General features: G+C 37.8%; 2 protein-coding genes and 1 long non-coding RNA gene across 10 annotated transcripts; 1 reads left to right on the top strand and 2 right to left on the bottom strand.

The window, feature by feature from the left end:
* The first annotated feature begins 1,416 nt into the window (after positions 1 to 1,416).
* KCNT2 (potassium sodium-activated channel subfamily T member 2) lies at positions 1,417 to 116,752 on the top strand. 6 transcript variants are annotated; one of them, XM_032118027.1, is made up of 31 exons: positions 1,418 to 1,647; positions 29,670 to 29,749; positions 35,129 to 35,228; positions 38,017 to 38,073; positions 38,770 to 38,818; positions 40,107 to 40,166; positions 43,464 to 43,538; positions 44,035 to 44,118; positions 44,691 to 44,785; positions 64,772 to 64,952; positions 67,052 to 67,216; positions 68,740 to 68,876; positions 70,696 to 70,759; positions 75,640 to 75,748; positions 81,063 to 81,171; positions 83,401 to 83,457; positions 84,502 to 84,651; positions 85,778 to 86,007; positions 86,680 to 86,896; positions 88,122 to 88,227; positions 88,457 to 88,629; positions 90,261 to 90,332; positions 92,957 to 93,091; positions 97,545 to 97,656; positions 100,338 to 100,439; positions 103,141 to 103,224; positions 104,559 to 104,687; positions 106,974 to 106,994; positions 110,925 to 111,225; positions 113,092 to 113,176; positions 113,526 to 116,752. In XM_032118027.1, exons 1-31 carry the CDS (start codon positions 1,553 to 1,555, stop codon positions 113,635 to 113,637), a joined length of 3,546 nt encoding a protein of 1,181 aa, XP_031973918.1. In that variant the 5' UTR covers positions 1,418 to 1,552; the 3' UTR covers positions 113,638 to 116,752. The 6 variants fall into 6 exon arrangements, with proteins under 6 accessions (XP_031973923.1, XP_031973918.1, XP_031973922.1 ...); XM_032118032.1 differs by lacking the exon at positions 103,141 to 103,224 and having other exon boundaries at positions 1,417 to 1,647; XM_032118031.1 differs by lacking the exon at positions 43,464 to 43,538.
* On the bottom strand, positions 25,202 to 113,587 carry LOC116448056. 3 transcript variants are annotated; one of them, XR_004241794.1, is made up of 9 exons: positions 113,476 to 113,587; positions 112,552 to 112,617; positions 108,973 to 109,083; positions 107,202 to 107,316; positions 103,830 to 103,916; positions 98,831 to 98,880; positions 58,290 to 58,379; positions 56,875 to 57,036; positions 25,202 to 25,705 (listed from the first exon to the last, which is right to left on the bottom strand). It is a non-coding gene; the product is annotated as an uncharacterized LOC116448056 (long non-coding RNA). The 3 variants fall into 3 exon arrangements; XR_004241792.1 differs by lacking the exon at positions 25,202 to 25,705 and having other exon boundaries at positions 55,735 to 57,036; XR_004241793.1 differs by lacking the exons at positions 25,202 to 25,705; positions 103,830 to 103,916 and having other exon boundaries at positions 55,736 to 57,036.
* A 3,380-nt stretch (positions 116,753 to 120,132) lies between the features above and the next one.
* LOC116448388 (beta-1,3-galactosyltransferase 2-like) lies at positions 120,133 to 131,614 on the bottom strand. Its single transcript, XM_032118688.1, has 4 exons — positions 131,519 to 131,614; positions 122,974 to 123,137; positions 122,576 to 122,656; positions 120,133 to 121,715 (listed from the first exon to the last, which is right to left on the bottom strand). The coding sequence occupies exon 4, from the start codon at positions 121,703 to 121,705 to the stop codon at positions 120,629 to 120,631; it is 1,077 nt and encodes a 358-aa protein (XP_031974579.1). The 5' UTR covers positions 121,706 to 121,715; positions 122,576 to 122,656; positions 122,974 to 123,137; positions 131,519 to 131,614; the 3' UTR covers positions 120,133 to 120,628.
* Between the last annotated feature and the right edge of the window lie 112,179 nt (positions 131,615 to 243,793).

Here is a 243,793-nt window from a genome sequence, read left to right as displayed (position 1 = left end):
GGGACTCCACACTGCAGCTCTTTCAAGAAACAGCAACCACAGAAGCTGTGCTTAAGAGCTCTGTGCTAAAGAAGCAAGGGAAGATGCAATGACTGTAACAACAGCAGAGATAATCTGAGTCCTGAATTGAACTACCTGTTGGTTACCTGAGGAACTCTTTGCATCACAGCATGGAGCTCAGAGCTGGATTCTCAGCAGGGCATGTGATACACTCCAGGCTGCCATGCTTGAACTGATCCTGTATGTGCCACACCAGCTTTTAACTTAGCTTACCTTCCACACAGAAACCCAGCTAAATGGAAAATGCAAGGCTTACTCTTCAATACACCCATTGAATCCATGCAAGCCCCTTATTAAATATATGGTATTTAAACCACATTTAGGAAATAAGTTCTTGTTCATCACTTAGCTCCTGATCTAACAAAATCTAAACCTGTATTGAGGTTATGTTGACCAGTGTTAAGATTATGCACAATTTTGTTCTACGGAACGATTGCTACAACTGAAGAGTTTAGGTGAAGACTTAATTGAGGAAAGCAAATCAGGACAGGCTGCAAAAAATGCAGTAATGTCAGTTTTTACTAAAACTGTTTATTACAAATGTTTAGTAGAACATTAGATGATTAGTATGACAGTCTAGATTAAAGTGACCCTTTAAGGGCAAATCTAAAAACATTAATCACTCTTAGTGACAGTGTGTTCAATCAAATCACTATATTGGTATTTTGTGCTTCATCAGTCAAGCATAGAACTAAAATACTTTTAGAGTGTCTCACACTTTCAGGCGTTACCTACAAATCTCAACCATGGGAATAGTTCAACAGCTCAGTGGTTTTCTTTACAGGGCCTGCACCACCTGCTACGTCCAACAGCAATTAAGCTGCTCCCAATTAAGCAAACGCAGAAACTGACCGAATGGTTAGCACTCTCACACCGGGCAATGCAGAGGAGCTGGGACTGACCAGGTGTGTCTGGTTAACGCGGAGCAGGAGAAGAGGCTGTGGCAGCCCCAGCTGCGCTCAGATGACCCCACCGTCACTAAAGGGGGCTGTGTGGAAGCTACCTATGGTAAAACACTCATTTCTCACGTTTCGAGGCCTACGGAAAAGCACCCCCGAGGCAGCCCCGGGCGGACAGGAGGAGGCAGGGGGGCTGCTCGGGGGCGAGGCGGGTGCCGAGCCCGGAGCGGTGCCGCCGGCCGGGCCGTGGCACGGCCCTTTGTTGTCGGCCGCGGCGGCGCGCTCGCCGCTCGCTGTGAGGGTGGGCGTGGGCGGGGGGCGGTCGCGCCGCCGCCGAGGCCGCCGCCCGCCGGCACCTGCCTCCCCCCGGGGCGGGACTTGGCTCCCGGGGCCGAGAGGCTCTCCCGAGCCGCCGGGGACCGCGGGGACAGCCCCGCCGCGCCTTTGTGCGGGGCCAGCGCCGCTGCTGCCGCGCCGGGCTCTGCTCGCCACGCGCCCGGGCGGGTCCGGCCGCTCCTCGGGCAGCGCGGCGGGGTTTCCCCTCCCTCCCTCCCTCCCTCGCTGCCCGCCCCCTGTCTCCCGCTCCTGCCAGGATGGTGGACCTGGACAGCGAGGTGCCTCCGCTGCCGCCGCGGTACCGCTTTCGGGACTTGCTGCTGGGCGACCAGGGCTGGCAGAGCGACGACAGGTGAGCGCGGGGCGCGGTGTCCGCGGCGGGGTCGCGGGGCCGGGCAGCCTTCCGGGACGGCTCCTCCGCCCGCGGGAGCGCAGCCCCGGGGGAAACTTTGCCGGGCACGGGGTGCGACGGCCGCCGAGGGCTGCGGTGCCGCGCCCCGCCCGTAGCCGGGGCCGGCCGGGCCGGTGCCCCCGAGCCGAGCGCGGGGCATCCCGCAGCCTCCGGAGCGCTGCCGCGAACGGCGGAGCCTTTCCCTGCCCCACGGCACCGCAGGAGCAGGACAGGTGAGAGATTGTCTCCGTATGACAACGTTCGCCGAGGAAACGTCCCAAACAAAACCTGCTTTTCCTGTTTGTCCAAAGGCTAATTGCGGGATGCTCTCGCTGTCCTGTATCCAGGCTTCTTTACATGCAGTTTCTTTTAATGCTGGGATCCTAGGCATGGACACAACTACCACTATTTTATTCCTTTATGAATTCTTTCAAATTTGTCAGCATCTTTAAGTACACCCGATAGAAAAAGATGCGTTTGTTTCAAGTCAAATGTTGTCCTTCAAAATAATAAACAAAGAGCCATTTACATTAAAAGAAAAAAGCAAACCAGGAATGTGTGTTCAGTTTTAAAATGTTGAATGAACAGCGTTCATGAACAGCACCAGCATCATTCCACTCTGCTGGACCATACAACCTTGTGTCTCAATAGACTATTACATGATCCCATCTTGCAAAATTATGTGTCATATCCACTTTGTACCAACACTTTCTTGTAGTCAAAGGACAGAAAAGCAAACTCGGCAGTATACTGGATAGCTTTTAATTCAATATATTTGCATTGTCAGAGTATATCTTTAACTTGGCAGTCAGAAACTTTGATTTTAATGCTGTTCTACATTGTTCAGATTTTTGCCACTTTCCTAAAGAATGATGGATTCTTATTGATTGATAATCACAAGATCATGCAAATATGTAACTAATTATTGCCTTTGTTTAGGAGAATATGCTGTACATTGAAGCAGTTAAACAAATGTTTTTTATTCAGAGAGGTATGAAATGGTTATTGACATCTTAATATAGTCACCAAAAATGAATGCTGTTGGTTGGAAATGACAGCATTGTAACTACATAATGGAGAGTTAAATAGTATGTTTAGCAAAGCATGCTTTTACTGTTTAAAAAAATTAGAAGTGTATTGTAATGTAGTCATTACTTCTGATTACAGTATTCATTGAGATTTTAGAAAATTTAGCATCTTACACCTGCATCTTATTTCCTACTGGAACAGGAAAAAACTCCACAACCTTTCTTATTGTAACAACTTTATTTATTTATTTGGGGTTTTGATGGCTAAAATGTAAAAATATTCTTTGTGTATCTTTTTGGATCACTCTGGGGCTTAACACTTTTTCCAACTCTAGTTTAAACTTCTGTCAAGCACTTCCCTGATGCCAGTTGTTTGACTTGCACTTTATGAAGTTACCTTCTGCGGAAGAAGCATGATCTGGTCTCAAATAGCAAATAGTGTAACTGCACAACCCAGAGCATCCTTTTAGCTATTGTCTATTTCAGGTCTGCGTGCACTTAAAAAAATGAAAATAAATAATCCTTAATACAATTTTGATAGCAGAATTATAGCATAAAAGTCTTCCAGTGCATGGTTGCCGTTTGAAAACTGCAGCAAAGAACTGATGGAAAATTAAGAGTAAATTTTAATTATTTCAGTAATATTCCAACAACCATTACAAGAAAGCTCTCTGGCACAATCTGAAATTTAAAAATGTAAATGGCTTTCTAGATCTTTATGCATTGTCCTGTGCTGAGGCTGTGGCAGGAAGGTGTGCAGGGGTTTCCCCACAATGCCAGCAAGATTGTGTTTTACATGAGGCTGTGATAGCAGCATTCTCTCCTCCAGCTCTGTAAGTTACCATAGCAGTAGTTTTGGATACCAGCTTTCCAGTAACTGAACAAGAGCCATTCTTATAAAGATCTTGAGTATTATCTTTTGTTTGTCTGTCCAGATTCTTACTTTCCTGAAGTGGAGGCTATCATGTGTAATACTGAAATATTCATTCCTTCCTATGTTGTTGGAATATTGCTGCTATCCATTATAGAAAAAGCATGCATATTCTGCATAGAAATAGCATCAAGTGGAATACTTAGAATATTAGCCATACTTCCAGGAAATACTGAATGAGAAAGACTGCAGACCTATGGGGACCCTGAGATCAGCTTCTTATTAGTTTGCAATGATTGATATTACACAAGTATATATTATTTTGGTCTGCTTTATTTTCTTTGCACTCTTATGTAAATGATTCTTAGCTGGTTTTGAAGCATATCCTTTGTATTCCATTCTAAGCAGTGTGCAATATAGATATTGCCAGAGGTGTTGTTTGTAACTTCTTCAGATGAGTGGATGTTAACTATGAAAGGAGTATCTGAATAGTGAAACACAGCTGAAGTAGCCTTATAGCACTTGGTCAAGATAGTTCATTTTAGTTATTGGCCTTTGGCTGAGATGCTGCAAATAAGTTTTCTGCCTGTTTCCAGTTCACTGCAACTTCTTAATTCCACTTGCTCTCAACTCTGGCAGTGATGTATGCTAAGGGTTTTCCATCTGTGTGATCTTCTGTGTGAACTTCAGGTCTGTTACCAGCCAAACCCTGTGTCTTGTCTTAGTTCCATTCTCTTTTTGATCTTCCCGGTCTGTTCATCCTTGGGGGATCTCTTTTCTGCTTCCATTATGCCTTTTCTGGAAAAATGCTGGCTTTTTGCTGATAGGGTCCACCTCCTTGTTTTCTGAAGCTTGTTGGTTCTTTAGAGTGGAGAGGAGATGGAATTATTCTTCCCATCTGCCACAACCCACCCAGGATTCTGTGTCTCCAAATCACAGTTTTAGTAGCACAGTTCACCATTATATGTCATGTGGTAGTATTTAATAATAAATACGATGGAAATTATGTGACCTCTTCTCTTTTTGTTGAAAGATACATTTCTGACACAATCATAGTTCAATTTTGAAACCTTAATTATTATATTCCTTTAGGATGAGTGTTTGATCCCCCCTTTCTTTTAAGTGTTCCTGTTAATTTATAAAATGCACATGTGCTAAAATGCTTAGTTGATTGTAACAGGACTCTCATTCAGGAGCTTTGTTCTTAGATCTCTACCTGTTTGGAGACTGATTTCTAATATTTTTTTTCTTTTTTTTCTTGGGGACTTCTCCTATAGTGGAGCTTTACTCAGACTTCTCTTTTTTTTTTTGCTATCTAGTTCATGATCCGCTCCTTACCTGCATTTCTTCAATGCAGTAACATCCACCTTACTGCTTTTGCATTTCTGTCCCCTCCCCCAAGAAATTCTGCTTTCATAGCTTAGATTCATAGCCAGCCTTGCAGTTGGCTTCAGTAACAGATGGGTTCTGGGCTGTCATCTTCCACAAACCGCCAAATTGGATTGTATATTATTTTTCATAAAAGAAGTTGCTGTGTGCAGAAGAACATAGTGAATCTTTGACAAATGATTTTGTTCAGTAAGAAAGCTACTCTGAATAATTTATTGGCATTCTTGAATTTGCTGAGTGGTTTTTTTTTCAAAAAAAGGATGTTAAAACCAGTTTTGGTTTTTGAAAAGCTAGATTTTCAAAGGACCCAGTTCCCTTTGAAAGCCGTGGAGATGAAGCTTGATGCTTACACTACACTCATTTTATATGGAAAACACTTCTACAAGGCAGCATGTAAAAGATCAGCCCAGTTAGAGCGTGTCTATGTGGCAAGCAGGTGAATTCTGTGGCAAGCAGGGCAGTGGATCAGGTTTCCTCTGGCCATGTAAATATCCCTGGGGCTGGGCTGAGGGTAGGAGAAGATTGGATCATTGACTTTCTCACTAGTTTTGTAAATATGGCTAATACCTCTTTGCAAATCTTACATTTTATTTCATTACTGAAAGTCTCTGAAAATGAAACAGACTTTTTTGATTTGCTGGATATTCTGAGATGTTTATTGACCATCATAAAGCAGTTTACCTTTTAGTTTGGCTCCTGAGAAGTGAGCAGAAATCAAGGGGGAACTCAGTGATTAGCACAAGTTATTCACCTGTTAATTCAGCCAGGTTTCACTAAATTGTGATTGGAACAGTAAACTATGAAATGAAATGTTTCATAATCCTACTGATCTTCGGTCCTTATTCTTACCAGCTGTGTTGAAGAGCAACACAAATAAAAATAGAAAATAGGAAATACCCTACCTGGTGAAGAGGTGATATGTTCAAAGTTGGTAAATAATTTTCTTCAGAGGAGGGGAGAAAAGAGGTTGTTTATTTTAGGTTCCCATGTAAGTTTGGGAAAGCTACAATGAGGAGGTTTTTGTGTACATAAATAGTTACCACTTGCTTCAAAACAGCCAAACCACAGCATGCTAGAGGTGTAAAGAAAGTGTTCTAAGTTTAAAATTAAAAAGCATTTGCATTCTGTCCATATCACTGCCTTTTTATTAAGGTCTTTAGTATCTTGCAGAGCACAGTTTACCTCACATTTCTTAAACCATTTATGTCCAGACATTTAATCCTTTCTTTAGAAGCTTATGAAGATATAAAACCTGCATTTGTTTTAGTGAATTCTAGCAAGCCAGGAATGTTTCCACCACTGAAGCATGACTGCTTGTTCTGATGAACTGTTCAAATTCTCCTCTGCCTGCTCTGACAAAAATGTCTTGAACTGTGCAGTGCCTAGGAATGGTTTGGCAGTTGGAGTGTCCAAGGAGACAATATGAACAGATAACTTGTGGGTAGTCCAACCCCCACCTTCAAAGCATTAGATTTCATAACTTTTCTATGTGCTGCTGCAAGATATTTTTGCAATTTTCAGTTGTGGAACAAAAATTTACATTTTCCAATTCTGTAAATTTTTTTCTATTCTGTAGATATATATATATATATATATAACAAGAACATTAACTGGTGCTGGAAATTCATTTAAAATCCTGCTCCTGTATTGAGATTAAAATTTGAGTCATTTTGATACAGTATAGACTTTAATTTTAAAACTATAGAGCTAAATTTTACCTTTGTGAAAGAACTGTTCTTACCCTGAGTACTTATAGGATTAAATTAAAATCAGCCTTCCATTCTGGTGTGCTTTTTGCATAAATGCACATTACCACCTCTCTGGAGGGGAAGGAGATTCACATAATACAGAACACCTCCACACGTCACTTGGACAATTGCATCCTGCTGGCTGTCATGTTGACTGGTGACTTTCAAGGAACAGCTCCCCACTGTAAATCTCAGAAGGCACTTTAACAGTCATTTGTCACAGTGTGAATTAGTGAGTAAAGCCCTCCCTTTGCCTTTCCTTTTGGAAATCACCTGAGATTGTTAAACTAAAAGTGGATGAAAAGCCCACATGTTTCTGATTCAAGTGATTTAAAATAACTGAGTCTAGATTCAACTTGGATAAAAATTCTATTATAATTTCCTCAAAAGAAAATTCTATTACAGTTTCTTCAAAATAATCCTCCTCTTTCCTTCAAGAAACACTTTAGTCAATTTGGCCTCCTCATTTTAGAAAACATGTTAACTTACAGGAATTCTTTCATTTAACAGAGGCTACAAATAAAAGGACTTGAGCAGATATTGTCAAGTTTATTTTGATTTGCCCTTGTAACTACATTTTTAAAACCCATAAAGAGATTTAGAAGCCTAAACTCTATTGTAAAAGCTTGATTTTGATTGAAATTGCTCAAGATCTTAACAGTCTAATTCTCTAAGAGGAAGTGTTTCCATTTCTGCAGTGAGACTTTGCATAGTAGTAGTTGGAAAGTTTAGGTTGCCCTAAACCCTGAAAAAACTTGCTTCATGTACAGGCCAAGCCCTTTCTCACTGCTTAAAAAAAGAGATTGAAGAGAAATATTGACGTTTGTAAAACTGGTGCATTTGCCACACCAAGAGACCAGAGTTTACACTCATGTGGCAGGTTTAGGAGTACAGTCCCAGATAAATAAACTGTTTATATATCTCCATACTCACCATCATTCTAAATTTATCTTAAGATGGTCCCTGTTTGAGATAAAACACCTGTGTGTAAGGGAGAGGAAGTACTGCTTTGTAGAAGGGAGTGCCATCGTCCTCATTCTAATTTGTGTTTTACCATATTTCTTGCAACAACGACAGAGGCCAAAATATGTTGTTTTTATGTTTCTGTATTCCACTTGAACCAGCACACAGTGTGGAATTGGGGAAGGACGTGGAAAGAAAAAGGTAACATTTCAGTGCTGTTATGACTGATCTGTCCAAAGAAGACTTTGGTAGCATATCCCAGCAGAAGTTTTAACCTGCACAAACCCCTTAAGTGTCTCATCTTGAAAACTCTTACAGACCAAGCAGTTTTCCTCCCCTGGGACAACATGATGCACAGTTTGTAAATGTACTTGGTACTTCAATCATTACTTAATTATAGACTTATTGCTAAAGCTCTTATTTTTCCTTCTACAACTTGACACATACTACTTTACATCTGGCAGACTCTATAATACTCCATGGGGAGCAAAAGCAGTTCTTTCCCTCCTAATTTTATGAGCATTATTCTATCACATCCAATGATTAAGACTATTTATTTTATAATAGTAAGTCCTGTGCTGCACTATGCCTTTCTTTCAGAATGACTCTTCTATAACAAATGGTGACATTGATTCATGTTGTCTCCCCTTTATCCTGTAACAAAGAAGTAGATCACTTGGAGCACCAGAACTGTCTGCACTTTCTTTTATAGAAAGAGTAAAGTTGTAAAATAAATCTGCTAACCATTTCTGCACTATACATTCAGTTTCTAGACTTCGCAATTAAAGGTGATCTTTATCTTACCTGAATTCTGACACAGTATGCCCAGGTGCTTGTACTAATCCACTAAACACTTAAAATGTGGATTCTTCACTTTTTTTTACAAGTAAACCAACAAGTTAAGTCCTTCCTGAAGGCCTCCACTCCATGGTCCCATAATCTGTGTCATTGGAGAGAATGCCATTCAGGAGCTGTAAATGTTCTGCAGCATAGAAAATTTGGTGCAGAATGCCTTAAAACAGCTGTTAAAGATTTCAGCCTCCCCCGTGCAATCATCTGCTAATTATGTTAGCAGTCAACTTCCTGGTGGGAAGTAGCAATAAAACAGAAACAGTCATTAGGAGACAAAACCCAGTGTTTATTCTCACGGATAAAAACAGTGATATTATTATTTACTCAGAAGTATCTCAAGGGGCAAATCCTGCCTCCACTTACGGAGATATCTGTTGGGAAGTGCTGTACTTTTGTGGTGGAAAGCAGGTTGCCAAGTCTGTCATCTCTGTGCCTGCCTTGCCAAGTACCAAGCTATGGAAGGTGTGGAAGGAAGGCATTAGGTTAAGATCAGTGCAAGTTACCTACTGAGTTAGCAAAAAGGAGAAGACTCTGCCTACCCCTGTGCCTGGGTGTGACAAGTCTCCTGCCAGGTTTAGCTATTAATAACTGCATCTCCAACAGCCAGCACGAGGGTCATGTGCCAGGCAGGGACAATGACACAGTTTGAGCAACAGGCCTCACTATGGGTTAGGTCTGGCCCTCCCTCCTAGGTTCTGTAGCCTGAGTCAAACCCCTTTGGCGTTTTGTAAAGAAAAGAGTTTTGCCCTTTAGCTTTCTATGATGTTAAAGTTAATGGCATTTACTGTATTTGTAGCTTAAAGGTACACAGCTCCTTCATAGTATAGTGATTGTTAAAATATTTAATAGGGAGTAAACATTATAAAACAGCCTCTCTCATTTATTGTTCCAAATAACCAAAAACGTTCTAGAGATTTTACGCTTTTATCGCTTTGTTTTCTCTTGCCCTTGTGGCTAAAGAAAACTGCAGTACACACGAAACCAGGGTTACCAAACCTAATCTGACCCAAATGCCAATGGGAAAAAACCCAACAAGCTGCACTGCAAGTTGAAAACTGTGGTTATGTTTGTTGCTTCTGAATAACACCTGTTAATACACAACATTCCCTGACCCTGGAATGGGATTTACTTTCTCATCTTCACACCAAACTCAAAGGAGCTGAGGGCACTGGTCACTTATCACTGTTGCCCTGTGGTTCTCACCATGGAGCAGAGACAGCTCTAACAGAGGACTAAAGGCTAAGCTCTATATTTAGCTGAATGTACCCTTTTGAGAAGTGAGCAAGCTATGTTTTCACTGTGTACAGCAATCTAAAATTTGATCTTTGTTCAAAGGGATTTAGTCAGTTTAACAAATATCTTTTGAAAAGCCGTTTTTGTAGCTAATGTCCAGTCTTTAATTACTGTTTTGCTCTCTCAGTAGTAATTCAAAGAACATAATACAAACACAAAAAGTGGAGCAAACTACTCTGAAATGTGCAGATGTTGATTAGTCAACCTGATTTTATAAAGACTATCAAAATCCAGGTAGATTTTTCACCCACCTAAAAGTATCATAAAAGTGGAGCTTAATCTCACAAGAGCAGTGGCAGATATCATGTGTCTCATTGACACTGAGGACTTCATTTACAAACTGCATTCAAACTGTGACCCACATGATCATTTATTTTTTTACTGGCACTGACCGCAGATTGCATGAAAATTACAATTTAGCTAAAATGATACAAACAACATTCAAAATGCACTGAATTAATTTAAAAGTCTTGATTAGTTTTTTCTTCATTTTTTTTCTATTTTTTGGCAGTTCACAGACCACAGTTTGAGTTCAGAGAATAACAACAAAGTGAGTTAAATTCATGCTAACATTATGAATCCATTTAAGACAATTAATTGTGGCAGTCACTGTTTGTGACCAGCTCAGCTGGTGATTCAGAATGTTGTGATTTCAGTGTGGTGTTGGCAGAGCATTTTGTGTAGGAAGAACAAGGCTGGCTTCTGGGAATGTTTCAGATTATGGAGGTAGTACCTCTGAAGTACCTCTCCTTGTGTAGGAGAGAGGAAAATTTCAGGAGCCTCTAAAAGGCAGTCTGCTGGGATATAGCATGGGCTGGTCTGCGACTGTTATGGAAGACCTCAGGTTTTGCTCCTAATTTCAGATAAGAGTGAGCTGTTAGAAGGTCACCATTACCAAGATTGGATGGTGAATGTCTTCTTCTAAGGCAGTGGGGTTGTGTAGCAACCTGCTGCTACTTGACTTCAGGCTAAGCTGAACTGAGCATTTAGAAATTCCTTTCCTTTCTAAGATGGCAGAGCCACTTTACAGTGACAAAAATGGCCAGATGGAGAGAGCTGGGAATACTGGGAATACTGCTGTGCTTCCTTGTATCACCTTAGACATTGGAGAATTGGCTTTCAGACCTCCTGGCATCCATACAGCCAGTTCAGTCCATGAACACACACCTCTCCTCGTTGTATCCATATATTCCACCTAAATCTGATCAGTGTTAAGATCTATATAAGACTTGAAAACAAGATGACAGAACAACACCTGTCCTGACTCACCTCACCAATACAGTTAACTAAAGAGAACTTAAATAACCTGTCAAAAAAACTGGTAAGATCTGAAATTTCTGCATTCATTTTGGAAGTTATGTTTAAAGGGGAAAAAATAGTGTTTACATTGACCAGGCCAGTATTCTGAAGACACTTGCTAAATGATTTTCTAAACACACACAAGGCACATTTTCAAAGCTTGACGTTATTCTGAAAAATTAAACACTGGGCAAACTATTCTGCCAGCGATAAAACTGATGGACAGCATTTTACTTCAGAGAGTACTAAGTGTTATTTAATATGAATAAAGATGACAGAATTAAACTTTTAAAATATTGTGAAACTTGATATTTTAAATTTTTCTTAAACTAATGAAGAGATAATTAAAACCATGCCTTATGATTAATCAGGAAGTGTAATAGCTCGCTCTGAGTAAGGAGACTGAGATTTATATGAAGTCAGTAATTATATGTACCCTGTTAGCTGTGGAGAGAACAGTATCAGACAGGTGACATTTTAGAGATAATAATGACTTTTAAAGCACTTGTTCAATTATGCGTTCAGCCTTCTTGAATCATTGCCACTCCTTAATGAGACATTTATAATTTATATGAAAATTTAGTAATTTTTTTCTGTGTAAAACAATAATCATATCTTTGCATCAGGCTGCATTTGAAAGGAAGGAATCAACTCCAATCCACTGTTAGATATATTGCACTGTATGTGTATGTTAAGCTGCAAGTATTACTTCAGAAACCCTACATATTTTATCCTCCATCTGGATGTCAACACTGGAGCCAAAGCAGCTTTAAATACTAGAGAATGAAGACAGATATGTATCAAGGTGCAATTCTTTTGGAAGGAGTCATCAGCAGGAAATGTCATCAGCACTCTTCTCCTGTTGATTTGGGGGGAGAGGAAATGGAGTCTCCACAACCTTTCCTCTGTGGGAAGCGTCAGGAGAGACACCTCCTGTCAAGTATGGGGCTTTTGGTTCATGTCTTTTCCTGAGGCTTTGCCTGAATGCTCCTTCTCTTTGTATTTATCTGCTAAATCCTTGCCTTTTGTGTAGCTGGTAAATGTGTGCTTGTGGGAGACTGGAAGTATACACAGCTCCCATAATTTCAGGAAAATGGCTGTAATCTGATATTCAGCCCTGTGTTACTTCTCAGAGTTGTTGGCATTCTAATGGCATATTTTGGGGCGTTGTCTAAGTGTTTCCAGATTGCATATGTGGACTGTCTCAATATGTAACTTTAAAAAGACACTCCTTTTTATAAAGTTACCCTGCTCCTGGGCATGTGTAAAAAGCATATGCAGTATAATTTTTTTTTTTCTTTTTCACTTTTTAACACTTTGGCTATAAATGGAATCTCAGAAAAGTTCTTTCTAGGCTTGTTAAGGTATCTGTGGGAAGTTCCTGGCAAATTTTGTTTGACTTTTTATGACTTTTTTCCTTCCAGATCAGGCATGGTTCCCATAATTTCTTGCCTTGTAATAAATATTGTTAATCTAAGTAAACCTGTGGACAGGTGGGGAATTGAGCAGAGTACAGAAAAAAAAGACTAAAGTTTTAAACTAACTTTATGTATTGCCTTTGTCATAGTCTTGCATCCTACCTAATCCTTTCCTACTAGAAGGAAAAATGTAGCTTGGAGAAGAAATAAACACACAAATTTAATTTAAGTGATCTGATGTAATGTTATTCACACACTCATGTGTGTTTTGTGACAATGGTCAGTACATAATTTTGGAATACAGTCCAAAAAATAATGGTGTAATATTTTTAGTAACTAAAACCTCTAAAAATAGTAAATGTAATATCATTACCTGTAAGAGTGCTATTACTAACTAGTGATATTTCTCCTTTGGGAATACTGCTGGTTATGACTAGAATCAAGAAAGAGCTATAAAAATTAAGCTTCATTGTGTATTGTTTTGGGTATTTTTTCTTAAAGATAAATAAAAAACCCAAATAGCAGCTCTGTTCCTTATTTGCCATGCTCTCCTCTTCTCCTAATCACACCTTCAGGTTCACTTCAACAGGTTCCTAGTTGAAACGATACTGTGGGAGACAAACACCGGTGTTGCATCTGTGAGATTGCCATGCCACCTAAAGTGCATTTGTACAAATTCTCCATCACTAGTGTACATTATTGTTTTGGCCAGACACGTATTCCCTAGGTGTCATTTAAATACTGTAAACCCACTAAATCTACATGAAGAAAGTTAGCCAGAAAGTGTCCTGACAGCTATGGAGGATTGGGACACATACAAACTTCCTTTTAAGTAATTTGCAGAGAGACTTTCATTTTTTCGTATTGAACACCACCTTCTGAGGAGTCCTGCTCATTTCAACAGGAATATTTATGGATCTCAGTTTTAGTAGAAGAGGTTTTTTTCCATTGAAGTACCAGGCAATACAGTGTCATGGCTTCTGAGCAACTTTATTTATTGCACCTCGATCCAGTGTAAGTTTTTAAGGCACGAGATGTAACTGCAGAGGTTTTCCAGTATATGGAAAGCTCAAAGCTAGCTCCAATTGCCCCTATCACTAGAATAAATATAGGCATAATAGGTAAAATAGAAACACAATAGAAATAGAAGTCCTGTAAGTTCATATGCTGATTTTTCACTATCAAATGTGAAGTAATAGTTTATTACTCTAAGTCTCAGTTTGGTAAATGAGTCATGATAAATGCATGATTACATTTTCAGCCCCTACAGAGTTGGGATGTATGTATAACTAGTAATTATTGGGTCCCATTCTGTGCTACATTATATTGAGGTTCATGGGGCATTCTGTCAGTGTACCCCTCTTATTTTATATATTTTAAATGGCAGTGCATACTGTCAGTTCCTAAATAGAGATTTCAGGTGACAGCTTAGCCGCCAGTGTTTGACAATCTAAAAATATTCTAGGAGATTAGAGAGGTTCACAGATAAGATGTGTATCAGTCAAAATATTGAAAAGAATATGGTAATTTGTTGTTATTCAATATTTTAAGGATGGAGATGCTTTGGGTGCTTCTGTAAATACAGCTTCTTTACAAATATGCTGCTATACAACAAGCAGATGCAAAAATGGTAACTGCATATTGTAGCACTTGGTTTTCTTGTAAATCTTAGCACCAGGGCCTATTTCAGCTATTATTTCAAGAGAATGTAAACTGGCTAATTTGGAGGATCAGGAGTATGTGAAACTAATTATATTAAGAACCAAAGCATATCCAATATTTCTTTTAATTTAATTTAATTTAATTTGGAAAGTACCCCAGGCTGAAGTTTACAGTGCCAAATAATTAACCAAAACAATATTTTTTTGTGTGTAAAGCTTTACTTTAAAATGCAATTTATCATCAGCTAGCATTAAAGTAGGTGGCATTTAGGTAGCCAAGAGGAAGTTTTGCTCTCATTAACCTTACAAGGAAGTCTCTCATAAATTACTACATAGCTCTCTAACCATAGACAGAAGATCTAAATCTTACTCTGAAGTCTGGCTGAGATTTTGATAAGATGTTACAAAGATAAGCATAAAAAATCAAATTACATGCCAAGTTGATCTTCAGAATAAAAAAAAAATGTAGTCATATGTTTAAAGTTAATTCAGTAGCTTCATTGAAAATTTGGTGATTTTTAAAGCCATAATAGAGTATAGAAAATTTCCCGTCTGTATTCGATCATCTCATGCATTATATGGCAGTGTAAGTGGGATTGCTGGATAAATGCTGAAATACTGGCATAAACAGACCCCATAGATACAGTAGGAATGCTATTTTACAGTATATTTGAATATATCTGAGATATACTTTTCCATTTCCAGAGGAGAAATAGTTCAATACAGTCAACTGGAACAAAATTATTCTATTGACAAATTATACTGATTTCCTTTTCAACTGTGCAGAATTGAAAAAAAAAAAAAAAAAAAATTCTGTGAAAAAACCCCCCAAAACTGCAGGTAGACTAATTTATTTAATCTCTGAGTCTAGGCTGAATGGGCTACAGCTTTCTCATCAAATTCCCCCAAGTCAACCATTATTACATGGCTTCATTAGTGCTAAGAATCTGGAGCATTTTGAAGACAAGGCATTTTACACTCCCGTCATTTTAACTGAGACTGTTTCATTCACATTTTAGTGTTTATGAAAGCATGATTTTATAACTTTTATCTATTTGTAGTTTTTGTGGAAACCTTTTAGAGTTGAAGAATAGAGTGCTGAAATAAGCAAGTGACCACAGACAATGCGAGAAGCCCAGGCTACAGCAGGAATTTGAATCAAAGACATGCAAGAGAAGGGCATGTTTTCTCTTAGTACCTATGATAATATGAGTGGATCAGATGTATAAAAGGTAGAAAGCAACAATACCATTGTCCTCCTGGTCTTCCAATGAAGTTGGTAAACTACAAGGTTTAAGTTTTGCATTGCCTTTCAGGTAATTTCTCAGATGTCCAATTGTAACAATGAAATTTCAGACCCTTTGTTCAGTCACAGAGGTACCAGGAGGGGAAGATGTATACATGCACTTAGAGCTATTAGAAAGGGGGAAAAATTTATTAAAGGCCTTGGAACTCTTTGATTTTCCAAGTTGCACAATCCTGGAAATTGTTCATACTTCTTTTCCCTTTCCTTGTTAAAAATATATACCCTCCATTTGCATTACAAGAGAAAATCCTAGGAAAGGGTGAATGCAGTAGAGTATCAGGAAACCTGAGCTTGAAAAGTTACTGAAGTAGACTAATTTCCTTGTAACAAAGGGATGAAGATTGAAAAGTGAGCACAAATCAAAGTTCTTAACTTTGCTCCTGCTTTATGAGACATGAATTCTTAGCCTGTGGTGAGACAAACAGCAAAAATCTCATTCAATGGAGCAGTATATACGTCTACTTATGGAGAAATGTGTATGGGTCTTCTTTTTAGCTTCTCTATGACCAGATGTACAGAGGTCAGAGTCTGGTTAATAAATATTGATGAACACATTTTTACCTAAGCAATTAATATAGCCACAACATAGAAAGAGAGTAAAGTATAAGGATTTATAATTCCTTTGTGTACAACTAAGTAGATGTATATAATTTGAAAAATATTTATTGAATGCTGTTGATTTAGTGTTCTTAGTGTCTGGTTTCAAGGGAAATAAAGATTGATTTTACCTTGCTTAGTCTATTTCTGCTTTATAGGTGCAACTGGCTCTGCTTTGCTGTGTCAGTAAGTTACCTGTTTTATTTTATTAGAAGTCTATCTGTTCTATCTGTACATTCCTCTATGAAAAAGGGTTTTGTACTATATTTTTATTCAAGTTGTTACCTTCTTATTCAGTAGGTTCTTTTCCTCTGACTTTTAAGCTGATTTATTATATTAAAAATGTGAAAAAATGGCATGTTTCTACAGTTTCTACAGTATTTTTACTGTCCTTTCTTTAAAAAAAGTGTTCTCTGAGGATAGGCCCTCACTTTATATTATATCATAACATGTTTATTTTACTTTTTTGGATTGTTCACTTCTTTTCCTTTGTATGAGCATGTGATTTTTTACCTTCAGTATCAATCTCCAGAGAACCTTTTGAAATGCCTTATAAAAATTTTAGTACATGGTGTTCACTTTAGACTTCCCCCTTATCTATCTCTTCCAATTATCTCATAATGGAGCAGAGTGCTACAGCTCATAGTCTATTTATATCTGTCATTTGCTTCATTCTTAGTTTGTTCCCAGGCTAAATCCAACTTGTAGATCTTGGCATGGGTGGCATTTACTCTTTTTTCATGTCTTGTTGACATGCTAACTAGTACTAGTATTTTTGTCATTCTTGATACACATTATGAGACTATTTCAGTTCGCCTTTTGCTGTGTTTTATTTACCTGCTATTTTTAACTTTACTCTTATCTGTAATTGTGTGGTTAAAAAATATGTCAACTCAGTGTCTGGCATTGGAGCCTAGTCACTGTAGAGAAACAGAGCAGCATAGGATTCCCCTCTCAAAAAGAGTGGGGCAGAAGTCAAGCAGTGTGCAGCAAGTAGATGAGGCACAGGACCAGGATGCATAGATCAAATATGAATGGAACAATGGAAAATTCAGGGTACTGAACTACCCTTAATCTTGGAAGATATATGATACTCGAGAGACACTGTTAGACGGTTTTGATTTTTAAAAACGTTTGAAGACAGCAAACATGAAAATGGAAGAATGAATGTAGAAAAAATGGCCAAGATTACAGCAATAAATGCAACACAGCCTTCCTCTCGACAGAACAGTGGCTTGATAGCCTTCATGTGTAGACACATTTTTGTGCAGCAGGGTGGGACAGGGGATTTGGCTATTGACTCCCGGTAACTGCAACTTCCCCAGAATCAGTTTAGCACAAAAATATGACCTGTGAAGGCCTCCTTTTGGGAATACTGTGTTTGTGCATCTTCTTACTTGTACATCTGACTTGCACTTCTGACTATGCTTGTAAAAGGATCAATTTTGATTTTATAAACACTACAATTTGAAATAGGGGATTATAGTATGCTTTATTTTAGTAAGCTAGCAGTGTATAATGCTGTTTCAGTAGATGGTGTAAATTTATACAGCTGAAATTTAAGATTCTAAGTTTTCTAACTGCCATTGTTAAAAGGGTGAAAGCTCTTACAGTATATACTCTTTTTTTTTGGCCAGCCAGATTTGTTTTTGCTCAATTAGGTTTCTTTTAAAATTGAAGAGTGTCTGCACAAAGGCAGACTTAGTCTGTTACTTGGCAGATTGAACTGGTCTGTTTGGTCATTTATTTAGCAGACAGTGGTAAGTGATAAGAGAAAATAATGTAAGAGCAGAGCAAGTAACACACTGTTGCTTATTTTAATATAGCCTCGTTCTGGTATAGTCCCTTTTTCAACATTTCCCTCCATCAACACACATCTCATTTCCACACATTTCCATTTTATCTCAATTATGTTCTTGCCATCAATATAGTTATTATTGAGACAAATTATCAGCATTTTCCCAGTAGTACCCAAGTGGTTCTGATGCGGTGTTCTGAAGTGCTAAAATGTGCTCTGGAACTTTGGTATTAGTTAACATTTTGTTTATTAGTTAACATTATTTATTTATTAAGGAAAGGTTGCAGAGAAACACCTGTAGCATCTTAGACAGGTGTAACTTGTGTTTGTGAAAAGGGCTTTTGAAGGAGCAATTTGCAGCCTTTGGAAATGGCTTCTCTCAAGTGTGAGGGCAAGATACCCATGTGAGGAAGATCTTGTGAAATCCCCAGGGAAGTGGACCAATGCAGATGAAGGTATCCAGTACTTGAGAGAATTAGCAGTGCTGGAAGTTGTGTACAGTGATCTAAAGAATGACACTGTCTCTAAAGATCCAGAGGATGTCCATTGTGCACTTGCCATGTGGAGGATGGTGGTTCAAGGTGCCCCTGCATCATATTCCAGCAGCTTGGTAGCACTGTGTTATCCGCAAATGGATACACCAACTGTAGAGGTGGCGTCCTCCTGGCTCCGAAGTGTAGAAGAAACTCATCCCTACAAGCCAGTACCCAACTTTTAGGGGCAGCCCAAGGACCTGGGTGTACCTGATTATTAGCATGGTCAAGTATCAAGATGATATGTTCTGCATAAACTACCTCTGTGATCACAGTTACGAATGCAGTTCCATGAACATCGCCCACAACAATTGTAGAGCAGAGCTTTTGGTTGGTGTCTCCCCACCCACCCATTCTTCCCATTATTTTGTTTACTTGGACATAGATGTTTACTTGGACATCTAAGAATTGGTCCATTAAATTGTGGCAGCAAATCCCTGCTTTTATACCAACAGAAAGAGATTGCAATCGCCCTAAGTCAAACACTGCAAGTGCACTAAGGGCCTGCCTTTTCCACTCTGTCTCAGAGTGCTTCTGCTTGTGCCTCTGCATTAGGTGTAATAATCACAGCGATGAAGATAATTCTGATCAACAAACTGATCTGACTGAAAATCTCCAAAGGAAAGAATATAAGCAGTCTCCAATTAGTGCAAAGTCCCACTCAGACTAATCCAGGAATCACCCATTTGTAAGGGTGTGAGAAGAGACACTCTCCCTCACTTGTACAGATGGCAGCTTCTTCCACTGGTCATAAAACAACATCCTAACTTGACAATGTGTTTACTGCTGTCTGCCAACAGTCAGCACAACCTGATTTGGGTGATTTTGAGTTTCTGTCTGGTTTGTACACAAATCTGTACTGGTGGTTTATCTGGTAATAAGCAAATCAAGTGTTGGTTGGTCAGTACTGATAGATTTAATGATGGCTGGCAAGCAGTTGCATTGTTGAGAGCAGTGAACTACGTGTTCATAAATAAACAACTGTCTACTTCCAAACGTAAATCAAACAGCTACTGCATCTGTAAACTAAAAACTGCCAAGATGACTGTCCTGAAAGCCTGGTAGATATCAAACAGATGATTAAGTGAAGGCTTGCAGCTGATTATTCCTTAATGATTTTTCTGCTTCTGCAGAGATCCTAAATCTACGCTTGTAAAAGACTCCATGCTGAACACACACACATACATATTTTCCAAGTTGTGTATACCCTTGCCTGCAAGTTTATCCATCATACTGATATACCTCATGTCCTGAACCCCTCTGCATTGCCAGACTCTGAGAGCAGCTTTCTAATAGCGAGCTCAAACCAAAGCCCAAGGCTTGGCCCTGTCCTGCTTTCAGGACTGCTCTTTTGTGCCCCTCTTTTCCAGCAGCCTGAGCCCGATGACTTTGTGTACTTGCTACTACAGACACTGAAATCCCGAGCAGCTGCTTTTATTTGGCCCATCTTGAGGCTTTACTACTGCTTCCTCCAACCTGTGCTTAAGCTTTTTTGTGGTGGTTGCTCTCAATGACTCCTTTGTAACAATTGTTTCTCATGTTTTTAGGTTTCTGTTTATTTATGTTCTAGTTGTGGGGGTTTTCTTAAAGACACAATTGTAGAAATAATAAGTGCTATCATTTTGGCCTTTGTAGATTACTACGGCAATAGTGATTTGGACTGTCAGACTTTTATTTACACTCTGTTGCACTACAAGGCACCTGTCAAGCGCAGTTTTCAGGCAATTTCTGTGGAAGTACAATAATCTTAACTTGTCAGTCCTATATAAATAAACATGTTTACATTGCTACGTAGAAATGTACAAGGGTTTACCTTCCACATAGCACAAAACTCAGCCAGCCTTGTTTGTGCTGTATGAGCTGCTCTGAGCGAGTCTGCTGCAGAGGGCCCTGGAGAGCAGCTTTGGCACTTACTCCACACTCATCATTTCCCTCTCCGGAGGGGATGAGGAGGTGACAAAGCAAACTGTGGTGACAGCTGGGGGGTGGCAAGAGGAAGTTGTGAGGATTAGGGATGGGAGGAAAGGAGTAAGTGGCAAAGGTGGTAACAGGGAGTGAAAATGAGCACTTTTCTTCCTTCACATCTCCTGAGCTGAAGGAGACAGCCAAGGGGTCAAATAATCAGGGAATCAAAGATGTGTGTATCACAGGTGTGGAGATGCACACACAGACTACAGATGAGAGCACTGGAGACTGAAACTGCATTCAGGTTAAGTAAAGTCTAAATATTTGAAGGTTACTGTTTCTCAGGAATTTCACTGCTTATTTTCCTGTGACTTGGCAGTAAGTCCACTGGTTTCTGAAAACGTAGCTCATACCTGGATTGCCTTTGCAGAATGGGCACGGGTGAGTTGTAGACCAAACTTTCATGGGAGAAGAATTTTATCTGCAAGGCTTTTCTATAGCAGAGTGAACTGTTTGTGAGGGAATTGTGTGAGTCAAGTTTTGAGGCATCATGTTATTACCACATCACAGGAAATACAGAAGGCACATTCTGTTTTAATTGGGTCAAAACCCCCAGATAGTACCAAAATTCAAGTGAAAACAAAACTATATTTAGGTTGATGAATGCATTTTCCTGCAAAACTGAGTCTATATTCTACTTAAAGAACAGTAAAGGAAATATAAAATATAATTACCTCATTGAACAAAAAAATTTTCAGAGGGAAAAAGAGGACATGTTTTTGACATGACATGTTGGCATTTCTATCTTAGAACACAGCATTTCTGAAACTTCTCTCCTTATGAAATGTTAATCAGTAAGGCCTCCTACAAGATCACGTCAATTCACACTGAATGCTGTAGTTTAAGACCATTTTTCATAAAGTTCCATTTCCTTTTGAGCAGGTGCAGCTAATACTCCCCTATAATTTACTGTGTCATTGGTAAAATGTAGATTAATTTACTAAATCCCGATGTTTGAGTTCGGAACAAAACCCAAACCAAAACCCAAAAACCTTTGAAATTTGTTTTTCTGACTTGATATAATTATACTGTGCATTTGTTTCAGGAAACACTGAATAAATTGTTGGCTATAATTGAAGACTGCCAAGTATAACTACCATTATACAGTAAAAAAGAACAAAAGAAGAAAAGCCAGCAAACAGAAGTAATAATAGAACAAGATGGTGACAATTAAAAGCTGTAGAATTGTATTAGAGTCAATATCTAGGTATGCTCTGCTGAATCTCACATTGACCTTCCAGTTTTACATAAAATTGTACAGTTGAAATAGACAGAAAATTACCTTCATTTTGGGAGAAAAATACTAATTAAATGCTTAAAGCAATAGGAAAATAGTTTGAATATTTTTATTATTTGATTATTTTACTCAGCTCTAAATGAATAGAATATTCCATTAATCTCAGTGTGCATGGTATAAAATCTACTAGGAAGAGGGTTCTGGTTTCAGGTAACATATTAACGAGTCATATTTAAAATTATATTTTACACTTGGTCATGTGATACTTAAAAAATGACAGATTGGGATTCACCCACAAAGTTTTTTGTTCCTTTTTTTGATTTTTCTATCCATCTGCTTTTTTAATTCTCCCTTCTGTTGCGTTTTCAGAAAACCAAATCTCTTAATTTCAAAGTAAAAATAAAACTGGGATTAGCCATGTAATCTGTGAGGATACCATGTACAGACAGCTCTCAGCTTTGTTCTATTTGCTGTATTTGAAAAGATTAAATCCTGAAAAATGGGAACTAAAAGATAACTTACAGAAGAGGAGTAACAGAACAGTCAGAGACATTTGTCTTACAGATGAGAAGCAGAGTTTAAGTGAACAGTGATTTGAATTTCTGTGGTAATCAGACTCGAGTCACTTGCAAGGGACTAAAGAGCAGAGTTTGCTCAGCATTTGCTTAAGGTCAAGACGTGGGCTTATCCTTTCTCTCACTAAATGTGAGACCTAAGTTCACACAGTGTCTTTTGCTGGTTTAAGCTCTGGACCACTACACTTACACCAAAAAACCCCAAACCAACCAAACCAAAAAAGAAGCAAAGATGGCACATTTCATTCACAGGTATTTGTTTATATGTGGACCTGTATCTAAAGTAAGCAATGAGTCTCTAAGATTTTTATTCATGCAATTCTTTAGACATAACAAAATCCACCAGAACAGTTTAAGGCTGTTATTTATCTGAACACCTGTTTCTATCTTTATCTGGATAATCTCCATGACAATGTCCCTCGTTGTGTTTACTGCTTGCTTTGTAAGAGAAAAGTGTTAAATGGGGAGCAAACTGAATCAAAACTTATTAAAATAAAATCTACAGAGAAATAACATCACACGTTAAGTGTTGGGGTAGGAGTGACTCAACTCCATCACTGCCGTCCACCTATTTTGAACATACAGTGGATATTTTCACAAATGGTCACCATTAAGTTTCTGTTGGGCTTGAGGAAGAAGTATCTTTTAAGGGCCATAGCACCAACACTGAGATGGCCATGTGGCATTTAGGCAGTGCTGCAGAGTTTATTTATGAAAGCCTTGGTATTTGTTGGCTACCCTACTGTGCAATACTGGAAGTAGACAGAAAGTCAATGAAATAATTCAAGAGGAGAGGAAAGGTAAACATCTCAAAAGACAGATTTCTCAAAGTCATGAAATGATAACTTTAAGAGTAGTAGTCCAGAGTCTGAGTTACAATTCCAGATGGGGAGAGTGTAAAGAAGAAAGATGTGTTGAAAGCAAAGGTCCGTGTGGGGAATTAGAGCTAAGAAAAAACCCCACAGGGGGAACAGTGTGCCATTTCCTCAGTGTTTTCAAGTCAAATAGTGAAACTGTGTAGTCCATGGAGGAAGAAAGAAAGGGTGAAATCTGCAAGGAACTAGAGGAAAGGAACTGTTGAAGAAGGGACAGGAAATTGTCTTAAAATTTGGATGGAAGAACAGGAAGAAGGAGGAGGTGGAATGAGAGGACTGTGGACAGTAAATTGTGGACTGAGCATGGATGAAGTAGGAGGGAAAAGGTTTCAGAGGACCAATGAAAGATATTGGGGGCAAGAAGGCAAATAGGGCTACCAAGCTCCTAAAACTACCCCTGACCCTGCAAACTGTCTTCAGGGTAGACACAGGTGTGTCTACTTGGGGAAATAACTAAGGGGGGCGTTTTTGAGAGAACAAGAGTCTTAATGAAGTAACAATTAATTGGCAACGTTACAGCATACAGAAGCTGGGTAAGCAAAATCAAATAGCTTCAAATGTAAGGTTTGCAGTGATCAGCATTAAACTCCTGTAGTAGAAAATACTGCTAAATTTTAAATCAACAACTTGAGGTGTGTTGTCACTCCAAGAACAGTGATTTCTAATTAATTTGTAGAATGTGTATGAGATGCTCATGCAAACTGCCCGTGACCCTGGGTGTGCGTCACCTATCACGGAGAGGACAGGGAGAGTGGTGGAGTTGCAGGGGAAGGCTCTTTGTTTTAGACGATCAACAAGTGATAGGGACCAGCAGTTGTGGTACAGAGGAATAGAGCACAAAAAAATAGCTTGCAATGGGTTACTTTGTATTTTGATCCCAATGCTCTAATATAGAGTTAAACCCAGGCTGACAGAAAGGAGTTATCACAGAGTGCTTGATTTCAACAAGTTTGTTTCAAGTCTCTTTTTGACAAGTAGTTGCCACTATTATCAAAAGAAAAAAAAAAAAGCAACAAATTAACCTTCCTGCTCTTCAGGTCTGGTTAATTGGCACAACTCCATAAAACTGAACAGTGCCTGGAATCAAACTCATGGAGCATATCCCATTACTCAGAGTTCTTTGACATCCAGACTTACCCAGTGAAAAAGCCTTGCATAATGGATTTTCATTGCAGCAGCTCTGTTCTGTATATATCCTACATATGAAGTATTTTTGCCCAGAAGTTAAAAAGAGCTATTTTTACATGCAATAAAAACGTTTTAAAATATCCATTTCCTCACCTTGTATGGGAATAAAAAAAGAAAATGTTTTAAAAAAAGTTCTACTAAATTTATCAAGCATCTTCCTTCAGTGGTTTTCTTTCAAACTTTAGCTTCAAAGTGCATGATTTCTTAATGCATCAGTCACGTTTGTTTTATTAACTTTCTCACCTTATAACAGATTTGCAACAGAAAAGTATATTTGCAGTAAAAAGTCAAGTGTGTGAGAGAAACTACTTAGGGATTTCTTTTTCCCATAGTAAAGCATGATAGTATTTTCTCCTTAAGGAAATTTCTAACGACTATTAATACAGATTGCGAATTCATTCTTTTTATTACCGCACCATTACTAGAATGGTGACTTCTTGACAGATTTTCATGAGTGCAGGAATGAGATAATTTCCTTTTTGAGTGTTCAAGGCTGTGAATAGGGGATTTTAAAAAAAAAGTATTATTGATTGATTGAAAAGCAAGCATACTACCTGCCGCTGAGTTAATCTCTTGCTATTAGTCTTCCCCTAAAAATCTTTCCCTCTAAGGAATGAAAAAATTAACATATTTTCCACAGAAATGTTTGAAAAGTAATGTCATTTCCTCTCTCTATTGCTGTAATATTAAATTGCTGCCGTAGACCTGTATCACTTTCACAAAGACAGTTTTACGTAACTGAGGCCAGCAGATTGCAAAAAGGAACATGAAGCTGGCTACAATCAGATTTTAAAATTATTTATATCCATAAAAATACAGACACACATACTATTTTAACTGTAAGGAAGATAATTTTAATTAAGGGCTGAATTTTTCAGCATTTTGACGTTTGAACAGTTAAGTAAAGGAAAGTTTGCATTGACATAGAAGGTATATTTTTTTTGCCTTGACACAGAACATATTTTTTTGCGGTTGCAGGTACAATTTTTTACTTTGTGCCACCTGAAAAATTTGTTTTGGCCAGTTTTCTGATGCTGTCTTAGTTTTGTTTCAATCAAAGCAGCACATGGGAAGGAGACACTAAAAAGAATTTGAGCACAAGATACAGTTCTAATCTCTAAGGTTATTTATGCATGCTTAATCCTTTATTTTATGACTTGTTATTAACTCAGCTCATGCTATTTCTGTCTTCATTAATGCAGAGAATTATTTACAGTGTCACTGATAACACATGGAATCTATGAATCTATTAGTTATGTTAGCATCCAATTACATAATCAAGTGAATATAGGTATGTCTGGAAAAAACATCACTAAATAGTTTAACTCAGATTCACTGATATAAAAGGGAGCTTCTAAGTAAAAATACCTGTGGAACCTGTGTTCTGTCATGTTGTTTCCCAGTGTGAGACATCATGAAGAATCTACAAGACAATATTACATGAACACAGTTATGCAGAGATCTTGAAAATATTTATTGGTTTGTTCTTACTAAACAGATAAAAATCCCCATTGGAGAATGACCTTATACCTGTCAGTTTTAATTATTCTGCACTTGTCAGAATCATCTTTAAGAAAGTGCAGGACCATATTGCAAAAGTTAGATTTCATTAGCACAGTGCATGGCAAAAACCTTCAGTAAGTCTGCTTATTGTGCTTCTGAAACAAATTAGTTTTGAGTCTTTCAGAACTTTCAAAACTTCAAATAGAAGTGTTACCCATGAGAGTCATCATTAAAACACACTAATCCTTTTAATAAAAGCTATAAGAAAAAAAATGCCTATTTTCTTTTTTATTGCCGTAAAATAAGATCAGATCATAGCAGTTCAATTTAGCACTTCAGGTGCTTCATTTTTAAGCACCCTACATAATAAGCTTTCAGGTCTGAAGTCTAACAGGATTTCACACATATTGAATTGGCAAATCCCAGTAAAAAATCCCGTATATTTTTTCTATATTACAAGGCTTTCTTTGCAGGAAACATATGCGATGTCCCTTTCTAAAAAGATTGATTTAAATAAATGTAAGTATTTTTCTTCAGATTAGCTCTGTTTGTACACTTAATACCTTTTCTTGATTTCAACATCAATAAATAGCATAAACATTTACAGCTCTTGGCATGCATTTAGTGAGTAATGCAGCTCATACTTTCATTTGTGATTATTCCTGCCAAATCTATTTTTTAATATGAAATCAAGACAATTTGTAGATTTGAGGGTGCAAGATAAAACTGTTACTATAGTAAAGTGTGGCTATGGGTTTAGAATGACTTTGTAAATAGTAATGGAAAAATGCAGGAAAAATGAGTTAGGTAGCCAGAGCACAGACAGATTGGTCCCAGTGTTTTACAGCCATCAGCAGTGCTCTGCATTAGTGTCCTTGACATGAATTAGGATTTTCCTGCTATACTCTGTATTACATTAAAATGCACTACTCAAATTGCATCTTAACTGAATTATAAGAATGCAGTGTGTACTTGGATTTGGGATACTTCAAGATGCTTCTTACAATTTGAAAGACTTGAAATTATTTCAGTGACATCACTGTTCTTTGGGTTTAAATTAGTGAAGACCACTGCCAATATGAATTTTAAAACAATTAAGAACACCACATTGTGTTTTCAGGACAATCATACAACTAGTAGTTTTTGCCACAGGGACATCAGGTATTTGTGCATTTTCAACACAGCTGAAGTGAGAGTCAGTAAAGTGTAAGACCTGTTCTTTTAACTTCCAAAAGCAGCTTTTCATGGAATATTCAATGCCAACTACTTGCACAGAAAAATTCTGAATGATTAACTGACTGCAAAACCAAAATCCTTAAATTGTTCAAATGTTTCTGTCCCTGTAACCATCATCATTTTACTCCTTCAGCTTGACTTCCTTCTGGTTAGTGTGGACTGTCTTTTACAGGAAGATAAACATGAAACACAAATTGTTCACTACAAATACAGAATAAACCCAAATCTATTCTGCATGTACATGTACTATCACCCTGATCTGCATGGTGGGCCATTTTGTCAAAAACATTTGCTTGGAATAAATTTCCAAATATCCTGCAACATAGTACTCAAGTTTTATATAAATGTGTCACAAGGAATTTCACTCCCTCACTTGAAACATACTTAATAACTTGTACTAATTAAGTCTAGAAAAATTTGTTCAAGCCCTTCACCACTACTGCTACGAAATCTTCTCAATATTTCAATGGAGGATCAGAATTTATTTTTTGTAGGTTCCCAAAATCCTCCTTTCCTAGGCTACACTCCATAGTGGGAAAAAATACAGAAAAGAGCAAATACTTGAGGTAAAATATTAACCCTTAAAAGATGTAAGAAACATTCAAGTAGAATGCATGTTCTCCTTAGAAATGAAAAGCAGTCTTGGGAAAGAGCAGTACCTGGAGATTTCTGTCGTTGCCAGGGGCTCCTTCAGCCAATCATGCTTAACTTCACTTAGTAAATAGCAACCTTCAAGAAACAAAGTGAAATGTTCTCCTGTAGCCAGAGTATCAGGAGAGTACATTGATTATAGATGTGTGATAATGTATTTCCCGCAAATGCAGAAGGCCACTACAGCTTTTACTAAAGTTTAAAAAAGTCAGGGGAAGGAGAAGGAGCCACAGAAGTGGCATTAGCATCATTCGTAATCCATTTTGCCATGGAAACTGCTGCACTGTGGAATCCCAGTCTGCTGTGAGCACAGGTTTCTAAGAAAAGCCAAGCAGACAGCTGTTGGAAGGCTATCAGAGCAATTCATAATGCTGGTGATAGGAGGGGGATTAGCTCCCACATCCTCTTTCCTCTTTATCATTAAATCATGGCCTACTGGTAACATGTTGCTTTTTTGTGATAAGTGATTAGCGAAATTTTCGTACCATAACATCCCTTACTTAAATAGCTTGTGCCACTTTGTTTCCCCCCCTGAAATATATCTTTGAAGATTAAGTGTATACACTTAGCATGTGGCAGCTGCCAAATCAGGGGAGATGTTTCCCACTAGAACTGTCACTGCATTAATGACAGTAAGTACCTTGGAAAATACAGATTCTCAAAAATAAGGTTATGTTTGTGCTTCCTATGAATAGGAAGCAGTATAATTACCCATCCTACAAGGAACACTACAATAAAACACACCAAAAGCAATGACTAGTTAAAATTAACTGATTCACTGAGTGAATCACAGAGCCTTCTTTTTATGACCCTGTCCTACAAAGTGATGTGCCTAAATTTCTGGTAATAAGCAAGCATGAAAAAGTCACATTACCTGAGATGCCACCCATTCTAAGCCCGTAAGTAAATAAGCCTCCAATTCCGTAAGTGTACAGAAATATATGGTATAGACAATTATTTGAGAGACACTACTGATAACAATATATTGTACAAAAAATTGTTTCAGCAAAAAGCTTTACATGCAAGAAGGGAAAAACTAAAGTCAGGATTCTGCTAGAAAAATATGACTACATATAAAACCAAGTAGTTGAAGTACAGTTGTTTCATGAAAGAAAAGACTTATGAGAAGAAATGCTGAAATAAAATTCAAGCATGTTTATGAACATCTTTTTTCAGCTGTGCAAAACGGGATGATATACCGGGAAAGGGAGATGTAGGGAAGTAACTCACTTGTGCAATGTTACTTTATTCTTTGGCAATAATAGAACAGTTCTCAAACTGAGGCAGATTTGAGGGGAATGGAGGTAAGATGCTCCTGTTGCTTTAATATAATCAGGAGGAGAGTTATTTTCTGTACAATATTGTGTGATTACAACATGGTTTTGCTTTCAGCTCTCAGTATTTCACGGTGACAAAAAACAAGGTTCAGAGAGGGCGGTTTTGTTTGGTACATGAGCATTTGGTTATAGGTGAATGCAAACAAGTGGACTGAGACCCAAACACGTAACAGAGGTGTGAACAAGATAAAAAAAAAAAAAAATCATTAAAATGTCACTTTTACAGGAGGAAAGTTAAACTGGGATGGAAGGCTTAACTTGGACATCAAAGAAATCTTCCCTACTAACATCAAATATGAGAATGGTCATCCAGTGAAAATCCCAAAAGCATAGCTCCTTCTTATTTTGCAGTGTAGATTGTCCAAATATGTCCAAATGATTCTGCATGTAAGGGGGATAAACGAAAGGTTTTCTGCTTGGTGGTGGTGGGGGTTTTTTGTTTATTTGGTTTTATTTATTTCAGCTTTATTTATTTCAGCTTTATTTATTTCAGTTTTATTTATTTCAGCTTTAGTCATTCAAACCTAAGCTTCGGCTGAACACTCACTGTATGTCCCTCCATTTTTATATCAAGAATAGATGATTAGAGAAACAAATTATTTTGAAATACTGATTTATCTTTCATAGCCAATCCTAATACTTTCTTTTTTATTATTTCAGGGTGCAGGTTGAATTCTATATGAACGAAAACACATTTAAAGAGAGACTAAAGCTCTTCTTCATCAAAAACCAAAGATCAAGTAAGCAGCTGTATTAATTTCTGTTAAGCATATTTGTGATACTTTAAGTAAAATCAAATTCAGTTGAAGGCAACAGTGAGGTTATTATTAATTTTCTTCTGAGTTAAAATACTTAAACTTGAAAATAATGTCCTTTTAGTGCAGGGTCAAACAATTAGTGCCGTCACCAATTGTTAAATAAAATCATGATTTTTTTTCTGTGTCGTGATCAAGTTGACTAATTTGCATGGACCTGGCAGCAATGCTCATTGACAAGTCATCACCTTGTGACTAGGAAAGCAAAGACACTTAAGATGGTAAAGGAAAAAAGCTGCAAAATTTCCCAGATTTTTGAAGTGTTCTACTCTATTAAGTATTCCTAAAACTTCAAACTTTATCTGCACTCAAAAAAAAAAATTGGAAAGGAGACTGTTGGGGATGTGATACCTCAGAAATGTAGTCCTTGTCATTAGCCTACAGTCTACTTTAAATATATCTTCATTGACACATGTGCCTAAAGTCATAGGCCATCATGGAAGGGAATAAGGTGGAGGAACTAAGACATTAATATTTTTATATACATCCATGCAGCTGGTCCAGGGGGGTGGAAACATGGAATATTATCCAATCTTGGTTAGAACAGTGGAGTTCCTAGGTCAGAAGAGCAGTGACTAACCTCAATTTTCTTCTGTGTAGCAGGACTGAAGTTACCTCTATTTGCCTTGCATATGTAAAGAACTAAAATTACCATAGCTTTATCCATAAAGCTTTTAGACTACAAAGAATACATTTTATCCTTTGTAATACAGTTGAAATTGTTTCATGATTTTGTGTTTGGAAAAAGACCGAAAAGAGAAAAGAAAGAAGTTTTTTGATCTGAAAATATCCAGACAAACAAAACTGGGGAGACTAGATCAAGCTTTTAAAAATAAAACATACCAAAAAATCTTCTATCTGTAAGAGCTAGTAATAAACAAATAAATACTAGTTTTACATCAGAGAACTTGGTGTTTTTATTGGCTAAGCTTCTTTTACTTTGCAAGTAAGAAAGGAAGAAAAGCAAGAAAAATATTCCCCTGAAAGGAAAGTAAAAAGAAAAAAAAGGCACCGGGCTGTGAATGAGTGACATTTTCAATATGGGCTTTGGAATTAATTGCTGTTTTCTTAGGTAGAGAATCAGGTTTAACAAAGTTTCTGGAGGTTCATCCATGGGGAATGCATTACTTACTACACTTACCTAGACACACATAGGAATCTTAATTCAGGTGCCTAAATAGCATAGGAATGATGTGGATAGCCACCAGAGCACTGAATTAAACACAAAAAATCCCCAAGCCAAAGCAGTCAGTATTAGTAAGTTCAAACACTCCTTCTGCTTTTGCAGATCTTGGTTCTTGTCCAAATACTCAGAACCAGAATCTTCCAAAAGAAAGTCTCCAAAAAGCTGCTGCTGACACAACAACCTGCCACTCAGTCAGGTGTACTCATTCAGTCCTGCATTGAAACTGGAGGAATCTCTTGCCCAGAGGTATCAGGGAGTTGATAAACAAAGACAGTAGATTTTAGTCAGCGTTCAGTGAGAGCACTGAAAACCTTCCTTCACATATTAAAGATGGACTTGCTGTCATTGAGAAAATAATTGTCAGTAGGACCAGCAAATTTTTGGAAAGTGTAACTAAATCAAGCCTGTTCACCAAACAGTTTTTTGATAATATCACATGGTTTTGCCAACCAGAGCAGTCAGCTCTAGAATTTATAAGAATTTTCTACAGAATGCTATCCTGATCTAAATCACATATGGGCCAGTAACTTGAAATATCAACTGTTTTATTAATTATTATCCTTGTTTAAACTGATAAACTGATGAAACAAGCCTTCATCTATATCTCATGTCAATCTAGTTTTCATTCAGTCTTCTGCAAGCAAATGTCTAATCAAATTCAAACAATGTAGAAAAAAATATCTTACAAAGGTGTCACTCAGCACCCCCCCAAAATAAAAGAGAGAAAGAGAAAATGACATATTCACACAAGTGTGACTTGCTTGTACTTGCCAGGACCACACACAGCATTATCACGGCCAACAATAAGTCTCAGAGGGAAAAAAATAAGTGAAGTTTCAAGTCACTGAAAAGGGAATGAAGGATAACTATCACTAGGATATGAATTATTAAGAGTATATTTTGGTCCAGCTCCTAAAGCCAGCTGCCACTGGAATGATTTTGCTAAAAACCAACAATGTATTAGTGACTTACAAGAAAGGAATAATGGGAGGTGATTCTAAAATCCTCACCTGGTATCTGTCACTCTGTTTAGACCGACCAACTCTCTAAATCTGACAATTAATCTACAAAAATACTTCAGAGGAAAGCACCAAGGATTTATAATAAAAGTGAACGTCCCAGTCAGAGGCAGTAAAATATAATGTATCACTCTATACTTAAAAATGCCTGCAAAAATAGCAGATACTTTTTTCAACTGAGAAAGAAATGTTAAGATTTGACATAGTTATATTTAGTTCACAAAAAAAACAGATTTTGAAATGATATTATCAATTCTTCTTTTAAATAAGACAAGAGTATGTAACAATTTCGTTGCATAGACACAGTGAAATTGCATTCCCATTAAACGATACGTAACTGCATAACAGTGGATGAGTGATGGAGCTGAATACAAGTTTCAGGCACCACTCATATTCAAAATATGGAGACACTCTGTGCAAATGACCCTGCTACTTGAGCAATCTGGCTCTGAATGGAGAAAAAGAAATTAAATCAAGCAGACCATGTTGATTTATTGACAGCATGTGAAATACAGAACAAAAATAGCCAGGAAGCAAACAACTATGAAATGCTTGTTTGTAACAGAATAATAATTGAAAACCTGATTTAAATGCCTTCTGTAGTGTTTGTCCCCCTCCTTCCCACATTTGAAATCCTGCATCTCCATGATAGTGGAACGCATGCATTGCTTCCAACTCACAGGTGAATCCCCAGGTAGGGGGCTGCAGAATCTTTCTACCAGAGAAAAAAAAAGCATTTGTTAGGCCTGCGTTAATTATCCAAACTTTAGCAAGGGTGACTGCATATGTTACTGATGGCTGAGGCACACAGAGCAGGGAGAGGTGACCCAGGACAGACTTGAAGCCTGTTGTTACGTATTTATATTTTAATAATCCCAATCACCAGTGATACAGAATCTGTCCTTTGCCTTGCTCTATAAACAACCCCAGCCACGAAATGTGCTCTCTGTAGATGCTGACTGGAACCCGTAGATGAAAGCATGGCTGCTTTGAAAATCCTGCCTCACATTCTGAGGGAAACAGCCATTCCTATGGAGATACCCAGAGCCTGAGTTCCAATCAGCACTAAGATTTGAGAGTTAAGGGTTTAGGCCAGCAGGCTGGAGCATCAGTCCCCTGTATTGATGTAGCCTTTAATCAGAAAAGAACCATTTTCTTTTAGCATTTAAACCAACATATCATTTCAAAGGAATGATAGAAACCAGGCCATTATCAATGCAGAAAACAAGTGTTTCACACCAAGTATAACATTTACAGAACTCAAAACCAGGAGAAAAACAACAGACTTCTGTATTTGCCTGAGAAAGACAACACAAAACTGGTTGCCTTTTTTTGTTGGTTTAGGTTTGTTGTGGTTTTTTTTAAACATTATCTGCCTTTCTAGTTGTAATAGCCTGGTTGTTAGGGCAACCATTCATATTCCAACAGACTTCAACAAGAGGGTTAGGACAAACAAACAATGCATGTTTTCTTCAGCAACATTTCAAAAAAGCTGCAAATGAGGATCATAGCACTGACCAAGTCAAATAATAGGATAACACCCCATAACACCCCTCCCTTCCTCCCTTCCTTCCTTCCTTCCTTCCTTCCTCCCTTCCTCCCTTCCTTCCGAATTCCTTCCGAATTCCTTCCGAATTCCTTCCTTCCCCCACTTCACTCATGCTGGGGAATCAGAGGAGCAGGAATCACTAGGTTTATGTTCTCAAACCCAATTGCCAGTAACAGCTGTGGGAGTTCTCCCAAACCACAGGATTTTAACCCTTAGTTCACAGAAATAAGATGCTGTAGAAGTCCATCCAGTTCTTATGTGATAACTGAAACTTCACAACTCAAAGTAATAAGCAGTTTTATGTAATAAACCTTAAGATTTCTTTCAGAAATTGCATGGTAAAATATTTAAGAATCCATTTTCTATTTTTCTCTTTGTATTAGGTGGAGTTTTAATGGGAAAGGAAGTAGTAGATATAAAAACTTATTTATCAGTTTTATCTGTAAGGTGCTGTTTTGAACTTTGGACTGAGTAAAGTTAAAAAAAAAGTAATATTACCATAAGATGAGTATGATTCTCTCCCTAGAAGGGAATGTATGCACACAGCTTTGGGTATGCATTATGAAGCTGTAGCTCTTAAAAGATAGAAATAATTACATTGAGTTCAGCAGACCTGCTGAAGTATTTGCAACATGACAATAAACCACAATGTCCTTGCTGTGGCTGGGGCAAGGGAACTCACATCTGGGTAAGACTCAGTCAGAATATTCTACTTTGGACAGAAGGGCTCAGCCATGCAGAACTGGACTCTCAGTTTGCAAGACTAAAAATAATTAATGCTAAAGTGACCTCCAGTCACTGAACATTAGTCAACTAACAGTTTTAACTTAATTAGTAAATGAAAGCTTACATCTAAGAGTCAGATGCAAATATCCACACTAGCAAAAAAGTCTGCTGAATCTTATAGCAGTACTGAGAGTTTAAACCTTAATCCTCTAATGACTGCAAAATCACATATTGAAGTTCCACTGTAGTAGCTAATGGCTCCAGTTGGCAATGAAATAAATTGCCCATGTGATAGAAGTAAGTGTCCATGTGGATCCCTTTGAAGGAATCCTTTAATGCCTTTGTGCATTAAACCTATGTTTGTGGGAAATAGTGTAATATTTTGTGATACTACTTCTGGTATATCCATTCAGCTAGAACATTTCAATTTTCCCATGGTCTGTAGAACAAGTTGTTGATTCAGTTCAGTTGTGCATTCAGCATGACTTTTAGATGTTGTGATTCTTGAATGCATAGTTATTCGACTTCAACATTAAATAACTCCAGTTTAATATTTTATAAGTTGGGATAGAGTTAATATATTCTGTATGTGAAGCTACTGCATGAAGACTTTTTTAGATATTAATATTTAAGTACTGGCCGGTGCATATGCCCGCCTATGGTTGACAGTATGTCTTCTTGATGTTGCTGTATCTTGTATTTTAAAAAGCATTGCATAGTTTTTTACTACAGGACTATTCAAATTCCTTTTAGTTTTACCTTAAAGGTGGGTGAAACTAAAACCCCTGAACTTATTTCAGTATTTTCTTTTCTTTTTAAACTAGGTCTGAGAATACGATTATTCAATTTCTCTCTCAAGCTACTAAGCTGTTTCCTATACATAGTTCGTGTGCTCCTGGATGACCCTACACAAGGACTTGGATGGTAATGTTTGGGGTTTTTTTCTCATTTCTGCTCTCAAAGCATTATATAAGTTGCAAGAAATAAATTAATGAATACCTGTTTGGCATTCTTTCAACAAGGATTTGTTTTTATGTCTCACAGATATTTTGAAAGAATTATAAAGCTGGTCTTACATTGTGAATGGAAATAAGAACTAAAATAACAATATTATTTTTTCCCTTTGCTTCTAAAATAATCCTGGCTCTCTCCTTAGATACTGTGCATTAGATGTAATTGTGCAAACTTAGATTTATTATTACATAACATTTCTATGTAAAGTTGCAAATGTCTGATTCCCAGTTTATGGAACAATTCTTTTAGGATTTTGCTTAAATAACTTTACTTAAAACTCCAGATCCCAGAAATGGACAGATAAATACATGAAACTAAGCTTTCATGCAGATGATATTGATGATCATTTTCTAGCCTTCTGCTTTCTCTAAACACTTCAGAAGAGTGAGACCAAAAGTACATTCTATACTCACAATGATTTATGGATATAATGCATGATTTTGCACACCAAGAACTGTCAGTATGGTATTCTATGTGACTTATTTTTTAATGTGTTCTACAATTAATCACCAAATGTAGAAGAAATTATCATTTATTTAATCCTGTTGTATTTGTGTCCTGGATATATTGAATCTCCTCGGTTTTTAATGCTAATAAGCATCACTTTTTACTAACTTACTTCCTTTCACTTGATTTGATTCTTTTGTCCTTAATGCTGAAAAATACAAAACACATAAGAAAACGCTAAGCTTGAGATGATAAAACCAGCAGTTTTCACACAATGTTAGGCAAGGGACAGAGTTTGATTTCTAATTTTAATATTTGAATATCAGCTAAATATAATAAGAGTAATACCAAAAAAAGCTAGTGCACAGGAGAAATACTCTGCTTTACAAGAATGAAATCCAAAGCAAAGAAAGGTAAAGAATATTTGCTTTATTCAGCAGTGAATGAGAGAAGGATATGTGAATAGGAAGTACAGAAGATGCATTTGAGATTTCTTTTGGTCAAAATTTATCGTGAGAACTTGTAAGATCTGAAAAAGGGCTGTGATAAAATTTATTGTGAGAAATTGTGAGATCTGAAAAAGGGCTGTGAAAAAATTTTTCTGAAAAACAAGATCAGTAAAAAACTACTTTTGACTCCACATATACCTTAGAATGTCTCTTCAATAAGAAGAAACAACCAGTAAAGTTTTCATAAAAAGTTGTGGAGAAGAGAAAATCCATCCTTAGAAATTTAGGCATTTTAGCAACTCAGAGACTTACCATTTTCCATCTAACCATGGTTTGTGGCATGCTGCAGTTCTTTTGTTATGAGATCTCTGTTGAGCCCAAATGAGTGTACTATACTGCATGGTTATGTCTGGATGTGCAGGACAGGTTAAAATATCAGACCTTGTGCCAAATATACTTTTGTATTTATATGCAAAGATGCATATTCATATGCCTCACACCTTTCCTGACACGCCCTTCAATCCAAGTGTATCACAATTCACCAGACAGTGTATTTATATTTTCTATATATATTATTCCCTTACATGGTGTTGTGGTACATCTGAGAGAGTAGTTGGTGTGTTCTGTCTCTGAATAACATTTGTCTGCCTGAGAAGAGTCAGGTAAGTCCTTCTGCCTGCTCACTAAGGGCCCAGTCTTAGAAGCTGTGCCAGACAAACAACCGGCACCCCATTAATGCTATGGAGATCCTGAGGGCTGGATACCAAAACTCCTGCTGGAATGCATTCTTAAGGATGTGGTAATATGAAAGAAAAAATAATTTCTAGGTACTGTGTCACAGCCCCATGGAAGAAACTACTCAGCATGCTGAAAGCACGGCCACAGAAAATGTTTTCACCTCGTTGGTTTTAAAGTGACAAATCTGGGAGGAATTCTTGTCATCAGATTCATTTCCTGTTTTTCAGGAATGCCTGCACAAGCTGGTGTCTTTCATTCAGGCACAACGGGTGTACAGGAAAGAGCTTAAGACATAAAGCATCTTTATTAATGGGTACAGTTTAGCACTGTCCCACTCACAGTTGGTAAAAATACAGTTGTTGCCAATCTGTGGGCTGCAGATCCCTTTATTTTCTGCTGACCTTGCTTGCCAAGGATGAGCAAGGGTATTTTTCATCATTTACAGATTACATATTCCCACATCCTTACATGACCATTTGAAAGGAAGATTTGTGCCAGCAATTAAAAGCAAGATGACATCCCATGCATAATAGCCAATATTTTTACTTAGGTATCACAATTTTGTACTTGAAATACTGCTGCATGAATCTCCAGCCCTCCTCACATCCTCCAAAGAGGTTATCAAGTGTAGTTTGGTGCAGTCTTTCCTATTGAGAGCGTGGTCTTTCTATCACAGCCTATCCATGGGATAGGATTTCTAGGATCTCTTGATCTTCAGTATATATTGTGTACTTAGTCCAGCTTTACAAAGTATCATTTCAGTTGTCTTGTTTTTAAATTCGAAAAGAAATCTTTAAAAAATGTAACCTGGAATGCTTCATAGTCCTTTATCTACGGATATGGAACACGTACATAAGAAAGTACAGCAGTACTTTCTAAAAGCTGCTTCACTTTTAAAAATGTCTGTATTGGTTGCCTTGGGTTTCAAACTATTGCATGCATTTCACAGACCACTTAATGATGTAATTAATATCCCTTTCCTCCCATGTGTTTTTATGACTGTGTTCCCATATACATTTGCTAATGGAAATGGACTTTGCATGGATGGTATTGGCAACTATCAGTAAGGAATTAAGCCGGAGTTGTTCCAATCAAAACTACACACCTGGAACAATTGACTGGTGAGTTCCTAATTTAAAACAGCAAACAAAAAGTCCACAGAATGGTGGGAAGGGGAGAAACACAGGAAGACAAAGCCATTTCCATCTGGAATAGTGGCATTTTGACATACAGTAGGGATGTTTCCATAAATCTCTAGCCATTACTTACATTTCTGAATGTTCAAACTGCATTTAATATTTTAATTGTTTCTCTTTATTGCAAAGTGAACTGCTGGACTGAATGCTGGTGTGAGATCTGGGTTCCATCAATGCTGACACCTTGCAGAAATGAAAAAGGATGCCCTTAATTTAAAAAACCAATTCTGAGTAGCAGTAAATGATTAAGAGGAAATTATTGTGCCATTGAGAGTGTCCCATTCCAGTGGTGCTGTATCAAGTGCCTATTAGCACTGATAGGATTTTTCTAAGATATGACAGCCCCTAAGATTTGGATACCATTTATATCATTACACAGATAGCAAAATGTTCACAAAAAAGGATTGTCAGTTTCCCACAGGAACCTAATGATTTGCTCTGGATTAGAAATACAAGACATGTCAATATTCAGTAGATAACTACTGATTTAAAGTTTTTATAACTGAGAATTTTCTTTTTCAATAAGGCTGCTCTAATTTCCATTCACATGTACAACTTTTTTTTTGTCTGAAACACCAGATTATCATTAATTTCATATTTGTTTTCTACTATAATGAACAGGTCTCCCATTATTTGGGTGAATCGAAGCTTACCTTTATGGGGATTACAGGTAATATGTAAATGACCAATTATTGCCATTTATCAACTGCAGATTATATCGATTTACAGAATTGTAGCGGTGTTAAAGGATACTTGGAAATGTTGATAGCAGCAAGGAAATCTCATTGAACACCAAGTACAGCAAAAGAATAAAGATCAGCTGATCTGAACTGATTCTCTCTGTGAAATGTGGTTTTTTACTAAGAAAAAACTCTCTATTGAAGCTTCCAGAATAGTTATACTGCTATATTCTCTCACCATGATTGGTGCCATGCCAATACAATAATTGTACCTCTGTGTAATACACAATTTTCCAAGGGAAGAAACCCTCGATGAAAATACATTTAGAATATGCACAGTTTGAATAATTTTTGACCTAGCAGTCAGATAATTAAATTTAAGTAAAAAATACTGAGATATTTATTTGCTTATGGATACAGCCCTTTTCTGATACATTTATTTGATAAGGTAGGAATTTATATGAAAATAAAGCCTGAGTTTATCTAAGTCAGTAGTAATTACTAGGAGAAATGGATATATTTTGATTGCCTATTTTAATAATTTTGCATATTTTAATTATTTCCCAATTCATAGCATCTTTTTAAATTCTAGATTGTGCACTCTTTAGAATTTTCAGTAGTAGGGAGCATTGACTTAAAATTAGAAATCCTGAGGCTTGACTTCAGGCTCCAGCTTGATAGAATCCATCTTGATGGAATATTCCCACAATACAACATTAAAATACAAATATTTTCTATGCAAAGGACTTAAGTAAGTTTTATAGTTATTTAATGTCTATAATGATTTAAGTATTTTGTTTTACTGTTTTGATATCTGACTGTTAAAATATTTTTAAAGTATTTAGTACATAACTAACTACATTTAGTCTATTTAAGGCTGGGAAATTGAGCTCAGCTGCATTTAAATCTTAAAATTTTTCATCTTTATATTATTTTGCTGCTTTCAACTTTCTGAATTATACACAGTAAGAAAAATGTTTGCTTTTCTGCATATTCATAACATCTTCACAAGAAAGTAAAGAGCAGACTGGCTTTCCTTATTTACAGCTTCCTTCTTCTCTCTCCCTGTCATGTGAAAAGATTTTGGTGCTGTTTAGGAATAAATGAAACTCAGAAAAATAACAATATCTAAGCTTCAAGCAAAATTCTCTTAGCTGAGAGGGTTTCAGAGGATTCACAGAAAAGCTGTTTTATATAATCATTTATTTTCATTATAATGTTAATATCTATTCTCTAGAAGCTAGTATTAATACACACATTTTTTTCCCTTCACTTAAGGTGTCTGTAGCTGTAATAAGTCTCTTTGAAACTCTGTTGCTAAGTTATCTAAGCTACAAGGTAAGTACTCTTTATTACTATTAGGTAGAATTCATTACAAAAAATAACGGAGTTAAATGTTTCAATATAAAGTTTATGTGTCTGTGCCCACACTGGTGTGCGAACAGGGAGTTGAGAAAAACACACTTTTAGAGGATGGCATATTGTCACCCAGGCAGCCCTATTTCCCAAATTTATGAGCAAACTCTCAATATCTAAAGAGTGGAAGTCAGCAATTAAGTGCACATTATTTTCCATTGTGTGCTGGCACACTGTAATTTGAAAATACATTCTTAAAAGTGACCTTGATTTTTTGATACTGATTTTTCAGGTGCACAGTTTTATCTGTCTGTCCATAATGTATTGGACACAATTGTCATAGATGTCAAAGCTGTAGCTACTCAATACATATAATTCAAGTTTTAGCCCTCTAAAACTGTGCACCAAAAAACTAGGCCAAGACAGTACTTAAAAAAAAAAAAAAGGATATGTACATACTTGTGTTATCCATCTGTGTGATGCTATTGGAATATCTTTTCAAAATGTCTTGAAATCATTTGATGTGAATACAATGTATTTTTGTATTTCCATTCTCTTTTAAAAGTTACATTTTTCTAATATAATTATTAATTTTTCTTCATTACATTTTGTTCTGCTCTCTCTCTGCATTTTTAGTATCTTGAGGAGAAGAATACTAAAATCATTTAAAATCATTTATCAAGGAAAATACGAAAAAATTTGCTTTCTAAAGCCGAAAATATCTTGGGGGGATAATCTTTTTTTTTGTATTATATTTTGTATTGCTGACATTCAGTATCTATCAGAGCCACCACTGAATTTAGAGACTTTTATTTCAGTGTGCTTATCAACTGATTAGGGCATAAATGTTTTTCTTAGTGCCCAATAATGTTAAGAGGCTTGCAGTTGTCTGCTGTCTAAAAATTATTCTTCTTAATCCTTGGAGCATATATTATTTAAGGGCTGGGGGCTACAAGTGAAAATCAGTTATAGGCAGAAATAGTCCAAAATTTATATCCTGGTGTCAAAACAGTAAAGAGCAATCACAGTTTGTACTGTTCCTGAGTTTATTGGGCAGCATTTGATCCTCATCCATTCTGCTTGTGATTTGCATCAATTTCAGTGGGTACAAAAGAGGAATTCTTGGCATATCAGCTTCCATGAGAAGTTATTCATTACTGTGTGATGGATGGAAAGCTCCACTACCCTGATTTGCTGCATGCACCTGCCACAGAAGTTGAAACAATATTGTGATTCCACTCCCCATAAGGGAAAGGACTGAAGGGCTAATCTAAGGAACAACAAGAGTACTGAAATGTGGTTTGGGAATCTACTTGGTGCAAACACCTCCTTCCCCTTGGTCCTGTTTTCCTAGTTTTACACCAGTCTCTCAAAGCTAAGAATGGTGTTATTTCACCCACTGTAAGGCTTTTTTGCACACCCAAGGTGACCAACTATGCCTTGGTTCCTGTAAATCTGATAGATTACTTATTTTACAGAAACATTTTCAAAACATTCACAATTTAGGTAACTCATTTTTACAAGCAAGAGAATTAGTGAGGAAGAAAACAAGAAAAAGATGATTGTGTTTGCATTGGAGTGCACATTACTAGGATTTCACAAATAACCTGTAAAATGAATAAAGCAGTCATTTGAGAGAATACTCCAAGAGATTGACCTTTCTGATACCTGCGTGATGACATATGAGAAATGATTCAATATGCAGAATAGTGAGGGCATAGTAGCATATCATGATACTATGATACAGGGAATTTTCATTTCTTATAGCTTTTAAATAAAGGGGAATGCAAAGGATGTAGCACTGTGTTGTGATGTTGATCACTTGGATCCAGGCATGGAAGGTTTACAATCTGCATTCTCACAGCCTAAAGTATTACATGAGGGTTTGTCCTTGGCCAGAATTCTGAAAGATGTCTACGTCAGAAATCTCTGTTGTCAAAACTTGTCCCAGACATCTGGCAATCCTGCATATCCCTGGTGCACAGGCACTCTCACTGCTTTGAGCAGCACCATCCATTCTCACTGCAAAAGGCAGTTTTGCAGAACTCATGATGCATTTCCATGGGGAAGCCAGAATCCTACAGCTGCACACATCCCTAATTACCTGGAGCCCATCCATACAGGCATTTTGCCTGCACAAGTAAATTATGTGACATTTCTTCTCTATAATGCAGAGGAGAAAACTCCTAACATTAAAAATGAAATCACAAAATGGTTCAGTTTGAAAAATCAGATTTGATTTTGATTTTATTCTTCATACAAGACCCCTTCAGTTTACAGCCTCATAATCTCACATGTACGTCTGACTCCCACCAATTGCAGTTACGTGGAAGACAATAATCCTTGCCCCTTAGGCTTCCAGATGTGAAGAGTTAAAAATGGAGAAAGAATTTTATGTGCTATGGAGTTTGTATTTAATTTCCAGTGGCTCTGTCAGGTGGTTGTTCTTAAAGGGAAGATGAATATGTCATTGCAACTGAAAATATAATGCTCTACTGCAAACTCTTGTAGTACTGCCATGATATGTGCCACAATGTTATTGTATTACCTATGATGGAGTCCTGACACATGGCATTAGTAAAGCTGTAAGTCACTGAAGTTCAACTACCTTCCCTCTTTAATATATGGATTTTCATCTCAACTTTTAATCATTCACAGCCACTGCACAGATTTGGAAAAAAAGTAGAATTATCCCCATCCTGTAGCTAGCAGTAAGCAAATTAAAAGATCAATACCACTTCATTGAAACATGTGGGAAGACCTCTCATTTCATGTAAGCAAGATCAAGTTCCAAAAAGCCCTGAAGTGTTCTGAAGTGCTGCGGGCAGAAAGAGAGAACTTGATATTGTAGTCCTAATTCAAATATGAAACACTCGATGTCTTCCTTACTTCCCTCTCCAAAACAGCTGGGAAAGAAAAAATGCAAAGTAAAGATCAAAGATAAATGCAAAGGATGGAAGGAAATTTAAAAGTATATATCTTTATATATATACTTTTATCTTTTAAAGTATATATCTTTTTATATATACTTTATTTAAAAGTATATATCTTTTACTTGGGAAGTAAAATTATGATAAACTGCAGGAAAAAGGATCCAGAGCGATCTATGTTCTATATTCACATTTGTCATATGTGTTTAAATCTGAGATGAATGATCTTCCTGAATTTCAGGTATGGGAGAGACTCCCCATGTTCCTTTGGGATATTACGTGTATTTCTCATCCGAACTATTTGTAAGCCAACTGTGACATTGTGGGGTTTTTTTCCTTTTCTTTGAAGGGAAATATCTGGGAACAAATTCTGAGAATACCCTTTCTCCTGGAAATAATTAACGCTGTCCCTTTCATCATCACGGTAAACATATTTGAATTAATACATTTGCACATCGCACTTCTATAGCTGCACAAATACTCTTATTTTTTTAAAGTAAATTTTATTCTTGTATGGATGATGAGTTCGTGCCTATGGAAACACAAATTTGTCAACCACAAGAAGATAGTTTGCTACTGGAGTAAAGTAATATAGATAACTTTCTACTTCCTCTTCCATGGGCACAAACAAAACCAAAACCCTCCAACTACAGCACAATCAAGAAAATAAACCAGCTGGTTATTAAAATGTAAGAATCACTCATGTCTGCAGTGAAAACTGACTTGTGTTCCTATTTTATCTAATTATCTTGCATGTGGTTAATCACAAAGGAAGACAAAAATGTTATTTAAAGCCAAATCTCACACTAGAAACACATTAATAGTAAGTATTTTTCCCGAGTGTTTTATTGCTGCTTGAATAGAAAAGCTCTAGTCCTCATCAGAAAAGCTTCTAATGAATTTGTTAATTTTTCTTTCAGATTTTCTGGCCAGTCCTAAGAAACCTGTTTATTCCTGTATTTTTAAATTGCTGGCTGGCAAAGCATGCTTTAGAAAATATGATTGTAAGTATGCAAGGGAAATAAATATTCCAGAGTTGTATTTTTTTAGTGTATTGTCTTTAGTGGGATTTTGGCAGTACAGTCCAACCCTAATAGGAAGCGAACCAGATCTGTATTTAGATTATACAAATGGTCAAGCATTACTAAACTGCTTTCTGTATCAAAATTAGAAAAAAGTAAGACATGAAATCTCAATTAGTAGAAATTGTTACTGTGCCAGTAAAGGAAATGGCAGTGGATGGTTCTTGTGCTACTCTGCCATTCATACACAATTGCAGGGAACTCAACTGTTAGGCCTTAATTGGGCCTTGCAGCCTGTAATTTGTAAGCTAGACATGAGCAGACCTCAAGGCAGCTTGCAATAGGATCAGAATTGTGCTGGGATGAACAAAGAACTACTTAAATAATCACAGAATCGCAGCTGGCTCTTCTGCACCCTTCTATATTATCAGCAAACTCTTAAGTGCATTTGAGTGACTGCATTTCTATCCGGGCACTGTATAATTCCTCTAGAGAATCAGATCCTGGCTCATTGGTTCAAACCCCCAAATAACACCTATTTTCCATTAATACAGAACGATCTTCACCGAGCCATCCAACGCACACAGTCTGCAATGTTTAACCAAGTCCTCATTTTAATATCTACGTTATTATGTCTCATCTTCACTTGGTAAGTGGCCAAATCCCCTCTGTTTTTATTATATATACTGACTTTTCTTTCTCTCCTACGTGGTGATAAAACAGGCCTGGTAAAAACCATGCACTGAAATAAGAAGGGTAAAACACTTCAGTGAGAGTGTTAACTAGCACCTGTACTGTCTGGATGCACTGGGTTTGGGAACAGAATGTGCATGCATGGGAAAGGAAATCCTCCTCACTCTAAGGAAGGAAATACAGATGATGCAAAAACATGGGATAAAGTAGTGGGAAATTTATATATGCACCAAGAGTGCAATCTCAGCAGAGAAATCACTCAGATGTGAAGAATAGCAACAGAAGTATATTAACCCACACCAAGGTCACCTCTCTCTGACTGCTGGGACAGAGAAGAATGTGCAATACCTCAGCCTTAAGTCTTTGACCAAGTCAGGTTCCCCCTAAGGATTACAGGGGATAGCTGTTAATAATCCTGATTACAGACAGTGTAGAATTTATTAATCTGGAGTACTGGCAGTACTGCATGGTAGGTTCGAACAACCAAAATGTGTTACTCAGAAGAATGTTTTGCTTCAAGACCTGAAAAACTTAAATTTACATCCACAGGGAACACCATTTGATTGCCACATGTTTATATTGTGCCAGAGGGATATGGTGTTAGCCAGGGCTGGAGGCAGATAAAGGAGAATACATGATCAGTCTGGCTATACAGGAGCTCTGTAGCTGACTTAACACACAGAATTCTCCTATCAGTAGTGCCTGAGAATTGAGAGTCATACTCAGGGGGAATACAGGATGGTGTACAATGTGATACAAGCTGGTGTACAAGAGGGCAGTAAAGAGAGAAGATGATTCTGTGTGGACAGGCTAAATCACCTGTATTTGTTTTGCCAGACAAGATGCCTTTAGGTCAGCACATTGATAAAGTTTGGTGTGTCATTTTGGAGACAGTGATTAGATTTTCTCTTACTTTATTTTTCTAGCTTGCCTTTCTGATGGTCACTGTTATGTGCTGCCTAACCCTTCTGGTAATAAGTGTAACACAGCACATGGCTTTTTAGAAGAGGAGTTTGCTCTAGCCAGTGGCTAAATAAAGGGTCCAATTTTACCCTTTGTCTTAGGGCCACACACCTGCATAATGACAAATGCTGCCTGTTCTAGACAGTTATGAATTTTTGTGATAGTTATCTTGTGATATCTCTTATTGAACATTATGTAATTTTGTATTAATAATAAGGACTTGGACATTTTTAATTTTGCTTTTTAGTTTTTACAATACAAGGTGCTTTTGAGTAAATATTCCTTCATTTGTTTTTACTTACCTATTTCAATATTTTACTGAAATGCTGCACAGATTATGTATCATGCTCACCACCAGGCATTGTGATAACTGACAGTAAAACATGCAGGAAGTGGCGAGCTCACCTGTAATTATGTCTGGGCTCAACAGCTGCAGGTACTACTTCATTATAGTTCATTATTTACTGACCTAGGACTGACCCTGCTAGACTTGAAAATAAGCTAAGTAAGATGAAGACACCCAGAACTGCAGTGACTAAGGAAATGAAGCCCTTTTGGAATGACTGAGAATAGTAGTTCAAACATCTGCAGCTTCTCTGAGACTGTGTTCAAGCAATTGTTGCTCTTGTTTGTGTGAACACACATAATGGTATTTTTACACATTCTTTCTTTATACTACTGATTATGTATTTATAATACCCCCAAAAAATCTCTTTAAACAGTCCAAATCAATTAACTTAGTGTCTTTGCTTATGTTATATCTATGGTGAATTTGAGAGAGCGTTTAATTTTAAGAGACATCATTTAGAGCTTATATGAGTTTCTTCCTGCTGCAGAGGACCAAAGTCCATTGCTGGAATCTGTCCACTTAAGGATGTATTTCACCAGACTGATCTTTCATGTTTTCTGCAAAGGCAAGCAGTACCTAGGTCTGTTACCCCAAACACATTTGGGAGCCAGCACTTGATTTCCCCATACCTTAACAGAGCACGACACACAAAACTTTTCAACCATCAACAGTCTGTTTTCATGAGCACGTTTTGGTTCCATTTAGAAATACTACCCTGGTCCATGTAGTACCGTGGCTTCAGTAAAGCAAAATTACTAAGGCTGGATTAGTAGTTTGAGTAGAGTGCGTTCAGTTGCAGAGCACTTTCCCCTTAGAGGGTGGGGGGTCATGCTCATGGTGTGCTTTTGGCACCAGTGATACCTGCCCTCATCGAGCCTCCCTGCTGACACTCAGGCACTGCGTGGATTAAATTGAAACCCCACAGCCCCCTCAGCTCCTGGTTGCCAGGCTTGTGCCGTCTGCTGCAAGAGCAACATCAGCACTTTTGAAGCCAATATTGCTTTAAAAGACAGGGTGTTCTGTTCAAAGCCACCCTTTTTGTCGGACACATAGACAGAGATGGAATGGAGCTTTTTATGGGAATGACATGATTTTATAAAAAGTCCAAGATGGTATGAAGCCCAGAAAGATTCCTCATTGACTTTGTTCCTGCCTGCATATAATATGTATTTTCAAAATAACTTTACCATAATTAGCAAGAAACCCATAGAAAATGAATTAAATTTCACCTTGTGCATCATCCTTAAAACCATCCCATACATCTCCACATCAGAATCTTATAAGTGGTGGTTACACAGATAGGCACAGTCCGGCTTATGCCTCATAACTCAGGTGGGAGCTTTCCAATGAAATTTAATAAAATTAATTATCTAAGGTTACAACTGATTGGCCAATCTCAGTTTTTAGATACCATTATGCAGGCTGTCCTTTGCACTCAGAATATAGTAGAAAAAGGTGCCTTTTGTGGTTTTATATACTGTTGACAATTTTCAATGTTATTACAGAACAAACAGTAATCACAACAAAATTTATGCTCTACTACACTGTTTGATATTTGGTGATAATTGTTTATGGATCTGGGGGTGGAACTCATTTGCAGGTCCATAAATCTGTAAGACCAATTCCACTGTAGTTTATAGATTACATACAAGGATTTTTTTTTCTCTTTTTTTCTGACTTCAAAGACAGATTAGGTTGTCCAATGATTTTTCTTTCTTTAAACATCTCAGTGGCCTTGTAACCAGAGCAATTTTACATCTATTAAAACATGTGTGCTCCAATATGACAGACTGTTCAGCAGTTACCACTGAGAGAGTTCTAGTGAGAGTTACAGACCTAGTCATAATAATTGTGTCATTAAGCTAATGGATGTTTGTACTTGTTTGTCAAATGGAATACTAATTATTTCTGTAAACTGTATAAGAAGACAAATAACAGTTAATGAGTATTCCAGGCATCTTTCTGTGACACAGTGAATCATCTATTAAAACTTACTTTGAATTTTAAAGCAGTGTTAGTCATGTATCACCAGTGTAGAGTGATTAGCTTGTGAAGGAGGTGGCTACAAATTGTTTGAGATGGACGGTTATTTTTTTCATACTCAAACCTGCCCAAACTTCGCTTATGCTTTCATGGAAAGCTCACTGAGGTCAACCTTTATATTTTTTTACACTTCAGTGCTTTCAGCATCAGAAAATAAGGACGTTTCCACACAGTAACTTACAGAATACTCACAGAATGCCAGTACTGCAGCCTCAATGGCAATTACCCACTCACAGTCCTCATCCAGAGGAAGCAGTAGGAGTAAATTGCTTGAAAAGATGAAGACAAATCCAGACAATGATCTAGTCCAAACAAGAAAAACCAAGACCTTATGATTTGGAAGAATATGTCAAAGAAAAAAACCCACCCAACCAAGAAAGGATTAATCGCAGAAAATTTTAGAGAGAAAAAGGCATCTCAGTGCTCCAGTTCCCTTTATTATCAATAAGTAGATACAAACACCTAAGAAGAGGATCTGAAGGGAACTAAATCACCACATGGAGGTCTCGACTTCTCTACCTTTCTGTGTTGATTTTGACAGGAGCCTACAATGGCAGTTATCCAAGAAAGATGCCTAGCCTTAAGTAGGATGACAAGTGTTGGTGGATTATGCAATGTAAAATAAAATGTGGATTTTTGGCTCTGCAATTCTTTCTGTGATGTTATGTTTTGTTGTACAGCAGTCTCAGTGTTCAGGACCAGTCTCAGTTGGATTTAGAGAGGTTTTCTGCATTCCAGGACAGCACAAGACTGTGCTTCTGTCTTTCAGAATCCAATGATTCTAAAGTGGTAGAGCATATGAAGTTTTAGGAGCTAACAGAGTAAACAAGAGTTGCAGAATTTAAATCCAGAATATTATACAACATTAATTGAAAGTTCTAAGTAACTGGAAATAATACAAAATAAATTATTCAGCTATTACAAGAATCCCACAAAGCACTGAAGTAATAGCAGTGGTACTTTTCTTTCTCTGAAACAAAGCAGATCTGTCAGGAGCCCACTTGTTTCAAACACAGGATCTCTGTTTTCTGTTTTGAAGTATTCCTGTGCAGTGCTCTCCAAATACCAGCAAGTAGATCTAGAAGTAGGCCAGTAGCACATGCAGTACCTTCCATATCCATTGTACCAACTCCCACCTTCCCCTTGTCCTGCTCCTCAATTGCTGGCACCAGGGCAGTGTGGATGGGTGGTTTTTCTGTGTACAATGAAAATTGAGGTCAAGTTCAGACACTGCCTTAACACTTCCTTAAGCGATGGGACAATGAATAGGCTGTGCAGCTCCTGGGAGGTCAACAGCAAAACATTTCCTAAAATATCCACCTGTTATTTGTGAGCAAATAATCTCTAAATTAAATTAGAGTTTATGTGAAATACTGCCTTCTGGGAAAAAGCATGTGCATGAACACAAGGCCAACATTCTCGTGAGCTTTGGTAGGAGAAACATATTGAATACAGAGTTTATCTTTTTTAGGCACAGAAATTTCTAAGGTGGCTTTGCTGCAATCTGCTGTTTAAGTAGCGTGTGAAAACAGTGTTGCCACAAATAGTCGCTAATCTAGATTATTTAAATAAAACAAATTCAGATAAAACTCTTAGCGTTTCTTTTGGAATACAAATTTATGGGATAGCCACACTTCTTTCACCTTTGCTAGCACTGGGATACATTTGCTTACATGCTTATGATTAATACTTAAATGGCCAAGGCTTTTCAAAAGGCAAGCAAGTGTAGTGAAAATTACCATTAAAAAAATGTAATAAAACCCACAATTGTTTCTTTGATTAATGCCTTTTCATATTTTTATGCAACTATTGTATTGTGACAGCACAGAAATATTACCATATACAATTTTCTTTCTTTGTTGATAGCTTGGTATTTGTAATAATACACTTTAAAAATATTTTTGCATATTTAAGTTCGAGAGTTCAGATCTGAAATAGCATATGGGTGATTAGTGCTGTTGAAGAGTGTTGCTTAAAGATTGTAAGATAAGGATGTGTGCCGGTTAGTTGTTTGTGAAAGGCAGATCAGAAATCATGTGTATTATAGGGAGAGCAGAAGTATTGAAGCTCAATCAGAAGTCTTTTTGGCTACCCATCAAAGACAGTTTCTATGGAAACCTAGATAATTATACAGTGATTTTCATGCTATTTTAGTTATTAATTTGGTAGTGACATAATATTTCCTTTGTTAATCTTTTTAGATGTTTCTACATAGTTATTTCTAGAATAATTAGGTCAGCATCTTTCCCATGGCTCATGCAGGGAATTCTCTGTGCCACTGATGTAATGGAATATTTAAAACTAGACACAGACACCAGTGAAATAAATAACAATTTGAATGGTCTATTTACTGTGGTCTGTGGAAAAAAGTCATAAAGGTTAGAAGGTTCAATCTAAATTATCTTCTTAGAATGTTCATTTGTAGCCATCTTGTTTGCTTAAAAATAAAAAATTATTAGACTAAATGATAGCTCAGAAAGCTGCCTTTACAAAGCCTCTCTAAAATGGAGTGCCAACAACGTTACTTATAAGCAAATTCTCCTATTTGGAATATATATAGAAATATTAAATTAAGCAAGTAAATAGTATGATTGAGAGATTTATGTTCTTTTATTTCACCCTGGAAAATGAGTCAGCTTCATGTACTTGTGATCTTTTCAAGTTACAAACTTTGCTAATTTTCTATCAAAGGTTGCAGGTCATTTCTGAATCTGAAAATCAGTAGTTCAAAACTGAATATAGATAAAGGTGGGCAAAGTTAAATTTGTATAAATTTGAAAGACAAAATTAACTTATCCACGTTTTTTGTTCTCTGTTGTAGCACACAATATTTCAATATTGCAGTGCAATGAGGTGTGTACCTCTACATTATAGGTCAGGCAAACCATCCTTTGACAATTAATGTAATTGCAATTTCACAGTCCAGTAGTGTATTCTATAAATCAATATTTTAAATTGACACTAGGAAGAATTTTCAGCTGGTCTTCCAAGGCCTCATCTCTTGGTGGGAGACATTGAAGTAATTGCTTCCCATTCTGAAAGTTCCAGCCCATATCCTCTGAAGCATTTTTATCTTTCTCTTCTAATAATTTTTTAATGCCAGGTGAAGGTACTGAAACTTCAGTAATGAGAATATACGTATTTAAGGAGAGCGCAAATCATATATTCAAAACCAAACTCCTGCCCAAAAAGGAGGTAAAACGTCACTCAGGTTCTTTCCCAATATTTTCCCCAATAACTTCCATGGGATGTAAAGCTTTCTCTCAAATACCAAGTGCTGCTAATATTTACATCAATAATCTTGACAACTTTTCATTAAAGATGCATTGAGAATATTGGTGAGGCACAATATTTTGGAAAACATTATGCACTCTGAATATGCCATTGGGAGAATTTCAGCTTTTATTATCATGACATCTTGCAATACAGTAATAATATTACCAGATACCATGACAAGCAGAGCTTGTTCTGGCAGCAGAGGCCAATTACCATTACAAATGGAGGAAAAAAAGCAAATGAATTTGAGTCATATAACATTTGGACTGTTAGAAATACAATTCTAGGACTGCATCTCCATGGTATCCTTTCTTCAGCAATTGTATTTTGAATTTTGTGAGAGATAATAAAATCAAGCTTACTGCTAGTATTAACTAATTACGGCTTGCCAACACATGTAAAGTGACACATAAAATTCCTCGAAGTTGGTCTAAATGCATTCCTGTCCTTGTTCCTTTGCAGGAACACAGCACAAAATAGAGTGACTGTGAGGAATATGTAATGTCTCAGTAAAAGCAAAACATTTAATTAGCAATGTGCTTTCTTTGTCATAAAATGGGGTTTGGAGAAAATCTAGAAGTGATTGCCCAAAGAGCAAGGATAAATAAGGAATATCAAAGAAAAATCGAATGCCATATTCCATAAAAAGCCTCAAACAATTACCGTATTTCAGTATGTGCAATATGCATTTGAGATGTATGTGCATGTCTTCAAAATTATCAACACTTGAAAAAGGTTCACAGGAAAAATGTGGTCAGAGAAAAGGATTTGCCATAGGGAGTCAGGGAGGTGAACTCTACAGGCATGCAGATTATTAGAATGTAGGTTTTCTAGGAAGCTTTCCATTGGTTTATAAACACATAGGCTTGTAAGTAGATGCCTTGTGTGAAAATGTAAATGTTATATATGCAAAAGTTGTTTGTTACCTTCAGAACATGGGTGACAAGAATAACTGCAGTAAAATTAAATGCTGGAATGAAAGTTGATCTGGAGTGTAACCAGAGTCTGCAGGATGTGAAATATGATACGATCATATTGGCAAAATAAATTTTAGGTCTTGCTTTGGTTTTGGGAAGACTTAAATAAAAGCATGTAAAGTTCCCCTTAAAGGGGCAATTTGATATATAAAGTAAGTGTCAGAACCCCCTGTCTTCCATCTCTTTCCTTACAGGAAGGCATTACATTTCACAAGCTTCATTTTGTCTTTGCAGTAAAAAGAAAAACCTGATACTCACATGCTGTCTTTGAAAATATCCTGTCATTTTAGACATAGCAAATAGAATGCCAAGTGTAACAACGGTGAGTAACTATGTTAAGAATGTTGCTTCACCATTCAGTCGCTGGCATCAAACCATCATCACTCACAATTCCTGGCTCAAAAATGAAATTGTCATTAGCATGCAGACTTAAAAAAATAAATATATCTTTCATTGACTGATTTATTAGGCTGACAAACCCTTTATTTTACTTTACAAAGATCTGGTGTTTGCGGTGGTTTATGCTAACACATATAACTGTATTATCAGATGCCATCAGTTATTCTGGTTCTCCAGTGAGCAGTAACTCATAATGCTGATTTGTGATCAGCATAACTCTTCAGTGCTTTTGTTCACTTTTGTTGTCTGTTTCACATTCCAGCTACATTTTAAGGGTGTGAAGTTTAGCAAAGTTCGTATTTCTCAAATCAGAAAGCGAAGAGTTACAAAAGGTGTTTGATATAACTTTGGCCATACAAACAGAACATGGCACAAGACTCCAGGAGCTATTCACTCACTCTGTGTCTCTATTAGGTGTAACTTTATGGAATGTTGAAAGGATATCTCAGAAGCTTTGGCACAGATCAGGTTGTGGTATGAGAGCATCTAAAAAGAAGGATTTTAATGCACTTACAATGGTTTTTAAAAGAAAAAAATCACATCTAAAATGCATTTTAAAAGAAAATCTATTCTGTATACTTGGTATTCCACTAGAAATTACCATAATGTTTAGACAGATATTTTTCAAAGAAGGGAAGGGTAGAGGCACAGTCAGCTATAGAGTGTCACACTTGGGTGATAAATACACATTTGAGATTTGTAAATAAAGACTCTTTAGGGTACAATCCAGATAAACAGCACTCTAGTGAGTTCCGTACTTCCACTGGCAATTAAAACCTTCTAAAAAAAGTTGTAAGTAGGAAATTAGTTGAGTTCTGATGTCTCTCAATCTCAATAAAATAGCTAACTGTATACTTAGAAAGGAACTCAAATATATGCTTAAAGTTGAATATATGCTCCCATTCTTTGCACAAACATATTTTTGGGAGTTGTGCATTTCTGCCATATATTACTGTGTATTAGAGCAGAAGTGCCTGAGTCACAGCCATCGGAAGAAAAAATTATCAGTGTTCATTAGTAAATACTGAAGAACAAACCATGGGTTGACTTTGTAGACTGAACATGTAACAACAGGCATGAAATGCAGTTGTCAGTTGCTTTGGGCACAGAACACCATATGTAATCACAGTGCAGAGCAAAGCAGCGTGTTCACTGATGCTGAAGGACTGGGAGATCATACAGGAGCCGACGACGTTTAAAGGTGCGCAGTACATTATGGTCTCCCGTAATTGCATGCATTGTTCAGAACAAAACTCTTTGTGGCATTCCATTGCTGTTACTGTTTTTTCATATTTTAGGTTATTATTACCATTGGCTTTCATAGATGACAAGCCTTAGTCAACTGCTGAGAATGAGCACCTAATCTGCTTTTTGGTTTAAATACAGTCCTATATTTTGCAGATTTCTTTACATATTAGAGATGAGCAGAGAAAAACAAGTAAATGCAAATATCTTATGCAAAGAAGTTAAAAATAAAGTTACTGATGAGAGGGCACAGCTACATATGGGCATGTACTTGCATTTACTAAAATTGGATAAATCACTGAATATTTCAAGTTGGAAGGAACCCATCATCAAGTCCAACTCCCTGCTCCTCACAGGATTACCTAAAACTAAATCATATGACTAAAAGCTTTGTCCAGATGGTTCTTGAACTCTGACAGGCTTGGTGCCAGGACCACTTCCTAGGGGAGCCTGTTGCAGTGCCTAAACACCCTCTCAGTAAAGAAATTTACTTCTGGTTTAACTTTCCCTGTGGCAAAAAGAACGATTGTGGGTTATCTTTTAACTGTACTCCTTCACTTGATCTCCTTTTGTTCACTTCGCTAATATTCTAAAAGTATAAAAGAAAAAAAAAAGCACAAAATATTCAGCCAACTTTAAGGCAAATATGAAATGCTTCCTCTTGAATATTCAGAGTGAAAGTCTAATTTTAAGAGTTGTAGTGACTGTGTAGTAAGAATAAAATCTTACTGAATATTCTCCATGGGCTAAGCAACCAAGGGGAAAACATGCCAGACAAAACACAGCAGAGACTATAGAATATGCTGTCAGTCCTGGTACTCACAGTGGTCCTTCTTCCTCCTTGCCTTCATCTCTTTGGTGTTGTGATCATTAATCCCATATTATTGTCCTGGCTGCTTGAGGAAGTTCCCCTTTTCACTCACGTGTCTCCTGTTTGTTGGTCATTATGATGCCACCTGTGCTCTCACTTTAGATGATGAGTATTAATCATGTACACTATTTTTTTTCATAAACATGCTTGTGTTTGTTAAACAGTCAAACCTCACATTTCAAGAGTTCTGTGAGGTTTTGGATTTCAATGATTTTTAGAAGGAGTAATATGCATAGATCCATTTGAATTCCAGCCAAAGAAATTATTAGACTTGAAAGTTTCTCTTCAAGCAAGCACATTGTCAAAACAGGTGTCCCAAAGACAATTTCTGTGACTTTCGGAAACCCTTTAAGTATTATAAAGTTCAGGATTTTTCACTCAACTAAAACGTTTCATTGAAAACACCCGATTTCAATGGAAACCAGTGTTTACAGTAGTGAGGAGGAGGAGGAGAATGATGCTGATGAAATCCCAGAGCTTGCTGATCAAACCAACCAATACACAGACAGTTCAAGGTATCCAAGCCCTCCGGCTCTTAGCTAAAAGAATTGCTGGGTTTCCAAGCAGGAACTCAAACCATAAAGGAGTCTACCCTGTAATGGATGATGGAATATATTGTTTTTATCTCCTCACAGATTACCTCCTGTAATTTTCAACCCATTAGACAACCTCTATTTAACACTTCCCCCCTTTCTGGTGTTTCAGCAAACCTAAGCATTAAGTCTGATGCTTAATTATATCTTTTTCACAGGCCAGTTGTTTCCTTGGTCACTGTCCAAAAGGTTGTCTCCAGCTAAGACAGGAGGTCAACAAGGAGGCGACTGAAGTAAAAACACCTTTCCAGTAGGAACACAAACAAGGAAAATTTATTTATGTGGCACACATTTTCATGTGTGCTCTTGGTTTTTTTATAACAAATTGTTAGGAAATAAAGGAGCCAAAGCATACCCTAGGAGTATTTTAAAAAGCCAGGCTTTATTTTAAGTCACATTGCAGTTTCCATACACCCCTTTGTATCTTGCACTCTGCAGTGAACTTTCTTCTCAGCATGAATCTACAGAGAGTATTCTAAATAGAGACTGGATGTATCAGTGCAATTTTCTTAGGTCTGCCCATACAGAACCCATTTAAGCAGCTGTGTGGACACTCCCCTTGTAAAGCAGCAGCACAGCAAATGCTTCCATTTAGCTCACTGCCTGTTTGAACTTTCTTTGCCTTAAGACTGCCGTGGAATATAGCAGCTACATGAAGGACAAACTAAACACACATGCAGAGGGTTTAGTTTTGTTGCCCAGATCCAGCAAAGCCTGCTGGCAAGCTGCAGAGCTCTCTGTGTAATTATTGGCCACATTTTCTATTTCTAATGTTGACAGGGAGGTTACAGCTCTGACAGTAACTGGTGGCCTTTGTTCTTTCCTGTACAGGTGACCTCACTGACAGAGGTACCAACACTTAAAACACCTATGCATATGAAAGAAGCCTAAATGATGCCAAATTTGTGCACATAACAGCCAAAATATTGAAGGGAAATGCTCATCATGAGAACAAAGACCATTGAGGAGTCAGTGGTTTCACAGGGCAGCTTGAAATGCAAGAAACGTACACCACTGTCCTCAAGTGATCTGACTACAGCCTTTTGCCTTAAACACTCTTTCTATATTTACATTTTTCAGAAGGAAGGACGATAGAAAGCTTCCCATTACCCAAAGTCTATGGAAATTTAAGCTGGAAAGGAAAATATCACGTGAGCTGTCCAAAGGGCTGCACCCCTCATAGCTGCAGTTAAAGGGGATAAGACAAGTGGCATTTGATTTGAGTCACTTGCAAGTTTTAGACCACTCCAGCCTGTATTTGTTACTGGTTTGAGTTTCACAGCAGGATAAGCAGTGCAGGAAAGTCCATTCTTCCTGAATATTACTTACCTGTTAATTTCTAAGAAATTCTTTTTTGTTCATGATGTTAGCAACCATAAAATGTTACAGCTGATGAGTAAGGTAACTTGGCTTGTCTTGAAGCAGTTGTTTCGATAGCAGCAATGAGAGCAGCAAAAAGAAGTTGCACTCAAAGTGCAGACAGATGAGAGGCTGTCAAGGAGATGTAAAAATGGATGTAAGTTTAAGGAAGATCCATGAATATCCTTAAAAATCAAATAAAAACGCAAAATCTGATAAGGAGAGAATTTTTGACTTAAAAATAAAATTAAATCCATTTGTCATTAAAATATGCTATGAACTTGAGTTAGGTTGAAAATTAACAAAAGGTTTCTGTCAGTAGCTAATAGAATATTCTGCTGGGTTAGCTTTTTCTTATGCACATTTAACAAATATTCAGATAATGAATCTTTCGATTGTTAGTTCAATTTGATTGAGGGCGTGTGGGTGGTTTGCATAACAACTGTTACACCCTGAGAGTGTTTCAAAACTATTGCAAGAAACATTAAACATGATGTTCTAAAGCATAACATATCGGGTGTATTAAATTAGAGGTTTGCATTTGAATTTTCCTGCACAACACATATAATTTTTGAATATTATAAATAGATTACTTAATTATTCTTCCAGAGGAAGGATAGGTAGAGAATATCACCTAATTCTGTAGCACTCTGCAGGTGAGGAGTATCTGGTGGTTAAGTTCTGACTGCATGATTCTGTTTCATGAGTAGTTACTGACTCCTTGTGAGAGCAATCCAGAACCTCAGGCTCCAGCAGGCACTTGGGTGCCACAGTGTTGACACACTGAAGCTGGGCTGCCGAAATTGACTTTGTTTACCATCGAAGCTCTGGGGCAGACTGAAAGCACACACAAATGCAGGAGGGTCCTTTGGGCTTAGAGGCTGAAGTGTGGACAGACCTGTCTGTGGAAACAGAGCTGAAGGCTGCCCACAGTGGGACTCCGCTTGTGCAGTCTCAATGACCAGAGCTCTTTAATTGCAGCTCCACTGCTTATTCCACTAAAGGCAGCAGCAGGAGCAGAAAGGTTCTCACTCAGATTCAAAAAATATTTATATACACTTGATCATTTCATAATACCCTATTCTGCTTAACAAGATGTTCCGCAGTTTCTGGAAATCACATGTGTTCCTAGGGGAAGAGTTTATTTTTATAAGTTGAGCTTTTGCAACCATTAGCTGCATATAATGTTCTGATCTTTGGGGAAGGAAAACGCTTATAAAAGACACCAGGGGTAAGTAATAAACATATCATCAAACACCATTATTTGGGATAAAGATAAAATTGGAAAACAAACAAAAATGACCTTTCCATCCGAAGAGAAAGTCCGAATTAATTTCTGACATGGTGGCACTGTTGTGTAGTGAAAGTAAATTCATAACCCTTACCTTGACTTGTGTTCAAAGTCACACAGAACTGAGAAGGTTGATTCAAAGCCTGTTGAATTAATTCAAGTCTTTCCCTTCCCTATTGTGATTCTGAAAAAAAAAAAAAAGGGACAGTGTTGTATGAAAATAAATGCTGGTCTCTGAAAAGAACCTATCTGGAAAAATAGATTTATCTGGATTTATGTTGAACTGCCTGATGAAGTGGCATTAGAGTTGCAAAAATATCAGAGAATGTTACAACTTTTGTCCTTTAATATTAAGAAGCCACAATGTCCAGCAGTATCTATTTTGTCCAGTCAGTGAATACCTTGCAGCTGATCTACTGCATTTGTTAGATCAGTTGTTGCCAACTAAGAACAGCAAGTGTATTTCTCTACTGATTTACTTTAAAGGCAGCATAACAACCTTCATCTTTCCAGTCAGCAGTACTTGCTCATTTTTTTCATTGTCTTGTATACAATTCATAATTTCTATGTCCTGGAATTCAGCTATCCCTTCAGCTTTAAAGCCTTTTATGTGGAATGAAAGGTGAAAATAGCATCTTCTCATTGTAATGCCTAAATTCGATATATTTTATATGATATATTGTACCAGATTCTGTCATTTTAACTTTATGAAAATGGTACATCTACTTGTTTGGGGTTTTTTTTCTATTTTAATGCTGTTTATGGAAAATTGCTTTTAGAAAATAAATTAGAAAAAAACCCACTGGTTTTAGAAAAGACCTGAGAAAAGGCACAAGACTTGGAAAAAATTGAAGCATTTGGTTTTTTTCAAGTTAAAACGTCATCTTCAAGGGTTTTGGATGGGATTGACATTTTATTATTGGTCAGAGCATTTTGTGATTGTTGCTTCACTCTTTTATTTGCTGCAGTTTCTGCTCATCCCTTGTTCTTTTTGTTTGCCTCTTCATTATTTACACAAGAGTCAGGATTTCTGTCAGAAAGCATCAGGTTTTTAGGTCACAGGTAGGGTGATCAGCACCTTCACATTCTGCATGTATTGTCATTCAGAAGTCAGCAGACAATATTTCCTTATGTGTCTGATACAGGGAATGAAAAAAAATCCTACTTTAATGTCACTCCAGTTATATTAGTATTCAACCCAGATTTTGTAAAGTGAAAATTGCCTGTTTAATGTGTGTATGAATACTAATTCTCCACACTGAGAATTGTTTTTCCGATAATGTCTAATTTTAAAATATGGGACAAAACTGCATCTGGCTCTGCACAATGCTCTAGAGAAGACTGAACACCCCACAGAGACAATTTTGAGTATGAAAAACTGTTTTCCTTTGTGCAAAGCAGGGCATTCTCCAGATACAGCATTAGTCTCAGCACCACTTTCATTCCAAGGACTTAAGACTGGCACCAGCTTAATATGAATATCTTTGGCAAGAACTGAGCACCTTTTGCCAGTTTAAAGCAAAGCCTCTATAAATTTATAAGAATTTTATGAGATGTTACATCTCCCAGAGTGAGACTGAAAAATGAACTTTTCTATAGCTTCATTTTATTTTGGTGTAGAGATTGGGGAAGTTTCCTTAAGCAGTTGCAGTTGCTATAGTGGTAAAATATGTCTCAAATGCTTGTCTGCATTTCCTGGAAAGTCAACATGGTCCTTTTCTTTAGTATTTCACTGTATTTGTACTTCACCCATGAATATTTGCTACAGTTGGTGGTCTATCAACAATTTTGTTGACTGATAGTTCATTCCAATTCTTCTCATAAAGAAAAAAGAAAAAATCTGTGATAGTAGCCTCAGAAAATGTTAAAAATAACATGAACAGCAACTTACAGTATAGGACAATCGAATAATGAGAATTTAATTTCTAATTTGTTCTAGCATCACCGTTCTTTGGTAGGATAAGAGGAAATTGTAAAGAGCTTTGAGTGTGAGAAACTGCTGGGGGCGCTTGATTAAGTAGAATTGCTACACTTGTGAGCTAGTGGAGGTGTAACTTCTGTAGTACAGAAGCACTGAGCCTTTGCCACAGAATCACACTGAATCTGATAAAATTAATCCATGTTGATTTCAACACATTCATCAGCTAGTCCCTGCGGCCAGCTGCTTTAAACATGGTAATTACACAAGGTGGAGCTCCAAGTTACAAGTCCAAAGAAAACAGTGCTGGTAGTTGCTGCCTAATCCTCAGCACACAGAGGCAGCTCTGGCTTTTGGCTCAGCCTTCTGGTGCATTATTTTAGACCTTAAGAGGTTGTATGTGTAAACAATAATTTTCTCTAGAAATGAAAATGTAGAAATCAGATTAATCTGTCAATGCTGACAAATGAAAATATAAACTGATATCAAGAGGACTCTAAACAATTGGTTATAAATAAGGATAGTTAATGTAAAATATTTGCAAAATACTATCCAAATGGTTCTTGTTCCATCCATTTCTGTGACATGCTTCTGCAGCATGATTAAAATCTGACAGCCTCAGGGATTATTTTACTCTGCAGTATTTATTTCTGTAGTGCATGTAGAGACAGCTTATTTACAAACAGGAGTTAGTTTTGGCACATAAGATACTCAAGCAAACAAAGATTCCTGGAACTAGAAAGAAAGCTTCCAGTAAAACAGAGACTGAACTCTCAAAAGTTCAAATAATACCCAAACTAAACATTACCAATCTTCAGAGATTACATGTCTTTACATTTTGTTTTTCAAGTGCAGTGGTAACAGAGTGTTTGGAATCATATTTCTGTCCTCTGGAAGTTTGTAATTTTCTGATACTACTTTTGCTTCAGCAGACACTTAGTTTGGCTTTCTGTGGTGTTTTTTAGAAATACTGAATCTCCTCTGCATTGAGGCAATTTATTTTTGTTGTAAGTGTCTCCCTTAGATCCACTATGAAAAGACAGCCTTCCTGAATTCACAGGAATCCTAAAATTGGCATAGAAGGTGCTGAATTGGCCTTATGTTTAACTAGGAACTCTCTGTGTACTGATTATTACAGTGGTTTATTTTCTCCACAAAAAGAAGTAGGTGTGAGCATTGCCTTTACTGTACATTCCTTTCCTGCTTGAAATCATTTTGTTTGTCCAAGTTTGACTAAATAAATTACTTATCTTCAGGGTATGAAAGAGGAAGAGGAAGCAAACAAGAACAAGGGGATAAAAATATCACCAAAAATATCAGACAAAATAGGAAGCCCAAATTACTGCACATTTCATTATGTCAGGAAACATAAGAAAGCAGACAAGAACATGTGTATTTTTACATGCAGAATTTGTGCTAAAAGTAACGATTAACACTTCATTTAAGAAAAAAAAATCTGATACATCTGATTCATCTAAGGAATTGGGATGTATTAAAAGATGTCAATGAGTTGTGGGGAATAGAATAACTCATCCATGTGGACTTGGCTTCTAGGACATCCACTGATGTTCCACTGCAATCTCTCTGCAGTGTAATCAGTAATTCCCAGACAGATGGGAACATGCTATCAATGCTGAGTAACATTTCTCTAAAGGCATTGTTGGTGAGCTGGAGGTGTAATATTCGTGGAGGAGTAGTCACAGAGGTAATATTTCATTTGTTAATCAGACTCCCATAAAGCTGTCTCTTTGAAAGTCAGGGTTTTCTGCAGTTTGGTGCTCTCTGGCTCCAGTAAAGACAAACAGCAGAGCACCAAACCACTCAGACTCGGTAACCTGATTTGGGATTTATCATTCCCTTGTATGCAGGGTGAGGGCTTCAAGTACAGTTTGGTAGGACTGCAAATGCGGTGCAAATAATTTCGAGGAAAGAAATGAATTTGATCAACAAGTTGTTAGAAGAGCTGAATTTCTTCCTCAGCAAAGAAGCAGCTCCCTTTTCTTACTGACTTTAATACTGTTGACTAAATGTGGGAAGCTCTGGCTCATGCCCACTAAGTTCAGTGAGAAACATCTCAAATCCAATTTTGGATCAGGCACATTATTTTGATGGCTTCAAGGAAGAGGAATAGATAGGACTATAAGGGGGTAGAGCTGATAAAATGAAATCTTGAGCCTCACTAAATTCAATGGGAATTTTACTGTTCACTTAAAAAAGGCTGAAAAGGTCCATGGTATATTTACTTTATTTCAATTCAGCTAAAGTATATTTCGGTGGGTTGGCTATGGAATTAATAATAACAACAACAACTATTATTATTATTATTATTATTATTATTATTATTATTATTATTCAAGACCTGAGTTTTCCTATCACCAAGCTATTAAAAAATGTTAAAGTTTTACAAAAAGAGCAAAAAATAATGAAACAATTCAAATTCCTTGAAAATTGGAAAAAAAACAGCCTGAGGGTACCAAATTTTTATATTTTAATACATTCTGTCAGATAGAAGGAGTAAAACTGAGCCTTTTGCATTTACAAACACCAAGCAATTTCACAGGCATGAGCACCAGAAAAAATACATTTCTACCAATGACAGGCTCATGCATTATGGTTCAATAAAACCTCATCTGCAGATATTTAATCTGCTGAGTGCAGTGGTGTAACAGTCCTGTTCTAGAGGAGCCATATCACTGGCTCAGTGTAATTGTTGCTTTCCTGGCCCTTAGGAGCTTAATTCCTGAAGTCAAGGTTATGTGTTTCTGGGCTATATCTATAAAAGGCAACTAGAGAGAAGAAAATGCACACAGGTGATCAGGAATAATAAAAATAAAGAATTAAAAGTCCATCTCCATTCTGCTTTTAAAACTACACGTTACGTGAATATTGATATTAAAATAGCTTCTTTTTCCATGCTTCAATGCTTTTACAATATAGTTCATTATTTCATATTAAAACTAGAAAAGCCTTTAGCTGAGAAACTTCCTTGTCTGAGACCAAAAGAAAGCTTCATTAGCATAATTCCTTACAGTCCTTCTGTTGGTATTTTCAGGGACAAAAATATAATTATCCTTTTAGTAAAAAGAAAAAAAAAACAACAGAAAAACTGTGAACATAGTGAAATAATGGAAGATCCAGATTACAACTCCAGTGAAAAATGTGGGATGAACTGGATAGGAATATAAATATCACTTCTGACTGAAGCATGAAACTTAGGCAAACAACAGGGAAAAAACCCCACCCTTTTTAGAACATTTTGAGATGTGTGAAAACTACAAATGCTAGAACTGTGAAAAGGAAACTGGGAATTTGATCCATATGTTCTGGAAATGCCACTGCCCACAGCTAAATTATATTTGGAGAACAGAACAGAGAACAGAAGAACAACTGCTAACACTGTTATAAACACAGGGTCTCCCTGGTGATGCCAAGATCTTCCCATGGCAGATATTAATGAGGGACTCTGACCATCTGGATACCATATATGAAGAAATAATATTTAGTATGTTCTAGAATAATTACTGAGGAATACGATATGATTTATTAATTATTTACTAATTCTCTGAGGAGAAATCATCCTGCTAGCTCCAAGGGGAAAAAGCGCTATTCAGGGTGGTTTGCACATTGGGGTTTTTTAATATAGGTGAATATAATTTAAAAGCCTGAACTGATCTAAGTAATTCCACTGTATCAGAGAAGATCATATTTTAAGCTTGGGAAGCTCTTTGCTGTGGTATATATTTACAAAGTAAAGTATTTTTGAAATATGCAATGTATGCTATAGGAGGATGACCTGTGGAGAGATTCTGCTACTGCTTCTCAAAACCAAAAGCGCATCGTGCTGATTCCAAGAGAAATAATTACCAGATAACTTGGGCTGCCATTTACTTGTGCACAGGAATGTGTGACTGGAAGGGGTGAACTCCACTTGCTCAGCTATTACAGTCCCAGCCAAGCCCCCTACTTCTGCTCTGTACTTTTAGTGAGCAGAATCTTCTTATCAATTGCCACCTTCCACTTCCTACCTGCAGGCTGACTGACCCTAGATGCTTTTTCCTCTGATAATTCAGTAGCCTGCAGTTCTCACATTCAGTTTATTCCAGACAGTTAGTACCCATTTGTACCAACAGAAACCTTCTAATATGCAACATGTGCTCTCATAACTGGTTCACATCAGTAACTTTTGCCACAGAAAGGGACAGAGACCAACATAAAGAGAGACAGATTTAAAGAAAGCAGTATGCGCAGTTTTCTTGGCCATGGCAGCAAACCCTCCCTGAAAAAGTTGAAACATATCTATAAAAAATGTTGAATGGTGGCAGCTCTATACCATCTGTTTTGTTCTGGTTTAGAAAGGAATTGCATCAATTCATGATGTTCTATATACCACCTCTCCTTCACAACAGCCACTAAGCAAAGCCTAGCAACAGTTGTGCCTATCATATTAGAATAATCAAAAATGTGTTTCTTTTATTACAAATGACATTTGAAAATTGTAACAATATAGCACTTCTGGTTTGATACTAATTTTTACTTTTCTTTAAAAAAAAGTCTTTGCTAAGCAATTTATGAATTCTGAAAATAGTTCTCTGCACATATAATCGTCAAGCTTGAACAGTTTTTATTTTTCATGTCTTTATTCATTCTTTTTTACGTAGTATTTGTGGAATTCAGCATCTGGAACGAGCAGGAAACAGGTTGACTCTCTTTGACTCCCTTTATTTCTGCATAGTGACATTTTCCACTGTGGGCTTTGGGGATGTTACACCCAAGATATGGCCTTCAAAGCTGCTTGTTGTCATTATGATCTGTGTTGCTCTTGTGGTGTTGCCCATACAGGTAAATGTGGATTTTTTTCCTCTTTAGAATTGTTTTTGAAACAAAGGAATAATAACTGAAATAATTTATTGTTGCTATTATTATTGCACAGAAAATGTCAGAAAAAAGAGACATCTATCTCTCCTATTGTGTTTTTTTTTTCTTTTCCCTGTATGTTCTTCTATACTCTAGATTTATATGAAAAAACAGAGTATTGATAACAGTTTTCAAGTGCTGATGAAAGTTTTCTGCTCCAGTCATGTACCACAGAGGCCTTCCTTTATCCTGAGATATGGGTTTGTTATTAATTGAGCAATTACAAAAAAACCCCACAACAGTAGCCAGCACTTTCTTTATGAGTACAGCTTTTCCTCTGCAGGCTCTCCCTGTTTCTAATCTTGGTTCTCTCTACTTCCTCTCTTACTCTTACAGCTCAGTGCTAACTTGAAAAAAATCTCATTAAATCTGCAACTCAAGCAAATTGGGTTCACAGCTGTGTATGGAACACACTCACACAGAGCCAGCAGCACAGTTAGGAATTTTTCATGCCTGCCTAAGTTTAGGACTTCTAACAGTTCCAACAGGGAAAGAGCAATTTATGAAAATCCAAGTATTTCAAGGAGTCAGTCAGCTTTATTAAATTCATACCAAGCATTTTCCAGCTCATTAGGTGAGGCTGGATGACAGAAACCCTGAGGTTACATGGGAAACCCTACCAAGATGTTCACTGTTCCACACTTGGTGATCACCCAGCCCTTGTGCCAGAAAAAGAGGATGTGGGGAGACACTCTGCGTTTTTATCAAAGCCTACAGTAGACCTGCTAGACCATGAGGCTCCAAAGTTTCTCACACAGCCATGGTTTCCAGACTCTGCTGCTTTGGCAGTGAACTAAAGCTCAGAAAGCTCAGTGTGGGCAGACAACACACAAACCCTGGGAGGTTGGAAGCTCAAGCTTTCAGCATTAATTTTCTTGATGTTATTTGAACACTCTAATTAAATATTTAATGTATGTATTCTCAGACATATGCACCTACACAATTATATTCTCACTCAGTGAAAGATTAGTAAAATATATATTCTACTGAAAACTAAAATGGGCTCTGTTTAAGAAATTTGGAATTTCCTAGGACATAGAAATTTCATTCTTAAGGTAGTTCTGATACATACTTCAGCCCAAGAGCTCCACATAAGCAGTAAATAACCTAGAATCTACTGGCATTTCACATAAATTTACCTATTATTAGCTACTTTATTTTATACCTTTGTACTGATAATGGGGCTTCATATAGCTTTCCACAGACATAGTAGAGTGGGAGGCATTGTCTCCCGAGCTTTTGCCCTGCTGTGATATGAAATCAGTTATTATTCACAATCCAGCCTCTCCATCAGTGCAATGTGGATGAGAAAAAGCAGCTGTCACACAGCCATACAGTTAAAGTGAGCTAAGTATTAAACATGTGTTACTTACAAGAAGCTTTGAACTGGTATTTGTATGTTTTATTACAGTTTATTACAGTATTCTCTTTGGTCTGGAGGATTCAGAGTAGTAATGTTTACCGCTAACCTGCATTTATTGTTCAGCTGACAAACTTGCTGTATTAACAGCTGCTGTGTTTTTAAGTTGTGTCTAAAATTACAAGACAGATAAGAGAGTTTACAGGTCACCTTCAGAACATTATAAAATCTCTGGGAAGAGTTACTGCCCAAACTAAGAAAAATGGTGCCTCTCTCCAAGTATATTCACAGTACATGTGTGAAAATTTAACCTTTCACATGAGGGAAGCAGTTACGCCACATGATACTAGAAAAAGAGAGCTCAGAGGCATAAAATACTTAAAGGAATAAGGCACCAGCCTTCATTCTTTTCTAAACTCCTATGATTAAATGTATTCTCATGGTATTTTAATGAGTTTTCACTGCTGTTTGTGTGTGTTAGATTCTGGCACTGTTGTTTGTGATCACCTTATTAGAGAACATTTTACAAAGAAAAAGATATTGTGGGCTAAGAGCAGCTTTTCATAGAGGTGTGAGATGAACGATGCAACACTGCCAAGTCATTATGGAGTTGTAGTGCTCACCTACTTGTCTCTGTTTCACTGACAATTGGCATCTCTTGCAGTTTGAACAGCTGGCATATTTATGGATGGAGAGGCAAAAGTCCGGAGGAAACTACAGTCGATACAGAGCTCAGACAGAAAAACACGTTGTGCTGTGTGTGAGCTCTCTGAAGATTGACTTACTCATGGATTTCTTAAATGAGTTCTATGCCCACCCCAGACTGCAGGTACTGAGAGTGAAAAAAAAAAATTCCGAAAGAAAAGAAGCTCAAAACACTCTTTGTTTTCTTTTTTTAAGAAAGGTTTCTGAAATGGTCTTTAATTTGTAAAACTGATTTTGGGAATAGACTGGTGAATTGGGAATCTATACCTGCCATAAGAAGCCAAGATACAGTCTGGAGACATTTTATGTTGAGGTGCATAGACTAAAGAGGTAGAATTGCTGTCTTGTTGAATTATGCCAGTCTTTCTAGAAACACGTATTTCCATGCAAATTCCTTAGATTCTACCCTAAAATAGAAAATAAATGAAAGCTACTCAAATTATTTTTCCCCATTGTTTTGGGACTGGATCCAAAAATCCTCACAAGTCAAACCATCCAAAGTTTTCACCTTTTGCTTTGCTTTTTACCTGTGTTAGGAATCACAGCATGCTCAGAGGTTGGAAGGGACCACCGAGGGTCATCTGGTCCAACCTCCCTGCTCAGGCAGGGTCATCCTAGAGCACATTGCACAGGACTGCAAAGATTAGATCCTCTTGGAATGGTGGAAATGAAGAAATAAATATATGTACTGTAAAGGACAAAGACCTTGACAAAATACACAGATTTTGTTAGTGTACACACATTCCCTAGCTAATGCAAACTTGTCATATGGCTTATTTGGAACATCTAGGAGCTTATTTCCATGAGATATCAGTTTGGATTTATTATCATTGCCTTTGCTACAGACTCTCTTTTTTACTAAATCTTCTCTATGTCTTTTACTAAGTTACCTGTGGTACCATGCTTCATTAACTACTGCAAAAATCACACAGATACAATTCTCAAACGGCTGAGCACCAATTTGCCAAATCCCAAATCCAAAATATTACCCAAAACAATTAGCTAGTAAGAGGCACAAGCAATTGCACAAAGAAATCCAGTTCTTTATAGATACAAACACAAATTGAAACACAACATTTAGTTAACTAAGCTGAAGAATGAGTCAGGCTCTGTGATACACTGGAGACGAAGAAGAAAAGTCCTGGTACTACACAGGTAACTCAAAAGGGCTTATATACATTCCCTTCAGAGCTGAAAGTGAGTTGGACTCGATCCTGGAGATCTTTTCCAACCATAATGATTCTGTGCACTGGGAAGCTGAAGGATATAGATGGTGCATTGCATCCAATGCCATTTTGCTTTCTGCAAAACCCTCTGTGTCCTAGGGAAGATTTCTGTGACCAGCCTGTCCTAAGCTCTCAGTCTCTCCTCTCATGTTCCATTTATCCCTCCTTTTCATTTGTGCACTTATGTAACCTTTGAAACATCCTTACTTTTCTTAACAAGGACTGTCTGTAGCACAGGAAGCAGTTTGGATTGGCCCATTAATCCAAAGGAAAAAATTTTGAGGAAATAAACTCTGTCTGTCAGCATTTTATCAGAGACATTTTTGACATCCCAAATCACTGTTGGCTCTTTCTCCAGCAACAATAAATAGTAATGTAACAAAACCCATGACTATTTCCCCTTTTTTTCGTATTTTAACAGGACTACTATGTGGTTATTTTGTGTCCTACGGAGATGGATGCTCAGGTCCGAAGGGTGTTACAAATCCCAATGTGGTCCCAAAGAGTTATCTACCTGCAAGGCTCAGCCCTAAAAGATCAAGACCTGTTGAGAGCTAAGTAGGCAAATATTGACCATTCTTTTTTACCTTTTTTTTTTTCACTCATACTGTTTGATAAATAAGTTTAACAAGCAACAAAAGCTGTGCTAGAAGGAAAGCCATGAGTATTTAGAAGGCAAAGCAAAGCTCTTTGATATAATTTTTCTTAATATCTGAAATTTTGAACCCAACTGTACAGTTTTGTTTTCTTAATTTCAGCCTGGTAACATTAAGCAACTATTCTGCTGTACATACATGAACTCTCCAGGGCCCTCCTCTTACCACAAACTTCCACCACTTCTAAGAGATGCTCTCTGCCACTTAATAGTGAGTGACATTTATCAAAACACATCAGTCAAGCACAGTTCCTCACACACACCTCCCCCCAGTGCTCAATCAGTTGAGCTGTAAAGGAATTCACAGTGGAATTCATGTAGAAGGATCATCTCTTTAAACTCTCCAAGGAGAGGGAAAGGTGATTCTTAGCAAATATGTGATTTAACTCATCTGCATTGCTCTGTTTTGTAGATAACTAAAATTAAGCCAATACTGGTCTGACTGTTTGTGTCATTCTTTACCTGAGGGGAGTTATTTCCAAGAATCTCATCTGCGAAGCTTCATGAACAGTGTTATCTTCTCAGACTTCTGCCACTGCCAAAAAACAAATACTTCTATAGCTGTTTAAAAGTTGACAAGACGAGAAAGCTTTTTTCAGGATTAGAAATTTTCTTTTGGAGAGATCCTTTTTTTTTTTTTTTCATGCTGATTTCAAGAAGGAATTCATATGTGGATTTAGCTGACATTTGTTCTACACATTACAAGAATTAAAATTAGGCTGTTCCCTAAATATAATCTTGAATTTCACTTATAATAACCTGGAGGTAGTCAGCTGTGGAACTGTGCTTTTTCCTGCAGAACATGTAATTGAATGTACCTGTCACAGAATAATTTTCAACCTCTCCTGAGGGAAGAAGTGTAGTGGGAATTTAATAGAACATTTGATATGAAATATAACCTAGTACCCAAGATGTTTGGTGTATTTCTTTTTAATGAGAACATAATGTACTGAGGAGATAACAAGGCACGTGGTAAAATTCTTCTAATAAATAAAGCAATGGTTACCAATGACAACAAAACAATCAAGAAGGTCTCATCAAAATTTATCCATATATTATATGTGAACCCAATGTCAAAGTAACATGATAAAGGTCACACCAAAAAGTAAAGGAATACCAAAAGTTGGCTGACTGCATCGGTGGTAAATAGCCAATTTTGCAAAAAAAATCTCATCTAATGGAACTGAATTTTCCTTCCTACAACTTTGGTAAAGACCCAGTCTTCCCAATACTGCTCCCATGCTTAGCTGAAATTACTCATAGAACTCCCGTGATTTCTTCCTGACCAAAGACACCATGAACTAGAAATAGTTCATTTAATGCTTATATACACAGAAATGTCTATTATTTATCCCAAACACATTATTCTTGCACATCTACCTAACTTTCTGCTCTCACTAGGCAAGACAAGTCTATTATTTGCCCCCTCTTGTTCATTCTACTGGTAATAACTTATGCCTATTGCACTCTTACACACCAGGCAGACTGGTGTTATTTATTCACCTTCTATACTCATGGCAGATAAATACTTTGCAAATTAAGTTTGAGGCCATTCTGCTTTTACTACTTTGGCACAGCTTTTACTGGCACCAGGGTAAGAAATGAGAACAGAGAGACTGAACTTTGTCTGTGTTCTGTTTCTCTGTGCAAGACTCTGACTGTGAAACCTGAGTCCAGTGAGTCCCTGGTTGGGCTGTGACAGGTTTGTCTCCTCTTTTGCAGGATGGATGATGCTGAAGCCTGTTTCATCCTGAGCAGCCGCTGTGAGGTGGACAGGACAGCAGCTGTAAGTTGGGGAGGGAGATGTGAGAGGATGTGCAGGTTTTACTGTCCTTATTCCCTCTCAGTTCTTTTTAATGCAACAAGGGCAGAATAGTACAAAAGCACTCTCATAGTACCTTATAGATACATTGATAATGGTCATTAATCACTTCCAAGAATGGTACTCTGTCAATATTCAAAGTACCTGAACTAATATCAGTGTCTGCTGTAGATATCCAGTTCAATCAGTCGTATTTATTAAATCAGAAAAGAGACAGGTATCAACTGACTGGTATATTCAGAACTAATGAAGCAAAGCCTGAATTCAACTTCATAAATAAATTTGTGACTAATACAAGTACCCAATATATGTGAGACTATTTGATCATTTTTCATATTGGCCAATTTTAAAATTGAAAAATGGCAAGATTCTTTGCCCATGTTGGTAGTTATTTGCAGTCAGGTAAGTTCCTGTCCACAAAGGAACACTGCTAATACAAACCTCTGTGCTGTGCATCTGTGATAGAAGAATAAAACCATATGACTTGAACTCTTCCAGCTAATGAAATTATCTACTGATCACAAATATCCAGGAAAAAAGTCCACTGATGATGGATTTATGAACATAACTTAAAATTTTTCACCATGAGCACTACACTAAATTATTGCAGTCTTGCCCCATTCAGTTCAATCTTGAACTCCAAAGGGGGATCAGTGTAAGTCTGAATATCCCTGAAGATGCTTACAAATTGCCTAACAAGATTGAACCAATATTTTTAATTCAGTGATTATGTTTTAAGCAATCTCGACTAAAAATACTGGTTTGGTGTTACATTATAAGAAATAGCAATTATTTTTCTAAATGTTGAAAACAGATTTAGTAAAAAATGGGAAATGAGAGCTTTGTATTATATATGTAGCATCACTTAATATTCTATCACTTATTACTTCATCTGCCATCAAAACTTAGTTAAAAGATCTTAGCTAAAGATCCTGTTCTGGACCCATCCCTTGCAGAAAGTCACTGAGCTCCCTGAGAAATAAATCTATGCTCCTACTAACATTGAAACTTACTGAGCTAAGGACTTTGAATTTGATTCATCAGCAATAGACTCCTGAAAATACAGTAGTGAAAGCCACTGAACTAGCAGCAAGTAATCCCAGAGTAGTCAAGCAAGGCAGACCTACTGCTTGGAAGTCACAGAGGGTCCAGGGTATTTAAGGGTAAGAACAAGCAGTTCTTGCAAGTACCTGGAAAAATACCTGTAACTTCTAGGAAACTGAAAAATACCAAAATAGCCCAAGTGTCTTATCTAAATCAGCCATGAATTCAGAATAAATCAGCTACAACATCTCATTTCACATCATGTACTTGAGAGTTGCATAGCGGTTACAAATGAGAAATCCCATAAAATCAGTGTGTGATGTACACTGCACTGGGAAGATTTATGCAGCATTAAGGACAGCAACACCACCAGTCAGCTGTTCATCTCTGCTCATAACTGCTTCAGAATTTATGCAAAGAAAAGACAATTTTCAGCTCTGCTGGACTGTGCTGTAGGGCAGGCAGTGGGCTCTGCGTGGAGCTCCCAGAGCTTTCATCCATTGTGGCCAGCACTGTGCAGGTTTGGCTCTGGAGCCATGGCCAGCTGTGGCTCTCTCCTTTCTGCCCTCAGGAAACACCAAAATGGTACCTGGCACATTTCAGCTGCCACTACAGACTTTGATCAAATCTCATTTCTCTTTGCACCTGGAGCACACAAACAGGCACATCCTACCAGAGACACGCTCCTGGTACCTTCCCCCGGGACACAATCATACTCTCAGGGGCAGTGTGATCTGAAGCTTTTAAACAAGGTGTCACCTCTCTGCCTTGTTTTCTTTTTTGCTATCAGATTACCTCATCACAGGGAATGCAGTTAGTTATTCTGCAAGTAGAAAATCTTTAAATTTTTAAAAATTAAATTTTGTCTTACTGCCCCCTAGAGCTGTGAAATGAAATGTACTGAATTTCCTACACTGCTCCAGCCTCACATTAGTACTCAAGGCTGGTTTGTCACTGGGCTGAAGGAAGTGCAGCTGTCATCCCATTATCAATCTTTATAAGTACAACTGATTTTGCACCCTGCTGTTGTTGAGAAGCTGACAAACTGCTAAAAGCGTCTTGGATCCTCTCCTACATGTGACAGCTGTCAAAATAAAAGGAGGAGATTCCTGACCAGAACAGCTGTTGTTACTCAAGTGATTTTTTGAAGTCCATGAGGGTTTTTATCCCCCCAGCTACAATCCTCAAGCAGAGGATTTACTCATTTGCCATGGATAACCCTGGCTGTTCATTGCTTGCTATTTTGTTAGTTAATAATTTCTAGTGACAACACTTCTGCTGTTGCTGACAGCTTTGTTCTGAGGCTTTCTGAAATTTCAGAGATGGTCCAATTCAAGCTTGCACCTTTTTTTTCCCCTTTCATTAATCAAATTGTGTGACTCTGCTGTACTGGTAATCTAAATTACACTGCCTGAATGGCATCACTATACGAATGTAAACACAGCAGGATATAACTGATTTATCAAGTTGTGTGTGGCAAGAAAAAAATTCAATTAACAGAACTATTTAAAAATACATATTAAATGCATTTCCTTGAGTCCTGATGATTTAAATACACCCACTTTAAAACTTCCAGCTTTTCATACATGAATTTAAATATCACCTCTATATTAATCACCATTTGTATCCGTGGTAATTTTTTGATCAGTGACTGCAGATCACACACAGAAGAGAATATATTTTTTCACTCACCTTCCAAAGAAACATCTATTTAATAATTGGAACAGAAGCATAATTTTGTTTCAGTTACTTCTGTTTGTTGTGTGTACATCTATACCACATACTGGGAGAAAGGTGAACATTTTTTAAAGTCACTAAAATATAGCATAGAAATTGCAACATTTTTAAACCAGAGAGCCACAATACTCTATGAAGAGACTGAATCTAAGAAATCACTTAAGGTGCTACCTGTGTTTTTCTTTCTCTCCCCTGGAGTGCTTCTTCAGAGTGGAATTTGGGAGAATAACTAAGCAAAAAACTTGGGAACCCAAAAAACCAGCTTTTGTACCCAAACATGTGGATATACCAAGTGGAAAGAGAAAAAAGAAACAATAATACAAGGTTATTAGATTAACAGTACATACCCACTGAGTTGATCTTATGAAGTTATTTAGGGCATTTAAGCACCCATTTTATATACATATATTACATATTTGTGGACTGCTGGTTCAAAGAAGAGCTAGAAAATGGAAAGCAAGGCATTTGCAGTGTTAAAACTGCCCATTTGCCAAATAACCATCAAGAGATTTTAATTTCAAAGTCTTTCCCTTTTCTATACAATAATGTTAAGAAATATTTCAAGTTGAGGTTCATACTTTTAGTTTTACAACTCTCATTTCTGTGGGTCTAGATTTGCTCGAGTTTTTAACAAGATAGTGTAATTTGAATCATTTTATAATGAAATCTTCCTTCTTATATTTTACAATTATTGCACATTCTGATAAAACCAGGCTTTTTAGACAAAATAATAATTAAAAAAATGCAAGAAAATATCTAACATAGAGATAACTATATTTCTAGGCACGTAACATATTTGTGTGACTGCCATCTAGCACCTTACCCAGTCATTTGCTGCTTCTAAGCTGTGTTGGCATGTCATTACCTTAAGACAAAACAGCAAAAAACTCAACAGCACACAAAATCCTGAGGAGGGTAGATTGCCATATGTTATAGAAAAGTAAAGAAAAAGTGGCTGCATCTAAGGGAAACCTACAGCAGGTTATACCCAAGCTCTTCAATCTCCTGACTGGGCACAGCAATCCTACATCTATAAAACTGATAATAAGAAAAAAGTGAAATAATATATTTTGCCATCCTCTTATGACTCCATTCTAGTTTTTCTATTAGAAAAAAGTACTTGCTAACATCTCAATTGATAATAAAATATTATGGTTTGAAAATGTCAATTACGCTCTGTTCCAGGCAGAGATTTTCCCTTGTGTTCATGAGTCTGAAACCTTCTCTTACTGCTGATGCTGCAAACATAATGAATCATTCTTTATATTTTACCTTTAAATACCACCAATTTAATGACTAGCAAGGCATTTCAATCCAGGCATGGCTTCCTAGATACAAATCTGAAATATTTCTTTTTGGTTTTGAAATAAATAAAAACTGATGGATGACACATTGGAATTAGTTTTACTTCACAAAATTCAAAGTATGAACGCATTATCACATAGATGACTTTTATGGATAGCAGTGTTCATCCTGCAGGTAACTCATTCTTGCCACGTGGTAGCAAGAACAAAAACTAACAGCCTGAAAAATCTCTTGGAATCCTTGGTCAGCAGTTGGCTAAATCCTGACATCAGTTGTGCAAATGTTTTAGTTCCACAAAAGTTCAGATCTGCTTTTAATTAAACTGATATTTTTAGAATTATCCACAATTTAAAACTCTCAGTTCTTGATGTCATCATTTAATGCTATTTTAATTATGAGTCTCTTTGGAAGGATGTCTATGCTACATCATTCTTGATTAATTAGACATGACTAATCACTGCCATCTTAAGTTTTCACACAATTATTTCACATCCAAATGCTACCCCTTTCCAAATGACACAATCATTAGCACTTGCAGAAAGATAGCAGAGGGTCAAAATACCTTATTAGTGGAAGATTTCTGGAAATTAATATGTAATAGTAATTACATAACATGCACATAAACATCCACACCAGCTGGTGCTATGTGGTCTTAAAAGGAGTTTTCTTCAATGAAGCCAGTCTGATAATAGATTCTTTTTCTAATCTGACATGGTTATTTGTATTTCATTGTCACCACCTCATACGCTTTCTTCTAGGATCACCAAACCATTTTAAGAGCATGGGCAGTTAAAGACTTTGCTCCAAATTGTCCCTTGTATGTTCAGATACTGAAGCCTGAGAATAAATTCCACATCAAGTTTGCAGGTGAGTGGAAGATTGCAGTCATTCGAAGTTAGTGTTTGACAGCTTGTTTCACGAACACATAAGCAAAGTGAGAAGCCCTGGGGATATTTACTACTTAGAAACTGATGAAGAGTGCAGTTTTGTAAAATAATACACATCCTAGCACTGGCAAAGACTTGCAAGCACTTTTAAGAATTAATAGTCTTATGCTATATAATATAGAGAGTAGAATTATTTGATGTATAACTACTCCTGAATTACAGATCCAGGCAGGTCTCCAGTTTACTGTACCCATGTCTGTAAGCCATTTCTGTCTACTAAAACATAGTTACTAAGGGGTGTATGAGAAGATCTGTTCAGATTTAATCCAACAAACAATTGAAGGAAAAATCTTCTGATTGGACTGGCTTTTCCAAGTGGTATGGAAAACATTCTTTTAATTACTTGCAAATATTTTGGAAAGAGACATATAATTTAATTCTATATCCAGTAAAATGCGTGCCTTAGAAACCATGGCATAAAATGCAAAATGATGTTAAGAAAACTGAAAAAGATCCACTCCTATAAGAGATTACCATCTTTTATTTGACAAACTATTTCTCTGCATTATATATTTCTCTTTCTTTCTGTCTATATCCAAACAGTCACATATGTAAGTACATAGATATACATATGCTTATGTGCAAAAACACACAAATACTTTTGGAGAAATATCTCTGAAGTAGAAGAAAACCTTTCCTTTTCAGCTGCAATTTTGAAAATTCAATTTTCTTGAATGATATTCCAAGGAAGAAAAGATTGCTGATTCATGCAAAAATAAAAACAACTCTATGGAAAAATATTAGTCTCCTCCATCATCCCAGAATGTGATGAAAAAGCAAATTCCAGTGCAGAACGGCTCCAGAGCAACAGTTAAAGCTGTAATTTTTAAAGCTACTGAATTTACCACTGGGTTAGAAAGAAGAAAAAAACCCATCAGTAGCAGTTCTGAAGTTATAAAACTGTAGTCTCAAACTATGAGATGGCACAGCAGGGAATAAGGCTCATGCTGTGATGAGAATGATGGTGCTTTTTCATTTCCCCCTTGAATCCACCCAGCACAAACATAATCCCTGCTCCCTAGCCATGGCCACTTTTCTTTATCAAAAACTGTGTTAATTTGTTGTTTGGAATTGTGCTTTTAAGAGAGTTTCATTATTCCTAATGGCTTGTCTCTGTAGGAGCTTATATATAACTGTGCTTGTAAAACAGAGGCAATTTTTCATGTCTCTTCTAAGTGTTGGAGAATTTGGACCATATTTTTAAAAAAACCCAAAAAACCAACAACCAAAAACCCCAGAAGACCTCTTTTGGTAATATTTCCTTCAGCTGAACTTCAGCATCACCAGTGAATGTTACCTCCTGCAAATGGTTAGGCACTGATGGAGCCATGGGAACAATATTTTTTGGCATACATTTTCCTAAGAGGATTTCCCTTTGGTATTTATGTCATCCAACACTTCATCATTCTGAAACATGTACCCGGGGGGGGCTGCAGACTACAGACCTATCCAGAGTGTTTACGAGTAAAATTTGTCACAACCATCCGGAACATTTTTCTAAGTGCTTTTCCTATTATGATTCAAGGCTTTATTACTGCCTTAATGCAAAAGCTTCTTTTCAATCTGATATTCCTTGAAAAAAATGACTCCTTTCTTCTGGAGGTTTCCCAAAAAAATATTGTGCATTTTTATGAACCTGAAATACTCAGTAATAGGATTTTTTTTTTTTAAACACAGGTTTAGAGACTACAGCTGTCAAAAATAAAGTTTTTGAATTTAGAAGAAATACAACCAAGTAGTCCTCCTAACTAAAGTTTAACTTTTAACTACATTGAAAATGTATAAAGCACTGGAAGCCCAGTTTTTCAGCGGCTTATAGTAGGTTGACCAGTCCTCCTGGATTGCACGAGGCAGTCCTGAAATTCAGACACTGACTGCATTTTCCTATAGGACAGACAAGCCTGGTTTTCTGCCTGGCAGTTTTCCGCATCCTGGAGGTTTTCTGCCTCAGGCAGAAACAGTAGATAGGAAAAGTAATTGTTATAATGTATTCCTATCCAGTAAACAAGACTTATACATCCTTCTGCTCTTTAATGAGAGAATGAGAAGTTATTTTTGTTCTCAAAGCAAGAGAATGGACGCATGTTGGCCAGGCTCAAATGACCTGTCAGAAAGTCAGGTGTCCGGATTCCACCTGATGCCAGACACACATCCTTGCATCCTGCACCTTCTGTTATTTTTTGTAGTGCATTTTTAACTACTTTGTTTAAAATATGAACCTACTTACATTGCTACAGTGGCATGTTTGTGCCAGCAAAGCCCTTTGCAAGTTTAAGTTGTGAATACTTTTAATACACAGCCATTCTTTACATGACAGTTATCAGATGGGCAACTGCCTTATCTCTTAAGCTGAAATGCTTTGATTTCTCCTTACTAATTTCCAATACAAAAATGACTTGACATGGCCAGTTTTTCTTTCAATAATACTGGCAGTTACATTCTTAATCTTCCCACTTTTCCTTCATACACACAAGGCTACAAAAGGCCATGTACCCTTGATGCAAGCTCCTGGCCTTTCATTTCAGCACAAATGGGAAATAAAGTGAAGATTGTCCACAGCAGAGCAATATATTTATGCAATTCAGAGACTACTAAATTCAATATTTTCTGAGCTGAACTTAAAACTTTTATAACTTTAAACTTTTATAACTTTTATGTATATGTAGATGCAGATATAGATATAGATATATATCTCACCTTTACTTTGGATATTTGGAAATTATACATGATTACAATTCCAGGAAATGGGAATACATTTTGACGTTCTCTATTTATTCAAAATGCGCCCATGAATTAGCACAGATTGTTGAAGTCTGACATCAACCCTTCAGTAGTTTATTTCAAAGGAATACAGTCCAGATTCACCAAAATGGATATTGAATGCAGCTGATGATTAATTTGTCCAATTACAGCTAAAAATAGTCTAGAAGTAACAGATGGGCATTTTTCTCTATCTGATCTGGTAGTGGTCATGTTAACTTATCAAATTGACAAAAGTAAGTTTTCTCAGAATAATTGTGCCTGGTCTAGGTCATTCTTACCACATGGCTGCTGCTGCAGGCATAAATCAGTATTTTGAGTCTGTTTTATCGTCAGTAACATTACAGAAACCATAACTCACCCCACTGCATTACTACACCCATTCGAGACAGACTTAGCAACAAAACCTCTGTCAAAATATATTTTCAACAGAAACAGCAACTTAGGGAAATTCTAAATGTGATATTTCTTTAGTATAAACTCAATCAAAATACTTCTTTTTCTGGGAAGCTGATTTGACATATTTAATATTCACTTCAAGATAAACTGCAGTTTCCTGGGCTGCTTTGCTGTCACACTGAATGAGTAATTTGCTGATTCTGGTACCTGCTGTCAGGGGACATGACTGATGTCTCAGACCTGAGGAGTGGGAGAGCTGTCATCCAGCTTCCTCCCTGCTCACTTCAGAAAGGAAGCAGCAGAAAAAGTTCTGTGTAATCCTCCACAACACAAGCCCTGAGCATAGAGAGAAAACACAGTAACGTTATAGGAAAGCTATGAACTGTCAAATAACTGGAAAAATGAGCAAGGCATTTTTGATCTGCTCTGTGTCTAATATAAGAACTTAACTGCAGAAGATCAAAGTCTCCAACAGGTGCAGAAGTAGTCCTGCAAGTCCAGCTCCAAGGCTCCTGATGTAAAACACTTGGCAACAGAGGCACAATTAAGAGGCTGATGTAGGACAGCAATCTCTGTTTGCTGTGTGCTATATTCTTTGGTAACATAATATTTTATATAAACATCTGCCAAAAAAGTTCCCCATATATGTTAGAGAGTAGAGTGCATCTGGAGGATTTAAATTTCAGTTTTCATCTGCATTGTGCCATCCGTGATTGATTAACTTCCATTTCTATTTATTTAGGTCAGCATGTACAACTGGGTTCAAGTACAAATTCTGAAATAACAGATGATGAAGCCATTGCCCCCATTACCCTGTGTATTTTTTTCTCATATTTTTAAAATGTTTCACTAAAATGTGACAACATTCCAAACAAAAAAAAAAAGGGGAGGTTATTTGGCAAAATCCTATACAAATTAAAAAATAGGGAGAATTCTCTTTCAGTGTCAGGAAGTTGGTATTCACTTTCATAAATCTTTGCCATCTGACTAATGGTAATGGACTGCAGATATTCCATTCAGGCAGTAGTCTATGCCTTACCCTCTCAAAATCTCTGGTTTGAAATTCAAGTAGGTTTATTAATGGCATATGGTCATCTAAAAGAACATATTTCTATCTGAAATATTTTCTGCAGGAAATATTTAATTGCTATAGCTGAAATATATTTACAGGAGGAGAAATCTAATTTTGTTCTATATTTGACAGTGTCTTTATATAACTAAATTCATCCCTTCCCTATGACATTTAAATAGGCCCTGATCTTCAGAAAACTGGAGAATTAATTTCTCCATTCAGTAGTAAATGATTCTGTTGCTGAAAAGCTTCTAGATATTTCAAAATAAATGGAACAGAGAAGGCATACAAAATATGCCTTCACTTTTATTTTCAGTAAATGTCATGCTTATAGCTATACTATAAATTCTGTCAGGAAAGCCACTTAGAGAGGCAAGGTGGTTTTAAGGATTTCAGTGACACTGCTGAAACCAGCAGCAGATGTACACAGTTCAGATCTGGGTGGGGAGGTAATTTGCCTGCCTTTACTCAGCAATTTTCATGTGGCCTGTGTTTTGATCAGCAGCTGTACTACTTGTAATATTCCTTCTGATCAGAAGCAAATTCTGCTCCCATTGAAAGAACCAAATACTAAATTCAGAGGGGAAAAAACTGACTTAGTATTAAATGCCTTCATGATTTTACAAAACCTATCTGACTTTATGTTTCTACACTGACAAGAAGTTACAAGTTTTGTGCTTGTCCCTTTTTATAGCCATTTCAATACTGTCACAGGTATATGTGAATCACATTAAAGAATAATTTCTATTTCCTTTTCATGCCATCAGCAAGCACTGGAGACCATTTATCTGTGATCTGGATTTAGAACAGTAGCCATCCATTTTAGACAGCATAGATAGGGAAAATCATATGCAGCTGATTTCCAAGGTTCAAGCACAAGATTAAGATCTTGGACCAAACTTTGATTGATGCATCTTCACCGTTTCCCTAGACAAGGAAGTGGTAATTCTGTTCAGTTGAAAGTATTTTTGTAAAACAATTTATATCCTTTTTTTCCCTGCAGATCACGTCGTGTGTGAAGAGGAATTCAAATATGCTATGCTAGCTCTAAACTGTATATGCCCAGCTACTTCTACATTAATCACTCTGCTGGTTCATACATCTAGGGGACAGTAAGTATATACTTCCATAAAAAAACCCAAAACAACTTGGAAAAGTCATAGCTGATACTCTTTGGAAAGCAGCTTACCCTGAATTCCCACACAACTACAGTTTTAAAAAAGAAAATTCAACTTTCTGCACAATAAAAGCATCAAAATCCCTTACTCAAAGCAGTATAATTTTGAAGAGAACACCCCTTCCCCCCAGTATTTAAAGTTGCTTGCTGTTGTGCCACTTCCACAATATGAAAGTAGATGGAATTGTAGATCTATCACAAAGTCTACTTAAGAGCACTAACAAGTCCTAAGAATACCTAATTTAATATGTTAATTTGAAGATCTGTTTCAATGAACTCAAAAAATGTTTTTTTGATAACATATAGTATTTGCTCTTCTGTGCCTGCACATTTAGAGGCAAACAAACAGACACGATTTTTAACATGACTGCATGGCTGGAAGGGGTGCAGAATTATGGTGCCTCTGCAGAACAGTAGAACTCTGAATTCACTAAAATAATTTTACCACATCTGGTGTATCTCTGTTATGCTGTATTCTTAGAATAATAAGGTATTCTTGATTAAAATGTTGTGGGCACACAGATGCATAAAGGAATAAATCCCAAAATCCATCTGTAGAAATGGAATGTGGAATGGCTGCATATACACTACACAAGTCTTGTAAAAACACTGATTTTTTTTTTTTCAAGTAACCATGAACCCAGTGCATATATATTTATTTATAAGCAGTGTTAGTAACCTTCTGTATGACATTTCTAGTATTCCCCTTTGCCCAGAATGGGGAAAACAGAAATTCTTCCTAGAACTTTTACTACTAAGAACAGCAAATGTCAAGATTTTAACGGCATTGTCTGCACTAGAATATCCTAATAAGAAGGCAACAAAACATTGTTTTGATACCTGCTGAGCACCATGGTGAAATACATTTTTTACCTGCCTACCTTTCATTCTGTGACATGCACAGAATACAGAACCTTTCCCAGTTATTTCATGTTACATGCACATAAAAGAAGAGCAGTGTTCCTAGCAGCTGCTAGAGAATTTTGCATCAGCACAAAAGCAAACACACAAAAGGGAAATGTTTTCTGCTGTACTTAGGAACTTCAGCATTTCATTTTTTAATACAGTCATATTGATCGTTTACAAATTCCCAACTATGATGCAAAGTACCTGTCACAGAATTCAAAGTGCTTAAGATTTCTTTTGTAATCAGAATTAATAGATGTAACCAGGATAATAAAAGTAACTGTTTTCTACTCTGGTCATTGGATACTAGGAGCAAAAAACCCCAAGTTTTTGCACAAATAGTTGTAGCATTACTTTGAATCCAGAAGGATTAAGTAACGTGTTTCTGTAAGAATGTACAATGTATGTTAATGTAAGAATACTCTCCTGTATTTATACAGAAAGACTGAAAAATTGAAAATGTCTAGTTATTATTTATCTACTGTAGTCAGCACTCTTCAGAGCATTTATTCTCAGACAGACTCCAAAATAAGGGCATTTGTCCTTGTACTGCAGACATAAAACTGCTTTGGATTTGACTAATTTATATTTCAGAGGGGTTTTTTTTGGCTTTTCTAGATTTTTTTTGTTGTTGAACAAGAGGTAAATTAACTACTAATTGTCAAAAGAGATTAAATTACTTTCATTTATACGTATGAAAGATGAAGTCATATGAGCAGTTGAGTTTGGCTAAGTAAAAAGATGAAGTGAAAGCAGATTATTTAAACTACAAATAAAAATTTTAACTATACCTGTATTTATAAACCAAAGAAATACTAAATTAGATCTACACAATATAGAAAATTATGAAAAGAATGTAAATAATTTGTTCAATAGATTTCCCATGTTACTAATGAACTGCTTTCCTTTACATTAGTTCCTGTTTAATTATCCTTTCATTATTGTGTTTGCTATTAACATCTGCTTTAAACCTTATGTGGGACTCAAGTTTTAAATACCTGCTAAGGAGGTGTAAATAATCCTTTTGTTTTCTCAGCTGTTCATGGAATTCAAAACTTTGGTGTGTAAGACATCAAAATTCTACCCCAAATCTTACTTATAATCTCATTATTGATCTTAATTATTAATCTTAATATTTATGTTTAACTGTTATCTGATTATCTAAAATAGTAATACAACTCTATTAGGGTTTGTTTGACAATACAAAATATTGGAAGAAAATAACCTTTCTGACTTGAAGTTAATGTGATCTTTACAGTACAGCCCCATGGGAAGCTTTCAGACAACTCACTGGAACCAAGCAGACATTAAACAGGTGACCATTTTATTTTGGGGGAAAAATGTTCTGAAATTACATTGTTCTATACTTAGTACACTGGTTGGACTGGTGCAACAAAAATGGTTTACTTATTTCTGTCTTGAAAGAAAATGTTTTCCTGAGGAGGGTGGAGAAACATGGTAAATTGAAGAAAAATAGAAATTGTGTTAAGATATTGAAAATGTATAAATGAGCATAAAGGAGCATGTCCCAATATCTTGAGATCTTCACTCAAGTGGCAAAACACAGAAAACACTTGTCAGTTTTGTGACCTATCTGCACATATGTGTGCATATACATCAGTTATCTCCAGTGAAAACTCATGCAGGCAGAACCTTCTTTCCACATGAAACTTAATACAGAAGTTCCCAGGAGCTCCAGGGCTACAAGTTTTGGGGTTGCTGAGGTTTGGAACATTTCCACTAAACTGTTTGCATTAAGGGCAGCAGCTGCACAGAGTAAAGGATGATCTGCTTTGTCATTTATTTTCTTGCACTAGAGAAAAGGAGTTATGTACTTGTGAATAGTCTGCAAGACACAGGAACCAAAAATACCCAGAGGGTAAAGATCACTGATAAGCAAATGCAGAAAAATCTCTTCTACAGATAAAATGACCAAAGAAAAATGATTCTTTCCTACATAAGTTGTCATTAATGATATTCAGGGAGGAACCGGAGTCTGCCACTAAGCATGTGAAGAAACTGTCTATGAATAGAAAGAGCATGCTGCTGGTTTTACCTGTCATCCTCAAATTGCCATGGATCTACTTATTATGGTGTGAATTTAAACTAATTGACCCATCTCTCTCCTGATACTAAAGCACATACTCTTATATGTCTATTACTTAGCAGAAAATGCTCTTTAATACATTAAAATAATCTCTGTACTTACAATATTACCAAGATTTAACCTCAAATATTTCTTTCAGATTAGCCCATAGGACATTTTCAATAGACATTTGTAGTTTCTATTGACAAGAAATACCATTCTGATTAATAAGAGTTTTACATTAAGTGTTAAATTATTCTCTTTATGTTTCAGGGAGAGTCAGCAATCACCAGAACAATGGCAGAAAATGTATGGCAGATGCTCTGGTAACGAAGTGTATCACATTAACCTGGAAGAAAGTACTTTTTTTGCTGAGTATGAAGGGAAGAGCTTCACATATGCTTCTTTCCATGCACATAAAAAGTATGTTTATTTTCCTATCGACCATTAAAAGTTCAAAGAAATAATTACTTGTTTTGCCTGCAACGTAGCTTTGCACTAAAGGCACAGTAGTACACGCTACTCTGTTTCTGCATTTAAATATCTGACCTCTAATATGGAGGTTTCTCTGAGTCAGAGCTGGTCAGGTAAAAGCTTATGTTTGTTCTGTACAGCCCACCTCAGTCTAAGAGAATAGGATGTAAAAGATATAAATGATGAGCTGGACAACAAGGAAAAAAAGGCACCTTAGAGGGGTTTTCCTAGAATACCAATCCTTTCCCAAGTCCAAAATAATCTAGAAAAGAATGGGTGGGAGAGTGTGAGGTTTTTATTTATTTAAGACTCAGCTGGAAATCTGGCTTCCTTTGTGGCATGTTAATTTTATGGAAAATGTACGATTTAAAAGTGGCACATAGCACATTCTGCTGATTGTTCAAACATCAAACTCTTCTTTCTGTTAGATGATAACATACCTGCTTTAAAGTGCAGATGATGCATCACGTATCCAGTGCTCTGTGAGATGAACATACAAATTAAACACAAATCATGTGTGTTTGTATATATTTGATAAAATAAGCATTTCTCAAACCCTAAACGCTGGGTTTATTCTCATATTTAATCAAGGAGAGAAAGAGGTTTTTTTGCTGTAATTCCTTATTTTCTATCACTAATCGAATACATTTCTAAGAGTGAATTGTGAAATTTAAAAAATGAATTATGAAAATGGTTTCCATTACTTATAAATAATGGAACAATTTAACATGATTAATAATTTTTCATATCATGTATCCATTTTTCTACCAATATTTTCCCAAAAATGACTATTCATCTGACAGAAAAAATCAACTAGAACAACATTAGGAGAATATTATGGGCATTACAAGAACCACTCAATTGCCTAGGAATTCATGAGCTCAGAAAAACTGCTTGATTTGACTTGGCCTATTTAGCAGAAAACATTTTTCAAACATCTTTGTCATCCAGAAAGCTGCAAATGTTCACAATGTGCAAAGAATAAAAATACACCTGAGGTTCAGTTTTGACAATGGAAATTCTGGTGTTTGCAGGACTGTGCAAAGTGAACCATGCCTTTCCTTTTCTAATTAAGGTTTGGAGTCTGTCTGATTGGTGTTAGAAAGGAAGATAACAAAAACATTTTGCTGAATCCAGGTCCTCGATATATCATGAGTTCTACAGATATATGCTTTTATATAAATATCACCAAAGAAGAGAATTCTGCTTTTAAGAAGCAAGAAAAGCATAGACAAAATCATGAATCAAAATTATCTTATCATGGAGCTTCTAGGTTACCAGTACACAGTATAATTGCCAGCATGGGTAAGTAAAAAAAGAATAAAAAATTACATCACAACATATTCCTATCTAATGAGTAGTACATTTTAAAGCAACTTCCTAAAATTTTAAGAAACTATAATCATGTATAGAAAGAATTATTATAAAAACTTTTAACATTTTCCTTGATATTAAAAAAAAAAAAAAACGCCACAGACAAACCAACAACAAAAAACCCAAACAAATGGAATTGGGATCTCTTTTTCTTTTACTTGACAATGTGGAATTAAACTACTTAAGACTGGTATAAAAAAGTAACAGTGAAGTGTATGCAAAGCAAAACAACTGGGTAGATCACGAGTACGTCTTTGGCATTCATACCTGATTGATTGTAAGAAGTTTTCTTGAGCTTCTTTAATTTAAAAAACACCATTTAGTAAAATCTGCAGGTTGTGGATACATATAAATATGGACTCATTATATAAGGTATGATTTTAAAGAGGTAGTTAACAAGAAGACATAGACTAATTGTCAGGAAAAGTGCTCCTTTCCTCGAGTACAGTTTAAATATTTGTTTTATTTTAACGGAATAAACGCAATTAGCATAGTGTTGCTGTCAGTCCTTTGCCATGCAGTCAGGGAATCCCCACTAATTACAGGAATCTCATTAGAATGTTCTAAGCAGCACACTGAGGAAATGTTTTCCCTTACCCTTAGGGACCGTGGCCATCGATTTACAGGACACGGGGTGCCGCGGGCCCAGCGGGGCCACCCTGGCCCTTCCTGCCGAGGGGGGCAAGGAGGGCAGGAGGCCCAGCATAGCCCCAGTGCTGGAGGTTGCAGACTCCTCCTCCCTTCACACGTGTGACCTGCTCAGTGACCAGTCAGAGGATGAAACCACTCCATCGGATGACGAAGTCTCTGCAGGCTTAGAGTACGTATAGTACATGTAAAATAACGTGAAAAGTTAATACTATATAAAAAGCATCAATAATCTTTTTTGACATGCAGATCAGTCTGAGGACTTGTAGGAAGCAAGTCCCATGAAGCACAGTTATGGAATTATTCCCTTCTAGGAAATGCTAGCAGAATGCTATAAGCCTATGACAGATTAACTCTTCCATTTGCCAGAAATTTTCTTCTTGCAGTTAAAAAAGCTGTAGTGATGTATTGCAATCCATTCATAGCCTACTTTATGCCTTTTTTTTACTTTCTGTAATTACTAAGTCAGCACTCAACAAAGTTGTAAACAGATAAGTACACCTGTCATGAGACTGCAGTGATAATCAGATATCCAACAGGCTTTTTTGAGTGCTGGGGCTGGATGTGTGATTTCAAAATGCAGAAATGACAAAAAAGCCGTATGGGACAAAATGATCACATCTAATTCAAAATGCTTGTTAGTGTGTTACTGAAAGTAATGATGCATTATTCAGATAAACCCAGAAGATTCAATCCTGCTGTGCAGATGAGCAATTATGTTTATTGGGATTGCTGACAGGGGTGTTAAAACTGAAACACACAATTAAACCAGCAGAGTTTCCCATCTCCACCAGTGACAAGCATGAGACACCCCAGGGAAGACTGTCAAACTCCAGAGAAAAAATTAATAGGATAAGTTATCTTAAATGTGCAGACTGAAACACCAGGATTTAAAAGGCCTCTTGTAAAAAAAAAAAACTAAGGTCAATTAGAAATTTTATCTCATTGGGTAGAGGATTTGCCATTTAGAATTTATTTCAGCCATTTTGAAAGTATGTTATTAAAGCAAAAAGGTAATGACTTCACTCATTTTTGGTAAGTGTTTGAAAAAAAATTGGAGAAGGAAGAGCAGAAGTACAATTATTTCTATTTTCTTTCCTTCCTTTTTAAACTTAGAAGTTTCCAGTTCAAAACACTATGACAGCACACTATGATACAACAGACTGTTTTCAAAAACCCATGCAAAATTCCTTCAGTCCTCAAAAGCATGGCAGCTTTCACTAAGTTCTATTGAATTGGCTGCAAAAGACATTCGTTTGACCTCTATTAAACATAGTTCATTTTGTGTACTTGACTCTAAAACCTGGACATATGTATAAACATCCCATAAAATACTTGTGTAGTCACCTGTGTTTTGGTAATGTGCTGTACTGAAAAATGTTTTTTTTCTATTTTAGGTATGCCAAAGGCTATCCTCCTTACTCTCCTTATATTGGAAGTTCTCCCACCTTTTGTCATCTTCTGCATGAAAAAGTCCCCTTCTGTTGTCTAAGACTAGATAAGGTAAAGGGAGTTTCTGTTACTGGATAACCCTGCATTCCCATTTGTCTGTTGCATTTGAGTAGAGCTAAATTCTGATTTCTCCTTAGAGATGAAGTCTGTGCAGCATTTGCTATAATATTATATTTTTTCCTCCTTTTCCTCACCAAGTGTTTATGTCTAACCACGTCTGTATTGGGTCATCTGATGCAATATTCACATGCACTGAACTTGTTTCTTACTTTGATTTTAGGGGTGCCAGCATAACTACTATGAAGATGCCAAAGCCTACGGATTCAAAAATAAATTGATTATAGTTGCAGCAGAAACTGCTGGAAATGGCTTATATAACTTTATTGTCCCACTCAGAGCTTATTACCGACCAAAGAAAGAACTAAACCCCATTGTATTACTGCTCGATAATCCGTAAGGAGACTTTTGTTACCCCCTCTGCTAAGTTTTAAACTCATTTTACCATTACTTCAATAGATGACCACTTTTCACATGGCCAGCTGAAAATCAAAAACATTATGGCACACTTATCTTTGAGAAAAGTTAGTGACAAAAATCATACCCTATGGTCACTGTCTTATACAAAATTGACCTTTTACTGACTGTAAATGGCCGTAATAAACTTAAATGTCCTTATTCTTCATGCCAATGTTTCAGCTAAGTTTTTCTTAAAATTACCCCCAAAATTGTGAATGCTACTGCTAAAATTAAGTAACTTAATAAACACTGTAAAAAGCAAGCTGTGTAACAGTTTCACAACTATGTGACAGCACTAACCTACTTAACACAATGCACTTACTGGCCTGGACCAGTTAGGGATATTTTTAATAACTCTACACTCAAACAGTTCTTTAAACCAAGAGGACACCCACAGACACACTTTGTCTAAAATTATTTAAAGCCATGGGTGAAAATTAAAGCCTGCAGTATTGTTGTTACTTTTATATCTGTCTGCTGATGGCTGGGATTTTTCCATTTCTTCCTTTTAAAATTTCAGAAAAATTTGTCCCTGTCAATACTGGTTCATTTATAATCTGATCATGAACTAGGTTTTTTTTTTTCTTGCAAAACTTTGGTACAGCTCAGCTACTTAAAATCACAGTTTGAAGACAGAAACAGAGGTTAACTGTACACAGAAAAGTAGAACAAGCTAAGAAAGCAAAAATGTCTTGTAGGTTGTGATTCCAGGGCTGACACTTCCTTTTACGTAGATCTGTTCCAGTTTAAGTGATTTTTTTTCTACAAAGGCCTGCTGTGAAGTGTCCCACTTTGCCTCAGGCAGCTCCTTAGTCACCTGTGCTTGCATAACAGAAGGTTTTAATGTAGGTACCATGGTATACAGTGAACTACACAAATTGAGAAGCCTAAATGAGGCTGCATCGCTTCCACTGGCAGTGCGAGAGCAAAGCCATGGGCACATGGGGCCCTCTAGCGCCAGCTTTTTTTGTCAGCACAGTGCCCTACTTCACACATTGCAATGCTGTTGTGACACTTCATGGCTAAACCCACTTTTGATTGATTAATGTGAAGTAAAAGCTCTGCTTGCTAATTAAACCAACACCCTTAGTGTTGTCTCCCTCTATGCAGCGTTTGCAGTGACTCCTCTGAAAGGGAGTAGGCTTGAAAAGCAGTATGTGTCACAAAACCCAAGTGATGATTCGATTTCCACATTTTAATTAAGAATTCTTGATGCTTATTTTAAGTCCTCCTAAGGCATACACTGGAGTATAACTTGGTAGTGTGTCCTTGACATCACTCATTCATTCTGATATTTGGAATTGTCCTGTGCCATAACATTTCTGATTTTAGAGGTGCATTTATTAATATAAGCATGTTAATTCTGATCATTCTTTATGATCACAGCAAACTGTTGATTCACAGCTTTCTGAAAACATATCCCCTGCTTAAACTGATATTGCAATGCCAAAGTTTAAAAAAGTTATTTTTTTAAGAAAACCCCAAAGTACCAGTTGATTGAAATATTTTAGAAGAGATGCTGCTGTTGTGATACTGTGTTTCATTTTGTAATTCCGTCTGCTGCTCAGGCCAGATATGCATTTTCTGGATGCAATCTGTTGGTTTCCAATGGTTTACTACATGGTGGGCTCTATCGACAAGTAGGTGAAATAACTGTTAGAAAACTTAACTTTGTAGTCTCAGTGGTTTGTTGTGTGTATTGTCACTGCATGTTTTAGTGTGCGTGTTGTAGCTGGAGATGAGCTTTTTGCATGCGTAGTCTGTGTCTGTGTGCTGTAATTTGGGATTTCAAATTTCTCATTTATAAAGGATCTCATTAGTGGAAAGCATGACAGGGAGCACAAGTTAATATCTTCAAAACCATAAGATTAACTGTTATTTAGGTGAGTTCATATATTTCAAGAGATGAACAGATTATAGCCCTGATTCTAGTGTCAGTCTGTACTGAGTTATAACTTGTTGGAAGTCAATGACTCAGGTTTTGTAAAGATAGCTACGGAATGCAAACAGTCTTGAATGTGTCCAACAGTCTTCATCTTCCACTACTTAAATTATCACTTACTCCTACATTTCTGTCTTCACCTCTGCTAATATATGTTTATGGATACAGGTTTAGCAACAGAAATTTCATGTAAAAATCAGGCAGAAACAAGAGAAGAGCACGGACTCAGGAGTATTTTAGTAAACTCCTCTGTGTAGAGTGTAAATGTAAAGAAAACCATTTGCTTCACTACATAGTGAATACTGAATTGGGGCTACAAGTCCATAATATTAATCCCTTCTATAGAAATCAAAAAATTTACTTCCTGCTTATAATAGTGATACAGTTACAGATTTACCTTGGTGGTACCATGGTCCTTGTGAGGTTTACAAAGGGTCTACAGAAACGTTTTTCACTTTACATTTTTTCCTCTTAAGCAAGAAAGGATTGCAGGTTATTAACATCTACTACTTTCTTAACTCTTAAGTCCATAATAGTTATAAAAAGAACTCATAGTGGCAGAACAATTAAATGTATACTCAAGAAGGAACACTCAAAGTATTCAAAGTAATTGATAACTGAGATCTTAACCTATTTTATTAATGTGGAAAATCAAACTTTGTTTAAATTTACTGAGTTTATTTCAAAATGGAAATCACCAAATCCCTCCCTAATGGTGTTTCGTTGTTCTTTTAGAATTGAGTGCATTAAAAAAAATGAAGCATGTAGTCTTTGGAATAAGTCATTGTTCAGAATTCAAAAGTTCAGTCATACCAGCATGAACTTCTGCATCTTTTCTGACACTAAAATCACTTTAATTCACGGCGCAATAAGCAACCATAGTTTGTAGAGGGTTTTTTTGACATCTATTTTCATTAATTAGGTACTTTAAAAAATATAGTTCATACATATTCCCTGTGTTTTCCTCAACACATTTTTAAATCACATACAACTAATAGATCTGATCAGCTCTAGATAAGAAATACACTGTAAAACCTGCACATTTCCTTTTCTCATTAAAGGGGTATAAAACACGTTCCGAAAGTACCACCTACTACCTGCAAGTATCTGAAATATTTCTCATTTGGTCACCAGCAATGTCATCATCTTAGATAGAAAACCACCAAAGCAATGATTCTCATTTACCATTCTCTTTTTGTTAGAAGTAGATGGGTCACAGAAGAGCAGCTTTACCAAAACTCAGAGCAGAGAGGGACTTCATCAAAATATGTCAAGTAGTAGGTACCTGTACAAGATTTGAGATCTGTAACTGAAGAGATTTCACAGTTGTGCAGAAATCTAGTCAATCTTGAGAAACCTTTAGCTACAGGTACATGAGAACTAGAATTATAATACTTCCACATTAGCATTTTTCAAATTCTCCACAAGCCAGCAAAAGGTAACTGCTAAAATAAGAATAGCTGTTGAGCTTATGAAACACTGAAATGCAAAAAATCTGGATATTTCAGAATAGGCTGCTATTTTCAGAGATCAACTGAAAGTCTGAAAAAGCAGACATACAAATTACTCAGAAAAAAGTTTGGACTTGTACACTACAGTTGTTGGCATAGATCATATAAAATCAGTTTTTCTTTTGCTGTAGACAACCATCAGTGATATTGCACAGGTTCAAAAATAATGATATATATTCTTCCAAAATAAGTTGTTAAAAAAACCCACCATGTTTGTCAGAAAGTGCTTGGGGTCTGTAGAAAATGCTGTTGTTAAAACAGATGAAACATGCTTCATTTTGGAGACAAAGGTGCAAGGCATGATGAAAACTGTAACTCAGCTGTCTGTGAGTGTTTTCTGTGGTTGGGCTTCACACAAACAGTGTCCAGCTGTGCACAAAGTTCTGCTGCTCTGCAGCTGCTCCCAAAAGCATCCTGAGAACACTCCAACTCATTTATTAACATTTTGAAGCCAAAATAAAACTGTAGGAAAGAGCAACTCAGAGCATTTATTTGGGTTTTTCTATTGTCAGAAGTAACTGCAATGGAGCAATTTGTTGCAGTGGATAAGGCCAAAGTCTTCCCAAGTAACTGCTAAAGGCTTATTAAAAAAAAAATATATATAGATTTATCATTAACAAAAAGAGAGGGACTGTAACAACCTACTGAAGTAGATTCTGTATTCTATTCTACCAATTAATTGAGGTGTTATCCTTGATTGTATTAGAAGTTACGATATGTAGCTGATCTGCAGATGCCAGCCATGGCTAATCTTTCAAGTGTTCCATATTTAAGTTGCTTGTTTCTTTCTCCCTCTTTCTCTTCACAAAAGCCTAGATGACTTATTAAGGTGTGGGGTCACCTTTGCAGCTAATATGGTGGTGGTGGACAAAGAAAGCACCATGAGTGCCGAGGAAGACTACATGGCAGATGCCAAGACCATTGTGAATGTGCAAACCCTCTTCAGGTAAGGCATTTTTGCAGTCTATCTACACATCCTTATTAATTGTGAAATACTTGATACCTTTTGTGCCAAGAAATTATTTTTTTTTATTCTACTTAAGTTTTCCCTTGCATGAATTTGTGTCTTACATAGGCAAACGTTTTCTCACCCTGCTTAGCAATTCACTTAGAATCCTGAGGTATTCTCCTGAAAGCTCAGATGAAATGCTTTGCATCCCAAAACCGGATGATCATTTAAAAAGGTAGCTGTCATGTTTACAGGAAGGAAAATAAAGTTACTCTTGAAGACTTAGGATGAAAGGTAGTTGAGAAAAGAAAATTCACAATAATGCTAAAGCCCATATGCAAAGCAGATCCTTGTAATGCTGAAAGCAGTGCATCACTATGAACTTAGTAGCAAGTGTTCACACCTTGAATATTTAGTTTTGCACAAAAGTTAGGGTTTTATATATATGCAACATTACAAATGACAGGAACATGGTAAGAATCATGAGAGTATAAAATGATCAGTCTAGTAAAGAGGCTGAGGAGGCTGTGTTGAAAAGCAGAACACTGAGATTTGCTATTCCTTCTGAGAGCTCTCCTCATTAAAGCCTTTATGTTAAATATCTTCGTTCAGTAAGTATAAAAAAATGTGTCACTTTGAGCAGAGAAAAACATTTGCTTAGTAAAAACCCCCCAAAAATCTCACATAAAACAAAACACACTACAGAGTCAGCTACAAATTGGCTCCCTGATTTGGGGCTTAAGCCTAGCACTTCCTGGTGTTCCTTCTAGTAAGACCTGGAAGAAAATTGAGTATCATTCAACACTGCTTCTATTGCAATTACTTGTCCTCTGTGTCAAGCCTTCCACAAAAGACCGGAGGGAGGTGCATAGTAAAAGTCCTTTGAATCCTTCAGTGGTTTAGAAAACTGAGCTCATTAAAATACAAGTATTTCAATGGAGCTTTTTTGTAAACACAGATCTGTGAGAATGCAGTTAAATGCTGTTTGCATTTCTGCAGGTGCTCAAAAGAATCAAAATCTACAATGCCCAAGAAACTTTAGTTCTGTCTTTTTCTAACAGTCAGTTTCTGAATTGGTACCCGATACGTGCACAGGTGTGTTTCGTACTCAGGAAATTTGGGTTGAACCTATAACTGAACTTTATCTGTGCATCACTCAGATCCACTCCTAACCATACAGTGCTAAGGCATCTTACTGAGGTTTTTTACATACATCAATTTCTCAGAAATACATTTTAACCCCAAATGGAAAAAGGAGTTCTATCAAAAATAAAACTTGCAACGTTCCAATTGTTTTTTCCCATAGTTGTGCTCTACTTTGTAAAAGATCCTAATAGGAAACTACATATCTTAGGTATCCAATTAGATGTTCTATACACTCCTTCAGTTGTCTTGCATGATATTTGCAACTAGATGGCAGCTTTAACTCACATATAAACTCTGTGTCTGGTTCAGTATTAACACTGCGTATTTACAATCGAAGTGAATTAAAATAAATATCTTGGTTTAAGACTTAACAATACTTCTTCATAAAACTTTATAGACTTTCACAAATAATGCATTGCATAAATTTGTTTTTTTCCCTAGAACATGTACAAAAATGTCACTGCATTTTTTATAGTATATAAAAGTGGTAGAATTAAGTAAGCTTTGGGAAGAGGCATAAGGTAGTGGCATTTACCTATTCTACAGAATAAACTACACTCATTGCACCAAGGTAAATAGTTTTGTAAATGACCTCTAAAAATATAAGGCTTTTTCATCACTTATTAATAGCTACTAATGTCAGAAACTAATGAAGAAAAGACTGAACATGGTAGAGAGCAACAGCATTTAACACAAACTGTAGTGTTAAAGAGCGATTTTAAACCACTGGATTTAATACATGCTGTTCTCGACGATATCATGTCATTGAAGAAGACTCCACTTTAGTCGCACCAGGTGAAATCCTTCAGAGGATACAGGCTGATCTAAACATCCCTGATGTGAGTTACTCAGGCTTGAAAAAGCCATGTGAGAGTGCTGCAGTACTGTTTGGCCTAGGCTGGCAGTTCTCATACACCTGTTCTGACATTATTCCCTGATATACATAAATTAGCAATCCTGCTTTGCCAGGAGAGCGTGCTCCCCACCCTGGAAGCCAGATTCATTGTTTATAAGGACAGGGTTATCAGCACCTTTAGGGCTAGAAGCTGTGCCATCCCAATTAAAACTGTGACACAGCACTAGCTTGTCTAACATAGTTAGGAGTACAGAAGTGTGACTCGAATGGGCACACTGATTAAGAAAGAACAAGCAGCTTAAAAAGAAAAGGAGAAATTAATAGTCTTGGACTATGCCTTAAGATGCTTTTCACTTTCTAAAATGAAAGGGGAAGCCAACCACTGAGTCCCTGTAGACAGGCGTGAGTCCACTGCTGCGATAAGGAGCAATGCAGGGTCCGCAGGCAGGTGCAAAGGAGAGACCTTTCCTGCGAGAATGCGGCCTTTGGAAGCAGTTGGCCGGTTATTGGTTTACAGAGCTTTGAAGCGCAACAAGCGTCATTCGGCCAACCCCCACGCACCACGATGTGGACATGCAATGCTCAACAGCATCTTTTTCTACCCCTAATTCAACTGTGTCTCTTCCCCATGTTTTTTTTCTACTTAGCCAAAGTAACAGGCCTGAGCCATGATTTTACAAAGGCAACAAGGCCTTCATTTTATAAGGTTTTACCTATGTGCAACCAGTCCACCTCAGAAAAGCAGCGGGTTTCCTCAGGCAGTAGGGCTGTACTACTATAAAGTTTTATTAGCTAACCACTTAAAGGCTGTGCTTCAAATCCTGCAGGAAGCCTATTGCCAGCAGTACACCTAACAGGCCAGTATTTTGGCTGGCATCTAGCTGTCAGCACCAATTTAGAGATAAACCAAACGAGGTGCTATGATGGCATTGCATTGCTTGTCTGATTTCCAAATAACCAGTTCAACAGCAAGCCATGTCTTCCATCAGGCTAGTGGGGCTTTCTCTGCCCCATCCAGTCCTTTCTCACTAGAGTGGGGTAGAGGAGAGGGATCTTTGCCCAGAAGGAGCCTGCTCCAGTGCTGAAAGCTGGCAGGCAGTGTGCCTTACACCCAGGGCAAGAAGCAATCTGTCCCTGACTACCTGGAGGGTAATTTCCCCTAGTTCAGCTAGAAGGCACTCGTAAGTAAAATATTTTACCAATACCAGTTTTGAAACTGATTACCTAATATAAATCAGTTTTCATATCTCAGTAATAAACTAAACCATCTTTAGGAGAAACATAGCAGCCTGCATTTTTTCCTGTAGTTGTGTATCTTTAATCATGAGATAAGCTTTTAATTTCCTAATTCTGAATTCTGTAGTGTTAGCTTTCAAATATAATATGGGATTAACACATATTGGTAGACAGTCTGGATATACATTTCCTCACATTTAGGCTCTGCTTGAATTGCCATTTCAGTGACGTTTCTCCCTGCAAAAGTGAGGGAAAAAGACAAGACTTGCAAAAAGGTGCACTGAATTCCATTTGACACTAACTTACTAAACCCTGCTTCCATGAAAACTGAGACAGAAGCCACATCAATGATGTAAATAGTACTACAATTGTCTATTGCCAAGTATAGATAAGTACCCTCAGGATCACCAGAAGAGGCTACAAATGTACATCTCATTTTCTGTCATGAATCTGTAGATGAAATACTCAAATAATAATAATATGAGTCCTATTCCAACTTCTTTAGTATTTAAATAGCATAAACTATGATTTTCTTTCTGTTTCTTGGAGCCCTGAGTGCTGAGGAGGGGCTCTTTAGTCTGCTGCTTGAAAATCTGTGTAATTCAGCCAGTTCACAGCTGAGCTTTCTTCACTGCTTTTTGTTACTGGAAGCCTGAATTGGTGTTAAGTTATAAATATTTTGTATATGTAAATATTTCGAAGTGAGAACATAAGTATACGTAAACATACATTTTCTCAGCAACTCCCACAAGTGTCACTTTTCATCTATATTGCTCAGGCTGTAGTCACAGCATACAAACAGACCTCAAGAAAGAAAAATCAACTGGAAAGGGTGCATAAATCAGTAGTAGTTTACATGCAACCAAGTACTAAGTGCAAGCTTTATACTTTTGCATTTTTTGTTGTTTCCTACAGATTTGTGATATTGTAGCAATCATTGAATAAAACCTCTGATAACGAAATTAAGTGGTTTCTTTCTAGCATTTAAGTATTTTGTGAGCTCAGTGTGTGCTTCTTTGTGAGTTCTACAGGGAATGTGTTGTAGTTTCCTCTGCTGTTGGAGCAGCATTTCACTGGGCCCAGACCCACCACAGGTTTCAGGGACTTCATTAAAAACATGGACACAAGCACAAGCTGTAGCTTTATGTAGAGCCTTACATCTGTGAGCTGTTATAATTAGAAGTGTAACCATTACATTCTTTTAAAATGCAGGTTGTTCTCCAGCCTAAGCATCATCACAGAACTAACTCACCCAGCCAACATGAGATTCATGCAGTTCAGAGCCAAAGACTGCTATTCTCTTGCTCTATCCAAATTGGAAAAGGTAAGGAAAATTGCCTCCCCTCACCCCCAACTTAAATGTTACAATTTTATTAATTTTTCTGATTTTGTAGCAATGATTTCAAAACAAGTGAAAACTTGAACTGGAAACAGTGAAATGATTTATGGTTGTAGAGCTACTGTAAAAGAAAATGTTTTTTCAAAATTCTACCTTCATTTAAGAATAAATTTTGATTTGATTTCATCACTTTACAATATAATATTAATCAAGCAACTCTCTGGTGGAATTTGCTCAAGGAAAATTAAATATTTTTGGATAATTGAATATTTAGAGCTAATGTAATTGTCCAAGAGGCTAACACAGGCAATTAATGTGGAACATCTTTTAACTGACTAAATGCTTAAAACATACAGATTTTATTATAACATTGTTTTTAATTCCACTTCACTTTAATATATCATCACTATAATGATGTCTTCTGTACACACTTCTGTGTATCTGGGAGAAATATTGGCATTACTGTGATGATTTGAGAACAGCAGTTATTCTCTGTCAGAGTGATGATAAGGACAGCTTAAATGTTAGATAAAACTTCGATATTCTATACATTAAGGTGCACATTTGGCATTTTCAAACTGTGAAACTGTTTGGCTGTATGGAGATAAAATTTAATTTGCTTGTTCAAAATACTGTTACTTAAACAGGTGGAACACAGGAAGTAATATTGTGTGTCATTTTAACTCTATGAACTCAAGGCCAATCCTCTTTCTCACAGATCTTCACTGGTGATCTGACCTAGCCACCTCTGCACTCCCCAAATCTTACAGTATTAGTATTACCTTCATGATCTTTCAGGCCATTTTCTGAGTTTGTGAGAGACAAATAATATCACTGTGACAGTCTTCAAGGGCAGAAATCCTTCACTACAGTCTTGGCTTTCTCCCCTATCGATCTATCAATCAGTATGATTGCTGGGTTTTCTCATGTAGCCTCCCAATCTGTGCACCTCAGATATCTTACATATCTTGATGCATTTGAATTAATGCCAAAATCATTACAATTATCAGAGATTTAACATATAATTTCCATTTCCTAGCTGTACCGTAAATTTCCTAGATTTTGGGGATTTCAGAGAGTTCCCTATTTACTGTATAATATTCACCTAGCTAATTTCAATATATACTTAATGGAAAAGAGCCTCTTTATAGAAACTTACCTTCCCAGTCCAGTTTCTTAAAGAGGAATTGAATGCTGCAAAAATTCAGCCTGTGTGGATGAGACAGGATAAGGATGAGAAGTAAATCTTTTACTCGGTTGAATGTCACACGTACATGTTGACCACAAGATGTAAATATTTGGGTGGCCTTTAGGCAGTGAAACCAGGGTTTTTTATCTCAGTTCTTTCTTGCTTTTCATCACCTTAATTTTTCAAGCAAATGTTCTGGAAATACTTAAAAATATTTTAGCTTCTTGGCTATCTTTATTAATTTATTGTGCAAAAGTTGTCAAGATAGGTTGGAAGCTGAACATTTAATGAACTTCCTATCCAAACTATGCTCTGCTGAAACAGAGGTAGATAAATTATCTTAAAGAAAGACCATTTTCTTCACTGCTGTTGCAGTTGCCTGCTGTTGATATTTCCCAGTCACTTCATCTTAACATTTACAGGGAGAACTTCACAGGTGGTGCTGTAGTTCATTTGATGTTTCAGAACTCCCTCATGCAAAATGAAAGGCAATTAAAAACTCCAGTAAAAATTACCTAAAGCAGTCAAACATAGAGTTGCTTGTTATTTCTGCATTAAGCACCTCATTTTCAGAAAGACTGAGAATGTCAGGCAAGTTGCCTTGAGGTAGCAGTGAAACACTCTTGCAAAATTGGCTTTTCAACCTAATGGGCTGCAGAAGACAGATACACAAATCAGATGACCATCTGCTGTTGCAGCTGCAACTTTTCTCATTTTAAAAATAAATAAATCTGACAGTAAACTCAGCCCTGACAGAGGAGAGAGCAGTGGCCTTTATACAACAGAGAAAAGGAAAAACAAAACACCCACACTCTAAACTTAAAATCTATGTTCTCCATTTGTCTTGTGTGAGAAAAAAAATTAGGTGACCACTCCCTCTTTCCTGAAAGAAAGGGTTTGTAATGTTTTGGATAAGGTTTACACTTTAGTTTGCTGTGGTTTTTTTTCAAGTAAATATTGCAGGTGCTAACGATAAAAGTTCTAAAGCTCTAAGTGATCATTTTGAAATAAGTACAAGTTCCTGTATCTTTTAATCAAACCAATCCTGTGATTTTGTATCTTCCACAGGGATAAGCACACAGATGTTAGGTGAGCATAAATCTATCTGGGATGGCCCAGTATGGGATGGCAGTATTGCAGTGATCTACACACAGGCAGGCTGCTTTTTTAACCTTCAGGAGGAAGCCTCCTATTTCCTGTCTCCATTTTCTTTTCTTTAATATCATTCAGTTATTAAGCAGATTTGAATTAACGTTAAGCAATAAAAACCAATAATGACATATGAGTTATAAAAAGAGATTGGTACCTCTTATTATTGGTGTCTTATTTTACATAGAACAAAATACTTGTAGGAAGAAACTATGTTTGGGATTTTACACTTTTGAATTTTTTCAAGATAATATCTATTTCATGTTTTTGTTACAATCCTTCCAAAACCCGCATTAAAAGTTTTTCCTATTTTTTAATTCCTTAACAGAAAGAGCGAGAGAAGGGATCTAACCTGGCATTTATGTTTCGACTGCCCTTTGCTGCTGGCAGAGTTTTCAGCATCAGCATGCTGGACACATTGCTTTATCAGGTACTATGAACAGACTTAACACCAATATTACCACCCATTTTATTGTGCTTAATCGCTAGATGACCCTATTTACCAACATAGGATCCAGTAAAGTGCATCTGTACTGGGAACAACCAGTGGCAAATGATCATGGAGCATGCTCCATGTGATGGTATTAGTTCAGTTGTCAATCCCAGAATCGCTCTGTAATTGCACAAAATCTGATGTTACATATTATTGTTTGTTGTACCTCTCCACAGTCAAATAGCTTCAATAAGGCCTATATAAATTACAGATTATACAGATTAATAAAGCTTGTACTCTGCAATAAAAAAGGGAGTGCCCATTGCCACAGCATCATGTTCCAAACAGAAAGGAACAGAATTACTTTAATGTGTAATTTGTCTCCTACATTTGTTCATAAAGGCCTCAATTACTTGAAAGTGTCCTGTCCTCTTACTTGTGTTGACTAGACCTTGAGAGGCCCAGTCATTACATTGTAAAGTAAGCCATTCCTGCCCTTGCAAGGAAATACATTCAGTGGTTACAAAGAGACAGTGGGGAAGAAAAGGCAGCAATGCAACCTTGTTGCTCAGAATCTCGGAAGCAGTGATGACAGTCAGTGAGAATAAGGGAAAGGCACAGCCTCAGAGAGTTAAAGAAAAAATATCAGAAAATACAGAGTCGGGGCAAATGGAGGCAGTAGTTGCTAGTTTCAGGGTGGAAAATTGGCCAGTATTGCTCACTCTTCAGCAGTGCCCACATTTCTGCACGCTCTGACACACCAGGATGCCCAAGCAGCAGCCCCCAGTGCTACCCTTCACGGAACAAGGCACACAGCATAAGCAAGAACACCACCATGGCCCACATCATCTGCTCACCTGAGCAGCCTCCTGCTTTGCCTGTACCTAGGGAGAGCCTGTGGATGCTTCTGTATTCAGGTGGGAAACATCCTTGTGGGGAAATTAATTTACTTGGTAATTTGGTGCATGAAAGGTGTTCTTTCATCACAATTTTACTTCCAAATAAATTCCCTGAAGGCAAATCCAACATAAACAGAAAAATTCCTGGAGCTAAATTTTTCTCAAGTCATTAATATCTAAACCAGTTGTGTATATGGACATATATATTTTAAGGTTCTAGAAATAAATATATTTGCGTATAAAACATCTTCATAATAATGCCTCAGAATATCGACATCACATACAATAAAATTTAAAAAATAAAAATACCCTAATATATATAGAATCAGATCTGTCAGTCATCAACAGCTCCCGCCAGCACATAAGTAACTTCAATATTTTATATTTGCTCCTAGACATGAACAGTCATGCTATGACTTGACAGAGTAACACCATTCACCGGGAAGTGTTTAGAACAAAAAGCCTCACATGCTCATTCTCACTTAAATTCCACCTGTCCTTCCTTTGAACTCCTACTGCTCATAGGTGAACTGTCATTTTTCTAGAATTATCTTTCTTATTCCAAGTTAGAAATTCTATGACAGCAACTCTTTGTTCTTTTTCATGGTCCTATTTTCTGTCTTTTTCTTCTGCAAGAAATAGAGCAAATGACATGGGGAACATCAGGGTTCAGCTGGTGCTTCCCATTATAGGTCAAAAAAAACCCCTTTGAATTATCTTTAGGACAGTGACTGAAAAATGAAAACTTGGTCTTGCAAATCCTGGTGAATACCCTTGTTAATCTAATGAAAATTCCATGGCAGAAATGATGCAGCCAAGATAACAAATAATTTTAAATTGCAAACAAATTTTCTTTGAGATGCTCCTTGACGTTTAGCCCCCCCCCCCGCCCCCCCCAGCTGGGAGACTACCAGTTCAGAAATGAAAGTAGTTGAATCACTATGCATCAAATGAAACCCATCTAGCATCTGAATTTGAACAAATACAGATTCTACAACTCTAAAGGATTTCTGTAATACCTCTGTGAGGTATTTCTTTGTGAAAACCTTTGTTAGCCATGCATTGGCATGAAGCCAACAGAGCTACATGTGTGCTGCATTCCAAGGACTGCAATGCTGCCCTGCTGCACCTGAGTACAGCTGGCAATGAACAGCTCAGCCATAGCTGGAAGAGCACCCACATGGCCCTCTCATTCCAACCCAGGAGGAGAAATATTTGTGATTTTAGCTGATCTAATGTCTGTTCCTGGCCTTAGTCTGCACTTACAAACTAAACTTAATTTCTACCTTTTAACCAATAGCAATACACTCCGTCAGCAGAGGAACAAGGCATATCAACCCTTAAAAACACTTCAGATTACTCATGTGAATTAAAATAATAGCAGTTTCACCTCAGAGGTACCCACTGAGGACTGCAGACCCATCTAACAGATGCCAGCATTTCTTTTGCACAGAAGAGTTCATTATAATTTCACACCTCGTAGGGCTAACACCTCGCTTCCACTGACACATTCATCTTTGTTTTTATTGTGCCTTATTATGCCTTAGTCTCCTGAATCATGTATGTACATTGCATGCACATGCAGAGCCAATTAAAAAAACCTTATTTTATGTAAGTAAATTCAACAAAAAGAAAGGGATATGTATTTCTACAGTGATTAAGACACTTAAGGAGATGGATCGTAAACACAGATGTGCAATTTCTTTGAAATTCTCACATGGTGCTAATGGTTGCCTACTCATCTATTCATTAAAGCATTTTTCTTTCTTTTCTGTCTCTCCTGTTAAAAAATCTTGCAGTCATTTGTGAAAGATTATATGATTTCTATCACAAGACTTCTGCTGGGACTTGACACCACACCAGGATCTGGGTTTCTTTGTTCTGTAAGTTATTAAAAATAAATAAATAAATTAGTACAGAGTACCAGAGAAGATTCTGTACTGTCTGCAAAATACTTTAACTTTCTTTGTATGGCATTTCCTTTTGTGAAAGTCCAAGAAAGGCCATCTGTTTCCTTTTTCATCAGGGAGAAGATGAGGAAATTAAACAGAAAACATACCCATTTTTAGTTCCATAGCAAAAAATATCTCCCCAAGAAAACACAATGCATTCTATTAAGCAGAAAATTGGAAAGTCAGGAAGACACAGGGATAGTGCATTTTATATGAAATAGTATGAATGGCAGTTCAGCAGCCAATTTAAAAATTAAATATATAAAATATATTTAATTAATATAAATATAAAATTAAATATATAGAAACCAGGAAGCCTGGCCAGGACTGTCTCCCAGTCCCCATTTGTGTGGGCAATAAAGTGCACAAGTAGTTTTTATGTAAAGGTCAGATGTATGAAATCACTAGGTGCTGTCGTTAAAAAGTCATCTTGTTATTATATATGTCAATATTCCTTGATGCAATTTAAATGTGTATATAGATACACATATAAAAAAATTAAACAACTGAAGTCATTTCTATTAAATAAACCTCACCTTTCTGTTTTCTCCCACACCCATCATACCCTGGGTAGTAAACAGATGAATACAAGTTGAGTGATTTACAGGTTGCTTTGTGAAGATCTATAAAGAATGGCAAGAAGTTATCAACGATGGTTTAAGAAAGTTGTTTCAATAAAAATTACATATTTCTTGGTCAATCATTAAGCTTCATTACAGTGAATGTAATAACACTTGAAAGTACAACTGAATCTCTAAAAAGGAACTCATATATCTCGAAATAAAGCTAGTAATGAAATAAGTGAGCTTCATTTAAGACTTTATGCCACTTATGCTTAGTGTATCACTTCCTCCCCAGTCCCCTGTCCCCACATATTCAGCCTGCAGTCTGGTGGACAAAATTCAAATTACTCATGCACTGCAGTCTGTCCACACCAGTTTCTTACTGCTGACAATATTTAGTCTATTCATTTATATTTTAGTCAAATATAAACACAAGGTGAAGGCTGCCTTGTAAGTTTTAAGTAATCTTAAACCAAGACCAGAAGTTCATAATGCTAAACTGCTTCCACTACAATGTCTTCTAAACAGGGAGAAAAGAAAAGAAACAGTCTGACAAATTCAACAGAAGTTACAGATTTTTTGTAGAGCAAAGGTGCAATACTACAAAACTGTTTAGTTTTGGTTTTTTTTATGAGTAGCATAGTGAACAAGTGATAAGCCCTCAAGAATTAAAAGTCCTCCTTCCTATTTTTGTCTGTTCAGATGAAGATCACAGAAGAGGATCTGTGGATTAGGACATATGCCAGACTGTATCAGAAGCTTTGTTCCTCTACAGGAGACATTCCAATTGGAGTCTACAGGACAGAGTCCCAAAAGCTCACAACATCTGAGGTGGGTCAGTTCACTGTGCTTTTCTGTGGGTTTGACTCAGAGTGCAGAGGCCTCTGCTGACATGTGGATAGTCACACTAACCCGGGCTGAGCCCCAGGCTCCAGGGGAGCCCAGAGCCAGTGGACACCTGGGCTTTGATTCCTGGGCTCACCTGCAGGGAATGGATGGATGGGAAACAGCTGGGCACGGGCAGGACAGGCTGGGGAGTGAGCTCTGCTCTGACCTCACCTGTGTTCACTAACCTGTTTGCTCTGTAACAAACTTTATAACCAGGGCCTCTTGTGTCAACAACACCAGCACTGTGGTTCAAAACAGGTAGCGTTTCACTGCTCATGTGACCTTTAAGTTCATTCTCTTGCTGCTCATTTCTAGTTAGTGTTATTCAAAGTATTGTGGGATTTAAGTTTAGCTGCCAAACAGCAGTAATATTTTTTATATGTATTTCTGTGTTTGCCACAGAAATGTGTACATTTCCTCATCTCTCTGTATAAAAAGAATGGCAAAAATACTTTTCCCTGACTATTTAACATACTTTTTTCATTTGGGCAGTTTTGATTTCTGTCATGTATTATCCATTTGTTTACGTGACCATTACTACTGCCACCTCATTAAACCATGGCTTTAAAATGCAACAGCTCTCTCCTTTCTTCTGAAATACTCAGACATAGTTTACACTAATTTCCAAGATAGCCAATTCATACTTTGTTTTCCATATTGCAGAAAAATATTAGAAAAAATCAAGGCATATAATGCTTAACTGCCAAGATTTGCTCTTGAGGAAGTAACAGCAGAAGATAATTTTTTAGAAAAGGGTGACAGAAAGCCGTGCAAGATTCTGCCCAGTTCACTGAGAGTATCTCTTTGTAGATCACTGCTATCTCTGCAGGTGGCTTTTACAGCTTAGCCAGTGGACTCTATCACTGCAGTAATGTCTGTTGAACTATAGCAGCCTTAACATAATCCAGCAAAATCATTCCTTGGAGAAGAATGTAGTCAGCCTCACTGCTAATATGAAAAAAAAAGTCTGTCACAGCTTTCCACAAAGAGAGAACATAGCAGATTTTAAGAATTCATTAAATAAGGATAAGATATAATTCATGGCAATGCTTTATGCTCACATTCAGGGCTGGCTATTTAACTTCAAGTCCAAAAAAAGAGAATAGGAGTTCTGCTATTACTTCCTACCAACTTTTGCAGGTAATCTCACAAAGAATTTGAGTTAAATCAGGTAGATGAGTAAAGAAGGGAGGTTGGAGAAACCTCCTAGTTAAATTTTCAAATTGTGAGGTACTGGACAAATGTGAAAGAATAGCACTCCTTATTTATGAAGTGAAGAAAAAGCAGTTGTTGGTCTTTTTAAACTGAAGGCTCTGAATGCAGACCCCCAGTGGTATTTTCACACAAATACTTGTACAATTTTTTGTTTAGTGAGTGAGAATTTGTGCAACCTTCCCCTCTAGAGAGGGACAGGGAAATCTCCCTCACCTACCTCTTCCCCAGAATACAAAAGAGCAACATCTGTCTCTGCATCTGTGGCCTTTATGGATAGAGACCTACAAATGCAGAGAGGCTGAAAGCCCCAATCGTTCTGCAATGTGTTTATTTTGAAGTTAAAGGAATTTTTTTACTAATTTCATTAATGAAATATTAGCATGGGTTATCATTTTAGCTTTTCAGCACATTAAGCCAGAAAAATGTCATTGGGTAAGATCTTTAAAATGGAAATAAGAGAAAAGTAATTCACTCTTTTTACTCAGGAACTATGAATGTCTAACCATAAATTTGAAGGTTTTTAGAGTTATAAGAGAACCTTCAATATAATTATCAATTTGAGTTTAAACAGACATAAGAAACTAAATTTTTTACTGCACATACCCACCCGGATGCTGTTTCAGGTAATGACATGGGTAACTTGAGTCACGAGGACAAAATATGCCAATATTAATATTTAATATGTACAGTTTATCTTTTCGCACTCCCTTTTTCATTATGCAAATGAGAAGCCCTCAATTCACTGACAGATATTCATAATTTCTTTAAAAATAAGCAAGGTTTCAGAGACCCAGTAACTAAACAAGTGGATCTAGCCTGCCTCTCAATGACTCATATTTATGACCCAAACCATTTCTATTACATTCAAAAAATATCAGAAAGAGATATGAAATCTTTTTTCATTACCTATGTGGCTGCTTTTCTGTGGCTCCTGTTTAATGGTCCGTATTTGTTTCTTTAGATTCACTTCTGTTTAAATTGTCTTTTGTTTTCTTTTTCCCCTTCCTTTGTCAGTCACGAGACATGGCTTCACAAGTAAGTATTTGCTTATTGTCTGCCTGTTTCTGGGTGTCCTGGTTGAAGCAAGCCCCACACAGCTGCTGGCTTGCTCATTCCCCCCAAGGTGGGATGGGGAGAAAACTGAGAGGCTGAGAGGGAGAAATCTTGTGGGTTCAGGTAAAGTTAGTTCAGTAGGTTAAGCAAAAACTGTGTGTGTGAAAGCAAAGCAAAGAATTTGCTCACACTTCTGATGGGCAGGCAGTGTTTGGCCATCTCCAGGAGAGCAGGGCTCCATCAGGCACAGCCTCAGGACAAATGCTGTAAGTTCTCCCATTCCTTCACCTTCCTGCAGCTGTTCCTGCGGAGCACAGCACTATGGATGAGGGATAGCACTTTGATCAGTTGGGATCAGGTGACCTGGCTGTGTCCCCTCCCAAATTCTCGTGCTCCCCCCAGCCCACTTGCTGCTGGGATGGGTGAGAAGCAGAAAAGGCCTTAGCTCTGGGTAAGCACCACTCAGCAGTAACGAAAACATCCCCATTAGCAACACTGTTTCCATCACAAATCCAAAACATAGTCCCATGCAGGCTGCTGTGAAGAAATGTAACTCAATCCCAGCCAGAAACTGTACGTTAGGTTAAACTGTGGGAGTAAAATCTTCGCAGATAATGGAACTATGCAATGCATCATCCTTGAGTAAATGGATCTTAGCACTGTTCTGGACACAAACATTTTGCTAAAAAATCTGAAAGCTGACAGACTGGGACTTTCAAAGAAGCCTGGTGGAATTCTGATTCCTTTTGGGCCTTCTCCTGTTGAATTCTGAAGATAACAAATCCTCTTTACAGTGAAAAGATCATCTGGTGAAAGCCTTAATCTTTAACACCTTAAATGCTAGTGGAGCAAAATCCCCAAGTTTATCATAAATGAATATGTGGCTGTACTTAGCAATGGTTTAGAGAGCTTTTGGAGCAGAAAAGGATTTCTAGAACCCTGGATGCAAGGTAGTGTTCTTGGTAGGCAGAGCAGTAAAGTTTAGTTAATACAGAACTTGCAGTCAGGTAAAAATAAGGCACTGCTTCAGAATGGAACTGATGAAACCACACATTCAAGCTATTTCACATTTTGCACAGAGCTCCCAGGGAGCAGCAAGGCAAGGAAGCAAAAATCTAAAGTTAATTGATGCTTGGTGTTATCACCACAGACATCCTCATCATCTCAAATATGTACACTGGTGTGTCCGTGACCACATTCCTATTCCTGCCGTGTGTTGACCCACCTAATGTTTAGAGTTTAGGGCATGAAATGTCCTATTAGAACATCATGCCTGAGTGGGTCACAGATGTCTGGCAGCACAAGTGAGCAACCACACCCTTTAGGACACACAGTGGGATACGTGAGACAGGAGCCTGCCTTTGAAAAAAAACAAAAAACAAACAAAAAACAAACAAAGCAAGGGTTTCAAGACAAATATTCCTTCCCTGTGTGCTACAGGAGTGATACCGTGTCATTAGTCATGTGTCTCACGAACCAGATTTACCTGTTATGGAGCAAGGAAATGAAATGCAATGAAAACAATCAAACCTCAAGCATTGATAGTTACAAAAGTATTTTTAAATGAAGTTCAAGACTGGTTAAAACAGAAGGGGACACACAGAAGTACTTTGCACTGGAATTTTATCTTCTGTGTGTTTAACAGCTGCCACTGGCAGACACACTTTTGTGCTGCATTTAAAAAAGAGTTTGGGCTTTGCTTTTACTTTCTCTTTAAAGTTGAATTTTTTCCTCTTGCATACAGTGAAAGGCCATTCTGCACAGCTTTCTCAACAGGCATTATAAAAACTTCATAGTTGCTGAAGTAAATATTCAGCTTTATCACCTTCCTTTACGATTTCAGCTCACCTATGCCAGTGTTTCAAAAGTTCGAGCTAAGGATTTACGGACTCACAGAAACAAAGTCTTGTTCTTTTACTTGGCCTCTCCCATTTAATCTCTGGCTCAAAAAGTGACTTACCCTCCTGTAGTGATGATGATTGGGATTGGTCTCTGCCTTTCCACTAATGCTGACAGCAAGTCCAGTTGTTTGTTTTGTCAAGAGCTTAACAAGGAAAACTGCGAATGCAGGCTGGAAGAAAGGAAAAACAAGACCATGCAGTTTGCATCAGATTTGTTCATACCAAATAGCTCCTTCCTATCCATAAGTAGCACCTTATCCTATGGAATGTACTCTGCCTACCTTAGTCCTTGCTGTAAAATGCACACAACCCCAAAATGACAGTCTAACAAACAACAAAATCAAATTGCATTCCTGTTCAAAGGGATCCAGGTTCTCTCTTCTGCCCTAACATCAGTGGAGTCAGTAACAAAACTTCAAAAAATCATGTAGTTAAAAAAAAAAAGAAGAAATCCCTTTTCTATTGCAGACTAAGCTGAAGAGCCTCAATAAACTAGCTCATCTTTACACAAGGCTTATTACAAGATCCTAGTCTAGAATATTAAAAATGTGATTTTACTTGAAGTGCTACAACGTGAACATCTGTGAGGTTCTTTTTAATTATGGGGTTTGATTGTTTTGCTGTTTGATTGGATTTGTTTGTTGCTTTATTCTTTTACACAGATAAAAGGTAGTTTGTACAAAAGTGAAAAATATAAGTATCTTTCACACTGTACCCAGTTTACTCATATCAAATACTATTTTATGGACTCCAGAAACCTCAGATTCTGTGGTGAGCCTCTTACAGATAGGTTGTATTCAGCACTGATGAGGTCAACAGAATCTTGCTTTCAGATTTCTTCTTAGCAGGAAAAGGCCATTCAGTAGCTCCTTGGTTAAATTTGCTTTATTTGCTGATCAGAAGCATATTCTGTTTGAGGGGATTCACACGAACTCAGCCTGTTCATTTGCATCATCTTTGTTTTATACTTCATGTATTTATTTTAAACACTTACCACATTGACATCAGTGACTAGTAACTTGGTAATGTGTATGTACTGACACCAGCAAGGACTTTGCTATTCCAACATCAATAAAAGACATTCAAATAGCACAAGAGTAACTCAAGATTGTAAGGAAGTGGGTTTGAAACTAGAAGCTAAAACTGCTCGTTAAATCTAAGATTGAAACAATTTTGAAGCTATCTTTTGAAATGCTTCCTCTTATGTTCCCTAGGGACTTTTGTATGTTAAAAATGCACCTGTAGCCCATCCACCTTTGTTATTTCAGTACTTGTACGTGCACAAACTATTGGTCTTATTTGGGTGGCATAAAGAAAACACAGCCACAGAGGGACAGATTTTGGCTCTTAATTATGGAGGGGTTTTGTCACTATATGAGTGAAATAGCACCATCACTATTCTTTAAGGTAGGAATCAATTAACTCTTTCACAAGAGGTGCCCTGAATCACACTGAGGGTTACTGCATCCTAATTTCACATGTGCTGGAAGGTCAAGAATGCCTGGGAATCTGAGACACAGTTAACAGGCACGTTTCTACCTGTGGCCTTAAGAGTACTGAAAACAGTGCAGCCAAAGTTGAACCATTACTTAACAAATTCACAACACACATCTAAACAGCAGTTAGACAACTTGAATTTCTGAAAATATGCAGACTGAGAAAAAAGTGGAGAACTCATTCCGAACTGATTCCTAGATGCAGGAAGGGCAATATCAGAAGGCTAAAGTTGCTCTTCTCAGAATCACAATGCAGTTGGGCACAAAATAACACTTCACTGCTTTTGTACTTGACAAAAGTATTTATAGTGTAAATGAGCTTCTAACATGAAAAGTCAAAGTCTAGTAAAGGGTGCCCAGTTCAGGAACAATTGCTAAGTACAAAGAGCTGGATCCCCTCGGCTCCACTGCAGCCAAACCCCATGTCCAGCTGCGCTGTTGGAAAGAGAAGAGAACATCTTCATCTGCTTTCATCTAATAAAGCCCTTCATCTCTCTTGTCACTTTCCTTTCAAGTCTCAAATCTCCATCAGCGTGGAGGAATGGGAGGACACCAAAGACACCAAAGACCAGTTCAGCTGCCGTGGCAATCACCGGAACTCAACATCCAGTGACCAGTCCGACCACCCGCTGCTGCGGAGGAAGAGCATGCAGTGGGCACGACGCCTGAGCAGGAGGGCCCCCAGGCACTCTGCTAAAACTGCTGAGAAGATCAACCAGCAGAGGATGAACCTCTACAGGAGGTCAGAAAGGCAGGAGCTTGCTGAACTCGTGAAGAACAGAATGAAGCACCTGGGCCTTTCTCCAGCAGGATACGGTACCACTATTACAGTGCTTCAATAGCAACTTTAGCATTGTGCAAGATGAACTTATTTGTAAGACATGATGGAGCCATAAACAAAATATTAAGTTTATGATAATGTTTTTTGTTTTGTTGGTTTAGGACTGGATTGTTTGTTTTTTTTCATTTACCAAGAGTAACTTGGAGTATTTTTAACGCATTCTATTATCATCCATTCCTATGCTGAGATGGAAGGTACAGAAGGCAGCATGTCAGTCACATTTATATTTAGCAGATGATATGTGTATGCTGAATATATAAGCATTGCCCAGTCACTGAAAAGCTGCACCATATTTCCACAAACCTCTTGAAATAAAGATGAAGACAGGGCTGTTGTGAAGTTCACTCATATGTCAAGGCAGGGAGTTTATACGTGAAGGATATTGTCTTTTCCCCACAGTTTTCAAAAATAATGCCAACTTGTCACATTAAAGTCATTTTTAGAAAGCATGTTTCACTAGGTCTTTAGACACCATTTTTATCCATCAAATCATTCTCCAGCAAGGCTGATGTTGGGTTGCTTTTTAGTTTGTAGGGTTGTTTTGGGGTTGTTTAAGCTATGGACAAGAGCTCTTTAACACTTCTGAACACATGTACCACAGCTGGCTGGATTGCCTTTCTCTGGCCTTGGTTCTGTAGCATGTTGGGTGGAAACCCCAGGACTGTGGGTTCTAAGTTCCTAGAAACACCAGGAATTTCTAGGTATGTAAATACAGGCTTTTTATTCCACACCCCATCTGGATAATTTCTGTGCCTTCTGTCTTTGATGTTTCTATACAACTCTCTACAGAATGATTCAAGGCTAAATATTTTCCAGGGGTTTCACAGGCCACAGTAACATCTAATCAAACACAAAACTGTTTTGTAAATTTAATTCGTGGTTATACTAGTAACAACAAAACTATTTCATTCCTGCTTTTCTTTTCAAATCCTAGTTAAAAGCCAATAGTAAATATTCATTTCATTACTCAAATTTAGGACTATTAGATACCATCTATAGAGCAGCAAAATCTTGATAGTTAAATGCTTTACCTGATTACATTTATCTGAGTTATACATTTTCCTAAAAAGCTAAAGAGGATGTAACACAGAAGCACTGCCTCTCCTTTTGCTTCTCCTCTTCAGTCTGATCAGATTAAAACCAGTCTCACTGCAGCAGCCCAAGGAGTATGCCAAGAGAAAATGACACAAAGATACTGCAATGGCAGCTACAAAAGTGTAGTTTAAACCTTGAAAAAAAATTATCAGCCTTCATCCCAACACATTATTAGGAGAACAGTTAAAAATGCAAGAAAGACATACCAATTTCCATTTATACAGCCTCCACATTTCAAGCCCTTGGCACAGGTGATAAAAGGAAAGTGCTTCCTAGATAAATAGAAAAAGGGAAAAAAAGGTTTGTGTTGACCAAATCTGGAGATGGATGAGAATGCCATACACCTGCATTTAACCTTGGTCATCATTTCAACTTGATGCCAGCCAAGCACAGGAGTGTCATTTTTAGACAAACCACAAACTTACTAAGCTGCAGGACAGATTGGTAAATCAGCCTGAAACTGGGTTACATTGAAATTACTATGACTGAAAAAAACCAGAAGATTTTTAAAACATTAGAAAACAGGATGTTTCAGAGCTGATAACTCAAAAGATAATAATATCAGGTAGTTTCAATTCAAGTACAGTTGGAAACAGATTGGTAAACTTACTTGAAATCACTCTGGCACCAGACACTTTTTTACAGCTCTGTGAACTTTCATCAAATTGATTTGTCAGAAATAATGCCTTTTACAATTCATTTTAAAATGTAATTTATTTGGTACTTTGTTTTTCCTTGTTCTCTAGATGAAATGAATGATCATCAGAACACCCTTTCTTACATCCTGATCAACCCTTCTCCAGACACAAGATTAGAACTGAATGATATAGTGTAAGTTAAAGCACACAGATTAAAAAAACAAAGTCACAAGACATGCAAAAAAATTTAATATGGAGACTTCTATTTAAAGAGACATCTAATTATACTATTTATGTCCATATTTAAAATATACATACAAGTATATAATACATATATTTGTAATGTTTTAAACCTATCATCTTCCTATTACTCTGTATTTTAAATTGAAAAAAATCTAACCAGTGCTACCACAGGAATGAAACTAAGCACCTTCAATGTAAGTCTCTAAGTCTTCCCCAGATCTCTTCAACATTACAGCTCTATGCGCTTACCCTGGCTTGCACCACCTTGTTTTAGTAACAGCTGTGATTTCTTTTTGTAGATACTTGATCCGACCCGATCCACTGACTTACGTTCCAAATGCTGCACCCAGCCGAAAGGACAGCTTCTGCAATACAGTGGGACAGGACACCAGGGAGGAGACACAACTTTGATATGTAACTCACCACACAATTCAGAGACAATTTTATACACGTTGTTTCCACTAACCATTTTGCAAACTGAGTGGTACATTTTATCAGATTTTGGAAACAAAATGACAGTGGGTAAGTGACCAAATGCAGAAATGTGGTGCCTAGAAACTCAGAGTTCAGGGATTTTCAGGCTTGTGGCCTGTTCAGTATGGTAGTTGAACTTTGTCAGCCTAACAGAATGATGACACCTGTTGTTATTTAACCCATATGAACAAATGTCAGATTCCACCATGTTTTGCTTAGATGCTCCTAAGCGTATTTATGCAGCTGGCAGCATGTCAGTGACTGAGCTTCTGACCTACATCAGGTTATCTGATGCCCATAGAGAGACAATGCCTAATTTGTAGTAGCAAATATGTTAATACCTAAAGCTGCCAACAAGGCTTTGCGTGTCAAAAACTCAGTCTTTGAAATAATTTTCAATCTCAGCCTGTTGTGCATTTGTATTAGTACAGATTAGTTTCAGTCCCATTGTAGCCTCCAGGACCTGAGTTTTTGTTCCTTGGGTTTACACAGATCAGGTTGAATGACACAACCTGGTCACACTGCAGAGGTTGAGATTGAGACCCATCAATGGAAGACGAGCTCAGCTGCAGGAAAGCCCCTCTCATCTCACACAGGCAATCCCCCCACACTGGCAGAAAACTGGGAAGTTCCTGTGTGAAACTGCATACAGTGGTAGCTCAGGTGAAACACAGCCCTTTGAACCTTGGTGAGTTTTTCTATAGAAGCCTGATTAGACTATAAACCCAAAAGTGAGAGCATCCCTCCAGGGAATGATTCCTACAACAAGCCCTCAACATTTTCATGAATATGCCAGAACTGCAGTTGTCCAAAGCATTTCATGCCCAGTCATCCAGATTACCCAAAAGTGATACATTTTTACATGAAATTATGTATCTCATTGAAAATTAAAGTAGTTTATAACCCATTCCACAAAATGAATGTAATTCCATATAGTGTGTAAAAGCATTATGGAACTAAAAACTACTTTGGCAGGAACTACACAAGAAAGCATCTGCTTGTGTAGGAAGCAACCACAAATGGTCGAGCTCTCTAGAGAATTAACCATGTCTTTCCATGATCTTCCAAGATCACTATCACAAAGGGGGAAGAACATACTTAAGGTTTTAAACCCCCTACTGTTATAATTATCCACAAAGAACTGGTACAAGAAATTTGGCAGGTAGCCTAATATGGAAAAATTGATTATTCTCTGAACTCCCCTGTACAAGCAGGACTACTTGTACAAAAAAAAAAAAAAAAAATCAGTCAAAACTGTTTATATCCTCTTTTATTTTAATTGCTAGAAGTACATTCTGTTTCTGAAATCAAAACCACAACCAAGTTGCCCAGTGAGCAGCTCCTGAATGTGTGCATGTTTATCAGCATTGTAAAGATATTGAAAGCACTGTTCGTATCAGGAATGGCAACAAATCTGCTCTTACTTCTTAATGATTCCTCTTAATGATTCCAAGGTTTAACAATTCAGTGTTTCTGCTTAGAGTCCATTATTGTTCAGTGCTTTTCCACACACTAGGCATTCATCAGATTATTCACAGGTAAAGTATTTCAAATGGGCACTGTGGGAAACAAGGAAACAATTGAAGCAGCTGCACAGACTGAAGTCTTCATTTTTTCAAGAAGCAGTATATGGTACAGGATCTTGTCCAAAACCTGCCATAGAAGTTACCCAAAAGAGTTTGCATGTGCAGTGTGAATAACTTTTCTATTTTTAATACCTTCAGGGAGAAGACTCTATTCCAGTTGAATATTTTTTTAAAAAATACAAGCTTCTTAAAAATGTTCACTCCAAAATATTAGGATGATCTGTTTATTCATACTGAAGGCTTTTCTAATGGAGTAGGAGAGAGGATTCCAGAACCATGGCTATCCTTCAGCAGGCAAGCTGGATACTCTGCTTTTAGTGGGAGTCAAGGTTCACAGGAATTACCTGTGTGTGTGAGTGTGTGTATAGTACACACCACTGATTTAAGGACTCTCTGCCAGAAGGATCCATAGCAAGGGCTTGAGTCCTCATATTTAACAGCCCATAAAGCAGCAGAAACACGCAGTCAGGTGTGTCCATTTCCCCACTTAACTCAGCAGAATTGCTGCTCAGCTAGATTGGAATAGTGGCATCTAATGTGACCTGGTATTTCTCCAGGCTTAATGAATTTCTAATTGCTCATTAGCCCCAGAAGATTTGCTAAAGCAAACACAAAGACAGCTGGAGACACTTGGAGTCCCTAAAATGAATGCAAGGCAATCTTTGTGAACAAAACACTTAGTGCTCTTCAAAATCTGCTGGAAGACAAGCAAGGTCATAAAAACTGACAGCTTCTGATGAAGCAGAAGTTCTAATAACCCATGAATAATATACCACAAAGTTCAGCTATTCAGAATAATACTGTCTTTCATGTTGAAAGCAGAACAGGTTTGCTTCCTCTGGAATATCTTCACAGACAGACTGCATTCTAGTGAGGTTTCAGTTTTTCAAGACCACCCTGAGCACCACTACATTAACCCTGAACGAGACAATATGCACAGTCTCTCAGTGGCCATGGATGTGATTCTTTAATGCTCGTCCTACAGGCAATCTTATATTCACACACTTTTTTCTCATCATCATTATCAGAAATGTAATACAAGCCTAAGTGGACTGGAGACCAGACTGAGGAACAGGAATCTCAAGGCTCAGTGCTGGAGAAGGGATGATGAAGTTCGAGAACAAGCAGGGTCAAATGACTGTTGAACAGAGGAGTTTGAGCTGGCAACAGTTCACTCAGTAGAGAGAGAAATGTTGAGCTGTGAAAAAAAGATTATTTCTATCTGTGCTTAGCTGTATCTGTTTCTCCTTCTGGCTCACTTATATCAACAATGCAAAGATGCCCATCTTCCCCAACACTGCCTTAGCCCGTCCAAGCAGTTTGGTACCCGGAGTCACAGACCCAGAGAGGGAAGTGCTAGCTGATAATAATTGCTTCATTCTCAAGGGAATGTCCAGCAAAGCCAGGCCTATCTATGAAAATGTGTTACCTAGTCTGCAATAAAAAAGTCACAAGAACTCTTTCAATGGCATGCAGTGTGTTTCCTTAACTGTGTCACTCCAATTCCACAACACACGTGAATTCACATACAAAGGAAAAAACAAAGTTTTTGAGTTTTTAAAACCTGCAGTGGAATGAATTAGTGAAGTTGTAGTATTTAGTCTCAGAAATTAAAAGAGCAGTTATTTCCCAGCATTGATATTTTTTCTGCTCACAAACAACTTTGTCCTACAACTACACTTTAATAACTTCCAAGTATACAAATACATATTACTGAGTATTACACATCTTTATTTACCAATGCACCAAAAAATAAGCTAAAGAACAAATAAATTTTAGACTTCAGCAGTGGAAGAGAATTGAAATGACATCAAATGCACCAGAAGTAACACACGATTCTATAGCTTCTAGAGGGCTGACAGCAACCACTCTGTAATTTTGGAACATATGGGATTTTGCAGCATTGAATTCCACTTGATATCCAATGGAAACAAGTCACTAAAATCTGGAAATGAATCAATTACAAGCAGTTCTATGCAGGTACATCAAGGTTATAAAAATACTTTTTCAAGGCAGTGCTATAAATGTAGAATTTATAAAACAAAGCAATATGCATTAAATATGGTTACAATTCTTGATATTCTATTAGAAGCAACCCTACCCTCCTTGAAACAGATGTACAATGAATAAATGTCTAAAGAACAGCACTTCAAATGTTCAGCTACTGTTCCTTGTGCTTAGTACAGAATATGCACTGCAAGGATACAGGAAAAGAGTTACTAATTCATATTAAGTTATGAGAGATGACCCAGACTTTGCTTCTTTTCATCTTCTGAAGTTGAAAATATTAATGATAATGTTGTTATATACTTAATTATTGCCTCCACTGCCAATGCAAGCATGTCAGTAATGGTAATTCAACACAAGTATAAACTCCTGAGAGGCTTAAAAAGGCAAATATTTCTACTTCACGAAGTTAAAAACAAGCATTTGACATTTCTGTGAACTAAATGTTCTGCAAAATCTAGACTTTAAACTGTTACAATTTGCAACTGGCCCATGCCGACCAGGATAGAGACTGGGAAGCAAAGAATGGAGATGAAAGAGTAAATACTACTTCATGTGCCTGAGGTATCTCAGACAAGTTGGGGTACCCGAATGGGTTCTGCACAGGGCTCTGACACCTTTAAAGCACACAGGTACCACACTAGTGATTTGACCAATCACTACCACCCACACTACCAACTACTGACCATAGGAAAACATCTCTAGATCATTTCCTATTTCTTTTATCCTTTCACCAGTATGGGCTGGCTGATGAACTGGTTCATTTTGCTGGCAATTCTACGGCTTTTAATAGTTTTAGCTTTGGTATTTATTCCTGCTAGGAGTTATAAACTCTCACTGCCTTCATAACTGTACAGTGGTGTGGCAGACTCCACAGACTCCAAATAAAAGCAGGGAATTTGTATCTTTATTGCCTTTCATTTGTGCTGCTTGTGCACTCAGCTTCAGGCTATGGTGAAGCCTCTACTACCTTATCTTATACAATCATGGAATCATTAGGGTTGGAAAATGCCTCCAAGATCATTTAGTCCAACCTTTCACCAAGCACCTCCGTCCCAACTAAACCACACCACTGAGTGCCACGTCCAGTCATTTCTTGGACACCTCCAACAATGGTGACTCCACCACTTCCCTGGACAGCCTGTTTAAGTGCTTGACAACTTCCATAAAGAAATTCTTCCTGATGGCTGACCTGAACCTCCCCTGGTGCAGCTTGAGGCCATTTCCTCTCATCCTGCCACTTGTTGCCTGGGAGAGGAAACCAACCACCTTTCAGGGAATTGTAGAGAATGATACGGTCTCCCCTGAGCCTCCTGTTCTCCAGGCTCCTCATCAGACTTGTGCTCCAGGTCCTTCATCAGCTCAGTGGTCCTTCTCTGGACTCACTGCAGCATCTCAAAGTCTCCCATGGACTGGGGGGCTCAGAACTGGACACAGGATTTGAGGTAAGGCCTCACCGGTACTGGGCACAAAGGAACAGTCCCTGCCCTGGTTCTGCTGCCACACTACCCCTGATAAAAGCCAGCACCCCCAGGTGCTTTTCTGCTGGGTCCCCATCTTCAGTAATTACTGAATAACCTGGAGTAATTACTGAATAACCTGGAGAACTTTACTGCCATTCCGGTAATAGGGGAATGCATGAGGATTGGGTTTGACTTTCGTGGGTTTCATGCTCACCTTCATGGGTTGTTATTGCACAGTCATGACATGGTGTTCCCCACCCAGGGAAAGGGAATGGACTTCGGAGTTCAGCTCACTACATTGTTTCAAGTAAGGCAAAGGTGTCAGCTATACAAGATGTCATGGCTACTATCAAGTAATCCAGCACAGGATATCATGTCTGCTTTCTTCTTCAGTCACACTGGAATGCCACATGAGTACATTTAATGGTTGTTAAGATCCAGTTTTAAGGTTCTTGGAAATGCCTCTGCCCGAATTAGGGTGCAAATGAGACCATATGCCAGTGACAATAGTAAGGGTTTTATTTGATGGTAAATATGAGAGAGAGAAAGAAAGACAGAAAGAAAAGACAGAAAAGACAGAAAGAAGGAGAAAGAAAGAAAAGAGAGAAAGAGAGAAAGAAAGAAAAAGAAAGAAAAGAAAGAAAAAGAAAAGAGAAAGAGAAAGAGAGAAAGAGAAAGAGAGAAAAAGAGAGAGAGAGAAAGAGAAAGGGAAAGAGAGAAGGGAGGAAGGGAAGGAAGGGAAAGAAGGAAGGAAGGAAGTAGAAAATAGGTGGGAGGGACAGAAAGAGTGACGGGACAGAATAAGGAAAATATCACCACTCCGTGGATCCCAGCGATGTTTGTTGATCCTCTCCAGCTGGTCTCTTGGTGGTGAAGGTCCCTCCAGAAGGCACAGAGTCTGATGGGTGTACATGCTCAGGCTGGGTGGTATGTCCAGCCACGTCCCCCTGGGGTGGGGGGCAGTCTCTCACAGCAGACTCTGGTCTATTGCATCACGTGCAGCCCTGTGGGGCCAAGCCTCTCACTTGGAAGTCCTGTGGGTGTGCCCTGTGGGGTTGGGGGTTCCACAGCTGGGCCAGTTTGTGTAACGGAGGATGGGTGTTCATTGCCTCTCACCAGAGGTTGCACCATGCACCCAAAACCTCCTCCTCCCCCCTCGGCTGGGCTGCGGTCTGTGTAAACCTGGCTTCTGTGAGCTCTGCTCTCCCCACACCCCAAACTCACCTAGGGATAGCTGCAGCTGGTGGCTTCGGCCCTTTGTAGATGCATACCTTTCCCTCAGCCTGAGATGACTGAACAATGTGTTTCCCTTTATCTAATCAGCAGTTGGACTTTCAGTTCAAAGTCCCACTCTTCAGGGAAGCTTCTGCGGTTGTAGCTTCTTTATAACGAGCAAAACTTCATATCAATGTTTGAGGCATGAACTATTTTCAGTCTCTGACAGTGGTGCATAGGCAAATTACATCTGAGCAGTATAAAATTAGCACACTAACTTATTAGTTTGTAATGTAAGGTAAATGTGTCAGCTATACAAGATGAAAAAATAAATTTCATTGCATCTTCTTTGCTTTTTCTTCAGTAGGGTTGATATGGCCTCTTGCTATATTTTAAAACAGTATAAAAATTAATTGATCCTTCATCCAAAACTAAATAATGTACCAAGCAGTATTTACTCAACAGAGAAAGGCTTCTTTATGAAGGAAAAATCCTTTGAATTCAACCTAATACAAAACCTAGGCACCTGATTCAGGATGTCCCTGGACCTTGAAAGTGATCACTACACAGATGTTCTGTTCTTACTAAGAAAACATCTGCAGCTTTGTCCATTGTCAAAGAAAGTTCCTAGGATGCTCCAGGATGGAGCTTTCTTTTCTAACACGTGTTTTCCTTCTCTTGCAGTGTTTCCCAGTAGATTATGTGCTCATGTGGTGAAATGTGATGAGATGTAATTATTTTATTGTACACACAAGGTGAAAATGGGACCTTGTGTATGTTAAACAATGAATGAGGTGGAGGTACTATTTTTACTCCCTTTGCATTAAGACAAAACCCTACATAAACATCTTCCAAATGTATGAATTTAACTGTTAAAGAAGCGTTGACGATTTTTGCAGCCAGGTCTCCAGAAAAGACGTAGCCAGTTCCTGAACAAAAAGGGTGGTATCTGTTACCTGGGAATTCTTCTTCTGAAATGTACCATTTACTGGCTTTATTCCGAATAGGCCTGTGCCCTGACATTAAACAGCCTGTGAAATAGTTCTGTGTGGAAGGTGGGAGAGGCCTGAGGAGCTTCTCAATCAGGTGCACTGTATTGACAAAAACGTCACTGTCTGTCTTCATAGCAAACCTCGTGCCACTGCAGTAAGAGGCCACCCACCTCATGCCCATCAGAGTTTTAAGAGTTAAGTTGTTGTAGGTGTCCAGGAAGTCCTGCTGGATAATATCATGATATTGCTCGCTTTCTCTCAGCAGTAAATCCTCATTTGCATCCTGGGTCTTGATGCCAAGCAGGAACAGCCGAACAATGTCAACGCCTGGAACCGCAGTTTCATTCCCCCAGGTCTTTCGGATGGCGTTTCTGTGCTGAAGTTCAGCTGCAGTTGTTGATATCAGCAATACCAAGAAAGGTGCTTTATCTTTGCACTTCTCTTCTTCATTAATAATGAATGTAAATGACTGTGTCGAAGTGGATGTGTTTTTGTTCTCAGATTTCTCATTTTCCGGTGGTAGTTCTCCATTTTCTTTCCCTGAGATTTGTTTGAAATTTGGAAATACTTTTTTAAGTAAACTCGCTTCGCTTTCCATGTGACGATCATCACTTTTAGCAAGGCGAGCAGAATTATAAGAATAGGAAATCAAATATATTGCTGTAAAAAAGATGGCAAAAACCAGGAAAAGATTTCTCTTGGTGCGTTGCATAGGACAGAAGAATCCACTACAGTAGCTCATGTTGGCAGCCCTGAAAGGATGCACAAAAAGCACAGATATTTTGTCAGAAGAGCAGCTAATTTGTCATTGTTTTCCTCTGTGACACAGCAATATAAAAGCCACCTTCAGGATTCTGGTCCTTCAGGATTCCTTTCATTTTGTTATTGTTAAAAATATCTTATTATTTGATTTTAGAATGAATTGAAAAAAATGTTCATCAAAGACCAAAAGAAAAAAAACCCTAAAATTTCATTATTTATATTTATTTTATACTATACTATATTTATAACTATATTTACATATAGTTTTCAGGCTTTTCTTCCTAAGAGAAATACAGTATGCTAAAAATAGTAAGAAATAAATGAAACTAAATAAATACACTATTAAATGTAATAATTTCATCAGATAGAACAGAAATTATTCAAATCTGTATTTACATATTGAAATATATGTCAAATATAAAGACAGCTTAACTTCCTGTAGGCTTTACAAAAAGTTATCACATAACTGAATCATCCAAAGTTAATGAAATATTATGATTGATTATGGATTCACAGTGTTGGAGGCTTTCATGATAAATCAAAAATTTGATACATGGCTGAAAGTGATTGTCTAGGCTCTATAAAACATTCATGCAGATAGACTTTGAGATCAACTGCCCCCTGCCAGCAACAAACTCTGCAAAGAATGCTTGAAACAAGTGGCTTGGTCTAGATCCATACATTTTAAATGGCTTCAGCTGAACGATCCCATCCTCCCAGACTGCAAGGACACGTAAAGTATTTGCACTGGAACTCTGCAAATACTGTCACTTTGGGTAGTTCTTTGGGATTCCCATAATAGCCAGTTTCAAATTCTGGCTTCTTTCAATGAAACGATATAGAAATTTACCTAAGTCTTGGAGATGCTCCACAGTTTGCAGGGAGAAGGAGATAATCACATGTATCCCTCACACCATGAACCGGTAAATTCCTGGAGGGAAGTGCAAGTTAAATGTGTTAAAGTGCTTTTCTGGTCTCTGAAGGGTTCTCTACATGTATTTGAAAGGGAGCTGCAGAAGTACAGTAAATCAGATTTTTTCAGATTTTTTCATGCCAAAACACTACGTAACAGATGCAATGTGTGTAGCTCCCAATCAAACAGCAAAATTAAATACTTATCATCTTTGAAAGTGCAGGTTCATCCCCGTCATACAGCCATGGTATTTTTTGATGGATTCTTTAGTAGTTTCTTGCTGCTCCACAAAGAAATGACAGATTTAGAAGGACTGAAATGATCAGGAATCCTACCCTCTGTTCCTATGGAGAATCTGAGGACAAGCTCACAGGTCCTTGAATTTCTGTTCTAAGTCTTTTCCAGAGGAATTATGTATTAACACAAAGGAAAATGCAGCAGGACCTTCACTCTTCTGTTTGATAAGGTAAAAATACTCTGTTGCTTGTAGCAATGAAGCCTGTAAAATGAGACTGGATTTAATAATTTTAGAATAGGCAACAGAAATGCAAAAAAATTAATTTATGCTCAACTATATTAATCTGGATAAAATAGATATCGTATAATCTGAATATAAATGTGTGGTGGATAACCCTTGGCCAGCATCCAAACATTCACCCCACATGCTCACCCCACTTTCCCTCTCCTCAGGAGGACAAGGGGAGAAAATAGGATGAAAGAGTTCATGGGTCAAGATAAAGGACAGGAAGATCACTTACTGGATACCATCTAGGACAGAAAAACCTGGCCAAGATGAATTTAAACGTATTGCTATTTGGGTAGTGAGAAACAGAGACGAAAATATAAAACAGTACATTTTCCCCATTTTTGCTGGGCTCAACTCAACTTCTTTTCTTGCCTCTTCAGCAGCAGAAGTGGGTTGGGGATTAAGGTCCTTCCCTCGTCCTCAAGTTCAAACAAATCTGCTCCAGTGAGAGCGCTCTAAGGGCCACAGTATCTTCAGGGAATGTCCTGCTGCTGTAGTTCGAGAGGAAAAGGGCATAAGGGTATTCTGTGATAAACTGGTCAATGGTTTGATGCAGCTCACATCTATCACACACCTATAAAACATTAAGAACGCAGCAAGTAATAGCTTAGCTCTAGCAATCTTCCATCTTACTTTTTTGGCTCTTTAGAAACTGTATATTTTGGCATCATACATTATTAAACATCCAGGATCCAAAAAACAAAGTAATGTAGAAAAGAGCGTGGGCAGTACGACATCAGAAGTCAAGAGGCATTTCTGTACCCATTAATTGCTTTACTGTTATTTGAAATATAAGAACTTCGGCACATGAAAATAAAAGAGCAGAGGGTAATTTTCAAAGTTCTAAATGCATTCAATATTCTAAGTTTTCTGGATTAAACTAAAAATATTTTGTCAAAGTCTTTGACTTCTGTTTGTTTTGACAGCACAATTCCATTAGGTGAAATCCTGGTGCCACTGTGGAAAGAACAGAAACTTCTAAGAAGACTTTTCTAAGAGGCAGCTAGAAGATTTATTGTTTCAGCTTTGATTGAGTTATTACAAGATTAGTAGAAAATTCATGCTGCTAAAAAGCAAATGGTACCTATGTCTTCAAAAATAATTACAGTTTATCTTGCTTATGACTTTTTAAAATGCCAAGAAGCTCTCAAAATACAATACTCCTTTTCTATTATAATTTTTCACAGAAAAAAGAAAAATACTTTAGAAATAAATGCTTACCCACAATAATTACCCATACCATTAAACCAAAACAATTATAATTATGAAAATTATTTTTCTAAAGCCAACTGTGTAGCAAAATGCAGTGTGTATTAGGTTGCCTTGGGATACACTGATTATTCAGATGCACACGCATTTAACTACATTCAGATTTTAAAATTGCTTCATATGTGCTAAAAAACCCCCATAATTAGGCCTTATTAAAATAATAAAAAGGAAGAAGACGACTGAAAAGGAGTAGAGAAAAACAGGAAAGGAATTAGAAAAAAAGGAAAATTCATATGGTACTGTTTCTTTACATTCCTGTTTATGTTATCTTTTCCTTATTTATTAAAAAAAGACAGATTTGACAGCTTATGAGTGAAAATCTATCTCACTGCATTCTAATTCTATCCTATCTCATCACAGATTTTGGAAGGATTTAAAAATAAAAACCAACTCCTCACATTGTAGTGATGGCTTTTCTTGGTCTTAAAATCAAGAGTCAAACACAGTTAGAAAGGGGAAAAAGGGATTTTACCTTAGTATTTATTTTAAGGATCTTTAGGTGCACTACGTCTAGGTCGAATGTACCAAAATGCACACCCTAATGCACACTCCCAAAAGATCTGGTATATATTATAGGTTTTATTAATTAGCATACCTATCAAAGATTCTTCAATGAGAGGCTTGAATGAGCCCCCCTCCCCAAGGAACCTTCCCCTGGATGGTTCTATCTTAGTTTACAGAATGTGTTCTGGAGAGGACCTTGGGGTCTGGGACATGCTATCTTCTACTTACGAAGCTTCTAAGATGTTTAGTCTCTTAGCTGAACAAACAAGTCCAAGAATGTAGGCAAAAAGCACTAGGAATACAGAAGTTGTAAAAAGGTGTAACAGGAGTATAAAAGAAAAGGCAAAAATTTTCATGGCATCATTTCTCACTTTTTAGAGGCTAACAAAACTCTACCTTGTCTAGTCTCTACTCTACGTTACCCGCAGAACTGGTTTACACAACCAGCTGCTCCACAGGTTATTACACAAATAACAACTACAGTTACAGCTATTATAAATGTTTCTTTTACCCAGGCCCAGTTTGGTAACCATGAGGTGAGGGTATCAAAAATATGATCAAATTTTAAGGTGTTATTTTTAGAAGCTACTTCATGTAGAATTTGAGTTCACTTCCAAATTTCATCTAAATCTTAATTCTCCCACTTTGGTCCACATAAGAACTTCGGACACATTTTAGATCACAGTCTTATGCAAATCATGGGGTGAACTTTGAACCATGGTAACCAGTTGGGCAAACAGCAAACATGTAAAAAACAGTTTAAACTGCATCTTTCTGATTTGTATCAGTCTCTCTTCTTGGTGATTTCGGGAGTGAAGCAAAAATTTTCATGGCATCAGTAGCAATGGTTTGATATTTTCCCATCTTCTTGAAGTAATGAGTTTTAAAGTCAGGCCGTTCAAGGTGCTCCCACAAATGGCAAATTTACAAGTAATCTTTTGAGGAAATGTCAGGTGTGTTTGAAGGTGCAAACAGTAGGCTGGCAGAAAATACTGGATAAAGCTGATTTAATCTCAAATTGCCGACTGACAAACACATCACAGCATCTTGACTACTTGGTCTTGGTTTAGTTAAGCCAGCTTTAGGCATGTTGACTAAATGTCCATAAATGAGCTGGGGAGCGAGGGAAGAGGAGGAGATGCACCCACCTAAACTAAAGGCAGCGTCTCCTGGAGAGCGGCTCGGTCAGGGCACTGCCATGTTCTGCAGCCCTTCTGGCTCAGCGCAGACTCACCAGTCCCTTGGGAAGAGCAGGATGTGCAAAGTCCTGGCCCCACCTCCTGCTGGCTCTGTAGGACCTCCCAGCGATGGCCCTGGAGTCAGTGAGATGAACCAATAACTGCCCAACCCCTCTTTTTTGAAACCTGTATTGAATTTCAAACCCAGGTAGCACAGGATTTGGAGGATTAACTTGGGCATGGCAGCAAAACTTTTTCTTGGTGGTTATAAAGAGAAGCAGAGATTGCAGTTTCTGTCTGTACTAGTTTATGGTTGGGTTACAGGTGAAAAAAAGCTGTCTTAAAACCACACAAGGAGCAGAGAGCTGCTTGTACTCCCTTTTACCGGCACTATTTGGCTTCCCAGAGAACCCAGGTAACCCTTCTGTGGTTTGCATATAGAAACTCATCTAAACATGCACTGCTGAGGCGTGACATGGATCAGTGCTGGAGAGAAGAGAGTGAGGAAATAAAATTATCTTGATATGTATTGTTGGAAAGGTCTACATTCCGTTTTTCAAAATTTGAAATAGGATGTTTTTAAGAGTAAAAGATGTGATATGTGATCTTTAAAACCACTGTCTGTTACAATGATTACAGCAATTTGAACAGGAAATGGCTTAATTAACTGTGAAGAGAATTAAACACTTTGCATAAAGCACTGAAGAAGTATATTAATAACAATTGCACATATTTAAAGGAGCATATGGAATTAATTTAAGAAATGTATAAAGTATTTATCTGCTAGGGTTGTGTAAAATCTTTGTATATGTCCTTTCCTGATTTAAATTATGCCTAGACAGAGCTACTTTCATCAAAATGCTACTTCTACACAGAAACAGTACTTTTTTTTTTTTTCCAATGGAATACTTATTTATTTATTTATTTTAAACCAGAAATATATGAAAAACTGAAGAAGAATTTTAGGTTCTTTTTTTCCTTTACAAAAGTACACTGTGGATTTAAAAACAGTCTCCAAAGAGAATTGAACAGCAAAAGCTATCCTAGAATTTGCTTGTCTCTAGTTAGCTGCTATGTGGTTTTCTTAATGTACACACAAACATGGCTGCTAAATACTTAATCATATAAACAGCACAATTCCCTTCCTGTTTTTATGCAAGTGAAGTGCAATAAAATTTGTCATGGGACAAAAGGAGAGCAGACTGCCGGAGAGGAGCCAAGAATTTCTTGTTAGTCTAACAAAAGTATCCTATCAGAAAATATCTACTGGTTTAATTTAATTATTACTAGCAAAAGGGGGAGTGAAGAAGGTGGAGGAAAATAGTTCTACACACAGTCCCTGGTATCTCTCTCTTTTCTGTCACGTCACACTCACCTTGTTTAATGCTCCTCTGCTGGGGTCCTATGAATAGTGGCACCAGATTTTCTCAAGAAGATGGACAAGGAGAATAGTTTATGGCAAATTGCCAGTGCCTCACAGTCTCTACCAGGAGGAACATCTTGATGTTGATGGCAGTGTCTTTGCTACCCAAGAACTCAGCAGTGCTAATTTCTGTGTGTTCTGCAAGACACCACTTTCCTCTTTCTTTCTTGGTTCTCAGTTGACATGAAGCCTGATTTTATTACACGTGCTCTGTTGACTTTGGGTATTTCCTTCTTCTGTTCTTTAACTAAATGACACTGACTAAATTCCGCTTTATCCAGCTGCCAACACTGCATTCTAGCAATAAGTACTTAGATACTCGTCACACTTTTCCTTGGTTATCATCCCATATGTACATTCCCCTGTACTACCCTATACTTCCCTTTCAGAGCCATGGAACAGGTACTCAACACAAAGCAGCTATTTGCTGCAGAAATAAAGACAAATAACTCGCAGGTGTTGGGCCACAAAGTTGTGGAAAGCCAAAGTAATCAAGTAACTACACAATTTGTTGTCCCAGCTTTAAAAAGCTAGAACAAAGCTCCAGCCCTCATCCTGTTAACTGACCTGAAGAAAGAAACTTGTGAACTTATGTGAACTATAAGCAAGGGTGCGCTTAGGAGCATAGTGGAGAGAGTAATCTAGTAATGCTACAGCAATTTGCTGTCTCACATCTGGGTTTGTGTTTGTTTTGTTTTTCTTTTAATTAAAATAAACTGCATTGTCAGCAATTGTTAGCAGTATACAGATAAGAGAACATTGGTTCATATCTACATGGATCATGTGGGAATTTATGAAAGGTGCCAGGTGACCAGTCTCCCTTAGAAAATGCCATTCTAGTGGAAAGAACAAGGACACTTCTGAGCAGTACTTCTAAAGGATAACATCCTCCACAGTTTTAGGTTCTTTGGCAGATGTAAACAGAATATAAGTATTCACCTGGATAAACAAAGTGTGATGCTGAGAATGAACTGCTGGTCTACAGATCTCCATAGAGAACTAAACAGAGACTTTAGCATGGCTTTTAGACCACAAGACACCCCAAAATGGTATCAGTTTTAACCATGTCATTTCTGACAAATGTCTGCTTGTACCTTTCTAATGTGTATTTAAATAATTTAAACCCTGTAATCTTCCAAAGCATCTATTTAATGTAATGCCTCATTACACTATTTTCTTAATCCCAACTGATATTCCCATGCTACTTAAATTCATCACCTCTTGAAGCATTGAAAAAAAAATACTCTTTTTCTCTGTGATAACTTCTCCCTTGTCCCTTCTCAGACTTAACTTGACATGTTTGCTGAACTTCCAACCACTCTCATTTCTCCTTCTTAGTTCTCTCCAGTGGATCTACATTTACCAGAAAGGACAAAGGGGACTCATTACCTCAGGTGAAGCCTTTCCCTGGGGGAGGAGAATGGAAGGATTACTTTATGTGTCCTCCAGGCTTTTGCACACTTTTTTCTTTTTTCTTTTTTTTTTTTTTCTAAACCATTAGATTGCTGATCCACATGATCTGCTGTGTAGTGATCCACTTATTTCTGGCAAAGCAGTAAGTGTCTTCGGTGAGCTCAAGGTGCTTCTACACAGATTATGGAACTGTTGTACCTTCCATTACAATCACTTTAGACCCTTTCCTGAGTTAGGCTTTAGAAAGGTGTGTGATCACTGTGTCAGTCATTGTCACTGCAGACACAGAGCACTGACCACCCCGTTGAATATTTCTTATCTATGTACTATGGCACAGAAGATATTTGACTCTTTAAAGATATTCAGAAGTGCATCATTTAAATAAAAATGTAATCATTTAATGGTTTAATTAAATGATTTGCATATAATAATTTAAAGGCAAAAAGAGGTGCTTGTATTCAAGCTATAAATACTCTTATATGTCTAAGCAGAGGCAAAATAGATAAAACTTTCCTACCTAGAGAAGTGTGGGGTTTTTGATGGGAAGGGTTTTGTAATGACGCCATCTTGTGATCATGGCCAAAATGATGCTGTCTGCAAATACAGCAGTGTTTCATTTTAGCTACTTGAGGCTCAGGCAGTGAGTGAACACACAACGTCAGCATCAAACTGATGGCATCGGGTACCTATCGGCTTTGTCCCTTTTCTTTGTTTGACCCAAACTGTTTCCCCATGGTTGGCTTTTCATCAGGTGGGTCTTCAACAGATAATCCAAACAGAAGGTGCCAAACACAGCTCCTCATAGTTTATGAATGTTAAAATCCCCACAAACTTGAGGTTGCTGCATATAAGGAACTGGCTCTAGAATTTCTTTGAAAATTATACCTCATACAGAGTCTTCTATCCAGGTTTATTTAGGAATTTACACATACCATTTTAACAGAAGTGGGTCTTTGCAAGGATAATACTACTTCACTATACACAGCCACCTTCAATATCTGCATTTTACTATAATTAACTAGAATTAACATGTAGATAGGGCAGTATGAAAAATTCAATTTAAGATCTGGAATCAGCAAGGAGAGAGTTTATATTTTAAAACAAAAAAAGTAGCTTAGACAGAGGTTGGAAGCATGAGACTCAATATTTGCTTGTTTGCTGCAGCTGTGTCTGGATTCTTAACTAAATTTATCATGGGTACAAGAACCAGAACTGCATCCCTTTTCTTTATTAACTTTAGTACTTGGCTAGGTTTTTATAGGAATTATAATAAGTTAGAACAGCTATTTGTATTAGAGATGTTTGGATAATTTGTATTTTATAATTAAAAATTCCGACAATAAGGAGTTTCTTAGATCAGTTACAACAAAAATTAACATAAATTTAATTATGGGTGTTTATGTGTGGGTAGTTCATAAACAACTAGTCTGCAGGATTAGTGTCTCCTGATGCCTTATGTGGAGACCTATAAAAGCTGCAGGATGCTGAAAGTCTTTCTTGCCTCATCTCTTGGTTAGTCATGAACTTCTGTAATTTAATTCAGCAAAAAATGACATTTATAAAGCTTCATTATTTGCTGGAACACGAGCTCCTGGTTCTGTCTCCACAGGGGGATATGCACATGGAAAGTCCTGAGCATTTCTGTTCAGCTGTCACTGGCTGTAATTCAAGGGACTTGTTCACTGCAGGGACCGAGAATGTTCCTTCACCAGTGGAACTGTGGATCTTGTGTTCTTCTGTGCACAGGCTCACCACAGGAAGTCAAAACACAGGATGGGAAAAGCAGAACCCTCTCCAGCTGGGAAAGGCACTGAACCAGCTCTGTCCTCTCCTGGATAGAGTGCTACCTTCATCTCCCTGTGGCGGCTGCCACGTATTTTAATGTCACTCTTATGCATCAGGCATGAGCAATGAGTACTCCTCAGATCTCCAAAAGATGAAATCAAAATGTCCCCTTGTTGGACTATTCTGACCCAGAGGTGAGGTTAGGGGGAGATGGGCAGAAGCTGGCAGCCTTTCCCACACAGCTGCTGCTGTGAGCATGTGCAGAGACACTACACAGAGACCCTGAGAAACGCCCCCAGTGAAAACACAGGCACCAGTGGATTTTCAGGTGCTGTGGGGATAGATGGGAGTTTAGTTGAGACTTTCAGTTTTCCCTGTATACATCTGAATTTCACACTGATCTTCCTTTATGCAGTCCATTGCATTTGGTAAATAATTTTCTGCTGCATTTGATAAATAATCTCACTATCTAAAGCCACACTGTATTTCAAGGAGACCCAAGGTGATGTTGCCCATTGGAGCTCCCAGGATTGTTGACGGCTACCTGACCCAGGCACGGGTTTTACCATCTATATTTTTAGGTCTGTGTTTATTTTCTAAACCTTTAAAACAAGCTGCCATAAATGAGGGGGGAAATCATCTTCATTCAGGGCTTGTAAGGAAAAATTTGCTTGTATAGAGAATTATATCTTACCAAGGAAACTATGCCATGAATTCCACGCAAGATTAAATCCTCATTTTCAGACAATTCCAAAGAAATACCAGCATAGGGATCTGCATACCTCTCATCATCTAACTTGGCCAAAGACAGCTGCAAATCCAGATGCGAGGGTGTTTGGTCCTCCAGCATAACTGTTTCAAAACCCCAGCATCATGTTTCAGTTATAAAATAATGAGAAGATACAAACAGCAGGGTTAAATAAAATTTAAAAGCACCTTTACTTTCCTGAGTGAGAATATCTAAACTATACCCTTCACCTTTCTGCTGGACCCCCAGGCACTTACTCTCAGTCCTGACAGTCAAGAAGGACTCCTTTAGGAGCTGTTTAGCAAGTTGTCATAGTTGTCACTGTCAGGCAGTTGCACTGTCACATTTGGACAACTTTCAGCAAAATGGGCCATAAAAGGGCAAAATTTTGGTGTGCAAAAGGCACTTCAAAAAGGGAACGTCTTACAAGTGTTTTTAATATCTTGTAAGATAAAGTATCTTCTGAACTGATTCGTTTAACAAATTCTGGGAAGGAAGATTTTTCTCACTTTACAGTTTAAGGGATTTTGTGATTTTGTGCTACGTCTTAAATCCTCCACTAGGCTAAGAAGAAGGATGCACTGAAATGATCATATTAATCATACTGGACTGAAGGATGAGTATAAACAGGACTCGCTTTTCTGGCACTCATGCAGATGTTCAGGTTACACAGTAGAGAGAACAGTTTTCACTGGTATGGAATGCTCTACAAGCTGTACTGTGGTTTTACATAACTAGTTCAAAGTATTTGTATGTATTAGTTCAAAGAGGAACTATAAACTCTTCTGTGGGTGTAACCGGTATTCCTTTATCGTGGCTTAGTCTTAGCTGGGCCTGTAGGTGGTGGTGTAACCCCACTAATAATGTAGTGACATATGAGGATATTCATTTTTGTCACTGGCCAATACCCAGCTCATGTTACAGAGTAGTCATAAAATCCATGTGTTATCAGTCTCCATAAAACTAGCTGGTAGTACCAGTTCAGGTTTTTTTGGAAAACTGTCTGGTTCACAGCATCTGAGTTTGCCTTCTTACTGTCCACGACAACCAAATCGTTATTTCCTAGAACAGATTGCACAGAAAACACTCCACTGTAATAAAATAAGAATTTTTTTTATGTTCCCGTGGGGGGAAAAAATTAGAATTGTCATTTTAGTCTGGTACCTAAACAAACACTACTTTTATGTCAGCAAAGTTTAAAAAAGTAGCCTTGTGGGAAAACAAATTCTTAGAATGTATCACATAGTCTTTTCAGTACATACTTTTGTAGTGCTTTAAACATCAAGAGCAGAACAAGAAAGTAAATTTGGAGTATTTACCAATAAACTTCATCAATTCAGAATGAACTTAAGCGTAAACTGCCAAGAAAAATGAACGTCTTCTACATTAAACAATGGGTTATGAAGACTGAGCTGATTGCATTGAAATGATTTAATGGTTATTTTTTGATTCAAAATAAGTTTCACTTCCTGTGGACAGAGTTTCTGAGTTAGAAAACTCAATTTTCAAAATCCCTTCTACAAAGCTTGAAGAAATTGTACTTTCCTAGTCATTATGGAGAGCACAGGAATAGACCAAACCTTTATCAAGACACTTACTGAGTACATTGTACATAACATAATGAGATATTTTTAAGTTCTTTGATCACTTCTCAGACTGGATTCTGAAAGGAAGGATAAGATACTTTTTCCCTTATGTCATGGTATGTGTCGTGGAGTATGTTCCCAGCACACTGTTTCGTGGGATCCTCTTGACTGCATGGGAATTCACATCACAGGAATTGTGTGACCTTGTTTATACAAGCATAGTTAGCTCACATCATTCGTGAACAAATGAAGAGGGTTTAATCCACAGGCTTCTCAAACACAAAACATTACCTGCAAGGCAGATTCAATGCTTTTGGACTGATATATGTTATTCCTACACTCTGTAAATGCCTTGGGTTCTGTGCTTCTGAAGCAAACCAAATATCAAGTAATTGCAGTCCTGAAAATGGGTATATATCAGTGCCATGTATTATAGAAAAAACTTGTGAAATCAAGATAAACAGCAACATATTGTCCTAAAAAAACCCCTTTTTCCCTGAAGACAACAAATAGAAAAGCAAAAGATCAGCCACTAAAAATATTTGGCTTTCTAACATGAAGTTAAACTGTTACTTCCTTACCAAAGACTCAGAACTTTTTCACCAGAGTTCTGGATTACACTGTTATGTTTTAAAGACAAGACCATGAAGGTTAATAGGAAATTCTGTGAGCAACAGAAATTGTAAGTTCTGAAAAATTTATTACAGCATACTTAATGCATATGGCTGACCTAGAAAAGCAATGATGTATGCAATGTTCTAAAATTAGTATACGAAGTGGTAAAAACTGATGACTTTTGTGATGACTTGCATTCTTCTTCAGTTATGCGCTCCCTATTTCTCTTAGTGATTTCAGCTACATCATATAATGTAGTAGCTGAAAAAAAATGTAGTCAAAAATTGTCTCAAGGAAAGTACAGAAAGAAGTATTTAGACAAGCACCCTTTTTTTTCCCACTGAGTTCTAATTTCTTCCATTTTCTACCACACCTTGAGCTCCTACATTTTGTTTACATAGTCTATGAATCAGTTTTGTACTTCAGAACACTGTCATATATAACAAGAATCATAGTTTTGAACTGTAGGAGTTGTCATAACATGGAAGTAGTAGCAAAAGGGAAGCTACACTCAGCAGCAAAAGCAATGGAAAGCAAATTTAGTGATGCTGCACAGAAACTTTCCCAGCTCTCAGAATAGCACTTTGCTGGGTATTTCCCTCATAATCAAAAGTTCCCAAAGGAAGAAATGCTCTTTGCTATCCTCAGAGAATAAAGTAATCTAAAAAGCAAAGGCTCCAACTCTAGAACTCTGTGACCACTTCCAAATTTCTTACTTCATGTGGAAGCAATGAGATACTTTGTCTTTGCATTACTATCTTAAATACAACATAGTGTGCTAACAGGAAGGGAACAGAGAACTAAGAGCTGAAACAACACCAATGTGTCCTAAGTTTAGAGATAAGCAGGTCATTGTAAGCAAAAGACCAAGACCTTTGAAAAATCTGACAATATTTTAATATAAACAGGTTTGTTCTTTAGGATTAAAATCGTATGGAAGTAATAAAGTATTCTATTGTTTTATATATAGCAAGAATAAGAATCAATTGGAAGCTTCTAAGTAAATTTCGATGAAAAAAGTATATGCTTTTTACAAGCTGGCTGTTCACTTTGCCTGTGCATGCAGGAGAGTCCCTTAATTTTTCTGTTTTGGTGCTATCTCCATGGTCTTAGAAAATAATTTTTCCATCCAAACAAAACTGACCAGTGAAATGAACCTGGGTTTCACACATCCCAGAGTATTTCTTCACTTACTGAACCAACACACATACTCTTACAGGGCTTTTTCTCCTTTATATCTTCTATTTGCGGGCTGCAGAGAGGAAAACCATCAATTTTCAAATACGTTGAAAAGGTTTTGATTGTTTATTGTTGTAGCTGAAACATTTCAAAAGTAGAAGTTTCCAGGAAACTGTCAGCACAAGTAAAAATACTTGAGGCGTGTTCATGAAATCCTGTTAAGCTAAATTTCCTCTAAGAGCATGGTGTGAAGGAATGCAGCTTTTGTTCCTCCTTTCCTTCATACCTTGTTTCTGAGGTGTGGGAAATGATCAAACTCCTAACACCACCCTCCTCAATTTCTTATGCACAACTATGCAAATACAACAATTTAAAATCGTGCTTATGATTTCCTTCATTACGGAAGCTGCCATAATCACTTTATTTCCTTATAGAAACAGTTAAATCCCAAGTTATTTGTCCCCTTTTTTGTAAATAATAGTAAATGGTTCTTATGCTAGACAATTCAGATTATTGCTCACAAGGGCCATCAAGTTATGGATGCACTAAAGTGCAGCAAGAATAAAATATCTACCACCTTAGAGCTTATGAGGTGTCCAAAAATCTTGGAAATTCTAATGGGCTGTGATGTATTTTGCCACTGCGAGTGACTTTCACAACTTGCTGTGCAACAAATGATTTAACCATTGCCAATCTGTTCTTGGAAATTAAAGGCATTAATTAAAATGCACTTCCTTGTTACTTGCAATGCCATCCTCCTGTAAGCAGAAATGCATGGAGAAGAAATCCCCCTTCAGTGTGAACTTCAGCAAGAAGGGAAAGAACTAGTTTGACAAGCTTTTCAAATAGCCCCGAAAAAATGTTCCAGAAGCATTACTTCAGCACTAAGGTGGTGTTTATGCAGGTCTGAAGATACGAGGTAGACTACGGAACCATAAAACTGATACTTGAGACAAGTACCATTTTACTTCTCTCTTGCTTCTGTTTCCAGCTTTCCTTTTCTTCATCCAGTTTTAATTTAACCTTTATGACTTGTGTAAGAATATCTATTTGAAACTGAAACCCTACCCTCTGTTAAGAGGATACATCCTGACCCAAACCCAATGTTCTTAGCAGTTTTAAATTCAGTATGGAAAAAAACCAACCCCAAAAGATCTCCTCTGTGCACGTACAATAAAATGTGCAAAGTACTCTATAACATAATACATAAACTTTATTTCCTACCTGTCTAACTGCACTGCGACATGATATACTTTACATTAGCTATTATTTCTGCAAATTCTCATTTTCTCTGTCAAATGATGCATGAAAGCGAGAATCACTACAGCTTAATGGAATAAGCCTCTTATCAGTGCTATATATCAAAGGCATCCCTCTTTGAACACCTAAGGACAGAGGGATCATAAGTTCTAAAACAATTTCACTTGAATTCACAATAGGTCACTGGGTGTGAGGTTTTGCTGCTGCTGTTTATTTTTCCCTTGCTGTGGGGACAAGGATCAGCGTTATGCTGTTATTTGTTCTTTACAGGCTTATGTGTGCTGCAGGTCAGCAGGGGGTTACAGATAAAGAATGATGTCAAGAGGAACTTCTCTGTCTTGAAGAAGCACTCAATTTGTCTCTGTTGCACAAGTTTGGAAAAGAAAAAAAGCATATTTGAAATAATTTATGTAATAATATCAATGTTTCGTGTAACAGCATCAACATAATATGAGTAATATAATAATTAGGAATTGATGCAGCAGCAAAAAGAGGCTGGAAATAGTTTTTTATATCCAAGTCTTTATCACATAGGCTATGCCCAAAGAAGAGTGGTCCAGGTTTGGGGTAAGCTACAAGGAGCGATGAGGCAGGAGAGGGGAGAGAAAGAGAATTCAAGTCCATGACTACCTTGACCTGGGCTGATCTCCTCTGCATCTCTTCTGAGTCTGTGGTAACAGTATTTTGTAGCTGCAAGAGAGACAGCATGATTCAAGTACCATCCTGGAAGAGAGGAAAACAGTCTTTGATAAATGAAAATCAAATAAAAAATATTCCCAACTTACCTTTGTAGAGGGCAGAGGGAAGTCCAGGGCTGTGTAAAAGGTTTCAAACAGCACAGTAAGAATTCAGAAAACTTTTCATATATGCCCTCTTTTTGCACACTGTTGAAAGGCAAACTTCAGCTTTCATTTCTTTTAATCACATCAAGCTTATGATGTTGTAGGACAAATTGATTCTGACTGAAAGTGTTCAGCTGGCTGCCTACTACTACTTCCCTTTTCCACCTTCATTATCAAGTTGCACCTTAGCTAGATCTTCCAGCTATTTGGAGATTTAACTTATACAATCTCTGCTTCGTCTTAGTTGCACCCTCTTTTGGATTCAGTCAAGAGGTAATTAATACTTTTTTTACAGGAAGTCTATTATGTTATTATACTGAGTTTCATATTTTTCATACTTTAGAGGGTGTGTTTCTTGCCCTGAGAAAAGGGCTGTGCCCACAACATCCTATTTGCTCCAGAACTTTTGACTTCAATCTATTTTTTTTTTCTGTCATTTCCTGGTGGTTCTGTGACATAGCATTTATCTGGGATGATTTCCTCTATCTTAGCAAAGCACTGAGATGAAGCAAAGAAAGAGAGAATTATTTCAGTGAAACCTGACAAAGTTTCAAAAAAGCTAATAATTATTTGCATTTTTTTAAGAAGCTGGACAAACAGATTTCAAAAAGTTTCTGCCTTTGCAGCAGAAGAGTCATGTAATACTGTGCTCACGAGTATTCAGCTCACAGGTGAAGCAGTGTGAGCAGGAAGGGGACAGACAGAAAAGTGCTGACAGAGGCACCTGTACCAACTTCCTGTGTAAGAAGGGACAGTACAGCTGGAGGCATGGAACCGATATTAATTCATTTTTTCTTTGTGAGGCCATGAAGGTTTTATTTTTCTAACCCTTTTTTCTCAGTTCAAAGAACATTTGACAAGGGCTGACTCGGTGAACCAATCTTTTTAGTGTGATTTATGGAATCAAGTCATGAATCTTTAAACCCGGTGATATAAATTATATCTTCAAAGTATCATGAATTGCTGAATATTATATTATTTTCCAGTTTTAAAGGTTCTGAAGCAGAGAGCAAAACCAGCACTGTGTGATGAATGCTGTCAATTACACAACACAAAATCAACACTTGATCCTATAGGTTATATGTGACTTTGGACCCTAAGTAAAGAGGATCTGTAAACTGCAAATTCAAGAATAGTGCAACCAGATTAATAAAAAGGGCTCAGAGTGGTCATAGACATTAGTAATAAATACTGAAATACTTCCACCATGTTTCATGATCATACTTTGTCTATTTCAAACACTTCTGAATTTTGCTATTGTATTGAAAATGATGAATTATTTCCTCTCCTGTACACATCTACTAATGTAAAGAAATTGCTGACAATCAACTCACCTTTCAAAAGCCACATTATCTCTCCAGGACCTGCTTCCTCTGCAGGTGAAGTTGCCTTATCAGTTCAAGAACAACAAGTGAGAATGCTCTAATGAGTAAAAGAACTAGTGCACTTAGCAGAAACCATGGAAGACTGGTCAAAAGTACCAGTATGTCCACTGCAGTACACAAGAAATAAACAGATATACTTGGGGAAAGGTGCAAAACTACTCCATCCTCATCAGTATCTTAGCAAAATCCATGCTTGTCTAATATCTCATTACAATGATGACCTAGCAGACAGAACATAACTCCATAATCAACCCAACTGCTCAAAGCCAATACTCTCTGCTCACACCCTATTTCCGCACTTGTGGAACTCTAATTCCAAGGATTTTACACTGATAATGAGATCAGACTCTCACTTCCTAAAAAAAACCAACAAACCAAACACCCAAAGTGATGAAAGCCATAAAATGCAATTTAGGGGGCACCAAATCACCAAATTGCAGCCACAAGTCTGTTGAATTAGCAAAGTGTGAAGAAGGTTCCTGGATGATGTTTAGTCGCCTTTCACTGTCAACAGATAACTGAGTTTGTTTTCTACTGGTTCAAGTGTCTTTTCAGGACCCACACACCTGGATCAGCTTCTCAATACAAGTTATGAATTTTAGCTGGCAAATAGAATAATGACCACATTTTAAAACGACAAAGAGCATCCTACTTTAGATACCAATTTTAGAAAAAAGAGTAAATCTCTGCCATGTTTCTCTCCACTGACAATAAGAGGAATCAAGAGAATGAGTCTGGATGTAGACAAATGTATCCATGATATTTTTTTAAATAGATCCCATCCCTTCCCAGCCCTCTCTTCTCTGATGACTTACTCATGCTCCTTCCTCTTGTTATGGTCAGCATTCTTTTCCATTGGGATCTCACAATTAACACATTATTTATGCTTATTATATGTACTGTAACAGAAATTCTGCAGTTAAGTATAAACTGATCAATGCTCTAAAATGTTAAAATGTATTTTCCATCTTTTATTTAATGTCAAATAACACTTTAATTACATATAATATAGTAATGCCCAGAAATAAACAAGAATGCCTACAGAGATGTTAATTTGCATTGATGTAACTGAAGTATCAGTTACATTGCAGTGTGTAAGGTACAGGTCTGATTCTAACTGAAAATGGATAACTTATGAGGGGTTTTTGTTTTGTTGATCCATATGATAATTTGTGGGGGGAGGGGGAGAGCAAAAGGAAACTTGCTCATATATTTTGCATAATAAACATATGTGATCAGAAAAATGCTTTGGAATTCAAGTAACAAACCAGTCAGCAAAAACTTTACAGGAGGATAAGCCTAAGGTCTGATTTTTTTCTAGTTATTATTGTAGGTGACAAAAGAATCCTATGTATTAAACAAAACTTTTCTTTGAAAATGTATCACAACTCCTTGGGATTGTCAGCTATTACTGTGACATCACCTGTGATTAACTGTCTGTCATTTTGTGGGAACTGGGCCCCAATCACAATGGGTGATATTCCTCAGTCCACCAAATCCCCTGTGCCAAAGGGACTCCAGATGCTCCAGCAAGCCTAATCCTGGTTGGTTGTTCGTTTGACTGCCGTCTCTGCCAGCTGAATCATTATCAGACAGTTGCCACACATGCCCTGTAGGATACCTGTAACCCCCTATTTTCACTTCTCTACTTTTCAATTACTTCTCCATCCCTACTATCAGCTACCTTTTTGCCCCCTATCCACCTTTTTTATCCACTGTGTCTCCTAAATTCCAGTCAGCTTCTGCCTCTAGTGAAGGCCACTAGAAACTCTTAATTCTCAATCAGATTACATATCTCTTTTCAAAATTTCAGTCAGATGCCCCAGGACTGTGTCTCCTCCTGCCTGATTTGAAACACACCTGAGGGAAGGTGTGTACCTGCTCTCAGCAGAGCTGCTGGATTTCACTTGTAACTCCAACAGAAAAACATGAAAATCAATAGTTTCAAGGAGATGTAAATCTTTCTTGTCAGGAGCTTCCCCTCAGCTGTGCCCAGGTCTCTGTCTGGTTCTAACCAAAACCTTTTATCCTCCAGCCTTGCTCCAAGCATGCAGACAGTGCATCTATTTCGAATCCAGAAATAAGGAGTATGGGTGTAACAGCCACTGTTCCTTTCTCTGACTTGTTGCAGTGACTAAACAATGATTATAAAAATTAGAAAGGAAATAGAGATTTTTTTTCTCTATCCATCTGATTTCAGTAGGTATTTATCAGGGCTTAGAGGATGGGCAATCAAACATTAGTGTAAATCAACCAGGTTGAAGTAGGAAAACCAGTTACAGACTAATGACCTGAGCCAATGCCAATCCGATCCCAATCTTGCCATAAATAAAAATAAACAATAAATAAATAAAAGTGAAGACAGAAGATTTCCATTGCTTTATACTGGTGGATTTGGTCTCAAGCACCCAGTGCCTCACTGGTATCAGTGTGTGATCACTTCATGCCTGTGCACAGAGATTAGCAAACAGGAGGGTTTTGTTTCACCTCAAAGAAACATAAATTGGCATTTGGGGTGGAGGGTCACTGGGCAATCAAGGCTGAAGGGGCAGCAGGGTGAGAGCACCAGAGGAGCAGATGACAGCGGGAAGAAGAGAAAGCAGCTTGCTGCAGTCAGGGGTGTTGTGTTGCTCTCTTGTGCTCCTCTGTCCCTTTTCTATCATCTCACATACTGCATCCTGCTATCTTCATTATTTATCTATGACTATTACTTTTACCCCAAAATAATCTCTGGCTTATCTGAATATGAGAAAGATCTACTTTTCTCCTAATCAGTTACCTGAGTGTGGATCACCGCTGGCTGGGATGAGGAAGTGGAATGTACTGCTAGTTTGGACAGGAGAGAGCTTTCTGGGGTCACTGAAAACAGCACAATCACTCCATTAAATAAAGTGTGATATGACTGAGTTTTTATTCCTAAGTGTACCAACATGAATGTCTGGCAAGCCAGGACAGTAATTAGTAACATCTGTAAACAATATTATTTGTTTTGATTACATTTTTAATTCTGAACCACCACTGATGGAATTGCCGAAGTAAACAAGTTGGTTTTTTTTTTGTTAAACTCTTCCTCCATGTTCATACAGCCCTGATTTCTTCAGCTGCTGACATTTTATAAATGTCATAGTTTATGAGGAAATAATAAAACCCCAGGTAACACCACACAACACCGTGACCTTTAGCTGAGGGATTGCTCTAAGTTCTTTAGTAAGCTCAGTAAAGAAATTCAGAGGTGAAAATTCAGGTTCTAGGAAGTAATTGAAGACTTCAAAGGTCACAGATTTTCTGTCTGTGAGTCAGACTCAGAAATATCTTTTTTTTTTAACTTGATACTTGAGATTTGATTTTGCAAATGACCTACTTGAGCAACAAATGATAAACAGCTTTAACTGAAAATTTGGAAATCCTCATTATTGTTTGGAACTGAATTTGTTTATAGTAACCAGTCTAGTCAAACCTAAAGGCATTCCCACTACTAGGGTTTTTGCCTAGGAAGTAGATTTTGTGAATATTTCCACAACAGTATTTCTGGTAGATCCTCTTAACAGGTACATATTGTCATTTAATGAACCATTCCCAAAACACAGCTAGAGAGAAATTGGTTTTGGTGGTATTTGAAAAGGATTATCAGAATCTCTTTGGAGACATTTGAGTTCTTTCATAACTTCAATAGGTGTTTTGACATTTGAAGGTGTTATCATAACTTAGCTGTCGTGAAATTTGAGGAAGAATCCTCCTCTAGAAAGAATATCTGTTCCTCTTCCCTTGGGCTCATGCATGTGTATCCCAGCAGAATGACACGGATTTTTAATCCCCAGACTTCAAGAATCAAAGAGAGTGCACCAGTTTAGCTTATACTGCCTAGAAAATGGGACTGGACACAGAATGTCAAGCTCTTTGGATTTTCTAACAGGACAGACATTAAACCACATCTCACAGCTCAAAGAGTTCCATCTGAAGCTGCATGAAATGTGAAGCTACAATAATCAGAAGCAGTAGAACTAAAAACCAGCTAAACAATTAATACTTAGCCAGCAAGTACTGTGTGTAGAAAAATGAAATAAAAACTAGCTTATTGTATGTAGGTACTTGATAAAGAAAGCCAAGGCAGTGCAGACTTATCATAACTGCAGTGATAGTGCCACAAAGGCAAAAATAGTCATGGTTTCCCTGTGTGCTTCATCTGGAATGAAAGCAGGAAGAACCAGACATCCTCTGGGAAGTTGTGGGAATGGAAACTTTGTTATAGGTAGCACAAGAGACACAGGACAACTTCTTCCAAAATGAATCATTACTAATCCCAGAAAAGGCAGAGAAGATATCCAATGCAAATGAGACAATTTTGTTGCAATGACATAAAATTCTACAGAGATTGGTGACATTGGAAAAAATGAACAACCCACAACTTGTACTTCAATACTCCTGGGATGAGAAAACATAAATTCTATCTTTAGGATAGAACAGGAAGTTTGAAATACACTCAGAACTTGTCCTGGACAATCACTTCAGCATGAGCCCATGTGAGAGTTGCGTATTTTAAATCACTGGGTTTCTGAATACACAAACAAAAAGAGAAATTTTCTTGCCTGGACGCACAGCTCCTTCCTACTCCAATCATGACTTCCAATGGATTAACTCCTCACTTTCAGAAAAAAAGTGGCAATAAAGAACACGGAACGAGAAAGTAATTCACACTTGCCTTAGTCTAAGTTTTAAATGACTCCACTCAGCTCCTAAAGCATCTTGATCACAATTCAAAAAATCCCAACAACTGACAAGTGGTGAAAAGGACTTGTTTGATCAAAGTCTGAAGTCAGCACTTTGTTGCAGAGCCTGCCATCTGTTCATTACTGCCATGCAGGGAACACACCAGCTTCCTGCTGGAATGGTGTGAATTGTGATACTGCTGGCACACACACTTCAGAGCACTGTGAAAATACTGATAATTTTGTAATAGAAAAGGAAGCATTTGAGCAGTTTGCCATTCATACTCCAATGAGCTATAAATGGCACTGGTGGTGTGAGCACTGGGGGTCTCTGAACTTCCAAAGCAGGGCTGCATTCAGGTAAGAACTGTGAAGTCAGTTCTAAAATAAATGCAAAAAAATTTCAAAAGTATTTTTAGCACATGGAGAAACACCTCAGTGGTAGGTCACTTGTAATTCCATAGAGAAATGTTAGTGTTTTGGTGAATTTATGCATCCTGTAAATACTGCAAAAAAGAGCAACCATTGCCTCATTATAACTGTCTCTGAATTGTAGCACCATTTTGTAACACCATTTACTACAAAATATCACAAAGCCATCAAACTTGCCAGCTTCTTGTGTCATGAACTATAATCTCCTAATGCCTGAACTGTAGGAAGGAATTTCTGTAAAATCTCTCACTATGCTCAAAATTCCACTTCTAAGTCCTCCTCCATTCACATTTTATGAGTGTCATTTTTTTACAGCTCACACCTTCAAATTTATTAATTCTACTTGCATTATTTTTTTTGTCCAAACCCTCAGTTTGTGCTTAGAGGGCTTTTGCATGTCATTGCTGCTCGAACCTCAGGAAAATGATCTATCACTACATCTCAGTCCTCCACTACCTACATATATAATGGATTTTAGAATAAAAGATTCATCAGAAATAGCTGAAAGAGTAGATTAAATCATAGATTTGCCTGTTAATAAAGGGAATGCTTGCACTCACAAAGAATAATTTTAGGCAAAAGCCTATTTTATATCCAGATACAACTATCTCTTCCTTAAATCTTGAGAAAGAAATTTGCTATTCCAGTTACCTACCTTTAGATATAAATCCACACAAAATTTTGGTTATGATTGTGCAATAAACAACGTCACTACTGATAAAGGCTTTGCCAATGTAAAAACCACATTTTTTTAAACTCAACATGCAATGATTATGAAAGACAGGATGAGATTTATCTCTACAGATTTTGCAGCGTGACTCATTCATAACAACCTTTAATATGCTCCAACAAAAAATCTGCTAAAAATTAGTCTGTCATGGAAAAGAATATTTTAAATACACTTCACACATCTAACACCAATTTATAAATTCATATTTTCTAGATTTGTATTTTGCACTTGTATTGCACATCTAAAAAAAAAAAATTTGGCATGACCTCAGACACTGCTGATGTCAAGATCATGCCACAACTGTGACTGAAAACAATAATTTCTGGGTATTGGAAAGGAGTAAGACATCAGATTTCCTATGTAGAGCAGCATGTGGAAAGCGTTAATTAGAAGTTATTAGGAACCTAATCTGAGGGTCATTTAGGTAAGGTCAGGTAAAACTATTTCAAAAAGGAAATAGAATATGAATGCCTCTCTGCTTCCCTCTTCCACCACTAAGGACTCATTACGAGACATGATTAAGCAAAGTGTTTGAAATCCTGCAACGAAGAGTTCCCTTAGTCTGTGCAGCAGCTGCTTAAAGATCATTCTGCAGTGATTGAGCCATCTAATGAGAGGGTCTGATAAAGATTTCAAGCAGTAGGAATTGTGTTCTTCAAAAATCCCCAGAGAATGAATTTTACTCTGTGTTCATTTTTTTTTTTTTTTTGAAGAGAGAAAATGATGAATTCCTATACAAACCCATTCATCCCTGAAGGAAATTAGCTTTCTAAGGGGCAGGGATGAGGAAAGTGGAATTCTCTATTCAAGATCCACTAGTAAGAGAACCTGTTCAAGGTATTTAATTATTGCTTTGGCAAGAACAAGGGGGAAAATATACCTTGTTCTCATTCTTGAGGAAATCTTGCAAAGATTTGCTGCAAGAGCAAAGCAATGCTCTGAAGCAGCATCAGGGAGGCCTGAATTTTTCTGGTGAGCCGCTGAGAGGTCATAAGGGGGAGAGATGGAGGTCTGATAACACAGTTCCTATTAGGGCTCCTGTTTCTCGAAGCTGTGGGTGTCGGTGGAAATCTCTGCTTATCTCCTTGCTGATCCATTAAATCCTTCCCTGGTTCACTGATCGTCTTTGAGAGCAGCTTCAAAAAGTTACTGTGGTTTGCAGGAATTTGCAGCTTTGATTCCCCAGTGCATTAGAAGTTTGGGGTTTTTCATTGCAAACGAGGCAGAAGCCAGCTGCAATGGGATCCAGTGGGGGGAATATCTCCCAAAAGTCACCTCAGTGACACTTCTGGCTGCAGTAGCCTCCAGCTGCGGCTGGAAGAAAGACAGCCAAGGAAGAAAGGATGCACTTTGGACTCCTTCCTCAAGAAATCCTTTTAAAAAAGGATGTCTTCTGTGGCCTGCTACAGGATGATAAAATAGACTTCAGCCTACTTGGCTGATAGGGACACCTGGCTCCCATTTACCAAGCCTGTGGAAAAAGGAGCACTCCATAAGCTCCACGTTCTTGATGGCTCCAGTCACAAGTCTGACACATTAAAGCCTTCTCAGAGCTGATGCTGCCTCTCCTCTCCAAATCTACTCTGTCCTTGCACCAAACCAGAGATTTAAATCAGCTCCTCCAATCCCCTGGTGTAGATGTAGCTAAATTACTTCTCTTGGGAGTCACTAATTTCTGCACGAGAATGTAAATATTTAGAGGGAAAGAGTAATCCTGAGAAGGAAAATGCATGCTGCTGTTCTGTCCAGCTTCCAGGTGTAAGGGAAAAATTTTAATCAAGTTATTCTTATTTTCTATTTTATTTTCTATTTTTGTTACATTAAACAAACCAAAAGAGTTCAGATTGGCTTCCACTTGGTACCACGTACTTGATCAGGTGTAAAATTGAAAGAAACTAAAAAACAACCATTTAAACGATCTGCTCAAGATAAAGTCTCTCTTTGTAATATTGTAAACCACTTTTCAAACCTCTTCATTATAAAAATATCCTAAGTAACTGACATTAAAAGTTTTATTTTTAAAAAAATCAAATTTAAAGTTTGAAAATACGAAAAAAGTTATTTTGCATTTCTTCCCATTTTCCTCCAACTAGGACAAAAACACCTGTGTGTTCAGGTCCATAAACTCAGCAATACAAACCTATGGAAAAAAGGTATTTAAGGAGCAGACATTCTCCTGGTGCATAAATTCATTCTCGGCTCACTCATAATTTATGAAGAAAAGAGCTTTCACCGTCTCACAAATGTAACAGCCACTTCAGTACACATCATTTTGTCTGAAACAGTGAAATTACTCAGTCTCGAATGCACCACTGAAACAGCCACTTCTGCTAAACATTTGCAACAATTATTTTTTGAATGACATTCAGAGATAAACCAAAAAAAATATAAAAGTCCCAAATCAATACAAAAATTTTTTAAAAGCCTCAGACTTTGGGTAAGAGTTTTCGATTGCTGGCAGCAATAAACACTGTTTGTTTTTTTTTTTTTCTGGAGAAGTACCTCTGCCTTACTCACAATTACCTTAAGAGTCGTATCCCATCTTCCTCTCTCCAAATGCTATTCATATTTCCAGATTTTTCCTCAGAGGCGTTTGCAGAAGAAGAATTCCACTTGACTAAGATTCTGAGAATTTAAAATACAGTTTTGCTCTGATTCTAAAAGAACACATTATAAACTCCATAAAGGAAACATATTTAGATGAAGACGATGTGTTTTGCTCCAAGCAGATGATTTTTTAACCTTACATTTGGTATTATAACACAAAATATATCCTATACAATATTATACTATATATATAACATATAGGAAATATATAGTATTGGTATTACAACCTAAAAATAAAAAAAGATTAAAATTTGTTCTAAAAAAAGTTATACTGTTTGTAACATGTTTTAACATAGAATAACCTTTCCAGGCCCTTTTCCTATCTTTAATGTTTATTTTTTTTAAGCACAGTTTTAAGAACAAACCCCTGTTTTTAATGGAGGATTTTGATTTAATTTGAGCCTCGCAGAAATAGCTGTAATGCATTTCCTACCTGCCTCAGTGAGAAACTCTTGCCACTGTGGGGTTGGTGCAGTGAAGCGTCCAGTTTAGAGTAGGCTGTACAGACACGGACACACCAGGCCACACCTGCCAGATTGGGATGATTTCCAGATTTCCTGTGAGAAACCTGGGTGTACCCTTAAAAAACATCCTATGATCTGTCTGAATTCAGAAGTCCTGCAAGATTTCCCAGGTATGGAGAGGCTTTCACTTAGAACAAGCCATAGAACCAGCCTGAAAAGCTTCATGTGGACAAAGTTACTATCAGTTCTTTCAAATGATTCTTAAATATTCTGGAGGTATCACTGTGTGAATGTCAAAGCAAAGTGCAACAAGAAAAATGTTTGTCTATTCCACACAATGCTGTTATTACATTGATTTTTTTTCCCAATTTCCTCTGTTTTGGAAATCACTTCAATTCCTTCGTGTTTCAAACATTACACTTCACACTCTTCTGAGTGACAGGTCCCTCTCTCTCACAGTGTTTCTTGTCTGACATAATACAAAAGCATAACCAGCACAAAGATATTGATAGTGGGAATGGCTTTTCAATAAGATATCTTAATGGATTTAAAGCGTTTTTAATGGTTTGTTTAGTGGAACTCATCAATATTTATGTAAAAACTAGATATTCTGAAGATATCTATACCTACACTTTCAAAAACCATCTTGGATTCTTTGTCTGCTATTCAGGGAGCATCAGGCACTTATGTATGTACACTTATATTTACTGTGTTCCATCACTACTGCACTCAGGTATGCTACACTTTATATTTATTTGTAAACCTTGTGCAAACTCACTAAGTCCAAAATAAAAGGACTGTAGGAAAGAGAGCTTGAGTCTGTACAAAAGCACCAGCTCAAGCCCTAATCCAACAACACAGGGAAATAAAATGCATGTTCTGTGCAATAAAACACTCATCGCTTGTTTTAGAATTATACATGAGAAGGGAATTAGGAAGTTACAAACTTGGAGTGAAACAACAACAAATCCATTTTTTTCAAATGATGATTAAGCATCCTCCTTCTTCCAGGAAGTGCTCACTAACTGTGTGCAACCTGCCCTTGGGAATATTCCAAAGATCACAGTTCTCCCAGTGCCATACACCAAATCTTACATATTGCAGCAGCAACCTACGTGTCCTCCTTCAGGTCTGTCTAAAGCTGGCCGTGCATGGAGTGCCAACAGGAAATCCAGCTGAATTATTCCATTGCTTTGGTTTTTTTCTTAAGCCGTTGGAACTTTGCTAGTATCAGTTGTTCTGCCTCTCAGGGCAAAATCTTTACACCAAGAGAGGATATGATCCATCCTTGAAACATTAAATACTTGGAAATTCTACCATAAATCAGGAAAACCTTTCCTTCCTTCACTGCCCTTCACATAAAGATTTATAATGGGCCACTAAAGAGAGTCTGAACAGACAGTCTATAAAGGGACAGCTCCCCACAGCAGCTTTCAAATGTTTACTTCTTTATCCACAGCAGCCTGGAGACAGAGGATGCTGTGTTTCCATGTGCAGGCACCTGACAAAGATGAACATTTCAGTCCCAGGGACACATTCTCTACTTCCACTGTTCTTCCAAGACAATTTTTTTTTTCATTAAAATCACTATTTCTACCTAGTGCACTTCTGTCTGTCCATTTCACATGCCTGCCTACCCCTTCTCCAGAAATACAAGATGCTTTTTCATTTGGCTGCTGTATTGCACTTTAGGAATGTTCTTCATTCTGCCTGAAATGTCTTGCATTTTTGCAAAGTGTTCTGCTTTCCCGTGAAGACAAGTCTTGATGCCATAGTGAATGATTAGGAGCCTTTGAAAAAGGTCTCTTTGTGGAGCACCCTTGTGTCTGTCACAAAACAGAAGCCATTTGCTGGGTAGAAGATGTAACCAACTGTACTAGGAATGATTTGTTCCACAAGATGTCACAATGTGACAAATTCTGTCAAAGTGAAGATAATTTTCAGTTATCAAGATAACACCTGTAATTTAAGTAGCGATTAGGCACTCCAAAGAGAATGGCTCATCAGTTACATCCTCGGAGTTAGAAGCAAATTTGGAATGGTTTTATGAGGTCCAGTTTTCCACTACTTGGAGGGAGAATTTCCCTCTCTTTCAGAAGGATGAGTGCACTCCATGACCACTCATCTCAATTATGAGAGGCACTCATTGCTTCAAAACCCCAAGAATTTTATTTCCCCACAGAAAACAAGGCAAGTGTTCTATTAGCTCCAGGAATTATAATTCTGGCATTAATGTTTTTATCTACAGAGTTTAGGCTGCTTTATTTTATTACACATAAACCAACACATCACAGGTTTGACAGTGGTTGCATTGAGCAGACAGACACACATCTTCTTTTAGACACATTAATGAGAGTTTTTATGAAGGAGAGAGCTCATTTAGGAATTATGTCTGAGGCTGTATTACAAAGTCTTGTCTGTGCGAGTACATTAAAGGTGATAAAATATTTAGAACTACTTTAATGAATCTATTCTTATCTCTCAAAGAAAAAGAGAGGGGGGCAATTCATGCAGTTAGTGCTTAATGGAAGAGGTTTATGTGCTGATGTGTACTGTTTTGTTAACCTCCCTGTAGTTAATTCATTATCTATTACTGAGAAGGCCTTTCCCAAGATACGGAAGAGACTTTCTCCTGTAAGCCAGGCCCAATCATTAACAGAGGGAGCTGCCCTAGGTTGATACTTCCACCAGTATCAGGCACACTTCTCTGTGTCATCTGCTATATACTAGAGATCTGATAGGTGCAGCCATTCGTCAACCCTTACTTTTACAGGAAAAAAAAATTAAGTGGGAAAACTGCAGATAAAGAAGTGGGAAAACTGCAGATAAAGTAGTGCAAAAACTGCAGATAAAATAGAGGGCACATTGACTTAAGTAAAAGGGCTTTTCATTAGCTCTGGTAAAAATACAAGGTTTTTTTTCATTAGCTTCAGAGGCAGTGCTTTTATTCTTAAGCAGACTTTACTGGAACAACTTCTGCCAAATTCACCTCAATTCTAGCTGAGAAAGACTGGAAAAAGCAGGTCCTTTTCCTCTCATTTGAATAATTCTCTTACCACAACATGTTTTCTGGTGTTGAAAAGTCATACTTTTTAAAATTTACACTATGTTTATTCCCTATTTTTATTGATTTTCACCAATGAAGCATGATACACTGGATTTTCTATCCAGATATTGCTGGGAGAACTGCTGGATTCTTTTCTATGTGACAGAAATGCCATAATGGCAATGAAAACTATATTTTTTTCACATTAGAGCGAAGCGTGCGGTATCATTAAAGCAAGGGACTGAGTCGAATGACCAGGGTCATCGAACAGCTGTGGGCAAATAATTTAGAACAGCCTTCCTAAAGTCATTAAATCAGACAGCCAATTTAGATTTCACATATGCAACACCCATGAAAATCAGGTCAGTCACATGGAGTGCCCAGATCCCAGTTTATCACACACTCTTTGTGGGAGAAGTGTTAACCTCCGTGACAGTTTTTCTCCCTATCTAAGATTAAACAATGTTTTGGGTCTTCCACAAAGGTGTATAATATGGGTTAACTCATTGATTTAATGCACAACTACTACTAAGTAATTATACCTCTTAAAGATCCACAGATGAAAGCTGCTAATGAAGCTCTGTCCTTAAGAAGCTGGTGCTGAGAAATGTACAGCTGATGGTGGTAGTAGCAAGTAGTTCTAATGAGGTCCCAACACACATCCCTCACTTCTCACTGGATGTAATAATCCATTTGGATTGGAAAAATAATGGTAACAGATATTTCTTCTTTCATGACTATAAGCAAAAAGGGTGAAAAGATACTGTTCATCCTGTTGCTGCAAATTGTGACACTGAATGGCTGACAATTGCATTTCTGTGTGAAAGAAGGCATTAAAGGTTTAGGAAGATGAGAGAAGATGCTGATTTAGAGTGTAACATTATCCTCTGACCTACTACATATAATGAGTAACGTGTTCTAAAATTAGAGAGCATGTCCAGGCAGGATGTGGAAAGGTTATGTCTGAATGATGCAGTGTTATTAATTGGTGACTATTCGAGGCAGATTCCAGCAGAAAGACACTTCCCATATCTTTTAAGCCCTTTGTCCCCCACTTCCTACAAATATGCAGTTATAGGGAAGAATATTTTCTACCACTTTGTTGAAAAGTCATGGGACTTTACCTAACTAGTGACTTAGAAAAAAAAAAAAAATAGCTAAAGCTAGCTGCTGTCATGAAATGTCTGGGTTTGCAGGTTTAAAATTCGAAGTTGAATACTGTAGGTCCCCCTTTTACATGCAATACTCCTCATTTAGCAAGCAGAGACCTCATCTGTGCCCTACAGATCAATTTGGCCTCAAGCAGGCTGTGCTCACGAGTTATCAGTGTAATCACGTCTAATTATTTTACAAGTGCCTACAAAACTGAGGAATATCCAGGTTAAATCATATCAAAGAAAATGACCCTGACCAGAACTTCAGAACTACATCTCACACTGGAGAGCCTTTGATGCACAGGCCAAAGGAGACTCCAGTTCACTTTTCTTCCCCCAGCTGAACTGTCTTTGCTGAACCAAGACAGCAGAGAAGCCATTCCTCACTTCTGTTATCAAACAAGAACTTGAAAAACTTTAGGCTTGGAAAACAAATGCAAAAGTTTCAGCAGCTTCTTAGAAGTATTTTCTGAACTAACCAGTGCCTAATATCACAATGCATTAAGCACTCTGTTCCCTATTTCCTATTATACCAGATACTTGCAAGAGCAGCCCTTTAGAAATCAAACCTTTTTATAATCTCTCTTTTTCTCTTTGAAATCAACCCCCAAAACTTTCTGTCAAACCATCTCATTAGTATAAAAAGACTCTCCACAGCTAAAAGCTGTGTGATATATTTAGCACATCATGAGGGCACAGTGTTAAGTGTTTATAGCAGTGGAGATGACTTTGCTGTTTGCCTTCCTGATCACCACTTCCACAGAAAATTTGCAATGACTATTACATTATGTAAAACTGTGTTCAAGAAAGCCTTTTTTTTTTTTACAATTTTTTTTTCTAATGTACATCAGATATAATTAATGTGAAATCTGCAAACTAGTGTCACATCCCTAGTTGTGTTTCCATATAATTAATTCAAATATAATACACAATTACAAACTGTAGAAGTGAAAGAATATTATTCTTCCTGGTTGAGGTAGGTCAGCTCTGTCCCAGCTGAGCCATTTTAACTCTTTTGAGACACAAATAATACTTGAGGATCCTTCCTTGAGAAGAGTTAAAACATATAAGGATTTTCCCCCCGCACTGCATCATGCAGTATTTAGTTATAACTTCTGTAATTTACCACATTATATAATGCAGTCTTGGAAATCATCGAGGTGGCAGAGGGAAAAAATATGCCACTGTTTCATGAGCCTTTAGCAGACACGGTGGACTACGTTCTCTGATAATTAACTGTGTGATTTTATTTTAAAAGATAGTTGAATGGAAACATTACTCTGAAAAAAACCATCCATCCACAGAAAAAAAAAGCAGCTGAGAAGGAAACAGCCACCATAAAGTAGCAACTTACATCTACAAGGCAAAGGTATCACCAAGGCTTCAGTACCTAAACAGGCAAGAGCTTCAGAACCTGCCATCCTCCTCAAATCCCAACAAGAGACTGAAGTACTTTTGTACATTAGAACAGTGATAGCTTTGAAAATGAACACAGAAGTGTGCAATGCAGGGAGGTGCCTGCTAGCCTTGGGAAGCACAGGGAGGATAAATTACAGCAATATGACGACTTTATTATTTAGTAATATCATTTGGTACATAGCAGTATCTGAGTCAGGCTTAGATTTTCTTTCTTCCTCTAATCTGAGGGTGGGGTGAATGTGTTGCCAGTTGTCATTCACTGCCAGAAGCACTGGATAACCTATTAACAACTAATACATGTGCTATTGTCAGATACAGTGTGAACAGACATGAAACACATTAAAAGAATCCTGTCAACAGTTCATGATCTGAGTTTCCAAGGCACAAAATCCCTTTGTTTCCGGTCAGGGACTTTTTACCCTGATCTTTGCATTATAAATATTCCAGAGAACCAAGCAGCAAGGATTCGGTACTGCTTGGCATGCTCAGAGTGGAGGTTTTGTACAAGATGATCCCCTGTCATAAAAAAATCCCCATGCAAATTTCAGACAGAGTGAGGAGCTAAACTGAGAGCCCAGGAAGGTGAAGCCACACGTGCAGCATCAGCATGCTCTGGTGGAGAGTCCCACCTGCTCCACTCAGCAAGGAGTGTTTCACAAGGCAGTGCTGCCTTGGAGGATCAGCACTTTAACCTGGGCAGCAAAGCTGCAGCAGAGGAGTGCTCCCCACTCTGCCCAGCATGAGGAGCCTCTGCCAGCGAGGGGTGAAAAGACCCAGCACCACCATTCCAAATGGGAGAGAGCTGGAAACAGTCAATTGCTGAAAGCTGGAAAAGGAGTCCCATGCAACAACTGTCCTTGCCTCAGACCAAGCTCCAGCACTGACATCACTTTGTTTTATACAGGGCATTGCTGATATTCCCCATCATTTTTTTATTAAGGCATAGCACACTTACAAGAAATTACAGTCAGTATAGAACAAGGAGTGACAACTTGCCTGTCCCCAAACATTAAAGTAACGCCCAAAATCTTTTGACTACAAAAGGAACCAGAAGGCCCATTTTTTGAACATGAATATCAGTGTTGGATGTTTTTCAGTAATGGCCACCTGACTCTGTCCACGACTTCATGGGATAGGTTCCTAATCCCCACTAACACCTCCAGAGACACAAACAGAACTACACCAGTGTGGGAAGAGAGTTACTAAGTGGAAACCAGAGTTTAAAGTGCTGATAACCACCAAAACCTGCTCTGTGCTCCTGGATGGGCCAGCCCTAGCACTGACAGCCACTTTCTGCAGTGAGGGGATCACTAACTGCCTTCAAATCACATTTAGTCAGCTTTACTCCAAAATACAGTGTGACAATTCCACAAGTGCTGCATCCCTCAACATCTAAACACTGTTTAATTGTCACAACTGACAATCCGGAGATGAAACTACTGGTTTCACACAACTGCAAGTGTGTCTTTGGATTGCTTTAAAAAAAACAACAAAAAAACCCCACAAAAAGCCCAACCAGCCAAGAGGAAAAAAACCAAACAAAAAAACCCCAACCCAACCAACAAACCAAAAACCCAAACTCACAAAACAAACAAACAAACACCCCAAACAGCTCCAGAAAGAAACTGGTCAAATAGAAAAGAAAGACTGATGGTAATACTGACAATTCTGTAATAAGGCAGCGTCATAAAGCAGGAATTGCTATTTTCATTCTGGAGTGCAAACAAACTTTGGATTGCATGTCACTGAATATTGGAGTTTTAGTCCCATGGTCATAAAACTGTCCAGCTGTGCACTTGCAGACTGTTACAAAACCCCAGGTGAAATAAAACAAATGCAGTTTCTCTGGATCTGTCATAATCCACAGAGGATGCTTCACACTGTGCTACAAAATTTGAGGTTGAAAGAAAATGAGATCCATGTAAAAGGTAATTTATTAGTATTAAACAACGAGAACCTTGATTTTCATATCTTTACCTAAAGAATGTTTTAAAATGGTGATAGAAAAGCCAAAGTCCATAAATCTGGATTCAGAACAATAAATCTCCTGGCAATGATCCACAGATAATTGAAAAAAATTCTCATCAGTTTCAACAAACTGTAAATCAGGCTTGAGTATATTTGCAGATAATAAACTTCTTTATATGTATGTCCATAGATATGCATCGTTTTTATCTGTATTTTTATACATTCAGAAGATGAAAGAGGTGGGAAATGCTACCTTCTAGATTTTTTTCCCATTCATCTTCTTTCTCTTGCTAATCAGTTCCCAGTGACTGACAGTGAAAATATCACTTTATTTTTCACCAATGAAATTTTATTTCTGCATACAGAATCACAGATCTGGAGCAGATAGGGAAAACTAACTGAATCACCAGTTCTGAATGCAAAAGAAATCTCAGACATGCCAGGTCCTAATAAAGACCCCCAGCCTTAACAGGAATGGAGGATTCTTTTGCCTTTCACAAATTCTTTCATTAATTAAACACTCAACCCAAAGGTCACACAACTCTAGAGATGGTTTTTTTTTAAAGTCTACTGCCTGTTTTAAATTCAAAGAATTCATAGAAAATAGTATTTTTGCTTATGAGTTGGCAAAGCTCCTGGCATAATGGGAATATAAAAGCAAAATGTATGCTCTTCCCCTGAGCACTGGCATTTGCATAACATGTTTTACATATTAAGCAATACTGACAAAGTGGTATTTTTAATCTCCCCACAAAACACAGGCTGGAGTTCCCAGGTGCCCCATGAGCAACCTTTCTTTGAGCAGTTCCAGTAACATTATTGGAACTCTACATGCATAGGTGGGGATAATTCAGATCAGCTGATCAGAGGCTGTTTTTCTAGGTCCTGGTATTATGAAATCCTCCCAAAAATAATGAGAAACAGCGCCCTACATTGAAAGCCTGACAGATTAGGTCCAACTAGCCAATAAAACTCTAATGGAGCAAGAATTTAGAGAGAAAGGTAAAGAATACCATGAAAATCAGTTTGTATCTTGTTTTTAACGCAGAAATTCATTTCTACTTTGATTAGGTATTTAAACAGCTCCTCTGATGGCCTTCTGACATTTCTAAGCTAACAGGAAATACAGAAAAAAATGGGAGCAATATAATTGTATTTTAAAGCATAGCTTCCTGAAATCAATCATGCAGTTATTTTTTGGTTTGTTGTTTTATCTTGGGTTTTTGTTTTGTTTTTTCCTGTAAGAAATATTTTATGAATAGAATTGATTTCTTTAGAAATATGCCACTAATGGCATTTTAATTACATTTATAATATAGAACAGGGCTAATTAAAGATGGCAAAAAATTGATTTTTACCAGTGCTATCTTTATATAGCAATAGATAACTGCAACTTCACTAATATGTAATTTTAATTTACTCCTGCCCATTTTATCAAGCACAGTTGATTAACAGGAAAACTGAATGGATTTCCAAATTTAGGTCTCAGTTGCCAGTTGGCAATAATTTTGTGGGATGTGATTTCCATGGCCGTTTCTGCTGTGTGCAATAAACCTGTTATCACTGAGAAGGTAAACAGCATGCAGACGCACAAATTGGAAGACACTTCAATCTTTGTCCCTAAATCTTTGCACTTTCCCAGATTTATTTTGTAACTTTACTGGTGGCACATAACAGGGTTACTGTGTAGTTAAGCTACCAGCACTGCAGATTCCCAAAAGTGTTCTAAAAAATAACTTCCTAATCCATTAGTGATGGTATGGCCTCAGAATATCAACACATTAGATAGAGAGGTACGAAACAGGTTTTTTTCTGCAAGTTTCACACAGCTCCATCTCCTTCAATAATGAAGAGGGAATTTTTCATTTGTATTATTGAGTTATAGGGCATCTCACTCAGGAAATGATGGGATGACGAGCTCAGGTGGTTTGCCTGAAATCTTCAGTGTGTTGACAAATGTGAAGCTTTGCAGACTCAAACCTTGACTATAGGTAGACACATGTAATATCCAATAGGGAGATATTTTAAAGTTCCTATGAGTTCTTAAAAGAATCAGTAGTCAAAATAAATTGATGCCATCAACAGCATAATCCTTCCTGTGTCACTGCATACAACACAACCAGATCTGTGTTCTGAACCTATCAACCAAATCCACGTTCTGAACACAGCATTTCCAAAGAATACTTTCTTTTAAAACACTTGCTATGAACTTGATCTCGGCTAGTTTAGAAAAAGGTATTTGGGAAGATTTTTCAGCAGTCCAATCAAAATTGGAGGAGTGTGGAAATTAGGTATCAGCAGGAAAATCAAGTGGTTTCTGGATTTGCTCAGTGTACAGTAAGAGGAAGCAGCACATCTGCTCTGTTAAAAACAAAGTAAGGCAAAAATCCAACTCATCAGCACACACAACAGCCTTGCTCTAATGGGGGGGTGAAGCTGCTATTGATGAAACAATTTATTTCTAAGGACACATGTGAGTTTGTGTTTCATAGATAGCAGGACTTAATAACAAATATATCTCCCCACAGGTAATTGAACATAATTCTGTCGTTTTTATCAATGGGGGTTTAATCTTGTCGTGTTCCAGTTCCAAGGAATACAACATTAACTTATTATTACCAAATAGTTACATCAAGTTAATTAGACCTAATAGCTGAGCTAAGTAGTAGCACTGCCATTAGTATTTACGGCATCATGCACTTACACTCCAATTCTGCAGGCACTTAATTTGACTGTAAATGCTTTGTTTGGGATACTCTGGGATTTTCTACTTTACTGCTAAGAGGTGGATCACAGTTTCCTCAGGCCTCAATGAGTTTAGTCAGTTTTAAGGAAGCTTTTTGCCCTCCCTCACACAGCCTACTGTTGTTTAAGGACCAGGTCTGTAAAACGACAGCATTTGCCATTTCAGAGCTCTTTAACCTCTCTCCAGCACACTGTTAATCCATCACTTTCCAGGGGATCATATGAGGCTTCCCAGCCAGACATTCCCTACAGCACAGCTGAAATACCCCTGTAGGAAATCAGGCTTTTCTGCGCAGTATAAAGGAAACAGAACGAAAGCAAGCAGTGACTTTTCCTTTAGCATTTATCATCTCTAAGGATTTAAGCCAATGCTGTGGTTGCACACTGTTTAGGAAAGTTGTCCTCAGAAGCCAGACAGAATTCAGAAGTGTAATGAAAGAAATGTAGCTAACCAAGTCTGCCTGTTCTCACTAGCTACACAGAATTATTATTTAAAAAAAAAAAGAAAGAAAAGAAAGCTCAATACAATAAGAGGACACAGAACGGGAGAATGGTTGAGGCTGGAAGAACCCCCTGCTCAAGCAGGGTCACCTGGAGGAGCAGGTTTCATGTTGAATCTTATGTGCTTTACAGATGGTAAAGCATCAATCCTGCAAACCTCTACACTTGTAAGCCTGCTGAAGACTTTAGGATTTTTGCAGCAGGCTTCACCCAAGCTCATCTCACCCAACAGTTTCTTGAATGAGATAATTCTATAACTCAGGCCAACACTAGAAGTAAATCTGAGAACAATATGTTAAAAGGAGAAAAGAATTTTTGTGCAAACCCATACACTGCTTTACCAGGATGAGCAAGAATCAATTAATTACACAGTTCCCAAATGTCATCCTCCTGGTGTTTTAAGCTTGTTTTGTAAGAATGTTGGGTTTTGCTAACAGACCAGAGATGAAGAGTCAGGCTTTCTTATGCTCCGTATGCTCATCAAAGAATAAATGTTAGAGGATAAACACATTTCTGATCGTCACTGTGCACTTGGGAGCTACAGAAGATTTTTCTAAAGCATTACTGGCTGCTGGGAGGAGGGAGTGAAGCCCCCTAAAATCAGAAGCTCTGGTGACCTGAAATTCAGCATTACCACCCTTTGCCCCTAACTGCAGCCAAGGACTGACCTAAGGACGGTGTAATGCAGTTATGTCTAAGAACTTGCACACTGTGGATGACAAAACATCAGAGAAGCCATAGTCAAAGGCTCAGATATTCTAGAAAAATTCCTGTTAACATCTCACTTCCAAAATGTGAAATGGAGTGGTTTCCTGCAAACTATGGAGACCTAAACCTGATTTTCTGTTCTAAGGGAGCAGCAACATTTTGCATTTATTTTGTAGTCATAGGGTTATGACAACTAAGTGTCTTCATTTACATTTGCTACAGTGCATGTTCCCACAGGCCTGTGTAAGGAAAAATCCTTAGGATAATGAGACCATTCAAAAATTCCATTTCATTGCAGATATCCCTCTATTTCCAAGGGTAGGTTCTTATTACATGTTGTTTTAGAAATCCTCATCTGCACACCCATGACATACCCAAGTCAGAGCCATTTACAACAATTAGGCATTATAAAGACAAAATTAAATATTTTAGTCTCAATAAATAACCAGACGTATTTAGAACATGCACTTAAATTTTCTTGCCCCAGGGTCTCCAAAAACCGTAATGATAAGAACAGAACCAGAACAAAGCCTGAAATGCCAGAGTGATTTAATCTGGAAAAGTGAGGATTTCTGCCTTTGAACTTTGATGCAGTCTCCCAGTTATACCTACCTATATAGGTATACTTATAGAATAAAAAGTTAGCCGAGAGTGATGTGTTCATGGAAATTTCTGACACAAGGTGCTCATTTAGGATTCCAAACATTTCTAAAACCCGTAAAGTAACAGGAAACTGAGTAACCCTCTGTTTAAAGGTTTAGATTGAAACTCAGAAATAAACCTTATTATACAAATAGCTAGGAAATTTGTTTTTTAATTAAATGAGAATTTAATGTTCAAAAAAAATCCACTATGTTTATATCAAAATACTTTTGGGCATGGCTGTCTGAACTTCAGCAGTGATGTACATACATCAAAACAGAAATCCACATCTCTTCTTAACAGCTTGCCACTAAACCACTTGGTGCTGCAGATGGTACCAGAATGTTTTCCTAAATACCTAAGTTCCTCTAAGACAGAAGAGATGAAACAGCCTTTCTTCACCAGGAATCAACCTAAGTTTAGCTTTCAATTGTGACCTTTTGTATTTCCAGCGACTGGGGAATGGGGAAAATTTCTGTTTCATCCCTGTGCTTTTTCATCTCCATTTCCCTTTTGAAGCATAAAGAAAATTTCCAGACAGTGTAGTATGGTAATGGCTCATTACATCTCCAGGCTAGGAAGTGCTGCAGCTCCATCTGCACAGCATTATATGGGTCTGCTGGTTCCCAAATTAATGGGAAGATTTTGATGTGGAATCCTGTAATGTTGACTTTGTTCACCAAGTGAAAGCTGTGCTGTTGTCTATAGTGTGATACTCACTCAGACTATCACAGAAACACAGGCACATTTAGGTCAGAAAAGAACTTTCAGATCATCGTGGCCAATCATTCCCCCAGCACTGCCCTGCTCAGCACCAAACCATGTCCCTCAGTGCCACAGCTGCACCTCTTTTAACACCTCCAGAATGGTGACTCTGGCACTTCCCTCTTCCAATGCTTGACAACCCTTTTGGTGTAGAAATGTGGGAGAAGAGAAGAGAACAACCCATGGGGTGGTGGTGACTCAGGTGCAGGACCTGGCACTTGGCCTTGTTGGACTCCATAGAGTTGACCTTGGCCCATCCTTCCAGCCTGTCTTGGGGCACCTTGACCTTGATATAACTGATGCCATGAAGATTTTTTGCCTTTTCTTTTATACCCCTGCTATACCTTCTGTATTCTTTGTGCTTTTTCCCTACATTCTTGGACTTGTTTGTCAAGCTGAGAGACTAAACATTTTAGAAGCTTCATAACTAGGGATCAGTGTGCCCCAGACCCCAAGGTCCCTCTCCAGAACACATTTTGTAAACCAGGATAGAATCATCCAGGGGAAGGCTCCTTGGGGAGGGGGTCTCACTTGAGCCTCTCATTGGGGAATCTTTGATAGATATGCTAATTAGTAACACCTATAATGTTAGGCCAGATCTCTTGAGGGGGGGCATTTGGCAGGGTGCATTTCGGTGCATATGACCTGGATGTGTGCACCTAAGGATCCTTAAAATAAATACCAAGGTAAAATCCCTTTTCCCCTTCTAGCCATGTATGACTCTTGATTTTAAGACCAGGAAAAGGCATCATAACAAGACACAAAGCAGCCCCTCGGTATAAAACGGCTGCTGTTCCACCCCTGCTCGAACACACTTGGAGAACATTTTGTAACTCCAAAGTACTCTAGAAGCATTAGCAGAATTCACTACATGAGCCAACCAAATGCAAATGGGAAGGGGGGGATTTTGCTGTGGCGTCTGCCAACATCCAAAAATAAGTAAATCCCTTCATTTCCTTTTCCATCTGAAGGATGGAGAAAACTGACCAGCTTTAGAAGTTTGTCAGCTGACACTCAAACACAGGTAACAAAACACAGGATGACATAAAACTTGTTTTATATAAGGAAGCTGGGACTGGAAAAGGTATTTTGAATGTAAAATGTTCATTTCACTGCTTAAAATTCACAGGGAAAAACATTACAATCATGCAGGGGCTCTTTGATGGACTGTGTGAAATGAATAGGTGTTAGCTATTGATTTATGATGGAAAACAGACAGTTTTCCCTACTAAATATGACAACCTAGTTGCCACTAGTCCTGTTCTGAATTTTAATAGGATTGACGCAAGTTTAAAGAACTTTAAACTTGAAATAAAAAAAACCCCAAACCATGTACAATAGTTTGATTTATAAGACTTGAAAATAAAACAGAAATTGTAAAATAAGAACTTCTAGCTTCTATTTGCAGCAGTAGAACAAACTTTTCTGCACAACATTCATTCAGAAAAAAAAAATCTGTAAGAATTGTGATTATCAACCATTAGCCTTAAGTTGTAGAAAAAGAATAATTCTGTGATGGAAGCAAAAAACGGTGATCTACTTGGCTTCCTGCCTAGTCACAATGGTCCATTAAAAGCAGAAATTCTATGAAATAAATGAATCTCTGATTTAATGGCTCTTAGATACTGTGTCTTTCATCTCTTTAGAAGAAATCAAAAACAAATAGTGTAATTACAGAAATGCTATTACCAAGTCTAGAACAGCCCCTACTCTATCAGGCATTAAGAACAAACAGCACCACAGGGAGTTAAACTTCATCCTAACTTTGGGCATAGTTTAACCACATGGTCGTCTATGACGTGAATTGCTTCAGCATGGCCACTCTTGCATGACAGGAGAGGAGGGTAAGTAACAACCAAGACAAAAAGCACAAAGAGGGTAAGCTATGCAATGACAAAAACCTGGATACTCCATGGAGAGAACTATGAAGTGACTACAAGGTAGTCTGTCAGTCCAGATGGCTCAGAAAGCCACACACAAAAAGTGTATGAAAATGTCTGCCTGCTGGCAGAACAGTCACTCATAGCTGAAGTTACAGGCCTCAAAATATCTAGACACCTTCTAGTTCATACTAGAGTCTAGGTGAAGGTATCTAAAAATCCATCAAGTTACTTTCTCTCAACAAGCATTAAAAATTTTCCTTCTAAGCTTGAAAAGATGTGCACTGTTCTGATATAGACGAACAGCTTCACAGAAAATCAGCATTCAAAAGAAAACATAGGCAAATTTAAGCCATTTTTAAAAATAGCTAAATTAATCTCAGATATTTTAAAGATATTAGGAATCTTTCCAAATTAGTGGGGACAATAACATTCTGACACAAATAGCCCTAAGATGTATGCTTCCTCAAAATGTTTTAGAAGAAAGACAAATTGCTTATGTCTTTAATTGCATGGAGTGTGTGGGGAAATCGCTGAAGTATATACAGGTAATTATCTGGAGTATAGATGAGAAGACATTTAAATGTCAGCAATTTCATAAATTTTATAACCAAAGATTGAGAGCTGGCGGAGTAGAGGACAACAAAGCATGAATGGCTGTCATTAGGGGCTAATAGAGTGTTAGGGTAGTTCTGATTCTATAAAATTCTGTAAAACTGGCTGGTGTTGAGGCACATGCAGAAATACAGCAATGGGTGTGTACAAGTTCCCAATATCCTCAAATCATCCCAGTCAGGCCCACTGCAGAAAATGATTCACGATGTTGTGATTATTGACTCTGCTGCCTGAGCTCCGTGGTTTATGGGTAGGACATAAAGATTTATCAAGACAGTGGAAGTGCTTCATGTGCTTTTAGCAGGACTTTAACCCGAAATCTACTTTTGAAAATAAGAATGCTCAATTTGTGCAAACCCTAAAAGGAAGGCATATGGTGCATTTCAAGACATTAAAAGGATGAGTCAAAATTCACAGTAGTACTATGGTTAAGCACAAATATGCTTCAGCAATGGAAAAGTCAGGGTCAACTTGGAAGACGACAAATGACAAACTAATTCATTAACGTTAGGGGTGAATAATTTAGACACGAGATTCATATCAGTAGTCCAAACTTTCTGTCTTTCCTGAACCCCACCTTCTCCACATGAGGGGGTCAGTCTGCCTGTACAGAGAGATGTCAGAAAAACAGTGATCTGACGGCACTTGTTCATATTTTTTCTTTCTTAAGATAGGTATTTCAGTTGTTGTTTTCAGAGGACACAGAATTTCAGTTGCAGGTAGATTCTGTGGAAATCAGTCTTAAAGGATGCAGAAGTCCCAGTCATCCTTCCCGCAAGGAAATCTGCCCTCACCAGCGCGATGGGGCAGCTTAAAAATGATCAAGGGATGTTGAATTGTTCTCCCTTGCTAGAGCAGAAATGGCAAGACTGGCAACCATAATTCTGTGGAACAAACTGAAGTACCATATTCTATGACATCCAAAATTTAGTTAAGGTTCTCTCATAGCAGTACTTTTATACCAGTTGGTTACTATTAATGTGATTAATACATTTTATACAGATTAGCAGTTCTAGTGGTGTTAAAAGCATTTAAGATTTGGTGCTTCGATTTATAGAAGCAAAACATGGAAAAAATGTGTCTTGTTACATTTCTTGAAAGACCCTGCATAGCCACCTAGACAAGAAAAAGTGTTTTCAAGGAAACAATATTGCAGGTGCAGTAAACACAAAATCAGCTAGATTTTGATCAAAATCCTGAACATTTTCTCAACAAGCATGAAGACAAGTCAGCAATCCACCCAAAACAATGATCCCCCAAGTATTTATCCACCCTATATATGAGAACAGACAATAAGAATGGCAAGCAAAAAATGAAATGAAAAAATCTAGCTCTAGTTCTACTGAAAACAAGAGTATGCTCTTTGGGACTGGGAGTTTAGTAAAAATAAAACCCCAGAATGGTGTTGTTTGTTTTACTAGCTTGTCTTTTCCTGAAAAGATAATAAAACCCCCCTAATTCAATATTATTTATTTGTCCCTGTTATTCAGTTCCTGGATAATTAGAACAGAGTTTTTATCCCCTGTCAGGCAAAATATTATGTGGAAGGTTAATGATGCCACCCCCAAAACATCATTAGGTTATTTGATGGAGAACATTATTTATGTATGTTACAGAAGCATTTACTCCAGGGATCTTTTTCAAGTCAGCAAGAACAAAATTTTGTTCTCTGATAAACAGAAATGTAATGAGAGGCTATTGGTTTTGGGTGGCTGATATTTGATTTCCTGGAGTTACAAAGATACTCTGCTTTTGTTCTAATGGCATTATGTATTTCTATGGTGGAAATAATTAATGACTGCACAGCTTTGGTCAGCACTGCTCTGGCAAACACTGTTCAGTTGTACTCTTACACATGGGTAAGTTTTAGAGGGCAAGTCAAATTCAACCTATATTTTCAGAAAGTAGCAAAGAAATCATATCTCAAATTCCTGCATATTCACAGGCCTTATACCTGGGCAGAAAAAAAAAGTTTTACTTTTCAGATCTGTTTAAAAATTACGTTCAGTTACTACTTTACTCATAAAGAAGTGCAGCCAGAGAAGCATTTAATTTCTGAGAAAAGATGAAGGTAGAGAAATACTTTCACTCACAGCTACTACTGCAGAACTGCACTGTCACCTACTGAGTTGAACAGCACCCTGTGAAGGAGATTAACTAAATGAAGCTGTTCTTAAGTACCAAAAGAAAGAGAAAACAAAATGATTAAAGGTTTGGAGGTTTTTTCTCCCTTCTTCGCTCCCCCATTCTCCCATCCCCATCAGTTGCAGCATCATTTGCTCCACTAAAGCCTTAAACCTACAGGAAGTATGAATCCAGGCATCTAATTTTTCCAGTGACTTTACAAATGAAATACTTCAGTTGATAATCACAGAAAAACCCCAAACCACTTGCAGATAAAAAAAAAGCTTGGGACTTGCACATAAACTAAGCTTGGGACACATGGAGTAAAGGACAAGTCAGTTCTAAGGTGCAGATTACAAACTCATACAGTCCATGAGAGGGCTACCTGTTCTTTTTGACTCAAGGCAATCAAAGAGTTAAAAGTTTGCTTGTTAATGGAAAATAAATGAAAATCTTAGGCCCCAAAGATGCAGAGAACATCACAGTCCTTACCAATTATGAGCTGAATACAGGTGAAAAATACTTGCTCCTTACCTCACTACTATGGAAGCTGCTCTGATATATGGAAGAGAACACACACAAAATTTTAATGTGCTATCTTCCCCTACTAGACCATGTAGGCAGTGTTAGAACTGCCTGCTTCACCACATAAGCTATGAACCACCCTTCTCATTTTTTATGACCCTGGAGGTTTCTCCCTTCCCCTTGTCAGGCTACCACACATTTGCCAGTTTGAGTGATGTGAGGAGTTTCTAGCATGGAAAGTGTCACTGTCAGCAGTTGAGGCTACGTGGGTATGACAAGCAGAGGAATATTAACCACAGTAAAATATCCAAGATATGTAAAGCTCAGGTAAAAGGCTGAAGTGTTAAAGCTATCTGATAGATTCCTCCTTGTACTAGTTTGAAAACAAACCAGTGGGAGGCACTAAGTCAGAATAACAATTTAATGGAAATTAAAGAAAAGGGGGAAAAAAAAAAGGTAAAAGAAAACACTGTCAAACTGACAGAGTCAAGGTACAACCTGACACCCTGTTAGGCAGGGTGGTGGTAGCAGTCTGGTAGAATGGTGGCTGCAGTCCTCTGAAGCAGTGATCCTGTAGTGAAACAGTCTGCTCTTCCTCAGGAAGTCCAATGGTGGCTGTGTAGCTCCTGTCCTCTGGAAATCCAGTGGGAAGCCAGTGTCTCTGGTGTTCAGCCTCAGATTATATCCACGATGGGATGCTTGGTTCCTCCCTCTGGGCGGAGCATCTCACAATGGGGTAACGAGTCATGAGGCCAAGTGTTGATTAGGCTCATTAACAGAAGATAGTCCGGAGGGAGTTATCTCTGAGTCAGGCGGCAGGACAATGATGGGCAATTAACAGAAAGATAGTCTGGGGGGAGGAGGCAAGGAAACACTGCCCCACCTGATTTTAACAGCTGATGGGGATGGTAATAGAATACACTGCAACCCAGGACATTATCCACCCCTTATTCTATTACCATCTACATTATCCCAAATCAATACCTTCTTAAACTCTAAAACACACATACATATATATATATATATATATACACACAGTGAAACCTACACACCGTTCTCACCTAAGATTAGGTCTCCTTGTGGTACACAACGGGTTTCCCCATCTTTCTGCATTACCCACCAAGTGCAACCAGGTCCTTGAGCAAAGACAATCCCACGGATGGGTTTGTCTTTGCCTGAGGTGGGATTAATCCAAACAGTCTTTCCTAAAATACCTCTCAGGTGTACCACAGGGACTCTATCTCCATCCACTGTGTGCAAGGGTTCAGACTCGGCAGGACCAGCTCGATTGATGGACCCTCGGGTGTTGACTATCCAGGTGGCCTTTGCTAAGTTCACTTCCCAATTTTTGAAGGTCCCTCCACCAAGTGCCTTTAGGGTAGTTTTAAGTAGTCCATTGCAGCGTTCAACTTTTCCAGCAGCTGGTGCATGATAAGGAATATGATATATCCATTCGATACCGTGTTCTCTGGCCCAGGTGTTGATGAGGCTGTTCTTAAAATGAGTCCCGTTGTCTGACTCGATCCTGTCAGGGGTGCCATGTCTCCACAGGACTTGCTTTTCCAGGCCCAGGATGGTGTTCCGGGCTGTAGCATGAGGCACAGGATAGGTCTCCAGCCATCCAGTGGTTGCTTCAACCATGGTCAACACGTAGTGCTTGCCTTGGCGGGTTTGGGGAAGGGTGATGTAGTCAACTTGCCAGGCTTCACCATACCTGTACTTTGACCATCGTCCACCATACCACAGAAGCTTCACCCGCTTGGCCTGTTTGATTGCAGCACAGGTTTCACAACTGTGGATGACCTGTGAGATGCTGTCCATGGAAAGGTCCACCCCTCGGTCACGGGCCCATCGGTATGTTGCATCTCTCCCCTGATGACCAGAGGCATCATGGGCCCAACGAGCTAGGAATAATTCTCCCTTGTGCTGCCAGTCCAGATCCACCTGTGATACTTTTACCTTGGCAGCTCGGTCCACCTGCTCATTGTTGCGATGCTCTTCATTAGCCCGACTCTTGGGTACGTGCGCATCCACGTGTCGAACTTTCACGGTCAGCTTCTCTACTCGGGCGGCGATGTCCTGCCAAATCTCAGCGGCCCAGATGGGTTTCCCTCTGCGCTGCCAGTTGGCCTTTCTCCAGCGATCCAGCCATCCCCACAGAGCATTGGCTACCATCCATGAGTCGGTGTAGAGATAGAGCCTCGGCCACTTCTCTCGTTCAGCAATATCCAAAGCCAGCTGGACGGCTTTAAGCTCTGCAACCTGACTCGATCCACCTTGTCCCTCGGTAGCCTGTGCAACTCGTCGTGTGGGGCTCCATACTGCAGCTTTCCACTTTCGATTAGCGCCTACAATTCGGCAGGAACCATCAGTGAAGAGGGCATAACGTCTTTCAGTCTCCGGTAGCTCATTATATGGTGGGGCTTCCTCAGCACGAGTCACTTGCTCTTCCTCTTCTTCAGAGGACAATCCAAAAGTCTCACCTTCAGGCCAGTTTGTTATAATTTCTAGAATCCCAGGGCGATTCGGGTTTCCAATACGGGCACGCTGTGTGATGAGGGCGATCCACTTGCTCCATGTGGTGTCGGTGGCATGATGCGTGGAAGGAACCTTTCCCTTGAACATCCACCCCAGCACCGGTAGTCGGGGTGCCAGAAGCAACTGTGCTTCAGTGCCAATTACCTCTGAGGCAGCCTGGACTCCTTCATAGGCTGCCAAGATTTCCTTCTCTGTGGGAGTGTAGTTGGCTTCAGACCCTCTGTAGCTTCGGCTCCAGAATCCCAGTGGTCGGCCACGAGTCTCACCAGGCACCTTCTGCCAGAGGCTCCAGGACAGACCATTGTTCCCGGCTGCAGAGTAGAGCACATTCTTCACCTCTGGTCCTGTCCTGACTGGGCCAAGGGCTACCGCATGAGCGATTTCCTGCTTGATCTGGGCGAAGGCTTGCTGCTGTTCGGGGCCCCAGTGGAAATCATTCTTCTTGCGGGTAACCAGGTAGAGAGGGCTCACGATCTGGCTGTACTCGGGAATGTGCATCCTCCAGAAACCTATGGCGCCTAGGAAAGCTTGTGTTTCCTTCTTGCTGGTCGGTGGAGACATCGCAGTGATCTTATTGATGACCTCGGTGGGAATCTGACGTCGTCCATCTTGCCACTTTACTCCCAGGAACTGGATCTCTTGGGCAAGTCCCTTGACTTTGCTCCTTTTGATGGCAAAGCCAGCTTCCAGGAGAATCTGGATGATTTTCTCTCCTTTCTCAAACACTTCCTTTGCTGTGTTTCCCCACACGATGATGTCATCGATGTATTGCAGATGTTCTGGAGCCTCACCCTTTTCCAATGCAGTCTGGATCAGCCCGTGGCAAATGGTGGGACTGTGCTTCCACCCCTGGGGCAGTCGGTTCCAGGTGTATTGCACACCCTTCCAGGTAAAAGCAAAGTGGGGCCTGCATTCTGCTGCCAAAGGAATGGAGAAGAAGGCATTGGCAATGTCAATAGTGGCATACCACTTCGCTGCTTTGGACTCCAGCTCGTACTGAAGTTCCAACATGTCCGGCACAGCGGCGCTCAATGGTGGCGTGACCTCATTCAGGCCACGGTAATCCACCGTCAGTCTCCATTCTCTGCTGGACTTACGCACTGGCCATATAGGGCTGTTGAAAGGTGAATGGGCCTTGCTGACCACCCCTTGGCTCTCCAGTTTGCGAATCATCTCATGGATGGGAACCACAGAGTCTCTGTCGGTGCGGTATTGCCGGCGGTGCACTGTTGCTGTGGCGATTGGCACCTGTTGTTCTGCAACTCTTAGCAATCCCACGGCAGAGGGGTCATCTGAGAGGCCAGGCAATGTACCCAGTTGTCTGATATCTTCTGTCTCCACAGCAGCTATCCCAAAAGCCCAATGATGTCCTTTTGAGTCCTTGAAATATCCATTTCTGAGATAGTCTATGCCGAGAATGCACGGGGCCTCCAGGCCAGTCACGATGGGGTGTTTCTGCCACTCGTTCCCAGTTAAACTCACTTCAGCTTCCAGTACAGTCAGCTGCTGGGATCCTCCTGTCACCCCAGAAATAGATATGGGTTCTGCTCCCACATACCTTGATGGCATCAAAGTACATTGAGCACCGGTGTCAACTAAAGCCGTGTATCTTTGTGGGTCAGATGTGCCAGGCCATCGGACCCACACAGTCCAAAAGACCCGATTCTCCCTTTCCTCTACCTGGCTAGAGGCAGAGCCCCTCTATTCCTGGTCATGTCGCATGTTGCTCCCTTCCGGTGAATACGTTCCTGAGGTCCCTTCAAGAGGATCGGTCATATTATCATTCTGGTACCGTCTGGAGTTCTGTGTGCGGGAGACCGGAGCAATGTTGACTCTAGATGCGCTTCTTGTGGTAGTTGTCCCTCTTTTTAGTTCACGTACCCGAGCTGCTAAGGAGGAGGTGGGTTTTCCATCCCACTTACTCATGTCTTCTCCATGTTCCTGAAGGAAAAACCAGAGATTACCTCGTGGGGTGTATCCTCTCTCCCTGGTTGGGGGTCGCCGGCTCCTAATGGCAGAGACTCTTGTTGGTTCTGGTGAGATCTGGTAAATCTCTTCCTTAAGTTCTTTTTTCAATTTCTGATGGCCTTCTTCAATCAAGCTCCGGACTTGCTCAGCCAAAAGACTTGTTTCCACGGATGAGACATGGGTGCGAAACGGGGCTGTGACGGTGTCCTCGTAAATCTTCAGTTTGTTCACCAAGACGCCCACCCTGTCCTCGCCTTCCCTCCATTGCAGCGTTGCCAGGTAACGGGAGTATATCTCTGGTCCAAGGCGTGCAAATCTCAACCACATCTGTGACGTGCACTGGACACCATCTGGGCTCTTAGGAAATCTCTCATCTTCTGAGAAAATGATCTCCAGCACAGCCAATTCCCTCAGGCACCGGATACCTTGTTCCATTGTGCTCCATTTTCCTTGGTGCACCTGGAGGTCTTCTTTACAAAGGTACCTGTCCCTTACACTTGTAAGCAGTCGCCGCCAGAGGCTGAGGGTTTCTTGGGTTCTCCCGATCCCCTGGTCAATGACCACATCCCGGGACAGAGATCCCAGTTGCCTGGCCTCACTTCCGTCCAGAATGGTGTCATTGGCTGCAGCGTCCCAGATGCGAAGCAGCCAGGTCAGGATAGACTCGTTCGTCTGGCGGGTGAATTCCCTCCGCAGGTCTCGCAGCTCACCCAGGGATAGCGACCGAGTGATGATCTCTGGCTCTGCCTCTTCTGCTGGGTGCGAAGGTCCTGCTGCATCCTCGTCAGTCACTATGCGGACTGATTTGCTTTTTGATTTCTTCTTCTGCACGGGGGCAACTGCAATCAGTTTAGGCTGTTCTGGTTCAGTGATGGTTTGCATGGGGACGCTGACAGTGCTTTTGGTTCCCTTCTCCTCTGTGTCAGTCTGCGTGGACATGGACGCTGTTGTCTTGCGTCTGGGTTCTTTCTCCTCTGTGTCAGTCTGCGTAGAGATGGATGCGGTTGCTTTGCTCTTGGTTCCTTTCTCCTCTGTGACGGTCTGCGTGGAAATGGATGCGGTTGCTTTGCTCTTGGTTCCTTTCTCCTCTATGACGGTCTGCGTAGAAATGGATGCGGTTGCTTTGCTTTTGGCTCCTTTCTGTGTGACAGTCTGTGTAGACATGGTATTTGCTGCTTTGCTCCTTTTTACCTCCTCCTCAAGCAGACGTTGCACCACACTAAGTAGTGTTTTGTTTCTAAGCATGGTGTACACAATGCAGGCCATAGAGAAAAAAGAGCAGAGAACTGACAAGAAGATTATACCATCCTTAACATCCAGAGGGAACTCAATTTTTTCAAAAACTGCTGTGCCTGGCCTGAAAGGCTGGAAGAAACCACTCTCTACTCCTCCCACCAGGGGCTGGCTGTGATTGTTGAAGAGGTCCCAGACATAGGAGCCCAGACTAGGACAGCCAAACAAAATTGAGTATATATTCCGAATGGTATTCATCGCCTTGCAGGTTATTATGCTATAGACATAATAAACCAATAAAGCAATTCTCATACCATTCCCTGGTTTTAACAGGAGTAATACAACAGGCAGGTAGTTCCCCATGTGAGGAAAAATATAGAGAGCAAGATACAGTACCCATGCAGACCAGCTGAGCACCATGGTGAATAGATTTCTGTTTATACAAAATTGTAATTCTGACTTTTTCTCAGAGCAAGCCCCACATTGGGCGCCAAATTATGTACTAGCTTGAAAACAAACCAGTGGGAGGCACTAAGTCAGAATAACAATTTAATGGAAATTAAAGAAAAGGGGAAAAAAAAAAAGGTAAAAGAAAACACTGTCAAACTGACAGAGTCAAGGTACAACCTGACACCCTGTTAGGCAGGGTGGTGGTAGCAGTCTGGTAGAATGGTGGCTGCAGTCCTCTGAAGCAGTGATCCTGTAGTGAAACAGTCTGCTCTTCCTCAGGAAGTCCAATGGTGGCTGTGTAGCTCCTGTCCTCTGGAAATCCAGTGGGAAGCCAGTGTCTCTGGTGTTCAGCCTCAGATTATATCCACGATGGGATGCTTGGTTCCTCCCTCTGGGCGGAGCATCTCACAATGGGGTAACGAGTCATGAGGCCAAGTGTTGATTAGGCTCATTAACAGAAGATAATCCGGAGGGAGTTATCTCTGAGTCAGGCGGCAGGACAATGATGGGCAATTAACAGAAAGATAGTCTGGGGGGAGGAGGCAAGGAAACACTGCCCCACCTGGTTTCAACGGCTCATGAGGATGGTAATAGAATACACTGCAACCCAGGACACTCCTATACCCTTCATCTTCTGACCATAATGTACCAAAATTCTTTTGCTTGCTTAAAATTCTCGGTGAAATGTGACTTTGCACATAGTAACAACTGAACACTTGCACAAGGCATCTGTAGAATTAGTTTTGAAAAAAAAAAAATTAGAAATATTTAAACAATACTGGGCATAAACATTTTCTTTACAAACCAGCACCAAACCTGTAGAACCAAATTCAGTTATATCTGCATTTGTTCATTTCACTCCTTCATCAAACTGATGTTAATAGAAGTAACCTTAGGGTATGAAGGAAATGAAATTGCTGAAAGTATCCAAAAGCATTTTGCTACCCTCAAGCTACTTGGGAAATAAGGTGCAGCTCTGCAGGCTTTTATTGTGAAGTAATTATTATAATTTACATTCTGGGTTGTTGCAGGTACACCTTGTAGCCAAATGCTTCTAGTCCCTTGGGTCCAATTACCTCATGATAATTATGCCAGTTGGTGCCGTATTTAGTTTTATTTAAAATACAATGCACAAAGTTAAAATTGATACTTTCTGAGTCTAGAGAGACATGTAAACTTTTTTTCCTGGTGTGTTACTACATGGGATGTGCAGTCCTTAAAAAACATCCTGTCAGCTGTGAATTTCTTCCCAGAGGTCAAAAACTCTGAGTAGTTCAAACTGCTCTTAGGAAAAAATCCCAAACTTATTCCTTTAAAAGAAAAATCCTTCCAGAGCTGGTAACTACAAATGGATCAGAGGACGGGTGACAAGTAACTTGATAGCATCAGCCTTTACAAAAGATGAGGAATCACTCTTGACCACTACAACATTTTCTTATTACACATGAAAGGATAAAGTTGGCTCTGTTCAAACCTCAGTGCAAGGTGAACCCACCGAGGGATGCACAGGACTTTTCAGATCAGTGAAACAGCAGAACCTTCCTCAGCAAAATAATTTTGGACTCCCCCCCGGCACACTGAATTTCAAGCTGACTTGCCATGCCTGCAATGGCAAAGGTAAACTTGTGTGACCCACAGGAAACTGTCCTTGTACAAATCCTTTGGTCCATGGTGAGATGTGGCAACCCATTAAAGAGAACCATTTCCACATGGCAAGTGAAATAAGTTTACTGACAAGTGAAATAAATTTACAGAACCAATTATACAAAGTCCCAGATGCCTAAAGAAGTAGTGGTGTAAAGAATGCCGATACGTAACCTGAATAAACAATATCATCACACATTCCACCGAAATTCACAGCTCCTGAGGGGATGGCTGTCTGAAAGCTTCATGAACAATTACAAAAAGCTGCTTACTTATGCATTTCCCAACAAATAGCAGATTACACTATAGTGACTTTTTATTTTTAATTTCAAAGGCTTGTGTGTGTGCCACATTACTGAGTACGTGGCAGATGCATTTCCTTGAAGGGTAGATGTTTAGGTATCTGTATTACCAAAAGTGGAATACAGAGCTTTGAACCTGGAAATCTCATCTGTAACAAATACTCTAAAACTCTTCAAGACAAAAAAACCCCAACATCCTCAGTCTACATGAAATGATGTTATAATATTATCCCATTTTAGCCACTGAAACTAAGAAGCATTTTTGCTTTAGAAGTTACTGAGTTTTCCATACCTTGATCTTTCATGTGATAATCTCCTTTGGAAACGCCAGTTATTGTAGCACTCAGTCACACTGTAACAGGTGTGAGATGTGGTACCTGTGTGTGAAATAAATTGAAATACTTTCTCTTTTTTTTTTTTTTGTTTGTTTTTGTTCTACCTGGATTTTAGCACATGACTAGCTAAGACCCTTGAAGGCCACAGTAGGATAACAAAGAATCCTACCAAATAGTCACAGATTAAGTGTACATGCCTAGATCTGGTTCATCACCAGATAAACAGTTCAAAGCATACATTTAAAAGCGGTTAGAACTACAACTTCTTGAAATCTGCAGGACTGACTTGCCATAAAAGCATGAAAAATGTGGACAAAAGAATATTTTAGTGCACAAAATAATCTATTTGTGCTATAGACTGCAATCTATTATACCATACTGTGTTTTCACTGTAGAAATCAGCCACTGTAATAATTCACTTTTTAGAAAAAATTTGTAGGCTAAAATATCTTTTTCTAGAAGAGATCAGATTCCTGCTGTCTTTTGAGGAAACAGATTACATATGGAACAAGAACACTCCTGGTCATTAATGTTGCTGACTTACTCCAGCATAGAGAGTGAAAAAATAATAAAAATGTTACTTTTTCCCCCATATCCTGTTCCAAATTTCACTGAAACAAATAGAAATACATCAAGATGTGAGAATTTGCAAGAACAATCTGTGAATTCAGGAAATATTCCAAACTCATGCTCCTGGGAAGCAGCCCAGCTGCAATGGCATTACTATGAAAGTTCCTACATATCATACAGCAAATAGAGTTACCCCTGCCTATTGCAGAGCGGGAAGTTCAGCAGCTCACAAATTCATTGTAGTTATGTTGCATCTGTCATATTTTTAAACTACTCTTTAAGTGAAAATTAAATTTTAGCCTTTACAAAGCTTAGTCTCTTCCAGTTTTGGGAGAGAGACTTCTAGTTTTTCATATGAAGTTCGTATCTCATTTCCTTTAAAAGGGCAGAGGTGGAAAATCCCCATACATGTCTCCTTTTCCACCCACCACTTCCCTCAGCCTTGTAACTGCTCAACGCTTTAAAGAGGGCAGCTTCTTAAATACTGTCAACTACATCATGCTTTCATTTTTTAGAGGTCTTTAATCTTAAAACACCAAAATTGTTTCATTAGATTTAATTTTGCTCCTTAATCCTGTAATCTCAGAACTTAACTAATTCCTCACATATATGGCGTTCCTCATTTCCTCAAATGGAAATTCCTTCTTGCACCTTGAAAACTGCTGCATATATGAATTATTACCTCAGAACTGGATTGAACTGATAAAATTCCTCTACTGAATTAATGTAGAATTTCAGAAAATACATGAGAACCTTGCTACTGAAGTGTTTTAGTATCTTGTCAACCAACAGTAGCCTAAAACCCATCCCTCATTTGCTGAGACACAGACCAACAATATCCTAACAGAGCACACAATTCTGACCAGCTCTGACATTATTTATTGTGAACTATAATTGGCACAGTGGTAGCAAGCAGAGTCTTTCTGCTATTTAGAAAAATAAGAACACTTGTAGTGCACAGTTCTAATATATAAAAATGTTAAATTAAGAAATTAGCATCCAAATATATACACTTTTTAAAAACAGTATTTAGGTAGTAGGACTTTATTGCAAATGCAAACTCTACTTCAAAATCAGTGGAGTAGTAATAAAATTCATATTTTTTCCTATGTCCAATCTATTTATGGTGGTTTACCACTGCATTAAAATAGAATAATTATATTTTAGAAATATTTTAGAAATTTCTACTGAAGTTGAAAAATAAGCATTATTATTTTTACTGGACACTTTCATGCCAAAACATATTGCAAAACACATTAATCATTTTCCTCCCATTCTGAACTATGTGATATAGTACCGGAGATAAAACATGCCAAATAATGAACCTAAGTTCAGTCACTTTGGCTAAAGCAAGAGTTTATTTTCATGGAAGGATGGAAAGAAAATCTAGGAGTTTTGGGGGGGGGGTTTTGAGAATCCTTGTGCTTTTCTACTTTCTATTGATAAATAAAAAGAATAAGTATAAATAAAAAAACCCTGCCCACCAGATTTCAGTCAGCTTTGGAGCAAACCCTGAGTCTTTCTAGTCAAACACCTCAGAAACTCTCCCGTGTACCTAAAGCATTTTATTTGTTGAGACCTATGGCAACAGAGAACACATGTCAAAGACTTATAGTTTGGAGCTTAGAAAAACAGCTGAGCAGCATTCCAAATTATCTTTTCATTAAAAAATTAGCGTAGGTCACAGTGCTATGAGGAAAATAAAATCTTTTTTAACAGAAAACAATTATACTCTCTGGATAAGAGGAGGAAAGGCTAACAGCCATTTGCTCACCTCCTCTGGTGTGATCTAAGTAGTTTCAACATCTTTTGAAATGATTTCTCTATGGCTACTTTGAAAAGTTATGATCACTGAAAGAAATTAATAATAAATTATAAGAAATATTGAATCCTGTTAAAAACAAATGGCTTTTCCCCAAAGGGTAATGTAAAAGATCTCAGGTTTACTTTGAACATTTTTTGAAAAATCAAAAATATTGGATAAGAGAGAATGTAAAGGAAGGGGAAGCAACAAAGTGAATGCGCTATTCCTTTTACTTTTTATCCTTCTCCAGAATTCATCTGAAGCAATTTTCAACAGTTCAATCTCCTGCTGTTCTGACTCACCGTAAGAAAAGTCATAGGAAAGGTGGTATTTATGTATTCCAAAGGTAAGCTGATCCTTTCCACCCTTGCCTCCCTCTCTTTCTGTCAGTACTGGCTAAGTACTCGAAAGGAGATCCTGGACTGCCGTAAAGAACTGGAGCCATGCACTGCAGACTGGATCATCCCTCTGCCAGTGCCAGGGTAGAATAGACTGGTCAGGCTTTCCGAGGCAGGAGGAGCTGCAAAATATCTCATGAGTAAACTTCCTGCTTTTGGAATCAAAAATGTGTGTCAAAGTCAACTAGTGGGGCTACAGAGTCTGGACCTGTATAAACTTATTACATAACTCTCTCAAATGCTCAAGGATTACCTTTTATCTTCCAGAAGCTCAATCTCCCCTCTTCCCACTCTATACATAATAATTCTCTCCCAAGTAGCAAAGTTCCCATGGACTTAACTAACAAAAAAAGGAAACTTGGCACATGAGCAGAACAATTACTTGTGACATCACTGCTACATGACATTCAGAACAGCAAGAAAGGAACACCTTTATGTCATTTTGAAGAAGCTGCCAGAGTCAAATATAAAAGACACACTGTATAGGTAGAAAGCTACCGAGATAAAATTTTGCTTTGGGGAGGTAGTTGCAGTGACAGGTATCTTAAATTTCTTGAATCAGGAACCTTCCCTCTTTAAAAAAAATTTCATTCTTCTAAATGGCTGTAGTACTCAGCAGCAGGTAAGTGTTTTTACCAGAAAGAGTTGTATATGGTGGTGTGCCCAGCAGAACAGCAAAGTTTCACCGGCTATAAATTCATTTCGTTCTACTGACTGTCAAGATTTTCATTTACATCAGCTGTATCTAAATCTAAACAGCTGTATTTAAATCTAAACAAGGTTGGCTCCAGCACGACATGCTGAAAACCCAAAGTATCTGTAATTAGAAAAAAGATTCTCATTTTATTACAGATCAACATTTGTATAAGAGTATAACATTTCATTGATATCAGTTTTCTATCCTTCGGATTACTCAATGTGAACTATCAAACAAGAACAAGCTAGAGTTTTTAGGACATTAGAAGAGATCCTTGTTCCCATAATTAATCTCTTCTGATAGTTTATTGCTATTCACCATACAGTGATCAATACCCGTTTGCACTACTGTGAATACTTTCATTACACGTCACTAACAGAAACACTTACTCCAGAATTTAAAGGAAATCTTTCAGAAGGTTGTCTTTTGGGATGAATAGAGTTTTTAAGAAGTAAACAAAAGAAAGATGCATTTGAGAAAGAGCATAATATGCACAGTAAGAGGAACAGACAACAAACCTTGGCCAACTTGCACACTAATGTAGTATTTCTCTCAAATTTAAAAGGCAAAGTATTAGAAGGCCCTGATTGAAAAGTCAAACAACAGATCATTTCCTCAGAGCAGAAAGAGAGAGATTAGTCACTTCTCTTTTTATACATTTTTGGTGACCAACACTTCTAATTATGTAAAAATGTGGTACCTTTTCTTAATCTGAGATGCCTTCCCAATCTACAATGTGATTTTCTGCCAGATACGTTTTGGTCGTTACTTCATAAACAAAGAACAACATGAAGAAAGTACTGAAGAGTGTAAGAAGGATTTAGGTAACAATTTATCCAAGGTGTCTTTCCAACAGTGACATCAATTATCCCAGCATGATCAATTATCTCGATCATGTTCTCTCACTCAGCTGTGCTTTAAGATCACCACTGTGTTCAGGTGATACAGGAGGGTTTGTGGTGAAGAGCAAGACAAATTGTCATTCTGAGAGCTTTTAGGCAGCTAAAAAACCCCCAAACCACCTCCATAACAACAAAAGCCAACAGCATTTTAGCAAATCTCCTTGTAGATAGTAAAAAAACCTTATAGTTGAGGAGGAAAAAATGCAAATTTTGTTGGATATATTTCTTATATTTTCACCCAATCTATTAACTGCATTAACAGTGATCCACACCATTAACAACTGCATAAATAGGTCCATAATAAATTCTGTTTTACGAAAGTCAAACAGATAAAGAAAACATTCATGTAGGGCAGAAAAGGACAGACTCTGTTCCCCAAACTATTAACAGTTTCCACATACTATAACAATGAAGAAGAAGGAGAAACAATTTCCATTACATAAATTTGGAGAGTTACTGAACTCCAGCGACATAACTGTTTAAAGAAAAAATAAATTGTTTAAAAATGAAAATATTGTTCATAATTACAATAATGGCTTTTCAAATTTAAGTTGAGTTGCACAAATTGAAACTGGGTAAATGCAAAGGCTTTGGGAACAGGTAACGAGTTTTCATTCAATAGCAATTAACTTAATGTAGTTCTAGCAGTTTAGCCTGTAGCCTGCACTGAACTACAAAGTGAATTTGTCTAAACATTATTTAAATGTATTTTGCATATTTTTTACTCTGAATTTTAAAGGAGAAAAGAGATTAATTTAATTTTGTGCTTTCTTACATCAGGAGATAATTTCAAAGTGGAGCACAAAGAGTTTTTTGTAGACAATACACTTTTTCAGCCTTCAAAGCCAATGATTTTCTACTGGGTATTTTAATTATTAATGATCACCTATAATTTTAATGGGGTTGAAATTAAACATGGCACCTGACACACATTCCAATCAGTGCATATAATTGGTTTTAAGTAACATTTTAGCCCAAACAGGAATTTGAGGTATTTTTTCATACGACAAGCGAGCGCACATTTTCATAAAAACTGCAGGACAGGCAAAAAGATTTTCTAAGTTCCAGATAATAGTGTCATTTTTTTCTGAGAATAGCTATGCTATGAACAAAAAAGCACAGATTACTGTCAAACACAGGTAACTATTGCAGAAATATAGATAAAATTGAATATTTCCTCTTGCTATTAACTTCTCTGAGATAAACAAACTCAGTTCCTTCATTTTTGCAAGCAAAACAGAAAAAATCCTGAGATTCAATCTAATTACTCTCATTTAATTACTTGTATTTTCACCACTGAATACAAAAACTATAAAGGAAAAAATACATGCTTATGTAAACTTTTAATAAAAATAAAATATATAAAAATAAATATTCAAGGAATATTTAAGTCGTAATCTCCCTGTTTACCATATACAGGACAAAATCTTCACCTGAAAATTGGGAGCCATTTCAATGGTGGAGCCTTTTTTAATATGAAAAATTGCTTTTATCACCAATGTCTTCTCTCGCCCAAGACTAGACAAGTGACATGGTTTTACTCATTGCAAAGAGGAGAAAGCAGAACAAAAACCCATCTGTGGGAAGGGTTTGTGCATTCCCTGGGAGGCACAGGCCTGTGTTCTAAAAATGTTTCTGCAGATTACAAAGGAGTATTTGCTGACAGAGCGCTGTGATGCCACAGGAGCCAGAACACTCAGAAGGTGTGGGGCTGTGTGTGCTGCTGTCAAATACCTGGAAACAAACTTCACATGGAAGTTTGGGGTCACTAACAAAGACTACAGCATAGCTGACTGCTGCCTGTGACTGAATAAAGCATTCCAGGATTACAAAGCTAATGCTCCAAACCTTCATGGATCTTAATACATACCCAAAGTCTGAACAGATTCACAGGTTCTTTTCAAACTTTGAGTATTCCTGCACAGAAGATTTGATCCATTTGTTTAAAGTTTCTCCTCATACTGCACTGCTGATTGAGGCACCAAAATACCCTCTTTACTTTAGTTGAGATGATCAGACACACAAAGAAAACATTTCCTCTTCTGTCAGGGTCAAAAGATGCTTATCATTATATTAGTGATCACTCAGGCCACTACCTCCAACCATTTGCTCTCAAAGTCTCTTAAGAGCTACAGCTAAACTTGTAAATATGGTTTTCCTCATAAACTCCTCAGACCTGAACAGTTTGTACACCAAGAACTCTGCAGGAGCAGGTCAGGAGGTGCAGGGAACAGTGACCCTTGTCACAGCAACAGCACAGACCAGTCATGCTGTCACGCCTACTTCGAGACAGAGCAAAGCAACTAAAGACCTTTTCTTTTATGTTCTCTGTCCTAATCCCAAATTAAGCAACCTTCCTTCCACAATTTGCCATCGTTTTTACAGTCTTTCCCCCTTTCCTACAAACTTTGCTTAAAAGTTGAGTTTCAAGCCAGTGGCACACTGAGCTCCAGCACTGCTGTAGAAAACACCCAGAGTGGCAGCAATTCAGTTCTCCCACTGTAGCAAACCATGGCTTAGGTGACAGCAGCCAGCCAGGAATGTTTGGGTCAGAAATCTATTAGCAGAATCAAACCTTATTTCATGCAATGAACTACCATACAGATTTCTAGCATTGGTCTGGCATTGTTCTCAGTCAGAATCTAAATTTCTAAGTGTAAATATTACTACAAACAGCTCAGCTGAGTCGTTTTCCAGCACCTCTTTTTGAGGTAACAAGTGTAATTTAACAGCAGGTGAACAAAAAGGGACATCACTCTTACACCATAAGTTATTATGATGATGCAAAGTCCTCATTACAACCTGAATTTCTGGTACTCACCTGTTAACGGCTGGTTTGAATGTGCCTCAAAAGAACTGTGTTTCTCCTACAAGATATCAATGCAGGTGCCCCATCAATCAGATGGGCCAGTCAGAGGAGAAGAACTCAAGGACCTTGAAGAAAAGGGGCAAATTTGTATGGAAAAAAGAATACCACTCACAATTCCTGCGAGTAGCTTGTATGTGGATGGTATTGCTTGTGTTTCCATTTTTCCACGGGGGGGGGCCATTAAAAAAAAAAAACACATAATGCTTTCATTTGCATTTACATTTTTTACCAGGACTTTTTCAAATAGAAATCTTACTGTGAACTGAGCATTTCAACCCTAAAACCATAGAAGTCCTTTCTCATCCCCCATGATGGGTTTGGCTTGCTGAGACACAGAGCTTTGCTCCAGCTGTGAAACTGCACCCTGGAATGCCAGAATTTGGCCTCAAAGTGTGGCTGAATCCAGGTGCAGATCATTAAAGACAAATGTAGATTGCCCTATGCTTTTTTTCCCCCCCCTATAGCTCCCCAGATGATTTAAATGCTTTCCCTCTCCCTCTGTGTATGTGGGCTTTTTTTAATTAATAATTTCCTGTGTCTGAAAAGACATCTAATGAGGGCAATCATCCTTTTAACGGCGGCAACTTTGACAGGCAGGATATGAAGCCGTGTGATGCCCTCAGTGCATCACAGAAGGGCAGACACATCACTGCTGCCATCCTCTGAGCAAAGACACACAGGCAGCTGCACTTTAAGAGAGATTTGTGCATTACTAAGCAACATATTGTAATAAAGAAAAATATATTCTGCTACAGCAAGGATTATGAAATGCCTAAGAGAGCCATAAAACATAATTAACAGGATATTGAGGATTTATAAAACTGTAATGACATAAATTTGCTATTCATAATTTAAACTGAACAGTTGTATGTGCTCTTCACATGTACTGTAAAGACAGGTGAGCTCTTTCAACACCACCTTTTTTCTGAATGCAGCTTTTGCCTACAATTAACATGAGAGTGACTCAGAAGAAATCTTTTCTATTTGTGTTTTTTGGAACCAGCTTAACTGCACAGAGGTAAACAATAAATTTAATGAATCAGGTTGATACAGAACATTGTTTATTGCAAAATGTTTAGCAATAAAGTCCAGTAGTTTGACTTCTCTTTTCAAATTAATGAAAGTTCTTTAAAGAAAAAATAAAACTGGGACTTCTCCATAGCAAGACAGCACATGACAAGCCAGGCTACGAATCAGTAATGCACTGGGTAATTTCACTCGTGCAGGCAGCTGCAGCACAGGAATACACCCCTGGTGACAACTCAAAATATCTGCTAGGGACCACTGAGGAGCATGCAGTGAATGCTAAATTCACAACTGGCTCTGTACAGCCTCTTCATAATCGAGTCTTCACTTGATCTAAATTTCCAAAGTCACTCTAATTACTCAAAAAGTTTCTCTCTGAATTTGTGCATCAGAACAGAAAACAAAGGTGCTACCACATGATGTGCAGCATGTCCTAGCAAGACCATGTTGCACTTTGAAAAACATAAGGAAAATTATATTCAAAACTAAGATGCTTTTTTTATTGCAACAGAGTATATCCATCTAGCACAGATGTATTTTCCTGCCTATCACCAAATCACCATGTTTCAAGTCCAGGGCTTTCCACAGACTCCGGTAATGAGACACCAATCAATTGTACTGACCCTAAATAGACCTGTGCCAATTCACGCAGGAGAAGAATCTCCCTTGTCACCTCTTTATTTGTTACTATCATTTCTGAGCCATATCAAGACCATTTTAATGCTTTTGCTTTAGTAAATACCTGTTTTGAGGCAGGGTTTGCACGTGTTAAACAAGTTTAAGATGAACTATTCAATTGAAATTTACCATTTGATTAGATTCAGTGTGAAAGGTTTTTAATTTTGTCAGGATTTGAGACTAACAGATTTCTCTCACTGAAAGAGCTTTTCATGCCTCTTAAACTACAGATAATTCAATTTATAAATGACACAAAGGGAAAGGAAGCGCTAAAACCTAGCTTTAATCTTTCTTGTATGGTGCAAAAAATTACTAAAAGATGATTGGTCAATAATTTTCCAGTATTTTTATCTTACAAATTTTAGAAGGGTAAATATAGCTTATCCAAGCAGTTTAATTTTCCAGAATCCCCTTCTTTCTTGCCAAATATTCAGGGTCTTCTGGACTTTCCATAGTGAACTTCTCCAGAAGCTGAGCAAAACCAGTGAATATTCTTGACAGGTCCTCCATTATAATTTATAATTTTTAGTAGCTGAAGTGGTTTTGCCTCACTAAAATTGACTGTCAGATCATTCCAAATGATCAAAGAGGAAAAAGACAGGTGGCCAAATTCTGAAGGAACAGCAGATGAAAATCAAGGATCTCCAAGATGAAACCCCAGTAATCTGGAAAACTGACAGATTCAGTTGGAAATTATGTTATTTTTCAGAGACAGTATTAACAAAGCAAAACAGCACTTCACAGTCTTGTGGAACTACAGAAGTGGAATAACTTCAAGTCAGAATCAGCTTGGATGGGAAATGAACAATGGGCACTACACCTACCAGGTAAGAAAAACAGCTTAGGAAGAAAACTCTAAGCAAAGAAACAAACAAAAAACCCAACCAAATAAACTAATCCCCCCTAAATCCCCTAATATCAGTTTCTGAGAAGAAAGAGTAAACCACCTCAAATCTCTCATTCTGGAATTACCAGGAATGCCATATGATAGGCTAGAAATGAACTTCAGCTACTCTAAATTTACAGTGAATTATTAAAATTGCCTCACTGGAATGATGCCAGTTATGTACATATTGTAAGTGTTAAGGAACAGATTAACAAAAATGGGAAAAATATTTAAAAATAAATCTAACAAAGTTTTAGTCAAGTAGTTTAAATTGAGTTACTTGGTCTTAGGACAAATTTGAGGGTTTATGATTACCAGTATTAAAGTAAACAGATCCTTATTTGGGATCTGTCAGTTTTCAAAATGTTTTTTTTTTTGTTAGGCTCATCTTCAAAAACATTTTGGATCCTGTGATACAATCCAGAGAAACAGATTTGGGTCAGAGTAAATAAAATAATTTGTCTGCAGCTTTGGAGTTACAAGGCTGATTTTGGAATATATCTCTTATCACTACTTCTGCTGTGACCCAAGTGAAAGAAAATGCCAGTTCTGGGCTCACAGAAGATGAAAACCAAAGCACAGAAATGGTGGGATTCCTAGTCCCTGTAGCTGAACAAATGGGGATAAATCTCAGGGAGAAGGTTTATAAGTTTTATGGAAATATGGAACAACATCTGCATGTATAATTAAGGCAAAGGATATACAATGTTACAATCTAAAATCTTGGGAAATGCTGAAAATCAGCCAACCGTGAAGCCGAGTGTACCATATAAACAAACAGCTTGCAGAGCAATTTAGAAATTCAAGAAGTGATGTAATTCTCATTATCATTCATGTATCACAGGCAACTAATAATGGCACCATGAGGCATGACTTTTTTATTAGCATAATTGTCTCCTTGATGCCACCATTATGGTTGTCTTACATTGACAAATGACTGCTGCCCATTCCTACATCTGCTCCCATCTCCCTTAGACAAATTATTTTATGTTTCTGTCCTACTTTAAAAAAAAAAACCAAAACAACAAAACAACCCCCCAAACTAATTAAATCCTTTTAATTTTGTTTCTGTTTAATTACTTTGTTTTCTATATTAATTTATGCCATGTTTTTTTTATGGTTACTGCTAGCTGAATTACACTGTTGTATGTTGACAATAAAGAAAAATGTCATAAGTGTAACCTTTGAGAAATATTAGTTCTGCTTCTTCCTAATCATTATGGATATATACCCTACTGTAACTGTATTCTGGCTGAGATGCACTCCAGCTGTATTCTGAATTATGATTTATGTATGGAGAAAACAACCTGGAAACAATCTTCAGATTAAGCAAATGACAATAAAACGTCACCTAGCTCAAAGTTCCGGGCAGTTGTTAAATTAATGCAGTTTATCTCCTCTAGAGCAGAGATATAATATCCAGAAACTCTGAAGATGGTGCTTAAAACACAGAGATATCATTAGAGGTCAGATAGATTTTCTGAGATTCTGGATCCTACAAGCTGAATTTTAATACAGCAAAACCTGTGGCATCCTGAGCCAGGATTTTGAACAGTTTCCTCCAGTCTTTGAAGTGCTCCCTTGGTTTTCAGTAATGCCACCTACTGATGTGCTCTCTATGGACATTAAAGGAACAGTTCCTTTTCATTACAGGCTTTTCAGCAGCATGTTTAAAACCTCTTAAGTCTCTAACACTGTGCTCTTTCTGAGGAAAATCTACAATTTTTGGCAAAAGATCATTAAAAATATATGATATAGCATAATACTTGCACATTCTCAGTATTTACAGAAAACATTTCTAGTGAATTAATTACTGGTGTTTTAAGGTAATTTGTTTTCACCTAAAGATTTTTAGCAAGTGAGTAAAAAACCCCATTCAAACATTAATAGCAACGGCAAAAAAATTATGTTGGATATTCCTTTTTCTTCTTTTACTTGTGAGAAGAAAGCAAACTTATGGGGAAAAAAGACAAGAAAATGAAAAACAGTTTACCCTTTGTCCTCCCAGATCAATAGGTTAATCAAAAGAATCTTAAATTACATGCCATTGGAATGCCCTACAGAAATGAGCCACTCTCAGATCTGTACCATCTTTACCAAGGACAAGATAACCTTAGATTGGGCATGTTGCGTACAAAATTGATTGGCTTTGTTTAAAGAAAATGTTCTTAGGTTAAATGGATAAAAACCTATCACAAAATTGAAAGTAAACTACGATTTTGCTCCATTAAAAAAGTCTCCTAAGCACTGAAGTTAATGAACACAATTTTGACTTAGCATTCTTAAAATATTTAACAATATCATCATACTAAATTAAAAAAAACCAACCAAACAAAAAAAAGGGCAAGTGTCTTAAATCTCAAAAAGAAGCTCCCCCTCCAAAAAGAGGGTTGGAAAGCCATCAACAGTTGTGCTGTTCTGTGGTAGGAAATAAGGCATTAATGAATGCTGGGAAACTTCTCTGGAGCTGATAGTTTTGCTCCTTGCTGCTGCCAGCCGGTATCAGGGCACAACCAAGCGGACAGATTTTCTGAAAGCGTGTTTCTGGACTGGACAGCAAAAGAGTTCCCTACAGAATTTCAAACCATCTTCCACAGCTGAGAGTCATTGGTTATTGGCTTGGATCCAGTACGTATATGTAGATATATGTGTGTGTGTATATATATATATATATAAAATTTTTATGCCAAAGCTCGTGTCATGCCAATGCATTCTGCTCTGCCATGAATTTTCCAGGCTGTTCAGACACTCAACTGGGCAATGCAGAGCTGTTTTCAGTCATTTAGACATGAGTCAAAAGCTATCTGAAGCAGGCAGGGCGTTTTATCAGATAAATCCTGATGCTGCAGGGTCAGGGTTCAGCTGCTCCAGCATGAGCACTGAGTACTGCCTTGGGGCTCAAAGACATCTGTGTGCAGCTCACGGACATGACAAGACTGTGCCCTTTTCCAGAGCAGCTGAAGGCAGCCTAGCACTACTGAAATGGCACTGGATGCTTTTGACAGGCAACTGCACCATGCCCAGAGCAGCAGAAAAGATTTTGCAGGCTAAGAATTAAAGTATCTCAAAGCAGTTTTGGTCTTGCTGCTGATGCAGATGCACTCCAGAGTGGCAGGAGCAGGAATGGGATTGTGATACACTTAACATACATGAGACAGGGGCTAAATCAGCAGCAGACAAGAGCAGCAAGTTGAAGGCCCATGCAAAGTCAGACCTTGATATCGACTCACAAGTCCATTTTCCGCTGTTTCACCAAAAAAAGAGGTCTGCCATTGTATCAGCCTGACCACATAACTGCCCCTAGCAGAGCACAGCTCTCTTCCAGCTACTCATCAGAGAAACAGCAAAGAGAACCCAACTTGGTGTATCCAGCTTCTCACACCTATCAGCATTTGCTACTCAAGACTGAACTACAGCCATGTTCTAAAACAAAGAGGGATTTCTGGAAGAAATCTCTACGTTACAGTACTGGAGAGCAAAGCACTTATCAGGAACCAGGACACTGTAACAACCATTGCTTCTAACATGCAATTTTTGCATAAAATGAAACAGTACTGCACCACAGAATGCACAATTGTTGAAGACATTAAAAACTAGTCAGCACAATCAGCATTTATTCAGCTTTTTCATTTTGTCCCCTGCAGGTTTCTTCTGAAGGTACACAAGCAAACATATTGCTATACCAGAGATGTGAAATAATGAGCTAACCACAAATATTAATTTAGTATTATAAAACAGCAGCATAATTCTTGTCATTACTTCATGTTCATTATAATAATATTATGGTACAAATCCTAAAAAGCAATGTATAGATATTGATATTTGACTAAAGGCAATTTTTTCTCATTACTTAGTTTGAATTTATATACTTTTCATAAATTTCAATACTTCAAATTACATTCCAAGTTTTTGGACATCAGGCACTACAATGAGAGCACAACATTTTTCTGAAGGGATTAAAACACCGAAAACCCTTTTTTTTTATTATTTGTGTGTGTGCATTCAGGAAGACTGGCAGAACTGGTGACTAATAGTCAAAATCAGTATCTCACCATAATCATCAATATCCTCCATCAATGGCAAAACCAAAACCGAGGTTCTAGGAGATGAGCAATGTGGAAGCAGTAGTCACTAGGCTAAAAATAGATTTAGATTGCACTTTGAGGGTTTTGTGAAGTCTAAAGATGGTAACATTTTTGTTTCAGTGTGATCTACCTTCCTCAGGCTCTAAGAATTGCATATATTGTGTCTAACTTTAACTGTCTCAGGGAAAAAAAAAATTGACTTTTAGCTTCAAAGTCTCATATCTAATAGACTATAGATTCTGGCATATCTGTCATACTAACAAATGATAAAACTGGCTGCTCTGAGATCAGATCTCATTCTACTAGAAATTCAGCCAGCTGTTATTTTAGAAGAAACAAAAATTGAGACCTTAACTGCCTTTTTGCCAAAGGACTCTGGTTACTCTGATGACTGCTCATCATTCCGTCCTCTTCAATTTTTAAAACTAAATTAAACTTTTAACACATTTAAAAAATCAAACAAACAAAAACCTGTGTGAAGAGGCTGGGGGACCCAGCACTTTCTTCTCTCGTCAGGAGCTTCATAAAGAGCTTAACAGACATTTCATGTGTTCCTGCAGGGAAATGGAAGGATCAAAGCAGGCAGGATTTTCAAGATTATGGAAACAAAGACCCACAGCATCCCACACAGGAGAAAGTGAAAGGATTTAAAAACATGACTACTTGAAAATGCTTTCTCACGTAAACACTCTATGAAGGAAAGCTCACAAGGAGAAAGTGAATAACTGAAAAACATCAACAAGTGAACAATAACTCACAATTAAAATCTGCTTCCAAAATTAAGTAAGTTCATGGGATCTAAAAGTGAACAAGCAAATGTCAAAATGCATTGCTGTTCTCTACAAAACTGGACCTCAAAGGCTCAGCATTTGTCATATTGTACATAAGGAAGAGCATTTCTCACTTCTACATCCTATTGTCACCTTTACCAAAACCAGGAATTAAAAATAACGTATGATATTATTCAATTTTCCATTTAAAATCCCGCAGACATAGAAATCACAACTAAATCACATTCTTATTCCAAAATTATCACCCTAATATCTTCCCCATAGCAATTAGCACCAGGATTTTAAATCACAAGCACCTGCATCCTAATAGAAACCCTCTAGCCAGTCACACATCAAGACCTGCTCCAAAATGTCTGTGTTACTGTATGAAAAACAAAACACCAGCACCCACAAGAAAAGAAGAGAGTTTCAGGGAGACTCTCCAACAAAATTCTTTGTATAAATTACAGAGACTCTGTACAGCTGCCCAGTGGTCCTGCTTCCTTCACTGATGCAGGTGAATCCCCTCCTGAGGAAGCATTTCCTGGGCAGGCACACCAGGATCTGGCCGCCTGTAACTTCTTGTCTGTGAAACAGGGAGAGCTGGCACAAAGACAGCTAAACACTAGAAATTGCCTTCTGTTTTTTCCTACTGGACTTCTCAAACAAATGACACCTCTGGGAGCTGTGTCTGGATAAGTAGTTTATGACAGTGTTTCCACCTTTCACACACCAGCTTGTGTCAACCTGCAAAGTACCAGGTGAAGAACTTGACCAACCCTGTTGCTGCAATAAATAAGAATTTAGTTAAGTGTTTACATCTGAAGAAGTCAGTTCCTCACGATGCTCAATGTCTACAGGTCAGTTTCTAGTTTCTCAGCACCTTTTATAAACCTGAGAACAGTTTGACTGCTGTGCACATCCCGTGGAAAGCTCCAGGCATTTTTTTTTTCCTCATTGCAGTTTAAATCTCTCTTGATCCACTTACAGAGAAGATGGAAAAGTGGAAAATGCATCTTGTCAGACTTGCTTTATTGCATTCTTGTAAACAGACCAAGATCCCACTTACTTGTTACAGAGACGAAACACTTAGTTTGTTGGCAAAGATCAAAATACAAACCGAAAGAAAAGCCTTAATGTATCACTTGGAACAGCAGGCAGCATTACAGCCCATCAGAGAGAAACTGACTCCATTCTACAAAATTAATGGGCAAGAGACACTTTGCAAAAGTGTTCTCAAAATAAGGAAGTTTTTAAACTAGGAGAATTCCCCCCAGAATTTCACAATCTTCACAGGCTCAGACACACCAAAAGAATGAAAGGCAAGAAAAAAGTTTGCTTGGCAGTCTGATATTGTTACAGACTGAGAACTTACGGGTTTAGAAAATCAGGACCATGCTAGCAGACAACAAGGATTTGCAGCTGTGGTTTCCATCTTAAGGTTTTCTTTTTTAAAAAGAATGTTAAACAGAATTTTATTTTTGTGGCTGCTTCTTCACTGCATTCACAACGAGGCCTGTCAAGGGAAGCTGTATCTTGAGGATTGTGCAAATATTACCATTTTCTACTGGGCAGATGAGCTTCCACTGCACATCTTAGGTACAAATTCGCAGTTATTTCATGGGATGAGGATTTTCTAAATTCGTGATATAGCAAGTGGAAAATTTGGCTCCATTTTCATATAAAAGAAAACTTTACAGGCCCTGCAGTTAAAATACATTTCTACACATAAACTGCATTGATTTGTTCTGGAACCATTCCAAACATCAGAAACAAAAACCTCACTGTTTACAAGTCACTTACTGGGTAAATCCACAAGCATGTTAAAGATGACTTTCAAAGTCTTCATTAAAACAGCCATCAAATATGTAACCTTCCAATAAAATTCAAATATTCTAGGCTATTAACTAAATTTTTAAAAAAGTATTTTACAAGTGCAATGCCAAATGAAATTGAGCATGATAATATTTTGAGTTAAATGGCGGGATCTCAAATTATTGGTAATCTCACCATCAAGATGATGTATAAAAAATTCATAGATATCAAAGTTACATGAACAGAAGGAAAATCTACCTAAAAATTATTTCACGTATGTGAAAGATGATGTATAAAGGGGAATAACTACACTTATAAAAATGACCTCAGAAGCCCAAGCAGCTTCAGAATTCCAGCACTTTTGTAACACTTTTTATTCTGCCTCCCTTCTCTCCACGATAGATTAATAAGAACTTTAATACCAGCTTTTAGATGATAATACTAACTTCAGATGAAACCCATACTGCTCCAACTTCTTGAAAACTATGATGAATGCAGAGTATTCAAAGACAGGCATATTAGATATACTTTCACTGTAACCTGAATATTGCATATTTCATGCAATATTGTTTACGGCAATAATGAATTGGAAAATCCTCTGCGATTTCTGTGGTCAAGTGCTATGACTATTCGTACCTTTATGGCAATTTGTGACATGAATCACTAATTCATTTTCTTCCTGAAATGAGTCTAATAGATACAGGAGGATAAAAATTTAAAGGAAATCTTAATACAGGTAGGTTCTTTTGCCCTGTTCATATTGCTCAAGACAAATACTAGGAGAGCCAGTTATGCTTGCAGATTATTCCAATTTTCTATTTTTATTCTATTTTTCTGCTTCTAAATTGATAACATGAATTCCATTAGGTTAAGCTTTTCAAGTTCTGACTACTACAGTACTGGACATGACTGAATGAGCAAAAAAGTTTTACTCCTGTTTCAAAAGGACACTCTTCATAAACTGGCAGAACAAGCGCTCCCAGGAATTGGTTCAGCCTAAAGAGAAATTTTGCTGGTAGGCTGAGGTTAAAAGAATGGCTTTTGCTGCCTTAGTGGAATCCCAGGTTATAACTTTAGTTGTAGTGTAATGTGTTTGAACAATTTCTATAACTGAATTCCAGTCCTGAGATTTGCACTAACATTTCCACCTCTTCAACAAATGCAAACAGAAAGTATGAAAGGTGAAGGCCATAAGTTATTTATATGAAATGATATTGAAAATAACCTTAGAAAAAAAACCACCAGGGAGATCTAGAACAGAAATTAATCATCTGCTTCTACACAGCTGATGAAACAACTTTCTGCATTTGATGCAGCAAATCATTAAACTTTAAGTATACGAGACAGGGAATGTTATCCAACAGAGCCCTCAACAGTCAATTGATGTAAATGCTTCAGGTCGTAAATTATGGTAGAAACACCAACTGAGGCCGATGGTCTTTATCACTGAGCATACACATGCACATACTGCATGCAATGAAAGGTAATTATTAGTTCAATGTTGCTACTGATTTGAATGAGAACAAAGTTGCACTTCAGCATAAAAATACAGTTGTATGTACATTCAAAGGAAAACATATCCCAGTGTCTTAATGCTTTATTGCCCACATCTTTTTTATTTTGGTGGTGGTGATGATACACAGTTATGTACGGTTTATGTATGCGGTGAATCCACACAGATGAACCAACAGAAGCTTCTCCAGCTTAAGAAATATTTAACCAACCAGGAACTTCAAATGCCCATCAAGACCATACACCAAACAAAACATTTCTAGGTCCAAAGCTAGAGAGGGGGGATGGACATCTAAATTCGGTGAGAGCTCACAATCACTTGAAATGATTCAAGCTGGAATCTCTTGTACACCACCAGAGTCATGGGCATCCGTAATAACCAGCACAAGTCAGAAATGCCAGTCAAGGTAAGAAACACTGACAATGGGCAGGGTGAGAAAGGTGAGAAAAAGCACTGTTTCAGGGGGATTTAACTCCAGAAGCTACAGACTGAAATCCAGTAATTATAACGAAAAATAAAAGGGAAATTCCCTAGGTTTTGGATAACTATTTTTCTGTGTAACTGATGTGTGTGTGCATTGGTTACTTTTATCCTTTATTCTGCTCCTGTAGGTGATGTTACTAAGCCTGGTACAAGCACTCGTGGGAATAGCATTTAAATCAGTGTCCCCTCACCATTTTCTGTGCTTGACTCTCATTGTAAGCCCTTAAAGCTTAAAAGCCCATAAGCTCTAAACAGCTGCCTTTTCAAACAGATACTCTTAACACCTTAGTGTTTATTCCTCCACATCTAAAGTGGTGTTCTTTCAAAATTATACTTTTCTGGTATCTTTAATTCTACTCTTACAGTCAAACCTTGTTAACAGCTAAAATTTGGATGCACTCTCACTCTCACCTTCAGCATCATGACACAACAAAAACTGCAGCTGTGGCAGCCAGTGCTGCTTTCTACAGAGCTGTAAGACTCAGCTGCAGAGAATCCTGGTTTTATTGGTGTGACTCATGGTGGTGTTTGACTAATGGTAAAACTGGGAATAATCCAAAGTGCATATGCGAGTTCCATTTGTTTTACACTCCTGCAATGCCACTGACTCCGGCACCACAGTTACTCCTGATTTACACTGCTGTAAATCAAACTGCAATCACAGTCTGGGAGTACCTTAGCGAGCCCAAACCCAGCATTTTCACATAATTAATGTTCCAAATAGCTAATGTCCTACTTATTTTTCAGACTTCTTTGCACTGTAGTTTTCATCTCCCCTGATTTAGCTGTGTAATTACTTTTCAGTGGTGGCAACAGAGAACATGCTTCCTCCCTGCTATCAAGGCAGCATTTATTTTGTCAGTTAAAGTAATTACATGTGTCACTGAGACTGAGTGTAACCACCAGGGGCCAAAAAGAGAGGAGGTAAGAAACAGGACAAATGATGTAAATAATTCAGTTCAAGAAATGCAGTTTTAGTAATTTTTTTGTCCCTCCAAAAATGGCATCATAGGGATAAAAATATCATATATCAAGTATCACACATCAAGTGAAACAAATACTAAAAGGATTAAAGGAACTGTTTCATAATCATAATGACTTAAAGAGTTTGGGAGTGGAGAGAGCAGAAGAGCAAGACAGGGTATTTTAACTACAACTCATTTCCATAGCCATTTATGTGCCAGCTACTGAAATGATGCTGTTGAGCCTCAAGACTCCCAGAGACAGCCCAGAATTGAACACCACACACTCAAAGCATTTTGGGGGAGAGTATTTTAAAATGCATTTTTTAAAGAAATTCAAGTTAGTCTGTGCTAGATATTATCAGTGGGACCGAGGCAAACCACAGAGAAGCTTTAACTGAAAGCACATTTTCAATTATTTACTTCAAGCACTGACAATAAAATGGTCAGGGCAACATGAAACTCATTATGAGCTAATTTATATTGCTCTGCTCTGTGCTGCTGTAGTTAGACTGATATAGTCACCCTCAGCTGAGAATTTGTACATTATACTGTATGTCCTAACAGGCAGTTTATGTTTTAGGATTACCAGTCTAATCCTATCAAATTCAGTGCTGCCAGTATGTAATCCTGATTAATGTTAGTGTTTTCTAAGAGTGGCACCAGATCAAAAGTAATCAGCAGAAGTCACATGAAAACCCCCCTCCCTGGATTTTAAATCACACATACTGAACATAAATCTCTGTATTATCAAGAATTCTGCTTCCACAAATGGAACACAGTTTGGTGAAAAAAATAAAAGGTCCATAAAAATGAAGCAAATTATTTTTTCTGCTGGAGCAAGAAACCAATAGTTTCCAGCTCAAGGACAAATCATGCAAACAGCAGAATGGGATGCAGTCATTACTGCTTTACTGCTTTTACAGTTAATGCATAAATGTAAGAACTAGACATTATAGAAGCCCTTATCTAGATATTCTGCTAAAAGCAATAATGGGATTTTAGCACTTAAAAAGGGAAGCTAAACTCTTAAACACAAAATTGCAAGCTCCTGCTTAAACCTTAGAGATACCTAAATTAGTTAGTTGAGAAATGTGTCTTAAATATCTGCCAGTGCCTAAAAATCTTCTTCTAAGTGTTTTTTGTAAACCTTTAAATGCTGACACAGGTAAATAACTCAGTGCTTAAGATCAGTCAGGTTCTATCAACCTGTCATAGTGAACTGCTCTAGAATTCTGTAATTGCCCAAACATTTGCTTGAATTGCTCAAAACTTTCTCTGAATTACACGGTGTGGGGGTAGGAAGGAAAGGTTAAAAAAAAAAAAAAAGGCAAAAGCTGTTTGTTTCACACATCTGCTCTATAAAATAAATAAAAGTCAGAGTACCTTTAATTCATGCATATACCCCAGCATAGAAAAACACACATCCCCAAGGATAAGACTGTGTTCTAAACACTCTCCATTTTCTGTCAGCTTCAATAGCAGGACTGACAGTAGGCAAGTATGAACATTCACGACTCTTTTGCATCAGTAGGTTGAGCTCTCACCTTTGGAAGAGGACACTGTGGTTTGGTTCCTCTGGTAGCAATTTTTAAAATGTATTTTACATCAGACAACCACTAAATAAAACTTACAATGAGGTGGGGTAGGGACAGAGCCCTGCAGCTTCTCAGGGAACAGTTTTCAACATGAGGCTCTAAATTAAAATGTGACTGTACATTTCCTTCCTTTCCATCTCAAAGAGGGTTTTTTCCCCTTTTCAAAGGTGTACAGCCATAAAAGATGAAAACTGCAGTTCAAATGATCACCCATACTTCACAGAGAAGTTCCAAATACGTTGCTTAAGAGAGTAACTTTTCTACAGTGCCTTCAAAGAACAAACTTGCTTTTAGGTGTCAGCTTCAGGTGACAGTGCATGTCTCTGAAAATTTGGCTGGAAACATGCCATCCTGCTGGGTTTAGCATGCATTTCAGAATGAAAGTACAAAATTGTGAAGACTTCCTCAGTAGTTTTCTGATCAGTACAAAGTCTGGGTTTTATTCCAGTTTCACTCTAAGGGGGCAAACTTTCAAAGCACTCCTTAAAAGCAAATATCTAACACCAAAACTCTACATGATTCTAGACAATGGTTTTAGGGAAGAATTCTACTTTTGGGGATGAAATAAAGGATTTTAAAATTATGCCTATTATTTGGAAAACTCATACTTTTCAGCCCCTTTCAAGACAAGCTTTATTACATTGAAATATTTCATCTTCCAAACATTTAATCATACACCTGATTACTCTGCACATTAGAAATTAAAAGCTTGATCTTCAAAGCCCCCATTATTTTAATAAGAACATTTTTGTAAAGGTATGAATCATATCAGTTTCTGAAGTAGGAAAACTACAGAACAACTAAATTGAGAGTGCTAGGCAATAACAGCAATAATCAAAAACATTTCACAGGTGAATTTGAGATGGTCTTTAAAATCAGAAAACTATTTTTGCTTGTAAAGGACTTCTGTCACAGACTAGTACTGAGATGTACTTCTGAACAAACACACACAATAAAGTGATACATTGTACACATTCAGCATTGTACACATCCAGCAACTATTTGTGGAGACTATACTAAATCACATTATTCTAGGCAAAAATAGATATCAGAACTTGCAAACCTACAGCCACATTTTCAGGTGAAACTGGTGTAGTTCAAGCCAAACAGGTACTAAACGGTGCCAGGGCACTGAGCGTCCTACACCTTCTTATTCTGGTTATTTTTTTCATCTGTCTCTCCCTCAGCTGCTCTGTTTACTCTGTTCTCTGGAGCTCAGTGGAGTAGTTACCAGTTCCCTAGGATGGCAGTGGGGGTATTTAATGATCTAGGGGCAGAAGAGACCACCATGCTAAAAATTGCAAATGTACACCACTCTTTTACACGCAGGCCTGCTGAAATGGGGAGAAGTACATGCACAAAACCTTTAAAATTGTAGTGCCTGTGCTTTTTTCCTCCATCAATATGTTAAAGGCAGCAAACAAGTGATCATATACATACTTTCTGGTGCATTTTAGTGTTGTTGTCCATAGGGGGAGGAGTATATCTTTAATCAATTTAATTTCAAGACATACTTTTAAAAGACACCTTACACACATGGCATGAAGACAAGAATCTTAAAGTTTCATAGACTATGAAACATAACATTCTTAAATTCTGAAAATGCAAAGCAGCTGCCAATTAAAAGGTTAAACTGAAAATTATTGCCGTGGTATGAGAAAAACCCAAAGAGAAACAAACAAACAAAAAAATCCAGTTGAAGGACAAATCAAGCAAAATCATACGAGTCCATCTGAGTTTCTGTGAACTGATCAGCAGATCATCTGTCTTAAATAAGGTCTTCTTGCTGAAAAAGAACACTTTATGTATTGTTATGGCTTATTAAGCCTGGTCATTGCTATTTCTAGGCTGCAGACACCTCTCCCCTGAGAGCTGCACTGAGACAGCTGGGAGAGTCATCTCAAAGCAAATAAAGCTCCATATGTCCAAAGGGCTACATGAACGAACCCTGGCTAATAATTCCTCACAGCACCATGCTCAGTGTGGAACTTCATCATTGTGGGGTCGCTGTAGAGCTGAGAGATGGGAGCGAGGTAAAATGACACCACAGTGACAAAAATGGTGCCAAGGATAAGGAATGGAGAACCTTGGGACTGTTCCTCCCAAGTGTGACGACAGTGTTTTGGTTGGTCAGGAAAATGTACGCATTACTTTTCTCCGCAGAATTTGTTGCACATTCTAGTAAATCAATATTATTTCACTATTCCAAAGAAACTTTCAGATTTGCATAACTCCTAATACAATTCTAAGTAGGTTTTTTTCTACCCTTAAAACAAAAGCTAGTAGCTTTAACTTCTCATTTTCAATTTTATAAATAGAAAAAAGTACAGAATCTCCTCAACATAGAAGTGATTGAAATTTTTCTTCATTTATTTTCAAGAGCTAAGCAAGTATTACAGCATCAGCTTTTCTAATCAGCCTAAATCCTCCCTGTCTCGTGGGAACAGCCCACAGATACTGATAAGGGCCAGGGAAGAAGGAAGGTGATCAGCATAGAATATACACCTCTTCATCACGAAAAAATGCATCACAGTTTAAAATCTCAAGGTCTTAATCAGCATGAAAAGAGTTTCTGAGGGAAAAGATAGGAAAAATTAATACAGATTTTTCCCCTCTGTGAAAAAATACGATAAGGTTTATTGGCATAAGCAAAGAGAAAAATGGTATTGTTATTTGCGAGGGTAAGGGTTTATAAGGATTCACTGGGGAGGACTGCATCTCAGTGGGCTTACATAAATTTGTTATTAAAAAAAATAAGGTGACCTGAACTACCAAGACAGACTGAGGAACACGTGTTAAGGAGATGTTACAGCACTACAACAGCACTAGCAGTAACTACCACAAGAAAAACCCCAAATGAGCAAACAAAACAAAGCCACCCAATGAAAAGAAAAGCTTGGGATTTTGCCCTAAAGAAGAGTTGATTCTATCCTGAAGTCTGCATTGTCTCCAGGGCTGCTGCAGCACATGAACAGCAGCTCCACATAAGGCTGCTCCTGCTTGGTTTAGAGTCAGTTTTAGAACACTTTGCTTTTGCTCAGTGCTCGTGTCCTGCAAGGATGGACAATTCATGGGTGAGACCCTTCAAACTGCAGTGTTCTAACACAAACCCTCAGTCTCACTGAGGAGCATCAGTAACCCAATGTCTGATAACAAAGAAAAAAGACCCCATCAGATCCTCCCAAACAATGTGGCTTCATCATTAGGGGCTGTAATAAAGCAGGAACCCACAGCAGGCCAACAAGGCTGATCTCTGCTCAGATTTCCCCAAAGCTTCTCTTGCTTCTACCTAAGTTCTTGGGAATTTAGACATTGGACACTACAAACATCTACAGAAGTAAAGGAATTTGAGGTTCAGGTATGAATATCAAAGCTTCTATTCAGATATGCAACAGAAAATCAGGCTATGTTTATTTAGCTCTTCATGGTGACTTTTAATGCTGCTTTAATGAGTTTAAAATGTATTCCAACAGCCTTATTCAAACCTGGCTTTCTGTTTATGGAAAAAACACAGAAAAATTGCAATAGGAAATACCTGTCACTGTACCATGTTCAAACCTTAGCCCAAAGCATCCCAAATCTTAAATGATTTCCTGGATTATCACTCAAGAATCATTGCTTTCTTCCGGGGAGCATTCCTGGGTTTTTGTAAGATACATTGTGTGATTTTGCAGGACAAGATTATATTATTTAGTTTATGAATAATACTTCAACTATCTACTTTAATTATAACATTTCTTTGTCGGTTTAATCTTGTCACTATGACCATTCACTTCCCTTTCCTGTCCTTTTTTTTTTTAAGGAGTAGAATGTAACTATTTTTTCCATAGTAAGATATTATACACTGCACATAACTTAAAACATTTTCTAGTTGCCCAGCCAAGTCTGCAGTGATGCAAAATTCTAGATATGATCTTTGACATAAAAAAAATCTGCAAGATTAAATTTAAATATATGAATTAATATTTCTGTGCACTATTCAAAATAACCTTTTGTAACATATCTAATATTTTTGCAAATTTGCTTTTGCAAGCTGATGAAAATACTGAGGATTTGTTTTTCAAGCTCTGCCAATTCATTTGAATTTCCCTGTATTCTGAAGATAAGGTTTTGGGAATTGTGAAACTTCACTGTACGAGGTGCAACTGTATCTATCATCTCGGACCATTTACTTCCTCTAAAAAATTCCTTTGGTTCATCCTAAAGCTCCATTTTCAGGTTAAAAAAGGTAATTGAAGGTGAGCAGGAAGCCTGATTGTGCTTTAAAAAGATCACCATTTAACCAGAACAAAAACAAAGGAGGCACCTTCGTATTTTAATGCAGCAGGCTGAAAGTGGATATTTAAATCCCACATTAATTGTCTCTTTTACTATTACACTGTGTACTATGGGAGACAAAAATACATACAGATGTCCTGGGATTTCAGTGTCAAACTGTGCTCTCAGTACTTCATAGCAATATGAAGAACTTTCTATTAAGAACTTAATAGAAAAAGCTGAGTTAAAATTCAAGATTTCCAGTTCCAATGGTATAATGAGAAACATGTAGCAACAACTACAAAATATATTTTCCGAAACAACACCACTGATTAATTCTGCTTCTTAAAGAAAAACTCGCAACTTTCCAATCCCACGGTTTAAAAACAAGTTATACTGCTATATAAGGTAAGAGCAGCCCTTTTTATTTCAAACTCATTTTTTTATTGCTGATCAGACTATTAGTCAATGCTAATATTTTACTTCACATTAGAAAGTGATTATTGGTCAGCATAACCCCAACCCTACCTTTTCCTCCCATCTCTCACAGTTCTGTACATTAGAGTGGGAACAGGCATTGATCACCCTTCACCTGAAGGGAGGAACCGCCTCAGTAACTGCCCTTCCCCTTTCATTCCTAAAGAAGGCATGGAGTGAAGCCACCAGAACATGACCTGTACATCTTAAGCATATATCACAAACCAGAGCAAGAAAATCAAAGTTCACAACTACCAAAATTAGAAGGCCCAAATGCTCAAAGCAGCTTTAGGCCCTTCCCAACCTGTGTTGATATTCTTCCATGTTCCCACCCATGTCCAGGTTAAAGAGAACAAGACCCCCAGCAGTTCACTTTTGCACCTCAGTGTCTGTCAGCAGCTTCCTTCCCACTGTCATCCTGCAAGAGCCACACACAGCCAGTGTGCACAAAGGAATCCACTTGTCTATGGGAATACACAGAAATGGGTAATTCTATAAACCCCATTTTTCCAAGCAGAATATTATTTCACAGAATATTAAACCTCTTCACACAGTGATGTTGTGACATCACTGAATCCAAACTGCAATGGAGCTTCTGATTATTGTTGTTGCTTCATAGAAAAAAATAACACACAATGCTGCTAAACTGGTATTTTTAGTATTTTTCATTTAAGTACTACTAGGCTGAGGACATATAGAAGACATTCATCTTATTTTCATGCCTGAATAAATCTCTAAAAAAGGCTTTATAATGAAAAAATTAACACCAAATTTAGCTATTACACTATTATGAAAACTGTTATCCTCCTTTTCATTGTGATAGATCTTACAGTGTTTTAGGGCTTTTCTTACTGAAAGGAGGAGCCAAAAACCCCCCAGAACTATCTGGGTTGTTCTTCTCCACCCTGGCTCTGTGAAAGTGATTAATCTCATCCAGGTGTGTCGCCCTTCACTTGTCACTACTGAATTTCTTATCAGTTTTTCAGATAGATTTGGGGTCTGGTTGTTTGTTTGAATTGTTGCTGGGGTTCTTTTGTTTAAGATCATTCAAGTATCCATCAGAAGATAAAATATCTTCTAATCAAATGAAGAAGGCTTATGAGGCTCATTAGGACAATACATGTTAGTCTGTTTTTAAGACAGGTACTGTCAAAAAATCCGAATTTATTTAGTCATAAGGAACAATATAAGACACTCTGAGAAAGTATCACATCTGAAAAAAAAGAAGAGCCCTATGAAGCTGGCTCGAAAGGAAAAGAATAGTATACATCAAATATTCACTGGGCCCCTAATTAGTATTTATTTCTGTTTTAAGTGACAAAGAAACATGGCAAATGGAAAAAAAAGTTACAGAACCAGCAATATTTAAAATATAGATGTCACTTAGCTCACCAAACTCATTATTTTCTTTTTTTCTCAGGCTATAAACAGCATGCCAAGAGAAATAGTTTCTGTGTGTGGTCATTTCTATGCACTGATGTATTTTATAATTTTCTGAGGAACCATTTCAATCCAATGCAAAAAATGCTGCAGGCAACTGTGGACTATTTGATTTTTTCCAACTGAGAGGCTTTACTATGTGATTCCAATAACTGTCAGTTTTATCAAATAGCAGAACTTTTCCATTTAATAAATTCTGCTTACTTCTTTAATTTAGGACATGCTCTAGACTACCTCTTAGTGTTTCAGGTTGTCTTTATCTCACAGATCATTCCAAGACATCCAACAGGAAACAGCAAATCAAACTTACTCCACTATTCACTAAGCATGCAACCAAGTAAATCCATTAATTACTTCATGGAGGCATTTCAAATGGTTCACATTTCATTTAAATCGGGCTACAAAGATCCTTGGAGTAATTTCACCAAGGTTTATTCAGCAGTGAAGTCCTATCTCATGTTACCCTCTGTCCACAGGCCTTTGCATCGTGTGCAGCCTCTTCTCCTCAATACTACAGCAGTTTTCTCAGGGATAAAGACACCAAAAAGAAGAATGCAGCTCAGAAATATGACAGAAATCACTGCTAAAATGTACTGGCAGTTTGCACACAATCAGAATGCCACCATTTGAAGAAATCTGATCTACATGTTTTGGCATCACAGAATTAATTTTGGTTTTCAGTATGTCACTGCTTCAATCAATTGCAAGTGTCTGTTGCCCCAAATTCAGTGGGTGTCAGAGCTGTTCAGTGAAGAATCAGGACACATTTTAGGGTAACATTTACCCCATTAACACAATCCTTGTGCTTGTCTACCTTGTCTATATTCCTGGCCTCAAGCCATGTTTATATCCCTGGATGGTGCTCACATACCATGTTCCATACTGGGATGAACAGTGACACGAGGAATTGACAATTAGGTTGCTGCAGTTCTTTAAAAAAAAGTCATATTGCTGACACAAAATAAACCCGTGAGGGGTTCAGAAGGTATTTATTAGCAAAAGGAGTACAGGAGTTTCTTCCTTGCTAGGAATACTTTCCATATCTAATGCATCTGCTGCTTGCCAAGCTGCTTGATTATTTTTGCTTCTGTTTGGATATCTGTGTCTGCAGAAATGTGAGCACAGAAAATTTAAGTCTGATAAGAATAAAGGAGTTGTAGATGTGTTCAGAGGTAAGAATGATCTGCTTCACAGGAAAACTATATATAAATGGTGAGAAAAAATCAAAGGCTACATGTCCATTCATTTCAAGTATTTAGCTATCCTACTAGAGGATTACTAGTTATTAAGTGCAAGGTGAAATACAGGTAATGACATCATCACTGACAGAGATTTGATTTGTTAATCAAAACAGAGTTGAGAATTAGACACATTTAGAGTCATGTACAGATTTGACAAAGGAATTATATGTGTAACTATGAATATAAATGAGAAGCTAAAGGGTGAGGCCATCCCTTATATACAGTACAGCTGTATAAGGCATGTGATGATCCTTGGCTGGGATAGTTTTTGATCCTGACAATATGTAAGGCCACCTGGCCAGGAGCAGAGGCTCCTGAGAGGGAAAGGAGGAACACAAAAGCACATAAACAAAAAAATGGAGATCCTGTAGTCAATCACATATATAAATATGTGTGTGCATGTGTACACATCCACATCAAAGCACATCCCTCCTTGTCTGCCACATAACAAACTGTTGTCCTGTCTGCTGCCAGCCTCCATCCCTGCTCCTGATTCCTGTTTTCATTAATTCATGGCAGCTTGCACTCCTGTGTAACACATGCCATTAGGTGGAGAGAAATCTTTACCAGTGATTCTAAGAGCACTTACTATTGTGAAAGACTTTGACAAGGTCTTGTCACATTAAAGGCACAGGGGTTAACCCTGGAACCAGTACAAAAATCATTCAAAGCAGGGGATGTCTCAGGCTGGCTGTCAAATGGTTTGGAGCAAGCACAAAGACAGCCAGTTTTGATTGGAAAAAAGGTTATCCACACAGGTTTGGACAATGTGTCTCTCTTCAGAGGGGGGAAAAAAGCTTGCCTGTAAAACTATCTATTATACAAGTCTGGGACGGTAGAAACACAAGAATATTTCCAGAGACTTCATTCAGTCTGCCTTTGATTTAGCTGATCTCCTCAGAGACCTACAAGGCCAACTATACAAGCTACAAAAATGACTAAATATCTTAAACCTCACACAAGGCTAACATTCTCCATCAGCATCTATTTTGTCCAGTTAACCAACAATCTCAATTTCTGCTGTCAGAACTAAGGGGATCACATCTGATAATGTTTAATTCTATTTCAGCCTCTAAAATGCTACAGTATTTCAGGCTTTCATAAAGTAATTTTGAATTTTCACTGTGGTGTGACACAGTTCAGAATATGTGTATACATATGTACAGCCTAGTACATAATGAGGACACTCGCAATGTTTCATGGTCTTGCATACTTTTTTACTGAAGTTCACAGACACAGGAGATGAAATAAATATTTACCAGTTTCAGACATTAGCTACTGCTGAAAATTAATGACTTCTTGAAAACTATTGACTTGTAGATTATAACAGGAGCTGAAAATACCATTCTGATGTTTCAAACTCAGAGTATTTGCTTATTAAAATGATTGGTGGCTGAGGAATTCCTTTTTTAAACTCATACAATCACTCCTGTCATTCCATCATTCCAAGTGTGATTCTTTCCACACAATAAAAAGTGAGCTCATGTGTTTCACAAAATTGTTTTAGTTGAGATTAAGAAAGTTACAGTTGGTAGGCAGAGGGAGTCCTTTACTGTTTCACAGTCTTTCAGAGCCAAACAACAATCTGAGTGCCTAAGGAGGTAGCACCTGAATTAATTAATGGTCTGGAATGACAGAGCAAGCTCCCTTCCTACCAGCTAAAATTACACCAACTGCCAGACCTTTCTCTCTATTATTTTCTCTTTAGTCCTTGGGTGCATAAATCCCTGAATTATGAGACTGATACGCTACACGAGTAAAAAAGGCATTGTAGAGATTGAAGAAAATTTTCATTTGCAACACACACAAACAAGTAACCAGCAAAGACCAACAGAATCTGAAGTGTGCAAGTAATGTGCAAAAATGGTCTGTATATGAGAAATTCTTAATGTCTGCACAGCAGCCAAGATGCCTCACAAACAGATCAGAAATAGTCCTCAAAGAAAAATCAGGGAAAATTAAAAGAAACTCCCCAAATAATTCTGTTGGTGGCTTACACAGGTCAGCTCAGAACAAAATTCTCCCTGCAAAATCAGTAAAATAAAACCCCTGCCTTCAGAAATCCATTTTTAGGAAGTCTTTAAACGTGAACTGACTCTGGGACAACGCTTGAACCTAAGTCCTCACACTAATTTCTACCCGTGGTTCCAACCAACTCAATTTCTGTGCCCACTCTGGTTGACTTTCTAGGGAACTTTAAACTGTGAATATCAAAATCATGGACGCAGCATCCAGAAGCCATGGACCTCGTCTTCCAGATCTATTTTATGCTGGTACACATAAAGTGCAAAAAGACATTGCCACTGGTGAAGATGCCACCATTGCATCCTCCACCCATGCTTCACACATTCCCCACCTGCTCAGCATGGCATTCACCCTGCTTGCCTTGCTTCTCATTGCTGTTAGAGACCAATTTTAACCTGCCACCAGCCAAGGAAAATCTGTCAGAATTCACCATGCTCTGCAGGCTGTGCTTACTCATTTACAAGCTCTCCTTTCCTCCTGGAGAATCAGAGACAGATCATTGCATCTGAACTAAGTGAACATAACACAGTGAATCATAAGCCAGCACCAGAATCATCAGGGCTCATTTCCACAGCTTTCAACAAGAGATTCATACGTTGCCCAGTTATTTTCTCAATTTTTCAACACATTTTGGAATACCTTGGAAAAACCTAGAGAGTCACAAGCTGAAATGTTAACAGTGCATGGAAGAGACACAGCCTCACAAATTTGCTGCAAGCAAGCAGCATTATCTATAATTTTCCTCACCAAAATGAAATCCTAAATAACCCCATAACTGGTCAACTTTAACACTGACTGACAAAGGGGCATAAATGAGAAAAATACACTCTGGGAAGAATGTAAGAGAACTCAGAAAAGATCATAATCATTAGCTATCCAGATGGTGCACTTACTGCTGCTTAGCTTTGAATCACGAATTTAGCACTACATAAAATTCTTGACAATCTGCAATTTCAACAAGAGTGAGTCTTTTCCAGATGATTCCAATATTAACCAACAAAAAAAAAAAACCTGGATAAAGATACATTCTTTTGAGCTTGTTCTATTTTTTTCTAGTGAACCTCTGCTTCTTTGAACTTGGACTTTAATCTTTGTTTTCAGGTTGTTCTACTTGCAGAAATGATGATCTGTTTATACAGCTGGTGTGATAGTGGAGATTTGTAAGAACAGGAAAAGTTGCTGAATTTTTCTCTGTAGCTCTTCCAAGCTCTTCTGTGCTTCAAAGCACACAGCTGTGTGATAGCCACAGATAGCACAAGCAAGCAAGACAGGTGAACAAAAATGAACCACCTGTGGCTAGAAAGGCTTCAGAGAGCTGGTACCAATATCAGTGTCCACAGTTTAGCCAAAACTACAGGATTTTAAGTTTTTAAATAGAATCTATTTTGACAGAACTCACAGAAGGCAAGCATTGGAATGGAACAGAAAGTTACTAGAAAATGGGGACAGATTCACCCTTGACAAAATCAGTCTATGAGGAAAAAAAGAATAAAGGAAAAAACCTATTTTTAAGCTGTTAAAGCACTGAATATACCACTCAAAATCCTCTAAAGGATTCCAGAGATAACAGTCCAAGAAAGAAGTTCAGTCCCATACAGAATTCTCTATGGCCACATCTGATTTTATGTCCATTTGAGTCCTTTTTTTCTAGAATCATGTACAACTAAATCTGACAATTATTTTAATTTTCCATCTGTTTAGGCACACCCAGTAACTATTCTGCCTAATTATGCTGACACACAGTGCAGCCAGCAAAATCTTGAAATTCATCATAAAACACTACTATTTTTCCTGAATAAAATAGCAGCAAAGTGAATGATGATGAACACAGGTTTGCTTTAGAGTGAAAAAGAATCTTGCACCGTGATGGTATCCAAGATATTTTGTCATTGTTTCCTGGTCAGATCTCTCTCTCTGTCTTTATACTACTGATTTCAATCCCAAATACATAAAAATTTATTCGAATTTCACCTCTAAAAACTCCCCTTTTCTTTAAGAGAAGCCTACTGGAAACCTCTCTCCCATTCCCAGCTTCATGCGCGGTACTCTCTTTGGAGTGTACTTGTTACAACGCAAAATATTCTATTTTCAGCAAGCCATCCTGCAAATCCAACCTCCCTCGTTCTGGCTTGAAAACGAATCTGGACTGTTCACCATTATCCACTGCATAGGGAACAGTGTCTGAGTGATTGTGAAATAACACTCACAGACAATTGTATAAAAAACGTGGCAACATGAAGCAGTGAAAGCCCTTTTAACCTTACTCAGCTGATTTAAACTTTTTATTTTGTTAGTGAAAAGTGACACAAAATGTTACCTATGTCTTCAGTAGACATATGCCCATTACATATTTCCTTGTGGGACCAGAGTGTTTACTCAAAAAAATAGTCTCATTTACTAGCTGAAACTACTTGCCTATCTTAAATATTTTTAGTTATCCAAATGAATAATATAATCTGGAAATTCTCTGCTAAATGTAATGCCTGGGCTTTGTTTTTTCCCCTGAAAATGTAATCAGCCCTTTACTTAACTGATATGAACAACAACCTCTGATTCAGCTGCCCAGTTTTGCATCACAGGTAACTGATGGCTGAGGAAAATGATAGCAGGTGTATTTTACACTGATGTTTGTCCAAACTGCCTCGTGAATTAATGAATATATTTATAGAAACCAGGAGTAATATATTGAATGCTCATAGATTAAGAAAAAATTAATAACATATTCACTGTACAATGAATAATTTAAAGAAAGATTATCTTAGAGATTCTTTACTATCCTCGTTTCTGGGTCACAGATGCTCTTTGCTTATTTTGTCATTTTCTTCTCAGGAATATCCTGACCCATGGTTTTAAAATCATGAGGAAAATAAAGAATTTACAATATAGGAAAAGCCAATAAAAATATTTCCAGTACCATACTAGATCTACACAGAAACTATTCAAGAAATTAGTATTTTTCACCATTAGTTTTTATTATTTTCAAAGCAGAAGGAAACCCCAAACCCTGACTCCCACTCCTTTTTTTTTGTTCCTAATCATTTGAAGAACATTTCAGAGACTTATGAACAAAAATTAAGTACACTACCTCCTTCTTTCAGGATCTAATACTCTGAAAGTTGCCTTTCTGAAATTCTGAAACATTAAATAAGGCCAAAAGAACCTCAAGAATATTAAACAGGGAAATTACAAACTTGGTTTTCAGATATTAAAAGCAAATATACCCTTCTCATTTTCCCCCTTGCAGTTAAACTGCCACTTTCACATCAATATCCTTTTATTTGCCTTGCTCACTTCCTCCCGAGGCATTCAGTCAAAATCATCTGTGGCACATCAACTAATTTCAACCTAGCTACAAAATGGGTGTACTTGTCAGGAACATATTTACTTTGAATATTACACAACCTAAAACTACGAGAAAAACAAAATTTTAGCAGCCTCTTTTTGGAATAGAATGACTGAACATCTCTGAAGACAGATTAGACAAGGGATGACATTAAATTGTTGCCTAAGATACAAGGATTGAAGACTGAGCAACATGGGAATTTTCTTCCAGTTTTACATTTCAAAGCCAACCAGCTAAAATCCCCACCACCTGCTGATTATCCAAAGTCCCAAATCATAATTTTCCTTCTGTCCTGACTAGGCTCCAAAAACACTCTTGTTTTTTGGCTTTGCCCTGACAGAGAGTCTCTCTCACCCCTCTTTGATCACAATCTTCCATGCATCTCCTATTCCTCTTCTATTTATTAGTATAAGTTCAATTGTAAAGCGTTCATTCTCTATTAAATGCTTTACTCCTCACATCTCAGTTCTCTTTCATTGCTTTTTAGCCTTCAAATCAATTTTTCTCATTGCCCTCTTTCCTGGACCACATCATTTGAAGGTTCCCAGTGTCAACAGACTCTCCAAAGGTCCCCTTCCCACAGTGTAGCTGCAGCGACTTTGATGTAAAGAAAATCTTTATGACTCCATGGTTCTCCTTTAAGAACTGCACTGAGAGTGCTTCAAAAATAATGATACTTTTGTGTTTTGCATTTCACATAAAATATTTCCCACCACAGCAAACGCTGTAGATCACAAATGCATTTCAACAACTGGCTCACAAAACTAAAATGCAAGAAGAGAAAGTACTTTTTTCTCCCTTCATATTTGTTAAGGTTTGCTTCTATTAAAAAAAAAAAAGGCTTATCCAAACCACATCTACAAACAAAATTAAAAAAAACCTGATTAGGTATAACCTCCCTGAGCTTTATGCTGTATTAGAGATAGAAGTTTTTAAGATAATATTGTATCTCACATTTCCTCTAAAAATATATTTGATTTTATAGCAAAAATATATTCAAAATACAAATACTACTTCTGAAGCAAAAATTAATACTAATTTTGAATAAAATCCAAACACAAAGTAGCCAGTGCCCTCTGAAATACATCTTCCTCAGGCTGCTGCAGGTACATCTTTAGGAATTACATGCACTGTCATCAAATTAGCATATTCCATTGCAAAGCTATGCTTATTTCAGTTCTGCTTTTTTTTATTTAGGTCTCACTGTACTTGAACTGTATTTAGGGTACATGGGTCACAAAGAAAACTTCTTTAAATATATTCCTGTGAGATATGAACAATCCCTGGGTTTTGGGCCTTGGAGTCACAGTTCACCTTTTGAAGAAAATTAATTATTTAAAAGACCAAAAGATACAACCCCCTAAGTTGAGCGTAGAAGCAGCAACAGGAAGTTGATCTAATTAGCCATGAAAAGCAGGCAGAATTGGGAAGGAGGTGAATCAGTGCTGGTTGTATGCAAATTGATCTGAGGCATACTAATTTTAACATAAAGATGTGTTGGAAGTCCTTTTTCTGGCAATGACCACAAGAACTTCCATCTAAGCCAGCACAGCAGGTAACAGAGATAAGGTATGATGGTCTGTGCAGCATCAAGGATTTTTCTCACAGGAACAAGGATTTTCTGATTAAAAGGAGGATTTTTTTTCTCATTACTTCAATAATCCCTAGTGTTTTTCTAATATTAATAGGTCTTACTTTCCCTTACAAGAGAGAAATGAATTTTCTTTGGTGAATAAAAAATGAATTCTCAATCTAATGATTCTGATCATATTCTGGAGTCCTACATTCACATGTTTCCCCACACCATGATGTTAAAAGGCAGCAATTTTTTTTCAATAATTTCATGACGTTGTTGACACCCTTGCCACAGAAATACTGCTAAGCACTTTTGTCCTTCAATTTTTATCAGTTGATTCCCCTCACTTACTTGTCTTTTCGCCATTTTAAAATATTAATCAATGTAAGCTGGAGAAAGATGCACCTTTACCTTGGTTTCTATATTGTTTTCTTGCACCTCATTAAGTCACAGTGAAAAACACTCTGGGATACTGCAAGCAGGAAAGAGAACTCTCTTTTCCTATTTATTATTAGAGTTCATTGCCTAAATGACACCTAAGATGACCAACTCCCTTCAAAGGACGTTTCTCACAAGGTGGAAAACCCTCAGGACTCCTCAATGCACGGCAGCAGCTGCATGTCCCAGAAGGATCAGTCAGAGAGAGCATCCCTTGCCTGCCAAGCTGCCTTCCGGTGATGAAGCTGATCTGGAATCCACGTCATGGACTCATCCTCGGATTGCAGACCAGCAACTCCCATTTGTGAAGCACAGCTCTGAAGTTCTGGCTGCTTTGAAGGCTTTTCTTAATTCCAGCCTGACTCAGAGCTTCCTGGGATAGGGACTGCAATGTTTAATCAGCTGTCAAGCTTTGTCAGGAGCAGAGGCACAGCACTTTTAACTCTCTGCATCTTCGTTAAATCTGCTTCAGCTTTTCAGCTGCTGCCTTCAAACTGAATGCTGCTCAATACAGCCCTTAGAACAGCTATCTCCTCACAAATCTTTTGTTTAATTAGGCTGGAAACTGCTATGGCAGAAGAAGAAAGAGAGCAGACTAACGTATTTGGTGACATAAATGAATTGACCCACAGTGGTAAAGCCCAAAGGAAAACTGAGAAGCTAAGAACATTAAGAGCAGCCAACTTCAAAGGTGACTGTACAACCTTAAATTGTTTTGTTATTTTCTGTATAGAAATATTAAGAAAATTGCGATTGCGTATTCCAACACAAGCAGTAAAAGTGAAGACTACCCTTCTGGTTGTAACCATATTCTTCATTACCAGAGAATCGTGTCCCACCCCTGACAAAAGCTATCATGAGAAAACTATTTTCTAACCATAAAATTCTTTATCTTCTCAGACTTGCCCCAATATTCACAGTATTCCATCTCACTAATTCTAGAGCTTCAGAAGGCTTATTTCCCCAAAACCAGTTCATCTGCCTCCCTATTTTGCTGAGTCTTCTTGGGCACACCCAGTATTCTTAACCAAGAGGTTCTCTGCACATCTTTCATGACTCCCTAGAATCTAGCTCTGAGTTATGATTAAAACTGAAAGAGACAGATGTTCTCATTTGATCAGTGCTGCTATTTCTCTTCATATTTCTGCCTTTTTCGCAGTCCTACTTTCCCGTATCTATTGTCAATACCTCTGCCTCTTGTTACTTCAGTGTGAAGAAAACATCAATTTGACTAGAATTACAAAAACCAGAGACCACTAGTTACTGTGAAAATATTTTCCCCCTCCTGGGTACAATCAAGGAAAATCCATACACTGAATACAGATAAGCATTAAATGAAAAAGCCTCACCAGTATGGGAAAATGTTGTATGTCATAATTCTCCCTTGTTAAAATGGCTGCTTACAGTGCTTCAGCAGCTTCACAGAACATGTTGAGTTGACTTTGTCACACAGGAACTCTGAGGGGTGAACAAATTCCATCACATGGAAAGCACATGAACAGCAACAGCAGTACTGTACCAAATTTTTTACTTGATATGGCACTTAGATAAATTTGCCTCAGGCAACAAGTAAATCATGTTTTATCTCCTCTCAATGTCAAGTACACAGCAATGCAGGGAACAAAACTGCTGTACAATTTGACAAAATCCGTGCTTTGTTATGGGCATACCTAACCATTGAATATCTGCATATTTTCCCCCTCCTTCAGGGTTCATCGCTTGTGTATTTGAGGAAAGCATGCGCTGTACCAGGCTGCTTTCTCTCTGAACTCTGGGAAAGGGAGAACTCTCTTAAGAAACCCAACTGAGCCCAAGGCTGAGCAGGCAACGGCTTGTGCATGGTTTATGTTGTGGAATAACTGCACCCAGAATGTTCTGTGTATTGCTTCAGAGAGAAAAGGAAGAACCTGAAAGCCCACAGAAGTCAAGGAAAGCTCTTTCATTTCCACAGGTTTTGTTTCAAATTTTATATGCAGGGGTAATTGGCTCTTTCTGTATTATGGCCAGTCATTCAATTATAGAGACAACTATTATTTACCAGTCCTAAAAAATAAATTAAATTTGCTGTAATATCTCCATTAACTCTAATACAGCCTATCATGTAAATCTGCAACTCTATTTTGGCATTCAATAAATCACATAACTATCAGACCTAAGGAGTATTCAGGGGCTCTAAGATCTGACTGGAGCAACCCAGAGTAACCGCCAAGGTTATTATGGTCTGTTTAGTCAATCAGGCTGTAATGTGTGAAAAGAGATGTACTAGAATTTGGTGCTCAATTCAGTGAATGTCCATGAGATTTTCACTAATTCTTGAACAGTTCTAATGCCAGTGTATCATTCATTATCTTCTCTGTCTCAATAGATTCACATATGAGAGAGAAAAACACTCAGTGATTTCTTTCTGATTGCAGCAGGGAAGAGAAGACACTGTTCTCTCCCCTCACTGTGTCCTAATTCTTAGTTGGGAAATTACAAAAATTGCTTTCCTAGAACTTGTATATAGGACAGAGAAGGGTAAATGTAATAAAGAAGGTTATTGGTACCTGAGACTTATATTTATTTATGGGATGGGCAAAAAACCATTACTTAACTGCTCCTCATTATACAATCACGGTATAGGATGTTTCTCCTAAAAACTGCATATCTTGATGAGCACTTTCTGTCTGATCAACTCCAATAAATCTTTTACAAGTAACTACAATGATTGTCTTAAAATCATATCTCATTTTATTTTCCATTGAGCTAAAGAAACACTGCAAATGAAAAACAATTCCAAGACTGTCACCTGCTCCCTTTTCCACCAACAATACGTGCATAAATAATCTATTTATTGTCATTGTCTTTTGTTTCCTATGTTACTGGCATTCGTGCAGCCAAGTGTAATTTGATTTTACCTGAAGATGCATTTCCTGACCAAATGAGCCTCCTTTCTCCCTAGATACTGATCCATATATAGGAATACTATGATGTTCCAGCCTCAAGCAATTTAAAAGATCAAGACCATCTGTTATGTATTACTTGCAAATTATTCACTGGCATCTTTACTTGTTGACACAAAAAAAAAAAATTTAAAAAACCCCAAACCCAAACCTAAAGAGCCAGCCCCAAACCACCACATTATTAGCAAGTTTACAATTGAGAACAACTCAGATTAGTCTTCACTCTTCTCCTTGCCTTTTGTATACACGGGTCCAGAAGCACATTCCATAGGCTCTACCTGGAGATACCAGGAGATGCTTCCAAACTTCCGAGAACCTGTAGGTTTTCTGTAAGCAGTGCATAATATCTTGTATTACTGAAAAAGTAATACTTTTTGACTGCTCTAGCACCATCAAATGTAAACTGGTGAATTTATTTAAAATATGGTTCTCCAGTAGAAACTGTTTAAACTTTTCACCAGTGAGTGTTATGCAGGATATTTCTCCCAGTCAAGTTACAAAATAATTTTTAAATTAGTAGGAAACAAAATAGGTGCTGCAGGAAAGGCAGATTGTTTTGTTTACTAAGATGACCGTTTGTCCTGCAGAAGTCATGTTTCAGATGAAAGGCACTTTCAGCTGCTGTTGGGGAAAAGAACGTGGAGAGCCACATTATGATGTGGTGCTCTGAGATGACAAGGTGACACACAAGGGAATCAACGTGGCCCAGCAAGACTTCTTAGCAGGTGAAGCATTACAGATGAAATTGTCACAAGTGCACAAAATGGCTCCTGAGCTGACACCAAGTGACAGAGCAGTGTACTGTCAGGAGAGTAAATATTGGGATTTCTTAGAGCATTCTGTGAGCGCAAGCAGCCTGCATGCGCTGCACACAGAGCATACAGGAATCCTTTTATAAACAGGATGGCAAAACAAAAATCCATTGCAGGATAGTGCCTTCCATGAACTGTTGTGCATTTTAGAACATACCAAACAGTTTCTCCAGCAGTGCCCAAACACGTGGTCATCTCAAAAACAGCTAAAAAAGAAAATGTTTTATGGCTACTACTCAAGAACTGAAAAATAGCAGGTTTCTCTGATACAGGGCACTTCTCAGGTCTCAGAGGCTGTCATGCTTTGTATTTCCTCAACCATTAAACAAGATGATCATTGACTCCTTTTGTCCTGTGCAAAATCAAATGCATGGATGACTCTTAACAAATAATTACCTCCCAAAGGAAAGGCAGGAGTGCTGGACTCCAGGAAATGCCTTCAATGGTTTTAGCTTTTAAAACAACAGGAGGGAACTGAACATTAGAACAAATGGCCTAATAGAGACTGAGAAACAATACCCAAAGAACATTTGGGGTGTCACTGTTGTTCATTGCAACATTAATGACATCGACATTACAGCAGGGACAAGGACAGGCTTGCAACAGGGCCACACTGTCACATAAAGAGTGGGATGCTATGGCTACAGCAAGAGCTGGCAGAGGGCTGAGACAGAAGCCTGGTGCAAAGGGAGACACCAATGTTGAGTGGGAACGTTCAAAACAAAGCTCTGCATACAAAGGAAAAAATGTTCACTGGAATACAAAGTCATGGCTTGGAATGAAAGATCCAACTGCAGAGAATGTCCAAAGAGACAGGACAGAGCCCAGGCTGTAAACCTGTACTTGAAAGAGACACTAATCCCATACCACAGGCTGGGAGATTAATAAATAAATAAACTGGAATAAAGGAGGCAGTGAGAAAGCTGTGGGCACTAAGTCTGCTAAATGGACTAAATAACAAGGATGTATTTTTCTGTTTTCTCCTTTTCTTTCCCCTACCGGTCAAACTAATCCACAGAATTTTTCTGGACTATATTAGCCTTATAATTTGTTAGGTCCCCTGGTATCAACTTTAACATATCAATAAAGCACACCCCAAAATCAATTTCCCTACTATGAATTTGTTTTTTTGTTAAATTAACTTCTGCTTATTCAAGACTCATAATATTTATGTGCTTCTGACTCAGACTTAACTCCTATACACCACACCATATCCATTATTCCCAGTTGCATGCTTTAAACAACTATTCATTGCCACTGAAGTCTAAAAAAGTACTTACACAGTTAAAATTAAGTGCATGACTCTGCTTTTGGACTGAAGTCACAGTTTAACACCCTAAGATTGATTCTGCAAATCTACACATAGAAAACAGTACCAAATAAAGCCTTTCTTCAAGGGAAGGCAGAAAAAACCATCTCTGGGCAATTTTGCAAGAAGATTAATCCAGTTATAAAATAATAATTAAATGTATGAGCAAGTGGGTGGTTAATTAAGAGGATGGTTCATCACCCAAAAATATTCTTTTAACATAATGGTAGAGCAACTGGCAAGTAACAAGGACTGCTCTGGAATCTATAATAAAAGCTATTGGGACTACATCAAAGAAAGTTAATTTATTTAGTGCAACAGCTGATAAGACCTTTCATATGCACTAAACACAACTGAAATTCTTATTTATTGCATAATAAAAAACACGTGTTCCTCCTCTGTGCTGCTACACACCCTAATACACTGTCTTATAAGTATTCCAGTAAAATGCTTCTGGTAGAAGAAGGGGTGAAAAAAGGTGATTTACAAATGGCCCTTGTTTCCAGTTAAAACTGAACAGTGAATTCTCCACCTTCTCTGACATTATGAAAATGTCACTTTAGAAGACCTACAGGTTTTTCAATGAAATCATGGAAGTTGCAAAGGGGAGAAAGAGAGTGTCCTTAATTCTAAGCACAGCTTTTCTCCACAGACTGAACCAGCATGCTGTAACACAGAACCTGCCTGGTGACAGAAAAGGAGCTGCTGACAACACTTAAGATCTCTGAAAGGTGATTCATTTTGGAGTAGGCAGGCACAACTGATAGTACAATAGTCGATTTTACAAGGTGATCTAACTTAAACAGTTCGACAAGCTAAAACACAGTTTGTGTGGTAATACATAGTAACTTTGATTTTTGGCATTAACATGAGAATAATGTAGCAGGAAACTGAGCAACTTCCTTTAAAAAGCAATTCTTGCTTCTTTATTGTCTTGCAAACAGCTTATTCTGAATCAGTCATACTGACACTTATTTCCTTATCATTTATCACCAGAACGTTTGACAGCAAAGGTACATTTTAATCTGTTGTGCAAATGCTTAGAATTCATGTCTATCCTAAAACTAATTTAGTCAATTTACCTTAGCACTTGCACAAACTTTTAAGGATAGCTGTAGACCTATTTTCCTTCTCCCAGATGGACAAAGTTATTTTGCAGCTCATTTAATTTGTCACAGATAGTGAAAGGAATGGCAGAAGTCATTTACTTGTCTGTCACACGGATGAAATTTGACTACAGTTCAGTTCCTGTTCAGGACTCTAGATAATTTTGTCTGGTTATAACTCTATAAAGAATTGGAATCTGGGCTTGATACTAACCAAATATTCCAGAAAGACTAAACCTCAATTACTGAATAAAGCTACTGGAAGTTTTAAGTGAATTCTAATATTTTCCATGTGGACACAATCAACTTTCAAACATTTCAGTTTGCTGGTATGCAGAGCTGTGCAAAGAAAGAGAGCTTCCAGTCCTCCCTATCTACCAGATTGTCACACAGACTACTTCAGATATGGGAGAAAGTCTCTCTGATGCAACCTTCGGTAATCCTCATTGCAATCCTCACAGCAATCCTTTGATATATCTGCACCTACACTTTTCTCCTTACAGTCATCAGACCCACCAAAGCTGAAAATCTAAAGCTTAACTTCGTGATGACAGAGTATAGGCATGAACCATGAACTGGAGAAAAAAAACTTGAAGCAAAAGTGGGAAGGGGGAGACTTATCCTCAAGGTATTGCAACCATGGAACAGGACCTTCCCTTCAGATTTCCTCATTTGACACTGAAACTGCAGAACAATGAAGTCTGTCCCAGAACCTGGGACAGTCCTTGTTTAGCCACATCTGAGATGTGTCAGAGTGTCTCTGCACTTCTGACAGATGCTGCCCCTCACACTGAGAGCTCCCTTCTCCCTCTGCCTTCACTCACCCATCCCATCGAGCCTTCCAGCAGCTCTGCAGTCTGCAGGGATCCAGGGTTGCCCAGGGAGGACAATGCAGAGGCAGCTCCCAGTCTGCAGGCCAGCCAGCCATAGTCTTTGAGAGCACAGCAAAAAAACCCCTGGAAACAAAGAAAATCAAGAATTATCTGCTACAATTGACACAAAAGTCAACAAATTAGGGCTGTTTTAGGGAAGTGGTGATGACAAGTGCAGAGCACACTGTACACACTTCTTTTATTGCTCCCATCAGCTCCTCCCACTTACTCCAAGGGTTCCTGTCTCAGTATCAACCACTGCTGCCATCACCCATCCAGCACTATCTGCCTTACCCAAAAGCTTTTGGAGACTGTAAAATACCCAAGCTTAACTTGTTCACAGATTTCTTCAAACTTAGAGTGCAGTGCTGCCTCCTTGATACCTTCGTGGAAAACAGCAGAACAACAGAGTTCAGACTAGGGACAGGTAAAGACCACTGGAGAAAACCAGATCAACATCAAAAGTTTAGAAAAAACCCAACTCCAAAGTACTCCTATGTACTCTGGGTATACACTCAGCACCGAGTTTTCAAAGGAGCTTTAAAACATTATGAGCTCTTCTCCCTATTTCCAAAGGTCTTTTGAAAATCCTAATCTTACCTAGTAGACAGAAAGCCATTAAATTCTGCACCAACTTTGACTTTAGATGATTTTAAGATGATAACATGTCATAATGTCAAACTAAACTGATTTACAAAAGTAAACTTTAAAATCTATTCCCTCCTTTAAGAGCAAAAAAGGTGGCTATTTCCCACAGATAAAGAAAATCTTTTCTTCTCTTTCTTTTGCATTAATTTAAACATGTTGGTTCAGATACTCTTTTGCTGATCAGTCATTAAAAGTCTAATGAATAGATGTCTATCTAATCTATGGATCCAAAGACACACACACAAGAAAAACAAACAAACAAAAAAACTCCAACAAAAACCCCCTAAGAACAAACCACTAAAAAACCCAAACCTATGAACTAAATCTAATAAAATGCCATAGAATTTTGAAAAAAAATCTAAGTTAAAAAAAATCACTTTAAAAATCAGTAACAGCTGCTTAGTGACAGTAGCTTTAGATAACACAATTTACAAAATATGCATGCTTAAAAGTAAGGAGATGAGATTACTGACAAATCCTTCACTGTCCATATGCAAAACACAAACCTGATACTCTGACATTTAAATGCATAATTCTTACAGGACCAATAAAATTTATCCATACAATAAAGTATTGCTCTTTCATTATTCATCATAGGCTACACTGACAGCACAAAAATCACCCAAAAAATAATCTAAAAAATTGCATAAGCACACAGTGACACGGTGCTAAGCATCAAATAGAATTTTCAAGGTATTATTTCTCCTCCACTTAAAAATAGACACTCTGATTACTGCATATATAATCTCTTGAAAAAAGTTATAAACTATTTTTTCCCCACAAAAACCCACATGAATGGAATTTTTGACTTTTCCTGACAAGTACATTTGCAAAAAAACCCCAAATACTACATATTTGTATTAAAATGACATCAACAACTACTGCAAAATGCAAGCAGAAGTTAAGATTACTGTGCTTTGTTAAAGTATTCACCCAGATACCTGATAAGAAAAATGTCTTCCATGGCAGATTATCTTGCTTTTAAGTGCTTATGTGATGGGTAAGTGTTACTGTTCTCACTGAGCAACTTTTAACTGTCCTGCAGCTTTATTTTTATCAATAATAGGTTCTTTATAAAGGAAATAGAAAAGAAATGAAAAGTTCAAATTCTGCAGGAGCACTTTAGAAGTTTAATTTCAACAATGGGATCAGACATAAAAATGAAACTGAACAAGCACAGCTCCTTAGCATATATATTTTTATTGCTCAAAAACATTTATAGTGGAACCAGGACAGGAGGAACTTTAGGTGACTTAGTGATAATCCACCTCTAACAGTGGATATAATTTCACAATGAAAATTAACATTTGGTACATTTAACAATAAAACCCTTCCCAAATACAGCACACATGCCTGCAGCAATATGTCATCAGCACCTTCTAGAGACTGCGTGAATAAATGGAAATTGTCAGTTTTGCTGAGAAAGCAAAAAGAAAGTGAAACAAATGAAATGAAGGAAGTAATTAGAAGCCCAGTGAATATACTGGTATAAATAACATTATCACATAGATATTTTTCCAATTAATTTTTGGGGTTGCTATATGAGAAAGACTTTTGTGAAATCCTAATTAGCTGATCCAATGGCCTTTAATTCTCATAACAATGGTAATTCATGAGCCTTACTCTACACCAATTATATCTCTCAGTAGCAATGACTTGCAGGACTCTTTTGCTTTCCTATATTAAAATGACAGACACTACTTTGTCCTTCACTATTCCCTTGGCCATAAAAAAATAGATCTCCTTGGATTTTAATGAGGTTAAAAGAGGTACGAATTATAACAGACATATAAAATATTGTTTCTGAAAGTAAATCATTTGATAGATCATTTAAAGCTCATAATTTGTAGAGATATAAAGAATGTTAATATGAAGTTTTCTATGTGATAAAGAAGTTAACCTCCTGCCTTTCTGGCTTTTCTGGCTTACTCAGATGAGCTGAACTTTTAGAAAATGTCTTCTTTTCAACCTCCCCCCCACCCAGGGAAATAATACTTCTACATTTACACAAACAAGATCAGGTATAACCTTCTCTATCGGTTTGTACTGGGAAGAACCTCACAGCTCTCTCTTGAATCTTCAATCATAAATGTCATATTCACACAGATTTCAAGTGCAGGATATTCTCCAGAAAATAAATTACAACAAGCAATACAAATCCTGTGCTGACTGAATGTTTCTGACCCTACAGAAGGGAATTACAGAATCATTTGGCTTGAAAACCCTTTAAGACCACCAAGTTCAACCTCCAACCACTAACCCAGCACTGCCAACCCACCACTGAGACGTGTCCCTAAATGCCACACCTGTACATCTTGGAAATACCTGTAGGAATGGTGACTCAACCTCTTGGTTACATCACCCTTTAGCTGAAGATATTTCTTCTAATAACAGATCTAAAACTGACAAATAAAACCAGAATACTTCTATGTCCAGTCACTTCATGCCACTACTTCCCAAAATCATCTTTGCAGATAAATATTGCCTTCCATGCCCCCTTTTCCCTCCGTAAGATTTCCAAGATTGCTGTGGGGTTTAGACTGCCTAGAAAAGCAGATGCGTAACTATAGCAAACACTGTACAAGCATCTTAATCTCACACAAATTTATCATATTCTAGCCAACAGTAGCTGGAGTCCTTTATTAAAAAAACTAGAAAAAATTATAGAAGAAAAATATTTGTAATGAAGTCAAGTTCATGTTCTTGTCATAATTCAGAAACTTCCCAGAGCAATTATCAGCCACAATACTCCAGGGAGCAAATTAAGAGTATTGCCTCTTGAGGGGGTCCAGTTCTGTTCCTTTTCCTGAGGTTTTCTTGCTGTACTTCAATGACGAAAAATCCTTTAAGGATCTCTTAATTTCCTTATTAATTAAATGTCCTGCAATATTTTGTATAGCATTTATTAATCCCCTTTGTCTATTTAAGAATGCTAATCAAGTACCCTCTAGTTTAAAAATTACTTCACGTGTATCCCCAGAGAGCTGATTCTTGCACTTCTGTGTGCCTTTATGCCAGAACTGCAGTTACATAACTGTGAGATTTAGCAAATCACCCATTATCTAGACATTTTCACTGAGCAGCCCAATTTTTATTTACTGACTTTTTTTAGAGAAACTACACATGATGGAATGTTGCTCAAGCAGATGCAGGTTACTGAACAGCTTTAGCATATGTGTAGCTGATCATTACTGTACTTTATTCACACAGAAGCAGCAATGGATTAATTCCACTTTTCAGATCGGCGATCACTGGGAAAATAAAGTTCTCCTTAGGCACCACGAGCTGCCTTCAGCCCACCTACACCTGGATCAGTAACAAGGCATTAAAGCTGAGGATCAGAGCTCCTCTTCCTAGGATCAAGATCTGCGTCACCTCCCACAGCTGCACATCCCTGGCAGAGACATCTGGCTTTCTTAGGGGCTCAAGTTTGGTCTTGAATCACCTTCCTGGTTTAATATTACCATAAAGCATTATGGAAAAATGGGGGGCTGTAAACAGCACTGGCTCAGGATTACAACAGACACATGATAATTTGTGTAACAAAAAGTACTTATTGGCTCAGTGACCGGTTTTACCAGTGCAAGACAAAGTTTTTGGACTGCAAAGAACAGTTTATCAGGTACCCCAAATGCTCTGCACTTTACCATATTCAAATAAGGGGACGTAGGCAGCGAGGAGCGTGCAAGATGAACATTAGTTCAGGGCTCTGATTTCTTGATCTGTTGTGTGCTGAAGCTGCTCTTCTGAACATATGGCTCACCTAATTGAGGGTTTGGACCAGCACCAAAATTGCAAACTGCGTATACAGGCTGAAAATATGACGATATATGCTTTACAGGAAACCAAAAATAGAGGATGAGACTGAAGGATCATAAAAGCAAAAGAAAGAATTAATTATGAGGAAAAGAGAAGTAATTAATTAAAAACATGAGCTGGAAAAACTAAAATTGAAATCCCAGCAACTTGGCATGCTCTGACTCACATCCAAACAACTCCAAACACAGCTGTGTGAAGGAAATACGTTCCATTTGCCTTCTCTTGCAGGCACCCTCCCCATACAGAGAAAACGCACATCCAAGCAGTTCCAAAAATGACTATCCAGCACTCCGTGAGGCATGGAACACCCAGTGACACACACTCATTGGCCTGACGGCTGCACCCTGCCTGGGAGCTGTGCTGGAAGAGCTGCACTGCAGAACTCAAATGCTTGGCACAGCCTGACAAATACTTACTAAAGAAATTTACCTAATCAGAAAGACACACGGGAAACAGTTTAGAATCAACCATTACTTCACGTTTCCTTACAGATATTGATCATAAACTTGACAGGTGTTTACCTAAAGAGCCTGTTCTGAAACATCTCTACTGCTGATATGAGTCCTGGATTGATGGGAAATTTTTTGTTTTGACTACAAGGAAAGTTTCATTTCCTCTTCAGGTTATTCAGCTCATTATTTTAAGCATTAAATTTTAAGTCAATTGCAAATGAAAAATATTTTCACAGATCTAAGTCACAATGTTGTGGTTTTTTCTATGTCCTTGGTGGGTTTTGTTGGGTTTGCTTTGAAGGTTTTTATACTTCTGCAATTTTTTCAATTCACTTGTTTGATTTTTCCAAAACTTTCAATACATTATTAAAAACAATTTTTACCTGGAATATATAATTATGTAGGATTTATAGTCAGATGAAAAACTCAGAGTATGGAGTACAAAATTTCACTTTTCACATTGAGTATATCCACATCTTATGGGCAGGAAAACCTAAGAATTTGTATTCTACACAATTTTTTCTCATTTAAAACAGCTAAGCAGAAATAAATACAGTAGCATGTTTTTAAATATTACAGTTTTTCCTATTCCTGCATTTTTGTGGGCTGAGGAATGTAAAGCTGTTTCAGTTACAGAAGGACTTTAATCAACTGTTAAAATATGATGACAGGTGGCAACACTGCATATATGTGCGAGAAGCATCGCGTCCAAGCACAGAGAAACACAATATCCCAATTCAGGAAAGAGTTTTCTTTATGCTTTTTTATTGTTTTTGAAAGCTCCACAAAGGACTAGGCAATACTACTAGTCCTCGAAAATGCTGTCAGCAAACACGTGGGAATTAAGCATTACCTAGAAAGTTTAGCAGCCCACCTCCGTGGGAAGCAATGGAGCAGTTTGAGAAGAGGTGATTAAAGGAAACCCCAACTGACTTCACAGCACAGCATGTAACTGTGACAGGAGTTCTCCAGGTGAGACCTTCCACCAGTCCCAGAGATTCCCTCAGGCAGCCTGTGCCAAGCATTTACCACCTGATAGGTACTCCCTGAATCCTTCAGTATTTGATAACATTGAGAGAGGGACAGGAGTGTCTTAGCTTCCCCAGGCAGCTCCTGGTTTAGAAACAAATTCTACCCTTTTTCAGTAGAGAAGACACTTTGTCAGAAGAGACCTCCTGCAGATGAAAGAACTGTCCCATATGGCTCTCTCCTGGTGAAACAGTGTGATGTTTTGCACAGAACTTAAAATAATTAAAGGAAACATCACACATAAATTGGAGTCATCAGGCAGAACCACAGGCCAGCTGGATACAAGAACTCAGCAGAACAACAAACTGTCCAGGGAGTCTTAGCTCAGTCCATCTGAAGTCACCATACCAGGACCATAAGATTATCTATATAAGCTTCTTATTTTAATGAGCTCCCACTCTGAGTTCAATAAAATCATTCCTTGAGAAGGTTCGGGTTCTCCTGAGTATCCTCAAACTCTTTCGTGTTGTTTTGGCCAAAGGTAGTTGTAAACATTACGTGACATATTCCTCACCAAATTATTAAATTCATTGATGGAGGACTGGATAGCAGCAAATACATAATTTGTTTTTATGTATAAAAATCTAGCGATGTCAAGGTATATGTGAGTCTGAAATCTAATTATTCACAGTGGAACAAAGGAGTTGAGAGAACTTACTGAACAACTACAGAATATTTGGTACAGGTTTTACTAAAAAGATAGTTATTTAAAGCTGATGCTATTTAAACCTGCAGGATGGAAGCATGAAGCTGAGAAAAACAGTGCACAAGTGTATCACACCATGTCATGGATATAAACCCTCCAGAGGTAGAAAGTGGTTGGTTTCTAGCCCAAAGTCAATGCCAGCCTCTCTAATCAAGCTAAAAACCCCTTAAACAGTAAGTTAAATTGTGACATTGTGATAAGGACATGAGTTTACAAAAGCTGGTGACAGGTCTATAAAAAGGAAATTAAACAAAGAAAAAAGGCATTTATTTCAAGGTAAATTGCAAAAGCAGAAAAGATATTATCGATTAAGGTAAGAGAAGGATTCTCTTATCAAAGTAATATTCTCTGTGATGCTTGAAAGGTGCCTGGAGGTATTTTACACTGCAAAAGTTTTGCAATAGACTGGTTTAGAGAAGAGAAAGAAGATAAGTGGAGGACAGTTTACACCTCGTTTTTCACTTCACAAGTGTTTAGACTTACAGGAGTTGTTATAATAGTGCTGGTTTAATGGGTGGGGAAGGCATGTTCTTTAACTGAAATTAAGTAAGCACCAAAAACTTAAGAGTGGGGCCCTTTAAAAACATTCATGAAGTTCCATTAGTATTAATAAAGCCCATAGAAAAAAAAAGTGTAAAAACTGATTGCCAAAAATAAGACAAATTAGAAAAAACATTTTCTTTCACTGCTTAAAACTCAGTATCTTGTTTTTCACAAGTGCATCAGTCCAACTTCAAAGATCAGAATTTAACATGGTGATTATCAGTATTTTTGAGACCCTCCCTTAATGATATCAACTAAAATCATTGTGTTTAATGGGGGGAGACTTAAGAGCGTTCTATAATTTTTAGACTACCTGAAAAATCTCAATTGTCTAATTAACCTCACACTCACAAAAACCCCAAAAAGCATATTCCTACTTGCAAAACCTAAACACATTTATATTTCAAGTTGTTTGCTTGAAGCTTTCCAGGCTTCAGAGCTCTCTGCTCCTTTTCCACTGCTTAGTTATTTAGTGAGCAAGCTATGCACAGCACCCAGCATTTGTTCAGCTGAGGATTTCGTTTGCCACTTCCAAAATCCACACGGCCTAAACTGTCAATTCAGGTATTCCATTTTAGAGACAGTAAAACCCATGACCTTTTTGTAATTTCTGCAAAGAAAATATTTCACAGTCTCTCAAAAATCAAAAGACAGGTATGGAAAAGAGTAATTCTCCATTTATTTTTTGGTGTTGAGCTTACTCAACACAAACAAGATTCATGATCTTCACTCACAACTAGGTGAACTCTTTGTAGTACCATCCAACCTTTGTACACCAGGCATAAAAAGCTAAGAACATATAAATACTATTTAACTCACATTATTGTATGAATCAAAGGATCAAATACATGCATTTTATTGTAGTGCATTTTTACTGTTCCAAACTTGAAGCTGTAAGTACAGATGAATTTCTTTAAATTTTCAAATTTAATTTTCTTCAATTCAAATTAAATGTCTGCCTCACTGCAGAAGCATGTCAGGGAAAAAAAAAATAATAGTAACTTTTGTAAGGTGAATCAGAATCACACAGAGCACACAATGAATGAGAGACTTTTATTCCAGTGTCTGAGGAAGAAATGTGGCTCATTTGAGCCTCCTACAAAAATGTAAACAGGGAGAATTAGTAAGACAGGAGCAGGCTGAATAGTAGAATGGTGGAGAAAGTAACTCCTTTCATGTGGGGGAGGGAGGGGGGTTAACCAAGTAAATTCAGGGGAAAAAAAAGAGCTAAACAAAAACGTTAAACAGCTTGCACTGTGCAATTTCAGTGTGTCACAAGACAAAACCCAAAAGCAAAAAAAAAGATATTTGGTAAGAGCATTTTAAGTTGGACACCAGGGAAAAAAACCCTGTCTACCCTCCAGCGTTCTAAAAACACTGATTGTGGTTTTGAAAAGCCCCATTATTGCAACAGATAAACAAAGCTTTCATAAATTTATGCATTAGATAAGCATCACTTATCTATACTTTTGGTCTTTTTTTGCTATTTAAAATCTGTTATTTGATACCTGGTGATAAGCTTTGTGGCTTTATCAATGAAAGCCATAGTTTATACATGACATATAGAGAAAAATCCTTTTAATGGAACACAGCAAAGCTTTTTCTCTTTTTTGTTTTTTAGACAAATTGACAAAAAACAAGTGAAGCACACTCAGTTGACAATGATTCAAGAAGTACAACATACTATCAAACAGGTATTTAACTGCTTTTCTCTTTAGACAACAAGGGTCATCATTAAAGATAGTAAATCATTGCTAAGAAGCCATGTGCTGTAAATCTTCACATCTTATCCTATGATTTAGAAAAGGAGATGTAGAAAAGGAGATTTAAAAATTAGAGGAAGTCAACAATCTGTATCAAATGGCTTGGAAAAAACTATCCTTTAGGGAGGGATAATTATCTCTGACTATATCCATACTGTCTTCTGCTGGCACCAATGTGTTTCACAGTGCAAAACAGATGGTGCACACTCTCAAAGCTTCATGGTCTTATTGGGATAAACAAAGCGATGAAACACAGGAATAGATTGTGGGGACAGAGAATTTAGCCCAGAGAAGCTGGGCTAAAGAGAGCTCTCATTATAATCCACGTGCAAGCCCCATTAGTAGAAGAACATAATCTTTGTACTCACATAAGCACAGGACTGGTTATCTCACCTCTTCCACTGCAGCAGTTTGCTACATCAGAATACGTCAGCTGACCAAGCACCCTGGAGAACCACTGGGCTGCTCCTTTTTCCAGTGTGGGTTCTGTCTGATGGAGAGGTAAACCCAGAAATGGCCCCAAAGTCTCCTTATCTACTCCCCCCCCACTCCACTCAGGTGAGACCTCCCCTGGAGTCCAGCTCTGGAGTCCTTGGTATGGGACAGACATGGATCTGTTAGAGGGCTGCAGGGCAGGACTACAAAGATGCTCAGAGGGCTGGAGCAACTCTCCCATGAGGGCAGGCCGAGAGAGCCGGAGTTGTTCAGCCTGCAGAAGAGAAACCTCTGGGGAGACCTTAATGCAGCTTTTCAATACTTAAAGGGGGCTGAAAACAGAGATGGAGACAGACTTTTTAGCAGGGCCTGTGGCAACAGGACACAGGGTAGTGACAGATTCAGAGTAGATAGAAAAAAGACATTTTTTACAACAAGTGGTGAAACACTGAAAGATTTCCTGGAGAGGAGGTGGATGTCCCATTCCTGAAACCATTAAAGGCCAGGTCAGACACTGGGCTCCGAGCAACCTGACCTAGTTGAAGATGTCCCTGTTGATTGCATGGGGGTTGAACTATATGACCTTTAAAGGTCCTTTCCAACCCAAACCGTTCCAGGATTCTATAGAGAATCACAAAATCAGAGCAGTTGAGGTTGGAAAGGACCTTTAAAGGTCATCCTGTACAAGCCTTCTCCACAAGCAGCTCTCCTAGAGAGGGTTGCTCAGGACTAAATATTCCCTCATTGTGTGAGCAGGAGCTCCCAGTAAATATAACTCCATGGGACTTATCAAACTGCTTATTTTTTATGGAATATCTGTAGGAAACACAAAGAGATGAAGAATAGACAGAACTGTCTCAGTTCCATAAGACCTAGGAGTGACTACAGAAACCATCACATGCTAACAGGTCATTTCTCAAGCTTGGCTTTTCCTTGAGAAGTTGTAGACACACACTACTTATGAACACTCTGTACCGTTCAATCAGAAAATTACTTCTAAAATGGAAAGAGAAATAAGTTAATATTTCCTCACAAGCATTTGAAAGGACCTCAAGCTGAGCTGATGGCATAATAAAAATCTTAAAAGATGCTGATTTATTCAGCATTTATTCCTTGTCTGTAAGAGACAAAATGTCTTTGAAAGTTTAGAAATAAAGACAGTTTTCTAAAATAAACAAACTTGAAGAGACCATTCTATTTTCTAATTAAATAATGCTATAAATCCTTATGAGTAATGATATAATTCTATCCTTGGTTGTCAAAATGACTGAAACATTTCTCAAACTTTTAATCATGACATCAGCATTTAGGGGAATGCATTACTTTAAAATTTTTCATGCTTCTTAATCAGAATACTACATGAGTGTTTATGCAAATTTTAGAATATAATGTTGATTTTAGAATTATTTTACGCATTGAAAAATCTATCAAATTTTCTGAAGGTAATAGACCTACACTACAAAACAAAGAAATATAAATATTTGGTTAATCTAATAACTGAGTGATCAAGTGTAAGGCCTGCAGAGTAGCACAGAAGTCAGCAGTCTGACACATGACAAGAGGAAATTTTGAATGATACCACAGAGGATGTTGCAAGGTGATCAGACAGAAACAACAGTGCCTTAAGATAATGTTTTTACAATCACTTTTATCCTCTGATAATGAGGATTTCATTTTTGAATTATTTCATTTTTGAGTGAACCAATAAACAGCTGCAAACCTCTGCAGTTTAACAATATTTAATGAGTGCATAATAGCTTAATAATATGTGGTAAATTTATATTATAAATTAAAATTTATAAATTATTATTTATATTTAAATTAGAATAAGTATAACAACTTATTTATTTAAATTTATAAATTATGTTTACTTTCTTAGTTTTGTTACCCCTGAGATATTTTTTGCTAGAATGCTATGGAAAATAATTATCTACTAGTTATTATTATTACAATAATGCACTAGCATTTCACAGAACTGAAAAAGCAGGTCCAAGAAGAGAAAATGCTATTCTAGGAAAAAAAGGAAAATGGAAAATGTTTTGTATCATAAATAATTGGTCATTCTTGTTGCAGGTAATGCCCTCAGAGCTTTATTTTTCTGTGGTTTGCATTAACACTAATTTAAGAATGAAGTGTTTTCCTGGAGATTGAACTTCAACTCAGCTACATTCTGTTGGGTCTTCTATCATATTCTTACTGTCAGAAGACAGTCACTTTGATAACACTGAGTGGAGAGGAAGGAATAATAGAAAAAACAACATGTTCAAGTTGCCTTCCGTGTCCTACTGCCTTTAAGAAGTGCAAGTTAGCTGCCGAGCACAGCGGTGTGTGAAGGACTCACGCCGTGAGCAGCTGCCTACCCTGCAATAACATGTGTTTAAAAATACTTTGTTACAGGTAATTCTGTCTTAGCAGTGCAAAGACCTCAGCTGCTCTCAAGGACAAAGCTCATGGTACCAAGCTGACTAAAAGGTGATTTCCTGATTTCCTGTAGATATTGGCTTTTTCCCTCCTTTAATTTAATTTAAAAGCCTTAAGATAATAAAAAAGACATATGTGGATTAAAGAATACAAAGCAAGCACAAAAGTCTGCAAAAAGCTGAGTTAAAGCTCAATCCTTTCTCAAGGGATTCAAACTTAGAGTGCTCCACAGTGTAGAGCTTAAGAACTCATAGACCCAAAACTGACATAATGACGACAACTTTTAATGCTGCAGAAGGTTGGACCTGCTGACACATTCAGTCTCCTTTGCAGAGGTGCTACAACATAAGCAGCAGGTCAGGCCATTCCTGTTGCTGGCACAGAGGAATGCCCAGTTTGCATGGAATCAGCATATCCTAAGTTCAGACCAAAGCCTGGAGCCCTGACTAAAGGCACTGCTGCGCCACAAACACCTCCAGATATTTGGTGGGGGCTGTCACATGTGGGTGCAGCTTAGAGGAACTGCAAAGAACCTGCAGGGCTTCTCATTTGTCTGGAACCAGACCTGTGGACATGGGAAATGTGATCTAATCCTGCTCAACATTCCCGATCTCAGCATTGGGCTGTATTCCTTTAACACAGGACTGGTATTAAAGGGTATTGCTCATTTTGCCAGACCAAAAAGTTCATCTTGTGAAAGGTATTTTCCCTCTAAACTTTAGAAATTACTTTACATCTTGGAAGCTTAAACACCACCTCATCTCTCTCCCTCCACGTAAAATGATCCTAGTCTTTCCTTAGCCTTCACTTTAATTATTGGAGAAATCAACAGCTTAATTGCATTAACAGAAATAATCTGATTTACACTGGATTTTCCATCTACAAAACTAAGGATAAAAATATGGAAAGTACTTTATGATCTATAGAAATAGAGGTTTTTCCATTTCCAGTTTTCCTGTGTATGAATACAGATAAATGGTATCTTGTACATTGTGACTCAATAAAAAATCAAAAGGGCTCTGTGCAGAGAAGCCTTCATCTATTATCCACTTGTAATTTTGCCAAATATATTTGTTTTGAAGAACCTTTCTGTTCCCACTCACTTCTCCTGCTTCCTTAGATAAGTTGTTCTGGGGGACTCATTCCTCTAGGCCTAGGTAACCATGTTTCCACTGACTGCTGAATTTCCATCACTGATGTGATGTCAGCTGAACCCAATAAATACATTCATTGAAGGGCTGATTTGAAACCCAGGCCATCAATGGAAAAAAAGATGAAAGCTGTTTTTTGAGAGGACTGAATCACATAAAACAATAGCAAACATATAACTCAGGTAATAATTTAAAAAGCAGAAATTCTTTCATGCTTTTATTTTAACAGAACACGGTTCCACTACATCAGGTATTAATAATAATATTTTTTTCACCAATAATAAATAATACTAATACAATCAAACAAACCAATCTCATAAAAAACTATACATGCTGGAAAGCCAAATTATTTAGATGACATCTGTGTTTTCAGACCCTTTAAGGAGTTTTGGATGTAGGATAACCAGCAGATTTTAGCTCTCCTCCTGAAATGAAAGTATCAATAGCAGACTAAATGATAGGCTGCTGGCTCTGAGGCACATCATGCAATGAACTTATTCCCGTGCTCGATGAAATGATAAACCAACAGGAAACCTGGAGCCTTTAATAATTTCTGTTAGAACTAAACAGGTAAGAGTAATTTTTAATTCTGGCTTTCTATTTACTTGTCTTCATAGAAATTAGAGGCCTTGGGGCATTTTCACCTATGAATTCAGAATATGGTTTCACTGCTGCTGAAAAATTCCTAGAGCTAGGTTTTTAGATGGTATTTCAATACTGAAATTACATTTTCAGATATCAAAATTATGTTAGTGTCACAAGATTTTTTCTTTTTAGGAATAAAACCCTCCACGCTTAACTTACGAATTAAACCAGACCCTAATATTGTGATATACCAACACAATATGCAAGTCAAATATAACTGCTACAGATCTGCTCAGTGACTTTCCCAGTTCAATCACCCACTTTTCCCAAGTGTCACTTCATGTATATTCATATCCTGCACTACAAACACAGTCATGCAAAAGGCAATGTGTATTTCTCACAAACACTGAGGCTTTTCTCATTATTTTAAAGACAAAAAATATAAATGCTGATGAGCTACAGCCCAGGGCTTTTCTTTCTAGAAAAGAAACACAGTGTATATCATTATGATACTTTGTGCATTAATGTCTTGAATTGAAACCTTTTGCAGTACAGCACTTTTTTGTTGATTGAAAATCCCTGGAACAGTAGAACATTTTCATGGGGTTTGAACTCGGGAACTTGCTAAAAGTCACAGCTTTATAATAAATGTATACTACTTTTATGAAGGCAGGGTTGCAGATTTCGACATTCATCCTTCTCTTTATCATTACCTATATTATGAGTGAAAAAAGCATTCATATTCTTGTTTCAAAATGCAGAAAAAGGTTCTGCCCTGGGTGACCCCCAATTTAGTAAGGCTCATGAATCTCACAAGGAGAGAAGAAAAATAAAAAATTTCTTCTAGTCAGATAACAAAAGGGAATATTAAAGGCTTGACAATAGACAATAAAATGGTTTATCTAAATCTTTCCTATTCAACGATAAGGGTTTTTTTAATAGCAATATTTTACAAAATCTGTAAAAGTGCATTTCATCAAATTTTCATAATTAAATCTCTCTCATTGTAAGGTGCCCAATCATACATTAGAAGAAGCTCTTTCTACAATGAGACAAAAATTATCCTGCAACATCTTTGAGTGGAGTTTTTTCAGTCACAAATAAATAACACACCTTGATAATTAAGAAACCTAGACTCCAATTTCTAATATCATTATAATCATTCAAATTCTGAGAAGGATATTCAATGTCTTACACCTTTATGAAGAATTTCAAAGGATCAGCCATTAAACTGACAAATACACTGACAAATACTTTGAAATCTAGGCTGCATTAAAAATACTATCTGACAAATCAGCATTAAGAATGCTAAAAGTTAACTTTTTTTTCAAAAGTAAATATAAGTCCAACTTAAGCAAAATATAAACAACAGACAATTAGGCAAATGAGTAACCAAGTGTATGGCTACTTTGTATTCTAAACAGAAAAATTACAAGTTTTAAACTATAGATAATAACCTGCATATATTTCAAGTATAAACTATAGTTTGTATTGTTTAAACATATGTTTAAATATATTACATTGAACAGCAACCTCTTTTTAATTAAAAGGAAGCTTCTTTGGGACTGTTCAGATACTGCTAAGTTTTGCTGAAGGAATCTGTGCTTAACTGAGTAATGTGTGGGGTGGTGCCTGAGCTCCTGACCACACCCCTGTGTGTGGATAAAAGAGAACAAGCTGCTGCTTCATCAGGGCATTGCTGATGCTTTTCTGACACTGCTTAAAGCAACATCATCCCTGCAATTCCTCCATTGCATGCAGGACTTGAAACCATTTAGCCACTTACCAAAGAAATCCTTGTGCTGATGCTGCTGTTGCTAATTCTAATGCGAAGTACAGGAACACCTGTTGTATCAGAGTCTCCAATATTCAAAGCCTTTTCTATTCAGCTGTATCCAGCATTTCCATAGGGGGCAAACTTGATGCACATTAAGGCATACCTGCTCACAGATTTCTTCTGTTTACTCCCTCTTCAATTTTGCTTTTCTTTTTTTTCTAAATATCACCAAGTATGCTCATACAAATAGAAGCCATTCTGGTACAATCAAATTATCTACAGCCTTTATAGTAAGTACCATTTCAAGCATTAACTAACAGAATTTTTTATTAAGGAGATTTAGTCCTTCCTCTGGCTGTAAAACTGTACTGATAAGACAAGCCTGAATTTTCAATCTTTTTTTTTTTCTTTAGTATTCTAAGTGAAATAGATTAAGCTTTGAAGAGATAACGGTTCATACAGAAAGCACTGAACTGCTGAAAAAGTATTCTACCCACAATATGAGATACAATATTGTCCTGCAAGAAAGACCATCAATAAAAAGCAATATCCAGAATGACGTAAAGGGTCAGACTTGGAGATATTTTCTAAAATTAAGATCTATTGCACACAAAGCTGTATTATTATGTAGCTAATCAGGTCTGTACTGGAAGTTTAAGGTAAAGTATTGCATAATGATTTTTTTTTTTTTCACAGAAGTCTTGTTTTCATGTTGTTGTCTAATACATTTGAATAATACTTTTTTTTTTTGTTCATATGAGCTGGGTAGGCTTTTGGCAAGGCTGCTCTTCTCTCAGGGCAAGAGGGAAAAAGCCTCTTTTGTTGACATTTGCAGTGTCTCTGGGCTATCACAATTCCAGCAGGGACTGTGCTCTGTCTTTCCACAAGAGGAGAGTTTAGCTGACTGCCTTGGACTTAACTCCAACTACTCTGAATGTAAATTACCTCATTTATCTGTGTTTAGTGGTGTTGCACCCAGGAACAGCAAAAGCTGCAATGTCTAAACTGCTCTTGCTCGGGCTGACAGATCATTCAGCATCTTTCCAGACACACACTGGTCTTCACCTTCTTGTCTGAAGAATGCCAGCTGTGACAAAGTATGCAAATTTAATTTAATGCTTTAATGATTTGTGTCATATTCATTAGGGAGCATGCTTTTTTTCCTTTAATTAACTTTGCAAAAGATGACTTCTGACCACTTTGAAGTTGAACACGTGTTTGCAATTCATAAACATGCCAAACCCACTACCCCGCTCTTTCTGCTGACAGGTTTTAGTCATTATTGTCCTACAGCAGATGGCTGAAGAACCTAATAAAGTGATCTTGTACACAGCAACAAAAATAAGCTGGGATCTGTAGTTATCACAAAAAACCAAACCCAGAACTCCCCATCTAATACAGTGATATAATTCCTGCAAAGCATTTAATGGGCTTGTAACATACTATCAAAAAATCCTTCTCTGGATCAACAACCTCTCTGCGCAAGAAAAGCTGCAACAACATAAAGCTCACATGGTTTTACTGAGCTTTGTCCCTTTGTGACCTGGGTGCTGATAGAAAATTCCATCTCTTCTTCTCAAGTATTTCCTTTCAGGCTCTTCCCATTGAACCTTCCTCCACATCCTTAAGTCAGACCCTGTGCCCTCATTGCGACTGCTTTCTTCACACTTCCCTGCACTCGAGCTAGGGACAAAAGACAAGCCTGGGAAGAGATGTTACATGAGAACATTTGTAGAGTTCTCTTAAAAAAAGGTTAAAGATGAACTCACAGCTTTCATAGAAGTCTAAAGGCAACTCCAACTTAATCAGTTTCCTCAAGTTTGGCTTTACTGAAAGTCTGTGGTATTTTGGGGTTGTTTGCTCAGTAGTTTGGTTTTTTCTTTTTTAAATCTGTTATTCAGCTTTTAATTACTTCAAAATCAGAATCATAATCCTAACTTAAAACACCACCAAAAATGCAATTAGCAGGCACTATGGTCGATGTCCTCTTTGTTTTACACCAAAAAAACTGCATTTCCATGTCTTGCCAATATGATTCTTGGGTGTGATTTTTCAGTTTTACTTAATCTCACAGTGCAATCACTGTGGCAAATTGCTACCTTCATTTGTTAAATCCAACCAAAGAGTTGTCCTCTTTCCTGAAATTCTTAATTACAAGATACACAGAAATCCTAAATTTAATTTAGAGTTAATTGTCTAGGTGTTTGGTTTGGTTTTTTGTTTTTAAATTATTATTTTAAGCTTCAGATCTGAGTAAATACATCAATGCTGTATGTTAGTTCAGCCTGCAGTAGGGCTGGATTGTACAAAAAGCACCACTGAGAAGCAAAGGCAAGAAGGCTGAAAATGGAGAAAGGGACAGGACACCATGGTGGCACCACCATGCCCTTAATGCAGAACTCATGAAGGACAACAGTTATGGAGGGACAAGCCACACTTAACACACAGAATGACATCAGGCTTTACAGCAAGTACCCACAGATTATTTCTGAGCGCTCTGTGCATGTATAAAGAAAACTCTTTTAACCTCTGAGAAGGAGGATTATTAAAAGCACTTCTGCATGAATAACACTTACTTAAAAATCCAACCAAATCTTTATGTTTTCCTTGCATGTGTGATTTGAGTTGGCTCTGCTGTGACCCAATCAAATTTCAGCTTTTAGCTTAAACCAAAATGTAATCAAGTCATAGCTAACTTTTTTCTTCTTGCTGCAGTTTGCCTGCCATAAACATGTTTGTTTACTGGAAGTGATAGTGTTTAACTCATGTGTCAAATAGAGGAATCTGCAGAAATATACCAGAATATACCAAGAAAACTCACAATCTGCTTTGGAACAATACATAAATATTAGCTAAGGAAATTTGGGAATACATTACCAAAGCAAAATGAGCAGTGAGTTCATTTTTTTTATGTTCCCATTGATATTGGTGCTCGCAGGGAATCCTAAATGATGTCTGTATGCCCAAACTGTATGAAATTAAATGGCACATATATATGCAGTGAAGTAAGACACCATCTAAACATTTAAGGTCAGGTAAAAAAAGTGTTTCACAGCCCTTGTTCTCACAAAATAGAAAGTTTGTTTTAGTCAGAAGTTTGTCTCCTACTTTAAAATCAGTGCATTTATCTATAAGAAAAGAACACAAGCTCCTTCCACTGCCCCTCCCAAAAATATTTTTTCCCTGAGGAAACGTTCTGTGTCCCTATTTGCCAGTGTACTTGCACAGGTACATAAATATAAACTGAAGAAGGGAGATAATAGAAAAATACAGACTCTCCTATGTAGTTTTTATTCATATGGGATGATACCATCCTATGACTTTTCAGTTTAGGGTGGTACAAGCAACAGCTCCATGTTTTGCATTATTTCGTAAACACAAAGCATCACAGTGGAGGACTTGGGTCAAAGACATCAGACAAAGATAAATCCTAGAACTTAGTCTTAATTAGCTTCATATCCTCAGAGAGGTAAGAGCAATGGCTACAGAAAGGAAGAAATGCCTGCAGGCTGGGCTTAAACAAGAGCCTAGATGACCTCCCTGAGGTGTCCCCCAGCTTCAGCAATTTTGGGCAAAGAAAACCACATGGTAAAATTTCTTCTGACACTGCAGATAGTTCTAAGAGTAATAAATGAAAACAGCAGTTAGTTTGTGAATACACTGAGTAGCCTGAGCCTTGAATTTGCCTGTGAAAAATGGGTTTCTTTAATCGTAGATTAATGAGTAACTAACATGAAGTCAAGCCTTGTAATCAATTACAGCAGCTTCCCAGCAGTTACAAACAGATTAGGCTTAATGGCCTTATTTCTGCTGTCAGACATTTAACTTCTTTAAGAGAGACAAGAACGTTGTTAGATTTGAGAGAGAACAAAGGAAAACAAAAGAATCGTAGCAGAACCACTCAGCTGCCATTTCCAAAAATTCCAGGTGTTTCATATTAAATATCAAAAAGGCAATATGAATATAGACTAAAACAAGAGTCACCACAAATGAAACTAAAAATGCCAAAGACACCTCGAAAAGACTGGAGTAGAAGAAATGATGAAATAAACCACAGTAACAGGATGAACAGAAAGGCCCCAAAGGACCATAAATAACATTAATGTTCTTCTCTTAGATTTGTGTTTAGGTTTTGTCTTGAGGGCAAATGAAAAATTTGGACAATATTCTGCACATAAATAAACTAAGAGGAATTAACACACTGTAGTGCTTTACAGAAGCCTGTGGAATTATTTCAATTTTTTTTTGTTCTTTAACTCAACTCTCAATGCTTAATGAATATAGGCATCAAAATATTTTAATTTTTCTCTATTTCTTAAAGCATTCTTTAATATTTGAGTCTTCAAATTATAGCAATAAAATGAATAAACATTTTAATTACTTTTCTTTCTCTTCTTTCCGCTTTAGAATACTGTCTTAGCTGTACCACTGCCAAGACATACAAGCCATCTTCCATTTCTACTTCTTTCAGGAGAAGAAACAGGTAACCCACTCCTTACTGTTTCCTTATTTCTTATTCCCATAATAGCTCCTCAGCAGAAGTTTGCCAGGAAAAGCCTTGTTCCTAACCAGGATCAAACATAACTAAACCTTTCCACATCAAGCTAAGCATTTTTACTATAGCAGCAATATATTATAGGAATATAATAGGAATATATTCCTATTAACCACTCTGAAAGTGATAAACAAACAGTAATAAACAGTTTGACACTGTCAGAGTAAAGGATCTTTCAGCATAGTTTGTAGGAGAAATAATTTTAATTTTGTTTCTGAAATATGTATGAATAGTGGCAAACAAAAATAAGCTTTGTCCAGAACTCAGCCTGGTCACTCCCTCCTGCTCTCAGAGCTGTGTGCTCAAGGGCAAAAAAAAAAAAAAAAAGGATGTAAACAAAATATTTTGCATGATCTGTGCCAGTTTTTTTACCCAAAACAAGCACTGTGGGTTTCGTGTCTCTCATAAGGCTGTTAGGAACAGCTCAAAGTCTAAGTTGTTAGAATAAATATCTCAATTTTTCTACAACCCAGGAATCTATAAATTCTTGGGACTAAGAGCCCACTCCCAGTTCTGAAAACCCAGTTTCCTTAACACAGCACCAAACTTACACACTTGCCATGCACACAAACAGCCACCTCGGCCAACAGGCTCCTTCAGGAAATATTTTATTGCTGCAAGCATGCATCAAAATAGCATTAAAATTCTGTGGAAGTTAGATGACTAATTCCTATCAGAACTCTGGAAAATTCCAATTAATGAGCTTGGGAACATTGAGGCTAATAAGTGAAAATGTAGTTATATTTAATTAAAAGTCACAGTGCTAATAAGGACCATGAGCATCACAAAGTGCATGCAAAGCAGACATCAACGAAGCAGAACTGGCCCACATAACTCCTGTGCAGGCGCAGCGGCCATTTCCTTGAATTCTTTTCATCAGCACTTGACTGCTTGTTTGTTCCAGCAAATTACATTTTGTTAGAAAATATCAGTTTCACTCCCTGGGAATGACAAAAGATCAATAAAGTTACAAACACGGGGAATGTATAATAAGCTCCTTCAGAGCTGGGAATATTGACAGTGTGTGTGACAGATTGTTTCTGTGCTGCTGGAGAATATTGTGACGTGCTAAACAGCACAGGTTTTGCACTTCCCAGCTTTCTTTAAAGGGGGAAAACTAGACCACTTCAGAAAAAGGTTTGTAAAAACTTCCATATTGTGATTTGCAGATTAAATAGATGGAGAATGTTCACAACATTCTCTGCTTTTTCTTTTTTTGTTCTGTAATGACCAACGTGGAAACAGAACAGTTGAAATGTGTCAAACAAATTGCAAGCAAAATCAGACTGAGATGAATAAATGAAAGAATCCTACTTGAACTGTAGGGAGTGGATTTTTGAAAACATTGAGAGTCGCGCCTTAAAATGAAATCTTGTTACAATCTCCTGCAATGATTTTGGCAAGTAAAGCAGAGGGCTGGCTATAAAATATGGCATAAAGGCACAATACTCAAGACACTGAGTCTCTAAATCTTTGTTCTCTCTTTGATGAGTCTCTTTCATACATTGGATATTTACATGCCTCTGTCTTGTTTTAGCTAAATGCAGTCTCATTTAACAATAATTTATCCAAATTAGACCTTGCATTGTATTTATCTCTGATATTTATCCTTGCAGTTCCATCTCCCACACATGACAATTCTCAGGTGCTTTTGAGCTTTCCAAGCATTGAACTACATCCACATTTAGATTTGTGAGTAGAACAAAGAACAGAACTTTATTTCTCTAGCCCATGGAAGATCTATTAAAATAACATATGCAATGACTCTGCCCATGAAGAAAAATATTTGTGAGATTGTAAATAAACTTGAATTTTATAAAAGTGATGTATTTTATCACTCCTATAAATATAGCTCTAATCTATTAATGTGCAACATTTTGGGCATGTCAGGCAACAAGCTGTGTATTTAATGACATTTATTTTACCAATTTAGTAAGGGATCTCTTGCAAGGATTCAAATGTTCCTCTGAAAACAGCATGTAAACAACTATAAAATTATATTTCATAGTAGGAAAAAAATACTAGAAACTACAAGAAAGGCTTGAATATGTTCCCTGAGAAACCATAATTTGATAAACAGATGCACATGTAATTTTGAAACAGCCAAGTGAAACTTGAATTAACTGAATCTCTTCAAAATTTTACTTTCCTGACAAGGCATTCCTGTCCATAAACTAAAAATAAAATGAGATAAATTTCATGTAACTAAAGTAGTGTTGATTAGCAGGTTTTGGTTCAATCTGAGTAAAAATTTGCTGACAAAAGTAAACTGGGAAGCACAATAAGTGTTTACAAAGTAAAATCTGAATCAGCGCATATTCCATTACTGCCAGTTCTATTTGTTGGTAATTTATTGTAAAACTGTGTTTAATTATGAGATTTGCCCTGTCTAAATCACTGGATTTGATCCTAAATCAGTGAGGTCAGTAGTGAAGGAGGAGGATTTTGGTGGTGGGTTTCTTTTGTTACAATCAAACTAATCTCTAGCAATAATAATTTGACTATTTTAAAACTAATAGAACTGATTAAAAGCAGAAGTGTATGATGCAGATATGCAAATATATGTAATAATACGTATGATGGAAATGATATGTAATGAGGTAAATGAACATGTAATGCAAGACAGAGTTTGATCTTAGTTATCAATAACTTACGCTTTTAGCATCTCAGTTAAAATTTATTATTGATAATGTCCAAATCGATTTAAACATCAAAATATTTTTTGAAAAACTAGCTGCTTTAAAATATTTTCTGTGGCACCTGCTGCATTATAGCCTTTATTTCCAATGATCAGATGCAATTAACACTAAAGAAGGCATGAAGCATCTAGGGAAATTTGTTTTTCAACGGATTAATTACAGTGACATAATTAGCACTATTTAAAATAAAGTATTAGCATGACTCCTAAGACATAGTCTAAGCAACAAGCATTTTTAAGGGCTATTTATATAGCACTTTTCCTCTAAGGAAAGTAAATAAATCCAGTTTTCTTGCAGTAGACGGGTTCAGAAGAACTCAGGTTATACTTACAATACGTACAACAATTATGTGAACAAACAGACATTTCTTTTTATTGGTAACTTATTTGTTGTCAACTTCAAAATATGATTGTTCTCACAACTTGGTATTATTAAATCAATTACTGCACAGAGCCAGAAGACTACAATCCTATTTTAGTATAAAAGTGCCTTTCATACCACCTTAGTAAAATACAGAAGAGCATCAGTAGACTTTTTTCCTAAGGTTTATCTTTTCAAAAATCAATGACATTTATCTTTATCCAGGGGTGTCTTAGCCAACAAAAGCCTGTACGAATAACTTATGTGAGGAACTCTCTATAGATTACCTATAGGCAATTCTTTAAGTAATTACAATAAAGACACAGAATCTATTTTGTAACATCACATAGGGTGACTATTGAAAAGTAATTCAATGTTAATTTACCGGATTATTTGGTTTGGGGTTTTTTTAAGTGTACAATACTCTATGGGCAGTGGCAGCTGATAATAGCACATACTCCTGGATGGTGCAGTTACATGGCTTTCCCATGCAGAATGCTTCACCAACATTCAATAACACCCTAAGCGTAAAGGATGCCTCAACAAGAACTGCAGGGGAGGGTCACACTGCCTGTGTAGGAACATACAAGGGAAAAATAACCTATTTACTCTGCTTGGTGGCAAAACTTCAATTCAAATGAGCAACAATTTCTCAGGGGATTTAAAGAATCACTGTGGATGAAGGCTTTATATAAATTAGGTTAAAGGGAAAGAAGTGAGCACTTTTCACCAATGGATACAAATTGACATCACCTTAAGCAGCTACCCTTGATGCTAGAGGTGCTCAGGGTTTAACAGCTGAGTTTCTAATATTCTGTTGTATCTTCCGTGTACAACAGCTCTCACAGGAAAATAATTTTGTAAAAGACTATGTAATTATGCAGTGATAATCAGCCAACACTAAAGGGACTATCCCAACTTTCATTGGCTCATAACTATACTATACACTCCCATGAATTATATATGTTAGGGATTTTTGTTCCTTTTTTGAGTTCTTCACAAAAAATTGTAAAAAACTACGCTAAAATCCCAGGAGTCACACCGAAGCTGGAGGTTATACATAAGGTAAAGGAAAACCATGAATATTTTTAAAATGTTTTCTGAGTTTTCTATGACATTTCTGCATACACAGAAAAAAAGTACTTGGCAAGTCTTTTCTAGAGGATAGTCTCACCCCTATAGAAGAGAGTCAAGTATAGCAACAGAATACTGTAATTAAAGGGATTACTGCTATTGTTATCATTATCACAGAATCACCAGGTTGGAAGAGACCTTCAAGATCACTGAGTCCAACCCATGCCCTAACACCACCTCAACTAAACCATAGCACTAAGTGCCACATCCAGTCTTTTTTTAAACACATCCAGGGATGGTGACTCCACCACCTCCCTGGGCAGACAATTCCAGAACTTCATCACTCTTTCAGTAAAAAACCTTTTCCTAACATCCAGCCTAAATTTCCCTTGGCACAGCTTGAGACTGTGTCCTCTCATTCTGTCAGCTGTTGCCTGGAAAAAGAGACAACCCCCACCTGACTACAGCCACCCTTCAGGGAGTTGTAGAGAGTGATAAGGTCACCTCTGAGTCTCCTTTTCTCCAGGCTAAACAACCCCAGCTCCCTCAGCCATTCCTCACAGGGCTTGTGTTCCAAGCCCCTCACCAGCCTTGTTGCCCTCCTCTGGACACGTTCAAGCGTCTCAATGTCCTTCCTGAACTGAGGGGCCCAGAGCTGGACACAGCACTCGAGGTGCGGCCTCACCAGTGCCGAGTACAGGGGACGAGTGACCTCCCTGCTCCTGCTGGCCACACTATTTCTGATCCAGGCCAGGTGCCATTGGCCTTCTTGGCCACCAGGGCACACTGCTGGCTCATGTTCAGTTGGCTGTTGACCAGTACCCCCAGGTCCCTTTCTGCCTGGGTACTGTCCAGTCACACTATCCCCAGCCCATAGCATTGCAGTAGGCTATTGTGGCCAAAATGCAGGACTTGGCACCTGGACTTGTTAAACTTCGTCTTACTGGACTCTGCCCACCTATCCAACCATTCCAGGTCTCTTTGCAGAGCCCTCCTACCTTTCAACAGGTCAACACATGCTCCCAGCTTAGTGTCATCTGCAAATTTACTAATGAAAGACTCAATACCCTCATCCATATAATCAATAAAAATATTACACAAAACTGGTCCCAGTACAGACCCCTGAGGGACACCACTGGTGACTGGCCACCAGCTGGATGCAGCACCATTCACTATCACTCTCTGGGCCCAACCATCCAGCCAGTTCTTAACCCAGCAGAGTGTTCCTGTCCAGGCTTTGAGCTGCCAGCTTTTCCAGGTCAAAGGCCTTGCTGAAGAGTCCAAATAGACAACATCCACAAGGCAGGTCATCCGGTCATAAAAGGAGATCAGATTGGTCAAACGTGACCTACCCCTCCTAAACCCATGCTGGCTGGGTGTGATCCCCTGGCCATCCTGCAGGTGCTGTGTGATGGCACTCAGAATAAACTGTTCCATTACCTTACCGGGTACCGAGGTCAGATTGACTGCCTTATAATTTCCAGGATCCTCCTTCCTGCCCTTCTTGTGAATGGGATTCACACTGGCCAGCTTCCAGTCATCTGGAACTTCACCAGTGAGCCAGGACTGCTGGTAAACGATGGAGAGTGGCTTTGCAAGCTCATCTGCCATCTCCCTCATCGCCCTGGGATGGATCCCATCTGGTCCCACAGATTTGTGAATATCTAAGTGGTTCAGCAGTGGACTGCTTCCTCCTGGATAACAGGGGGACCATCCCGGTCCTTGACACCATCTACCAGCCCAGGAGGACAGTTGTCCTGAGAACAAACCATCTTTCCGATGAAGACCGAGGCAAAGAAGGCATTAAACACCTCTGCCTTCTCCCCATCTGCGGTCACTAAATTCCCTCCTGCATCCAGTAGAGAACCGAGGTTGTTCTTACCCTTCCTTTTGCCATTAATATATTTGTAAAAACATTTTTTATTATCCTTCACAAAAGTTGCTGAATTAAGTTCTAAGTGAGCTTTGGTATCTTAATTTTTTTCCTACCTGCCCTAACAACCCCCTTAAATATTTCCTGAGATACCTGACCCTCCTTCCAAAGATGATGCATCCTCTTTTTATTCCTTAGCTCCTTCATAAGCTCCTTGCCCATCCAGGCTCAACATCTGCCTCGTCGACTCATCTTTTGGCGCACAGGGACAGTCTGTTCCTGTGCCCTCAAGATCTCTGTTCTGAAGCATGCCCTACCTTCCTGGACACCTTAGTTTTTAAGGGTTGCTTCCAAAGGAACTCTCTGAATAAGTCTCCTGAATAGGCCAAAGTCTGCCCTCCGGAAGTCTAGTGCAAAACTTTATTGATGCCCCTCCTTATTTCACCAAATATTGAAAACTCTCTAATTTCATTATTATCACCTTTGCACCACTATAAAACACCTTGGGATTCTCTGATTAGTACACAAGCAAAATAATACTGGAGTCTTTGTGCAGGGATAAAAGCACATATTTCATAGTGAGGTGTATTATGGAGTGACTTCACTACAGTTACAGTGCAAAACAGCCCTGAGCCTCCTGAAGGCAAAGCCCATGGACTCCCATGGGTGGCTGGATCACTCACAGGTATCTCCTGGAAACCGTGCTGGAAGTGGCTATTGCATGGTCCAGGGAGAGGGATAAGTACCATAATCTTGCAGCTACGTATGGTGCAACTATAACAACTGTAGAAAAGGCTATTTAATGAAAATATAGGAAAAATACATGGCAATAACCAGAGCTGATGATCATTTGGGGAAGGATCATTTGCATGTCCAGGAAGAACAATTTGCTAGATTAAGTCCAGAGCACCTGGTAAAAGAGGAGGAAAATGGAGGGGTTTGTACTTTTTTTCTTTCTTTAAGCCATAGGAATTCATATGCTGGTGATTGCTCCTGAAGGGATTAGAGCATGCTATAGAATAGGAATTATCAAATTATAGATTTCAACTTTCCAGAGGTAGAATCCATCTCTAAGGTGTCAGCATACTCTGCAACCTCCTGGGGTCTTCAGATGGCAGCACAGTATATTAACAATCTGCTTCTCCCTTTTCCTTATA

The sequence above is a fragment of the Corvus moneduloides genome, chromosome 9, assembly GCF_009650955.1.
Source record: "Corvus moneduloides isolate bCorMon1 chromosome 9, bCorMon1.pri, whole genome shotgun sequence".
Taxonomy (NCBI): domain Eukaryota; kingdom Metazoa; phylum Chordata; class Aves; order Passeriformes; family Corvidae; genus Corvus; species Corvus moneduloides.
The sequence above is the reverse complement of the archived record's forward strand: the minus strand, read 5'-3'. Positions and strand labels throughout refer to the sequence as shown.

Coding starts and splice junctions, on each gene's coding strand:
- KCNT2 (XM_032118027.1), top strand. CDS start 1,553: ATGGTGGACCTGGACAGCGAGGTGCCTCCGCTGCCGCCGCGGTACCGC. Junction 84,652..85,777: donor TCTTTCCATGCACATAAAAA/GTATGTTTATTT, acceptor TTTCTAATTAAG/GTTTGGAGTCTGTCTGATTG. Junction 86,897..88,121: donor GAAGTCTCTGCAGGCTTAGA/GTACGTATAGTA, acceptor TTTCTATTTTAG/GTATGCCAAAGGCTATCCTC.
- LOC116448388 (XM_032118688.1), bottom strand. CDS start 121,705: ATGAGCTACTGTAGTGGATTCTTCTGTCCTATGCAACGCACCAAGAGA.